General features: G+C 39.3%; 1 protein-coding gene and 1 pseudogene across 3 annotated transcripts; one reads left to right on the top strand and one right to left on the bottom strand.

Moving 5' to 3' along the window:
- Positions 1-23,555: 23,555 nt before the first annotated feature.
- RTTN (rotatin) lies at positions 23,556-179,741 on the bottom strand. Of its 3 annotated transcripts, XM_059138928.1 has the most exons (49): positions 179,542-179,740; positions 179,024-179,211; positions 177,985-178,162; positions 177,046-177,135; positions 174,846-174,936; positions 173,604-173,718; positions 172,097-172,247; positions 168,153-168,318; positions 166,035-166,216; positions 163,021-163,136; positions 153,606-153,776; positions 148,046-148,258; positions 146,224-146,336; positions 143,902-144,028; positions 139,879-140,004; positions 139,251-139,367; positions 138,094-138,233; positions 134,944-135,115; positions 133,078-133,177; positions 130,393-130,481; positions 129,897-130,014; positions 124,408-124,504; positions 123,540-123,605; positions 120,736-120,924; positions 119,164-119,403; positions 117,801-117,945; positions 112,197-112,351; positions 107,737-107,956; positions 99,345-99,473; positions 98,780-98,890; positions 96,891-97,049; positions 95,656-95,727; positions 83,002-83,191; positions 81,281-81,372; positions 71,584-71,677; positions 67,916-68,111; positions 65,554-65,644; positions 62,962-63,115; positions 59,763-59,900; positions 56,813-57,030; positions 49,118-49,223; positions 48,077-48,174; positions 41,280-41,357; positions 37,642-37,768; positions 34,722-34,924; positions 31,510-31,777; positions 26,056-26,159; positions 24,884-24,953; positions 23,556-23,966 (listed from the first exon to the last, which is right to left on the bottom strand). In XM_059138928.1, the coding sequence occupies exons 1-49, from the start codon at positions 179,570-179,572 to the stop codon at positions 23,881-23,883; spliced, it is 6,690 nt and encodes a 2,229-aa protein (XP_058994911.1). In that variant the 5' UTR covers positions 179,573-179,740; the 3' UTR covers positions 23,556-23,880. The 3 variants fall into 3 exon arrangements, with proteins under 3 accessions (XP_058994911.1, XP_058994912.1, XP_058994913.1); XM_059138929.1 differs by lacking the exon at positions 96,891-97,049 and having other exon boundaries at positions 179,542-179,741; XM_059138930.1 differs by lacking the exons at positions 163,021-163,136; positions 166,035-166,216; positions 168,153-168,318; ... (5 more) ...; positions 179,024-179,211; positions 179,542-179,740 and adding an exon at positions 158,045-158,193.
- Positions 179,742-180,832: 1,091 nt separating this feature from the next.
- On the top strand, positions 180,833-194,154 carry LOC131810914 (RNA-binding motif, single-stranded-interacting protein 2-like; annotated as a pseudogene).
- Positions 194,155-234,063: the final 39,909 nt, after the last annotated feature.

Genomic DNA, 234,063 nt, shown 5'->3' with positions numbered 1-234,063 from the left:
CAGGACCGTCTGGAAGTCTCCTGCATCTGTGCCGGGGGCAGCCATGCGTGGGGAAAAGGGCCCTCACTCCCTCTCCGAAGTCAGCAATGTCACGTCTCTGACCATTCTTCCCTAGTCTCCCCATCTCTGAGTCATGTCTCTGCTTCTCTCTCACATTTTTAAGGAGCCCATGATTGTACTGCGCCTACCTGGACAATTCAGGATAATCTCCATGACCCAAAGTCTTTGACTTGAATCATATCTCGGTCTGTTTCACCATGAAAGGTAACATACTCACAGGTTCCAGGGAGTGGGATGGAGACATCTTTAAGGGGCCATTAGTCTGATGGCAATGACAGCCAAAACAGATTAACTGACTTCATTTTTTCTTCTCAAAAGCATTGACTCTGGTTTATTCAAAGTCTCTGTACTTGGCACAGAAATAAACAGTATTATCTGGGAAAATTCACTCATAGTGTTCAGGGTCCTGATAGCCTGAGGGCTAATGGAAAAGATGATTTTGAGGAAAAGAAAATAAAAAGCAGGTATAGAAAGAAGAAAGATTTTAAATATGTTAAGCAATACATAAATGCATTTACACATATTTAATTTATTAACTGAAATACTAAGGCATTAAAATACTTCCTGTTCAAATGTTCTTAAACTTGTTACTTTCTGGTAATGGTATTCTGGGCTCTAGTGGGTTCCCAAAGGCTAGGATCCAAAGGCACTATGCCAAAAAATGAGAAATAAGATGAAAACAAAATTGGACTATATTCTACGTCAAGTCCATAATTATGCAGTGTGTTAAATCTTGGGGCACCTGGGTAGCTCAGTTGGTTAAGCGTCCAACTCTTGGTTTCGGCTCAGGCCATGGCCGAAGGTCACGGAACCTCATCAGGCTCTTCACTCAATATGGAGTCTGTTGGAGATCCTCTCTCCCTATGTCCATGCCCCAACCCCTGCTCCCGCGCACTTGGGTCTCTAAACAAAGAAAGAAACATTTTTTTGAAAATCTTATACCTCTGGCTTAAGTCATTTTACCAAGCTGCCCTCTTGCTTACATCTTCTCTGTTATTGCAATCACATTTTCCCTTCTCCCATTCTTTAAGTTACGCTCGTTGATTTCTCAAAGGACCTTTTCCATTCTTCCCTCTTGCATTGTTTCTCTCTGTTTTGCGTACCAGCATGCTTTTCTCTCTCTTAATTTCCTCTCAGGAGCCATTCTACTACTTCAGTGCCCCAAATAAGAAGCTGAGAGGTTCTCCAAGTTCAAAGTTGCATCGTAGGCATAATTCTCTTTGCAGTGCAACTGCATAATCAGATCGCTCCTTTACCAGTACTGATCACATTTCAGTTTTTTGCATAAACAGACTGCAGTATTTTATTTTCCTACACTTGTTAAAACCAAAAATTAAAATACCTGTTATTTTTTAACTACAATGCCAAATTCAACTGGCTTACCCATTAGCATCCAGGGCATTCATTCCTGGCGATTACAAAATCCATTCCCCTAATGCCAAGGCTCAACATTGTTGTTACCTGTAAGTTTGTTTGTTTGTTTGTTTGTTTTTAGACCCCTTGTATTCAGTGACCAAATACTGAAGCACCCAAGAAAATATTTTTAAAAGCAATCTTTCCACTGGCATTCTTACCATGCTGGTCCTCAAAGCATCCAATGTGGGACCACAGATTCACCTACCCATAACTCATCCTACAACTGCCCTTGGGTCTACTTTCCTAATAATGACCTTCTCAGTATTGGTGCTTTTCTGATCATCTCACTTCATCCTTCAACTACAAACACCATAGTTAATGGCTACTGGATGGTTACTATGTGCCTTATATGTCTTTAACACTTTACATGTTTCATTCATTAAAGCTTTCTAAAATCCTAGAGAACAGGTATTGTCACTATTCTCACATTAATTCTCACATTGCTCACCATTCAGCAAACAGTGGTTACATTTGAGGCACACAGTGGTTAAGCAGCTTCTCCAGTGTTCCCCACACCTTCTGGGTGAGCAAAACCAGGATTTGAATCAAGATATTTGATTTTAGGGGTGCCCGGGTGGCTCAGTGGGTTAAGCCTCTGCCTTCGGCTCAGGTCATGATCTCAGGGTCCTGGGATCGAGCCCCGCATTGGGATCTTTGCTCAGCAGGGAGCCTGCTTCCTCCTCCTCTCTCTGCCTGCCTCTCTGCCTACTTGTGATCTCTCTCTGTGTGTCAAATAAATAAATAAAAATATATATTTTTAAAAGATATTTGACTACAGAGCCCACACCCTTCCCCTCCACACCTCATTTCCATCACAGGAAGCAGATTTATTCCCTACTCAACAGATAATGAAATGATGCTTCAGCTTCTAGGAAACCTGCTTAAAGTTCCATGTGTCAGAGATACCATAGCATATGGACTTCCTCCTATGATACTCTTCACCTCAGAACTTTTCATTGGAAATATTATTTCCAATGGCAATGTTCCCCAAAGTGCATCTTCCCATTACCAAAGACATTATGGAAAATGTAGATTTTGTAGATAACCTGGATTGGAACTTTATATACTGTATTCCCCTTTTGGAAATACAGAGGTCACTCAGTGCACCATATTAAAGGCTCTGACAGGTCCTACAGTGAAGAAGCCTATCAAACTTAGTTTAACCCAGTTTCTCAGACTAGGTTTCTCAAACACCCTAGCTTTCACTTGTAAGGCTTGGCTAAGTCTTACAGAGTCTATTCCCTTCTTTATCTGTCCAAAGTCATTTCTCATTTGAAAACCAGATCAATATAGTTCAATAGATCAAGAAGTTAAACAAGAAAAATCATGTGATCATATGGATTGACACGGAAAAGGCATCTAACAAAATTTAGCACTCGCCCACACTAAAAACGCTTAGCAAATTAGGAAAAAGGGGGGGGGGATCACCTCAACTTAATAAAGATGATCATCAAAAAACCTGAAGCCAGAAGGACTGAATGTTTTCCCCTAAAACCGAGGAAAATTAAAGGAAGTCTGCTGCTCACATTGCTATGCAACGCAATATTAGATGTTCTAGCCACTGCAATATGGCAAGAGAAAGCAATAAAAGGCCTACAGATTAGGAAGAAATAAAACCTTGCTAATTACAGATGACATGTTTATCCACGTAGCAAACTCAAGAAATCTACAAAATTTTCTAGAATAAGTGAGTTCAGCAAGTTTTTAGTAAACAAGATCAACACCTAAAAACCAACTGCACTTCCACAGGTTAACAATAAAATATTGGGAAACCAACATTTAAAACATAATACCATTTACCAATCAATACCAAATAAAACAAAAGACCTCAGTACGTGGTACCTCCATATCATGGAATACTACTCAGCAATAAAAAGGATCAAACTATTGATACAAAAACTTGGATGAATCTCCAGGGAATCGTGCTGAGTAAAAAAAAATCCAATCCCAAAAGTTCCATAATGAACGTATTCCATTTATATAACATTTTTGAAATGAAAAAATTTAGGAAATTCCGAAACTTTAGAACAGGTTAGAGGTTGCCAGGGGTTAAAAATAGAAAGTGAGGTGGGAGAGAAGTGTCTCTGTAGGTTGTCACAGGCAAAAGGAAGGATCTTCATCATGTTCCAACTGTGTAGTATCTTGACTGTCAGGTTAGATATGAAAACCTACATAGATGATAAAATTGTATAGAACTTAAATCAATATTCTTATTAATATGATATGCTTATGCATTTTATGCAGCTTAATACAATAGAACAATACATACACACACCCCAAGTAAATGAGTACAAGTAAAAGCTGGGAAAAGCTGAATAATGTCATAGGTTATACCAAGGCCAATATGCTGGTTGTGATATTGTACTTTATTGTGTAAGATGTTAACATTAGGGAAAAGTGGGTGAAGAATATATGAAATCTCTCTGTATTATTTCTTAGAACTGCACATGACAATTATCTCAATAAAAATTTCAACTAAGAGAAGAGAGAGAAGGGTGGCTCAGTTGATGAAGCACCCAACTCTTGGTTTCAGCTCAGGTCATGATCTCACAGTCATGCAATTGAGCCCCACATCAGGCTCCACACTCAGCAGGGAGTCTGAGATTTTCTCTCTCCCACTTTCTTGGCCCCTCACCCCTGCATGCCCACTCACTCTCTCTCCCTCTCTCAAATAAATAAATCTTAAAAGAAGAGAAAGAGAAAGAGAAGGCAATAACATAATCTAACTTTCACGGTTATTTGGTGCTCTGCTGCTGGGAATCTCTTGCCTGCCAAGAGTCAGAAGGGGGGACTCACTCATATTTTAGGTGCCATCAAGAAGGGTATTCATGGTTACAATTGTTAGTCACAATTGTTACATTGTTACAATTGCTACACTGTTACAATTGTTACAGGAGTTACAATTCCTGAAGCACCTGTTACTCTGCCATGGAAAAGAGACTGTGATACAAGCAGCAGAGCATTTATGAAACATTGCCACTCCCTCTTCTCCACAACTTTTAAGGAAAGCTGGGGAAAGGTCCAGGCTGCATCCAAGATCCCAGCTGCAGAACAGCGGTGAGAGTCTGCTTTTCTCTTCCTGCTGCCCAGGGTTTGAAGTTTGACTTTAGTCTTACTCAGTCTCATTCTACAGATATGCTATTCTTGGCAAAGTTACACCAGCTACATGCTTGGGTAGTCCTGCTCCTTGAACCAAATTTTAAAAGCATGTAACTAAATACCATTGCAAAATTCTGCTTTTTAGGGAAAAAGACAACACATGTAAGTATTTATGTTTGCTCTTTCCTTCATGTGACAAGTTTTGGAGAAATGCAAATATAAAACTATTCTGACTCACTGTTGACTCCATTACAGAAAGGATTCCAAAAATAATTTTCTCCACGAATTCCCTCCTATATTTGTATTCTAAGAATTCTTTCCTCTCCTACCATGTTAGCATTCCAACTGATTCTACTCAGGAAGTTCTCCTACTCCACTCTGACAGCTCTTACGACACCATTCTATATGCTGGGGGTATTCTGTTAACAAAATGTGCTGTGCACAACCAAAAAGACAGGGTATTACTTTGTAATACTTTATCTGTCCAGAATTTAAAGTTTTAGATTTTAAGACTGCTACTTATCAACTTATTCCACAAGTACTTATTTAATGCACATGTACTTGATGAAATATTATGCAGTCACTAAAACAATATTAACAGTGGGTTATAGCATAAAAACTTAAATATATACACAGAAAAACTAGGAGGAAATTCCTGCAAGTGTCTTCAGGTGGTAGAACATAAGTGGTATTTTCTTTTTTCTCTATAACAAGTATGCTTTCACTTGACGAAGGAAAAAGTCTTTTCCTGCCACTAGAGAATTACTACGTTGAGGGGTTAAATAAATGAAAACAATATCAAAATGGTGGTTATATTGGGATGGCCTTTAAAGGCAATCTTTGTATTTCTATTCATGAATCTCTTTATTTTACAAATTTCATGTAAAAATGTATTATTTTTACAATCAAAAAAGAAAGTTTTAAATGAAAAAGAAAACGAATAGTTATTTATTGTATGTTGGAGAGCCTACTATGTAGCATAATTCATGAAAATACAAACTCTTCAATAAGTACTGACTGACGCGATCAGGTTCTGAATGAAGGTAGGTGAGCATTAAAGGACGTAAATGTGCTTGACTCTTAGCAAGATAGAGTCATTGCTAGGCAGTTTCAGAGAGATAACAGTGTGTGTATTTTGACCGTGCGACTCCGAACACAGGTCCCATACGAAGCAGACGCTCTTCCTTGAGTTCGTACTTTACAAATGGCACAGTGCCCTTCACAGTTTGTCCATCATGGATCTTTATGAATCCCCAAGTTCACACTCCAGTCATATTCATAGCAGAGAATTTCAAGTTGTTCTCTAAACCATTCTCTTTAACCTGTGTGATTTTACATTATAATTCCTCTGGTCCTACTGAACTCCTGTTCATTTATTTCCCTCATGATGAGAGAGACACAGAGATGAGAGGAGGCAGCTGTTGGCCACGGCATAGGAATTGTCTGACAGCTGCAGGAGAACTCAGGGAGGCTGCAGGAAGGTAGGCCACAGCCTCGCAGCCTCTCCTACAACACCTGTAGGAGGACAGGCCTCCCCATATGCCCGGATGGATAGGGGAGGGGGGAGGGTAAGGCAATCGCCCCAGCGCAGGAGCTAACTGCATATGCATTTACTCTTTGACCCCCCAATTATACTTCTAGAAACCTGCTCTGAATATATACCTCTGCAAGTACAAATCAACATAGGAATAGGTTTTTAACAATGGGGGCATTATTTGTAATAGCAAAACATCACAAACAACTTAGTACTCATCCATGAGAAACTGACCGAATAAACTATGATACATCCATATAATGAATGGAGTACTGAAATGAATGAGGAAGATACCTCTAAACTCATATAGGGATTCCCAGGATATGTATTTTTTAAAGATTTTATTTAGTTATCAGAGAGAGAGTGAAAGTGTGCACAACCGGGGAGGGGCAGAGGAACAAGCAGACTTCCTGCCCAGTGGGGAGCCCCATGTGGGCATCCATCCCAGGACCCCGAGATCATGACCTGAGCTGAAGGCAGATGTTTAACTGACAGAGCCACCCAGGCACCCCCAGGATATTTTTTAAATGAAAAAAGTACAAAAAGTACAAAAGGGCATATACAACATGCTGCCATTTTTTCTTAAGAAAGAAGGGATAGTGTGTGTGTGTGTGTGTGTGTGTGTGTGTGTGTGTGTGTATACACATTTCCTTGCAAAGAAAAACACAGAAGAGATCAACTGTAAACCAATGACAATATTATATGTGGGGTTGGTAAGAAGCAGGTGGAGGTATATGGATATGAAAGAGAGTTCTCTGAGTCTACCTGCTTACAAGACTTTGACTTTTGAATTATGTGTATTTTTATACATTCAAGAGAAAAAATTAAATGAAAGGATGAAAAGAATCAAAGTAAAACTACTACAAGCAAATGTACAGTAAATGTATAATGACACACAGTAAATGTATAATGACATTATAACATTATATATATATTACATATAATATATATTATATATAATATTATAATAACATGTATAATAACATTATACAGTAAATGTATAATGTACAATGACTGTAAGCTTTGGTACCAGAACTGTTATTATAAACACCAAAATAATTGCAAGAAAAAAAATCAAACTTAGTTGTAAAGTTGAACCAACTTGCTGCTGGAAGCGCACTCCAGTGATTCTGAAACTTTGTTCACGTTGTAGGACAAGGAAATGGGATATACTTACTCTGATGCGGTAGGGAACCAGGGTTCTCACTATGAGGAGAGACGTACAAAATAAGGAAAGGGGAAAGAAGAACTCTGTGTTCCTAAGCTAATCGTATAGTCGTCCACGTACACTCCTGTTCCCTGGCTCTGTCCGCTGAAGGGCCTGGAAGCAGTGACAGCCCCTGTGCACAGCGACGCACCCTCACCACTTGTTTTCTAGATCTCATTCTCTCTAAAGGAACCAGGGATCCCTGAGAAACGGCTGATAGCAGCCCCAGGACAGGGAAATACAAGGACACACTCTAACCCTCTCCAGGCACAGACAAAAAACCAAGTCCCTGCACAAACCACAACAATCCCCAAACCCTCTCCCAGGTAACCCAAGCGACTGCTGCTTCTGCACCAAGTACAGCTTTAACTTCTCTCCACTGTCCCTCCTCTGTCATGGGGTCCCCAGCCCCCGATCCGGAGCGAACCCCAACCTCCTTGACATTCCCCTTTCTCATAATACAAGTTGAATTCCTACAGTCGGCCCATGCGACGATGCCCCGTCAGTTAGCATGGCCTGTGCCCTCCCTTACTGACTCGGCCGCACAGCAGGCCACGCTTCCGGTCCTGTGTGTGGGCTGCCAACACCTCCCGCCCACCCACATGAGATAAACACTTTGTAACTATGTGTATTGAAGCCTTTTGTCGATGACTGAGCTGGACCACACAAGTTCTGGAATCTCAGAAACTTGCTCTGCCCTGAGCCTCCCCACTTAGCTCTGCTGGTCCCTAGGAACAATCATTCTCAAAACTTCTACCTGTTTTTCTTAAGCCATATCCCTAAATAATAAGTCTGTTCTGTTATTTCTTAATTTACCTGTTTTAAACATCTTTTCCATTCCTTCCACGTATTATCTCTCTTGTACATGTGAAGGAAAACTTGTTCAAACTCAGAGGAAAACGAAATGATAATTGCTTGATTTTTTTTGAAATGCTAAGACATTTTCCAATAAACCTGTTTGACCCTCATCTGACACTTTTGGGAAATTTAACTTTACTTTGTTCACCAAATATTCAGTTCATACTCCAGTTGATGAAGGGGGTTTCCTTTACATACATCCATAGTCACTTCTTCTTCCCATCTTCCCAACATATGATAATAGTTTGAAAAACTGACCACCGGGATTGACATCATTATGATCATACAAATGCTCATCATTCCTTTCTAGAACAATCTCTTTTGCCAGGTGCCACCCCACCCCCTCTCAAATGTAGGAAATCTGCTTTTCAGGGCCATAGCATCCTCCCTATGAGGCACCATGCTCTGGCGTCTCCCTGAATCCATCCCAAGGTGGTTTTGCAGTCAAGTTCCAAACCAGGGATGGGAGGAGCCTCTGCTTCTGACCAGGAGCATCATGGTCCCACACACAACCTACCACAGCATCTCTGTAAAGGACCTGAGTCAGCCTGAGCCTCAGTCTGGTAGAAATACTCATCTCACCCACTCATCTGTGTTCAGTGCTGAGGAGGAGCTGGGTTTAGTCAATCCAGCTTCACTGTTTAAGTAAATCTGGCATTAGATAGGACATGAATTCCTTCCCTCTTGTATCATCGCTGGATGTAAGAAAAGGGCTTACACCATTTTTATGTGAGTTATGTAGATACAGTTTTATCCTTATTCTGGAGAGCTCAAAATATGTTAGCATCACTATTTATTTGATTGCATAACCAGATACCAAGGCACTGTTCAGTGAGTCACAGAATGAGGTAGGGTTGGTTTTCTGAATCTGATGCTGGGAAGGCCTTGAAGCAGAAGTGGGGGAAGACAGTGAAGAAGGCCCATTGCTGACCGTTCTGGGAACTGCCACTACGAAACACACTCAGCGATGCCGTAATTTTGACAAGGTCAGTGTATATGAGAGTGCAAAACTATTCCCCCGAAAATGTGGGAGCATTTCAGAAGAGGAAACAAACATGAACCTCTAGTAGCATATTTTATTCTTTTTCTAACTCAATCCTTTTCCTGTTCATTATTTCTCCATTTCTGTAACTCTCCATAGAAATCTATGGATAAGATGACCCCCAAAACTCTCTAAGTTACATTTAGTGATCTCTGCCTTGTGTACATTGTGCTGTGACTATGTATATGCACATATATCTGTATCTAGATATCACAGTTTAGAGAAGAGACCTAGAGACAGAGAAGGATTGATACCAAGCAATGTACACCTTCAGATCGATCACTTAACACCGTGTCCAGGCCCCATCATCGCTTGGGCTCTGATGCCCTCAGCAGGGCTGGACCTTGCTCTGTGTGGAAGCTCCCATGCACGGCTTTCACCCACAGACTCCCTAACTTGGATCCCATCACCTTGCCCTGGGCCATGACACCCACCTGGGATTGAATGTCTGTTGGCTCCCTCAGTGACTGAGGTTGTTTGATTCCTGCCATGCCAACTTGACCAAACCACAGTCATGGGGATGGCATGGAATGCAGAGGAAATCTTAATTCCCCTGGGAGAGACCACTACTTAGCTTTAAAAAGATATGAGAAATCAGGCCTCCAGGAAGACAGATGGATCTCGAGGGAGGTTGATGGATAGTGGAAAGGAACAGTAGGAATGAGACCCTGGTTTACAAGAAGACCCAGGTCTTCCCATTACAGATAATGAGTGAAGTCAGAAGAGGTGATGTGACATCTTGGGGAAAGTACACAGAGGAAAGAGGACTGAAGAATGTTTAACACCAAACCAAAATGTAAACCCCAAATTCTAAAGGGTCCTTGAAAGTTCAGAAAACAGATCTTATGGTGGGTTCAAATTCTCAGAAATGAGAACTAGTTCCTAACTGAGTGGAAGTAAAAGTGAAACCCTTGTCACAAATATTTTCATTTTAGCTACCATTTTAGAATGGTATCTAGATGAGAAATATTATTTATTCTTTATTCTCTTCCATAAAGTACCAATAAGATATGCTAAAAAAAGTTCTGTAGACTAAATAATAAACATCTAGCTATCCTAAAATGCTAGAAGAATAATATTAAGGCTCCATGAGACATACACACACACACACACACACTCATAATGAATTCAAATATATGAAACATCTCACCCAATAAATCAGGCAAAAGGAAGGAAATTAGTGACTGCTGTCTGAGTATTTGAGATCTACAATTCTCTGAATATAGAATAGAAACAGACTGGCAGTCATTTTCTTTTCAGTTTAATAACCACATTAACTTGATCTGTGCTTTTATCAGCTCTAAGCAGAGGGGAGACAGACCTTTAACTTTCACTGGGTCATAGATTGATAATACACAATTCAGACTTCTCAGAGAGTGAGGTTGTGATTGAATGTTTGGCGTCTAGCTGTAAAACTAGTTTGAAGATCCTTGTATAATCAGAAAGAGCCTACTTGTGGGAGCCAACAGACATTCAATCTCTGGTGGGTGTCACGGCCCAGGGCAAGGTGATGGGATCCAAGTTAGGGAGTCTGCGGGTGAAAGCCGTGCGTGGAAACTTCCGCACAGAGCAAGGTCCAGCCTTGCTGAGGGCATCAGAGACCAAGCAATGATGGGGCCTGGACACGGTGTTAAGTGATCGATCTGAAGGTGTACATTGCTTGGTATCAATCCTTCTCTGTCTCTACGTCTCTTCTCTAAACTGTGATATCTAGATATAGATACATGTGCATATGCATATATGTACATATATGATGTGTGTGTGTGTGTGTGTGTGTGTGTGTACTTTGCATGAGGGAGGGGTCCACTTTCTCCTGCTGTAGAAGATACTGGGGTTCAAATCCACAAACTACAAGGCCATCCAGACCAAACCTCTTTCATGTCTACTCTTCTCCTTTGAGATTCAGGTACTTTGATACCTCCTGTGGCTTTGTCTGAATGTAAGTTTAAACAGTACTACTTTTCTAATTTCAGAAATAACCCAAAAGCAATGGTGAGCTGGCTTAGTTTTAAGAAGCACGCCGAAGTCCTACTTGTGATCTCTCTGTCAAATAAATAAATAGAATATTTTAAAAAGATGTTTTTAAATAAATAATTAATTAATTAAAAATTAAATCGATAAATAAATAAATAAATAAAAGAAGAACGCTGAAGTCAATACTAACTGCACAGCAAGTGACATTTCCAGCATTAGACGTCTAGAGCCAGGTAGAGTGAGCCACCGCATCAGCTGGATTCCGAGAGCACACAGCGGTTATACTTGCCATGTGACCGGCACTTAATGTGTGCGCGTGTTTGTCTCTGCCCTGAAGGCTGTAAGCTGACTAACCAGGAGCTCAGTACTCACAGCTTCATGCCCCAGGCCCACAATACAGGTTAAGTGTTCAGTAAGTGTGTGTTGCACGGATACACGGCTAAGTCTGGGGAATTGCACAGCTTAGAACACGGCAATTTTTTTTGAGATTTGAGAAAATGAAGCTCAGAATTTCAGGTATGTTTAAATAACAGTGATATCTGAGAGGTTCTTTCTAAATTATTACAGCAGGTCAAAGGCCTAAAAAAATTTTTTTTTCAATTAAGAAAATGTTGGCAGTCAGAGCTTTTTTTTTTTTTTTAAAGAAACACACAATTTCTATCTTATTCTACCAAGTTATTTGTTTCCAAGTCTTGCATTAAATAATGCATTTCTCCTATGCTATTCATAGGAGACTAGAATGAGACTAGAGCAGCCTTAAATTGAACAGCCTATCAGACCTGCAAACCATATGAATGTATGTCATCAAGTTTCATTCTGTGCATTTGTAACGTGAGCTTCTTTAAAACCCATCATACATTATACAGCTTGAAGGTAAACTAAAGAATTGTTTGTACAGAATCAATGAAATAAAAAGCTCCAAGTAACTACATTTGCAGTTTACAGTTCAAAAGAAAGAAAAAAAAAAACTTCCACTCTCAGTGCAATCTGGTTAAAAATAGGCAGAGGTAGTTGCCTGGGTGGGTCAGTGGGTTAAGCATCTGCCTTTGGTTCAGGTCATGATCTCAGGGTCCTGGGATCAAAACCCACATCAGGCTCCATGCTCAATGGGGACCCTGTTGTGCCCTCTCCCTCTGCCCCTCCACCTGCTTGTGCTCTCATGCTCTCTCACTCAAATAAATACAATCTTTAAAAAAAAATAAATAAAATAAATAAAGCTGTTTGCGATCACATGTTTGCATCCTCCTAACTTAAAGCCAGATGAGGGATCAAGTTCCGAATCAGGCTCCCTGCTCGGTGGGGAGTCCGCTTCTCCCTCTCCCCCTGCCCCTGTTTGTATTCTCTATCTCTCATGCCCTCTCTCTCTCTCTCAAATAAGTAAAATCTTAAAAAAAAAAATATGGCAGAGAACATGAACAGATATTTTCCTAAAGAAGACACACCGATGGCCAACACTTGAAAAGGTGCTCAACATCACTGATCACCAGGAAAATACAAACGCAGACACAATGAGCTCACCTCACACCTCTGAGAGTGGCTATTAGCAAAAAGACAAGAGATAGCAAGTGCTGGTGAGGATGGAGAGAAAAGAGAACCCTGGTGCACTCCTTGGTACAGCCACGGTGGAAAATAGTACAGAGGTTCTCCAAAAATTAAGAATAGAACAGCTGTAGAGAAAAGAAGGGGCACATGCACCCCAGTGTTCATAGCAGCAATGTCCACAATAGGCAAACTGTGGAAGGAGTCAAGATGCCCTTCGACAGATGAATGGATAAAGAAGATGTGGTCCATATATACAGTGGAATATTACTCAGCCACCAGAAGTGATGAACACCCAGCGTTTGCTTCGACATGGATGGAACTGGAGGGGATTGTATTAAGTGAAATAAACCAAGCAGAGAATGACAATTACCATATGATTTCACTCCTGTGTGGGATATACGAAATAGTACAGAGGACTATAGGGAAAGGGAGGGAATTCCAAAAGGGGAGAAATCAGAGAAGGAGATGAACCATGAGAGACTATGGACCCTGGGAAACAAACTGAGGGTTTCGGAGGGGAGGAACGTGGGGGGCAGGGGTAACAGGGTGATGGGGATTGAGGAGGCACATGCTGTGATGAGCACTGGGTGTTACACTTAACTAATGAATCACTGGACACTACACCAAAAACTAATCATGTACTACACAGAGGCTAACTGAATATAATAAAAAAAATGTGTTTTTAGTTGCTTGTAATGTGAAGAAATGCAACTGATTTTTGAATCCAGCCACCTTGCTCAATGTTGCAAATAGTGAAACTTTAATTTCTCCTTTCTACTAAGATTTGGTATATTTTTCGTATCTTATTGCACTACATACAATCTCTAATAAAATTTGAATGGAAGCAGTAACAGCAAGCCTCCTTGTGGCATTCCTTAGTTGTAAGGGAATATATATGCTTACTGTTTTTCCATTTGGAATGATAGTGCTGTATGATTTTTATACATAATCCTTACAGGTTAAGGAATTCCCCTCTACTTCTTATTTGCCAAGAGATTTTATCATCAATTATAGTAGAATGCTTTAAGTATTTTTTCTACATCTACTAAGAATGTAGATTTTTGATTTGCTAATAATGCCATTTAGAATTTTTGCCTATATTCATGAGAGAAATGGGTCTATACTTTTCCATTTTCATACTGTCTTGGTTTGATTTTGGTACCCTGGTTACACTTGTCTCATAGATTGAACTGGTATTCTTCCTTTTTTTGATATAATTACAGGAGTTTGAATAAAATTGGGATTGTCCTTGGAATGTTCATCAGAATTTGCCTATAAAACCAACAGTCCTGTGTTTTTTTCTTTGTGAGTAGCTTATAATCACTACTTTAGCTTCTTCAACAGCTACCAGACTACTAAAGTTTATTACTTTTGAGGTCAATTATAATAAGCTATATGATTCCAAGAATTTATCCATTTTTTATGCTTTCAAATTTGCTAGTCTTGAACTGTTGATAATATTCTAGTAGTGTATCTCTTTAATTGCTACTTCATTTCTACTTAGTCCCCTTTACATTCATTATAGCATTTGTATCCTTTTGCTTTTTCAGTTTGATCATGTTTGGCAGAAATTTGTCTATTTAAAATAATTTTTTTTTTGCTTTATTGATGTTCTATACCTTTGATTCTATTTCATTGACTTCTGCCCTTTTTAAAAATTTCTCTTCAACTTGATTTAGATTTATTCTGTCATTTTTCTAACTTATAAAAGATAGGCCCTTGACTCATTAATCTGGAAGCCCTCCTCTTTGGGACAAAATTAAAGCTAAAAATTTTTCTCTAGGATTAAAAAAAGTGAGAGAACTTTCATTTTTCGTGCATCCCACAGGTCTTTATATGTAGAGCTTTCACTATCATTCAGTAAATTTCCATTGTGGCTCCCACTTTAACCAGTGGGTTTTTTAGAAGTGTGTCTTTTAAGTTCCAAGTAGACAAACATACTTACATTTGTTATTAAATTTTAACTTAATTGCACAGTGGTAAGAGTTCTAGGTCTATATGGACCTATGTTTGAAATTTACTGAGGCTTTCCTTGTTGCCTAATACTTGATCAACTGTAAATGCTTCATGTGGAATGAGGTAAAAAAATGTGTTTTCTCTAATTCTTGATTGGAGAATACTGTATATATCCATCAGATCAAGATTATCAATTGTTATTCAGATTTTCTTTATCTTTTTTGAGTTACTGAATACTTAACCTATCAAACATCAAGAGCATGGCTTAAAAGGCTCCTATAATGTCACTTTTATCAGCTTATTCTTGTAATTCTGCCACTTTGGGATTCATACATTTTAGAAGATATTTTACAAGATATATGTTTAAAATTGCCACATCTTGGAAAGTTTAATCTTGTATCATGATGGTGATCTTTTTCAGCCTGTAATTTTTTCCTTAAAGTCCATTTTATTCTACATTAATCTGTTTTATTTTGATATTTATTTTTATCTTTTCATTTAAATGTTTTAAATTACATGTATTAGATTTTTAAAATTCAATCTTTCAAGTTTATCCTTCACTTCAAGTTTAGCCCATTCACTTTTAATTGATATATTTGGACGCGTTTTTGTCGTCTTAACTTCTTTCAACTTGTCCCCTTTGTTTCCTTGTTATCTTTTCTTACCTAAAAGCAGGTATCTGCATGCCCCACTCCAATACCAACATAGCGTTCTTTTATATTTTTTGTTCTTCCTCTCACTACTGCCTATCGTATTATCTAAACTTAACATGTCTTATTGAAGTATAATATACATATAGTAACGTACAATTTTTAAGACTTTTTACATTTGCATACACCTGTTACCACAACCTAGATCAAGATACACAAGCCAGTCAACACACTCTAAAAGATGAACATTATGAACTTCTGTCCCCAAAGGTGAGTTGTTGCCTGGTATTGAACTGCCTACAGGTAGAAGCATCCAGTATGTTTTCTCTTTGTGTCAGGCTTCTTTTCCCAATTTGATGCTTTTGACATTTACTCGTGATGTGCTTATCAGCCTTTTGCTATTTTTTTTATTGTGTAGGAACATTTCATTGTCTAAATAAACCACAGTTTTTTGGAAAGATTTATTCATTTATTTTAGAGAGAGAGAGAGAAAGAGAGAACACACAGGGGGAGGAGCAGAGGAGGAGAGAGAGAGAGTCTCCAGCTGACTCCATGAGGATCACAGAGTCCGACGTGGGCTCAATCTCACTACCCTGAGATTATGACCTAAGCCGAAACCAAGAGTCAGACCCTTAACCTGCTGCACCAGCCAGGTGCCCTAAACCACAATTTTTTAAAACCTATTCTCTTATTGTTGGGCATTTTGGGCTGTTTCCATTTGGGGATTATTATGTTACCATTTCTCTTGGGTAGTTTTTTTGTCTCTGATGTTCCTAAATTTTGCAGTAAGGAGTAGTTGAGTGCAGGGTAACAAAGGACCATTGTCACTCATTCCCCATTGCCAAAGCAAGCCCTTGTCAGGACAGGTAGAGTTGGGAAGAGACACTTTTAAGACTGTAGCGCCACGGCGTGGGGGTCTGATGTGGCAGAGGTCAGAAGGGCTGTTTGGGGGTCAGCGCGCTCCGCCTGTGTTCTCAGCCCCTCATGAGTACAGGGATTCCGTGTGGCTGCCTGGACTTTGCAAGTGGGCTCCCCAGGGCCAGAGATCTGAAGAAGCAAGGGAAGGAACTGTTTTTCCCAAGCAACAGCTGGGAAAAACGAAAGCGAATCCCCAAGTCCTTCTGCTTTCCCTCACAAGCCTTGCTGAGCTGTCTCCTGCCAGTGGCCAGAAGCACCCCCAGCGCAGCAGCTCCAGCAGCTCCCCGGGACGCTGGGGCTCTCGCCCGGCTCTCTCTTCCTTCCTAGGAGGGAATCTGGGAGGGGGATCAGCGTTCTGAAAGTTCAGCACGTTGCTTAGTTCCCGTCCCCATATTCTTACCGATTTCAAGTCTTTAAATCATACAGAGCAAATGCTATACACGTCGCATCTACCCACTTGATGCAGACTCTGCACACTTAAACCTTCCCCATTTGGGTCAAAACTCAAAACCTCTGCACAGGAGCCGTGTGTCCTAACCTGTGTGTCCTAACCAGCACAGATGGTGCTGTGCATTATGGGCTGCGGATAAGAATATGCCTAAGAGAATAAGCATTTTCCCTGATTCTCATTAAGTCAAACTATTAAAAGTTTTCTTTCAGCCTTTCCCATGCCCCCCCCCACCCCCCCCACCCCCCCCGCTCTCTTTCTGTGCAAAGCGGTATCGTGCTTGTCTCGGTCTAAGTCAGTCCTCAGTGACTGCTGCTGCCAAAGGCAGGGACTAAGAGAAGACCCGGAAGGAAGCGGACAGGTTACCTGTTGATTGGCGCTTCTCACACAGCATGGGTGATGCACACTGGCTTCTTCTGGTTCTTCCACCGCTGGTGCTGCAGCTTATAGAATTCTCAGAATCCATGGTTCTGTCTTCAAAAAGCTGAAACCTATACTCTACCGCCCAGAAAGAGTATCCCAAGTAAGATTCCTAGGAAGACACAGATCTTGAAAGTTTAAGACTAGCATCTTTGTTTCATGTTAGTGCTAGTTATGTTTTCAAAAGTATCTAAAATATTGGGTTTTTTTTCTCTACTGAACTAAAAAAAGCATTCTAAGAGTTTGTAGTACTCATGAACAGGGTTTTTTCTTTCATTCTTTATTTTTAGAACTTAAAAATCTATTCTCATAAAGGAAATACTTAACGGTTGTGCATATTTTGACAGTCAACAGAATTTTTAGCCTAATTTACACTGTGAAATTCTGAAGCTTTTACTAATAAAGTAGTTTCCATATTCATTCATTCAAATAAATATAAATTGTGCATCTCCATCATGCAAGGCATCGTGAGAGGCAGGAAATTAAAGCTCAATCTTGAAGCTGTATCTAAGCAGATGGTGGTAACGACTGTATGTAAATCAGCATAATACAAGGAGAAAAAACTAAGTGATATCAAAGCTTTAAAAAAAACAAAAAACCTAACCAAACGGTGTGGAAACTCAAAGACTAAAGAATTTCCTCCCAGCCTGGGAATCTGACGCAGCTTCACAGGAGATGTGACATTTGATCTTGACCTTTCAAAAAAGCAGAAATGGAAATGTAGGGTGGGTGGAGGCTCTGACAGAGGAAAATTCAAGAATTAAGTCATGGAGGTAGGAGAGAAAGGGCAGGGGTAAGCAAGCTAGAGAAGGGGAGGGGGTAAAGGGTGAGTTGGGAATAACGCCGAGGAAGTACCCATACCCTCTAACCTCTGGCAATCTTTCTTTACACATAGGGAGCCAGTAAAGAAACAAGAGGAAGTTCTAAGTTTCAAGAAATCTTACAAGCTTACAGTGTAATAGAACCTCTCTTAATTGGCGCCCACAGAACAGATTTGCTGAGATTTAACAATTCTCTCCATCTGCCTGGTAAACACAGCGGCTGACAGCGGGGCCCGGGTGCACGGGGGCTGGCTGACTGCCCCCCCCCCCCCCAGCAGTCCTCAGGCTTCCACTAGGCAACTTGCAGGCTGACTGAGACCTGGCTGCACTTGTTCCTAAACGGTTCGAACCACTTAGCCTCATTATTGAAATTACAGAATTTGGTTAAAGAGTAATGACAGAAGTAAGGTAAGAAATATTTATTTCTGTAAGAACTAACTTGAATATTTTGCAGAGAATTGGTAGCAAGTAGTTTCTTACCAAAGGCTATTGAATCTGGTGCAGTGAGGTAACTGAAAAAAGAGAAGTCAATACCAGTAATCAGCAAAAATAGTAAAAATCCAGAAGAATTCCTGATAAAATGGTAAAAAGAAAAAAACAAGAAGAGGCTGGGGTTTAGATTGCTTAATAAGTGTCTCAGCTCTTGCTCCTTTCTAGAAGCGAGCACCGGATGGCTGAGGTTTCCAGGTCACGGGGACAAACTCCACACGGCACATCTGGCTTCCCGCTAGAACGTCATCTTACTTTGTTCTGACATTAACATTTCCGGTTCTAAATGCAACTAGAATTAATCACAGAGTCTAAATGCAGATTAAATAAGTTCAATCAGCATCTAATCTCTTTCTAATTTTTTATTTAGGAGGCAAATACGTTCACCCCTAATCATATCACATTATTCTCTAAAGTTAACCAGAACACTGGCCCGTGGGACAGAGGCTGGTGGTGGCCTACCCACGCTCCTCATCCCTTCCTGACCAGCAGAGGCCAGAGTCACTGGTGATGGTGGCGAGCACACCTGCAGGACTGCACTCCGTCAGCACCCTCACAGCCAGGACGGACCACGAAGGTGACTGTGCTCTGTCCAAGACGACGTGGCGGCAGGTTGCTGGAGTGGGCTTTATAGGAAGGCTCCTTAAAGGGACAACAGACAGCTGTGGACATCTTCTTCCACCCTTTTCCTCTCTAACGTTGATTCCTGAGGTAACTTGCTGGAGGAAGTGTGCTATCAAAGACAGGAGAACAGGACAACTTGAGTCCCTGAGGATCCTGTCAACATAGGAATGGCCCCCGGGGACTTCCTACATGTGGAAGAAAACCCAACATAATAGAATAAAGAAAAAGAAAATCCTCTTTGCTAAAGCCATTATTATTATTTTTTAATTTTAAAGAGAGAGTGTGCGCACCTGTGCATGGGGGCACTTGGGCAGAGAGAGAGAGAGAGAGAGACAAGCAGACTCTGTGCTGAGCTCAGAGCCAACATGGGGGCTCAATTTTGTGACCCTGAGATCACAACCTTAGGTGAAATCAAGAATCTGACACTTAAGTGACTGTGCCACCCGGGTGCCCCCTGAAGCCATTATTACTTTATATTTTCTACTCTGTGCAATCATGGCTTTCCCTAACAGATAAAAAGTATAATCAGGTATCATATCCATAAACTGATTCTTTGCAATCCAATCTTTATGAGTTTCATCAGAAAATGATTATAAGTAGTTCTCCATTTTATAATCTGTCTTTTTATAATCTCTTTGCATGGCAAGGCAAGGGAAGAATGTTCTAACAGAGTATCTGAGGAAATCATGTTTTCAGAATTTGTCCAGAACTGCAAGCAATCTGCTTGCTACCAGAATGCGGAGAACTGCTGCCCAGATGAACCAAATGGGACACAGACGCTCCAAACGCACAGCCACGGGTAGAGGTAAAACCACAGGGAAAGACATTATAGGAGGAGAAATGCATGAAAGATTTTGTTCCTTGGAGTCTACATTAAAACACAAATTTTTCTCTTGGCTTTCATGCCAAATTAGTTAAAAAGAAACTTATTGCATGTTACCTTATGGATCTTTTGTGAAACATTATTTTAAAAGAAAAAAAAAATTTTTTTCTGAATCAGATTTCTCAAATGCAGAAGAGGCAAAAGAAACTCAAAGATGAACATTGTTGGGAAAATTTAAAACAGGATCACACTGAGCTCATCATGTCTTGCTGCCAAATCTCAGAATCCTGGGGTTTTGGCAGAGTCTTTCGTACATCCTGAGCCTTGAGGCCCAGCATACTCTCGCTCAGTCCCAGCTGACTTACTATTTGAATTTTATAAGGAATTTCCCATGAAGAAAACTTTAAACTTAGGAAGAATAAACTCTTAAGTTGCCCATTCACAGAAACAATAGCATTTAATCATCCAATCCCCTTGACTGTCTGGATCACAAGTCAACAACTTGCAGACAGAAGAAAATGGCTATCCCCTAAATGATGGATTCTGTAAGCTATTGTTTTCTTTTGGATGCTGTTTATATTTCTTGTATTTTTCAAGTCAAATTGGGGAAGAGCAATATTTCACCACCTCACAGTCAATCCAGAAAACCTGACAAGCAGAATAAAACGTACCACGTCCACCCAGGTATCCTTACCTCCACACAGTGCTTTTTAAGACTTAGGCTTTCCATGATGACTTGGTGAGTGTCCATGAGCTCAGTGACCTAAGACTGGGAACACATCCCCACTAGAAACCAACAATCCTTTTAGAATGTGGAAACTTCAGTTTTGACAACATATCTCACTTCCCAGCCTATTCCCCTCCCCAAAGAAACAGGAGGGTTGCAAAGAGACAAAAGATTTAATGTTTTAATGAGGGAGAGATCAATTTTTGAGAAATATATAAGAATAAGTAATCACTGATAACATCCAAGGGATAATCAACTATGTTCTAGGTACTATGCTGGGCACTGCAACTTCTCCCCAGCTTTACGAGGCAGGCAACCTTTTCCCCAGTACAGCAGAAGAAATGACCTCAAGGCTGCCCCAGGGTTGTGCGGGGATGAAGCCAGGATTGACACCAGGCCCATATGGCTCCAGAGCCCAATACCCTTAACCACCCCGTCAAGCTCTCTCCTTCCCTAAGAGAACCCTTTGCATACCTGGCCATGGCAACAGCAGGGATGCTAATCCATTATTCCTATCCATCAGTCTGCCCCATTTGTGGAACATCATGAATCAAAAAGCAGATCTCAGGAAATGGGGGTAGACAGGGTACAGCCACAAAGACTAATGATGTAAGACTACTACAGATGATGAGTATATTTAATACTACAAAGGAAAATTGATGGCCTGCAGTTAAACAGGCAAATTCTATTTTCCACTTCATCCTTCACAGAAAACCAAAGAAAAATACATCCAGTGATTCATTTTTGAAAATGATTTTAGGAAGAGAATAAAAAGTCTCCAGCTAGGTCTCCTAAGTATTCTACTTGTTTCCTCCATTTTTGAAACCAAAGGCTGCCTCCTCCTGCAAACTGCTCAACTGGTCTTAAATTCAGAAGCTTCTGTATCAGTGCCTGCACATCCCGGTTACAAAGGTACAGGCTTTGTGTGCATGCATAGAACACAGGCAAAACTAACCCAAGCAACCAAAAGGGCCAGGGGAAACTGGGAGACCATGAGGCATGAACTCGTCGCTACACCAGTTTTCTGAATCTCTGCTCACACTGGGGATGTGTGATAGAAAAAGCACTTGACTAGCATGCAAGACACCCAGGTTCAAGTCAGATTTCATCAGTAAGTAGTTGAGTAATGTTGAATCATTTTCATGTTTAAGCAGTTTTCTGTAAAGTCAGGGGGATTAATTACTGGTTCTCAAACTGTGGTGAGAGTAAAAGTCACCTGGGGAGCTCTCTAACAAGTCTTCTGGACATGGGCCTACGACTCCGTCTCAGTGGATCCAGGAATGTGCATTGCAACAAACATACTAGGGGATTCTGATGCTGGTGGGTCAAGTTAGCGCCACAGTAGCTGTTCAAATAGTAGGTCGGTAACCTTGGGAATTTTCTGCTTACTAAGTTTCCCCCCCTGGCTGGCTGAAAACAATTTGAAGAGATACAGATGGAAAGGACTGCCATCCAGGACCAGGAACACTACCTGCCTCTTAGGCTTGAGTCTCTGGACACCAACAGGTGACAGTGCGACTTTTCCTGAAGCCATTAGCTCTGCTCCTCTGAGCATCAGCAGGTGACATCCCTGAGTGGTTCGAGCTACTGTGCTACAAATCCCCCCACACAGGGTACTGTGTTCAGGACCCTGAACTGCTAGGGAAAAGAGGCAATTACAACTCTTCCTGATTTCAAAGATACGAGGCAAAGGATACTCTGATAGGCCAATTAATCAATCAATGAACCACAAAGGAAAGGGTCACTTCCCTGGAGAGATCTGATTTTTGTAGAAAAACGGGTAGTTATCTATAAGATCCAAATACAAAGACAGAAATTCCAATCAGAAAAGAAAAGGCGGCAACAAGCATAGACAGACAGGCTAAATACTGAACATTCTGAGAATAGTGCCCGTGACATAGGAAGAGCTCTTTACATGAAAGTTACAAAGAAATCCATGCTATTATTCATCTGTGAGAACTTATAAGGTAATACCAAGAAAATGGCACAGAATATAAGAAACCAGGAGAAAAGGTAGAAATAATTCCTGATTCCTGCTCTCAGAATTGGTGAATTTTTCAGAGTATCGGCATGTCCATTTCTTTGAATTAGCTTCGGCTGTCTAGGAAATTCTGAACTTCCTAGATCTACTGTTAAGATCTCTAATCAATAATTTTCAGACACCACAAATTTATCTGCTTCTATTTCAATATTTAACATCTATTCTGCTGTCATGCTTCTATCTTAAATAAAATCACTGGCCTTGTTTTCGTGATGATAGCAATTTGCTAAAGTGTTTTAAAGATGTTATTTTTTTGTTAACCATAATTCAGTTAGAAAATGCTCCCCTAAATAATGAGTGTATACAGCTGTACATGTGTAAATAATGTGTATAGCGATGTGTTTTTCTTTTCTTAGACACAATTTTCTTTCTCTCAAAAGGGTTGAGAAAACTGTTGTAATTGATCAGTACTTAAATGACATAGGTGTAATTTCTCAGTTCAAAACTAACGTTCACTAAGATGAATATTTGACAGAACTCATTCCTGCTAGATTTTTTTAAGTCTTATTCTTTGTGATGTTTTGGGCTGAGCTAGAATTTGAACCTAGGCCTACCTGATCGTAAATTCATTTCTTCCTTATTACACAGCATTTCAGAAGTCTAAAGGTGAAAATAATAAAACATAGCAGGTTCACAAGTCATATGGAAATCAGTTAGTATCATTAAAAACTGCATAAAGAAGCTACTGACAAAACTATAGACATTTATATACAAATATCTCTTTACCAGTGTGAATGCTCTGGGCAATACAAAGGTTTGAGAAACAAGGATTTATACTGACAAGAGCCAAATTCCATGTAAAAATTTAAGGAAATAAAGGAAATCAGAACATCCTGTCTTCTTCCAGTTACTAAAATTTATATTCATGAGCCCGATAAAAGTCTGCAAGCAGGAATTACTAGTCAATTTTGTTTCTAAAAATATTTTATTAAATAACTGTTAAATAAGATTTTACAAAGCAAATTGCATAGAAAAAGGTAAAAATGTTTATGTTTCCAAAACTTTCCATGTCCTTTGTCCGTCATCTTCTTATCAGCTGCTCTTACTCAGAGAGCTGGTACGAAGCGACAGAGCTGAGATGTCCCCGTCTGTTTCTCATCGGGCGGGAAGGGCACAGCACCCTGCAGGGATTTAGCATGTCTCCAGGTAACAGTGGCTACACAGAGCTTGCTTCTAAGTTGGCTCACCTGTCTGGTGGCCATCAGTCTCAGGCAGGAGACTCTCACATCACTCAGGAAGAGTTAAGAAGCTGAACGAGGTTTTCAAGACATTTCAAGTAATAGGCATTCAGAGGGGTTTCTTCTGAGTTTGAGAAAGCTGAGACAGAAAAATAAAGAGGATGGAAAAATAAGTTTATTAAATTTAGTACTGCACTTAAGAACAGACAATTTCTATTTATTTTTTATTTTTAGCTTTTTATAGCCAAAAAGTATAAACAAACACCAATATACCTCCATAATGGCTGGCATTACCTATAGCCCCGCAAGAATGCCTTGCTTTATGTACTTATCACCCCTCAAATGCACAAATTCTAACATTACTACCTCTAGAAACTCACGGTCACAGTGAGAAACAAACTGAAAAATCCACAAACCACTTATAAAAAATCAGGCTATAAAAGCACAAATTAATAACAGACTTAATACAGTACAAGAAAGACACAGTACAGTGCTTTGGCATAAAAAGTGTTCAAAGAATAATGCTCACTGAAAACTGGTGTCACTTAAAATGAATCAGGAACCGTACAAAGAAAAACCCTGCCTCCTATCATAATCACATCACCAGGCTGAGAGGATAGAGGGGCAACTCGATCTATTCTCGGAAGACTGTAAGTCAACTCCCTGATGTTAGATCCAAGTTTTCTGTTCAAGGTCAATTCTAATTGGGCCCAGTTCTTATCACCTCAGAACACATTACAGCATAGAGGTAGCCACTGGCAAAGGAAGTTTAGTGCATGAAAAAGAAAACGAATTGCAGAAAGATCAAAGACATATTTTAAGAAATTTTATCTCAAACCTTCATCTAGCAAAACAATATATTATTTAAAAAGGTGACATAAATGAAAAGTAGGGACCAGATATCAGCACATTTTATAGTGCTTCAATAAAAAAGCTCCTCAAACATCAGTGTAGAAAACTGTCATCTTGCTGTGAAGTATCCAATGATTCATTAATCAGGGAATCTGCTTAATAGCTTCCAAGTTTAACCGTAATCTCTTTCATAACAGAACTTACTTTTCTTTGCTAAGGAATATGCTTCATCCACTCTTCTCTTTATTGATGGATTTTTCAAAGTTGTTTTTGCCTGCAGGTAACACAGAGCAATGCATTAATTAGATTTATTCCCATAAGCTGCGGATCCGGGTACCAGCGTGCTAATGCTGCCAGCACAGCCCTCAGCAGAGTACTACGAAGATGACGGCGGAGCTCGGGAAGAACGACTGAGCACGTCTCACTGTGCTGTCACCCACCTCACTGTGCTGTCACTCACGTCCTTCCCTCCCTCCCTCACTCCTTTCTCTGGAGCTCCATGTGCTTCTCTCCCGGCCCTTCTCCCCTAACCTCAAGTCTTAAAGGAAGACTCAGTCTTGGTTTCAATATTCCATATGCCCTCAAAGCCCAGATTTCAGATGAACCGTATCAAACAGTACCAGCTGTAACTGCAGAGTAACTGCAGAGCGTCAACTCCTGTGCTATGCTAATCCCTGGGGACACACAGTAAAAGCAAAGGCACTGCCTCTGGCCTCCCGGACACTGTCGCCAGCCAGCAGGGGGAGCAAGCAGCACAGACACGGGACAGACAGCCAGGAGCAGCATTTGGGGGCGGTGTCGATCCCAGCATGGTCTGTCACTTGGCCACTACTTGATTGCTAGACATACGAGGAGGGCATTTCTCTCAGGAATGAGATGTCTGCAGTCAAAGAGAAGCCCAAAGGCCAGGGAGAGCAAGGACAGGTCCCCACCTGCGCATCGCTCCCCTGGGGCTGGTCCTGGGCTGCAGCCTCACAAGAACCAAGTTTTCTCAAAACTCAGTAACAGCACAGGCTAGAACAAGAGGAATCACTCAGCTGGGTAAAACTCCATTATCTGGTTTTATTTCAGGATGCATTTTTCCTTAATACATCTTTTAGCAGAAACGATCTATACTAATATTAAATCAGTATGCCAAATCAATTTATATTGACAGGGAAAATTCACCCCAAAGAGACACCTTTTTGAAATGAGACCTCCTGTTAATTAAATGAAAAAGATTTCAACTGATGGCTCACTAATTGTATAAATGCACAAGACAACAAGGTCTTTGAGTTCACTTTTTCTCCCTTGCTGATGCCCTGCCAGTATCCCTGGATGTACCCTCAGAGCCTCGGTGTTTGCCCCCGGCTAGAACAAGGACTTTAAAAACTGACCTTTTGATAATTGTGAATCAGAGCCCAAAGCGCAGCTGCTCCAATCCTCTGAGCATTTTGATTCTCGCTTTCCAGACAGGCAGCTAGCACACTAATGACTTTTTCTAATAATAAACACATTAGAAAAAAAAAAGTTCAGTCCCAGACATTACAATGTATTCTGATCTTGGACTAGTCAGATCCTCTCTTTCCCCATCAGAACACACACAAAGCTGGTGTCACTAGACTCTGAGGGAAGGACACTGACTCTGTGGGGAAGGACAACCTCCAAACAAATTATTTTCATGACAGGCAGAGAACAGTCAGGGAAGCCGTGGCAGCCTAAGTTTTTGGCCCTAATTCAACAACAGCACATTCATTTAAACAGCAATAGTGGAGAAGTAAGTAACTATACAAAGAGTCGTATAAATGAGCTGTTCAATTACAGCTCACATTTTGATGTGCAGGAGAACAGATTTGCCCTGATGATAAATTATAAAGACTATTATAAGAACATCAACAGCATGGGTTACCATATAAAACAATAATCAAGAAATGCAAAATTAGTTAAGCTTTTTAAAAAAGGACTAAGCATTTCAGAGAAATGTTTTCGTGTATGTATATGTCAGAGGAAAAAGTAATTTAAAGGCACATCAACACACGAGATATGTCTCCTTTTTGCAAAGCTAGCCAGAGTATGAAATCAAGACTTAAAAACTACCTGTAGCAGCCTAATCGTTTACGTGAAGATACAAAGTTCAGTTCCAAGGAAACTGTCAGGGTGTTTCAGACCAATATATGAACCTATCTTATTACTTATTTTTATATATATCATTAAATTGTATAAAATTATTTTTCCTCTCAAATGTATGCTTAAAAACATGTAGCATTTTCAAGGGTTGCTATGGGAGCTCTCAGCATGTAGAACCACTCCTCACTCTACTACATGCGTCTCATTACACCGTAACCTGGTTGAGGGCAAAACGTGCATCTGCTCACTGATGAATACTTCAACCCTAGTGCCAGTTTATTTTAGGGCCTTTATAAATACTATCTGGATGAAAGATTCCATAACTAAAGCAACAAAAATGCTGTTTTGGTAATTCTGTTTAGTTTTTTTAAAATTTTAAATGTTCTACAGAGAAAAAAAAAGCTGCTCCATAAAGTAACTTCTGTATAGCTGAGGGATAGTGTGGAAGGTACATACAGGTGCTGAACTTTCCAGCCAACTACCCCTACTCCTTACCACACCTCCACCTTCCCTAGTTTCCCTTGCTTTTCCCGTACTCTAACTTTCCCTAACTAGCCTATATAAATAGTTATCTGATGAAATTTGTTACGTGAGGTTGTAGGTGGCAGCTGGCACTCTTAGGGCACATCATGCAATGAAAGGGTGGTTCCCAGGTGATTCTCTGAGTATCACCAAGTGATATTTTTACATAGTGTACTAAACACTCAGAACATATAAGCTATAATCTAAGTAAGTTGATACTATCTCTTAGGCATTTTTAATAAAGTACATATATAGATCAATTAATATGGTCTCCCCAATGATGATGTAACTAGGTCAATTTAAAAAATATATTTCACTTTGAAATACAGCATGCATACAAAAAAAGGCACATTAAACATTTTTAACTAATGGGTTGTCCATTAACCAATGAATGGATAAAGAAGATGTGGGGTATATCTACAATGGAATATCATGCAGCCATCAAAAAAAATGAAATCTTCCTATTTGCAACAACCTCGATGGAACTACAGGATATTACACTAAGAAAATAAGTCAATCAGACAAAGACAATTATCCTATGATCTCACTGGTATGTGGAATCTAAGAAACAAGGCAGAGGATCATAGGGGAAGAGAGGAAAAAATGAAGTAAGATGAAACTAGAGAGGGAGACAAACCAGAAGAGACTCCTAATCATAGAAAATAAACTGAGAGTCGCTGGGGGGGGTGGGGTGGGATAAATGGGTGGCAGACTTTGGGGAGGGTGTGTGTTGTAATGAGCACTGGGTATTATATAAGACGATGAATCACAGGCCTGTATCCCTGAAACAAATAATATATTATATGTTAATTATTGGATTTAAATTTTTAAAAAATTTTAATTAAAAAAAGTTTAATAGGTATGAAGGGAACACCGATATATACCTATAAATAACTTCAAGAGACTAGATAACAGTAAAATGTAGCTAGTTAAGTAGTAAATGATGAGTTTTAAATACCTATTACCTTTCTTTAATATGTAATTGAGTTAATTACTTATTTAGGCATGTCGTATTCCTAGCTTGAAATCAGCTACATTAAAAGTATTTACACCATGAAAACCACAAATGCAACAAACCAGAGTTGAATTAATGGTAAAGCTGAAAGAGGTCTGTTTTATGACTATATTTTGCATAAAGGTGAGAAATAGTTTTCACAGTATATTACAAATTAGATTTAATGACAATACACTGATTGGGAGAAAAGCAAACCGGGCTGCGATTTCGTGCGTCACATCACGATGAGACCGCAGCCACACATGGGCTTACAGACACAAGAGCTCAGTAAACGGCCCCCACGCTGTGCTCCCATGGCCGGTACAGATATATTCATAGAATTTGTTTAGTTATTATTTCAAATCTTTCCATTTTCCATTTTCCTACCTCCTGCAAACATTTCCAGGCTGGCCATTTACTTATCTAAACATGGCATAAATCAATTTATCTTTAAATCTGTGACTTTAATTCCAGTGTCCGAAGCCTGGGCAGATGAGTTGGGTGTCTCCCCTGCTGGCTCTCACTCCTGTCGCCGCAGTTCCTGCTCTGCTTGGTCACAGGTCACCACACCCTGGTTAATACTTTTTGAAAACAGGTGGCGGTTCTCTGAGGCCCAGTCCGCACTTGCCCTCCCTCCGTCAGAGCGGCAGAGAGCCTGTGTGGCGCACCCAGAGCCACCGTCACTCCAGGTTCGGCTCAAACCAAGGTCACAGGCCACTCAGGCTCTACACCTCTGGGGTACCCATGCTCACACTTGTTTTTCTGGTCTTTATAATACCGTAAATAAGGGTTGGGGGACCGATTTAATTTTGATTCATCCTTCTCCTAAGAGCTTAGTTCTTTGGAGTTCTACCTTAATACAAACAAAATGGCCCATGAACTCTCCATCTTAGACATTCTTGACTTGTTCCCAGATTCCTTGGCATGCCTGAACCGAAGCCAAGCATACAATGTTGGCGAATGTCCTTGAAACAAAAAATACACACTTCATACATATATTTTGTGTCTCTCTAAGGCATAAACTTTCAATCAAACTTGGCCTGGGAGTTTCTCACTATCTTTTCAGTTCTTTGATTTTCTTTTTTTTTTTACAGTGAATTCTGACATATTTTATCTAGCATAATTTTGTTGTTTCCAGAGGAGCCCTTGCCTGAAATTACCGGAAATAAGGAGTATTCTAGCTCTACTTCTAAAGTAAGGTCAAGCCCCACATCTCACTCCATGTCTAACCATCAAAACCAGAGGTGGGGCACTCATGATCAGAGTTTTTGCAGTCTTACCTGGTAGATTTTTAAGCTAGCTGACTCTGCTAAGCCCTCCCTCTGGATGCCCAAGGGGAAATAGGAGGCAGTGTCTGTGACATGCCTTCAAAGGTCCATACAAAAACGGCACAGTTGCTGCCTCCTATTCCTGCCTTGGAGTCCCCCGATCTCATGTCCCTGGGGCTGAGGAAGCTCCTCCTTACCAAAAGTTTGTCCAACTGTTTTAAGCTAAGGAGGAAGAGAGCATCACTATTACAAAGAAATGCTAAAAATAAATCCAGGGGGAAAATGTAGACTTCTCCTTGAATTCCCTAAAGCCCATCCTTTTTCTGACTCTCTCAATAATAAAATTGTAATGAGTAGTCCCAAAGAAAAACTTCTTCTGAGAAAAATGAGTAATAGGTGATAGCAGGCCTGGGAACAGACACCTCACCTATCTATCGCACCACCCTACAAGGCAGGGCCTGTCCCTAGCCTCACTTTACCCACATGAGGACTGAGGCACACCCCTCAAACGGCAGCCATCGCAGCATCAGTGGAGGAACTACAGAAAAGCAGAGCTCAGATCCACAGCTCATTTCGCAAAGTTAAAAGCTGACCAAGCTTCTAAAATCTCTCCCTGTATTTCCAACAATTCCATAATTACCAGAAAAAGAGAATCACCATTGCATACACAGCAGGAAATAGGCAGAATCATTGCCACTCACTTAGAAAACTCCATGTGTCCTGGAAAAAAACCTCAAAGAAAGATTAAGTAAAAAACATGAAAGGAAAACATAATTAATCTCTCTGGAGCATCGACTACGTACCATAAATTGTACTGGTACTTTATGTGTGTTTATAAACTGATTTCTACCAAACCAAGAGAGGATTATTTTACAGATGTAAAAACGAGACCTAGGGAAGCTGTCCCAGGTGACTCTGGAGTGAGCACACAAGGGTCGGCACATCACACCAGTTCCACACCAGGTGTGTGAGAGTCTAGACTCCACCTCTGATTTCCCCCCAAAACAATGCAACGGAACCTTCTACAACGCCCTCCCTATAAAAGCCACACTGTCCTCACAGAGAAAGCACATGGCTGCAGAAACCGCAATTTCCCTCCTTCTGCTTCAAAATTTTTCTGAATCCTCCCCCCACCTGTCCTACCTCTCAGAGAACGAGGTCTCTGTAAGGCTAATGTCACCATGTGGTCGTGGGTTCTGAAGCCTCCAGCCTGCGCAGGGGCTCTTTCAGTCACTGGACACTCCCTGAGTGAGGACTGTGCCAGGCACAACTCCACGTGCTACAGAGAAACGTGAAGAAAAGAGACAAAAGCCTCTTGACCTCATAAGAGCTAATGTTCTAATGCTGGGCAGACTAGGAATAAACAAACACGGGCTGAACACACAGAGTATCTCAACGGTTGATAATGCTGTGGAGAAAAATAAAACAGGCAGAGGAGAGAGTGAGTGAGAGGAGGGGAGGAGGCAGGAAGAAGGATGTGAGGACTATCCTGTTGACAGCTGGGTCTGGAAAGGCTTCACCGAGGCAGCATCTGCTCAGAGATCTAGAGGAGCGAGGGCAAGAGAGATGAGAGAAGTCAGGGCGCGGCCGGACAGGCCCACTCCATGCTCCTCTTCCCTGCTGCCTCCTGGATCCAGTGTAGCCACCAGTGGCAAGACTTGTTAAGCCGGAGGAGACTCCTGGAAGTCCCTGGAGGGCTGGAGCCACGTCTGGGTCACCTCTGAGGACGAGATCACACCTGATTCTTTCCAACGGCCTTTACCCTCCCACAGGGCCTTGTACACAGTGGTGCCTAATAAATACCTGACAAATTATTTATAAAACAATTCTGTGTTGTAATCTGAATGGAATACTCAAGGAATGACCACATGTATAACCAGATACCTGTGTGTGCACGTGTGTGTGCACACGCGCGTGCTGTGGATCATGTGAATACTCACCATTAGCCAGGATCTTGGGCTTATTGGCAGGACTGAAGCAAATATTATGAAAGATAAGAAGTGGTATGGAAGGGCTGCTCTTGTGCTTATATTTGCTCATCTCTGTAAGTAAGTCTAAACAGCCGTCCAGCCTCAGGATCATTTGTTGCCCGTCTTCTCCAAATGATATATTCAGGAGTAATTTCAACCAAAGAATGGTCAGATTACTGAGATGCTTATTTCCTCCTTTCGGCAATGTTAGAGATAGAAAGTTCTGTAAGAAGTTACTCTGTGGGTAAATAGAGAGAATATTATTTTCTTTCTGAGTCTTTTCATTATTTTCCTTGTCCCTTGGAGACCAATTAACTAGAATTCTGCTCTTCTTTTCCACAACCTCAATTCCTCCTTCCTTCTAACACCTACCTTCGAAGGTATATTCCATCTATATTGTTTCCAAGTATAAGTGAAAAAGTTAAAGGGCACAAAATAGTGCTCAAATTTTAATTCTTATAATTCTTTCCTGATGATGGATAAGTAACTACATATAGTCAACTCTTAATTATTTAGGATGGATAATTCGGTTTGGGGATTATTTTAGGCCTCTTGAGTTTTCTCTTTCTGTCTGCCTTCTGGCAATTTTGCTGCTCATTAAAAGCTATCCTATGGGGAGGAAAAAGAAACAAAACCCAAATCAGTCTTGGATACCAGTTAACAACTCTACTAGTACTAAAGAGATATGAATCTAAGCATTCTTAAAAATTTTTTAAAAAAATCTCTGTGTACATCTTATATTCACTTTAACTGTTTACCTTCACAGATAATTTCTCATGGCTACATGCCATTTTAGTAAACTTGGAAATGAATACCAAAAATATCAGTTAGATATTTTGATTAGGGTACAGAAATATGATTACTGAACTTTCATAAATGTCCAGAGTACCTCTCATTTCTCTCCTGCTTAATAATCTATTCTGGCCTATTTCTTGGGTTCTCCTGCACCTAAATCAAGATGCTGGCTCGAATCTAGAAGGTAAATTTAACAGAAGGACTCCCAGTCTAAAAATGAAATGGTGAGAAAGTACTATGTCACTATATTTTATACCTGAAACTAGTATTACCTTGTATATGTTAACTAACTGGAATTTAAATAAAAATTAAAAAAAATAAAAAATAAAAAACGAAAACAAAACGAGCAACAGAAATATTAGCAACACAACCCAAGCAACAAGCAAACTGCAAAACTATAGGCCCACTTCGTACTGTACTTGCCACCACTCATAGCTACTTCTCATCGCTCAGTCCAAATTAATGCTTTTTAGATTTATCCCTTGCCTTTCCCGTTCAGATAGATTCTGCCACGATATTGGAGATTTGGAGTTGACGCTAGTGATGAAATATATGGTAGTTCCTTAAATTATAAATATGTTATAGCATTCCTTCTTTTTGCTAGAGCTAAAGATGCTTTTAGACAACTCCCCATACTAGACATGGTGGAAAGAAACTAGACATTTTAGAATCTCAGCTGTACAACAGTGCTAGCTACATTTTCTATGTCTATGGATGAGTAATGGAGAGGTATAACTATAGTGCCCGGGGCTCATTATGACAAAGCAGCAGGGGAAGGCTCGGGGGTTGCCTAATTAGAGCAGAGGAAAAACAACTTGATTGAGCCGCACCTGAAACAGAGTCCAATGAAATATACATCAAAATATGCTTGAGCACAGTAACACAGCCTGAGATTGGAAGACACCATCAAGATCATGTTTAACCTGAGAAGTTTACAAATGAAGCTTAGGGAGAGAAGGTCTCCAGCTCAAAGTGACATGTCAGACCCGAGACTAGCAGTCATTTGGGAGCTCCTCTTCTACTTCACCCATGTGCTCTACAGGGAGGTGGCAGGAAGCCGTACCCCCCGTCTGTGCTCCCACATACGTGCTAATGGCACCACACACAGCCAGCTCAGCAGGACTTCACATGTATATCCAGCCCTATGCCAGCAAATAAACAGCTGCCTCTGGCGGGAGTAGTGGGTCCCTGATTTGCATCCCTTGTAAACTCACGCAGGGTGAGCATTCCCACCGTGACTGATTTCAAGATAGCAACGTGATGTCAACTGGGTCACAAAATTCCTGACACTCCTGCGCCAGCCCGAGTTAGCTCCAACAGACCACTGAAAAGACTGTTCCTTAGTCATAACTGCTATTTATTTGGAGACTGCCGTCGGAGTGGGGTGTTTTGGGGTGGGTGGAGGATGGGGAGCTGACACAATAGAGGAAAAGGAGACGAAATTCTTATGAATGCTGTTAACTTTCATAATTTATCTTGGCGTCCATGTAAAAGAAACAGAAACAAACCACAGATCACATTATAACAGATAATGTGATCATAGTCACATCTTAAAGGATCTTCCAAATTACGGATTCTGTTCATACATATCTAAATATAACCTCACTGAACATGTGTACTAAAATTTGTTTAACTCATTCAATCCATTGAAAAGTACCCTAGGGTAAAATCAGTGATAAGAAGTCAGGTATTGGCACTGGAGTCCCAGAGAACTGATAATATCACCTATTGTGTCATAAAGAAGTTAGGTTTAAGTTTAGGGGAGAAGTGGCTATGACTTCACACACCATTTTGACAATGTAAATTGAACAGAAATTGTTACTGCTCAATTTGGTCTACATAAAGACCAATACATTACTTTTATGAGCTCAAATAAATGTAAGACAGCTGTCTTTCTAAAGCCCTCATTTTTAGAGAGATAAAATATAATGTAGAAGCTAAGAAGATAAACGAAAAGGAAATGGAATGATCATACTGTCACTTTTCATGTATCATCTATCACCTGGCTTTAAACAAAGTGAACCTTCTTAATCTTTTTAAAATCTTTTAAAATGTGATGTTTTGAAATCATAATAATTTAATCCTAGAAACTGAGTTCCAGATTTTTCATACATGTTCTCGATTAGAAGGATTATTTTACTATCCTTCTCAAGATATGAAGGGGATGCCTGGGTGCCTCAGTCAGTTAAGAGTCCGACTCTTGATTTTAGCTCAGGTCGTGGCCTCAGGGTCGTGAGATCAAGCCCCATGTCAGGCTCCGTGCTCCATGGGGAGTCTGCTTGATATCCTCTCCCTCTCTTTCTGCCCCCTTCCCCACTCTCACATGCACTTTCTCTCTAAAATAAATTAATTTTTAAAAAGATATGAAAGAGAGATTAAGTACTTACTTTCTGAATTACTCCTTTACAGTCATGAGATAAAGCCAGATTTGAAAGAAACATAAAAACCATCTGCTGAACTGCAGTGTTCTCAACAGGCATCTGGGAAGCCAACTTCAGGATACACCCCATCAGAGATGCACCAGGGGCTCCTCTATACGCAGGTTGAACTGGATGTAGTCCATAACTTGACCAACAAAGAGAACTGCAACCTTAAAAAAAAAAAAAAAAAAGAAACAGCCTATCACAATGTCTTCTTAGTTTCACTATTTAGTTAAAAAACCCTAAGTAGTGGGGTGCCTGGGTGGCTCAGTTGTTAAGCAGCTGCCTTCGGCTCAGGTCACAATCCCAGGGTCCTGGGATCGAGCCCCACATCAGGCTCCCTGCTCAGCAGGAAGCCTGCTTCTCCCTCTCCCACTCCCTCTGCTTGTGTTCCCTCTCTGTGTCTCTTTCTGTCAAGTAAAAAACAAAACAAAACAAACAAACAAAAAAACAACCCTAAGCAGCAAAGCATATCTGTCCAATCTATCAATGACTTATTCACTAACCTATGACCTGCATATGGGCACTAAAGGCTAGTTCTGATGCCTACATCAGTCTACATTCAGTGACGATCTGCCATCCTCACAGAAGCTATTCTTGATCTCGATAGGGCATTTTAAAACACTAAGTTTATTTTTTTTTAAAGAATAAGATATGCACAAGAAGTTTTTAAACGGTTCCTTAAAAAGACATCTAAAGAAAGACTTGTGTAGAAGAATAGAATTTTAGAAATGGAATGTAACTTGGTCTAATGCCTTCATTCACAGAAGAAAAAAAAAAGAGGACACAAAAGTGCTGGGGTGTGGGCACAGAGAAATGACAGCAGCCATGTACGCTAACTAAGGGCACAGCTTCACAGAAGCCAGTGACTTGCTCGGAGGGACACAGCTCATAAGCACCAAGAGCCAGCAGTGGTGTCAACTGGTTTTCCAGGTCCAGTGTTTTCTCAATAAATTAAACAACCAAACAGATTTATCATGGGAGTAAAATAATCATAAAAGAATTAGAAATTCATCTTGCTGTACTGTAAATCTAAAGAAAATTAACTTATGAAAGTCCATGCAAGGAGGCCAGCCTATGTATAACTAGATCAGAATCAAATACATTCTGCAAGATAAATTGATAAAAGGCAAGTAAACACAAATAATATAGTGATCTTTCCTCTACTCACACTACATAGCAGTAACCAAACAGCAAGGTTTCTATTAATCCACTAAATGATGCCTGAAAACAAACGAGATAGGAAAATAAAAGGTTTCTTCCTTGATTTAGGAACCTAACCACAATCTCATATTTACATCAATTTTAAGTATATAACCAGCATAGATTATAGTTTCAAAAGACTCAAAAAATGTTTCTTTTGCTCAATATTTAGCAACTGATTCTTCTTTCCTGCTTCTTTCCCTAAACCCTCAACTAAGGCATGAAGGCGGGTGAAGAAGGACAAGGCGCAGATGCAGCACCGGGCAGATGGTCTACTGCACTGGCCGTGATGTCAGGGGCAGGGAGCTGGAGGACACAGCCACAGGAGACTGTCCAAGCAGAAGAATGAGAAAGTCAGTGACAGAACAAAAACAAGGAAATTCTGTGCCATGGCGCATTCCACACACCACAGTGAAAGTTCAGGCATTAAAAACTTGAAAATCTGTGTTATCGGTTCCTGCTGGGGAGAGACAAGCTGAGTGGGCTCCAGGAACAGACAGCCCAGAGCTGACCATCAAGCACATGGTAGTGATGAGATGGATTCCAAATTGTTTTGAGTTCCAGTCCTTTCTCTGCATATCTTTCCACGTTTAGAGAACCCAGCTGCTGAGCTGCTGAATGGTGGCTAGAAGAAAGCTCGCGCCCTTGCTGACCAGACCTTACGTGTATGACCCCGAGTTTCCAAGGGGAAATGAATACTGCCAGCAATCCTACTTCACCTCTCACCTCCTCCTCCTCTTTTCTCAAATCACTCCCAGCCTCGCCTTGGCTCACTCTTAGCTGTCAGTCTCTAACAACGCATGGCCCTCAGCAGCTTCTCAATAAAACACCTGGTAAAGGCGTGAAAAGAGGTGTCCCAAGGACACCAGTTATCACAAGGCAAGAGCTACCTTTCATCATGCCAGCTCCTCCTCTAAAATCTTTAGAAGTTTTAACCTTTTTGTAAAAATTTTATTTTATTTTTTCAGTGTTCCAAGATTCATGTTTCTGCCCCACACCCAGCGCTCCACGCAATCCGTGCCCTCAACACCCAGCCCCAGGCTCGCCCGGCCTCCATCCCCCTCCTTTCTAAAACCCTCACTTTGCTTCTCACAGTCCACAGTCTCTCATGGTTCATCTCCCCACCGATTTCCCCCAATTCAGTTTTCCTTTCCTTCTCCTAATGTCCTTTGTTATTCCTTATGCTCCACAAGTCAATGAAACCATATGATAACTGACTCTCTCTGCTTGACTTATTTCACTCAGCATCATCTCCTCCAGTCCCATCCATGTTGATGCAAAAGTTGGGTATTCATCCTTTCTGAGGGCTGAGTAATATTCCATTGTATATATGGACCATATCTTCTTTATCCATTCATCTGTTGAAGACCTTTATTTGGTTTTTAAAGTTTTACATCATAATTTTCACTTCTCTCAATTTTCCTATTAAATTCAATTTCTCACTGCCATATAACCAGGCAAGTATCTTCCCCCTCTATTCCCTGAGCTATCTAATGGCTCTCAACAAACACATATTGAAGTATCTTACAGTACCTATGAGAAAACTTCCCTCTAACCAAGATACGTTCTGTAAGTAGGAAAAACACTTAAAAATCTGTATTTGTTTTTCCAGTCCACTTTAATAATATTATATAAAATTTGTGGTTTAGTATACTCCTGAAAGGCAGTGTTGGGATCTATTTACCATTTGGAAAATTTGCAGTATAGACACAAAGTAGCTGCAGGGCAATTTGCATCAATGAATCATCCATCAAGAGCCAAGGCCAGAGAGAGTGTAAGACGGGAACGAGATGAGCTTCCAGAGCTGCTTCCTGTTGCGAAAAGGAAATGCAGACAGTGTTAGTCTGAATGTATGAAAACATAAAAATTAAAATCAAGTTAAAAAACAAACCTGTTACCAACAAAAGGAGACAAAAACTGAATTTATCTTTGTTCTGATTAGTGCCAGCTGGCATTGGAACCCTGCGGACGGATTCAGCACCTTGCCCAGGATGGCCCTGACCACGAGCCCAACCAGTCTCAGGAAGTCCCTTCAACACTGGGGTGGCCACAATACACAACTCGGGTAAAAATCGTTAAAGAAGCAGCTTCTAAACATGCAAGATGGTGACATCCCACCACACTGAATAAACTCTTATAAATACTCTGATACAGTTAAGAAATTGAATTTTCTGGTTAAGTAAACATTCTGATCAGTTCTAAGTTGTCCCCTCCACCGCCTCTCTCCTCTGTATGTGTATGTGTGTACATCTGTCTAGTAAGTCTGGATAGATCAGAGGTAGATTACTGTTTGTAAATAATTTGAACACAGTAAAATTTAGTTAAAATAATATGCTAAATCAATTCTTAAGTAACCCATAGTCTTTATTACAGAGATCAGTTACCCCCAAAACAATATTACGTATATAATCTAACCGTTTTCAGTAAATGCAGCAATCGCTTATGTGAACAGGAATCACTAGGCAATTTACAGACCCGTGCACTCACATGTTAGTACTTACATAAATACACACACCCTATCTAATTTTATGCAGCATCGATGGCAGAAGAGAGCGGGAAGTTATTCCCAGTATTCAACCCTCTCCATAAGCTTTGAAGTCATTCCCAATGTTATCCCCAAAGTTATTCACTGCACCCACCCCCACGCCCATGAGCTTGGAACAGAGGCCTATGGTTTTACAGAGAAAACAGAAACAATTAGGTGTAAGCTCTGTCTCTACTCTGTCATTCGGTTCACCTAGTTTATCTGTGTTTCCATCCACTCGCCCTTCTTGCCCGGAAGTGAGGATTAGGTGTTCCTCTTTTGCTGGAGGTCAGAAAGACCATCTGTGTTCTGACACACAGCCTCCCCACTTCCTCCGGGATCTTTATCCAACAGTGAGTTCTTTTCTTCCTGCCTCTTTAATGACGAGTCCCCAGGTTGCTCTTTTCTGCTTATAGTCAAACAGTTTACATATTAGGAGAAGCAAACATACTGACTAACTACTTGTAGTGCTATGTCCTAAGTTATTAAAGCTGCCTTTCATGACCAAGCTTTCAGAAAGGCTACTCTTCTTGCTGTCACTTTCCACCTCTTATTGAATCTTCAGCTTACTTCCATTTATCTTCTGCCCTGATAGTGCTAACAAGACCACCCTCAGCACTGGGGCAAAAGAAACAAGTCTGTTTCTTTTTCATTCCCATGCAGCCTCTCTACCCTGGAACATCTCCAAACTCTCCCCAGCACTCCTTTCCCAGGTGTTTTCTGCCTTCTCTTAAATATAGTTTCCACAGATATTTTCATATATAATCTCTTGGGAAATTTCCACAATTTACACTGATAAATCCTAATACCCCCAAGCTATATCACCACTCAGAGCCCCAGAGCCTTGTCATCTACTGAGTACCAGCCATTTTCCCCCCGGATGCCCCAAAGACACTTTACACTACCATGTGTAAACCCAAACATTACACTCTCTCAAGTCTACACTCTGTTCTATTATGTGCATGTAATCAAGGCAGAGCCTGGAAATCATTCCACATCTCTCTTTTCTCCCCAGTATCTCCCCACACTCCTTCCCTTCTCCACCTGTCCCTGTCCCAGGGGCCTCATCATCTCCCGCCTACTCAGTCCTCTGCCTCTAACCTTGCCCACTAACCGTGCCCACTGTTCATTTATCTCCTAGCCACCATGATCTTCCCAGTATGGAAACTCTTTAACGTCCCATGTGCACAGACACTGGAGCGAGGCAGGCATGGGTGACTTGCTGAATTACCACAAGAGTGCCTAACAGTTAGCACTGGGAATATCTTATACTCCACAGGTAAGTTGGAACAGGAAAAGAAATTAAGAATCTTTGCCCCATAGGACTATATTTATACTCAAGAGTAATTTAAATACTCTTCTTCGAATTTATTCCTTATTCAACAACTCAGAAATGGAGAGCTGCTTAGGCTTATTGAGAGATGACACTTTCATAGATGGCTAACGTGATAGAAATGTGAATACTGTATTTATAAGTAGTACCCAAATCTGCATAAGCAGATCCTACCTAGAAAGTGTTCCAGGGTATTCCCAATGTAAGGTGTCATGGATTAATGTCAAGTGCATTCAGTCACAATCACACTATGCAGCATAAAGGATCACAAATTTAGTAAATGATACCTCCATTTTGAGTAAAAAGTTAATACCTTGGGAATTTCAATGAAATGTATTAGCACTTAATTCCTGTCAAATTGTTTTGAAAAGTAAATTGCTAGGAATGTCTTGAACAAATTAACAGAGCCTAAGGAGTATATTCAAGATGTTCATTTTCCAGTTATGTTTTTTCCAGTTTCATCCCAAGTAAAAGCAAATAAAGGTAAGAACTTCCTTAAAAACAAAGCGCCTATTATTTATCTTTCTGGTACTCATTTTCCGCAGTATTTCTGTGTGAAAGCTAGTGCTTCAAAAGTGTTGTATCCCTATGACAAAGCAAATCAAAGAGTTCAGGACACTGTATCCTGTGTAACAGTTACTAACACAGTGTTTTAAATGACACCATCAACAGGGTGCCAGAGTGACTGACTCAGTCAGTTGAGCAGCCAGGTCTTGGCTTTGGCTCAGGTCATGATCTCAGGGTCCTGGGACTGAACCCCAAGTGGGGCTCCCTGCTCAGCGGGAAGTCTGCTTGAGATTCTGTCCCTCGGCCTCTCCCCCACCCCCACCCCCACACATGCTCAAAAGCATACTCTCTCTGGAATAAATAAATAAATGTTTTTTTAAAAATTAAGAATAAATAAATAAACAACACCATCAATACCCAAGACACAGCAAAACACCTCAGTGGTTCCCAGGCAGAGGGGTTGAGTCAAGCAGAGCCGGCAGAGGTGGAGGTGAAAAGCCTCCCAGAGTGAACAGGGCCAAGCCCAGGGACCGCAGTAAGCATTTTCTACCCAAACAGGAGACACACTCCTCTTCTTTCCTTATGGATACACAACCGCCACTTATTTCCTGGACAGCTACCTGACACCTGCCTTTGAAAGAACATAACCAAGCAGTCCATCTTAATAAAATACAACTGAAATGCAAAACCACAGAAAAAGAAGCTCAAGTTTCCTTTAGCTGCGAGAAGTGTAAGAAACAAAGTTAAAATCTGACATAAACAAGAAATGCCATCAATGTTGAAGAATACAAAGTATAACCATTTCTATGAATTAACACTGACTTTAAGGACCAATCAAATATACATTTAAAACAATCTAAAGAGTTCTTCGTGTTACCACTATATTATCTCATATAAAAATTGTGAACTGTTTAATGCCAGCATTACTATCAAAATTTTGAAACATCATTCTACTTACTTTACATTCTTCATTTTGATAAAGACAGTTTCTTAGAAGCTGCATAGAAATGCTTAACTCTTTAATAAAACCGTCCTCCTGTTTAAACAAAAAGTAGTTTAAAAATACGAACACAATGGCATATTCCAATTTTTATATACAGTAATTCCTTTTCCTTTGGGTCACATTACAATGCAGTATGCTCTCATTGTGCCTGACCACCATAACTTTGAGGGGACTGACAAGCTAATGATCTCTGAAAGATGACCATATCTCAAGAAGCATATCCACCACGAAAAAGCTATTTCTGTTCTATCAAGCATGGAGGAACTGAGATATATAATAGGCTCCATGTTTCATCTCAATAAAGTGAAGCAGGTACTGACTGGTTTTCAATCATATCAGGTGTTGGCTGACTTTCTCAATGATGAAGTAAAGAACCTTTGCCTACAGAAGAAAAAGGAAAAGAGGCAAGAAAAGAAACTGACAAATAGGTAACCCCCTGCATCAATAAAATTATTAAATGAGGCTTTTTTTTTTTTTGGTTTCTTATCATACGCAACAGAAAGTAGGTATTATACAGGTCGCTGCTATAATGGCCTTAGCTATATATGAATATATGTATACTTCTAAATTTATAAATACATATGCATTCATCTTCTCAAAAAGGAGCATATCCCCTTTTTTTGTATATATGTAGGTTTTTCTTTCTTTAAAGTTTTGAGAAGTCGTTTCTTCTAAGAGACCAAAATACTCCCAAAATTAAGTGGGTGACTCTGTTCTATTCACCAGTCTAATATATATATTTTCCTTTTTTTTTTTTTGAACTTCTTTTTGCCCCCGTTTTGTTCCCCCCAAGATTTGGGGTCTCTTCTGATTTGGTTAACACACATTTTTCTGGGGTCTTTGCCACCCTTTTACTATTTTATTCTCTCCTTCATATATTCTTATTTGGATAAAATGACAAGGCAGAAAAACTCAGCACACACACAAAAAGAACAAGAGGCAGTACTGAAGGCTAGGGACCTAATCAATATGGACATTCTAGAGCTCAGAATGACTATTCTCAAGGAGCTAGCTGGGCTCAAAAAAGGCACAGGAGGTATTAGAGAAACGCTGTCTAAAGAAATAAAATCCCTTTCTGGAGAAATAAAAGAACTAAATCTAACCAAGCTGCAATAAAAAAAGCTATTAATGAGGTGTAATCAAAAATAGAGGCTCTTACTTCTAGGACAAATGAGGCAGAAGAGAGAACTGGTGATACAGAAGACCACATGACAGAGAATAAAGAAGCTGAGCAAAAGAGAGACAAACAACTCCTGGACCACGAGGAGAGAATTGAAGAGTAAGTGATACCATAAGACGAGGAGAGAATTGAAGAGATAAGTGATACCATAAGACGAAACAACAATAGAATAATTGGGATTCCAGAAGAAGAAGAAAGAGAGGGTGGGGGCAGAAGGCACATTGGAGCGAATTATTGTAGAGAATTTCCCTAATATGGCAAAGGGAACAAGCATCAAAATCAAGGAGGGACAGAGAACCTCACTCAAAATCAAGAAGAATAGGTCCACACCCCGTCATCTAATAGTAAAACTTACAAGTCTTAGCGACAAAGAGAAAATCCTGAAAGCAGCCCAGGAAAGAAGTCTGTAACATAAAATGATGAAGATACTAGATTGGAGGCAGACTTTTCCACAGAGACCTGGCAGGCCAGAAAGAACTGGCATGATATATTCAGAGCACTAAATGAGAAAAATATGTAGCCAAGAATACTACATCCAGCTAGGCTATCATTAAAAATAGAAGGAGAGATAAAAAGCTTTCAGGACAAACAAAAACTAAAAGAATTTGTAAACACCACACCAGCTCTACAGGAAATATTGAAAGGGGTCCTCTAAGCAAAGAGAGAGCCTAAGAGTAGTAGACCAGAAAGGAACAGAGACAATGTATAGTAACAGTCACCTTATAGGCAATACAATAGCACTAAATTCATATCTCTCAATAGTTACCTTGAATGTAAATGGGCTAAATGCCCCAATCAAAAGACACAGGGTATCAGAATGGATAAAAAACAAAAACACATCAATATGCTGTCTACAAGAAACTCATTTTGGACCCAAAGAGATTTGGTCCAAATTTAAAGTCCACTTTAAAATTTAAAGATTTAAAGTAAGGGAGTGAAAAACAATTTACCATGCTAATGAACATCAAAAGAAAGCTGGGGTGGCAATCCTTATATCAGATAAATTAGATTTTAAGCCAAAGACTATAATAAGAGATGAGAAAGGACACTATATCATACTTAAAGGGTCTGTCCAACAAGAAGATCTAACAATTTTAAATATCTATGCCCCTAACATGGGAGCAGCTAACTATATAAACCAATTAATAACAAAATCAAAGAAAACACCAACAATAATACAATAATAGTAGGAGACTTTAACACTCTTCTCCCTGAAATGGGCAGATCATCCAAGCAAAAGATGAACAAGGAAATAAAGGCCTTAAATGACACATTGGACTAGATGGACATCACAGATATATTCAGAACATTCCATGCCAAAGCAACACTACACATTCTTCTCTAGTGCACATGGAACATTCTCCAGAATAGATCACATACTGGATCACAAATCAGGTCTCAACCGGTATCAAAAGATTGGGATCATTCCCTGCATATTATCAGACCACAATGCTCTGAAGCTAGAACTCAATCACAAGAGGAAATTTGGAAAGAACCCAAATACATGGAGGCTAAAGAGCATCCTTCTAAAGAATAAATGGGTCAACCAAGCAATTAAAGAAGAATTGAAAAAATTCACAGAAACAAATGATAAAACACAATGGTTCAAAATCTGTGGGACACAGCAAAAACAGTCCTGAGAGGAAAGTATATAGCCATACAAGCCTTTCTCAAGAAACAAGAAAGGTCTCAAGTACACAACCTAACCCTACACCTAAAGAGGTTGGAGAAAGAACAACAAAGAGAGCCTAAACCCAGCAAGAGAAGAGAAATAATAAAGATCAAAGCAGAAATCAATGAAACAGAAACCAAAAATACAACAGAACAAATCAACGAAACTGGGAGCTGGTTCTTTGAAAGAATAAGACTGATACACCCCTGGCCAGACTTATCAAAAAGAAAAGAGAAAGGACTCAAATAAATAAAATCACAAATGAAAGAGGAGAGATCACAACCAATACCAAAGAAATACAAACAATTATAAGAACATATTATGAGCAACTATAAGTCAGCAAATTTGACAATCTGGAAGAAATGGATGCATTCCTAGAGACATATAAACTACCAAAACTGAACCAGGAAGAAACAGAAAACTTGAGCAGACCCATAACCAATACGGAGATTGAAGCCGTCATCAAAAATCTCCCAACAAACAAGAGCCAGGGCCAGATGGCTTCCCAGGGGAATTCTACCAAACATTTAAAGAACTAATTCCTATTCTCCTGAAACTGTCTAAAAAGTAGAAATGGAAGGATAACTTCCAAACTCACTTTATGAGGTCAGCATCACCTTGATCCCAAAACCAGACAAAGACCCCATCAAAAAAGAGAATTACAGACCAATATCCTTGATGAACATGATGCGAAAATTCTCACCAAAATACTAGCCAACAGGATCCAATAGTACATTAAAAGGATTATTCACCACGACCAAGTGGGATTTATTCCAGGGCTGCGAGATTAGTTCAACATCTGCAAACCAATCAATGTGATACAATACATTAATGAAAGAAAGAACAAGAACCATAGGATACTCTCAATAGATGCTGAAAAAGCATTTGAAAAAGTACAGCATCCTTTCTTAATCAAAACTCTTCAAAGTGTAGGAATAGAGGGTACATACCTCAACATCATCAAAGCCATCTATGAAAAACCCACCGCGAGTATCATTCTCAATGGAGAAAAACTGAGAGCTTTTCCCCTAAGGTAGGGAACACAGCAGGGATGTCCATTATCACCACTGCTATTCAACATAGTACTGGAAGTCCTACCCTCAACAATCAGACAAAAAAAAGAAATTAAAGGCGTCCAAATAGGCAAAGAAGAAGCCAAACTATCACTCTTTGCAGATGATATGATACTTTATGTGGAAAACCCAAAAGACTCTACTCCAAGTCTGCTACAACTTGTACAGGAATTTAGTAAAGTGTCAGGATACAAAATCAATGCACAGAAATCAGTTGCATTTCTATACACCACCACCAAGACAGAAGAAAGAGAAATTAAGGAGTCAATCCCATTTACAATTGCACCCAAAACCGTAAGATCTAGGAATAAACCTAACCAAAGAGGCAAAGAATCTGTACTCAGAAACCTATAAAGTACTCATGAAAGAAATTGAGGAACACACAAAGAAATGGAAAAATGTTCCATGCACATGGATTGGAAGAACAAATACTGTGAAAATGTCTATGCTACCTAAAGCAATCTACACATTTAACACAATCCCTAACAAAATACCATCCATTTTTTCCAAAGAAATGGAACAAACAATCCTAAAATTTATATAGAGCCAGAAAAGACCTCAAATAGCCAGAGGAATGTTGAAAAAGAAAGCTAAAGTTGGTGGCATCACAATTCCAGACTTCAAGCTCTATTACAAAGCTGTCATCATCAAGACAGCGTGGTACTGGCACAAAAACAGACACATAGATCAGTGGAACAGAACAGAGTGCCCAGAAACAGACCCTCAACTCTATGGTCAACTAATCTTCGACAAAGCAGGAAAGAATGTTCAATGGAAAAAAAGACAGTCTCTTCAACAAATGGTGTTAGAAAAATTGGACAGCCACATGCAGAAAAATGAAACTGGACTATTTCCTTATACTGCATACGAAAATAGACTCAAAATGGATGAAGGACCTAAATGTGAAAAAGGAATCCATCAAAATCCTTGAGGAAAACAGAGGCAGCAACCTCTTCGACCTCAGCCACAGCAACTTCTTCCTAGGAACATCGCCAAAGGCAAGGGAAGCAAGGGCAAAAATGAACTATTGGGACTTAATCAAGATCAAAAGCTTTTGCACAGCAAAGGAAACAGTCAACAAAACCAAAAGACAACTGACAGAACTGGAGAAGATATTTGCAAATGTCATATCAGATAAAGGGCTAGTATCCAAAATCTGTAAAGAACTTATCAAACTCAACACCCAAAGAACAAATAATCCAATCAAGAAACGGGCAGAGGACATAAACAGACATTTCTGCAAAGACATCCAAATGGCCAACAGACATGTGAAAAAGTGCTCCACATCACGCGGCATCAGGGAAATACAGATCAAAACCACAATGAGATACCACCTCACGCCAGTCAGAATGGCTGAAATTAACAAGTCAGGAAATGACAGATGCTGGCAAGGATGTGGAGAAAGGGGAACCCTCCTACACTGTTGGTGGGAATGCAAGCTGGTGCAACCACTCTGGAAAACAGCATGGAGGTTCCTCAGAAAGTTGAAAATAGAGCTACCCTACGACCCAGCAATTGCACTAGTGGGTACTTACCCTAAAGATACAAATGTAATGATCTGAAGGGGCATGTGCACCCAAATGTTATTAGCAGCAATGTCTATAATAGCCAAACTATGGAAAGAACCTAGATGTCCATCAACAGATGAATGGATAAAGAAGATTTTATATATAAATATCATATATATTTAACTATTACATATATGATATTTATATATAAATATAAATAATATGGAATACTATGCAGCCATCAAAAGAAATGAAATCTTGCCATTTGCGACGACATGAATGGAACCAGAGGGTATTACGCTGAATGAAACAAGTCAATCCGAGAAAGGCAATTATCATATGATCTCCCTGATATGAGGAAGTTGAGAGGCAATGTGGGGGATTGGTGGGGTAGGAAAGGAATAAATGAAACAAGATGGGATCGGGAGAGAGACAAACCATTAGGGACTCTTAATCTCACAAAACAAACTAAGGGTTGCCGGGAGGAGTGGGGGAGGGAGAGGGTGGTTGGGCTGTGGACATTAGGGAAGGTATGTGCTATGTTGAGTGCTGTGAAGTGTGTAAACCTGGCAATTCACAAACCTATACCCCTGGGGCTAATAATACATTATACGTTAATAAAAATTATTTTTAAAATGTAAAAAAATTATTATTATCATCACTATTATATAAAAACTGTGTTATCTTGAGCTTACATGAGCATGCAGCATTTTGAACATGAGTCCAGTAAATTCAATGCTAGAAAGAGACTTTCCAAAAGCCATGGCAGGAATAAAGAAAGATTAGGAATACCAGTTCTACAACCATCCAGATACAGAGCAACTACCGGCTTTCTCAGTTCCTAGTTTTATGACTATGTTGACCTTAACTGTTCATGAGAGAATAAATACGATCTGCTTAGAGAAGAGTGCCTGCTATGTAGAAAAACTCGTTACGTTATATCTCATTCCTAGTGAATCCACGGCTGCTTTGAGAAAAATACCTCCTTTTGTAATATAAACAATTTATCTGGTAAAATATCATACACACTTCAAAATGCTTATAACAAAAAACATGTAATATATAAATCTCATTTTAAGCTCTTTAAGTGAAAATTAAGTCTGTCCCTCTCTCTCTCTCTCTCTCTCTCTCACACACACACACACAATCCCAAGCCCAAAGTTGCTAATGTAGAAATCCCTTCAATTTCTCTATACTTCTCTTCTAAATCAGATACCCATTTGTACCAAATGCTGATGTCATTTATAAGTACTGGAAACTGGAGAGATGGTCTCTACGTCATTCCTTCATCCATCCAGATGTTTGGAATTCAGAGTTACCTGTTTCTTTAGGGCTGCCTTCCCAGGCCGGAGAGAATCTAGGTTCAGTTGTGCATTAATGTGTTTCATCTTCTCCATGCAGGTGTCTATTAGACCAGCTGAAAGATAAAATCCAAAACAATCAAAAGGATATTCCATTCCCAAATAAGTTGAAATCACATATAACAAAGTCTCCAAAAAATAATGCTTTATATTTCTGAGCAACTTCATTTTGATATTTTCAGGGAGAAATTAACAAATCAGAGAAAAAGAAAGAGAACTAAAATGTTTAACAACTTGAATGTTTTCGATTTAGTATGATACTTCCAAAACCTACTTTATGGTTTAAGGTATGCATAATTCATTTTAATAGCAAATCACAACAGAAATTACTAGGCTTGATGTTGCCTTATTCTCTTTAACTCTAAGACCTATGTTCTCCGATTAGAGAGGAAAAATCACCATCCTCTAGAAGGGAAATATATATGAAAATGCAGGATCATCTAACACTGTTGTTATTGCTATCAAAACTATGTGGGTGTGGGCTTTTTTTCAAGTATGCAATCTGTGCCAGTTATTATGAAACTAAGTGATGTGTTTCTTCTTACAGTTTCCCCACTAGGGACACCTGGGTGGCTCAGTCAGTTAAGTGTCCAACTCCTGATTTTGGTTCAGGTCGTGATCTCAGGGTCATGGGATCAGCTGCATATCAGGTTCCATGCTCAGCGTGGCGTCTGCTTGTCCCTCTCCCTCGGCCCCTCCCCTCACTCATAATCTCTCTCTCTCAAATAAGTAAAATCATAAAAATAAATAAATAAATAAAAAGCTTCCCTAATGTTTATATATTCTCTAGATTAATAATCAGTACTCAAAAAATAATCTACATGTGTAATCTTTATTTTAAAAGTAATACATGTTTACCGTTTTTCTACATGAGAAAAATGTTTTAGTCACTGAGATTTTAAAGTTCTTTACATTCTGAATCCAAAGAAAATTAAAAGAAACAAGCAGCAAAATATATGAATTGACAATATACCATAGCAGTTGAGTCATGTGGCTCACCTTTCAAAGCATGTTTCTGAGCTCTTCTACTGACAGCCAAAAGTGACATCAGTGCATTTGCAGCAACTCTTTTCAGGACATCCTTGGAAGATTTCCCTTCATAGCACTGCAAAGAACGTATACCAAACTGCCTTGAAAAAAAACTTTATCTGGAGCAAAACCGTTGTGAATAAAAGATGTGGTCTATTTAAAAGGTATTGCCAGGTTTCAACTACTCCATGAAATTCACTGGAACCTGATAAATCATTAAGATTTCAGACTGAGAATGCTCCGTGTGAATGAGACTGTAGAAGAAACTTAAAATGTAGAAAAGAGCAACAGTCATTTTCAAAGGCTCATCATGTAAAGGAAGAACTGTGCACTTAACTCAAATTCACCAGGAATGTACGTACATATATGTAACTTATTAAAAAGGGCCTTGACTAAACGGCTGAATAGGAAAACTGCCATCAAATCCCCCCTATCTTCTTCTTGAGACACATCCCTCCCTCAATTTCCACCCTATACACCCCTATACCTCAGGGAATGTTGTTCTTTCCATCCTGCGTTTCTACAGTCACATTTATCTGTCATAGTACATACTCTCTCCTTTTAAAAAATTGTGGGCTAAACTATTTCAGGTAAATACTAGGTATCATATAATGTCACATTCAAGTATACACTATCATAAAGCCATTATCATGCCTAACATATTTAATAATTTATTGGTATCAACCTAATATCCAGTCCAAATTCAGATTTTTCCCTTGCCTCAAAAATGTCTCCTTATGGTTGTTTTAGTGGAATCAGCACCCAATAAAGCCCTCACAGCCTATCAATAGATCTCCTAAATCTAGAGCACCTGCCATTTTCACACCTCCCAAACCACCCACCAGGGTTTTTCATTTCGTTCCGTTCATATTGTTAGTTGTTGAATAAACCAGATCAGTCATCCTAAGGAATGCCCCACATCCTGGGTTTGACTGCTTCCTTGTGACGATTTGAACTTGTCTTCTCCGCTCTGTATTTCTCATTTACCAGGTGCTATAGTTCTAAAGGCTTGAGTACATTCAGGTGAAATCTTTTGTGATAAGATTCTCATGTGGATATACACATAAAGTTTAATTACAATTCCAAAGGATCCATAAATTCAAGTGTAAGAACTAGAAGTTCCTCATATGATTTATAAATATTAGCTATAACTCACATTTGCAATTTTTCCTTTCACCAGTAATTTTCAATGATCTGGTTTTATAATATCATATTAAAATCAAGCTCAAAATACAATCTTACATAAAATACAGTATAGCATACACAGATGCAACTTCACTCTCCCTGATTAGCCTATACCCAACAACGTGACACCCGAGGAGCCTGTGGGGGTGGGGGGCTGTGGGGGGCCTTCCAGCCCCACAACCAGGGGAAGTGTGATGCCATCCTAAATACCTTACCTAGGCTGCTGCCTCTAACCAGGCAGTTCCGTATCTGGCCAATGAGTTCGATATTAAATGCCCAGACCCAGGCTGCTTGATAAAGATCATGCTAATGTGACCTTGAAGAAGGTGGGGGGAGGGGGGGGAGGAAGAAAACTATTTCGGATAATGAATATGTGTGGAGTATAATCATTGTAGCTAATTATGAGCATCCTAATTTGCCTATAAACTTAATCTTCACCACTAATAAGAAAACTGCTCTCCTATACACACCCTTACTGAACCTGAATGCATTAATGTTTTGAGGAAAACCAAAATGATCTCACTGAAATCTATTACTCATCTACACTCTGCAGCAATGAGGGAGAAAACAGCGGTAAAAATTCTAGGGAAACAGTCATGCACGTAAATGTGTCCCTTATTCCCTCATGAAATCTCACTGAAATGACAGAAATGGGATTAAACACCAGACAGACACAGAGGAGTGAGTACTCACTCACTCAGTCACACAGTCAGGAAACCAGGAAGCAGACGGACGAATAGCAAACGCAGCGGAAGGCTTGAGAAGGTGGAATACCACCCGCTCTGTACAATGAATTGCCAGCGGCTAAGGGAACTCAGCACCAGGTTCCCCTGGAAGTGAAAACGAAGGAAGATTACTTGAAAAATCTCTGAGAACCAGTTCGAGGACCAGATTTTGCCCATGATCCCCCCAACTCCGCACAGCCAAGCCGCTCCTCCTCCCCACCTTTGCAAGAAACCGGGGATTTAGTCCCTGGAGAGGGTGAACTAAAAGCCCTCTGAACGGGCAAAGACAAGGCACAGTTGCAGGCGAGCGTATTACACTGAAAACAGGATTAAGTGAAATGTGCAAACTGATTTCTGAGACAGCTGCTCTCTTCCTCTTACTTTGTGGCAAAACACTTGGCAGCTGGGTTTTCACCTCCAGGCAGGAGACCAGAAGATTCTTCCCTCGGGAATGCGACAAGCTCAGAAAGGCAGGCCACAGACGGCGGGGGCCGAAGTCCTCACACAGCACCGCCTGCAGCTGACGGTGCACTCTGCTGCCCAGGGCTTCCAGTCTACTTCCCATCTCCCAGTTTCAACCGCCACAGACCACCAAGATGACCACATACGTGAGAGAAGCCCTAACCAGAACACAGAAACCAAAATAGTCAAAAAGGAAGAAAAGAGAAATTATGTAAGAAGAAAACTTACTAAGAGCTGCAAACGTACAGAACACACAAAGTAGGGGGGATGCCAGTTAAGTAGGAGTTCAGATGGAAAGAACCCCACAAGGGGCACCTGTGTGTCGTCAGTGGAGCTTGCGACTCTTGGCTTTGGCTCATGTCATGATCTCAAATCAGGAGAGGGAGCCCCGTGTCGGGCTCCACACTGTGCACAGGCAATGTTTGAGATTTTTTCTCGCTCTCCCTCTGCCCCCTCCCACTTCTGCGCTCTGTCTAAAGTAAACAACTAAATCTTTAAAAGAAAAAAAGAATAATAAGAAGAATCCTCAAGAGAGGTCAGACAATGAATTAAACAGACTCCGCCCACAAACTTCATCTGGAAAATGCAGAATGCTGGAGACAGAAAAAAATTCTTAAAACTCCCAGGTGAGAGAAACCAGACATCATAATGGCTTCAGATCTTTCCACAGTACTAGGAGAAGTTAAAGGGAAGAGACAAGGCCTCCTCAATTCTGAAGTGAATGACTTCTATGACTTCTAATCTAGAATCCTCACTAGACTAAACTATAAATTTAATGTAAGGTTAGAAAAAGACTGTCCGGATCTCAAAAGAGACTCTTACACGCACCTTTACTCTGCAAGGTATCAGACAACAGACTCTACCCAAAGGAACGTGGAAAGCAGGAAAAGGAGAACCGGAGAGACCTGTGAACACAGCAAACAGCAGAGAGGTAGAGGAATTCCCCAGGACGAAGGTGAATGGAGATGCCAGGATCATACTGGGCGACATGCAGGGCCAGAAGGAACTAGGAGTGATTTCTTCCAGAACATGAAGCTGACATCAGTTCCCACATGTCTATATAGACTGAGAGGACATTCAATTGCTGGAAAGGAGCACGGAGCTTATCAGTGACAATAGAAAACTTAGCAAATTAAAAAATAATACAATAATTATGTCTAAGGAAAATGGAAGCTGTGAAGTTCGACCGTGTGCAGCACTTTCACAGACTCACTACCACATGCGGCCTCCTCTCTCGCCACCGTGAAGACGTCGGATAGCAGGGAAAGGAGAGGGGAGCCCACTGTGGCCAGGTAGGTGGTTGGGGCCTGGAAAGGGAATTCAAGTCTCATGTCCCAAAGCAGGAAGTCAACAGAAAATGTTTAAAATGGAATAACCAAGACAGAATAATACAGCATGTTACAGACTTGGAAGGGAAACATAAAACAATCACCTAAAAGAGGCAGGAGTAGCTGCCTCTAAGAAGAGGGAGATGAAGGAAAGGGACAGAAGTCTTCTCCTTTGGATACAAAACTTATAAACCTGTTTGGCACTCTAAAATGTATACACAAACTGATATGAAAGCCAAAAACTAAAAACAAAAAAAGAAATAAGCAGGATTAACTTCTAGTAAATCACATATTTTTCAACATAGACTGAAGGTCAGAGTAGAGGATTTAGTTTCTGCCATTTTCCATGCAGCACTTCCTGCAGACTGAAAAGTCGCTCTGAGCATCTGTGCACAGAGCAGGAGCACGTGAGCAGGAGCACGTGAGCAGGAGCACGGGGCTCAAAGCGCCGGAAGCCCAGGAGGCAAGAAGGCGGAGGCTAAGACTCCATGTCCAATAGCTGAAGCGACAGACAACCAGCTACTGGGTGACACAGTCACACACAAGAGGAGAAATCAATCAAGAGGATACAGAGCAAGAAACAGCATGTCTTTGGGACAACCATAGGAAGAAAGAAAATCAGGACTCAATGTAACTTATTTAAATTTTATGTTCTGTTTAGATCTAATTCCTTCTATACATGAAGTGATGTAGGTATTCTAGATCAAGACTCTACTTCCTTTCCAAAAGGCACTGATATAAAGAACGGGGTTTTTAATTACAGTGAACACTCACTGACACAGCAGTATCTCAAATAGATAAGCCTTTTCTAACAGATTAACTCTTGAACGTCACCATTCACTAAACACTTGTGCAAAATCTACCTTCTAAAATGTGAAATTAGAGTTTGTTCTTTCCTTTCATTATTATCCTTAGATATCAGACCAAATATAAGGAGCAAAATTAATTCAACATCTCAATTATGAGCAAAATCTATTATGTATATTATATGTCTTTGCAAATGAATTATATCATCTCACTGGGGAAGGCAAAATCTCTATTAAGTCAAATATGTTCAGTATGTATGGTCAACAGATAATACGGTCTCTATGGCCAAAAAATATACCTCATAGGACATATATGTCAAAAGACAGAATAGTTTCTAAGAGAATATTCAAATCCTCAAACCTCCTCAAAATGGAATTATGAAAAAATAAACTTGCACATAATTTAAGACATAAATACCAAATGCAATCTTTCAATTTGTATCCCCCATGGGGGAGTACAGTAAAGCAGCCATTGAAAAGATTCTTTGCCAAGACCTTTTAATTGAAGTTACAGCATAACAATCTGTTACGAGGACTGAGCTCTAGGGCCAGCTTATACAAACTTAATACAATCCTCTCAGTTCGCATTTGCATTTTAAGAACTGAATTACAAGAGGTTAATTGATATGCTTAGGGTGGCACATCCAATATTTTTGAGTAAGGTAATAAACCTCTGAAGGTCATCAATTTTAGTATACTATTTCTTCTGACCATTTAAAGACTGTAGTTTCCTTTCTTTTATATAAAACCTGGCACAATACACAGCCTACATGCATGTGTAATAAGAAACCTATGTAATTTATTATTATTTGTTGCTGGTTTATGTATTTGATTAACATTTTAAATCACATATCATCTTTATATAGGGCAGAGCAAAGAAAACATAATAGCATTTGTAGTTTAATAAAGCTCATTAATAAATGTCCCATCTCATGTGAGACATACATTTCCTCATAAGTATGTCACAGGGACACTTCCTTTACTTTCTTTGTCTTAAACTTGCTTGTGCCCTTCTAACAAATGTCATATATTTATATTCTACTGTTTATATGAATAAGAAGAGTGTGATTTATTAGAAGAAACAGTTTATATAATTGGTTAAAGTATCCATATCCACACAGAAGGCTTTACATCTTTTATAATTTGGAGGAAATGGAGAGGAAAATTGGCTAGTCATTAGGAAAATCATTGAGATACCCTGTGGCTCTAGGATACCTCATTTTCTTTGGCCAAGAAGGTAACAGCAAAGGATTATAAATGATAACTTTTATAATGAATAATATTACAAAATATTAAGAAAAAATAAGGAGCAAGAAAAAATTTTTAAATTCCTGTGGCAAAGAATTTTTCCTATGTACATTTATTTTAATCTGGTGCATCAACCAACAGGGACCCATATTTATCATAGGTGTAATCATGATTCCTTGAAGCAGCACGGCCAGTAAGTGAGAGAAAACAGCTAGGAAATAAGACAGCTTTGGTTTGGCCTGGCTGGAGGTCTTTACATTTCACCTGGTCCAGGAGGACTGGCTGCGGTCAAGGCTCCCAGAGCTACTGGGCATTCCTGGCCTGGGCAGGGGAGAAGGGCAGATGCACACCCCTACCCCCGCTACCCCCCAACCCCAGCTGAGGGCCAGAAAAGGAGGGGTGACTCCAGAAATCATTTCCACTCCCTGGAGGGGAAGGAATGTCGGTAAGAGCGAAGGCCCCTTCCCTAGGGAAAAAAGCTCTACTGAAGCCAAAGTCAGGAGATTCATACGGCAAAGGTGTGAATTTGAGTTTCCTCTCTAATACTCTTTAAAGTGCAAAATCAGACTCAGTTAATCAAATAGAGCCCATGTTCTGATGGGGAACGAGATAGTTGGGACACTATCCAGCTTTGGTTTTAAGCTAAGAAGAGCTGAGTGGAGGGAGGGAGGCTACAGCCTCCCCAGACTGACTGACTTTGAGCGATGCTGTGAGGATCTTTTCCCGCTGGAGTCCAGCTTCTGAAGCTGCTACTGGAGACAGGAGAAAATGTCGGAGGCCCTGTATCAGTCTCCGTATCTGTGCTCTGAAAGTAACTGTGTGCCGGCCAAAGGAGAGGAAGACAGAAGTCCCCCAAGAGCACGAGCCCCACCTTCAGCGGGTGGGTTCCTACTGGACCAGGAGCCGTCCTTGCCTCTTGCAGCCTTGTCTGCTTCGCAACATAATGGGAACTGCTGCACACAACACACAAGTGGTCATGCCAGCAAGATCTGTACAGCCATAACTCCCAGACGCAGATAAGCGGCAAAAATTCCCAAATTCAAAGCAGCCAAGAGAGAGTAACATATCAGCAAACTGGAGTAACCTGCCTTTATGAAACATGGCTGACTGACAGGGGAATGGATGGAAGCACATCCATTAAGGCACAAGTCTAATTCTTTTCCACCTCCCAGCAAGAAGATAAAAATCATAAAACCGTATGATTATTAAAAAGGGAGATTCTTAATATTGAAAAATCTAGCAATTTCCTATTTGTAAAAATGACTACACAACTTAGGAAACACTTGGGAGGTTTTTCTGGTTAATCTACTTATAAAATCATACTTCGTGATTTTAGAATGTTTCTCGATGAACAAAATTCTTGGTTCATATTTTAGGATTGCAAAAAGTAAGTTTATAAGATAAGTTCATAAGGCAACGTGGCTTAGAAAGGTGGCATTTTCCCATAAATGTACCAACGAAGTCCGCCCATTTCTATAGACAAACCACCTTAAATATATGTAATTTACTTACATAAAATCAAAAGTTGTTTAGATGAATATATGTTTAGAGATGTAGAAATATCTTTAAAATGGCAAGACATTATGAATTATAGCTGCATTCCTGAAATATAACCATTTTGGTTCTACAACGGCACACTGTATTTTGGGAAACGAATGGATTTAGATTTCTAATATTTCATTTGGAAATTTTACATCATAATCATTAAAGAAACTAGTCAACATCAGAAACCAGGACTGGAGATGAGATGCTTAATTTAACTTTACATGCTTTTGTTTCATGTAAATGTCATAATGAACACTAATTGCTTTTTAACTTGAATGAGTAAAAAAAATTTTTACAAGGCCAAGACTGAAAGTGGATTTATTTAAATATTAAGCAAAGTTTTTGAAAGGTCAAGATATCACATACCTGAAGAATTACTTCATTAAGTCGTTCTAGAGATTTCTGATTTTCCTGAGTTTTATCAAGAAGTGAAGCCACTGACGGACCCTGGCATTCATTTGCCTTATCCTTATCTCGGAGATGCCTTTTCGCTTCCTCCGTCAAGAGAACAGAAAGGAACTGCAGGCCGGCGGTAGATAACGTAGGGCACGTGGTAGACAAACCCACACATGTGCACCACATGTCTGAGGGAGAGAATACTTTCTATGTAATGTTTGAAACATCTTCAATATTAAAGAAGTGAATCAGATCAATTTGAGTAATTAAGTTTATAGCCTTTTTATTTCTAATGAAGTAAACCCATCAATATTTATAAGTATCATGAGAATAACTCTAGTGCTTAAAAGTAATTTAAACAGTCAATATGGAAGACAACAGAATCAAGGAGCTGATTTAATCTCATTTCATTCTTTTTATATGGGCTCTTTTTGGTATGAAAGTGTGTGTGTGTGTGTGTGTGTGTGTGTGTGTGTGTGTGTTCACAAAACCACATACACACAACATTTGCTAAGACCCCAAATAAGAGGATTATATATAGATGAGTACTGATCCCTCTGGGGTCTTTTGGAATCCACAAAGTCTCTGGAGTTTTTAACTTTGTAATTTTTATTTCAGCGCTTACCTAGACAAAATTTCATGGGACTGTACTCTGAATTATCTAGATCACCACTATATAACTGTGTTTCTGTTGTCAAACAAGTTGATGCTAAACAGTACTTACAAGACTTAGTGCACAGTGCGGCTTGGTGCAGAACCAACTTAGTGGTAGTTCAGAATATAGAACAAGAGTGGTTATGCACAAATTTGCAAACATAACACAAATTAGAAAGAATAGGCAAGCCAACTCAAAAGAATCTACACTGAATCAGTCATTATTAATTTCCTATTATGATCACTGATTTCATCAAAGAAACATCTGATATGTTATCTCAATTGTATTAATTTCAGTAACACTGGTTTACAATTTTGTTATGTTTTACTTTTATATCATTTGGAATTTATACTTGTATAAGAGTTATAACCATAAGAACTTCTACCTAGATTTAGGCTAAAAGAAATTCTTATTTTCTTAACTAATACAAGAAAAATAATTTAGTGAGAGTGGCATTTCATGAGAATTATGTTCATTTAAATGATGCCTAAATATGACTCAGGTCTGAGAAAAGACTCTTTTAGAGAACACAAGTTACAAAATGGCCAAAAGATGTTTTAAGTTTGTATAACATATGGGATGGAAACTAAAAACGAACAAAGACAACTCCATGACAAGGAATAGCAACAATCATTAGTTTTATTTTCATAAGCATTACTTTATCAAAGCTAGCTGTTTATGTAGTAACTTATTTCTGATTAGCACCATATTACATAAACTGTGTATACACGTTTTGTAGAAAGATTCTGAATTTACTACATCCTTATTTTATCACTAGGGGAAGTGTCAGGGAAACAGGCTGAAAGCAGGGGCCAGCAAACTTTTTCTGTAAAGGGTCAGAGAGGAAGTGAGTATTTTACACTTCACAGTCACAGGCCTTTATCACAGCTTTTCAGCTCTACCACTGTAGCAGGAAAGCAGCCTCAGGCAACAAGTAAATGAGAAAGAGTAGTGCCTGCCTGATACAATCTCATTTACCAAAACAAGCAGCAGGCCGCATCTGCCCGCTTGACCGTAGGTGTCCCACATGAGTCAACCTTGCTTTATATTAGCAGTGACTCAGATGGTAAACTAAATTTCCTCACCATGGATAAGAAAATCTCAATTACACAATCTCTTTCAGTTTTTAACAAAATAATGATTTCTAAATGGACACTATTCCTCTTAGGTAAACTCAGAACTTTAGGTTATCTTTAGGTAACAAACAATTTTGCTTCTTACTAAACATGTATTTCCCCATAAAACTTACTTCAACACTACCACTCTGGTTACAAAATGTATCTTATCATCCATCTAATTCTATAGAATGATCAAATGATAAAGTAAAATGTGAAAAATATAAGTTAACTTAATTAGTGGTAACTTGGAAGCTTAAAGAACTCAATTTTCAATTCATTTAAACTAGCTTTTTTTAAAAAAGTAACATAAATGTTATTTATATGCATTTATGTTTTTAAAAGTCTTCCTGCTGGGGCGCCTAGGTGGCTCAGTGGGTTAAAGCCTCTGCCTTCAGCTCAGGTCATGATCCCAGGGTCCTGGGATCAAGCCCTGCTTCGGGCTCTCTGCTCAGCGGGGAGCCTGCTTTCTCCTCTCTCTCTGCCTGCCTCTCTGCCTACTTGGGATCTCTGTCAAATAAATAAATAAAATATTAAAAAACAACAGCAACAACAAAACTTAAAAAAAAAGTCTTCCTGCTATGCTAAAATTTAAAAGAGACTCTATGAAAAATTAGTAGTTATTTTAAAAAATCATTTATCCTAGTTCATTATATGGAAAACATCTTGTAAAAATAATTAACTATACTACACACTTAGCATTTCTGTACTATAAGAAAATCCTTGTCTTGACACAAGACACTATTTTTATTATAAGTTCCCAAGTTATCACATATACAGAATTTTAGGTATAGGCTTACCCACGTACAGTGCACATATGTCAGGAAAGAGACTGGTTTCTATGCCAACATGTGAAAATCTTTCTCATTGTTTTATAATCATGTCATATTAATATCTCTTAATTATACCACAGTATTTTCTTAACTTGTTTTTATAGTTTTTTGAACTGGGTTTCAATTTTTCAAAAAATGCCTTTTTGAGGTTCCTCAAGAACACTGCAAACTTCTCAAAGTAAATACCTGGTTTCTCTTTCAAATGCCACAGCGTAAGTATTTAATTTTAAGAAAAAAATATGTAAAAATTGTAAATATTGATTATCTTAACTTTCATTAGCAGCAAGACCCGCAGCCTAGGGAGAGTATCTGCTTACCGATCACTGCTGTCCAGTGCTTGGCCAGACCCACCGTAATAGACGGGAGGGAGGCAACAGCAGCCTTCCTCAGGAATGTAGCCAGAAGGTTAAATAAATGTGTCCATGTGTGATAAAAAGCCGATATCAACTCTACATCTATAAAATTAATGAAAATATTTTAAGTTATTACCACAAAGAGTAGAAAATACAAATCGCCAGGCACTACATTATACTTAAGAGGCATGTACCTGTTAGATGAGGACAAATTCAGCATCCAAAATTTATCTTAATTAACTTTTTCACTGCTTCTTTAAGATCTCTCTTACCTACCCCTCTCCATAAAGACAAATTCACACTCCTGCATCTTCCTCTCATTAACACACATTCCGTAACAATTCAGAAGGTCTGACAAACTGAATATTAAGTCATAACCTTAATACATAACCTTTCACCATAGGTACAGGAATCAAACACTGTACAGACTGTAAAAGGATGGCATTATTTGTGCTACTTTTATAAAATTTCTCCTATTATCTTTGTCACCTTTGTGCAGGGGTGAAAGAAGCAAGCACAATGTGCCAGGTCCTGGCAGAAAAGAAAGGAGAATTCCGCTGAACAACCATGAGTATTACCCCTCAATGAAAACGTGACACAAAAGAGGATTTTGCACCTTTGCCTATGGCTGAGAAAATAGCAATTAACTTATCGTAAGGACAGCTTTTCCTTCAGTCTACCTGTCAAATGGAGGCTAGAAAGAAGCAGCAATCTTAGGACTATCTTCTCTGACCACACTGCCAGCTTTTGCAAACTAAGGACTTCCATTTCAGGGTTCTTTGGAAATGGCATATTCCAGGGAGTTTGGATTAAAGCAATCCTTGCTGTGTGTCTCAACCTTCTTGTCATTCTCAGCTCTATAAGGAGTCTTTTCAGACATATGTTTCCTCCTCATCATCCCCATGAAATTTCAATTCTACAGATTCTGTATATCTGTTTATGTACTATCAGTATATCTGCACTTTATGCTTAAAAAGAATTAGGTATTAAGCTTACTGATTTTATTCAAGATAGCCAAATAAAATATTTAAAAGTTTAAAAATTGGAGCACCTGGGTGGCTCAGTGGGTTAAGCCTATGCCTTTGTTTAGCTCATGGTCTCAGGGTCCTGGGATCAAGCCCCGAACCAGGCTCTCTGCTCAGCAGGGAGCCTGCTTCCCCCACCCCCCAACCCGCTTGCCTCTCTGCCAACTTGTTATCTATCAAATAAATAAATAAAACCTTTAAAAATTGGGGTGCCTGGGTAGCTCAGTGGGTTAAGCCTCTGCCTTTGGCTCAGGTCATGATCTCAAGAGTCCCGGACAGGGAGTCTGCTTCTCCCTCTCCCTCTGCTTGCCTCTCTGCCTGTTTGTGATCTCTCTCTCTCTCTGTTGAATAAATAAATAAAATCTTAAAAAAATGTTTAAAAATTGAAAATCAATTAACATTTAACTTAACTTTATAACCACTTTTGCTAAATAACTTTCAATGTAATTTACTTGCTCCTAATAAAATGTATCGAATTACATATGGAAATTAGCAAATCATATAAATATACACTAGAAAGATAATCAATACTTTATAAAATCATTCACAGCTATTTTTCCAGAGATTTTTAAAACTTGTTTCTTAGGGGCGCCTGGGTAGCTCAGTCGATTAAGCGTCTGCCTTCGGCTCACGTCATGATCCCAGGGTCCCGGACAGGGAGTCTGCTTCTCCCTCTCCCTCTGCCTGCGGCTCTGCCTACTTGTGCTATCACTCTGTCAAATAAATAAATAAAATCTTTAAAAAAAAAAAAAAAACCCTCATATCTTAAAAAATTTTTACTGAACTTTTACCTTTTGCTAGATATGAGAAAATGACTTCTAACTTAACCAGCCACTAGGTCTACATTCAAATATCAGTGACATTTTTATTTTCAGCAGTTGACATAATTACTGATGGGCCAATTAATTCTTATAATAATAAAACATATACTATTTTTATTTAATTCTCAAGGCCCAAGTCACACACAAAAGCAAGAGAATCAATTAAAAAAAAAAAATCCACAAGTCAGCCAATGACAATCAAGACATGATATAACTTTGGGACATCTGGCCGTAAGACTTGGCTCTCTTTGCCATATGACTTTGGGATCAAGTGTTGAATCAGAAGTCCTCCAGTCATGACATCTATGCACTAGGGTTTTGAGCAATGATATTGTGTATTTCCGGTTTATCTTCTATGAGCTCAGTATCAGTGCTTCCCAAGTGATATCAAAGAAACCCAACAAGAGAAATTAAACACCAAGGAATACGATTTTATTGGTAGAACTGAGCTCTGAAGGGCCACAAACCATTGTAACAGCTAAGATTTTTCTCCTACCACTTTCCCCTAAGATTTAATTTTTTGCTTCTAGGGGGGTGATATCACCCTCATAGAGAATGCATGGTCTATCCTGATTTGCTTAGTTAAGACATCATGACCACTTATAAAATTTCCAAGTAAGGAATTACTATTCTTCTAGCACCAGAATATTTTAACACTAATGAGACACTGAGGACTAAATTTGCTGGCATCATAAAACATTCTACTTACCTAAAACCAAGCAAATCCATAAAATTCCAAAAACTAAGTAATAAATGAACAGGCAAAGAGCCATTTAGCAATAGCCAAATTATCAGTTACTTCATTAAATCTTTTAATTATTATATTTTAATTCTGTTAAAGATCCTATATTGTTTTAATGTTCTTTTCTATTTAGTACTATATGCAAATTTTTATCAGAGTATATTTTTCAATAATTTAGGACTTTATCAAAATGTTTAATATTATATGTTGCACTTACTTATACTTATTATTACAAGTAAGTTATTAGTAGGTCATTTGGCTGTACCCATAGCTTATAAGAATAATTACTATCTGAAATTCACTGCACTTGCTAATATTACATACAAACTTTGCCCTCATTTAAATTGACAGCACAGGGGATAGACCCTTCACCATACTAGGAATTTGTCTCAAATGGTCTCCTGGAACCACTTAAAAAAAGATCCAAACTATAAAACACATTATAAAAGCTTTCCAAAACATTGGCAAAGCACAACATAAAATTTAACCTTGAAGTGAGTATCTGGTGTAGAGTTAAGACTTTTTTCCTCAATATTATTTGCTTCTGTCCTAAATCTAAAAAAAATAAGGCTTACCTAACACATCTTTGGTGCATATGGTGAGGACCCCAATGATGTTTGTGATAAGAGGTTTCAGAAGCTCATCCTGAATCACAAGGTCGGGATCTACCAGCAAACACGACTGTAGAAGCCTGGACAAAGAGGACAGGTATTCTAGGAGAAAGGATACCTATTTTTTCAAAACAGACAAAGGGAAAAAAAACAGATTATATGAAAAGTCTAATTCAGTGATATATCAGCTTTCTATGCGTTATGAGTCACTTTGTAATGTAAGTTAATAAAAAAACTAATAAAATATTAATCATAATTTTTAAAATCTAAAAGGAATGCATAGCACACAAAGTATTATTTTTCTCATAAACATGTCATTAATGACATTAACACTGTCAAGTATAATAATACCAAACAAAGTAGTTGGTATTTTCAAAGTCAAATTTCAAATTCCATTTAGAGAAAGAAGGCCTTTTTAGTTAAGTAGCTAACCTGTGGAATCAATATTGTGGAAGAAAGGGGCATTCCAGTGCCATATATTGTACAATTTTATAAAGAAAGAAAGATTACGAAATACTCTTTAACACATGTCCTATCCTATCAGGTAAAATGCAAGTTTGTAACATTTAATTTCCTTATTGCTGGGAAGTCTTGTTTGACACCTTTGTACTCTACACTACCAACTGCGGCCCCAGCAAGTCTGACTCTGCCACACGCAGCCCGACCGGGCAGAGATGAGCCGTGCAAGTGAGCGCCAACGAGACGCATCGGAGAGAGAAGGCCCGAGCTTCTCCCAAGCCCCGGCGCTCCGCCCCGCCACACCCCTGCCTCCTTGGCGCCTCCACTCGCAGCTCCACTCTCCCCCTCGAGGGGCCTCTCTTGAGCCCCTGACGACACACGGCACCTCTCCCGCCACCAGGCACCCTCCACCCACCCTGGTTTTTCCTACACCACGTGTCACCAGCTGATAGAACACTTCACGTCTTATTTGCTGCTTACTGTCTGTCTTCTGCACCGAGGACAGAACTCACGTGGGCAGTGTGTTTGCTCTGTTCACATCTGACACTGGCATCCAGCACACAGTCTGGCAGAGAAGAGGTTCCAGAACTTTTCTGGAATGAATGAGTAATCTTGTGTGAGGACAAACAGCCAAGAAGCAGTGAGCCTACAGGAGGCCCGGTGATGAAATGAGGAAGGGTGTGCGCTCCGGAAGCAGCCTGTGTGAGCTGGAATCATGGCTCTGCCCCTTTGTTTATGAGCAAGCCTGGACACTTCCAGCCATTTACTTTTACAATGAAGCCACCATCGATACTTCATGGGACTGTGAGGATGACATACATTAGTGCAAACAAGCACTCCGTAAATGTGTGCTACTGTTGCTCTCGTTCATTCCGCAAGGACTAAGTGAACACCTTCCACGGGCCAGGTACCGCGCTCAGCATCCAGATTATAACCGATACGTAAGAACAGGCAAAGCCCTCCCTTCACAGAGCTCACTGTAGCCTCCGACCTCATCTCCCCCTCACAGATGCGCTCTAACCACTCTGGCCTCCTTGATACTTCTTGGATAGACCAAACATATCCCAATCTCAGGGGTCCTGCAGTGCACCCCAGGACTAGCTTCCTCACATGGCTCGGGTTACATGTTCCTGTCTGAAAGAACCTCCCTGACCACCCGAAGTGGAAAGCCCTAACCCTCCCAGCTCTGACATCATTCCGTTTTTAGTTTTTCTTCTCGGATGTCTATCATCAGCAGGTGTATCTACACAGGCAAGATCCTGGCACATGGTAGGCCTTCAGTAAAAATCTGCTGGATGGATAGAGAGTGAAATGGAGGAGATAGCCTCAGGCAAATAAACACACTCAAAAATGAAAACACTGCACTGGGACAAGTGTTTTGAAGATGATGCACACTGTATTACACAACCTTGTAAAAGGGTGTCTTCCCTACTCAGAAACCTCAAAGACAGTACCACAAAGCAAGAGATACTGGTCTGATCCACCTTTAATTATAAATAAATCTTGTAGCCCTTCTTAAAAACTGATTAGAGGTAACATTTCTATTAGCAACAACTACGCAAGGAATTGTTAAGCATACTTTACATAAAGATGCTAGCTGCAAGCAAGAACTTAAAAGTAGTATCTAAAAAACAAAATAGTAAATATCTAAATATCTAACAAAAATAAATTTATTTTTTATTAGATTCAATATTGAAAATACATTGAATTTAGTCACTATGTATTTTTAACAACTTCAGTTTAGATGAAAATGATGGAAGTAATCACAGAATGGGAAAGTGGTCTATACAACGTCCTCTTTTTTTAATATGGTGCTCAAAGATATCCAGACCTGTGGATAAACATTTAGAGCTGGTTAATAATGGAATCAGGAAGAGACTCTAGATCTTTAAAGCCCGCTGCTTTCTTTCACCATGTGAAGACGTCTCGGATTAGAATGGTAAGTAACCTGTTTCAAACACCCTCGTCATACCATGTATCACCTAAGATTCCCATACCTCTCCAATGGTTAGTATATTCTCGGCAGAAATCTCTCTGGCACTTGAAGCAAAAAACTGTGCCAACAGACATGAGGCGGGAGGGAGGCCTAACACTTACCTGAGCCTGAGTGTGTTCAGTTGGGGGTGACAAAGGCAGCGGAGCCTTGAGCTCCTGGACACAGCTCTCTAGGAGGGTGGCATCTGCAATCCTGCAAAGAAAAGAAAAAGAAAACCCTCCAGAGGAGTTGTATGCTGCTTATTAAAAACTAAATAAATTAGTATGTGAAGTCTGACTATAACCTTAAATTTAAGAACAGAGAACAAACTGATGGTTGCCAGAGGGAGCGTGGGTGGGGGTGTTGGGCAAAGTGGGTGAAGGGGAGTGGGAGATACAGGCCTCCAGTTAGGGAATGAGTAACTCACGGGAATAAAGGGCCCACCGTAAGGAACATAGTAGTCAATGATACTGTAATGGCAATGTAACGGGACAGATGGTAAGTATGCTCGTAGGGGACACAGCGTTACACATAAATCTGTCGCATAATTAAGGTGCACACCTGAAAGTACTGTGACATTGTGTATCAACTATACTCGAATAGAAAGTAAAAACAAAAAAAGAGAAAAGATTTTCATAAAGACAATAACTGTATATAAAAAGGTAGCCTATAGTATTTTAGAACACAGGAAAGATCTTATCCAATAAACATGGGAAGCAAATATCTAATGAAAAGCAGAATAAAATATAATGAAGCTCTTTTTGAAGGAAAGCAAACAAGAATAAAACCTTGGTGGTTAGTTTCCCCTGTAAAACAGGAAAAATACTTGCTAGGAAATAAGTTCTGATTTAGAAAGTAAAAACCAAAATAATGCAAAACAAACAGGAAAATTGTTTTAAGTCAGGAATAAAGAACAGGTACAGAATATGACAAGCCTTTGCCATAAAAGATCCTTTAATAGCTCTGTGGCCTAATTTCACAGCAGACTCCTGGCTGACCCTTGAGAAGCCAGAGGATTCCTAAAGCTCCATTCTGATCTTTGCAAGGCAGGAAAACATCCATCAGGAAAAGTCAATTGACTAGTGGGTTCCTTTCCAACTCTTGTAGGTCCCACAGTACAAAGATGACAAGTAAATGAGAACAAACTCACACCCCACAGCTTATTATAAATGGTAAATAAGTAATGAAAAGTGAGCTGAAAGGGATACTTCTTTCTTTTTAGAGTTTTCTTAATATCCTGAAAAGAAAAAGAAAGTACTGTGATTTGACCAAGAAGAAGATGATATTTCAGACGGTGAATGTTCACAGGCAGAGAAATGCAAATGACTGAGTAGTCAACACGAGGAGGTAGGCTGGCTCTAAGAATCTGGTTGTGGGAAGAAAGAACAGGAGCAGATACTATAAAGAGAGTATCCTAGACATCAGCACTAAATCCTCACACGAATACCATTAAACAGATGTTATTAATGACACCACTGAGATTAAAATAACTTTCCCAAGGCTGTAATGCTAGGGTGTGAATGAACTATAGTAAGACCTTAAGTCAGGCTCGCTGAGGATCTGCGGCCTTTCTTACTATACCATATAACCAATGTGACCATCCGAAGGTCCTGCCCTAAGTTCATTAATATTAGCTAAATGAAAGAAGAAAATCATGATTTCCTAAATTTTATCATAGTACTTCCTGATGACCCTGATTATGAAGGACAACGAAAGACTGAGGAACCTTCACGTAAGGGAGGAAATTAAACAGATTTGACCACTGAATGCAATGTGGGATTCTTGACTGGGTTGTACAACAGAAGAAAAGGGCATTAACAGAAAATTGTTGGGATTCAAATATCACTTTTTTTGCTTTAGTTAAAGCATTATGCCAAGACTGACTTCCTGGTTTTGATCACTGGACTATGTCTATGTAGTATGTTCACATTAGGGGAAGCTGGGTGAAGGGTACACAGGAATTCTTTACACTATTTTTGCAAATTTTCTCTAAGTTATTTCAAATTAAAAGTGTAAACCAAAACCAAAACAAAACAAAACAAAGAGCTTAATCTCAAAAATGAAAAATACTCCAAATGAATTTAAACAATGATTATCAACTGATGGCTATGATTCTGATATAACCCTAGAGAGATGAATGACCTCTTTCACTTCCATTTAGAATGGCCAAGGGGACTGTATCATACTTCTTGAGTACGGTGGAGGACAGATAAGGTTTAGAACCTCTGAATTATTAAAAAAAAAAAAATCAGAAGGTGGGAGTGCATAACATCAACATAACAAACCAATATGAGTGCTGTAATAGATCCAAACTAAAACTGTCAAGACAATTCTGGCAAAAGAAAATTCTGGCAAGAAGAAACCTTCAATCTAATGGGCCAAAAAAAAGAAAAGGTAAAGATATGTTTGCAGCACACATGCAGTCTTACACCAAGTCGTGAGCAGAGCTGGTGTCAACTCATCTCTACCAGCTGCCTGTCTTACCTACAGAGAAGCTCAATGAGCCGGGCTTGCCGGAAAGCACGGGCCCCGTCTCCCGGAGCGATCGCCAAGAGCCCATCCAGCAGGCCACACACGGCTGAAAGGAGTGGTGGGGTGACCACACACTGCCTGGGCAGAGCGGCGGGAAGGGATGTGCCACGAGGAAGCTGTGCTGATACAGTTTCAGGCTGACCCATTACTGAAAACAAGCATAAAGATGATCACAACTGTGCTTACTTTGTGGTTATGCACAATATTCACAAGTTCTGATAATTGAGGAAAGTCCCTGAAAGTCTGAAAATGCCAAAGAGAGATGGCTGGGGAATTGCCTTAGTGCCCAACTCATCTCAACCCTGAGGCCAAGGAAGCAGACATCCAACTCTTCCACTCTGCGTGTGTGTGTGTGTGTGTGTGTGTGTGTGAATGTGTCTGTCTGTCTGTCTGTGTCTGCCTTGGGTGACAGTGAAAGACCCTAGACAAGAAGGGTAGTGCACATTTTGTGTCCTCAAGTGTTCAGACATTAAGGAATAGATGGTCTACAACTCTTTTTCTAAAGCTCTAGGAGCCAGAAATGCTTCAGAATTCAAAATATTTTAGATCTTAGAAAAACAATAAGATACACATACCGTACATTAACTCACACCTTTAATGGGATCTTGGGCAATACCCCACAATGAAATGAGTACTTCTATGGTGTGACCCATGTACAGTCACAGGTAAGCAGGAGGCCGAAAGGAAGAAAGACCACCTCAAACCAGTACTGCTCAGGTTCCGCAGCAACAGTGTTCAGGTACAGGCAGGTTTTTCACCAAGTGAATTCTGAGAAAACTTTTGAGGTTTCAGATTCTGGATTTTAGAACTGAAGTTATGAGACTGTGCACCTTTTCCAGAAAACTCAACAAGGGATGGTTAATAAGAAAGCTATCTTTGTTAATCTGCCTCAAGACTTTCCCTCATGACCCTCACTTATTTCCTTTAGAGCACAGGCCAGTTACTTTGTAGAATGCCTGATGTTTGATGTTTCCTCATGCGTGGATCTTCAGTGAATCCCAGCAGGAAAAACAGGATTCCTGTCTGTGCTGCTACTGGTGCAGTTACCTTCAGCCATTCGATCGAAGTGGTATCTACCCAGCTCCTCCACTGTAAAGTTCAATTTTCCCTTGTAATTAATTCCTTCAGGGGAAGAATTAGGACTATATAACTTTGGGGCTATGTAACATCAAAAAAGATTTGATGTTTAATATGTTTTATTTTTTAAAAGGCTTATTTATTTGACAGAGAGAGAAAGAGACAGCAAGAGGGGGAACACAAGCAGGGGGAGTGGGAGAGGGAGAAGCAGGCTTCCCACTGAGCAGGGAGCCTAATGGTTTCAGCATTTTTAGGCCAAGGATATAGAAGAAGATCAATAAAAGGAGAGGGCATGGAGGTTAAGAAATTCAAACTCATCTAATATATTTAAATAAACTTCGATATTTTATCTAAAGAAATTATCCCATTTGTTTATGTCAGTAGTCCTCAAATACATGAACATTTTTATTTTTTAATGATCCTTTTCATCTTTGTATATCAAATGTAGCTTAGAGATCCTGTAAGAGATCCTGTTAAGGTTTTTTGTTTTTTTTTTTTAAATAAAATAATTCTTCTTTTACAAAAGTTAGGAACTAAATTTAAAAATGAAAACTTGGATGTCTCAAGTGGCCCTAATGTACATGCTAGAGACAATTTTTTTCCACCCTGTCCTAAATCACTTTGGAGTATATTAATTTCCTGGTTAATTAAGAATTAGCAAAACAACAAATAAAAGGACTAACCAGCTTTACCGGCAAATCCTGCTGGATGTTCCGGCTGAGGGCACTAAAATCTCATTATCACCAAAAAATAAAAACAAAAAAAAAAATCACATTTTATCTTAATACTATATTAAAGAGATGGGATTCAAGAAGGTATTTAACAACAACAAAGTAATTGCTCTAGTATTATGGCTCACTGACAATATATATTCGATTCTTTGCAGCACTGTTCAGTGGCAGTTTCAACAAAAAGGACTAAAAAGTTTTTTGTCAAATATAAACACTTAAGTGATTGGCAACCTGTAAAACTGGGTGTGAATACATATTCTAAGCATAATCCTTGAAAATAAAATCCAAATAAAGAATAATACAATTAAAAAAAAGACAAAAAACCCCACACAACTGTATGTCCACACAAAAACTTATACATGAATGTCTACAGCAGTATTATTCATAATAGCAAAAAAGTGGGAAAAACCCAAATGTCCATCAGTTGATGAATGGGTAAATAAAATGTGGTATATCCATACAGTGGAGGATTTGTAGCAATAAAAAGAGATTAAGTACTGACACATAATACAACATGGATCAACCTTGAAAACATGATGCTAAGTGAAAAAAAAAGTCACAATAAAACACATACTATATTATTGCTTTTTTATGAAATTTCCGTAACAGGCAAATCTATAAGGAGGGAAAGTAGACTAATAATGGCCTAGGACTAGGAAGGATCAAAGGAGATGAAGAGTGACTGTTAATGTCAAGGTTTCTTCTTGGGGTGATGAATACGTCCTACAATTGATTGTGGTGATGCACAGGTCTGCGAACAGACTCAAAACCTATGAATTCACTTATTAAATGGGTGATTTATGGTATGTAAATTATTCTCAATGAAGTTATTAAAAAAGAATAATGCAACGTACTTTCAGAGATAAACGTTCATGAAATTCATTATCAAATTTCATTTCATGCTCTGTGTCAACTATTTAAACAACGTGAGTTTGCTCCTTTTATTGTTTAGAGGATCAAACGAGTACTTTCTACAATTAAACACTTTTTTATATTGTTAACATATATTACTAAAAAAACCCAAATGGGACACTGTTTAGGAAGTTAGGGAACAAATACTATAATAAAAATTCAGAGGAAAGCCTTTATTAAGCAATTTTTTTCTGAAGTTTTAAGAAAGCCTTTTCCCTGCAGATGCTTATATTTCAGTGTTTAAAATTACCTTCTTTTTAGGGAGTATTCCTTACAGGTGATGAATTTAGTGCTACTGAATAAAGGCCTGTACATTCTCTAGAACAAACACAAGTTAAGCTGTAATGTTCCAAATATATAAAGTTTGAAGCATAACAGAGTTGGAAGCAGTCCCTAATACAAAGAATAGAATTTATATATTACCGTTAATAAAAATAAACCCCAGGCTACTCATCAAGCATTTCTAATAAAGATGCAACACCATTTTGTGGACTTTAAAATGGAAGTATTCCCCTTGAAAAATACTTATGACCAGATTCTCTCCACTTTTAAGAGGAGTGCTGTGGTAAATTGAAGTGTTTCCCTAAAGAGGGAGCAAAATAAAGGTAACTAATACCTATTAGTTCTCCAGTTCAAATACGAAATATCTATACCTAACTAATAAGAAACCATATGTCAATCAGACACCTAAGCTCCATTTATTAGATAAGGGCACATGGTTTGTTAATTTCTGATATATTTATTCTATCATGTTCTGGGCCACTTCATGGTGTTGTTATTTAGACATTCACTGTGCTTTGTGATTTATTTAATTTTTTTTTATGTAGATATTTAGTTTCAAAATATCTGGACCGACTTGCCATTTTTCTTTTTGAAAGTAGAATGTCTTCCTAAAAGTACCTTGAGCCACAAACTGGTCATGTGACACTTCAGGGAGAGACACTGCTGAGGGTCCAAGGGGCGGAAATTCAGCACTACCCGACGAAGGTGCCACCTATCAAGCAGCAAAGAAAATTATGTTATTTGTAACATTCATTCATTAATGTTACCACATGGAAAGTGAAACAGAAGTAATATATACAAAATATCCTTAAACAAGAAGGTTAATAACAAAACTACACTAGTTCATATGACTGGAAAACATTCCACATCTTCAGAGTTGGGGTTTTTTGTTTGTTTGTTTGTTTTTTAAGATTTTGTTTATTCATTTGACAGAAAAAGACACAGCAAGAGAGGGAACACAAGCAGGGGGAGTGGGAGAGGGAGAAGAGGCCTCCTGCCGAGCCCAGATCCTGATGCGGGGCTCAATCCCAGGACCCTGGGATCATGACCTGAGAGGCAAAGGCAGATGCTTAAGAACCAAGCTAGCCAGGTGCCCCTAGAGTTGTAGGTTTGTTGGGGTTTTTAAAGATTTTTATTTATTTATTTGACAGAGAGCTATATAGAGAGAGAGCACAAGTAGGCAGAGAGACAGGCAGAGGGAGAGGGGGAAGCAGGCTCTCTGCTGAGCAGGGAACCCAATGTGGGGCTCCATCCCAGCACCCTGGGATCATGACCGGAGTCAAAGGCAGCCGCTTAACCAACTGGGCCACCCAGGTGCCCCTAGAGTTGTAAGTTTTTTGAATGGCACTTCTTACTTCTTCTTATAGGGCTTGCTGGAAGTTATATAAATCAGTAACTCAAAGAAACAAAGTTTTGATTTGAAGCCCATTTAGGATTTTAAGGTCTGGATATGGCCTATCCCCTCTTAGTACCAAAATGTTAAAAGGCTAAAACATACTCCTTTAACTTTTGCATGATTGTCATAGTTTGCCCTACTTGACTCATAATAAGAGGGGTTCTTTTTATAAGTTTCAAATGGCACACACAAATTTTAATAGTGCCTAAGAAAAAAAATCAAGAGAAGTATTAAAAGATTTTTCTCTACCTTCCCCATATCACAAAAGAACTGTTTCAGGCAGTATGTTGACACGGTGTTTCAGAAATCAGTATTTTTTAAAACATTAAACATAACATGAATTCTGTAGAAGACAAACACAATTTCACGTACAGGTTTACAGATGAGTAGACTGTGTGGCCTCCTAAAATGGAAAAAGTTCAAACTGATGTATCTGGCACCTTCTATATGAAATATACCTTATCTGGAGAGGTCAGATCACTCTTTTTCTTACCATCAATCTATTTTCTCTGAAATACCCTGAACGTCCCAAACCTGGATGAGCTCCATGTCAGCGCATACATACAGTATGAGCTGTCACTAGAACTTACGAATCAACCCTACCTCAAACTCAGATACCATACAGCTCAGAACTTGTATACTGATCGTGTTTTATCTTAACATATAAAGTAGGTATAACAGAATAAAAGCAAAACAGCAAGGTTATTTTTGTTTTCAGGGTTTTTTTTTTTAAGATTTTATCTACTTATTTGACAGAAAGAGACAACAGTGAGACAGCAGGGGGAGTGGGAGACAGAGAAGCAGGCTTTTCATAGAGAAGGGAGCCCGACTTGGGTCTCGATCCCAGGACACTGGGATCATGACCTGAGCTGAAAGCAGACGCTCAATGACTGAACCACCCAGGTGCCCCCTTCAGTTTCTGTTAGTAAAGAGAATATAAATCTGAAGGAAATGGTTGATGGAATTTATATACAGTTTTTAAAATCCCCCTTTCAGGGGCGCCTGGGTGGCTCAGTGGGTTAAGCCGCTGCCTTCGGCTCAGGTCATGATCTCAGGGTCCTGGGATCGAGTCCCGCATCGGGCTCTCTGCTCAGCGGGGAGCCTGCTTCCCTCTCTCTCTCTCTGCCTGCTTCTCCATCTACTTGTGATTTCTCTCTGTCAAATAAATAAATAAAATCTTTAAAAAAAAAAATAAAATAAAATAAAATCCCCCTTTCAAATTAAGACTTTAATCATCTCTCACCACTTCAAGTATGACAAAACAATAACTGAAAGGTGTAGCCAATAAATGTAAGCCAAGCACATAAAGTCATCTTAAAAAGTAAACCTGGATAAATTTCAGTTTAAATAAATAGTCTTAAATAATTATATATTAAATACCTTATTTTATCTAATATTAGATCCAGATAATAGGAAAAAAAACCTAAAATTTATTTTTCTAAAAATGCTATTTACCTACATCTGACTCTAAGAAATGTTAAAAAAAATTCCTTTCAACAGACATCCAAATAACTTTCACTGTGTGTGAAAACAACAATCATAACTGAGACTGATATCACAAAGATGATACGGCGCCTGCCATAAGCTCCTTTTTTTGTATAATAAAATTTAAGAAGACAATGCTGCTAGAATCCTTTACCTTTTCCCTAAACATCCCTTGCATACGCCATCTGAAACTTATATTTTATAAGTTTATTATGAATCAAGTAGGGCAGACTGTCTCAGTCATGCAAAAGTTAAAGGAATGTGTTTTAGCCTTTAAACATTTGGGCAATAAGAGGGGATAGACCATATCCAGTCCTCCCTACTGGCAAGAAGAGGCAGCACTCAGTGCAGGATAAAAAAGTTCCTAAGGGCCCATAGAATACCTGGCTCATTAGAAAAAAGCAAAATCACAAGAAGTGACCAAAAGTCAAACATTAATAAAAGTTGTGATTTTCCTCAGTATAGTCCAAGGAAGTGATATACAAATTTAGAAAATATTTTAGAAAGCCCCTAACTTAATAGTTGTATTATAACTTATCCTGTATGGTAACTTGTGTGTGTGTGTGTGTGTGTGTGTGTGTGTGTGTGTATGTATTATATATATGTGTGTATATATATGTATTATATATATATATGGTAATATGCATATATATGTATATATGTATATAATAATGGTAACTTTGTATAAATTGATAATTCATGTATATATGTATATATGTATAATAATAATGATAAATTTGTATTTATATTTATATATTATATGTGTATATATGTATGCATAAAGTTACCATACAGGGTAAGTGTATGTATGTGTGTGTGCATATGTGTATATATACATACACACACAAATATGCTACTTACCTTGAAATCCAAGTAACAACTAATCCATTTGAATATTCACGTATTAGCTTCTGGAAGGTGGAGGAGGCTCACATAAGCCCACAATGCCATAAGCAGAAAAGGCCTGATCTAGTCCAGGTCCTCATTGAGAGAAAAGGACCACAAGGTCACACTTTAAATAGGATTCTCTTGAGGACTATGTTCACAGAAGCACCAATACACTCAAGTCAGAGGAAGCCCTCAGACAAACCTCCAGAATGCTGGCCAGCCAAGCTGAGTGTACTTAGTCACCTCTTCCCCCAACCCCCACCAACCCCTCCCAGCAGAGAACACACCTTCTCATTTGCTCTCACAGTAACCATAAAGCCCCAAGTGGGGGGCCAGGGCTGTCCTCATACCAGGGAGTCTGTCTAATTCTTCTGTCATTGCTCTATTCATTAAATTCATTAAAATGACTTCAGTACAAAATCACAATCTAGACATTTTCCTCTTTCTTGTCTGCCCCATGACACATCTTGAGATTTTTAATTTACATTCCCTTGATAAGACAAATAAAACTGAGTATTCCTTGAATTGAAGTATGTATACTTCTACCCTTCACCTTTCTGGTATTGTAACAGGCAATAAAAGCCTATTAATACAGATAAACTGGTGTTACTACTGTCGTAAAACAATCAAATTTTGCTTATAAAAACTAAAAAAGATAGGGGCGCCTGGGTGGCTCAGTGGTTTGGGCTGCTGCCTTCGGCTCGGGTCATGATCTCAGGGTCCTGGGATCAAGCCCCGCATCAGGCTCTCTGCTCCGCAGGAAGCCTGCTTCTCTCTCTCTCTCTCTCTCTCTCTCTGCCTGCCTCTCTGCCTACTTGTGATCTCTGTCTAATAAATAAATAAAATCTTAAAAAAAAAAAAAAAAACTAAAAAAGATAATAACCTTTGCTTCAATGTGTTTATAAACAGATTTGATAGCTAAAAAAGATTTCTAAATCATGCCTCATTATAAAATAGGCAGTTACAATTTTAAAAGAGTCCCTTTGAAGTAGCAGAAAATAGCAAAGTCGTTTACAATATCAAAGTAGAATTTGGGTCTAAAAACACCACAATTTCTGTCAAACAAACAAAATGCATCTATGTTCAAAACTATTTTCTTTTGTATTCTGCCCTACAGAAATGAAAGTGTTCACTGGATACTTCGAAGTTTTTTGAATGCTATATGTCAAGTAATTTTATAATATTTTCTATATCCTCTTTCATCAAAAGTAGATTGTTTTCCAAGTAAGTTATTTGGTTTTTTAAAAATTAAGGAAACAAAGGAAGAAAATGAGGATCTGTGAGATGAAATAGACGGGGTACAAATTGACTCAAATTTTTAAAACATGGCAAAATACAAAGTATGGAAAGTTTCTGAGGAACAGGTTTCATATGTTCAGTACTACAGATGATACCTGTCTCTGCCCAATACCAGAAAAGCTCTGGGACACTTCACAATTTGTAATTGTTAATTCTCACCAAATTATAAGAAGAACTTCAAACCACTTCGACTACATAGATCCACGATTCAAATGGACTGTGTACAATACAAAAAAAAAGGAAGCTCAGAGAAATATCACTGAAGCAACGAGTCTAAGATGATACAAGATCCACTCACTTGCATGCAAAGATTTAAGCTTAGGAAATAATCACATCCCTGTGCCCTAAGAGAACAAGTTTCCTAGAGCTTGTCATCCTATTCCTGTCTCCATCAGCTTTGTGACCCTACACCAAATACCCGGATTCTTGGAGACACCACTTCTTCATTTGTGAAAGGGCTCCACTCTCAAATGGTGTAGACTTAACACCTGAACCCATCTGCAGCTCTCCAGCCAAGAGCGAACTAGATGAAGCTATTGTCATCTGAGCTCTAAAGGCCCAAGGCTGACTCTCCACATATATCAAAACTGACTACAAAAAATAACCAGTTTTACCAAAATTAAGGAAATATATTTTAGTACAAATATAAAATAAGACCCAAACCTATTTTACTTATTTCAGTTACAGTTACCTGCTTAATAAAGTTGCTGAAATCAATCTCAAAACATTTTTGCCATTTCCTTAAATGTTTGCACTTGACAGTAATGGCTATACCTCTATAGTTACTTAGGCTGGATAATTTCAAGCACACCAAAGCAATAAAAAATACAGATAAAAAACACAAAATAAATATTATTTGCTCTTTCCAATGATTTTTTAAATAATATTTATAAAATAATATACACTATGTACACAGACTGGAATGCATATTCTATTTCCACTAGCCATTATATTCATTTTAATGTCACACACACAAAAATCCTAGTAAAAAAAACTAACATGGAGGTATTACTAACCATCAATATCTAAGTCTTATTAAAAGAATCAATATTAGGGGCTCCTGGGTGGCTCACTCAGGGTGCAATCTCATGGGTCCTGAGATCAAGGCTGGCGTCAGGCTCTGCGTTCATCAAGAAGTCTGCCTCTCTCTCTTACGCCCTCTCCCTCTGCTCCTCCCCCCCACCCCTAGTTATGCTCTCTCTCTCTCTAAAATAAATAAATCCATCTTTTTTTAAAATAAAAGAATCAATATTACATTTTTATACCAAAAAAAAAAAAAAAAAAACCCACAACAAACTTACTTTCATTGTACTACTGCCCTGTGGCCTATATTACCAACACTTAGGAACTAGAATCTTACTTATACTGTCTTTCTAACTAAAATACACAAAGTCTTAGATCCTGGGTAATCCCCAAGTGGTTGAAATTTATCTAAACAAAGTATATCATCCTCTTTATCTCCACCATCATGCGAACGGCTGACTCCCCAGGTTTTCCTGGGGTCACTGCACTGGACGTATGTACCTACTCTATCACTAATTCCTATGCCAAAATGATTGTTCTTCTAAAAAACGACTTCAATTCATCCCTGCTTTAACTGTCCTTGGTCTGTTCTTCATTCTATAAAATAACTCGTAACTACCTTCACACAAATGCCAATGCATATTTCTATAATGTCAACGTTAACGTTTCATGCATACTACTCAGCTGAAATGCCTTTATGTCTGTATCTTTACAGCTATTACATCTTACCTCTTCAAACCAAAAACAGACTTAGCTCTCTTAGCTAACCCCTACCTGGTAATTAAACTTTGGCCTTGTTGCATATTCCAAACAAACCAGACATTTTCTGAGCATCTAATGCTTTTAGTACCACACAACCACATAAATGCCGGTATGTTTTCTTTGTGCTTCGTGTTCCTGACAAGACTTTCAACTCCTGTCAAAAGGTACTGAATCCTAAGACAACTTTGCATATCTTTTTGGTTCCCTGAAAATGTGTACTTACATCTAAGAAAGACTAACCCCTCAAAGCTTATTTCAATTACCACTTCCTATACAAATTCACTTTCTGTTTCATGATGCCCTCTGCTGTAACCTCACTGCACCCTGACTAGAACATCTGTTATGGCACCTACCACATCTGACTTTGTCGTGAAGGAGTAGAACATCACGGTCAACAACCTGGGCTCTAGAGCCAAACATACTTCTGGGTTCAAATAATGCTCTTATCAGTTACCAGTACTGGAATCTTGAACATGACACTTAATCCTTGCATGCCTTAATCTCTTCTTTTGTAAAAGAGCAATAGTAAGAATCCCATGAGTAATTTCTCTTTAAATGTTTAAATAAACTAAAATAAAATCAGTTCTATTTAAACTGGTGCTCCTATAAGTTTCAAACAATCACATATTTCACAAAGAAAAGCTCAAAGGGAAGAAACCACCTCTCCTTTATTTTGGCAACTGATAAAACAGATTAAAAAAAATACAGACATAATTCTGCTCAACAGTAGTTTTTAAAAAATGCACATTTTGGTCAGAAAACTGTTGCTGCATACCGGTATATACTAGGCATAAGTACCCATCTAGTGTGGATATCTCTAAAAAGTAGAAATGAGATTTCAGGAGGAAAACCAACCAATGCCTGAGGCCTTCCTACCTGGGAGAAAGAGACACTGGGCTGGATAGAAGCCATCTCTGAAAAGATGGTTAAGGGCAATGCACCAAGATGAAAATGACTCTCTTTATCCTGTCTGTAATTTATGATCACACATGTCCCAATCCCTACAAAGTTTGCCAAACTGAACTACTATATTCATTAGACAACACCATTAAAGTCCCTAATGGGGCATTAACTGCACAGAATGGATAACAACCCAGTGACAACACATTTGATGATTACGACTCAAATCAAAAGACAGTGCTTTCCTTAGAAAGACAAAATGGAAAAACAAACCAATAAACAAATTGCATCTTTTGTCATATCTGGCAAATATACAAAATAACGATATAAATAATCAGATACACTTATTGGCAAGATTTAAATCCACTAAACTGATACCTTTATTGTAACTTCAACATATTCTTATCCTTAAGAAATTATTAGCTGGTCTAGGTATGACAGCTTTGGTTTAAAGTAATAGTACATGGGTGCGCTGGGTGGCTTAATCGGTTAAGTGTCTGACTCTCAATTCTGATCGTGTCCTGATCTCAGGGTTGTGGGACAGAGCCCCGCGGTAGGCTCCGTGCTCACTGCAGAGTCTACTGAGGTTTCTCCCTCTCTCTCTGCCCTTCCCTCTTGTGCGTTTCCCCCACCAAATAAATAAATAAACCTTTTTAAATAAATAAATACTGGTATAATGAATAAATTCTCCAATTTTTTTTTCCTGTTGGAACAAAAACATACAGTATCTCTGGCATGGCAAGAAAAACATGACAATTAGCAAAATTTGGGGTAATGAGACTACTTCTGTGAATAAAAGTCACCAGTTTGGTGAGCAAGTCACCAACACCAAAGCTCTTCTACTTAGAATCTAAAAGAAGAAATATAAAAAAAAAGAAAAATGTAAAAACTCCAACAGATAATTATCTTTTGAGAAACCCCACAAAATCAATCCCACATAGAACTACAATAAGAATTCTTTATTTAAAAAAAAAAAGATTTCATTGGTTTTTATTTCTAAAAGAATATGTAACATCCAAACACAAGCAAGTTAGAGTCTTATGCTAATAAAGATGTTTCTATTTTAATAATGATTATAATAACATATTTCTATAATTTTTCTCAGAAAACCTGATGTATCAGATTTGTTGTTATTAAAATATCTATTACTATATAGTATATATAATTGTTATATATTATTATCTCTTATAAAATAGAAAAATGCAAAGGACTTAGTATTATTGCATAGAATAAAGACAACTCAGTATCTACAAAATAGCTAAGATGACTAGAAGTTAATCAGAGCAATTGCTCCTTACTGAGTACCTCTTTACTACAAGCAAAGAGCTGAAGAATGTACAAATTTCAAGGTTAGTCTATGGATAGCGCTTTTAATAGACAGGGAAGACTAAGAATTACTTTTAAGCACATATTAGTGCTGCCCTTCTGTGAATTAAATAACAAATTAATATAGCTCTTTTTTGCATTGAATTATATTATTTCTCTTGTTGAGAAGAAGATACATACTATTTCTAGCATGGAAAGGAAAGCATGACATCTAGTGGAACTGGGGTAATTACTCTACTTTTCCAAATAAAGGTTCAATACAGCACTACCCACAACTTCTTCTGAGTCTACGTGTAAAAAATAACTCCTCAAACTGCAGCAAAAAGTACCAGTGTTGAGAAACTACAGGAAGTGAATTTTATTATTACCTTTTAATTATTTATTATTCTCATATTTTTTTGCTCCAATAGCAGGAGTGCCAAGCCTTTGCCTTCCTGACAGGGTCTACGACACAGTAACTGTTCCAAAAACACTTTACGACTCAATGTCATGCTTTCCAGTTGAGAGGAAATGGTTTCATATGCTTGTAAAACAAGTGAAACCTAACATCAGTCATACTTAGAAATACTTAATGTGTCTCAAACTTTTGAGAACAAAGCAACTTATATATTAAAAGAAAAAGGCAGGCAGGCATAAATTTCAGGTATTTCAGATCATCAAAACAAGCTTCTGCCTCAGGCAAGTATTCCGAAAAGTGCTTGAAATCTACAGGACCAAACAGAAATCATTTGAATGGGTCCATTTTCTCCAAATTGCTTTGCCCTTCAGCAAAACTGCACAGTATTCAAGCATTATTATCATATGGGATCTATTTTATTACTACTGATAAACATTTTTAAATTTTGATGCTTCTGGTTCTATCAAATAAGGTGAAAAAAAGGTTGTAAATTCATCTAAAAGGACATCCAGTGTAACTCTATGAGTACATCAGACCCTAGTTCTACACAGACCGCAGTTTAAAAAATCATAGCTATTGGGCCCCGGGCTGGCTTAGTCAGTAGTGGAGCATGGGGCTCTTGATCTCAGGACTGTGGGTTTGAGCCCCATGCTGGCTACAGAGATTACTTTAAATAATAAATTGGTAAATAAATAAATATATTTTTAAAAAATAAATAAGTAAATCACAGCTATTTTAATCATAACCTTATACTCTGTATACAGTTTTATCTATCCACCATGTAAATTCAAATTTTTCAGAGATTCAAAATGAAGCACTCGTGCATTCTTTGGAAGTACCATTGTTTCCAAGGTGGAGAGAGAACTTGAATCTTGATCTTGATTGGACATTCTAGATGGTGCCCTCCAAAACTTCAATGAGTCATCTAAACCTGTGACAACAGGAAAACTGTCAACATGAATACAGTCTCCTCCGTATTAAAACATTTAACAGAAAGAATACTTGTTATAGGATACCAGTCAAGAACTTGTTCCAGGAAACCAACCAAGAACTAAGGAAAAAAGTTTGCTTAATTTTTATTATTCTTAGTTAATTTATATATAAATCTTGTTTCACAAAAAATTTTAATGACAATTAATGGAGTTTGCTTGGCTTAATTTAATACAATTTATCAAGACCACTAGCTCCCAAACTTTAATGTGTATAAGAAGCATAAAATGCTTGTTAAAGAAATTTCCTGGGTCCTATTCCCAGAGAGTCTACTCCCCCAAATCAGGGTAAGAGTTGTAATTTTGCATTTAACACAATCACAAAAGATTTGAATATGGTGGTTCAAGAGCCATGCTTTGAGTAACACTGACCCAGAGAAATCCAAACAATGAAATAGGTCACTTTCCTAATAAGGACATTTATTTAAAATTTCAGAAATTTCTGGGGTGCCTGGATGGCTCAGCTGGTTAAACGTCTGACTCTGATTTCAGCTCAGGTCATAATCTCAGGGTGAGGAAATGAAAGCCCACGTCAGGCTCTGTCCTGGGTGTGGAGCCTGCTTCAGATTCTCTCTCTCTCTCTCTTCTACGCCCCCTCCACCCCATCCTTCTCTCTCTCTTCCTCTTAAAAAATAAAAATGTTCAAAATCTCCATCAAATGTCATTTTCCACTTAATTCCTTCAAGAACTGAGGTGAAAAGTGAATTAGAAGCTCACACTTAAGTATCTGGGAGTAAAGGAACTATGTCTGCAATTCACTCTTAGAATACCTCAGAAAAAAAATATATGTATACATGCATATAAACACATACATATGCATACGCATGGCATAGGGGAACAAATACAGTAAAATGTTAACATTTGAGAACATTCTTGCACCTCTTCTAGAAGTGTGAAACTATGTCAAGATTTTCAAAAATTACTATTAAAAATTAATTTTAAAAATATAACTTATTTTTTAAAATCATTAAGTTATTATTATGAGACAAAAGTATTTATACATGCTAAGATCACAGAAATCCAAAAGAATCTACAAATAAATATAAGAAGGTTTCAGCAAGATATTTTGATAAATGAGAACCATACCAAAAACAAATAGCTTTTTGATATATTACAAAACAAATCAGAAAATTTAGTAGGAAAAGGTCTCATTCTTGATTGCCTAGGAAGAAAATTCTGAAAAGTTTAAAACATCTAATAGAGAAAAAAACTGTAAAACTTTACTGAAGGGCATGAATAGCTTATTAAACATTAATCAGATGTCAAAATGGTTTCCATGAACAATTTATAACGTAGAAAAGCGCTTAGGCAATGTTTAGTGGAAGGAGGGAACAAAAATGCACATAGACATGAACACAATCATGTAAAACAAACAAAAGCTACAGGAGAGAGAAGACTGGAGAAAATCCACCCTGACGTTAACGAAGGTCATGTTTGCATAGTGAGGCCCAGAGAAAAGCGTTTTCCTGTGTACTTCCATTATTTTTCAAATATTCTGTAACAAACACATACGTATTCAACAGTTTTTAATAAGTTAGATCTCATAAAAATAAAGATATAATGTACTTAACCATTTAAATCGCTGCCTTCTGAAGTTCGATCAAGAGCAGAAAAATTCAAATCAAATGTATACCGTCCCAGGTAACAGTGTTTTACCATCTGATTCAAATGTTCATAAAAATGGCAGTGATATAAAAGAGCCTGAAGGGCAGGTTTTCCTGTTAGTGACAGGCCAGAATCCTCATCATGGACACAGGGGCCCTATAAGAAAAGGAGAGAAGAAGAAAGAGAAACTGATTCATTATGTAGTTTCTTCAAAAAGACCTGCTGTCTGCCCCACATTCCCCTCAGCCAATCAAATGCAACCCAGGTGCTACCAGGACCCTTCCGCCTGCCTCTGTCGCTTCACACTCAAAGCAACCTGACCGAGGGCAAATATTTCATCCTCTCAGTTTTTGCTGCCTAAAAGTCCTCTGAAGGCAGAAGGCTGATCTATCTCTTGAGGAATAAACATTAGTTTACAACGCTTCTATGAAATGCTACAGTTTTAGCCAAGTAATTATATACTCGAGCCACAAATACAATAAAAGCAGTATTTTTCAACCTACACGGAATAAAATAAGTATTTAAATATCTGAAATAATGTGATCCAGTAATTGCGTTCCAAATTATTGTTGCACCGATCAACATGCCAGATAAAAATGAAAGCCTCATCACTATCAAGGATAAAACTCGTTTGCCACATTACTTCTCCCTGAATGAATTCTGCCAAGAGAAACATGCAGGCACACATGTCCACACACACACTTCCATCAGGACACTGAGAAGAATCTGCCATTATACGATTTTAATCTCATTGCACTTTTTCCAAACTGTGTTTTGCACTGCTACTCACTACTTTTCCTGGAATATCCAGTGGCAAAAACCAAGCAATCAGGATATGTTTAAAGTTTGCAAAGAATCATGTCACTAGCTTATTTTTGTTTTTGGAAAATGATAAAAGTTATGATTTTTAAAACAGACCATAAGAGAGAGAAATATAAAAGAGAAAAAACAGAAATCTAAGTGCCACAAGGAAAGGTATGGTCCAAACATATTCGAAGTTTATCATTAACTGTGATATTTATGTACAGGTCCCTTTGCTCATGTCTGCTCATCACCAAGGAAAGATGGATGTTAAAACTTACTATCCAGGAAGATAAAATAATTCACAAATGAAAGGTAAAATTAAAACAGTAAGATTATTTCCAGTAACCTTTCTTTTTAAGGATATTGTCATTATAATCAAACCTCTGACTTCATGATTAAATTCCTTTTATGGCCGTGAATTGTTATGGTTGTATTCCAATAAAACTACCTAATACTGTGAACTTACTCTTCATCCATAGAGCAATTTACATATTTAATAAGAAAGAAGGCTATTTAATGAGCAACCAGCACATCATGCTCCCTGCATAACTTTAAATTTTGAGGTCTAGAAGAAGCAGGTAAAACTTTTCTTGTAAAAGTACAAGAACAGGGTCATATGGCTGTTTGTCAACCACGGTAAATGTTTCAGGCAATGTGGCCCTTTCATGCACTTATTTAATGATCTGGAATGAAATAATTCATCCAAAACCACAGAGTCAATCCTAACATCCATATCTTCAAACTCTTCTATCTTTTAGGCAACTTATAACATTCTAAATGTAGAAAACATCTCAAATATACAGAAGATTTACAATAGTTGCTTAACATCACAAAGTAAAGCCTTCACTATAATAATTCAGGGAAGGAATTAACAATCAAGATGAGAATTATAAGTAATTCAGCTAAGTTTACTAGCTTAGTTCCAACTAAACAGTCTTCAATAAGCCAATAAAATAAAATGATTAAACAAAGTAGAACAAATAGTACCTTTTTAAATATATTTCATAATGATGCCCACAAAATTTTTTAAATTTTGTTACAGACCACATAAAATTTTTACTTTTGTAAAATTATACCTATAAAAAAAAATCATACTTATCTTCCTAGATGAGTTACACCACAGTCTTAGAATTCATGAAGGCTTAATAAAAATAGGTGAAAGAATATAAGCTATATAAATCTCAAAAACAAGCCCTTCAAGAGCTCTCATTAAATCTACTCGTTCTTTATTCTGTAAAGGTCTGCTGAGGCTGAAGTTTATACCAACTGCTAGAAGGAAAGGTATATTACAGACTAGCTGTCTTCTAAAATCCACCTTTTTGGGGTGCCTTGGTGGCTCAGTTGGTTAAGTGACTCTTGATTTTGGCTCAGGTCAAGATCTCAAGAGTTGTGAGATCGAGCCCCATGTTGGACTCCACACGCTGTGGAGAGTATGCTTGTCCCTCTCTCTTTTCTGCTCCTCCCCCCGCTAATAAGTAAAATCTTTTAAAAAATAATAAATGAATGAATGAGTAAGTAAATAAATAAATAAATAAAATCTACCTTTTCTTCAGTTATAAGTATTTCTAAAGTAAGGGAGAAATTATACATAAGGGATGTAGAACTAGAGTAACGACTCTCCAAGTATAGATAATTATCTTAGTGATAAAGAATCATTAACATAATCCTTCAGTTAGTACACAGATAGTCCCTGACTTACAATGGTTCAACCTGCAATTTTTCAACTTTATAATGGAGCAAAGTGATATGTGTTCAGTAAAAACTATTTCAAACTTTGAATTTTGATCTCTTCCCCGGCTGGTGATATGCAGTAACATATTCTCATGATGCTGGGCGGCAGTAGCCAGCCACAGCTCCTAGTTAGCCAGTGAGCACAAGGGTAAACGACCATTCTGTTTTTCACTTTCATTCTAATATTCAATGAACTACAGGAGATATTCAACACTTTATTATCAAACAGACTTTGTGTAGATGATTTTGCCCAACTGCAGGCTAATGTAAGCATTCTGAGCACATTTAAGGTAGGCATGGCTAATCTCTGACATTCAATAGGCATATTAAATGCATTTTCAACTTATAATATTTTTAATTTAACAGTGAGTTTACTGGGACATAACCCCATTGTAAGTTAAGGAATATTTATATTTTTAAAGTTCATTTTTTCCTCTGGTCCTTATGAATATAGAAAGAAAAGATTTAGAAAATAATGATACAAAATAAGCCATAATAAGAGATGTTAACTTTATTTATTTATTTATCTATCTATCTATTTATTTTATTTTTGGAGATGTTGACTTTAAAATTCCATCTACTTAGTAAGGTTTCAGAACCTATTTCTGGTCGGAGGGCGGGGGTGGTGCCTGGCTGGCTCAGTCGGAAGAACATAGAACTCTTGATCTTGGGGCTGTGAATTTGAACCCCATGTTGGCTGTAGAGATTACTTAAATAAAAACTTAAAAAAAAAAAAAAGAAAGAAAGAAAGAAAAAGGAGCCCCTGGGTGGCTCAGTGAGTTAAGTGTCAGACTCTTGGTTTTGGCTGAAGTCATGATCTCAGGGTGGTAGGATCGAGCCTGTGCTGGGCTCTACACTCAGCATGGAGTCCGCTCAAGATTCTTTCCCCCTCCCCGCCACCCTGCCTGCGTGCTCTCTCTCTCTCTCAAATAAATAATAAAATCTTTAAAAAAACAAACAAACAAACTGTTTTTTTCCTTTGGCTATAAATCAGTGTGAGAATATTGCAGCCTACCAAGATCGAATACGTTAAATTAATTATGATATGAACGAAGGATTAATATCCCAGAAAAAAAAGACTAAGAGGTAAAACTATAAAAGATAAGGAAATAAAATCAATTCAAGGGACTTTATATGGGACTCATACAATATGTGGAATGACAGAACAAAGGAAAAAGAAAAGTCATTTTTAAATTAAATAAAAATAGGGGTGCATGGGTGGCTCAATCAGTTAAACAACCGAATCTTGATTTCTGCTCAGGTCATGATCTAGAGTCCTGGGATCAAGCCCCAAATAAGGGTGCATGCTCAGCAGGAGTCCACTTGAGGATTCTCTCTCCCTCTTTGTCCCTCCCCCTGCTTGCGCACAAGCATGCGTACTTTCTCTTGCACGGGCGCTAAAATAAATGAATCTTTAAAAAAATAAAAATAAAAATGAAAATACGTGTCAGAGCCAAAAGATACAGTACATCTATGTCTTCAAATTAAGAAGCTTAATGAGCTTAATTGCAAGAGCAATGAAAAAAGATACAAATCCATAAAATTCAAGGACATCAAAAATAAAAGGAGGATGATAAATGAAAAAGTTGGCCATAAAGAGGTAAAAAAAGCAAGCTGGGCGTTCAATTTCTCATCAGCAGTATAGGATGTTAGAAAACAATGGAGCAAAATTCCTGTGAGGAATGATTTCAACCTATCTGGTAACTACCCAAACTACTGGAGTACAATTTAAATACATTTTCAAAAACACAAGAACTCATCAAGTTTCTTGCTCATGCACTTGTTTTTAGGTAGGAGTATGATCATTTTGAAGATCCTTTCTCTTCAAGAAAAGATCCTAACTGAAAAAAAAAAAAGGATGACTAAGAGTTTAAAAAAAACATTAGATATAATATAGACTCACAATTTAAAAAATTATTAAATAGATACTCCATAGGAAAAAATTCACCCAAACCACTTTTTTTAATTATACACATACACAAACAGCTATGTTTGTATACATACAATATATATATAAATATCAGAAAATGTTTCTTCTGAGCACCAGAGAAATCACAGCCCCGGATGAAGAGATACAGAAGTATAATCACAGCCCTGTAAGTGGCTGTGTAGTAAATTACTAGTTTTCAATTTTTAGAATCCATTTATAGATGAATCAAGGTTGCAAAGAGAATATAAATGTCATCAACATTCACAAAATAAAAGATAAAACTGACAAAGATCAGCAGAAGTAAAAGGATAGGGACATCCTAGCCACAACTTCCTTACCTTCTAAATGGTAGGGATGGAGAAATCATCCACAGGTAACAAGATCAGAAACAGCAGGTGGAGAAACTAAGTTTGGTAACAGAACTAAATTGGCAGGACATTACTTAAATGAGCTAACTCCTCCATCAACACAGTAAAGGAATAAAGATTATTGCAAACTACTATTTAGAGATATGAAAGCAACTACCTGAAGAATTAAAATCAGTAGGAGGTAAAGCTGTCTCTGTGAATGAAGAGATGCAGTAAAGTTCATTATAAGCCTTAATGGTTGTTTTAACTATACATATTTATTATTATTTTTAAAATTCTTCTAAAAATTCAAACAAATCATTCAAAATATTTTTAAGTTCTCAAAGAATATCAAATCTGGAATATTATTTTTTTATTCAATTTATTTTACCTAAGCATTAAGCGTGGATCCCCATTCTCCACCTGCCAAAGCTTCCTAGTAGCAATGGCATATTAGCAACACAGCTTTACCCAGGGCAGTAGTGCCAAGCCCAGCATGTGTACAAAAGATGATCTGACTCAGGCTTTCCACAGATGACTAATAGTAGAAGGTCCAGAACAATGAAGCTTTTTATGCATGCATAAGGCTTCGCTCTACAGATTCATCAGTAATTGATGGGGCTGTCTTCTGGCATAGTGGGGAAATCAGCATGGTCTCACTTCTCTTTCTCGGCACGTCTTTATCCCTACCAGACTTGCCCTCAGGTGAGTGCTGGGGCTGCCAGATCATCTGCAAAACGGCCAGGGAGAGCTGAGAAGGACAGTATGCAAAGGAAGAAAACTCTTCAAATCACCAGGTATGATTATAAGTAAGTATGCATAGAAAAGAGCAAATTAATTATGTCATAAAACACTCCAATTAATTTGAAAACATTGTTCTCAAGGATGCAATAAGCTATAATATTAATTTAAAAACATATATTTTACTCCTGGTGTCCCAGTACTAAAATACCCATTAAGCTGTGGTTCAAAAGGAAACAAAAGAGAAGCAAAATAAAAATCACATTTAAGAGCAGAGAATAGGGGCACCTGGCTGGTTTAGCGGGTAAGCAAACAACTCTCAACCTTAGGGTTGTGGGTTCGAGCCCCATGCTGAGTGTAGATATTACTTAAAATCTTTAAAAAAAAAAAAAAAAAGACTAAAGAATATTTTCAAGTTGAAAAAAGAATTATTTTGATATGTAACAGATAGAAAAAACTCCTCTAATATAATACAAAGATTGGAAAAAATGACCCTAGTTACATAAGAAATCCCTAACTATATATAAATTATGAATATAGATAGATACAATGATATTGCTTCTCTGATACCAAGTATTTATTGTTTTATGAAATCAATACTCATAATGATTCATGATGAACACCTTAAAAGATGAAAAACATGTACTGGTAGTTATCACATCAAATACAGAAATGATACATATTGTAACTATAAATGAGTCAGCGATCCATCTAAAACAGACACATAAAGACACACGCAGAGAGTTTCCACTATGAATACATGGAAGCAATGACTCCTTCCCCCTGCTCAGAAACAATGAACATATTTAGAACCCAGATCTCATTTCTAAATACCATTCTCCATTAAAAGATCACGGCTCTCTGAGCAAATGTCTGATTCCAGGCTGGGGCTGCTTGCTACACCAGAAAATAGGGAAGTGCTCAAAGACTGAAGAAAACACATTAAAGGGACAAACTATTCTTCATGAGGGGGCTCCACCTAGTCAAATCTGGAACAATTTGAATATCTAAATAAATTAGGATTGAAACAGGCTATAACTCATAAGACAAAGAACCTTCTTTATTCATTAAATAAATAAATGAAGTAAACAAATAAAGGGGGAAGAAATGAAAGCTCTTTCTAACAGAAAATGTAGTAAATGGAGAAAGAAGGACAGAATTAGAAAGTCACTATCTGGCAACCATTGTTTCAGACAAGACAAGACTCACAAGAATTCAGACAAGAGTCGCAAATGGAAGCTAAAACTAGAGGAAGAAAGTTGATGAGAAACAGGTATTAATACAATCTCAGAGTGTCTTCCCACAAGTTACAACTGTAACTCCACCCGAAGGAAACAAGCAGACTCTACCTTAAACATGTAAGCAAAGTCAGTATCCCCAGTAATGGGACAAAGAGATGATCCTGTCTCCAGATACAATGTACTAACAAGAATACATCAATTCTATGCTTTTCGGGCAAAAAATGTATAACCTGAATCTGATCATGAGAGCAGATAAACTTAAAAGAATATTACAAAAACTAAATAGCCTGTACTCTCCAAAAATGCTAAGGTCATAAATGTTAAAGATTCAGGACCTATTTTAGAAGAAAGAAACAAAATGGATATGACACCTGTCTGTAACATGTATTTCTGATCTTAGATCTTTACTAGGGTGGCGTTATTTCTTTCTTTCCTATGAAGGACAATAGTAGGACAACTGGGAAAATTTGAATAATTACCTAACTTTAATAATTACTATGATAATTTTATATGAGAATGACCTCATTTTTAGGCAATTCACACTTAAGCGTTTAGGGAAAAAAGAAGAATTATGCCTGCAACTCTCAACAGTTCAGAGAAAAGACACTAGCAGAGAGAGCGAAGGCAAACTTGGTATAACTGTAATATATGGGGAGTCTGGGTAAAAGGTATACAAAAATTGTACTGTTTCTGCAGCTTTCACAGAAGACTAATTTTTTTTCAAAATAAATTAAAAAAAATAAAATACACATAGACCATTCAAAGTCCTATCAAAATGTGGAAAGGAACTAAAGTATAAACAAGTGTACTTAACCACAAACTGACAACTCACTATACGTAAGTGCATGAAATTATCTTTACATTTAAATGTGTGATAATATTCAAGTGGAAAAAACAACTTTAATATTATAAAAAGTATGCATAAGTTGCCATGATTCTCCATAAAATATTATAGCAAAGTTCCCTGGGTACATGTTTGGTCTCTCCCATAGGCCATAAGCCCTGGAGAATTAAATCTGATTAGGTACATGTGAACCCCCAAAACTGAGGTGCTCAACAAATGTTTACACAAATGAAGTCTAACAAACTACATTGATAATCCCTATCTAGTCAATAAATTTGTTATATTTAACTCTAAAATCCCATCCTGGTTATTAAAGTTGCAGGGATACGGATTTGTGATAATGGTTCTCAAACTAAACCCAGCAACAGAATCTTCCCCACGCCAGAGTACTGAATCCAAGTCACTCTGTAGAGACCTGGTTTACAAGACAAGGGAGAGCTGGGAGCAGGACAGTCTGAAGCCTGAAGGACAATGATTCTGTTTCCTCTGCCTGGGGAGGCGGAAGCCTTGAAGAAGGGAAGACAATACTGGTCTTCAGAGGCACAGCTCTTGAGGGGCGCCTGCCTGGCTCAGTTGGTTGAGCCGCCAGCTCTTGACTTCAGCTCGGGTCATCAACACAGAATCCTGGGACAGAGCCCGATGTCCAGCTCTGTGCTCAGCGGGCCGTCTGCTAGAGGATTGATTCTACCTCTCTTCCTCTCCCAATGCCCTTCCCCCTACACATATGGACACGTGCTCTCTCTTTAATAAATAAATCTTTAAAAAAAAACAAAAAACAGTGCTATGAAGCACACCAGGCCTGATGCACCAAAAACTGAGTTCTTGTTGCAGCAGGAGCCAGGGTTTCAGGCCCGAATGAAGGTGCTGGGTGCTGAGTGAAACTGTACTGAAGTCAGGCCCCTTCTCTCCCCCTGCTCCTGGTCACTGCCCATACCCACTACATTTCTGTATCCATGCAACAGTAAGTGGGGAATCATGCTAAAAAACTTAAGACCTGACTTTTAACTTTATTTACTTAGCAAAATCATTATGTACTAGCAAAGACTAATGAATCACTATCATGTCTGGGGTGAGGGCTGATAGAAACATTTAAAAAATATATGAAAAATATGGTCACATATATTCTACACAGAAAGATTAAGTGGTAAGAAGTAAGGCAAGGCAGGGGCTCCTGAGTGGCTCAGTTGGCTAAGTGTCTGCCTATGGCTCAGGTCATAGAGGCTTCTCCCTCTCACTCTCCCTCTGTACCTTGCCCCTCTCTCTCTCACACTCTCTTTCAAATTAAATAAATAAGATCTTAAAAAAAAAAAAAAGTGGGCAAGGCAATAAAGTTAATATATGAAAAAGAATCTAAATTATTGATATAGATAATGCTGATTAGAGGGAATTAAAATGGATTATATGGTTTACTGAGAGTATTTTTTTTTTTTAAGATTTTATTTATTCATTTGACAGAGATCACAAGTATGCAGAGAGGCAGGCAGAGAGAGAGGAAAAAGCAGGCTCCCTGCCGAGCAGAGAGCCCGATGCGGGGCTCGATCCCAGGACCCTGGGATCATGACCTGAGCTGAAAGCAGAGGCCTTAACCCACTGAGCCACCCAGGTGCCCCTACTGAGAGTATTTTTTAATAAATACTTTTTAAAATTAAAATGTTTTAAGTGATTTATGCCTCATCTTGTTCCAGAAAAGATTAAAGGCCTATTGCAAGGAAAGGTAAATTATAACATGATAGTAAAAGTATAACAGGGATGAAAGAAAGAAAAAGAAGGGTATGAAAATACCGAACCAGGAATAGAGCCAAAAAACATATATACCAGATAAGCCACATTGGATAGGAAGGCTCTAAACTTTCTAGCACTCAGCAATAAAAGGAAAACTAAGGAGTTACATTATTTGTACATACGAATTATTACCACTCAGAAGTACAATTGCAGATACTGACATGAAATGGGAATTTATTCTGGATGTGTAGGGAAAGAATTTGGGAAGGGATAGTAATCACAAAAAGAACACTGCAGAATGCCCAGTGGAGCAACAGTACAGAGAATATCAACTTGGACTTCAGCCATCAAAACAAAGTGCAAAGCAGTAAAAGAAGTTCTCTTTGTAAAACATAATTAATGAAATACCTATCTCAATCAAAATAACATATTTACAATGCTTCTAGATACTGGTGTTACTTCCTGCTCTATCCTCAAAATACTGTGAAATATATATAAAGACAAGCAAATAAAACTTTTCTTAAAGATTTTATTTATTTACTTGACAGAGAGAGGTCACAAGTAGGCATAGAGACAGGCAGAGAGTAGGGGGGAAACGGGCTCCCCACTGAGCAGAGAGCCCGAGATCTCAACCTGAGCTGAAGGCAGAGGCTTAACCCACTGAGCCACCCAGGCACTCTAAAACATTTTTTTGAATAAGATTATTCATCATTCTACCAAAGACAGTTCTGGTCTGGATTTGTAGCACATTCTTTCTAAATATAATAAACTGGCAAAGGCCACAACCTCTTGGAGATTATAAAATTCCATCGAAGTATTTGAAGACTATTTTTCTTCCTTCTTGGAACAGCTGTTTTCACTTTGAGATGTAAAGTACCACTAAACTTAAAAAAAAAAGGCGGGGGGACAAATATGAGACTATCAGCTCTTTATGGTGCTAAATAAGGACAGTTACCATAAACGGCGGCGCCGGGTGGCTCAGTGGGGTAAGCCGCTGCCTTCAGCTCAGGTCGTGATCTCAGGGTCCTGGGATCGAGCCCCATATCAGGCTCTCTGCTCAGCGGGGAGCCTGTATCACCCCCATCCCCCTACCTGCCTCTCTGCCTACATGTGATCTCTGCCTGTCAAGTAAATAAATAAAATCTTTAAAGAAAAATAATGACCAAAAAAACATCAAAAAAAGAGTGAAAGGAAGAAAATCTGAGTTTATTAAAAACGCAAAAAACAATTAAGCTTGTTTTTCTAATTTTGCGTAGGACTAGCAAAAGTTTAATCATCAAATACTATTTTGAATTAGAGCAGCTCTCAAAATGTTTTATCCTGGCCATAATAAGCAAGGCAAAACACTCCAAAAGCTCAGTTAAAGCAATATTTTTGGGGCATCTGGGTGGTTCAGTCAGTTACATCTGCCTTCGGCTCAAGTCATGATCCCAGGGCCCTGGGATGGAGCCCCACACTGGGCTCCCTGCTCAGCCAGAAGCCTGCTTCTCCCTCTCCCTCTGCCTGCCACCATGCCTACTTGTGATCCCTTTCTCTTGTTCTCTCTTTGTCAAATAAATTAAATCTTAAAAAAAAAATAAAGCACTATTTTCAATGTTTTAGTAGAAAATTAATTCTGTGATAAAGAAGTGGAGAATAATAAAACCAAAAGCTGCAGTAAGCATGTCATTAGCAACAAAAACGAACTGTATGGTATTGAACTTGCGAAAGAAAAACAGGAAAATCTATATATGCTTCTATATTTTAATAAAATGTCCCAAAAGCTTTAATAGAACCCAGAAGTAGTATTACTCTTGCTTTCATATTATATTTATTCATTGGCATTATATTACCAACCATATAAAACACAAGTGTCACTAGTTTAACAATGGGACTAGAGATGATTTGTATTTGAGCCAAAAAAACCACATTTTAAAATCTAGTTATTGGATGACAAAAATCAAACTACTACACTATTAACATAAATATTAATCCTGTACATTCCCTCCAGTTTTGTCTCCTTTATTATAGTACAGACTATGCATAATCAACCACTATCAGAAGACAATGTTAAACAAATTAGAGGAACAAGTAGAAAAGTGGCCAGGATACTCCGTAACTAGCAGGGTTAAGCTGGTACATCAGCTATCGAAAACGGCCTTCTGAGAGTAAAATGAGATGTGGGCCTAGACCTGGATCCAGGCTTCAGGTCTCTGCCTGGAAAGCTGCCCTCATAGCAGGCTCAACTGAGTTTAGCAATTCCTCCAAAGATACATTCTAGTGGAAAAAGGGAAAGAAATCTTGGATTTGTCTAGGATCCTGGAGAGTGAGATGTAGCAATGTAACTGATAAATATACAGAGAGAAAGCGCATCTCTTATCTCCCCAGTGGCAACACTTTTCTATTCTCCAAATCATCTAAAAAAGCAGGAAGCTATAAAAGAAGTTAGGTACCACTGGACTTGATTTTCAAAACAAAAAATTAATCCAGTAAAAACCAAAGAAAGATAAATTATGACCTTAACTGCACTAACCCAGAAAAAAGGAAAAAAGATGTTAATACTAATGCCTTCTTAACCACAAACAAATTTATGTATTATTATTAAATTAGAGAGGCAGTATAATGAATGGAAAAGAGAGACTAGCTGGATTCAAAGCAAAGGTGTGATTTAGGGCAAATCTATTTAAACCGTGTGCTAAAGTTCCTTAATCTACAAAATAAAAATAATTGGTGGTTCAGAATTCAATTATACAAGTTAAATATTAAGTTAAATATTGTTAAGCTCCTAGAAGACTGCATAATAAACTGTATTAACTATTATTTCTATACATAGTAAATATGATGTTAGCCATTATTTCTGACCAAAATTACCTTTAACATTACAGAGAAAAAATTGTAAATCTGAAAAACTATAAGAAAAGTTCTATATTCATGGGTACATGGGTAGCTCAGTGGGTTAAGCCTCTGCCTTCAGCTCAGGTCATGCTCTCAGCTCAGGGTCCTGGGATCAAGCCCCGCATTGGGCTCTCTGGTTAGCTCGGAGCCTGCTTCCCCCTCTCTCTCTGCCTGCCTCTCTGCCTATTTGTGATCTCTCTCTCTCTCTCTCTCTCTGTGCCAAATAAATAAAAAAAATCTTAAAAAAAATTTTTTTTCTATATACTCTTGTAAGAGATATTGTTGCCATAGTTTCTTTAGTAATGAGATATATATTTATATATGCATACTCTATCACCAATTAATCTCAAATATCTACTAGCTTGATAAGTTTTAAGGTCACCCACCTGCCAAGTGTAATCCTTTAAAATTACTGAAGGCATTGGAATTACAAGGAGATTCTGAAGAATAAATGCAGCCTAGGAAAAAAAAAAGAAAAGAAAAGAAAATGTCAATACTGCCACCTTGTTGTCATCTCCAAAATAACCAATATATTGAAATTTCATAATAAAAAACATATCACTGGGCAACAATACATGCTAAGACATCACTATGAGAACTGCTTAGCTCACTCCTATTTCATAATTTTATTTTTCCAAAAAATGATCTATAAAATATAAAATATAAACTTTTGTGACAGAGGTTAAGAAATACACTTTCATGTTTCTATTATTCCACATACACATGTACCCTGTTCTCTCTCTCTCCCCCCTTTTCCCTCTCATCCAAGCTCCTCTCAGTAAGAGGCCTAACTAGAAATACAAACCACAAATGTCCAACTTTATCTTCTACGTCCTGAAGATGGTCAAATTGAATAATCCTAGCGGTATGAACACTGATCATCTATACAGTGAAGATGACGATATGAGGGTGAATAACAGGGCTAACAGAGGGGACCCAAGAGTGAAATTTTCAACTACCTTAATTGTTAAGTCAACAGATGTCTTTAAAGTTGGTAAATCAAGAAGAAGCTAAAGTTTAAGCATTACCACTAAAAAACAAGTAACAAGAAAACTATAGGATTTGGATTTTGGAATGGAGAACCAGCAAATGTGAGCCCTGGAGCTCCTGTTTCCTCCATAAGCCTCTAATCACTGTTTCATTACTGTTTTTAAAAATATTGGCATTAATCACCATTTCAAAGCAGCAATGACAGAAAACCACAAATTATTTAGAAAGAATTAAAACGGGGTTTTTTTTCCTCTTAGGTCATGTAACTACTACAGAGTATTGTGACAGTCATGCATCCAATTTAAGCTTTATAGATATTACTTACACACTGAGGAACAGAAAAGTAATTTTTTTTTCTGTGAACTACTTTTCAATGTGTAATAATATAGAAGAGTTTGTATAAAATACAGCAAATTCAGCTTTGATCTTATCAAAATAAAGGACTCCAGTATTTACTGTGAATTAGTATCTTTTTTATTCTCTGATAGCATTTCATTCGGGTGTTTCTGCAGGGACAAAAGATCACGGTGGGTGATCAGTCCACAGTGCTGAACAGAGGGTACAGTTTATAAAGACCATCGTAACAAATCTCTGCGGCTGAACGGGGAGATGGTGCTAAAGACAGGCGTACCTCCCGGCGCACCATACTACACTCCGACTGATCCAGAAGAATGTTCACCACCGTTCCCCAGAGCCCACCAGAAATGTTTTGACAACTGTTTGCCAAAGCCATACAGCCAGTTTCAAGGGTGGTCAGTGCTGATCCTAATCCCAGCGAAGTGAACCTCACCTGTTCAAATGAAAGTAAAATTGTCAAATCAAAGAACCCAATTCCCTAACATAAATTCTTAATTTTACATAAGATATCATACTTTTACGACACTGATGATCCTAAGTTATAAAAGGCACTTACAGAAAATAGTGCTCTATAAATTTATGAATGAATTAAAATCCTATTCCACAATTCAAACAAGCAGATGTCATAGAAAATCAAAACCAGGTATAAATAAGAATAAAAATAATAGCTCACAAACCTCTTTCAAGAGAAAGCATCAGGTGCTTACATATATTTTATGAACATGATTCCTGTTTATTCCTTACTTTTAAGAGGTTATCTATTATTTTGTTCCACCATCCTTAAGTTATTGGTGTTTCTTCTACATGACTTTACTTTTTTGAAATTTCTTAAAAAAGAAAACTATCTTTTTATAAAGCATTTAGTATTTTCTCTAAGATTACTATAAAAGAAAAATGTTTCAAATAAGATTGATGAGGTATATGTTTACCATAGTTCCACTGCTGCTCAAGCTATGCATTTTGGTTCACTTCTGAATTCTGATTCTAAAATAGTTTCATTGATAGCTACAGGGTAACAAAAAATAATGTAGTCATAACATGTTCAAGCAACAAGTCCAAGTCCAATATGTATAAAGAATGGAACCTCTACATCAGATCAAATAGTGTTTCTAAAAATCAAGGTTTTCAGTGGAATAGAATATAATCATTGCTTGCTTGAAATTAATTATATTTCATAATTAAATTATGGTGCCCATAGTTAACAGTACTGTATTATATACTTAAATATTTGCTAAGAGGATGAATCTTAAGTTCAGTGTTCTGATCATAAAAATAAACAACATAGAGGACAGGAGTCAACTTTTGTAGGCGAAGGATATGTTTATAACACCGATTGTGGTAATGATTCCAGGGTGTTCACTTACCTCCAAATTCCTGAATCTGTACACATTAAATACGTATAGCTTTTTGTATGTCAATCATACCTCAATAAAGTGGTTTTTAAGAAAAGAGGTAAGTGGACAAATGGCTAAAACTGGAAATTTTATTAATATAAAATTTTGTACTGCAATGGTATTATTTTATTAAATGACACACAAATGTCATTTAGCAGCTCTCCTTCTAGACTTGAAAATGGCTAGGCTTCTCCATTAATTTTTCACTGTTCTAAACATGAAAGATTCTATGATCCTTTCTCTTTTTCTATTTTTAATCTATACTTTAATGAATTTCACTGAGAAGGGTCTGCTATGAACTGAACTATATCCCCTCTAAATTGGTATGTAAGCCCTAACCCCCAATGTACATAAATTTGATGACAGAACTTTTAGGAGGTAATTAAGGTTAAATGAGGTCTTAAAGGTAGGGTCCTAATCTGATAGGATTGATGGCCTTTTAAGAGGAGAAAGAAAGGAAAGGTCACTGAGTATACAGTGAGGAAGGCAGCTGTCTGAAAGCCAGAAAGGAGAGGCCTCACCAGAACCCAACCATGGTGACACCTTAATCTCTGATTTCCAGCCTCTAGAACTATGAGGAAATAAATTTCTGTGTTCCAAGTCACCTGTTATGTGTTATGGCAGCCCAAACTAAGATAGGGAGTAAATAGCTTAATATATAGTCACTAAAATAATCTCAGTTTGGAAAATATGAATTCATGTATATGCACATATTATTTTGTTTCATTTGTTTTTAATATAACAAATTTTTTTTTTCCTTCACACTGACCTCTGGGTCTCGATCAACCCATAATGGAATCAACCAAGCCAATCCTTGTTGAGTAGGACTATGCTCTTCACTGTGACTACCCAAAGGCAAGAACCAAAGTGACATCCACTCCTAGAATGAAAAAAAGGGAAAAGACAATTTAGGTAAGTTTCTAAGACTAAAACAGAGGAAGTTTAAATAACTGAATTTTTAAAAATCAAAATAAAGTTAAAATGTACTTAAGACTTGGCTTTCATTCAGTATTTAAGAAAAACAAGGTAAAAAAAAAACCCACAAAAAAACAAAAGATTCAGCTTCTTCCTAAAAAGTTAATTTTTCTTCAAAACTAATCCCCCCCATGATTTAGACAAAATGCAATTCTCTAGAGCACACAAATTTAAATAAAATTTCAAATAAAATTCAGATTTGCATAATACACAACTTCTAAGAAACATCTCAGTCAAAAATCATTTTTGTCTAAGAAGGAAAGGCAAAGAGACGTTTTCATGTAGGCTTGAAATGTGTGAGACACACACACTCCTTGTCTAGCAAGTGTTCAGAAGACAGCAGCTTTCAGTGCTCTCACCAAGTTCTGGGACTGGGCCATCATCTCATGAGATAAGTGAAGCAAGCAAAGAATTGTGCTCTTTGTGACACCTTTTCCCATAAAGGACATAGCATTTCCACCACGTTCCACATAAAAAGAAGTAATGACCTGAAAAACAAGGATAAACAATGTCATGGTGGCTTTACTCTGAGTGGTACCTAAAAATAAACATGTAACTTTCTACTAACTTGTCTGATTTGAATCCTAACCACATAAAGTATACGTAACATTCTTACAGTTTACATATTTCAAAATGGTTAAGATGGTATATTTTAGGTTGCTACCACAATTAAATATTGTTAGTTTAAAATTTTCTCCCTTTGGAACTTATACAAAGATGTGTAGTATCCTCCTAGGAGACTTCTGTGATGCAGAATATGCTCACACATTTTTCAAATGTTACAGTATTCTTTAAGTAAAAGAGCTTATCAATATCTTATTGGAAAAATATACTTAGAAATTGCTACCCATATAAAACTTTGGGGGCGCCCAGGTGGCTCAGTGGGTTAAAGCCTCTGCCTTCAGCTCAGGTCATGATCTCAGGGTCCTGGAATCGAGACCCACTTCAGGCTCTCTGCTGAGAGAGAGAGCCTGCTTCCCCCCCACCCGCCTCTCTGCCTACTTGTGATCTCTCTCTTTCTCTGTCAAAAAAATAAATAAAATATTTTTAAAAATAAAAATAAAAAAATAAAACTCTAATAGGGCGCCTGGGTGGCTCAGTCAGTTGAGTGTCTACCTTCAGCTCAGGGTCATGATGCCAGAGTCCTGGGATTGAGCCCCACACTGGGCTCCCTGCTCAGTGGACCGTCTGCTTCTCCCTCTTCCTCTCCCCCTCACCTCACTCGTGTGCGCGCTCCCCCTCTCTCTTTCTCAGATAATAAAATCTTTAAAAAATTTTAAAAACAGGTGCCTGGGTGGCTCAGTGAGTTAAGCCTCTGTCTTCAGCTCAGGTCATGGTCTCAGGGTCCTGGGATGGAATCCCGCATCGGGTTCTCTGCTGAACAGGGAGCCTGCTTCCTCCTCTCTCTCTGCCTGCCTCTCTGCCTACTTGTGATCTCTCTCTCCGTGTCAAATAAATAAATAAAATCTTTTTAAAAAGAAAAGAAAATTTAAAAATTAGAAAACAAAACCCTACTATCAGGGCTAGGCAGATTTTCCAGAATTATGATTTAAATGTAAATGGTATTTTTTCCCACTTCTGAGCAATCTCAGATTTCTATTCCACATTTAAGAATATGTTCATTATTTAAATCATTGGCTCTCAACTTTTTCTCAATTCTCCCACATATCTGAAGGATTTGAAACATTTCCATCAATAACAACAAAAGAAATGTTTCTTATCTGAAGAAATATGCCTTAACTGACAAGTTAAGAATAGATAAGCGGAACCAGGTGACAGCAATTTAAGGAAAAGTCCTTCTACCTAATTTTAAAAAATCCTTTAAAATACGTGACATACCCTTTTGGAACATTTCTGTGTAAATCATATATTATCCCTCAAATTGGGATTCATTAAGTATTTGTTCACTGGCTGAACAAGAACCTTTATAACTTTTCAACTTTTTAAAAAAGATTTATTTATTTTAGAGTAAGAGAGTGTGCATGTGTGTGATGGAGGAGAGGCAGAAGCCAAAGGAGAGAGAGAATCTCAAGCAGATTCCACACTAAATGAAGATCCCAATGAGGGGCTCGATCTCATGACCCTGAGTGCCCCACTTTTCAACTCTTAAACTAAAAAAAAAATTTCAAAGTGACAAAAGATCATTTAAAATTCATAAAATTTTAGTAAAAAAGGAATGCTCACTATATATAAGTGCCAATACATTATAAAAGAAAAATACGTTTTGAGGCAAAACAATCAAAACTACTCGATATCTGGGGTGCTTCAGTGGATCAATCAGTTAAGTGACTACCTCTTGGTTTCAGCTCAGGTTATTATCTCAGAGTAGGGAGATGAAGCATTAGGCTCAGCACTGAGTGTGGAGCCTGCTTAAGATTCTTTCTCTCTCCCTCTGCCCATCCTCCCCCACTCCTGGGCTCTCTTAAGAAAAAACAATAATTTTTTTTTAAATGTTAAAAACTTGTTATCTGACCAATACAATAAAAAGTACTCCCAAGCCTCTGAGTGTGTTGATTCATCACAGCATCCTCTGAAGTAAGTCCTTTTGTCTTAAAACAGAGACTACTTTCTAGTTTAGAATTTTTTTTTTCAGCTCGTACAGCAGATGATTTTAAAAAGACAACATAAATCATAAATGTTAAGGTACAGCTTATTGAACAAAAGCAATTTATTTGAAGATGATTTGGGATCTGTAAACTACATGAGAATTTTCATAAACCAAAAAAGTGTATATTATGTCTGAAAAATAAAATGAAACTGTCCAGCAGTTAAAAACTATAGGGGATGGGCTCTGCTCTACTACTCCTTCCTCATGTGTAGATTTGAAATTTTTCATAATTAAAAGTTGAAAACTGTAAAGGACTATCTTAGGAGAACTAAGACACCAGAATGACCAGTTATTATTATCTAAGTATTATTATTCTCTAAGTCACTGGAGATAACTATATTGTGGTTTCATGCCTACATGGTAAAGGACAAGCCAAGGCCTTTAGTACTATCTCCTTTCAATCAGACCTTTCTGTCAGACCCATGGAATTATATTCTGTATATCTGGTTTTAAGGATTTAATTATCACGGTCTATTCACCTATCTTAATGTATCATGCTTGGTTTAAAAGCTTCATTTCTCAACCACTAAAAGCAAATATTCCCATTCAAATTTCACTGGGCAGAAATAAAATACCTACATTAGAAATACAGCTCCCTTCTGTAAAGGAATCGGCTTTAGTGAGAAACTACATAGCAAGTCATCTGGACCAACAATGACTTTGTTTCAATGTGTATTTTCTTAAGATCTATTTATTTATTTATTTGACACAGAGAGAGAGAGAGAGATCACAAGTAAGCAAAGTGGCATGTGGAGGGGGGCGCAGGGGGAGGGAAGCAGGCCCCCCGCTGAGCAGAGAGCCCGATGCGGGGCTCCATCCCAGGACCCTGGGATCATGACCTGAACTGAAGGCAGAGGCTTAACCCACTGAGCTACCCAAGGGCCCCTCAATATGTATTTTCATAAGCCTTACTTCATTCTTTAAAAAATACACTTAACCAGTAGTAAAATAAATAAATGTAGATGTTTACTAATTATGTAACTATGCAAAAGGACCCAAGGAAGATTTAATGGGTCTCTGCCACAATGTCTGACAAAACTGACAGATATCTCATTATTTTCCTGTCACTTAATGTGAAGACAAAAAGATTTTCTTCCCAAGACATTGTATAAAACATGTTTATACCAAATCAAGATTTGTTAAACAAGTTTTTCTTAACTGTGGAACATTATAAAACAGGGATTGTACTTTTTATCTCTTCCTTAGCTTATATGCTGTGTTGATTTTTATTACCTCAAAGACAAGTGACCTTAGAATGGCATTACTGCCGTTTGCCTCGATTTCTCACCTAGAACTAAGACGACATTTTATTCTCTAATACCAAGAAAGCTCATTTTAATTTCTGGTATTTGAAACATGAGGTGTGATCTGAAATCTCTCCTCTTACACAATTTAAAAAAAAAAAAAAAAAGCACTCCGGGTAGTTTCCAGATATAAATAATGTTAGCACTTAAGTTCTTCAGTCACTGCTGTGGCAGACCCACACACACCCCTGATCTGAAACAGATAAAAATTACTTTATAGAGGAGATGGATTCCAAAAGGTTTATAACTAACTGGAGTACAGACAAATCACGTAACACATAATGCTGTAAATTAGGTACTTCATATTGAGTTATACTGAAATACATTAGAGGATCTGAGTTTTCAAAAACTACTGTGGTAAGGTCTCTAAGCTAATATAACCATTCTCAAAATACAAACATTTCTGGACATGTTGAAGTTTGGGAAAACTATCAGTGTATATTTCTTTAGTATTTATAATTATCTAAGAAAAAGAATTTTATTAAAATGGCTACACTAAAATTCATATTAAATTCTATACTACAGCTAAGAGTATTTAGGATTGGGCGCCTGGGTGGCTCAGTGGGTTAAAGCCTCTGCCTTCGGCTCAGGTCATGATCCCAGGATCCTGGGATCGAGCCCCGCATGGGGCTCTCTCCTCAGCAGGGAGCCTGCTTCCTCCTCTCTCTCTCTGCCTCCTTCTCTGCCTACTTGTGATCTCTGTCTGTCAAATAAAATAAATAAAATCTTTTTTTTAAAAAAAGACTATTTAGGATTTAGGATTTTTAAATCTTTTTAACAAAACAAGATGTACTTTTGGGAAAAATTCTAGGTAACATCATCTGAAACATGGCTTACAGCTAAATATACATCACCTAAAGCATGATTTAATAATGAAAGCAATCAATAATGAAATATTGATGTAATAATTAAACAGTGGCCCATACAAACTAAAGCAGACACACAACCAAAGAGACCAGTCAGTCACTCTTTACTGAGAGTACATGTCTAGAAGATAAGAGAAGACCTCCTTAAGGAAGGCAAAGAAGTGAAATCTTAAAATTTGTGTACAGATTGCCATCTGAAAGAGAGAAGAAACTGTATGAATAGACTTTTTAAATAAACATTTTTTTTTTTTTTTTTGGACAGAGAGAGACACAGCGAGAAAGGAAACACAGCAGAGGAAGTGGGAGAGAGAGAAGCAGGCTCCCCGCAGAGCAGGTAGCCCAATGTGGGGCTTGATCCCAGGACAAACATGGGATCATGACCTGAGCCAAAGGCAGAAGCTTAATAACTGAACCACCCAGGTGCCCCTAAAATAGACTTTTTTATTTAGTGAAAACAGACAAATAAAATGAAAACTTCAGAGATATGGGAAAAAATTAAAACAAATGTAAGATTCAAAATCCAAGATTACAAAGAGCCAATATGCACTTGAAAAGGCTTGGGTTGAAAGGTTTCTGTCTGCACAGGATAATCTGCTGGTAGGTAGACAGCTGGACCACAAGCAGGTGTGCGGCATGGAAAGGAATAGGAAGTTATTGAGACAAGTTGGTCAAAACATCCCATGTCTAGAATGCCCATCACTATCAATCAGTTCAGTCATCTTTCCAAATCTGTCCACTGCCGCCTCTAAGAGACTTTCCTGACATCCTAATAGTTAAAAGATCCCAACCTCTGACTATCATCTCTGGCTATCACTGAAAGTTCAAGACAAGCAATGCTGACAGATCTGGTCAATAAGGAAACAACAAGCTGTTTTTAGAGTCAGACAGTGTATTAGTCACATAAAATAGCAAAAGCAATAGTAGCCAAAGGTGCCAGCTCCCAGTCCTTACAGGCGGACACGGAAACAGAGGCGCCTGACAACAGCAATGTGGACAGGGCGCTCCGCTGTGGCGGCGCTCAGGCCCCGCTCATGGTCTGTGGCTGTTCCCTAAGGGAATGGAGGCAGAGAGCCCAGTCATCAGAACCCAGGAGGCAAGAAGAAACGGGCACAATGCAGACATCCCTATAGAGAGCAAAGCAAGTAAGAAACGGTCTCGTAGCAGTTCCTTGCAAGCCTCATGTTCTCATGTTCCAGAATAATCACAGGATCTTTTTCAAGACTTAGATCAACTATGATTAAGCCCTGCCTCGGCAGACTGCACGCAGAAATGCAAGGCTGGGAGGAGCCCTGGTGAAGCTCTTCTCTTACAGAACCGTGCACAGTTCTATCACTGCTATATATATTACATCATATTAAAACTATAGTGCCCTAAGTGATAAAAATGGGACACACCATAATGTGTGAAATAACATTAAGGTCATGCTTATTAGAAGTAATGACAGCTAAAAATACTTGAAAAAAGCTTTAAAAAAAAATAGTGAAATAAGACTCCATCTTAAAATATTGGAAAAAACAGGGCACTTGGGTGGCCCAGTAGTTTAAGCGACCAACTCTTGGTTTTCCCTCAGGTCGTGATCTCAGGATTCTGAGACTGAGTTTTACACTGGGCTCCACCCACCCCCAACACAGAGTCTGCTTGGGACGCTCGCTCGCTCGCTCTCTCGAGGCACCCCCGGAATAAATAAATAAATAAATCCTTTCTTTAATTAAAAAGATTTTCAGAAAAAGAGCCATATTTTAAACCCAAAGGAGAAAGAAATAAGCATAAGCAGAAACTAATAAAACAGTGAAAAACTTTTTAAAGGGAGGATCAACAATACCAAAATTCATTATTTGAAAAAAATGATAACAATAAAACATAAATCTACCCGTAAGACTAATCAAGAAAACTAGAGGGAAGGAATAATTAATACCTGGAATGAAACAGGACCTCATTGTATATCTGACATATATTTAAAGAATGAGCTGACGGATGGATAATTTTAGAGCTATAATTCAAAAATTTACATAAAATTCTAGAAAAACATAATTTACTGATGCAAAAAAATAAAACTCTCAAAATTCTAGATTTAAATTCATTTTTCATTCAATTCATTTAAAATCTTCTCCAAAAGAAAACTCTAGGTCTGACTGCTTCATCATCAAATTCTACTAAACATTTAAGGAAGAAATACCACCAATTCAAATCAACTATTCTAAATGGAAAAAAAGGTACATAAAATTTATATATAGATGGCGGACTAATTCTGATATTGAAGCCTGACAAAAAGGGGTGCCTGGGTGGCTCAATCACTTAAGCCTCTGGCTTGGGCTCAGATCATAATCCCAAGATCCTGGGGTCAAGCCCCACCATTGGACTCCCTGCTCAATAGGGACTCTGCCGGCCACTCCCCTTGCTTGTGCACAGTGCACTCTCTCTGGTGCATGGAGCACTCTCCCTCATTCATTCATAAATAAATAATAAATAAAGTTTTATGAGAAAGAAGACATGCAATAATTCTAAAAGCACCCTCTGCATTAGAAAATTAGAAGAATTCTAAAAACATTAATAAACCAAATCTCTTGATACACAAAGGAATCATATGTCGTAATCTAAGTTGAATTCTCCCAGAAATGCAAGGTTGCTTAACATTTTTAAATGGATCCACTGCATCCACCACCTTAATAGGATACAGGAGAAAAATCCTGTCTATCTTAAAACATACAGAAAAAGCACTATACATCTATGATTAAAAAAAAAAAAAAACAAAACCCACTTAGCAAAATAGGACTAGAAGGAAACTTCCTTAATCTTATTTCTCTTTAATTGAAAAAATTACCATAAACAGCATGATGATGAAAAGGTGAAAAATTAAAGGCCTTTACTTTAATTTTGTAGATAAGGATTGCTGGGTTTATGGTTAATATAAAAAAAAAAACAATTAATTTCCATATATTCAACAATACTTAGAAAGGAAAATATCAAAAAGTCTGTTCACTAAGAGATGAGAATATTCACTGAAGCAGGATCCAAATTGTTCTAAATTAGAATAAGAAAATCCAGGGGCGACTGGGTGGCTCAGTGGGTTAAAGCTTCTGCCTTCGGCTCAGGTCATGATCTCAGGGTCCTGGGATCAAGCCCCGAATCAGGCTCTCTGCTCAGCAGGGAGCCTGCCTCCTTCTCTCTCTCTGCCTGCCTCTCTGCCTACTTGTGATCTCTCTGTCAGTCAAATAAATAAGTAAAATCTTAAAAAAAAAAAAAAAGAAAAGAAAAGAAAATCCAAATGTCCTTCAATACTGTAGTGCTGAATAGTAGAGAAAAATAAACTAAACCAACTCTACCTACAGGCAGCAGAATGAATAAAGAAAGCAGTCATGATTCCATTTTACTAAATTTTAAAAATCAGGAATTGTTGTAAATACGAACACATAATTAAGCGGTAGACTACCAAGAAATGTAAACAAGCATTTACCATAAAACTCAAAGTTTTATGTTTTTAGTTTTTAAAAACAAAGTTTTTAGTTTTCCTTTCAGGAGAGGAGCAGAGACAAACATTCCCAAGGTGCTGGCTATGTGCTATTTTTAGATCAGGAGTGATTCACTATGCGACACCTGAACTATATATTTATGTTTTCTCCACATAAGTGTTGTATTTCATAAATATAAAAAGGACAAATAACATAAGTGAATAAATAAACTACCCTAATGAGAGGACTTGAATGTAGGCCCTAGTCTTCTTGAAAATGAGTGTATCCTGAAAGTGATCTTACCTATCTATTAATAAAAATCACTAAAACATTTAGCCATTATAAGGAATCATACAAATGCTGAATAATCATCTGCATTAAATACAGTGATACATATAATTCACTTAACATTGTGCCTGTCACAAAGGGAGTGATCAATCAATCAATACTACAATACATAGTAAATAGCTCTTCTTTGGGAGTTGTAATTCTGGTTGTTATAGTCACTTACAATGTTTACTTACTTCAAGGAGGCCTGATAAGTACTTAACACAAATTTCAAATGGCTTTGTGAGAGGAGAATGGGAGCTCCATCCCGGAGATGCCGTGAGATGGGCCATCCCTCGTAAGGTCCTCTCGAGAGATGGCAGGCCATAGAAGTGAGGAGCGTCTGTGACTCTCAGACACTGGAGCAGTTTCAGAGCCAGCTGCGTTTGGAAGACATAAAAAAGCTCCAAGCACTTCCTGTGTATGTAAAGGAGGGAAAAAAAAATCAATGAGAGAACAAGTGTGATGAGCCTAATAGGTTAACTTATTGGTAGTAGAGGGTTACTAACAACTTCCCACATCAGGAAAGTATGAACCAGGAGAAATGGCAGTCTCAAACAAGATTTTTCAAGGAAAACACAGTTAAAATACCACCTAGGGTCTATGACATCTTTGAAAAGTACATAAATGGATATTGGTATTAGCAACCCAAAAATAAAATTTTAAAGTTGGAATGGAAAATTAAATGCATACTTTAAATGCCTTTAATTGACAGACATTAAATCTATACTTTTAATTATTAGATAAAAAAGTGAATTTTTAATTAGCTGAAATTGTTTTCCCCAGAAAGCTAAAACAAAAAGTTTTAATGAGTTTTGACACATAATTTAAAGGTAACTGTCAGAAACAGAACAATCAAGAGAACATTTTTTATTAGAAAACAAAATCCCTAAAACTAATAAGTAGGCATGGATACAAAGATGAAACTGCTAGAAGGAATATCATTGTCTAACAAAGCACTGAATAAAATCTGAAATTTCCTCAGTTTTTTTACACTCTAAAATTGACAACTACTGCCTATACTTTTACCCATTGCATCACAGTCTCATAGGTGTGATTTAAAGATCATACAATCATAGTTGTATGATTTAAAGATCCTAATTTTTATATACCCGCCATCCAGGTGTTTTTGAAGTTTCAGAAACACACAGAACTCATACCAAAGCCTAAAAGTTATTTGTGTAAATTCATATACCTCATGAGTCAACAACAAAGTACAGCTGAACCTTGAATGACATAGAGGTTAGGGGCATTGACCCCCATGTGCAGTCAAAATCCTCATATACTTTTGACTCTTCAAAAAGTCAACAAATAGCCTTCTGATGACCAGAAACCTTACTGATAACATAGTTAATTAACATATATTTTATATGTGATATGTTATTATAAACTGTTTTCTTATAACAACTAGAAAAAGCAAACTAGAGAAGAGAAAATATTTTTTTGTAAGTAAGCTCCATGCCCAACATGGGACCTAAACTCATAACCCTAAGATCAAAAGGCATATGCTCTACTGACTGAGACAGTCAGGTACCCCAAGAAAGGAAAATATTATTAAGAAAATCATAAAAGAAAATACATGTGTAATACTATACTGTATTTCTCCCCCAAAAATCCATGTATATGTGGACCCACATAGTTCAAACCTGTGTTGTGCAAGGATCACTTGTAATTAACAGTATTAAAAACAGTATTCTGGTTTTTTAAAAGATTTTATTTATTTGAGAGAGAGAGAGAGCAAGCATAAGTTGGTGGGGAGGGATAGAGGCAGAGGAAGCAGCAGGCTCCCCAATGAGCAAGGAGTCCGATGTGGGGCTCAGTCCCAGCACCCTGAGATCACGACCTGAGCAAAAGGCAGATGCTTAACTCACTGAGCCACCCAGGCACCCCTGTTCTTCTGTTTTTTAAATTAACATAAAAGTCATTCTCATTGTCTGCTCCTTTTATCTTAACTACTCCCAAAGAAAAACTATACCATGAAAGGGAATGGTGCCTCCACAAAGATCTAAGCAAGCCAGTTGAACCTGGCACAGCTGCCATCAATTCCCTCTACTAGTCCCTGTACCTTCCCCAAGCTCCAGACCCAGCTGGCCTCATCCTCCCTATGCAAGTTCCTCTCAATAGCCAAAGAACATTCACCCAAGGAAGAGTCCATAGTACTTTGAGTCTTTCTCTCAAAGTCTAGCCCACAGGACTATCTATGGCATTTATTTAATATGTAGATTCCTGAGCTACTGATCTTAATATTTTAATAAGCCCACCTCAAAAGAGTCTATACACATTCCAGAGTCTACCACCAATGGATTCATTTTGTTCTTGTCTTCAGTACTTCACTGACACACAAATGCATAAGGTAAAATTCATAAATCTTATAAATACACTACAGGATGGTTTACCTATGTATATAATCACATAATCACCAAGCAAAATAACATATATAACATTCTCAGCGCTTCAGAAGGTTCCTAGGTGACCCCGTGTAGTGAAATTTTTATTGACTTGTATTCTAAATTCACTAATCCTCTTTTATACTGTGTCTAGTTGGCTAAGCCCATGCAATAAATTCTTTAGAAACTGTATTTCTCAGTAGCAGAATTAGTATTTAGTTCTTTTTTGCAGTTTCGCTTTCTCTGCTATTGATGTTCTACATATTTTTACTTATCTTGTCCATCTTCTCATCTAATATCTATTACATTTATATTGAAAATTTTATAATAACAGCTTTAAAGTTCCTCTAATATTGACATTTGTGAGTGTTTCTAACGACTTTTTTCTCTTAGTTACATGAGACATTTTCTTACTTCTTTATATTCTCTCCATTTGTGACTGTATGTCAAGTATTTGTATACAAGAGCTACTGAAAGCAAAGTACCTAACAGTTTCTCAGAGAAAAGTCTTGCCATTTGGTCACAAGATGTGGTTAGGAGGCTGCTCTTTGAGATCTAGCCAGGTGTTGAGCTGAATTAGGGTTGTTTTGACACTTTAGCATGTTTCAGATGTTTCATGTGTGTGGGATCAGTCCTTCCATCTAGCAGAGATTTGGGATCTGAGCACAGGAAGACCTTATCAGATAAAAAAAACTTTCATACATCAAAGGACACTATCCAAAGAGTGAAAACACAGCTCACAGAATGGAAGAAAACTTTGCAAATCATATTTGATAAAAGACTGATGTCCGAGGGCGCCTGGGTGGCTCAGTCCGTTAAGCAGCTGCCTTCAGCTCAGATCATGATCCCAGGGTCCTGGGATCCTTTTTACCTTAACCACTCCAAAAGAAAAACTATACCATCAAAGGGAATGGTACCTCTGCAAATATCTAAGCAAGTCAGCAGGGCCCCACATTGGGCTCCCTGCTCAGTGGAAAGCCTGCTTCTCCCTCTTCCTCTGCCTGCTGCTCTGCCTGCTTGCGCTGTCTCTGTCAAATAAATAAATAAATAAATCTTTAAAAAAAAAAAAAAAGACTGATGTCCAGAATGACTCAAAAACAACAACCCAGTATAAAAACAGGCAAAGGACTTGAGCAGACATTTCTTCAGAGAAGATAACAAATAATCATTAAGCACATGAAAAGATGCTCAGCATCATTTCTCATTAGGGAAATAGAATCAAAACCAAAATGATTGTAGTTTACACCAGAAGGATGGCCATAGTAAGAAATGTTAGGGTAGATGCCGAGAAATTAGAACACTCGCACATTGCTGGTGGCAATGTAAAATGGTATAGCCGCTATGGAAAACAACTGGCACTTCCTTGAAGAAGTAATCACAGAGTTACCTACCATACGAACCAGAAATTCTGGTTCTAAGTAGGTACTGGAGACTTAAAAACGTGTGTTCACATAAAACTTGTACACAAATGTTCATAGCTGTACTATTCATAATAATCAAAGATAGAAACAACTTACATGTCCACCAACAGAAAAATGGATAAACAGAATGTGGTATATCTGTACATGGAACATTAATCAGCCATAGGAAGAAGCAAGCACTGTTACGGGCCATCACAGCAATGGACCTTGAAGACACAATGTGGAATCAGACACAAAAGGTCACATATGTCTGATTCCATTTATATAAAATATCCAGAATAAGCAAATTCAGAGAGACGAAAGATTAGTGGTTGCCAAAGGCTTGGATAAGGGGTGAAGGAGGAGGAACTGCTTAAAGGGTACCAAGTTTCTTTTCAGAGTAATGAAAATATTCTGGAATTAAATACTGACAGTTGAACAACATTGTGAACATATTAAAAACCACAAAAGTATACTTTAAATGGTTAAAATAGTAAATTTTATCCAATTAAAAAAAATTTAAGTCCGAATTATAGATACACACTTGAAAATCATCTATGTAAAAACAGTCATAAAGCCACAGAAATGGGTATAATTGCTCAGAGAATTAAGAGAGGATCAAGACCTAAAACCTAGAAAGAGCAAAATACTGTGTGTGTGTGTGTGTGTGTGTATGTATTTGTGTGTGTGTGTGTGAAATAACAGTCTATACCAGAGATTCCACTGAAATAAAAACAAACAGACCACAACTGACTATTACTGAATTCCTTCTTCCTTGATTTGAAACAAATAAAAAGTAATATTCTTTGCCAATCAAAAGGAAACTAGGTTCTTCATCAATGTCCCCAAACCTTCAATGACAAACGGTACCTGTCCGTAACTGCAATGAAACTGAGCAGCAGTGTATTGAAAAGAGCAATCAGTTCTTTCTGGAGCTGTTGCCTGACAGCAGTCCGGATGTCATCCGTTTCCTCTCGTGCCTGTGACTCCGTCAGAACCAGCAGGTCTAATAGTGGGTTTGGACTCTAAAAAATAGTATTTGTAAAAAAAAAAAAAATGTATTTACTCTCTAATTGAGCTGTGGGTTGTTTTCTATAAAGATTTTTGTTACATACCACGTTCTGGACTACCTAAGAGTTATATTACCTAGCCAGTAGGTATTGGTCTGTAGTGCACTAATAGAGATGTTATGTTCTAAACTCAAAAGGTGCATCATATGTGATCTCAACAAAAAAAAGGCACATCAATTATAGAAAACTGAGTATAGGGGTGCCTGGGTGGCTCAGTCATTAAGCATCTGCCTTTGGCTCAGGTCACAATCCCAGAACCCTGGGACTGAGTCTCATGTCGGGATCCCTGCTCAGCGGGAAACCGCTTGCCCCTCTCCCACTCTCCCTGCTTGTGTTCCCTCTATCACTTTGTTTCTCTCTGTCAAATAAATAGATAAAATCTTTACCAAAAAAGAAAAAGAAAGAAAGGAAAGAAAACTGAGTATAATATGGAGAAGCACAAAGAGAAAAACAAAAACCACCCATGATCACACCTCACAGAGATAGTCACTATTAGTATACTGGTGCACACTATTCTTTTTGTGGCATATAAACACAATTATGATTCCATATTTTTTACGAAACTGAGACAAAGTGGAAAAAAAAAACACTACTGTTACCCCTTTTTTAACTTAATGTTATCAGTATTTCTTCAAAAAAATTATTTTAATATCTGATTATTTTTCAACCATAACGATTTACCACACCAAGTACTAAAGAATCAGTGATTTCTAATTTTACTGAGCTGTGCTGCAATGTTCAATTCTGATTATATCAGACATGTGAATTCTAAGCAATGATATTAAATCAAGTAGATTTAATTGTTTTAATGTCTTCAACATATATTGCCAAATTGCCTCTGCAAAATGTGTACCAATACAAATCACCAAGCAGGGTGGCAGAAGACCACAGCATCCACGCCAATGAGTAGCATTAATACGGATGCAATCCTTGTCAATTCAATAGGCTGCTAAATAAAACTAGAACTACTTAAATTTCTTCCTGCTTTCCAACTTTAAAAAATATATAGCTCAAGAAATATAGCATAATTATTTTTAATAATACTAAGAACAAAAAATGTTATATTAACAAACAGCATTAAAGATACATGGTGTAGTATCATCACCTATAGTATCACAGGCACTGTGCTAAAAAGGGAAAGAAAACAAGATTCTACTTTTTTACTAAACTGGAAGATGTGCATTTTCATATTTTACAGATGGTTAAACAGGGGTTTATGAAGAGGTTATATAACTTGTCCAAAGACATATGAATGAACAAAGCAAGGATTCAACCTGAGAATCACCTTACTTCAAAGCTAGTTAATATTCTGTCCCCCACATTATGTCATATCAATTCTGAAAATTACAACATACAAAAAGAGATAAAATCAAAATGTAATCACTGTTGTTATGAAATCGTTCACCTAAAGAACTCAATTCAAAAATAACTGCATTCTTTTTGTGGAAATGAAAAAAATGGGAAGAAAATTCTACGTTGTTTGTATTATGCAGTACATACAGAATACTTCAATCAGGTACACACAATTATAAAGAAAACAACTGAAAGATTTTAGAAAGTACTGGGGACAGATGTTTTGCTTTTACCTTACTTTACTACATTTTACACCTAAGAAACATTTTTTCCCAGCTTTCTTTTTATCTTGAACAAGAAGTACCTCATTCGGATCAAATAAAATTACATAAAACATGACTATAACTTCTATGTTTTATATAGGAATAAAATAATCAAAATACACATTTAATAAAATCATAAAAATAAATATACATACTCCATAGTATTCTTAGACCCAAATAACAAAAGGCTGACTTATACCCACCTTCCCTCCAACTCCCATAAATACTGACAAAATAAGAAAGCTGTTTTTAATGTAACCTCCATCTTGGTAAAATATATTACAATCAGGAATTATTAACCCTGACATACCCATAAAAATTAAGTAGAAACTCCTGATTGATAGATTAATATTATAGTATGTATATGACTAAAACTAAGATTCTTCCTCCAAATTATCATTGTTAGTAGCTTGTTTATACTAGTACTTGCTGAGACAATTTTTCCCTTTCTAACACATCTTAGATACACATGTTAATATTAAGATTCAGTAAACCTCAGAAACATCACTTCTAAAACATGGGATGAATGACCATTCCTCATGCACAAGAAGGAAATATTCCTCTACCTATGCCTGCTGATCTCAAGTGCTTAATCAGACGTGAAGGTTTTGTCTTTAGACGTTAGTATTCAATCCCAATTTTAAACCAACTACCATTACCATTACTTTGTCACCGGCAACCTCCAAAAAGCAACAATTTCTACAATGATGGCTCATTTTCCTTATCCACACTCATCACATCCACTTTACCAGCCATCAACAAGAGGAGATGCAATGCACTCCACGAACTCTGAGTGCACAGGTGTCTGTGCAAGTCGGTCGACAAAGAAAGACATATGCTGTATAGTTCTGAATAGCCTCCCCCCGCCCCCGCCAAAAAAATTATGGCTCTACTTTTATGACCTTCCATCAAAAAACTCATTCTGAAAAGAAAGGTATTCAAACTCAGCACTTTCAGCTTATTTTATATATATTAACAAAAGCATCATTACATTAAAATGTAAAATTAATGTGGTGCCATAAATTCCTAAAGTGCCTAAACTGTAACAAATCAGTGTTCTGAAAAAACATACACATTTTTCACAAGAGAAAGTTTCTCAGTCTTCCCTCGGTAAGTTAGCTGACTTCTCTTTACGCCTCCTATTCACATTCTGCCTGATCAAGTATTCAAATATTCTGCCTAATTTTACTAATTTTTGCCCTGACTTTCATATACTTTTTCATTGTATGTCCATACATTGAAAACAATTCCTTTGGAAATACTATCTTACTGACCTTCTTAAATCATCTTTCACTTATTTTACCCATTTCAGATGATTAAAAGGCATTTCACTTTATTTTCAAGCTTCCTTTATATTGAATGTTACTCTTAACATAACACTTAATAATTTAATCCTTGTAGCACAACAAAGAGTAAACTCTCTTAATAGTGAATGCTTAGGTCCACTGCTCACCTTTTGTTCCCTCTATTGTTATTTTTAACACCAGTGATGATAATATATGAGACAAAGTAAAAGCTTTCCAAAGACAGCCTTAATACCATACAAAGTCAAATAAATATATTTAATTATGCCAAAAATCCTTCTCTGAAACTGCATTAAAATTACAATCATTTAGAATTTTGTAGAAATTTTATTTTAATTTCAAAACCATCAATAAATTTTTCAATATGCATCAGCACTTATGACATACTATAAAATTCATAATAAATGTGAAGTTTTAACTGTAGTTACATAATTTAGGTAAATATGTTTTAATATGCATAGTTATTCCTACTGTATATACCACATGCAAAGTCTTCCAAGCTAACATTCAATTATTACACAGAGTTTCAAGAAAAGATTTACCTAAGCCCACTATAACTGCTTTACACAACCCAAAGTAACCATAATTCTCAGAATACAAGAAGTTTAACCTAAGGAGGAAACTGTTAAAAATTTTCTTTTTTTTAAAAAAGACTAAAAGGATTATGAAGTTATAAAATATTTACATATCAAAAATCGATTTATCAAAAAAAAAAACCTCAGGAAAAATTTTGTAAGATTCTTTTAATATTTTAATATCCAATATCTGAAATATTTAAGCATGCCTAAAAGCTGAACAAGGAACTAGAGTGACATATGGTTTTACTATTTGCTTTATTAAAAATGGTCAGAAAATAACTGCCTCCAAATGCTTTGTTAATTTTTTTTAGTAATTAAATGATACAAGAAAATCAAAGTATAGTAAATACTGTACTTTGAAATCATCCTCAAGAACATAACAGGAGAGCAAAATTTCTAGGTCTGTGTATTCTGGGAGTTCAATCATCTTATTAAAGCTTCATTTATTAATTATTTACTTTAAGGAAATTTGTGCATCATCTCTCATTTGTGTTACAAATATTTTTCTCAGTTTATCGTGTCTTTTTAACTATATTTGAAGTATTTCTTGCCATACATACAGAAGCCAATAAAACTTACATATAAATACCCTCCCACTGGATAACAGTTTTGTTGTTAAGTTACACAAACTGAAAATAAAGTTAATGTGAAACAAAAAAGGGCAAGAGAAAAATATAAAAAATAAGGTTTATTAAAGAAAAACTTGCTATGACTTAAAAGTGCAGTTCTTCAGAAAACACAGGCATATCAAAAAACATAATACTAAATCCAATCACAAAGACCTTGCTTATGGTATTTTGGACTTATTTTATATTCCTATCTGATCTACGCCTTTCATCTCCTAGCTTTTGCTAGTGATGCTATTTCTGCTTTTCATCTTTCACAACATTCAAATTGTAGTCCAGGACCATAATTTCCACACTTAGTCACAGTCCTATTGGTGTGTGTACGAGAGAGAAGGAGAGAGGGAAAGAAAGGAAGAGCTGCCTTCACCACCACCTCGCGCATCACCACTCTAGGCCAAGCTACCACCACCCTCCCCTGGGTTACTGCAGGCCTCCCAGCTTCCACCCACGCCACCTGTGGTTCTAGAGACAGCTGCTACCCACAGTCTTCTTAAACTGACGTCACATCATGTAACTCTTCTGCTCAAAACCCTCCACCAGTTTTCTCTCTCATACATAAAAAAGCCTAATTTTTATATAGCCATCCATGGCCTACAAGGTTCTCTTTGAGCTTGACTGGGAATATCCTTCTGATCTCATCTCCTATCACCATACTCCATTCATCCTGTTGCTGCCACAAAGACCTCTAGTTGTTCTTCAAACACGGCCCAGACAACTAAGTGCTTTTTCATTTTCTTCCTTTCTGGCTAGAACGTTCTTCCCTTAGATACCTACATGGCTGACCTCACACTTAACTCAGTGCTCTGGCCAAATGTTAGTCAAAGAGGCGAGCCTTCTATGACCATCACAAAGTAGCGTCCCGCCGTGTCTGTTATCAATGTTTCCTCTCACACTTATTGCTCCCCTCTGCAGAAAATCTTTGTTTTCTGTCCATTCCACCACCCTAGAATATACTCCATGAAGACAGGGTTTTCTTGTCTTATTCACTGCCATGTAATTTTTATGTACTCATATTTATAGAATTCCCTCTTTATAGGTTCTACTTAGGTAACTTGGAAAAATCTTCTCGACTCCAAAGTTTTGAGTAAACAGTCTCATACAATATAAGACCACTTTACTAAACATGGGCTATATAAAAATTAGGCTTTTTCATTACAAAGCATTACTAATTTTTATAAATAAATCATTTGTCAGATCTAAAATCCCTTCAAGTGCCTTCTTAACGCAGTAGGCAGCGCGTCAGTCTCATAAAATCCATTCAATTCCTTAATAACACTTACATGTCTAAGAAGTAATTCTAGAAGCCAGTTTAGAAGTTCTACTGATGAGTTTTTTCTTTGTTCCTTCAATAACTTATTTAAAAAATGTATAATAACTATTAGCAGTTTCTCATCTTCAGTGGAAGCAGGAAGCACCTGTAAAAACCTACAATAAAAAAGGGAATTATCATGGTTTCTAGCTCTTTACAATAAGTGGTGTGCTGATAAATATTTAGCAACCAGGTAAGGAGTGGGATGGTTTCTTGTATTTGCCTATTTTCACAGTGTAAATATTCTCCCCTTGTCAACTGCAAGCCACCAACATAACAAACAGTTGTGGAGAGACGCACAGCAGCACACCATTATATGGCATTTTCACAACACAGATATAACAGATGTAAATAACCTCAAGAACACAGGTATCAGTAAAATGTTGCAAAATAATCAGGAAATGATGATATCGGCATAATCATTACCTTCATTTTTCTTATAATTTATTTAACTCTGAGTGTATGCAATTTCATTCTGAAGAAGGGCTGTGTTTTAACAACTAACTGTAAAAATCCTGATCTTCAACTGCCAGCTCTCTCACAAGGAAGTACTGGCTGATTCCAACACATACCAGTGGAAAAGCCAAATTAGGGATCTGAATTGTGAGAGATCCATTTTGAGTTCACATTTTGGAAACTCATTTAACCTCACATTTTAAAAACGACACACATTATGTTTAATAGAAAGTTATACATCTTACACTAAAGTCACATGAAGAGTAACATGTAAAACTGCCGGCAACGGCTGCCCATCAGTCTTGCTGGTTTCAAACGCAGCCATCTGCTACCGGTGCAACACATTACATTCACGAGCTAGAGCCTTCCCAGTAACTACTAACGGATCTCCACATGGCAATCAACTTCATGAAATCCAGGGTAAGAAGAATGAGGTAATATTCTTAGGAACAAAACAAAAGCAAAACAAAATAAAAAAGTCCACCACAGGTGTACCAAACCTATTAGTCAGCTCACTGATGTCTTGGCTCTTTTAATGTGGACAGTGATAAACACTCACATTCACTGTGTTCAACCATGTCTTATCCTAGTCATCTGCTTCTGTGAGATAGTGAAATAAAATTTTCTATGATAGGATATAAAAACTGTGTTGTTTATTATTAAGTCCAAAATGTAGTGATTCAGAAAATTTTTCCTTTTGTTATTATTAGATATTTATTATGCATAATAAAAATCCCAGGTTTTCTTACTGAAAAAAACATTTCTCTAACGATAGCAACAAGAAGAATACATGCTCTTATCTTCAAGAATGTGGAGATAAGCCCAAATATGATTCAATCCTGCTTTTTGAAACTGGCATTGAGCTGTAATATACTGACCTGTTCAGTGCAGTGTGCCAAGACAAGGACTTCAAGGTAATCCCACATGGGCCAGCGCCACTCTTTAAAGACAATCTGTCATTCAGAAGATAAAAACTCATCCTCGTGACAGCAGCCCTCACTTCTCTGTGGACTGCAGCCTCGACAATGGAATGAAGACAGTCCTTCAGTCCACTAGCTGTGTGTGTCACCTTCAGAGCAAGGGTGTCCTCTGTGGATAACTTCAATGCATCTGAAAATCTAAACAAAAAGAAACAAAGGAAGAGCAACATAAAACCAGTCAAATAAAAGCCCACATTTATGTTTATTAAAAACTCTCTTCAAAAAATTCTGTTTTATCTTCATTTTAGAGGCTGACTCAGGGCCAAAAGAAAATCTGGTATACATCTGTCAATTAGAGTTTTATGTTAGCATCCTAAGCATTTGTGTTGACATTTTCCTGCTTACAGAAATATAATTTTCATACAAACAAGAAAGCAGGAACAGATCAGAATGTAGGATATTCCAAAGTAATCGTCATCATCATCAAGTAATGGTAACATTTATACATACACTTGCTGAACTCTGACTCTAATCCAGACTACTTTCCCTAGAGATTTATATCCATTAACTAACCAGACTTGAGGTGTCTGAGTGGCTCAGTTGATTGAGGTCTGACTCTTGGTTTCAGCTAAATTCATGGTCTCAGGGTCGTGAGCTTGAACGCTGTGTCAGGATCCCTGCTAGGTATGGAGCCTGCTTAAGATTCTCTCTATGGGGGCACCTGAGTGGCTCAGCTGTTAAGTGTCTGCCTTCGGCTCAGGCCATGATCCCAGAGTCCCGGGATCGAACCCCCCCATGAGGCTCCCTGTTCGGCAGGAACCCTGCTTCTCTACTCCCTCTCCCACTCCTTCTGCTTGTGTTCTCTCTCTCTCTTTTGCTATGTGTCTCTCTGTCAAATAAATAAAATCTTAAAAAAAAAAAAAAAAAGATTCTCTCTGCCTCTCTCTCAGCACCTCCCCACCCCCACCTCCACTCCCGTTCATATGTGTACATTCTCTCTGGAAAAAAAAAAAATAACTAATCAAACTTTATATAATCTCTAAAACAGCATAGAGCACGTGGTTTTGTTTTGTTTTGTTTTTTTAATTTATTTATTTCAGGGAGAATGAGTGAGAGAGAGCATGAGAGAGGAGAAGGTCAGAGGGAGAAGCAGACTCCTAAGGAGCTGGGAGCCCAATGCGGGACTCGATCCTGGAAGTCTGGGATCATGACCTGAGCCGAAGGCAGTCGCTCAACCAACTGAGCCACCCAGGTGCCCCAGAGCACATGGTTTTTAATTTAAATTTCCCTGTGTGATAGTTTCTAAAAAGTAATGAACACAAATAATCTTTAAAACAAAGTAAAATAAATAAATAAGCAAAATATATTTTAAAAAGTAAAACAAAGTAAAAATTATAATCTTCAGTGGAAAAATAGAATCAGATGATAGTACCTTAAAAAGGCACTTGACCTAAAGGAAAAATAAAACCAAACTAGTCACTTATAACTGGTTAAATATGAACAATTTTTTAACTAAACATAACAGCTTACTCTTGGATTTTAGGTTCAGAATTTGTTTGCTTCAACAAATTATCACTCCCATGATACCAGGACAAGTTCCAAGCTATTCTCAGCATGTCTGAGACTGGCTTCAAGGCCAAACAGTCAGCAGATAATGGCACAACCATGGAGTAAGGACTCACAGCGTGGTGGCCAACTACACGCACTGGCAGATGATACCTAAAGAGAATATATACAAATAATTATGAACTTTGAAATTCTTAAACCCTACTACAAACAGATGAGCTATTATAAATGAGTGCTAGTTCTCATGATAATGCAGAGATCACTCTCATAGCTCCTATTCTGAACAGTTATCAAACTGTACATCGTATTTCCCTTATTTTTTTGCCATCCTCTAAACTCCCCAAAATGCTTTTTAAATTCTTGCTCGAAGACTTCCTTATTCTGTGCTATACTGGAGTTGTTAGCAGAGATGACTAATGCCTCCTCAGGGCAAGGCCTATAGCTACAGTGAGCCACATATAAAGGGTTTCAGCTAGAACATGAGTGCCTACTTATTGCCAAACACTGCATATTACCCACCATTCATTCAGTTACATGCATGGCACTGATACCCATTTTACAGATGATCAAAATGAGTACTAAAGAGACTAAATGAATTGCCTTATGTTCACAGGAATCAGTGAGTGACCAAATCACAACCTAATATTTTTACTTGGACACAGCTGCATCATCAATAAACTCGGCTACTACGTCTTACCAAGAAGACCCAGAAATATTTTTAGATTCAAGAACAGATACAATAGCAACAGCTCTTAAATCAGTCCAAGTTAATTTAACAGTGTTTAACAGGACAGTAATGTCCAGCATGTTCAAACGTTAAAAAGTCATTTTGCTAAAAAATTATATCCCAAACCACTAATTCACATATTAGTGACTAGTATTAGATAAACACAACTGGGTAAGACTTCTCAGAGGAACTTTACAGTGCTTTTTCATTTAAAGTGTCTCAATAAATAAGCTAAAGGAGGGTACTACATATAAATCAGGCTGAACAGTTTGATAGTTTTAAAAATTTAAAAATTGAAATTTTCCACAAAAGTAACCAAGAATCCTTAGATAAAGGGCTAAAACTAGGTGTCAGATAGGGAAATAAAAGGTGATTCTTGGACATTTCTTTGTGCTAGAAAACAAGAAAATTCTAATAGACTCAGGGGGCCTTGACAAAAGGGACACAGAGCCTACTTGAAAGGACTTGCACTGAATAAGAAAAGGCATGGCAACTGATCAACGGGGAATTCTTTAGTAAGTTGGAAAATGAACTGCAAATTAATCCAAGAACAAGAAGGAAGAAAGGAAAGAAAAGTGCAGGGTAATACATCACAACAGGTTTGCAAAACTACTATATATCCGCCAGACAGACAATTTTTAAAATGACAACATTACTCTGAGTAAAGGAATAACAAAACCCTTGGTTCTTCTCTATGGACAAATTTTATCTTGAGCTAATTCTGGCCCTTTGCCCCAGGATGACCAAACAGATAAGGAATTTCAACATGTTACTAAGCTGTGGTTTGTGCTTACAGCAAAAATGACACTTACATCTGGGCTGGGAGGTGTAGGAATAAACCGCAAATCCATGAAGGGAAGCCAGAGCTCTGAGCAACCCTGAGTGCTGTGGCTCTTACAAGTCACCTGTTTTGTGGGGTCCTGGAAATTATGCTTATGGCACACTTAACTAAAGAAGTTATTTCCTACTAGCACATGGGTCTTCTAAACCAAGAGAGCTTCCAGCATCCACACATGTAATCTCATTCTAAGCAAGGCATATTATAGTCATGTGAGTTTGATTACTTAGCCAAATCAAAAGACCATGAAGAGTGGGTGATGTCTACAAACAAGGAATTTCACTCTGAAAAATATATTTAAAAGGAACTCTTACACACTACACTGGGAAACATATACATGCTTCCAGGAGCGGATATAGGAACAGAAGCCCAGAATCAACCCAAATACCTTCTGACTGGAGAATGAATAAACTGTGGTAAATAAATTCAACAACAGAATATTATACAGTAATGACAAGGATTACAGTATGTATAATAAGTCCTGCCAAATTATGGAATGTTATTTTAAATTAATTATAATTTTATTAAGACATAATTTACTTATCTTTAAATACATAGATTTCCAATTTAGATATAGCCTGATGAATTTTTATATTTGTATTCATTTGCATGACCACCATTGAGAACAAAATATAGAACATCTCCAACCCTTCGGAAAGTTTTGCTGTTCCCTCTCCCCTTGCTCTCCTCTAGGAGGTAATTACTATTTTGGATACAACTGGAGAAAATGGATTATGTTACAGAATGATTTTTAATTTTCTTAGATGTGATCATGCATGGCACAGTGGTTATATAGGAGAGTGTCCTTAATTTAAGGAGGTATACGCTGGAATAATTAGGAGACAAGTGAAATTATGTCTGAAACTTATTTTCAAATGCATCAGAGAAAAATTACATAAAATAAACAAATAAATAAATACATTGAGAGAGAAAAAGAAACTAAGTCCATGCGTTAACAACTGCTGAATCAAGGCTGGAGAGTAAGCACACATTCACTGTATAGTTCTTTCATCTTTTCTATACACCTGAACTACATCAGATGGAAAGATGGGGATGGGGCCATGCATTTACTGAACTCTCCGAAGCAGCATGGTGAGAAAACATTAAAACACTACAAGTCATATGATTTAATATGTCAGATAAACCTTCCTGAAACAGGTTCTCTTCAAAAAAAGTCAAATGTCAAAACAGTAAATCATTTACCTTCTAAAAACTGAGACAGGCAAACTGAAGACCGATGGTGAAGGTTTAGTGGAAGGATTAATAGACCTATTTCATTAAAAACACACACACACAAGGAAAGAAACAAATGAGTAAACCATGGTTTTATCCAACAAATACGATTTGCTCCTTGACTGAATCACCAAACAAGAGCTGCAATTGGCTCTATCATTTGAAGAACACTTTCCTACTACCTAGATTTGCTTCTAGAGAGTAAATTAGTGCTTAGGAGTACATATAATAAATTACTCATATAATGTGGGCACTGTACTAGCAGGTGAATCTGTGTCCCACTCCCACTGGATCCTGCTCAATCAGGGTCCGTGTTAATCAGATACTACCATCTTAACATCTTCCCAAAGGATTTTCAATAAAATGTTAAAAAAAAAAAAACACATGACATCCAGAGTACATACTGAAATATGTATTAATGACAAAAATTACTGCAGCAAATTTTTAATTTTATGCTTAGTAATGCTCAAGTTAAAAGTTCATGGGAGGGACACCTGGGTGGTTCAGTTGATTAAGCAGCTGCCTTCAGCTCAGGTCGTGATCCCAGAGTCCTGGGATCAAGTCTCACACTGGGCTCCCTGCTTCTCCTCTGCCTCCCCGTCCCTCGCTTGTGCTCTCTCTCTGTCTCTCTCTCTCCGACAAATAAATTAAAAAAAAAAAAAAAAAAAAGTTCATGGAACTTTCCGAGCCAATACACTTTTTGACTTTTTGATACTGTTTACTCAAACCAAAATGGAAAGTATAAGCTTTGTAATTCAGAAATTTCCATGCATTGCTATAAGATTGCATCAGAAACCTTAAATAAGAGTAAAGGAGTTTTACAATTCTTATAGCTCACCACATATCCATTCTTGATACTTCGTCAAATAACAGAAGACAAAATAATGCTCCGACTTCAGTCACAACAGCACAATTTTCACGAAATATCAACGAAACTAAGAAATAAAAAGAAGCAAAACTTCATGAAATATTTTTACCTCTAGAAAAATGGACTTCAAATTTAAAATATCTTAGCTCCAAGGGAAGAGAGGTCATTCTCAGAGAACTACAACACGAGCACAGACACACTGACACACGTGGGTCATCAGGAAGGCTTGCTAAAACCCAGCTTCTGCTTGAGCAGCTCTGGGCTGCAGCCTGTGAATCCCGCATGCTGCTGGCTCAGGAAACCCACCTGCAGATCCACTCACTAGATACTGTGTACTTTCAGTTCTTTTTTTTTTTTTTTTTAAAGATTTTATTTTATTTATTTGACAAAGAGAGATCACAAGTATGCAGAGAGGCAGGCAGAGAGAGAGGAGGAAGCAGGCTCCCCTCTGAGCAGAGAGCCTGATGCGGGGCTCGATCCCAGGACCCTGGGATCATGACCTGAGCTGAAGGCAGAGGCCTTAACCCACTGAGCCACCCAGGTTCCCCTATACTTTCAGTTCTTAAAGAAGCAAAGCAATGTAGCTTCTAGGGAGATCTGCCAAGTCCTTTACCTCCAGCTAAAGTTTGCTCATTCAAAGATCTACTTATTTGATCACTTCTGCCCATTCCTACAAACATATAGTCATGGAACTTGGGTTGGCCTTCAGAACACACTGTTTGTGTTGGTGGCATTTTAATTCGTGTCTCTTGCTTATTACAAGATAATGGAAAAGGAAACTGCTCTGCACTAATAAGATCCAAAGTTAGCACCATTATGTCCTACTAGTGAAGTGGCCTGGTCAAATACTATAGCATTAATAAGCCTTAGTTCCCACCTCTGTACCATTCCCTATGCTACAACTTCTCAGTGCTTGACAACTATGAAATTCTAATCAAATAGGTATGCTGGTGGTACCAAGCACATGGGAATAATTACATGATACAGAGTTAGCAAATCAAGGAAAGTAGCAACAAGAAATTAATTTCAAAGGAGATACTTTTCCTGACTTAAGGATAGTATCAGCATGTGAATCACATGGTTAAAAACATCAATGAGCTAAAAAGAAACAGAAATACATGTAAGAATTTAATTTATGATAAAGTAGACTTCATATGAGTGGGCACAGGATGAGCTAAGAAATTACTGCAATATAACTGCCTACAATATTTAAAAAAAAAAAAAAAAAAAGATCTAGATCCCTACCTTACACTATTTACCAAAACCAGTTCTACATAAAGATCTAAATTTTTTTTAAACAACACTATAAACATGTTAAGAGAAAGAACAGAAGCCCATTTAGAATCCCCAATTCAGGGACACCTGGATGGCTCAGGTGGTTAAGTGTCTGCCTTCGGCTCACATCATGACCCCAGGATCCTGGGATCAAGTCCCACATTGGGCTCCTCGCTCTGCAGGAGCCAGCTTCTCCCTCTGCCTGCCACTCCCCCTGCTTGTACTCTCGTTCCCTCTCTCCCACATTCTCTCTCTGGCAAATAAATAAATAAAAAGGACTTTATTTAAAAAAAAAAAAAAAGAATCCTGAATTCAGAATTAGAAAGGCCCTCCTTTTAGGGCATGATGAAAAGCTCAGCTGCCGTAACAGAAAAGCTTTATAAACTTCCATAAAATAGTTAAGGCTAAAGATGTAATAATAAATACATTAAAAAGGATACAAAGGTTGGAAGAAAATCTTAACATAAAATCAGGCATAAGGCTTATATTTATGTTATATAAAAATTCTGTAAGTCACTAAAAAGAAATTAAATGCAACAGAAAAATAGGCAATTCATAGAATAAGAACCTGAGTATGATAAATACATGAAAAGATAATCACCTGCACTAAAACTGTTTTAAAAATAGAAAATAAAACAATAATAAGATATTATTTTCACCAATAACATTAAAGAACTGTTTTAAAAGAGACATATTCGGTTTTAGCAAGGTTATGAAGAAAATAAGCACTTTAAAATACCACTGGTGGGAATGATGTGAAGGGAAACCAAACCTTATCCTGTGAAATCTATTTGACCCAGCAATTCTGATTACAGCGTACACACAAATGATCATAAAACATGATTATCATAGCTAAATACCTGAGAGAGGGGCGCCTGGGTTAGAGCCGCTGCCTTCAGCCCAGGTCATGATCCCAGGGTCCTGGGGTAGAGCCCCGCACCGGGCTCTCTGCTCAGTGCAGAGCCTGCTTCTCTCTCTCTCTCTCTCTCTCTCTCTCTCTGCCTGCCTCTCTGCCTACTTGTGTTCTCTGTCAAATAAATAAATAAAATCTTTAAAAAAAAAAAAAATCTGAGAGAAGGGGTGCTTGAGTGGCTCAGTGGGTTAAGCCTCTGCCTTTGGCTCAGTCATAATCTCATAATCTCAGGGTCCTGGGATTGAGCCCCACATCAGACTCTCTGCTCAGTGGGGAACCTGTTTCCCCCTCTCTCTCTGCCTGCCTCTCTGTCTACTTGTGATCTCTCTGTCAAATAAATAAATAAAATCTTCTAAGAAAAAATCTGAGAGAAATATAAATATGACAAACAGAAATTCTGAAACATTATGCAGTGATTTTTTGATTTTGTGTTTTTTAATAAGGCAGACTCACATGTAATAACATGGGAAGATATTCAAAATACATTTTCAGTTGAAAAAAGGCAACACAATATTTAAGTATATAGCATAAAAAAATATAACATGGCTATAAAGAAAAGATCATCCAAATGATATATGCCAAACAATACCTAGCACATTCTTCTTTGGGGAAACTGAGAAAGGAAAGAAAAGTTTAAAAACTTCTAGCATTTTACTTCTATCATTCCATACTGTTCAAATCTTTACAGTAAGAATATAGAAGTTCTGCAATTATTTAAAACAAAAACGAACAGACTAAAGTAAGGAAGTTTAGGTTTTCTTGCCTCCACCATTATCTGGTTATGAACTTGGCCAAGTCAATAAATCTCTCTAGATCTCAATTTCCTCACTGCAAGATAGTGTAATAAATGATTAAGTTCTCACCATGCAATTCTGTCAGGGGTAGGATTCTGTCATTACATAAAATTTATAATTAAAAGCAGTGTGTCTGATAGATTATTTAATTGTTATTCCCCTTCAACCTATCCACCATGCTGTGGATAGAGTAATCTTTCTAAAACAAATACCCTTCAGTTTAATAATCTTAAACGGCTTCTCCGTGCTGTCTCCTGTGACCTACCAGGCCCCATCTGAACTGCCCTCCATGCCTCATCTCATCGTCTTCCCCTTACCCCAGAAGCCCCCAAAATCCAGTCATCCCTGACCAACCACCATTTCAAACACACGTTCTCTCTCACACTTAACTGTGGCTCCCTCTATCTGAAATCAACCCTCTCTAACTGAACTATTCATTTCTGAAATTCCAGCTTGGGTCCACATTTCCTGGAAGCATTCTCTGATGTTTTCCCACCACCTAATCTACATTTCCTTCTGGCACCAGGAAATCCACTATTATAGGTATTTTTATGCTTCACTGTGTATTTGTCAAAGTCCCCAACTATACTGTAAGTAAGCTTCAAGGAGGTCATTTACCAAGCTCATCAATATATCCCAGAGCCTAGTGCTGTACCTAGCACATAGCATGTACTCAATAAATATTTGCTGAGGAATTGACTTTCCTGGTAGAGAACTTGATTAAAAAACTTATTTTGCCATGGCGCCTGGGTGGCTCAGTCACTTAAACATCCAACTCTTGATTTCAGCTCAGATCATGATCTCAGGGTTGTGGGATGGAGCCCTGAGTGGGGCTCTGTGCTCAGTAGGGAAATTGCTTGAAATGCTCTCTTTCTCTCCTTCTTCCTCTGCCCCTCCCCCACTCTGCTCACACATGTGTGCTCTCTCTCTCGAAAATAAATAAATCTTTAAAAAAAACTTTGTCCTGGGGCACCTTCGGCTCAGGTCATGATCTCAGGGTCCTGGGATCGAGTCCCGCATGGGTCTCTCTGCTAAGCAGGGAGCCTGCTTCCCTCTCTCTCTCTCTGCCTGCCTCTCTGTCTACTTGTGATCTCTCTCTGTCAAATAAATAAATAAAATCTTTAAATAAATAAATAAATAAATAAAAAACTTTGTCCTGAAACTAAATCCATAATAAGAGGTGCTGTAATTCATTTTCAGATTCACTGAAATAGTTCTCACAAACATCAACGAAATAGAAAAATTGTTAATACTGAAAGGGTACAGATGAGGCTGACTTAGAAAGTGCCGAATCTAGTAAGGGCTCATGAATGCTTGAATAATTTGAATCAAAATTATAAATAATTTAAATCATAATTATAAAAATAAGAATTTGTAAAAATTTAAAAAGAAAACAAAGGAAAGGTAAACTAGGGATGAAATTCTACTGAGTGAGATTATCAGCAAGATAATTAATAGGATTAAAGAAAACTCAAAAAAAAAAAAAAAAAAAAAAAAAAGAAAACTCAAGATCCACAACCACTACTCTTCCAGATCTGTTAAAAATTGTAAAATTTCATGCACTACTCAAAGCAGGAGCCTGGACACAGAGTCTGTTTAGAACTTCACCTGGTTCGGACCTTTACCAATACTTATATTCGATGCTTCTATTAAATAAACTGTGCTCTTCACTTGGCAAGCAGATGGCATTAGAAGAAACAAAAATGCTAAAATAAAATGACTATATTCTAATGTATATCCTAATAATATTTGTAACATAAATATCACTTATGATAATTAACAAGGTTAAGCATATTGAGACATTTGATCGAGATGCGTCTTGCAGATTTATTTAAAGGCAGTGGCTAAACTTCTCAGAAAAAAATAGCACAAAATGTTACCAAGCTTTCTACCAAGAACAGTCAGAAGGGAGAAAAAGAGAACAAAACTACATGGAATTTTTCTACCTAAATACAACCAAACTGAAATGGGTTAAGAAAAAAAGAATCACTCTTTGAAATAAACTAGCGCTCAGAGTCCTTCGGGATGACCTAGCCCCCCGCCCACACGCACTGGGTGTACACTCCCACTGTCAGTTTAATAACACAACCAGATACCACGCCACAGGTCAGTATGTAAAGGCACAAGCAGACTAAGACTGTGGCCATGGATAAGGGACAGAAGGCATAATGACAGCAGTGGCAGCTTGCACTCTTTATAGATAACAGGTAATTGAGCACCAAATGAAAGCCACCTCAATGTGCAAAAAACAACCAGAGGCTTCAGCCTTTCTCAGCTCTGAGGCCTCCTCAGTAACAGGATTACAAGGAAATTTCACAAAAGAAACATTTTCCATTGCAACGGATATTCTTAGCAGCATATCCACTAAAAAACGTTATTCTATTAGTGAAACAGAAAGTAAATGTGACCTACAGTTAAAGCATAAACACTTAAAGCTTAAGACTGATCTCATTATTAGCAGAATTTATTTTATTCACCTCTGAATAGCAGGATCAAAAGAGAAGACTGCTGGGAGAGGGCCATGCGCATGACTGGGTCGGCACAAAGAACTTTCCTCAAGAGCGTGAGGCACGGCTGAATTAAACATTCTATGACCTGGCCAGGAGGGAAAACACAGTTATGCTACTATCACCAATTCTAAAGCGAGATAAAATATATTATAATATTAACTTATTCTAAATTGTATGCTTTTTCATCAAGACTGTATAAAACAAAATGCAAATAAATATTAAAATTATTCTCCAATGAAATAAGCTTTGTTTATACTTCTGCTTATACATCCTGAAAAATTTAACATTAGTTTTCCTTTAGAGAGACCTCACTCTTAGAAATAAAAAAATAAACGAGATACTTAGTGTTAATCGGGACTTAATCTCCAAGTACTTACCCAAATTCAGCTGAATTTAATTTCAGATCTGATTAATAAAAATACCAACCCATAAAAATAATGTCTAGATACACTGTTAGTCTTACCTCACCATCCTGACCTACACATTCATTTAAATATTCAATTATCTTGTCAACTAAGTGTAACTTTTTCACCACAGCATGCATTTTAATATCTGTAGACAAAAAAAAAAAAGAAGTCGCTAAGAGTTAAAGAATATTTTTTGTAGTTTTAAAATACAGAGCAGGTATCCACAACTCAAACTGTTAAAAACAGTTACACCCCGTGTTGAAATTAGAGGAGGAAACTTGGAAACTTTACATTTTTACTTTACACACGGTTGAACTATTTGAAAACTTTTAAGTAACAAGCAAATCGTACTCATTTCTACAATGTAAAATTCAAAAGCTATTAAAAAAGAACAGTTAAATCAAATAGTTCAGACCCTGAAAACTACTACAATTTTAAGTATACAAATGAATTCTTTTATTGGTACATGACAAGTTAATTTCTTTATATTGTTTCATTGACAATTCTTCTCTTTTCCAAATCCATTACCTCAAGATGTTTAGAATTATCTAAAAGTAATGTTAATAACTTGCAACACGGTCATTTTTCTATTAATAAAAACTCAGATTTCAGGGTTGTCTGGCTGGTTCAGCCACTAGAGCATGTGACTCTTGATCTCAGAGTCATAAGTTTGAGCCCCACACTGGGCACTGAGCTTACTAAATAAGTAAATAAAATAAATAAAATTTAGATTTCTAACCTCAAAATTCTCAATGGCAAATATAACGGGTAAGGAACTATAACATACTCCATGAATTTCTGAAAAATATGACCTTTTTAAGTAAGCATATGTACATGACTGTGTGTTTATGTGTATGTGGGGGGGGGGAGTGTGTGTATGTGTGTGTGTGTGTGTGTATTCACTGCTCTGGACTGTTTATGTTCCGCCAAAATTCATTTGCTGAAACCTAATCTCCAGTGAGATGATACGAGGAGGCGGGGCCTTTTGGAGGTGATTAGGTCAGGACAGTGGAGCCCTGAAGCATGGGATTACTGTCCTCGTAAAAGAAGCCTCTTCTCCCTATGAGGACACAGGGCAAAGTTGGCTGTCTGTGAACCAAGCAGCTGGCTCTCCCCAGACACTGAATCTGCGGCCACCTTGATCTTGGACTCCCAACCCCCAGAACGGTGAGAAATAAATCTCCATTTTTCATAAGGTACCCAGTCTGTGGTATTCTATTAGTGCAGCCCAAATATAGTAAGACATACATGCACGTGCACACACACACACACACGTGTGCACACACAGATACTGGAGATATTACTAGCAACAAAATGTCTAGTTGCTTATAGATTAGTTGTAAGTATTCAAATTCTCACAGACAAATTTTCTTAATTTATTCTCCTATAACTCTCACTGAGAATATACATGTATACAATGAGAATTGGGTAAGACTGATAATTCACAAACCTGTACCCTTGAGACAATACATTATACGTTAATTAAAAAAAAAATACAAATACTGATATTGAATTTGAATCTATGACTAGAAATACCTTTGGCTGCCACTTAAAAATAAAAGTTTCCACTACCTGCCAATACAGTGTACACCAAAATTATAAGCTTTATTTTTGTAATTAACAATACTGGAAGAATCCTCTCTAAAAGAGTTTTAAGATTTTCTTAGCCAAGACTGTCTACATTTTCAAGAGCCTTATTTTCTACAGTCTGTACCATTATTAAAGCCACAAATACGTTAGATATGCTTTTTCAAATCACTCTTCTCACGCCAGTTTCCACTAATGTCCAGGGCAGGAACATTAAGTACATCCCATGTTCCAGGATAGAATCTTTTTATGTAAGTGCAAAATTATCATTTCTCCCAAATATTAAAAATAAATTACATGCATCACATATAAGGAAAAATAGAAAACCCAAAGAATGGAAGCCTGTAGAATAACAACACTGCAAATAAAGTTACCAATATATTTTACTAGTTGTTGTTTTTTTTAAATAAACCTTTAAAGAAAATACAAAGTTACAGTGCACTGTTTTTATTTTATCTACCCACAAAGTACTGTCTGATTGATTTCTTTACCCAAGCTGGAACGAACTGAAAATATCGTGTACTACGTATTGAGAAGGGAATACCCAGTTCACTATTAGAATTAAATCACTACTTTAGAAGGAAGATAATTCTATCAAATGACATTCTACAGGTTAAATTATGGTAATCTCGACTGGGGTCAGCATACATTTTCTGAAAAGAACTAGACAGAAAATATGGTAGATTTTGCTGGTCACAAATCATCTTTGTTACATATTCTCTATGTTTCTTTTTTTTAATAACTATTTTAAAATGTTAAAACCAGGGCACCTGGGTGGCTCAGTCAGTTAAGTGTCTGCCTTTGGCTCGGGTCATGATCCAGGGGTCCTGGGAACCAGCCCATGTCAAGATCCCTGCGCAACAGGGAGCCTGTTTCTCCCTCTCCCTCTGCCCCTCCCCCTGCTTGTGCTCTCACTGTCTCTCAAATAAATAAAATCTTTTTTAAAAAATTTAAATAAATAAAAATGTTAAAAACCATTCTTAAGGACTACTAAACAAACAAACAAACAAACAAAAAAACAAAAAACAAAAAACGGGCTGTAGCCAGTATCTGGCCCCCAAAACTGCAGTTTGCAACTCCTGATACTACTGCACACAGCTATCTAAAATCCAATTACCAGCAGTACAGCAATCATTTTTCTTAAAAGACATTACCTTGCATAATCACAGCTAACTGTTCTGCGGCTGACTTTCTCAAAACAAGATCGATATCATCTGAGGTAAAGATTTCATATACCTTTTCAACAGTCTCCAACTGAAAAACAGAAAGAAAAAAAAAAAGAAATTGCTTTCATCTACTTCCAATTGTTCAATAAAATTTTATAATTCATACCATAAGAACAAAAGCTCCAAAGTCCACTTACTTACATATATTTACATGTAAATTTTCAGCAATGATGTGCTAGGTCAGGGAAAACTTAGGATCTAAAACAAAGAGCCATCATGTCAAATATGCCTTTCTTTTTAAGGTATATTTTTGCCAGGAAGTCATTCATAACCCATCAGCACCTTAAGAACGTCACAGAAAACATCCAAGCTGCATAACATCTCTACAGGTAGTTACCGAAGAATAGCAACCCCAGACATGTGACTCCAGATTTCTCCACGGCTCCCAGAAGCCACCAGCTAGAATCCCCTGGCCCTCTGCCGTTCTTCCCTCTTCAGAGGCCAGGCAGCACATGCTAGGACTTGCTGCCTGGCACTCCGATAGAGCCACTCCCAACACCAGTCCCTGTCACTTCATACCAGGACAGGTCTGAGGTGGCAAACCCAACAGTGAAGGGGAACAGGAAAAGGACAAAGACAACACCCCTTTTCCCCACCTATCTTTTGGCCCTAACATGGACTCACAAAGACACTGCCGGAAGCCCTACTCCCCACGTTCCTCCACATCACACCCAAGCCACAGGAGCAACTACCAGCGGGCAGTACTCAGGAAGCCCCCAGCAGGACGTGACATATAGTCAGGGGAAGGTTCTCCGATCCTCCTGCTGGGGCTGTCACGTGGCCCTGAACACTTAGGTTAGAAAAACATTTAGAAAATCCATGTATTATCTGGGGCTATACAATACCACCGCAGGCTTTGGGGGTTGGTCTAAACTTCAATTAAAACTGATAGACTATACCCTGGAAGTCACAAGAGAAGCTATAAAGCGTAGAAATGAATCAATGAAGATAACGGATAGCTTTCTTTATCGAATCCTCCGTTGGTCCTGGATGATTTGGGTACAGTCCTGACTAAAGATAGGGAAATGGATGATATGCCTCTGGAGGTATATAAGGAGCCAAAGATTTAGAAAAGAGATTACTGACAAAATCCCAGAACCACTGTAACATTTAAGAGAAATCGCCTTTCCACCTGTATTATTTTTTGCCTCTCATAATAAAGAAGCTAATAACTTTAATCATAGGAACTTTTTCCTTCTTCTTTATAGGCTATTTCCAACATAAGAACAAGAAGAATTTCCAAGAGTTTTTATGTCAGTATATTTGTTTTAAGAGTCACCACTAGAGACTATGGACTCTGAAAATCTGAGGGGTTTGAAGGGGCAGGGAGTGGAAGGTTGGGGGAACCAGGTGGTGGGTATTGGAGAGGGCACGGATTGCATGGAGCACTGGGTGTGGTGCAAAAACAACAAATACTGTTACGCTGAAAATAAATTTTAAAAAAATTTTTTAAAAAGTGAAAAAAAAAAAAAAGAGCCACCACGGAATTTCTTTCCACTACATTAACCTTATCTTGTATTTAAGATGCTATTCAAATTAATCTGCATTTCCAGTGTATATATTAAATGAAAGGGACATAATGCCTGGCATGCAGTGGGCACCCAAGAAATATTTATTCAATAAATAAATCTATCCAGAAGCCAGACAAAGCCAGAACACAATTTCAAACAAGCCATGAATAAACACTTCCTTTCCTCTCAGATGCGTACACAAACTGAAGAATGTAACATTAAACATGTGATACACAAATGCATCAAGTAACCAGGAAATAATAAACCTGACAGTTATAGTCACCTTAATAACCAGTTCTCTTCTGTCATCCAATTTGAGTTCAATAGGCTTTTTCACGATAAATAAATTAGTAACTCTGGAGAGAACTCTGGCATCTATTGAAGGCCGCTTTGTGTCAGCCCCTTCTTCCCTTGTGAGATGACACGCTAAAAGCTTTAATGCTAGTGAGCGGACCCTAAAGAAACAAAGTGTTTCAGTCAACATTTTGTAATACACAATGTCTATATTTTAAATGTCTATAATCACAAAGCATTATTGTATATCAACACGATAATTTACCATGTTTATACTGACATTACTAACAAAGGTACTTTGTTTTTCTACTAAAATAGTATATACTCACAATTACTCTTCAGAAATAAAGAATAATCAAGTTACAAATGAAGAGACAGACTCACTGAGACGATCAACTTCATAGTCCATGTTCAATATCACAGTCAACGGCAATAAATTAATAAAACCTGCAAATCACATCCATAATTTCTGACTCGAAGCCTAGCAATCTAGCTAAAAATCAAAAATTACCAGACTCATGAACAGAGTACAAACATTAGATCAAACCTCCAAGAGAATAATCATATTAATAACTAAAATGTAATGTCACAACAATGTGTGAAAATGTTCTTATATTAGGGGTCAAACAAATTCTTCTCAAAAAAAAAAATGCAAATTCTTGTGACTCCCATCAAAATCCCATTTTATCTGGAATGGATTAGGATTAAAGTCAGTTGAATAGGAGGTGAGAAATTTCAAGAAAAGATTAAATGTTGGGGCTCCTGGGTGGCTCAGTGGGTTATAGCCTCTGCCTTCAGCTCAGGTCATGATCCCAGGGTCCTGGGATCGAGCACTGCATCAGGCTCAGGCTCCCTGCTCCACAGGAAGCCTGCTTCTCCCTCTCCCACTCCCCCTGCTTGTGTTCCCTCTCTCACTGTGTTTCTCTCTGTCAAATAAATAAATAAAGCCTTAAAAAACCAAAAAGATTAAATGTTGCATGCCATTAGACGATGAAATGGAAAAATGAAAACCATTAAGTGGACAAAGGGCATGGAGTTGGGAGACGGTGAGACAACCAGATATCTACTGCTACTCTGACAGGTTCTTGAATGACATAAAAACTGGGAAAATTCTAAGTGATAACCCAAGTTCCAGGTTTTAAGTATCATTTATGAGACGACAGTTAAAACCTGCTATCTCCCACCCCCTACTCAACTCTCTAGGAAACTTTACTCTGTAGAGTCCTCCCTACCACAGCCAAGGCTGGGTCACCTTGCTGTGTGTGGTCCTGTCACCCTGAAGTCCGAGTAGCATAATGCCAATCTCGCTTTATTACAATCAATAATAAAGTATAACCAGTAACATTTCTCCTCCCAATTACAAGCCCAATTCCATACAGCCAGTGCTGTGTCCACACCAAGTGCTGTTAATTTCCCACAGCCTCCCGTGGCTCGTAAGGCACACAGTTGACATCCAATAAGGACTTTCCAAATCTGAGAGAAATTTACAGTGATTTTATTAACAGATGTCCTCTTCAGAGTACTGATACTTACTCCAAGATGGTGTGAAAAGTCAGACAAACGTTCTCCCTCTACCATTTGCTGTGAGAATAGCTAGACACCTACAGAAAACTTTACTTTGCTCCTTTCATTTCAAGCCAGGGCCGTCTATATTAAACTCTGGGGCTGTGAGCCCCCGGCAAAAAGGCCAGAGTGGAGTATGTAAAGCGTGTACTCATGCGTCTCGTCTAGGAGAGAAATTCAGCATGTTTAGGTTTAGTGTGGGGCAACAGAGTCCACTCATTATCACCACTTATTTCCTTCAACATGTTGTGTTTTGAGCACATTTGCGTCCAAGGTGTCTACAGAGGCACTCTGCGAAGTTCTAATGACAAAAAGATCGGCAACGGACAGGGTTCTTGACTACACAGAGTTTACGGTCTGGTGGGATGGGGCACAATGACTCCGACAAGAACGAGTATGTGATTCAAACTGTTCCGAGTTCGTTGTGAGAAAATGACCTTACTGGAAAGGTGCTTGGCCTCGCCCTGGGCTCCTGGGAGGTGATCTCTAAGTCTTGAAAGGGCCTACCTGATGAGTTCACCTTTGTTCACCTGGAGACTGTGGCCCCCCAAAGGTGAACAGAAAATAAGCTTCTACTGTGTTACATCACCAAATCTGGGGGTGAAGAATACTAGCCGGGCTCGTTAGTACAGACACTGCCCCGTCGTGTGGAGGCCACTCCCGAGCGGCAGACACTGTAACTCCACCTGCCCCTGCGTCCTGCATCGCTGCACCTGCTGGGAAACCTCACTCTTCGCGCCGCTATCGTAGTCTCTTCTCTTGACCTTCCTCCCTCCGTTCACTCAGTGTTTTAGATATGTCTATCTACTTCCTTATGGCTCAGCCTGATCGTGTGTTTATAAATAAGCCGCTGTATTATCCTGAGGTAAGGTTTGATTAAAGCAAAGTTATCCACTGTCGAAAGGACGCCTGCTCCTCCCCGCCCCTGCAACCGCCTCCTGCCCGTCATCACTGCTCATCCATCGCGACTAAGCTTGCTCTCTTCTCAGTGAGGGAAAAAATGACCACTGTTCCCTAAAGCGAGCAACAGACAAGATCCATGTCGCCCTGACAGAGAGGGAGAGAGGCAATACATTTTTCTTCTTTTCTTTTAGTTTAAATGACACTTAAACTAATAGGGGCAAAAAGAACGCTTTTCTAGTTTCCCAAGTAGGAGGACAAACTAAGCAAGAGAAAATGCTGCTCACTCCGGTATGTGGTCAACCGGGCCGTTACAGTTTTACAAACACTTACTAACTTTCAGAACAAATGTTCAGAAGAGGAGGCTACCGATTTCTAAAGAAAGAAGACACCATCTACCCATCCCTGTGGCTTTGTAATGAGCCCGCAGTGCCAGCGAGCAGCACAGGAGAAGGCATGCTGACCTGGCCACCAAGGAAGGCGTCAGGAAGGCACCAAACGTCCATCCCCGTGTCTGTTCCGATTCACACACGGGTTTCCTCTCTCTGCCTTACAATGGAGAGTCACTTTCCTCTACCTCCTCCGGTTCTACTGTACTTGGAAATGATGGAATTCCTCCGCTTTCTGAGAATGCGCCCAGGAATCCTGCCCACCTGGCAGATCCCGCTCTACTTACGAGGGCTTTCTGACGAGCAGGAGCCGCAGCAGGGACTTCAGTCGGGTGGTACAGGGGAGAGCCCCTTCGCCCGCCTCAGGACTCCCTTTGCTCAGGAGGAGAATGGAGTTACCCAAAGGATCTTCTGTGTCAGCATAGCCCTAACAGATTCCGGAAAAAGAGAAATTATTCTTTGTTTGATACATATTGCTGAACTTTTTAACTTCAAAGTAAGAATTGTTTTAGCCTGTCGAGCAAATCCTAAAATTTCTTTCAGTTCGGGTGAATAGTCACTTGTCAAAATAACCTATGTCAGGTAAAAAGCCTATATAAAAAGTTTTATTAAAAAAATAACACAGGGTGGGGGGTGCACCTGGGTAGCTCAGTCCTTAAGCGGCTGCCTTTGGCTCAGGTCATGATCCCAGGGTCCTGGGATCGAGCCCCAGAGTCGGGCTCCTGGCTCTGCGAAAAGCCTGCTTCTCCCTCTCCCACTGCCCCTGCTTGTGTTCCCACTCTCGCTGTCTCTCTGTCAAATAAATAAAATCTTTAACAAATAATAATAATAATAATATTGAACAACTTCAGGAAAATATGCCAACTCTCTTGATGCTTGCTGATTTTCCTATTTTCCGAGATTCTGGCAGTGGCCCCTCCCCTAGATGAGGTGCTTCCCAGATCTTTAGACCTGTGCCCACAGGAAAGAGGTGGAAGCAGGGGACTGGCCTGAATGCCCCTCACTCCTCCGCAGCGCCCAGAATCACTGCTGGAGAAGCCTGCTTCCCAGAACCTGTGAATCAAAGTAGCACTCCAATCGCCTACATACATGGATGCAATTCACAGGCAAGTTTAGTTACGTAACATCTGCTTTAAAAGCACCGTTGGCTTTGCCTAAAAGCCTTTACAGAGGCTGAGTTTATTTTTCACAGTCAGTGCCAAATCCCTGCACCCCGCTCCTTAACCTCCCACCCAGATCCATAAAGTGCACATAGACAAATTAGCTCTCCTGATCGAACCTTCTGCAGCAGCAAGACAGCCACCCACTCCCCGCCCCCTGCTCCACAGAGCCTACACGGCGTCTCATTTCTCTCTCGCATGACAGCTCTGCCGTCTGCACGTGTTTCAACCCGTCATGCTCGCCCAAGATAAATGGGATGGGAGACGGGCCTGGCCCAGAGTACCTGCAGCACTGGAATGACAGGGCAGAGAGACTCAATGAACTTGTTCCAGGTCACCGCTGTCATCATCAGTCGTCCCTGCAGCAGATACAGCAGGATGGCCCTGGCGGCAGCGTTCACCTGCAACAACACGGATCGCAGAATCCGACAGTGAGGCCCTGCTCAAGCCCCCTGCGTGCCTGTAACACTGCGTCAGCGCGGGACACGCACCGGACGACCGTCTCTTCCCTCAAGTGCTCGTGTTCTGTAGCTTCATCTCACCTTCTCTTCTCAGCTAGTCTCCCTCCCTAAGGATTTCCTTTGTTTTTAACCTTAAAGGCATATTTTTGCATTAAATAAAAATTCCCCTGAAATAACCTGCTGGCTATAATACTGTACAGCGCATATCTCACATGGAAAACGTAAGAGCGCATCCGAATTCTTCAAGAACAAGTATGTGCTCATATCTTGACTCTCGCATTTTCCTTCACATTTCTCCTTATGTAAATAAAATCTCAAGTGAACCCATGAATCAAAAGCAAGTCTCTTTTCAACTTCCCATCATACTATCTAATTATATTAGAATAGGATCTTGATTTAACTGAGTATCTAATAAATACACTGGTCTTTCGCATTTACTCTTAAGCCATACCTCATTTTTGGGCTCTTGAATGCCAAATGCAGAGATTTCATACAAAACTTTCGGGTGAAGTAGAAAATGAATTCCATTACAAAGTGAAGACACAGGTTTAGTGACATTATGGACACCTAAACATTCCTGTAAAATAGGTTTTAAAAATTAGTGATGCTAATTGTTCCAAAGAATTCCTCTTTCTTCTGTTTACAATTTAATTCTAATTTAACTTTTCACTTCACTAAAACTTTTAACTGATGGAGGATGAAAAAAATTTCTCTTGCCTTTTGAGTCTACATGAGGTATGTGTTAAGTTACTTTCTGCCAACAAGCAGAGTTTTGATAAATTAAATAACCAAACTTCTGAAACAATCATAATCTCTTGAGGTTGTTCATAATGATAAACATTTTTAAAAAACACAATAAACTTATCTTAGGGTTTTCGCACTTTGCTTACTGAAGTTTGAGAAAGAAAAACAAAATTCAAATAAAAATGGACCTGAAGTTTTGCAGGAAGGGGAGGACAACATATGTGTAGGACACTGATCATCAATGCAGCCATGCACCTAAATACAACAAGCACTACCTCCGCACCATCTCTCCAAATCACCACAAATTCTTTTCTCAATTTGAGCTAGAGGACAGTATTCTCTTAGAGACTGCTTAAGAAGGGGACAAAAGCTACCTGTAATAGTAACAGAACTTAAAACACAATACAGAATCAACAATGACTCTCAGAAATGGATTTTTTTTCACTCTGCAAAATACTACTTCCTAACCACAAACAGTAAATCAGAGGTCAAAAAGTTACACACACACACACACACACACACACATATATACATACACGTTACTACATAATTTTTCTCTTTAGATTTTAATCATGCTAGACAATAAGTGTATATTCTAACCTTTTGAAAGAGCATAGCCTTGGCCTATGGTTTAATAAGAGCTCTGGCACTTGGGGTGCCTGGGTGGTGTAGTCAGCTGAGCATCCGTCCATGCCTGACTTCTGCTCAGGTCATGATCTCGGGGTCATGAGACTGAGGCCAGCGTCGAGCTCCCTGCTCAATGAAGAGTGTGCTTGGGATTCTCTCTCCTTTCCCTCTGCCTCTCCCCCAACTTGGGCACAGGCTCGCTCTCTCTCCCTCCCTTTCTCAAATACATAAATAAATAAATAATATCTTAAAAAAAAAAAAAAGTTGCTCCTCAAAATCCTTAAACTCGGTGCACTTGGGTGGCTCAGTCAGTTAAGCAACCAATTGTTAATTTCGGCAGAGATCATGCTCTCGGGGTCATGAGACTGAGCCCCTCACTGTGGAGTCTACTTGAGATTCTCCCTCTCTCCTGTGTGCCCCTCCCACAGCTAGTGTGCATACTTTCTCTTTCCTCTCAAACAAATAAATAAAATCTTAAAAAAAACAAAACAAAACACACAACTTGAACTCTCTGACCTTCAGTTTACTAATCCATATAATGGGAATAATACCTAACCCTGAAAACACTTTTCTTTTCTCATCACTAAATGTATCAGCTTACCTACATTGGTCTTTTCATCTAATAATGATTAGATGATGTAACATATTTAGAAAATATGTTATTGGTGCATAGAATAAATATTAGTCGTTATCACTATTATTACCACCATCATCACCATCATTATAACTGGCATTATTGTTGTTGTTGGTACTATTATTATATTCTACCCTCTACTTAGAACTTCCACTTAGATGTAAAAAGGCATCTCAAACTTAACAGGTTCAAGAGTTCTATCCAATCCACAATCTGATACTTAGGACAGCACCATCAATCCAGCTGCTAAATCCCAAACCCCAGAACTCTTCTTTGACCACTTTCTGTATCTTACTCCCGTTAGCAGCAGACCGACCAGCTCTATGTCCTTAGTACATCCTGAATTCCTTTTTTCCCTTCATCCCCACCACAGGATCCCATCTCAGCAGGGCTACTACAGTGGAACTGGTCTTTTGGCTTCCACTCTTGACCCCTGGCAACTGATTCCTCACACAACAGGAAGAATGATCTTTTTAAAAAGGTAAATAGATCAAATCATTTCCCTGCCTAAAATCATTCATAGCTTCTCACTGTACTTAGAATAAAATCCAAAGCTTCATAATGGTTGGCAAGCCATTCCAAGGAATTCTTTGAAGTCCACTTCGAGGATCAGAACATCAAAACCAATTCCACTATTTTACATTTCTGAGGGCAAGGACCATCCCACACACGCAGATCTCAGCTTCTTGACCTCCTCATCTCAATAACTACTATCTGCCCCGTAACTCAGGAATACTTCACCTTAGCTTCCACTTATATCTCCTCTAAAATCATAAATACAGGTTTCTACCCGTTTAACACCTCACAATATACTTCTCTGACCTCCAGTCTGAACTACTTCTTTCCCTCTAGCTTTTACCTCCTTTGATTCTGCGGGCTCTCACGTCAGCCACTCAGCTCACTTTTAACCAAAGGCCTTCCCTCCCTTTATTAGGGAAAAACCACAACCCTTGATGGATCCAAATGCCCACATTCTCCAAAATCACAAACAGCTAGCCAATCATGCAAAGTAGATTAGTTTCACTATTAAGATTATAAAAACAATCAACCAAACCCCAATACGACCCCCAAATCCTGCTATTTGATCTTATCAAACTTCTACTCACACCAGTTATTTCAAACACACTAAACAAGGCACTTACTTTCAATCTCAAAGAAAATAAAAAATCAATAGAAGGAAGTACCTTCCACTTGCTGCTATACCTAAGCCCACTTAGGCTCAATCAGCCATCAATAATCTAGAGCCCAATGCCCTCAACTTTCAAAGGCACTTAATTAGGCACTTGCCACCCTCCTTCCCTCTCAGCTGGTTCTTTTGATGAGCATTGAGACATATTAAATGAAAATATATCTCCCTAATAAACTCCTTCCAGCCTACAGCACCTATCAATTCTGTCAAATCCCTGTAAACAAGGCAGAAGTAGGTATAAAACCACTGTCTACAGAATATGAGATTCCCAAAGTACAAACCACCTGCCAAAGAAAACCTTACAATTAAAAATCATTATCACCTGCTGAAATGAACAACATATGAGATTCAATAGCCATAATAAATGAAAGCATTCTAAATAATAGAATAATCTAAATAAATTATAAAATCAGTATGTTCACAATTTCCAAAGAAGCAAAAGAAGAAAATGAAAGATTATTATAGAAAAAAAAAAAGTTAAAAAAGAAGCAAAGAAAAAGCATAGTAATAAAAATGGAGTAAGTGAAATTTAAACTTAATGAGTAAATTAAAAGCAAACCTGATGAGACTGAGGTGGCTGTTATTAAAACAGAAAATAACAACTGTTGGGGAGCATTTAGAGAAACTGGAACCCTCCTGAACTACTGGTGGGGACATGAAATGATGCAGCCACTATGAAAAACAGCATGGCAGTTCCTCAAAACATTAATAATAGAACTACCATGCAATCCAGTAATCCTACTTCTGGATATATACACCCAAAATAAATAAAAGCAGTGATTCAGACGGTATTTTTATGCCCATGCTTAACCAACTGAGCCACGAAAGCACCCAGAAATGACTTTTGAATACATGGTAGAAATCAAGATTTTCTTACAATGCTTCCATCATTAAATAACAAAACACAAATGTAATTCTTGACAAATTTTCTTTAAAAAGCACTTTAATTGCTAGACTCGGTATTTAGAGAATTAATAGCAAAAATGTCTTAAAGTTGACTAATAACTGTCATTTATTTTTATGGTAATAATTCTTGTATCTCACACAAAATGTCAATTAATTTTAGAGTTTGAATAAGAGAATCCAGGGGCATTGGCTGGCTCAGTCAGCAGAGCATGCAACTCTTGATCTCAGGGTCATGAGTTCAAGCCTTATGCTGGGCATGAAGCCCATTTTAAAAATAAAGTAAAATACTATATAAAAAATAAATACATAAAATAAATTAAGAGAATCCACTATTAGCTCTCCCCAACAACAAAAAACAAAACAAAAAAACGCACCTTAATAATTTCCAGACAGCAATTGTAAGTTTCCACTTTCACTTGCAGTAATGGGTGAGATAACATGCGTAGAAACACCTTCTGACTTTCTCCTTGAAGTAATGGACTGGCCTGTGCAGATTTCCAACTGGTAAAAAGGTAAAACATCCAAGATATCTAAGGTAAGTGAGTTACTCAAGAGACTGAAAAGCACAGTGGAAGGGGTTTCTTCCTACTCCAATTTCTCCAACTGGAATCTATTTAACCCAGTATTAATATTTACCCAAGACCTTACCTGTCTCAATGGAAAAAATATTCTCTTGAAAAGTACAAAAGAAGTCTTTAAAAACCCATATTTGGGATGTAAATTGATATACAGCCATTATGGAAAACAGTATGGCGTTTCCTCAAAATTAAAAATATAACTACTCATAATCCAGCAATTCCACTACTGGTTATAAATCCAAAGGAAATGAAATCAGTATCTCGAAGAAAATATCTGTACTCCCATGTACATCCCAGTATTATTCACACTGTTCAATACAGCTGACCTTTATTTTTTTTAATTTCTTTTCAGCGTAACAGTATTCATTGTTTTTGCGCCACACCCAGTGCTCCATGCAACACGTGCCCTCCCTAATACCCACCACCTTGTTCCCCCAACCTCCCACCACCCCCCCCCAGACCCTCAGGTTGTTTTTCAGAGTCCATAGTCTCCCATGGTTCACCTCCCCTTCCAATTTCCTTCAACTCCCTTCTCCAGCTGACGTTTGAATAACACAGGGGTTAGGGCACTGACTTCCCTGCAGTTAAAAATCCTTGTATAACTTTTGAATCCCCAAACACTTAACTAGTAATAGCCTACTGTTGACCAGAAGCCCTCCCAGTAACATAAACAAATGATTAACACATATTTTGTACGTTATATGGGTTACATATACACTGTATTCTTAAATAGAGCTAGAGAAAAAAATATCTAAAGAATGGTAAGAGAAATACATTTACAGCACTATACATATATTTATTGAAATAAATCCTCACATAAGTGGACTCTCACAGTTCAAATCTGTGTTTTTCAAGAGTAATTATATGTGGAAACAACGAAGTATCCCTTGAAGGATGAACAAATACAAAAAAAAAGTTTTATATATATATATATATATATATACATACACACACACACACACACACACACAATGGCATATTACTCAGCCTTAAAAAAGAAAAGAAATCTTTTTAGAGACATTATGCTAAGTAACATAAATAAGCCAGGTACAGAAAGAGAAATCTCATTTATATGTGTAATCTAAAAAAGTCAAACTCCTAGAAACAGAGAGCAAAATGGTGGTGGCCAGGGACTGAGGAACACAGGAAATGTGGAGATGTTGGTCAAAGCATACAAGGTTTTAGTTTTTCAGAACGTACAAATTCTGGAAATCTAAAGTTCTCTATGATGACTACAGATAATATTGTATTATATTCTTAATACTTGTTAAGAGAACAGATCATAAATTTTCTTACTATACATAAACATATACACACATACACAAACATTAACTATGTGAGGTAATAAATAAATTTTAAAAACAAATATTTATCATCATGGAATTTACTCTTCAAAAGCAATGAAGATACTAAATTCTAAATAGGAATCTGCTCCAATGAAGACACTAAATTCTAAATAGGAATCTGCTCCAATGTCTTCAAAATATTTTTTTAAGATTTATTTATTTGAGAGAGAGGAGAGTAACAGAGAAAAAGAGGAAGACAGAGGATGAGCAGAGGGAGGAAGAAAGGGAAAGCAGACTCCCCTCCTGAGCAGGGAGCCCAATGTGGAGCTCAATCCCAGAACCCTGGGATCATGACCTGAGCCCAAAGCAGACAGACACTTAAGGGACTGAGCCCCCTAGAAGTCCCCCAGTGTCTTCAAAATAAATTAACCAATGCATGATGCATTCTAAAAATCCACATAGAAAAAGGTAGAAAGTAACGAAACATTAAAAGACCCTCAATTTAAGTTAGTAATTAAAGATATCTTCAAAGATAAATAAACAAATATGTTTGAATACTTAGTTTGGATGGACACCAAAACAAATGTATGAAAATCCAGGGATAGTTAATGTTGATTACAGGCATGGAATTTAAAGTTTACCCTTGAATAAAATAGCTGACTGCCCTAATGCAGCTATACGTATAGATTTAGAGGTCACACATATATAAAAACAATTTTAACTAAAAAACAGTAACAAGATTTAAGGCCAGGTCTGTTTTCATTGCTTCTAAGTGCATACACACACAATACATCCTATAATAATATAATCATATCAAGAAAGAGAATATTACATCTTTGAACACAGGCAGATGATTTCCTTTATTAGGGGGAAATGCTGATGATAGGAAAAGCTTCCCAAGGCTTGGTCTGCCAGCTCCACTAATTCTAAGAGATTCCTCTCTCCCTAAAAAAAGAGCAGAATGAAACAGTAAATGTCAAATTCATGTACAACAGAATTCTCAACAGCTAACTAAGCAACTTCAAGTGATTAGATCATTCATTAAGAAAGAAAACAGATGAACATATGGGAAGGGAGGGAGGAAGGATACAGGAAAATAAACCAGAAGAGCCTCTTAACGACAGAGAACTGAAGGTTGACGGACGGAGGAGGCTGTAGGATAGGACAGATGGGTGACAGGCATTAAGGAGGGCACATGTTGTGATGAGCACTGGCGGTTGTATGTAAGTGATGAATCACTGAATTCTATTCCAAAAACCAATACTGCACTGCTAACTAAGTAAAATTTAAAGAGAAATTAGATTATTCAGAGACCTTGAGACTGTTCACATTTGCTTAAGTCCACCTTCCCAACCAGCAAACGAAAAATGTCAGCTTAGGTGGAAAAATGTGGGGAAAATTCCTTGCTAAAGGCCCAAGCAAGTTTCCATTTTTCACCTCTAAGTAGGTATAAGGTTACATCGAGTGGCTATTTGTTTGTAGCCCTATCTCCCTACTAACTGTAGACTCAAGGCAGGACTCATGTATTTTGATGATCCACGTCCCCCTTCTACATCCTGACTGCTTCTGCAAACATAAAGGACAGCCAGTACATGCAAGATTAACTGACCATGCAGAATACCACAGAAGTAATTCAATTTAAAGACAATTTGCACTTCTATTACAGAGGAAACAAGATGGCACTGGCACTGAGATACGGCTACAGAAAAAGAAAAAAAGGGTAAATTAAGGAGAATTAGAGGCTGAGATAGCTTCCCCTGTGGGGAACAAAAAGAGTTAAGAACTTAGTTCTTAATTTTTCAGGAACTTTCAAACAGTAAACACCTATTGTAGTCAGTGTCTACTTTAAGACTCACTAATCCCTTCATTGATAAAAATACTAAAAATTGTAATTAATAGTCTCTCTAAAAGGGATAAACAATATATAATTATTGCTATAACATTGCCTCTAAATTCATCTTACCTTAAAAACAATCTAGTTCATGGTTTTATTTAATAAAAAATCAGGTTCTCTGTGTGAGTATGTACTAAGGGTTTATAAAATATTAAAGGAAACATGTGTCTACAGATAAGCACTAAAATGGCCTTTATAATTGTGTTTATGTCAATTGTCACGGTGTTCAAAAAGGAACTATTAGGGGCACCTGGGTGGCTCAGTGGGTTAAGCCTCTGCTTTCGACTCAGGTCATGATCTCAGGGTCCTGGGATCGAGCCCCACATCGGGCTCTCTGCTCGGTGGGGAGCCTGCTTCCCCCTCTCTCTCTGCCTGCCTCTCTGCCTACTTGTGATCTTTCTCTCTGTCAAGTGAATAAATAAAATCTTAAAAAAAAAAAAAAGGAATTATTAAATATTAAGACATTGATAATAATTACTGTCTTTTTAAAAACAACTGGTCCTATGAATATGCACCATTCATCTATCTGAAGTCTTCATTTACCCGCTTCCTTAGCACAGTAGGCAGCACGTCAGTCCCATAAATTCTTTGTTTACCTTCACACATACCATATCCTTACTTTAACCTGACAAGTGATCATTTAATAATAATGTACCCCCCACAATACAGTTATTATATGTCCATTGATTTGAAAGTAAAGGTTATATTTTCCAAATATTTTAGCAAAGGAGTATTTAGAAGATATTAAGAAACTGTTTACCTCCTTCCCAACATCAGACAGGAAGTTACAGGTACATTCAATTGAATAAACAGCCTCTGCAGTTCGTTTATAAATACTGTAGTTTTCAGAATTCAGCTGTTCCAAATATGCCACAACAGCTTCATGAATATTTGGATATTCCAAAGAAATAGGCATGTCCAAAGAAACTAGAAATAATGCTGCTGACATAGGTTCCGGTAAAAGTTGGCCTGCCTTAATGAATAAAAAAAATAAAAAAGTTAAAAATTTTTTACGAAAAACATGGTAGACTATACGATCTTAATGTAGCTAGCTCCACTTTCTATTTTTATCATTCTCTATATCACAAAGTCTCTGCTTCTCCAAAGAAAATTCTATTCCCTAACGCACTACTCACTTCCGTGTCTTGTTCACTGTAATTTTTCTCTGCCCAGAATAACTCAAGTGCAATCTTCAACACATTCCCAACGCCTGGGATACAGGATACTTACTTCTTCCCTAAACCAACAACCAGACTACCAACAGCCAGAACTGGACCCTCCACCTTGTTTATAACTCTGCTACTGAACCAAAAGCAGGAGGCTTTTTGATTTGAGTATTGCATGCTATGCACATAAATCCCCAGAATAATGCAATAAATTTTTGAAGACAAGCACGTCCCTACCAAAGCTGAACATATAACCCAGGGCTTATTAACTACACGTTGAACTGAATAACACTAAATCAAGCATAACAGCAGATTGATTTGAACAGATATTGAATTTTTGTTTAGTTTGTATTTTAGAGGGAAAGGGGTAATTCAACAATATTTAAATAGTTCTAGAACACCCAAAGAAAACTGACCCTTAATTAGTATAAAACCACAGGCTCAAATTTTATATTATACATTTTTTAACCTTAATCAACTGACTTAAAATTGAAAGAACTGTTCAGGTTCTGGTTTTTTAACAATTAGAGCTTAGTGACAGGATTCTACGAATCAATTAAAAAACACAAAGGATTAAAAATTCAATGTTTGGAGAAAGTCATTTGGCAGAGCTCACTACTTTGGCTGAAATGATGTCTTTATTAAAGTAGGTTTGGTCACCATTCATTTCATGGATAACCTATTTTAAGGATAATTAGTTACTGCCTGAAAATCTAAGATTAAGGACTGAATTAGCTAAATAATGCTTCTCAATGAAATAAAATTGCCAAATAAATATAAGAAACTAAAGGAATCAAATTTTTAGGTTCTTAACCATAGGGGGAAAAAACAACAACCCAGCTATTAAGATAGCAGCTTTTAGAAAGTCAAGAGAAATTTCATGATTCTGTGAAGAACTCTCTTAGTGGGGAAAAAAGAGAGGCAAACTGAGTTACCTGATCACCTATTATTTGCTCACTCAGGAAAAAAATTATTGGGCCCCTACTGTATTCCCCTACTGTATGCCAGATCCTGAGGGCACAGGAGGAAGCAAACAGAGCCTCTGCCCTCAGGAAGTAAACAGTCCAGTGAAGAAGGCAGAGTAAATCAATGTATTTCATAAGACATCAGGTGTGATCAGTAATGCTAAGAAGGGAAACAAGGGATGGGAAAGATGGAGAGGAAGAGACACAATGGGGAGTAGAACAAGGGAAGAGCAGAAGGGGAAGGCCTCCCTGATAAGGCAACATTGAAATGAAGACCCGGAGGAGTGAGAAGTCATGTGGATTATCTGGAGGAACAGCATTGGTAGAAGAGGGAACGACAAGTACAAAGACCCAGAGACACAGTATATCTGGATGCAAGGAGGCCAGTGCAGGGGCAAACTGACCACTTCAGGTAAGGCTTTGGCTCATCTTAAAAGCCGTCTTTGGAAGCAGCCCTGGAAAGTTTCGAGCAGCCATCAAGCGCAGCCTGTAGGGAAAAGATGAAACAGTGCGAGGGGAAGGTGGGACATCAAGGATGAAGCTACCACAACAACCCAGGCCAGAGACGTGCCTGAACTCTGGAAACAGCAGTGGGAACGGCGAGAGGTGTTCAGATTCCAGACAGATGTCAAGGAAGAAATGACAAATTCTGCAGAGGGACTAGATCTAGATGTGTGTGAAAGACAGAAATCAAGGATGAATCTAAGCATTCTTGCTTAGTTGTGATCAACAAACAACTAGAAGATTGAAGGTGCGACCTACCCAGAGAGGGAAGACTGTAGGAAGAACAGAGCAGAAGTGAAGAACTGGGGTTGAGACACACTTTGCTGAAAACATCAACGGTCACCCAAGTGAAAATGTCAACAAGGATGGTGAATAAATGCGAGTTTGCAGTTCGGGTGACACACGTGTACTGGAACTACAAATCCAGGAGGTGTCAGCCAATTAATGGTATTTAAGGCCACAAATGGAATGATGTCTCCTGAGGACCTTGGTCAGTCCTAGGGTTCTACTCCTTTCAAAAGTTAGGAAGAGAAAGAGGAATTCGCCAAGGAGAGCTTGTGAGTTGGGCACTATGCTAAGATATCAAATCCTCAGGGATCTAATGCCAAAGGTTCTGTTTTTTTATTTTAAAAGACCTTTCTCCAACTCTAATCAGAAAAGTAAGAAGAGCTGATGTGAGAATTAAGCACTGAGCAGACGTCTAGCATATCTCCCTTATTAAATATTAATGTCCTTTCTTTCTTCTTTTCCCCCCAACACTAAGGAATTCTGACATCTTCACTCTTCGTCCCTACATCTGAAACTTCATCATCTCAGCAACTCCGAGCACCATGCTACAGACTCAAGTTTAGTGCTGCATGGGGCAATGGACTGATCAGTCAACAGAATCAAGACGCTATCCTATGTATACAAGCATTAGTCACATGTCAGTCCGAACTAAGTGAAGATACATCAGTGCCAGTCCATCACCACTCTTAGATACAATCAACCAACAAAATCATTTCGTGTGCCAAGTGGGGAAGGGGCAAAACACTGGTCTCTCTATGCCTTCCAACTCAGATCAGGCACGGTATCATCTAAAGGACTTGTTAGAACACAGACTTTCAATTCCTAGTCCAGAACTAAAGGTTGGGAATATGCAAGATCCTAGGTGACCCGTTTGCACATTAAACTTTGAGAAGTGATGCTCTGAAAAGAGTCAAAGCCTTGTGGAACAAACTCTTTCCCTCCTCAGTCAGCAAGCTAGGAAACAGACACAGAAGCTCCAGAGATGCTCTGGATCCTGCTTCCAGCACAGGGCCAGTATTTTTAGTTCTTAGTTTCTACCAATTTGATTTATCCAAATAAATTATTTTTCATAGGATTACTAATTATCATTTTAACCTGTACATAGGTATCATTCAAAATATTTTCAAAACCAATAATTATGAACTTCAAAAAGGCCTTCAAGGACATTTTGTCAAAACTTTCAAATCCAGGAAATCTCTACACAGATTCATGTTACCATTTTCCAACTTCCGAATTACATATTTGGGAAGTAGCAACTCAAATATTTAAAAACCACTTTCCAGGCTGGAAGTTTCAGAATCCAAACTGCACTTCAACTTTTGGAGGGCCAGCAACAGGCAGAGGGCAGCATAATCTTGTATTCATATAAACTAAAAGAAGACATTTGACAGCAATAGCAAAGGATTTTTGTTTAGATCTCATTTTAAAGTTCTTAATCAATCAAAGCAATTACAATGATCTAAAAACCAATACCCAATTACCATCTCCCCCACGGCCTTATTTACCAGTCTAATGAAGTGCCAAGTTATGTATTTTTTTTTTTTAAAGATTTTATTTATTTATTTGACAGAGAGAAAGATCACAAGCAGGCAGAGAGGCAGGCAGAGAAAGAGGGGGAAGCAGGTTCCCTGCTGAGCAGAGAGCCCGATGTGAGGCTCGATCCCAGGACCCTGAGATCATGACCTGAGCCGAAGGCAGCGGCTCAACCCACTGAGCCACCCAGGCGCCCCCCCCAAGTTATGTATTTAAGAGAGCTAGCAAAATTCACAGACACTTATTTGCCTTCAAAAACAAAAACAAATAAAAAATAACTTCAAAAAGTAAAAAAGGCATGAAGCTTTATATTATTCTATCACTGAAATAACTCAAAACAAATCATTGATTTCTACTTGAATTGACTCGTGCCCAGGAAGCACAAAAATGAAAAAAATCTATAATCAAAAATAAATAAAACTGTATGATAGAATTGGTAAGTTTTCTATCAATATTTCAACCTATAGATTGATCATCTGTAATACTTAATAACAAGTTAGTGTAGCACCACTAATTTTTCAGCTATGTATTATGTAAAGTGAGACTTCCATAATTTAAATGCAATTACAATCTTATATGACTGAACTCTTCAATTAATAATACTTTAAACATTGGAAAATGTCCTCAAAGCAGAAAATGCCTTCAGATTAGTCACTTCTTCATAGTAACTAATGAATGAAAGTTAAAAATTAAAATTAACAAAAGTGATGTTCTTTTCCCTAAAGTAAAATACTAAATTTAATATTTAATGTTTGGGGTATGCCTGGACGGCACAGTTAAGAATCGGACTCTTGGTTTCAGCTCAGGTTGTGATCTCGGGGTGGTGAGATTGAGCCCTATGTCAGGCTCTGTGCTCAGCAGAGTCTGCTTAAGAGTCTCTCTCTCCTCCTCCCTCTGCCCTTCCTGCTTGTGCATGCACTCTCTCTCTCTTTCAAATAAATATATAAATATTTAATAAAAATTTGATGTTTTGTTCTTGCTTTCCCAGGTGATCTGATAATATAGTGCATTTAAAAGTGTTATGAAAAAACGGAGTTTAGCCTCTATGCTCTTCAGAATCTTACAAAAGGGCAAATGTCTATAACAAAGGACAATACAAAGACAGGAAGTAGTTCTTGAGTTGCAGTAATTTCTCTTATACCTTTATGTAAACGTGCCACACCTTTCTTCTTGCACTAAGTACACTATAAAACACTTGTGCATGAATCACTTGAGATATTTTACCACTGACATTCAAATTGAGAGATGATTTAAAAGAAAGATGGACACCTACTAAAATCACCTTTAACACAGTTATAAAATGGAATCGTATTTTGCAATAAAAACTTAATAAACTGCTATTAGCAACAACAGTGATGAACCTCAAAAAAGACCTTGAGCCAGTTCATACCTTAGAATTCCACTTATGCAATGATGAAAAACAGACAGATTGATCTTTATTGACAGAAGTCAGAAAGGAGGAGTTCAGCAGGAAGGGAGGAAGGGGAGGTAATGGATGAGAAGGGGCCTCTGAAATGCTGGTAATACTCTATTCTCTGTTCTGGGTGATGGCCACTTTTTAAACACAGATATATTCACTTTATAAAAATGTATGAAACTGTGTACTTTTCTAAACATGTTATACTATAATTTTAAGTTACCTAAAGAAAAAAATTTTTTAGAACTAATGTTTTTCTATCAAATGATTTGCCAAAACTATTCAGAAATGTTAGTCTTTCTCAATGTAACCTTTGTACACCATGACATGATCAGAAGAAATACATGACACAGCACTTACCTGTAATACTCCAAACACTAAACAACATTAAGCAACTGAACACACAGTTCAGTTCAAAAAAACACAAAGAAACGTCACCTGCCTTACCTTTTCAACAGGGAGAAGCATCTGCAGCACCCGGACTGCAAACAGTGAAACGCTGACAAAGGCCATTCGGTGGTGCACCAGCACGACCTCTGGTTGGTCCGAGCTCACTCCGCTTTTGTGGTAGCACACGGTATCTCCCAGGGACCCCAACACCACGAGCAGTTTTTCTTTCTGCAGACATTTAAACACGAAACAGGAAAAAAAAAATTTCAGGGATCCAGTATGGAAAATTTCACAGAGAATAATTTAAAATATTATGACTAAAGAACAAAAACCAAAAAAATTTATTCCTCCCTATAAGAATAACCTATACCAGGACGCCAGGGTGGCTCAGTCAGTTAAGCATCTGCCTTCAGCTCAGGTCATGATCTCAGGGTCCTGGGATCGAGTCCCACATAGGGCTCCTTGCTCAGCGGGGAGTCTGCTTCTCCCTCTGCCTGCCATTCCCCCTACTTTTACTTGTCCTCTCTCTCTGACAAATGAATAAATAAGTAAAATCTTAAAAAATAAAATAAAATAAAATAACCCATACCTGCTGAAGTAATTTAAAGCAGTATAAATGAAAACTAAGCACACCTAAAGTTTTTTCAAACAATATTTCTAACTAATAATGAATAAAAATAAATAAAATACCAAAGCTAAATGAAACATAAACTCCTAGTTTCTACTGCTTAATTATTCTAACTTCAAAAATCGGCATGCAGGGGCGCCTGGGTGGCTCAGTCATTAAGCGTCTGCCTTTGGCTCAGGTCATGATCCCAGGGTCCTGGAATCAAGCCCCATATTGGGCTCTCTGCTAGCAGGAGGCCTGCTTCTCCCCCTTCCACTCTCCCTGCTTGTGTCCTCTCTCACTGTGTCTCTCTCTGTCAAATGAATGAATAAAATCTTTTTGAAAAAATCGGCATGCGGGCGCCTAGGTGGCTCAGTGGGTTAAGCCACTGCCTTCGGCTCAGGTCATGATCTCAGGGTCCTGGGATCGAGTCCCGCATCGGGCTCTCTGCTCAGCAGGGAGCCTGCTTCCCTCTCTCTCTCTCTCTCTCTGCCTGCCTCTCTACTTGTGATCTCTCTCTGTCAAATAAATAAATAAAATATTTTTAAAAAATCGGCATGCGAAACTCTCATAAAGTACTTATTAGGCTTACTATATGGTTAACATAACGGCAAGTATAATGGGGGAAAATGCATTAGAACAAGAGACATCCCTAAACTCAAACTGATCCTAAAAAAAGAAATGAAACAGGGAAAGTCAGATCACTATAAAACAATTACATATAAAATTACATGAACTCTCCATGTAAAAAGATTGTTTTAAGGCAAATGTTCTGCCATCATATATTTACAGGTAACTTAGTATTTAACTAGAAGTTATATCCTTTAAATTTAAAGGCATACATAAAATACCAAGAGAAAACTACAACATAGTTAACTTGCAACTCATAACAATACAGATCAAAATACATCTTACACATGCCGACATGCCCTCATAAACCAGCTGGTAAAAGGCCAGCATCTGTAAGATAGTAGAACAAACGAGCACTGGAGATCTCACACTCACCTTTCCACTGAGAATATAGGCAAATAGAAATAGGAAATAACCTGTAAACTAAGGATAAAAATGTATGCCCGAATTTTTTTTATTCAAGGATAAATATATTAGAAGCAAATCTAAAGGTATAAGGCCTAAAAAAAAATTATATAAAGGATCAAAGCCACAATAATGGCTATTATCAAAAATAATGGAAAACTGCAAGTGTTGGCAAAAATGCAGAGAAACTGGAATCTCTGTGCATTGCTGGTAAATATGTAAAATGGACAGGTCACTATGGAAACAGTGTGGCAGCTCCTCAAAAAATTAAATGTAAAAATACTACATAATCCAGCAAATTCACTTTTGCATAATATATCTATGAGAATTGAAAGCAGGGATTCGAATGCACACATGTACACCACTGTTCATAGGAACAGTATCCGCAATGGCCAAAAGGTGGAAATGTATCAACAGATGAACAGATAAACGAAATGTGGTATGCCCCATATATGTACAGTGAAATATTATTCAGCCTTAAAAAGGAATGAAATTCTTAAAAAAAAAAAAGTACTGAAATTCTGACACATGACATAACATGGATGAACTGTGAAAATATTATGCCAAGTAAAATACGCCAGATACAGAAAGAATGATATTTTGTGATTCACTATACTTACATGAGGTACCTACAACAGTCAGACTCATAAAGAAAAACACACTGCCGTAGCTGCCAGGGGCTGGGGAAAAGAGTTACCGTGTGGGGTACAGAGTTTCAGTTTGAGATATTGGACAAGTTTTGAAGATAAACAGTGTGATTGTACAACAATGTGAATGTGAATGTACTTACTGACACTGAATTATATACTCAAAAAGGGTTAAAATGGTAAATTTTATGTTATATATTTTCTAACACATACACAAAACACAAATTACATAGATGAGAAAACATTATTTACATGGATCATTTGATAGTGTTGATTTTTAAAATAAACAAAATTAAAATTATGATACTTTTCAAATCATTGCATAAGTAAAAAAGAAGAAAAAATATTCTATACAGTAAAAAAAATTTTAAATGGAAACAAAAGAAACAGCAAAAATTTTTGAGAAGACCATGCATTAACTGTGCTATAAAAAGTATAAATTTTCCTCTAAGTCAAATATGATTTCATGTTAAAGTAAAAACCAAAATAACTGATACATAAAAAGATACCTTCATTTTTGTGCATAAAAGGCTAAAAAATATGTAGTGAAATACGAATAAAAAAATCTATAAAATAAGAATAACAAATAATTCAGGGGAAAAAATTAGATAAAAGGGGTCATATTTTCTGATGAAATGCATAATTAAGAGTAAAGACCCAATATTCAGATCTGTGGGATCTGAATAATATATAATATCAAGCAAAACCTGTCACTGAAAGAAAAATAGTCTTACAGGATTTAATCCAGTCATTTTTAACTTAATTCATAAATAAGAAGATATAAGCTTTGACCATTTCAAAGAATACAACTCCTCATGTGTCCAAGAAACAGTGACAAAAACCATTTACTTAACCGAAAAGAAAACTTCAAAATATATTTAAAAGTATCTTCTCTAATCCAAAGAAAATAAAACTAAAAATTAATAAAATTTAAACCAGAAGCCATTATATTAATAACTACCAGTCTGACAAAAACTAAAAACACAGAAACCATCTTACAATTCTGACATGCAATACTTCCACACAGCACCTCTCCATTAAATTAATACTTTTATACACCTACAAGCAACGTATCTGCTATTCAACATTAACTTAATTTAAAATCTCAGTATTGTAGAGCTTTTTCTAAAAATCTATTTATTTGTGAAACGATTTCAAGTAACCTTAATAATTCCAATGACACGTTGAATGCTTCTCAGGATAGTATAAAAAGAAAGTACTATGAAGAATCAGGCTTGCAATTTTCACTATTTCCAACATTTCTTCTAAGCAAAAAAAAAAAAAGTCTGTTTTAATGTTTTAAAAAAAGAAAGGACTGAAAACAACAGAAACTGGTCCACAGTCTTAATTCGTTGGGCTAGAAATGTTCAAAATGCTGTGAAGTAGTTGATGGAGAGGGTGTGGGAGGCCAGTTTTCAGAGGATATTTATGGCTTTTACAAAAGAAAGTACAGAATTAAACTGAGTAGCAAAATATCCCAAATGTTCTCAGTAAAACAGAATTTACAGTGCAAACACAATTTCTCCACTATCTGCACATTACAAAATAGGTGGTAGATCCTGTGAAGGCTCTGAAATAGGTAACTGGATCGGGCTCTGCCCAGCCCCCCGAGCCCCCACCCCGCCCATGCTTCCAGCCCCACACTCCGTACTTCCTTCCCTCCTTCCTTTCCTGTGCGAACCTCCCCAGGCATTCTCCTGGGGAAGAGCAAGCCCGTCCTGCCTTCAGAACAGAGGCCGAACGACTCAGCACCAGGCAGCACACCCCCCAGCCCCCCCCCCCACCTTGAGTTCTATGCCTTATGGCTTGCATGGCCCCACCACACCTCCCTGTCGCCACCGCTATCCTGTCATTCCCTTCCCTTCTGCCAGATAAAACCCTACCTTCACTGCTTAGCCAAATCATACTTCTAATTTAAGACTCAGCTCAGTAATGATTTACAAGAAGTGGCCCCCGCCCCGAGATTCTAAGATGGGAGTGTTGTCAAGGCATTCCTGGCAATAAAACATGATTGAAAACCTAGACTCTAAAATGACCCTAAAAAAGAAAACTGAGCCTCCATTTCTTCATCTGTAACATGTGTTATCTGCCTTAGAGGGCCGTGATGATTCAGTGACTTCATAAACACAGAGTGCTTAGACGGGGTCTACAACAGAGTAACTGCTATCCTTCAACGACCCCTTGAAGTGTTATTCCTGTATGCTTACCTTGGTTTTACTGGTGTCAGAGCAGAAGTGTCTATCTTCCACAAAAGTGAAAAGGGCTGCCTCTTATTCATCCTGCACCCCCAGTGCCTAGCGTATAATGGGCAATCCAGAAATGTTTGGTGAACTAAAATAACTGTCTCTGAACTGATGGCAGCAGCAGGGGAGGCCTATGCTAATTAGAGATTCCACTCACCCAATTATAAATTCACAGTCGGCTTCACTTACCCTTACTGAGCCCTCACTGGGTACAAAGCCCTTCTCTCTAGATGCGTTCGCAATGCTCTCAGCCCCACTTGAACTCCAACCAGCAATTCTCCAACATGCCTGAATAGCTAAGTCACCCACTCACAGCAGGTCAGATGGGAATGGGGAAGCAACGAGTCATGAAGGAGGAGAAAAAGCTGTCTTTCATGACACCGCAATGACAGGAGCGAGAGAAGAGAAGGGCACAGCGTGAACGAATGGCAGACAGCCCCCAGGGGTCTGGGGTTATCTGGCATGAGGTAAAGATCCTCACTTCTTGAACCTAACTTACCATGTGAATGAAGTTCAAGCAGACTTGATTTCAATGGGAAGCAAAGAAGGGATGTCATACTCTAGGTCAACCTAACTTTTATAAGTGCTTAGCAAATTAATCTTAACAAAACAGTTCATTAAAATTTTTTTTCTTTTATTTACTTCACAGGAAATAAAAACATTCAGTGCAGGAGACTGGGGGGGGGGGGGGGTTGCTTTTGACTATGCTTACACAAACTGAGCCATGGAGCTCCAGACATGACTGTTAATAACACCATTGGGAAAAGTCTAGAGATCGGATTACATATCCTCAGGTGTCTACTTTCTGAATTGGTAGTAACACACTATTTTGTTCCTTTAGCGACTCAACAAAAATACTGCTTCCATCTTCCTTTTTAAACTCGATGAAAGTAGGGACATTAAGAATTCTATTGTTTGCTTCTATTAATATATACCCAAAGGCATGAGATATTTTTCCTTAGGAGGCATTCATTCTTTTAAACAAGTAAAAGTAAATCAAACATAATTTTAAGCAGTACTGTTTTATTTAACATTTCTATCATACCAATTGGCACTTCTACAACAGATTTAACCTTTAAAGTAAAAATAATTCATTGAATCATAAAAGATCAGCAGCCAAAAGTTAAAAGTGAATGACTAACTTTTACAGATAAATGTTCTGGCCAAGAAAATTCAAGTTAATTTAAGAAGCAACCGATAAAACATTCTTCACACTTCTAAGAAAAAAATCACTTGTTGAAAAACTTCAATATGTGAAAATCTTCAAAAAGAACTACCAAATAGTATGATAACCTTAAGGACTAAAGAAAAACTAAGATTAAGAACTATTATTCCTATATTATGGGTAAAGAAATTGAAGGACTTGAAACAATGTATTATACCTATTATAATAGGTGTTTCTCTTTTCAAGAGGGGGGTGTGTGTGTGTCTTAAGGTTTGGGTTTTCCACACACAGGTATTGGTATTAAGTAAACATCAGTATTTTCTTTGTTTTTTAGGTTCTAACCTCTATTTACAAGGATCAGACAGTCCTAACACAGTTTAATACAACAAAGACAGACCTAGGTCAAAATAACATAAAGAGAAAAAAAACAGCAACTCAGGGAATTAACATATATTTTTGTAATTAATAAATTTTGCTTCTGTTTCTCTGACAAGGCAAGCATTAAAAAAGAGAGACATGTTACCAATTTAGATTAATACAAGAGATAGAATATCAGTTCTTCAAAGAAATCACTTGATAATTTTAAGACAGAAGGTGTAAAATGACAAATGATTTATGACATATTGAAATGTAAGAAAGAACATGATTTCCATTTACATAGAGACATACTGTTAGTTTACACATTTAAGAAAATATTAAGAAAATAATAGGTTGTAACCTAACATTCCTGAGTTCCCTATACACATGTTGATCACTCATGTGAAATATTACTTATCAAAACATTTTCAGAAAAATACATAAATAAAACCATATTCTCCAAAACTATCTTCTCTACTGAAATACAAATAGCAAAGAACATGGCATCGAGTAATAAAATGAACTACTGATACACACATCAACATGGCAGCATCTCAGAGTAATCCTACTGAAAGAGAGCAGACAAAAAAGCATATGAATTCTACATAGAAAATGCAAACTAATCTATATCATGTATATCCATACGTCAATGTATCAAGAAACTTTTTAAAACACCTGCAACTTATATTAATGAAGTTGTTAAACACCCACACATATATATATTCACATACATACATATGAATAAACAATAAATAATGTACAAAATCTATATGAGAAAAATATTCTTGAAAGACAAAAAAGTGGACTTCAAGAAATGGAAAGATAGAGCATGTTTTTCCTAAGGTGTGAAGAAAATCTTTCTATGATCCAAAATCTAGAACGGATTAAAAAAAAAAAAAAAACCTGACAAAGCCAGCTATATAAAAATTCACATGTGAAGGGGTTCCTGTAACTCAGTCGGTTAGGCGTCCAACTCTTCCAACTCTAGATTTTGGCTCAGGTCATGCTCTCAAGGCTGTGGGATGGAGCCCTCGCTCAGTGGGGAGTCTGCTGAAGACTCTCTCTCTGCCCCTCCGTCTACCCCTCCCATCTGTGCTCACACTCTCTCTCTCAAATCAAAAAATCAAACAAATGAGTAGAAGATGTTGCAGTCACGAAAACATCAGTAGGAAAGTCAAGAAGGAAGGGAGGCAGGGACGGACGGAGGAGAGGAGGGCGGAGGAGAGGAGAGGAAAGAAGGCAAGCGGACGGGCCGGAGGAAAGAAAACGGCAGCTTGTCTTGGAAAGTCAAGGCCCCTTTAATATATAAAAAGAACAAAAGACCAATGACCCAAGAGATAAATGGATGAAAAATGGATAAATGCCCGGACTATTTACAGAAAAAGAAAAGAAAATGACCCTTAAAGTTACAAAAAGATGCTCAGCTCTACTCACAGAGAAGAGCAAATTAATACTACACTGACATACCGTATCTCACTTACCAGAATGGCAAAAATCTGAGGTTTGACTATAAACCCTACTGCTGAGTGTGTAGGAGAAAACACCTTCCAATAAACTGCTAGTCAGTGAATGAAATGGTTACACAGGAGAATGCAACAATATCTAAGATTTAAAATACACATAGTTTTTCAATTTAAGTATAGTTGACACACAGTGTTACATTTAGATTCAGGTATACAACACAGTGATTCCACAACTGTATACTCTGTGCTATGCTCACCAGTATAGCAACCTGTCACCATATAATGCTATTAAAGTATCACTGATCATATTCCCTATGGTGTACTGCTGTACCTTTCACCCCCACAAATTAGACATTCCCTAACTAGAAGCCTGTACCTCTCACTCCCCTTCATCCATTTTGCTGGTCCCCACAACCACCCTTCCTCTGACAACTGTTTTGATGTGCAACAATCTTAACTTAAAGAAATCTACCCTAGAGACACACTTGTACATGTATGAAATGACATATGCACGTTATTCACAGCACACAATTTGTATTAGCAATTGTGTCCAACAATAGGAGACTGGCGAATAAACACACACTGAGACACTTGTAGCCTATAAAACAGAATGATGAACACCTCCACGTATGGACATGAAATATCTCCATACCTATTATTCCATGCACACGGGATATATTTTCAAGGTCTAAGAACAAGGTGGAAAACCACATGTGACATACTACCTCTTATGTAAGGTCTGAGAAGAGCAGTGACAATCTACATGCTTACTTGCTTATATTTGCAAAAACGAAAATAAAAATGGGAAAAATGAACAGAGAACAGGATGACAGGGGAACATCTCTGAATTACATATTTATGAGAAAATAATTCCCAAAAGTAAAAATAAATTAAAACAAATATAACCATATAAGAAATTGTTAACAGAGAAAAGAATTCTTTCAAGTGACTTTGATGCACATTTTTTGACTGTATATTCCTTTTTCTTTTAAAGATTTTATTCATTTATTTTAGAGAGGGAGAGAAAGTACATGCAAGAGAGAGCTTGAGTGGGGGGAGAGGCAGAGGGAGAATCTCAAGCAGACTGTACGCTCAGCACAGAGCCCCACACAGGGCTCAACCTCGTGTGACTCTAAGATAACCACCTGAGTTGAATCAAGAGTGTGGTGCTCAACCACCTGAGCCACCCAGGTGCCTCTTGACTGCATATTCTCAGTGAGATTTAGTCTGAGTCAAAAAGAACTGCCAAGAAATCTTGACCATTACCAGTCAGTGACCACAATGATACTAACACTGCTATTCTGAAATTACTTAGTTATGTGCTGAAGGTTAGAGCTAATAACTTTATTGCCAAAAACTAAGACTTTCTATGAGCAACAGTACAAAATATGAGCAAGGAAATATAAGCTTAAAATCAGAAAAATATCAATCTAAGTTCATTTTTTAAAATATATTATTTCCTAGTTCAATTACTAAAAAAAAAAAAATTGTGGGGGCGCCTGGGTGGCTTAGTGGGTTAAGCCGCTGCCTTCAGCTCAGGTCATGATCTCAGGGTCCTGGGATCGAGTCCCGCATCGGGCTCTCTGCTCAGCAGGGAGCCTGCTTCTCTCTCTCTCTCTCTCTCTCTCTCTCTCTCTGCCAGCCTCTCTACCTGTGATCTCTCTCTGTCAAATGAATAAATAAAATCTTAAAAAAAAAAAAAAAATTGTAAGACAATAGCTATAAGGACCCCATTGCCCTGTTTTTAGTCTCAGTATATATATCCCGCCCCCATGACAAGTAACCAGAATAATTAGTTAAAGTAACCAGAATTTCTAGTGAAATGGTTTGTTCCAGAATGCACAAAATAAGCCTGGGACACAGTGGTTAGAAAGAAAGCTTTCAAAGACTAATGAGACAATGAAACCAGCTTAAAAGGACCAAAATAAAATAAAAAGGAAATTACTGATCCTCACCATATCTATAGCAAAAAGGCTGTTGTCATCCCAGATGTCTTCTGAAATCGCTTCACCAATAAGTATCAGATCCTCTGCAAGCAATTCCAGAACTCTTATTATCACTTGTCTACTACCTAGATATATAAACAGGAGAGAATTTAAAAAGTTAACTTTCAAATGAACAACTACATAGCATACTGCTCAATCCTCTAGTCATGCCCCCAAACTCCTATTTCTCTTTTTATTTTTTGATGTCTTTAGAATCACTGAAAGAGATGAATAGGGATGTCACAATCTCTAACAACCATTAACACCTCTGTTGCAATCACAATACTATTTACAACAAATTCAATGTGCTCATAAATGAGAAAGATGTTCAAAAAGAAAGTAGCAAAATCTAACTAAAAATACTGTAAGGTAGATTAAAATTTTGCTAATCCAGAGACTTTCCATGTTACATGTAATATATAACAAAGCACCAGGTTAGGTTTAGAAAATGCATTCTCTGAAACTTAGCGCTAGAAGGCCCTTGTCAGAAGTTGCACTGGACAACTAAAGGAATAAATGTGCATGATGGCATTTCCAGAAGAAATGTCAAGAAAATCCATCTCAAACAGGTATCAAGCCTCTATGGACTTAAAACTCTATAAAAATTCCGAAAGAGGGGCACGTGGGTGGCTCAGTTAGTTGAGGATCTGACTCTTGATTTCAGCTCAGATCATGACCTCTGGGTCCTGGGATAGAGCCCCAAGTCGGGCTCCCTGCTCAGCATGGACTATACTTAAGGATTCTCTCTGCCCAACCACCCCGCCCCACCCCGCCCTGCCCCCTTGCTCATATGCACTCACTCTTTCTCTCTCTCTCTCTCTCTAAAATAAATAAGTCTTAAAAAAAAAAAAAAATTCCAAAGAAACTGTTCTGTCACACCCGCCAAAGCAATCCCTTTTCTCCACAGAGACAGAATAACAAAGGAACTCTACTATCCATAAGGTGAACATTCATTCAAGACTTCCCACACACCAAAGGTCAGTTTCCAATGACTAAAAGTAAAGCAAACTACAAGATCGTAAGGGTCTAGAGTAATTGTCCCATTAGAACAGCTAGAGCAAGTCCTCTTAGAAACCTCTTATGATATTGAACAATTACAAATTATGCAATAATTTACCACAAAAGGGCAAGAGAACATTTAGAAAATTTTATGTACCAAGCTATAGCTTTATAATTATCAATCTGACTTTTTACAGCAAATTAAGAAAAGGTTAAATGAGAAATCATTAAATCTAAAACTGTTCTCAGTACAGCATGCAGACAAACATATATACTTTCTGATACCAAAGTTCAGCCTTTCTTTATTTCACACTACTAGTACATGAATTAATATGTGCTTCTAACTCCTGGAAGCAGAGTTACTCAGTCAGTGCTAAGTTAGGGTTATTTGGGTTTCCTTGGGATAGAAACTTTTTTTTTTTTAAAGATTTTATTTATTTATTTGACGGAGAGAAATCACAAGTAGATGGAGAGGCAGGCAGAGAGAGAGAGAGAGGGAAGCAGGCTCCCTGCAGAGCAGAGAGCCTGATGCGGGACTCGATCCCAGGACCCTGAGAACATGACCTGAGCCGAAGGCAGTGGCTTAACCCACTGAGCCATCCAGGCGCCCCGGGATAGAAACATTTATAATGCTTCCCCAATATAGACCTCTGCCCTGCTTCCCACCCCACTACACCACCAAGCAGGCAAAAATTAGTGCTTGAGAAATCATTGAAATAGAATACATTTTTTTAATTGAGCCTGTACAGATCATAAAATACATATCCTGTTTATCTTGTATTTATATCTTGACAAGTTTATCAACTACTGAAAATGTATAGTTAGAGAACAAAAAAACGTTACTGCTTCCAAACCTTTTTGTACCTCACAAAATGCTAAGTGCTTAGGAGCATTGGACACTGGCTTCAGAAGAACCTTGGTTCAAGGTTTTTAGCTGTTTTAGCTGTTTGACTTTGGATAAGTTTCTAAACCACTCTAAGCCTCCGTTCTCTCATGTGTGAAACGGGGATGAAAGTAGGAACTCCCGCTTCGGGGAAGGTACAGTGGGATGGCGAGAGAAATGCATGAAACCACGCACACAAAGCCGGCGGGAACTGCTGTTCTGGTCCTAAAGTCTCTGGAACACTGGCCGTATTATTACTGTTCCTATCGCACTTCACTAAAATTACAACTATATTACAATGGATACTTAAGTACTTGAGTATATCTTTGCAGATTTACCCAGCACATTTGAGAGAAAGAGCAACCGCAGAATGCTAGGTTTCTTGAGGTTGGGGTTTTTTTTTTTTTCCTTAGAAAAAGAAATAATTGCAAAGGTAAGAATCCAGTTTGGGGGTTGTTTTTCACATTTTCATGGCTTAACTATAAACTGAGTGGGAAAACTGAGCAACTGAGAGCAACTCAACAAGTTTCCAAAGGGCGTAAGCCAAAGAGTTTTTTATCCTGCTCCATTAATGCTGGCCCACCTTCTCTAACTTACTCTGGCTGCACTGTTTGTTCAGTGCTTACGTTTCAAACAGCCATACAGAAATGGAATCCTGTGCAATAAAAGTCATAAATGGAAGGGAATACTCCATCTAAACACTGGTCACGGCATCCACATTTAATAAGACTTTATTAAGTGCTTAAGAATTTGTATCCCAGAGGCGCCTGGGTGGCTCAGTCGGTTAAGCATCTGCCTTTGGCTCAGGTCATGATCCTGGGCTCCTGGGATCCAGTCCGGTGTGCCAGGCTCCCTGCTCGGCAGCGGAGTGTGCTCCAACCTCTGCCCCTCCCTTCCGCTCAGGCTCGCATGTGTGCTCTCTCTCTTTCTCTCAAAAAAATTAATAAAATTTAAAAAAAAAAAAGGAAAAGAAAAATTTGTATCCTAAAACATAAGTAAATACAGATTCTAAATGTCATAACTTAGGTGAAAAGAAAAATCCCTGAAAACAGACAAAACAAAGACAAATTATATAAAAAGAACTGTAACTTCAAAAACTAACCTGTTCTTAAGAGAGGAACTGCTGATTCCAGGATAGAGACACAGAACTGGGGAAGACTGAGCTGCTGGAACTGCAGCTCGAGCGTGTCTTCCGTCTCCAGCTCCGGCAGATCTATGTGTACCACATCCAAAGGCGAATGCACAGATACCCGAGAGTTCACCGGAACACGACCACTACTTCCACTGCAAAATAAACAAAGGATAATCCTCGAATGTGGAGACAGCCCACAAATAGGTTTACTGCCTCTCGGCCGTCTGGCATGTAAGAAGCTTCACATTGGACACAACATGCAACAAGCCTGCTCAGATTTGAGAAACCCTGACAAATTTATAAGATTAAATTCCATAACGAGGAGTTGAAATTGTAAATGAAACCAAAAATGCATCTATATATTGCTTTTCAAAATGATGTTCTTAAAATTCCTGTAAGAGCAATCAACATTAGCACTAATAACCCATTCGTTTCTCAAGATCAAGCCAATTCACAGCAAAGTTCTTCTGTAATCAGCTTACAGAGGCAAAACTAAATCATTTACTTTCCTAGATTTTCTGTGATTTTCACCAAATGTTCCAAGTAAGCCAATGTTAGCAACTGAAGAATGCTAAAAAAATGCCAGAAAAACATGAGGAGAAGGGGATTACTTCATTTAGTATATTCAACATCACATCATGATTTTGAAATTATACCAAAAAGTGGAACCTCCCATCTTTCTTGACCTTCTTCATAAAGAATTCTGACCTTGGGTGTCAAATGATGGGACGGGGATAAAATGCTATAGAAAGGCCTGAACCTCACATTTACAAAAGACCTCAAATTTTTTACTTTTAACGTTATCCATAATTGAAGCTGAATCACAGATACACTAATGCTACTAATCATGTAAAACTTCCAAAATTTAAAACATGTTCTGTCATTTCTTCAATTTCAACAATGCAAAACATGAAAAGGAGGTGGGCTTCCCTCAAACTCTAAAAGGCTCCATGAGGAAGGTATTCAGCAAGGAGTGAAAAGATATAACCATGAAGCACACTAGATACATCTCAGAGAATGAGGTAGAAAGGCTTTATAAGGGTAAAGAGAAAACCATGTCTGACCAACACCCACTCCTACAGAAGGATTAGGCACGGGCTCTCAGATCATACTGTTCAAACCCCTGCCCTCCTCTTCACCAACTGTATAAACTGGGATAAGGCTCATTGCCTTTCCAAACCAGGTTTGTCTGAAATGATGATGAAGATAATACCAATGCCATTACAGGACTGTCAGGAGGACAACTAAAGGAGATAAAGCATGTACAGCACTTGGCGTAACACCAAGCAGAGAGCGTGAATCAGTGTCCGAGTGTAGCAGCAGCAGTGATAGGAGTAAATGATCACTCCAACAATGAGTGCTCAGCTCACCGAGCATTTATTAAAACAGCACCAAGGAAGAAACTAGTATGTTTATAAGATGCTTGTAGCCTAAGGATGAGGTAACACACAAATACCACACCAATCCCCTTACATTGATTATAAAAAATTGATATATAAAAATCTGTATTTATATAAATAAGTAAAATTCCGTAAATTGTGCATTGGAAAGGAATGTTTTATAGTCTCTCTTCATTCCCTTTAATAGTAATACTGATTCATTTAAATTATGATTAAACTTACATATGACGGTTTGAAATACCATCAAAATGTATCTATCATTTAAAGCTATGCTTTTAAACTAGATCACATTTCACCTGTGGCTAATAAAAACAACTTAAAAGGCCAGAATCTTCACGATTTTTTAATAAAATAAAAAAGAACAGAAAATATCATTGACTACGTACCATATGGAATCAAAGTACTACTTTGTGAACACCTTTTTTTGAAAGGGACACACACACAGGTGTACACACATGCAAACATACATACACATATATGTAAAAGCATGTGACTGTGTATGGCATATTGAATTCAATGTAATATGATTTCTTACTGTGGATTATGGTCAAAAAAGCATGAAAACCACTGATTCAACACAAGGCCAATACTTGTGGTAGTGCTCCGAAAGACAAGACAGAGAAAAATTATTAATCTCCCTCTGAGATTAAAACATACACACGCATTAACTGGGCTTTTCAGGGTTCACCTGGAAGACACGGCATCCCAATCCTGGCCATCTCCTCTGGGTCGCTGGCCTGTGCGTCCGACCACAGAAGGCCGGGGACTACTGCTTCCTGGAGAAGGATTCTGGGAATGATGAGCAACTCTAACTTCATGACAGTAAGACAAAGAAGAATTTTGGGAAACGACATCTGAGGGGGAGAAAAGAATGAAATTATCCCTCAATAGCAACAAATGATGATTATACAGCTTTTATATGTCATTCTTCCAAAAAACATTAACAAAGTTAAGATAGTAGAAACACTTCTACTGAGGTGAAAGTAAAGGTCAACCTTTTCTGAAAGTACTCACTTAGCACATTTAGATTTATAACTAACTGACCTGATTACATGTAGCCTTCTAGCCAGCATAATTGACTTATAACATCCAGGACTGCCAAAGCAGAATAAAAGGTCATGCACTCCCCTGCTCGAAATTCTACGAGAAACTCTACCTCAAAGCACATATAAAAATGAAATCAAAGGGGCGCCTGGGTGGTTCAGTGGGTTAAAGCCTCTGCCTTCAGTTCAGGTCGTGGTTCCAGGGTCCTGGGATCAAGCCCCGCACTGGGCTGCTTGGTGGGGAGCCTGCTTCCTCCTCTTTCTCTGCCTGCCTCTCTGCCTACTTGTGATCTCTGTCTGTCAAATAAATAAATAAATCTTTTTTTTATTTTTTTATAAAGCCTGATGGCTCAGTAGGTTAAATCTCTGCCTTCAGCTCAGGTCATGATCCCAGGGTCCTGGAATGGAGCCCCACATCGGGCTCTCTGCTCAGCAGGATGTCATGGTCATAAGATAAAATCCCACCTCGGGCTCCAAGCTCAGCAAGGAATCTGCTTGAGATTTTCTCTCTCTTTCTGCCCCACTCTCCCCTCAAACCTCCCACAACGCTCTCCCTCTCTCTAAAATAAGTAAATAAGGGGAAGCTCAGTTGGTTAAGCAGCTGTGTACAGTTTGGGTCGTGATCTCGGGGTCCTGGGATTGAGCCCTGCATCAGGGTCCCTGCTTAGCTGGGAGTCTGCTTCTCCCTTTCCCTTCTGCCTACCTGTGCTCTCTCTCTCTCTCAAATAAATAAATCTTTTAAAAAATAATAAAATAAGATAAGTAAATAAAAATCTTAAAAACGAAAAACAAAAAACATCCAATTTAGAAAATGGGCAAAGACTTAAAAAGACAGTTTTCCAAAGAAGACACACAAATGGCTGGTCTGCATGTAAAAAGTCACTAGGAAATCACTAGTCATTAAAGTCATTCAAATCACTAATCATTAAGACTACTGAGTCTTCAGGGAAATAAATCAGAACCACAATGAAATACCTACCACCTCACACCTACTAGGATGACTATGATTTTAAAAAGGGAAAACGGGGTGCCTGGTTGGCTCAGTCAGTTAAGCATCTGTCTTTAGCTCAGAGTACTGAGCTGCCTTTATTTCAGGGTTAGAAACTGGGATAGAGCCTTGAGGCTCCCTGCTCTCTCTACCCCTCCTCCCTGCTTGGGCTCTCTCTTGTGTGATCTCTCTCAAATAAATAAAACCTTTTAAAGACAAATAAATGAAATAAGATAAAATGGAAAAATAACAAGTGTTGACAGCATGTGGAGAAACTGGAAGTCTCACAGGTTGCCAGGGAGGACGTAAAATCAGACAGCCACGGTGGCAAACAGTCTCCTTGTTCCTCAGACAGCTAACTGTAGAATTAACATGACCCCGCCACTCCACTCTTAGGTATATACCCAACAGAACTGAAAACGGGCTCAGATATGCCAATATTTACCAAAACATTATTCACAAGAGCCAAAGGGTAAGAACGACTCAAGTGTCCCTCAACAGATAAATGAATAAGCCAAATGTGGCATAGCCACACAGCAGAACATTATTCATCCATAAAAAGGAATGAAGTTGTGACACAGCTGAAACATGGGACGAACCCTGAGAACGTGACGCTCAGAACATGACGAGCCAGACACAAAAGGACAAACTCTGTATGACTCCGCTTCTATGAGGTACCAAGAACAAATTTAGAGACAGAACATAGCTGAGGTGCTGCCGAGAGAAGGGGACATGAAGAGCAGGGGTACAGTCACAGTTCTTCTATTTAGGGTGATAAACGTTTGAGAACAGATAATGGTGATGGTTGCACAAGAGTGTGAAAGCAATTAATGCCAACAAAATTGCACACTTCTAAATGGTTATGATAGCAGATTTTATGCTATACATATTTTATCATATTTTTTTACGGGATTAAATAAAATAAAGGCATCTGAAGAGGAAAAAAGAAAGCTCCCCAGCTTTCTCACTGCACTGCAAAGAAAATATGAAACGCTTCCCAAGATCTACAAATCCCAAAGCACTTTGGCCCCTGGCTACCCCTCTGATCTCACCTCAGTCCCTCCTTACTCCTCCTGCTTACTGCATCCACTCACACGGCGGCCTGGCTTCCTTTCCTCAGGCAGGTCACCTCATTTCCAAGGCCCCCAACCAGCCAGGAACACTGTTCCTGCAGCTCAGGTGGATGGTTCCTTCTCACCCTTCAGATCACCTCCTCTGAGAGGCTCTCCCTGCCAGGCCTATCCAGGTAAGCTGGGGTTCCCTGGTCACCTTCAGTCACATGACCCTTCATATTTCCCTCGAGCACTTCTGACCTGAAACAAACTTGTTTACTCGTTTACTAGCTGTCTCCAACCTTCTCATGGATAAGCTCAGAAGGGTAGGGACCTTATCTGCTTTGTTCAGGGTTATATCCCACAGAGCCTAGAACATCAGCTGGAATATAGTTGGTGATAAATAAACATTCAATACATGAATAAATCTTCAACGATACTATTTTTATCAACATTATAACTTATTCTGATGAAATATGGGGAACCTGCAGATCTGTTATCAGTCATATGCAAAATGCTCAAGCTCAAGAATGTTAATGAGAAACCCTACACCCTGAGATATATAATAAAATTAATATATAGCATAAGCATGCAAGTAGTACAGGGCCAGTGAAGCTCTGAACAGAATAGGGATTAACTGTGAAGCATGATGACAAATCACTGTAATTTAACATTCAACTTTCAAAGCAAGTGCACAGAATTCCTAAGTTATAAATAGTGTTTTGACAGAGCCAGTCTAGTGCTCTATTTGGCCATTAGGTGGTGCCTTCTCCCTTAAAAGTCTGGCACCATTAACACATTAAAACTACTCTCTACATCAAAAGTTGCATAAAAACAGTTTTCATAAAATACAAACTGAGGGCACCTGGCTGGCTCAGTCGGTAGTACATGCAACTCTTGATCCTGGGGTTGTGAGTTCAATACCCACGTTGGGTGCAGAGTTTATTTTAAAATAAATTAATTAAATTAATTAAATAGACCAAATGTTAAACAAATATTTTTTTGAATTTTATTTATTTATTTGACAGAGATCACAAGTAGGCTGAGAGGCAGGCAGAGAGAGAGGGAGGGAAGCAGGATCCCTGCTGAGCAGAGAGCCTGATGCAGGGCTCGATCCCAAGACCCTGGGATCATGACCTAAGCCGAAGGCAGATGCTTAACCCACTGAGCCACCCAGGGGCCCCTAAACAAATATTTATTAAAAAACTACACATTGTTCTTTTTCAAATCAAACAATCTACTAATACAAGTAACTTTATAAAATGCCCACAGTCCCACATGAATAGCTGAACTCAGAATTCTGGTCCCTAGCTGCCAACAACACTGTACGCATAAGAGAAAAGAAAAACATCTTGCCAATGGCTGTTACCCAAAAACGAGGATGGGAGCAGGAGAGGTTCTATCATACACACAACTGGTTTTCAAAGATGATCATTTAATGACATTTAGGAATGAGGGGTTTATGAAAATTTATACAGTAAGTATAATAGGGAATACTCAGAAGCATCTGTAAATACCAAAAGTGACTAATGAATAAATAAACAAATACCTTGTTTACTGGAGAAAAAACCTGGATCTCGGTGAAAGTTAAGTCTGTTTCTTAAGTATATGCACAGCTGCTGCAAGCAAGACACTGACTGTAATGCCAGGCGATGTTTTCCATCTCCTCCGAAGGCCAGTTTCAACAGAGATAAAAGGCTCTGAAATAAAGAAGAGCAAGGAAAATGATCAAAGGAAGGTGGGTGTGGAGTTTAAGTAAGATCAAATGAATAACCAAAGGAAATAAAATAATTTGAAAAATATCTATAAACCAAGAAACAATAGGCAAAATTGACTTAGCATAATGCCAGAAGATGGGACAAAACAAAATAAAATTTAAATAGTGTTTATTATATCTAAAATCTGTTGGCTGAGTACCTATTCTGAGAGAACACACGAATTATTCCCCATTCGGAACATTAAGTTATACCATACTTTTTAAAAATCACAGCAAGCCTTCAGCATCTCAAACAGCTAAATCATTTTGCCACCTTTTGGCAACTAACAGCTTTTCCTCTGCTATCTTTCGACAACTACAACAGTATGTATTAATAGTTGCCATTCAGAGGCACGCACTCCAGTCCTGGGATTGCGGACTGAGGGTGCTGGGGCATCATCAGCAGCTGTGGCTACGCCATGATCCCAGACCCCATATCCCAAGCTCTACTATTAAACAACAGACTAGACTGTAAAGAATCCACCTGAACTGCTCACTACTCTCTATTTCCACAGGATCTAACACTGTGCCTTACACATCCCAGATACTCAAAAAGCAATGCTATTCTCACTGCTAAGAAGGGTTACTGGTGAGGCACCTGAGTGCCTCAGTCATTAGACATCTGCCCTCAACTCAGGTCATGAGCCCAGGGTCCTGGGATCGAGCCCTGCATTGGGCTCCCGCTCAGCAGGAAGCCTACTTCTCCCTCTCCCACTCACTCGCCGTGTTCCTTCTCTCGCCATGTCTCTGTCAAATAAATAAATAAAATCTTTATTTAAAAAAGAAGAAGAAGAAGAAGGGTTACTGCTGTCAAATCTCAATTTCCAAAGTCTATTCTCCTCTTTAAGTGACCCATAAAAGGTAAATTCAAGATGGCCAAACTGGACCTGTATGTGTCAAACAAGACTACCTCCTATTCGAAGAACTACCACTATCCAAAGAAGTTGGAGCAGAAGTGATTTCAGGAACCAAATACCTCATTTTTTAAATATAGTATATTCCTTCCCAAGGACTCCTACTTTCCAAAATTTGTTTCACTATAAAAACTTCTCTATTTCGGGATGCTCAGATCAGTCGTTAAACATCTGCCTTCGGCTCAGATCATGATCCTGGGGTCCTGGGTTTGGGCCCCATGCTGCACTCTCTGCGTGGTGGAAAGCCTGCTTCTCCCTCTCCCATTCCCCCTGCTCGTGTCTCTCTCTTGCTGTGTCTCTCTCTGTCAGACAAATAAAATCTCTAAAAAAAAAAAAAAAAAAAGTTCTCTATTTCAAAATCTAAAACAATTACAGAGGATACATACCTGAACAATTTTTGGCCTTTGAAGGAAAATTTCAGCAGGAAAATCTTGCATGATTACATCCTTCAATAGTTCACAGGTGTTCCAAATTAAAGTGTGGTTACTACTTCTTAAAGAGCTACCCGAAATAAATAAATAAGTAAGCAGCATTATTTATTCTTAAAAAGTTTATGTATACCAGACTCTAAGTAACCTAGTGGCATAATGACTCTACCCAGCCTTCCTAGATCTTTTCCCTAATCACGAACTCGGGAGTGGGTCCTTCCTCCATCCGCCCACATGTGGTACTATGGCAACTGCACGCTGACCTTCTATCCCCCACCGACCCTCCTCAAGAGCCAGCACTACACAGTATCCACCACTGTATGCCAAGACCATCACCGTGCTCCAAATGAAATCAATGTCAAAGGGCACAGAATGCAACGAAATCTGCTAAATGACAGAGAATATGAGAGCAAGTATAAAGGTAATTCTAGAAATTAAATTCCTTACTGCTCTTCCTTGGCCTAGTGAATGAAGCTGGGATTCTCTTATCCGAGAGGACACCCCTCACCGTCTCAGACAGTAAGTTCTCCCCAGGGATTTGGCAATTGTTTACCTCCCACCATAAGAATTTATACCCTCCCCTCAGCCCAGCTCCAGTCCACCACCCACCATCCAGAGGTGTGTACCAGAAATCACAGCTCCTCCTTGAGGCCTGCCTCAGAGCTGACATCAAAACCACCCCTGCCGCTTTCCCACATGGACTCTACCTCTTCAATACGTTGTTTCAAGAGAATCTACTGATGCTGTGGAAGTGGCAGCATCAAAAAGAATTTAATAGCATCCAACTGTTTCTCTAGTCCTAACTCTAGCAAGCTGGTCTTTTTACTGTCAACTGAATATATTGTCCACTAAAAAATACTATACTTATGTTTAATCTTTTTCTATTTTTATTAACTAAGGGCCTAAGCAATGGCCAATCGGAGAATCTGATCAATTAGAGATGATTTTTACCACCAAGAAGCATACAAGATCCCAACCACAAAAACAAAACAAAAGCAAAATCTTGATGTGTAGCCAGATAATGGCAAATAGGAAGTTTCTGACTTGCTTTTTGAAACAGTGAAAATCACTCATACATTCCCATTACTACCTTTCACAGCCATTTAGTATGTTTTTTCCTGGTGAAAATATACAATAATGGCAACCAGATTTAATGGCTATAAATGAACCAAAATACATGACACACAGCAGGTACCATACCTTTCATTAGACGAGAGAACATGTCTATCTGTTGTAGTCAGGGGTAGCCAAGGAAACGTAGAAAACTTCAAACACTTCACGGTCTGATTTACTGTTAATGGAACAGCAAAATTTAAGGGATCAAAGGCAATGTGGAGAGACTCACCACGCTAAGAATACAGCTTCACCCTTAAAACAAGTCTTCAAATAAAGTTACATCTTACACTACATCTTACAGTTACATGTTACAGTGACCTAAAATATACCAAAAAAGGTCAGCTACAAATCTGTCCCCTAACAAGATAAATAACAGAGCTCTGTTTTCATAATTTACACAGAACCATATATTTTCAGAATGGCATAAATACAAACCAATATTGAATGACATTTAGAGCTTCAATTACATTTTCTATTTTACCCTGTGGCTAACCAAAACACAGAGCTTAAATTTAACATAAAAGGAACTGGCATTTTGGAGATCTTTAATTTGGAGAAATTAAAAATGATATAAACATAATCAGACATTATATTTAATTAGTCATGTTCAAATATCCTCAATGGTGTTAGATGTTTAAACCTCTCTGAAGATGACTTGAAGACCATAAGGTTGAAGATCAAATAGCACCACTCGAGATGAAAAGAAATCTGAGAAACCAACAGTGTTGAACCACCCGTTCAAATTATTTTTTAACGAATCTCGTGTTGTACAAGTTAAGGTGGCAATGCTGAGAAGCAGTATCTAGTATCTACATAAACCCTTCCAAGTGGCAAATATTCCCTCTGCCAAATGCTTTGAAAAGAGCATGAAATCACTGAATTTAGATAACAGCATTATTAAATTCCCAGATATAGCACAGTTGTTTCTTTCAAAAGTGCTAAGATCCAAGCAGGATTTATTTTCTAACAGAAAAGTTAAAGGGGGATGGAGTGAAGGACAGACTTATACCGCACACAAAAAGATGTGACCAAAATAAGCCATATCATCAATCCACAAAATGCAACTCACGCAACAAAATATCACCATCTCAACGGTCCCTAACGTTTTCCACAGCTGCACTCAAGTGCGCACCTTCCCAGACCTGGACGTACTCTCTCCCTTCAGATAGCTCTCACAGTCACTCAGTGAAGCCTCTTAATCATGAACACAAGAAACTACCATCTCAAAAACTGAGGCTCCCTAACAAGTCTAACAGAACTTTTACAGAAAGAAAAGGTAAAATATTTTAACAACTAAACAAGTCTGCAGGTCTTTCTCATGCTGTTATTCAACCAGAGAGTTTCTATGGAAGCATTTTATTAATGGAGGGCTTCCAAGCGGATAAACTGAATACTTGACATGAGCAGATATACCCTTGGACACAACCTTTTCATTTCAACTGTGCAAATAAGCTGTCAGATACAGCTTACTTAATTATTCCCTAACTACATCACCCAGAACAAAGGTTTTATCCTTTCTAAGCCTCAGGGCCTTCATCAGTAAAATGGAGATAGAACAGTATCAATTTCACTGGGACTCCAGAAAGGATTCATTCATTCATCCAGAGAATACACACTGAGTGCCTAGGAAGTTTTTGGCATCATTCTGCTCACTGGGGATAAAGCAGTGTTCACCACTATCATTAAACTTATAACAAGGAAGACAAAAAGAGGTAATAAATATGTAATTTCAGATTATGATGTATGTTAGGAAGAAAATTAGACATAAAGTGATCACTGGCAGGTGTCCTCAGGAGGGTCTCTCCAAAGAGGTAACATGTGAGCAGAGACATAGCAGGACATGAAAAGACCTGGATGAGACTCCAGGGAGAGAAAGAGGCCCTAAATCAGAACTCTTCCATCAAGTGGATGCTGGAATAAAGACAAATGACGAAACCCAAATGGTCTTGAGTCTTTGGCCTGAGTAACTGGATGAACAATAGCACTTAGTGAGCTGGAGAATAAATACCAAGACAAGCATCTAGTTCATGGCACCATCCGGGATAAATCTGTGCTCAGCGGGCTCAGGAGAACTACTGCCACCATCACCACCCACCACCAGAGTTGCTCAAATGCAGTTACAATAACACAAAATGTTACTACTTAGACTCTACATCCTAATTTTAGGAAACTGAAACATTTGGTTCAGTGTTGAAACATTTAAGTCTTTACAACAACAAAGAAAAGTACATTAACTTCTGATTTACCAGGTTAACAGGATCTACTTCTCTATACATATACACACCCATTGGTCGTGGAGACACTTCCATCTGTTGGAAATTACTTTTGTCTTGAGGAAAATATCCTATTAAGATTTCAGGTTGTTGTGGCAATTCTGATAAGAAAATATACATTAATGTATTATTGGTTCCTTATTTGCTAAAAGTAAAATTTACTTTTTTCAAATACTAATCTTTTAAGTCTTAGAGTCATTTCAAAAACTGGGAAAGTTATAGTAATTTGTTCATCTGAAGAGTCTTCCTATAGAGGAAAAAAGTGTAAGTGCTGAGATAGTTTTGGGGGGGGGAATTCCCCTCTTTTATGGTTCAGCAAATACAACTGTTTGTTAGAATGAAAATATCCACAACATACATAAAGAATCTGTTACAAAGTATTTAAGGAATCATCTCTGCTTCCTAGTCCATCTCCTTCCTCTCTCTTACTCCAATTATGTAGTTCCTGACACTTCAACCTTCATTAATATCTTTACTAATATCTTCATAAACAAAGATATTAACCTGCATTAATATCTTTAGAGAAAAAGTTGTCAAAAACAAAGGAATCAAGCACTCTTTCAGTACCTTTGACAATTCTGTCACATGTGATTACATATTCTGCAGTTCAGTTGCATTTAGAATGGGAACACATTATTACTGCTACTGTTGATCACTTGTATTACTGCAGAAGTAATATGGCAAACTAATCTCAAAAAAGAAAATCTCTGGCATCTTTCAGGCCGCTTGACCAAAAAAGCAACAAATACAAATGAATCCTCCTCTGAATAACTGTGGGGGGGGGGGGGGGGGTGGGAAGGTCAAGCTCATGTATGTTAGTGTGAGAAAATGATCTTTTTTTTTTTTTTTTTTTTTTTTAAACCTCAGGTCCCTCTCCTTAGAATTAACCACTAGAACCAATACATTTCTGTTTTAACAGAATGCATCAGAGATGGATTCCAAAGAGTTACCAGTTTGTCTGGTTTGGTAAGATGCAGGATACAGTGCAGCATCTTCTGAAGGAAGAATAAAAAGTCCATCCAGAATGCCATCGATTTCAGCCTGCAGATTGGGCTCCACGTTAGAACGAAGTTTAGATAAGAACTCGACGGCACCAAGGTCGACCAAATGCTGGACGGCGGGCGGATACTGAAATAAGAAGGGGAGAGTCTGGAGAGCAACCATATGTAGCAGAATTTCTACGTTCTGTCTGACAGCAACAAAAACATGAAGTTATTCTTAGTATTCTAGATGCTCCTTTTTTAAAAAAAATAAAGCTTGTATTGACATAGGGAAAAGTAAAGAACTTCCCTGTGTATGAAACAGATTATAGAGACGAGTAACCCACGTGGTAAGTCCTGAAAAGCCCAGACGCGGGGCACTAGACATGCTCACGGCCCACTCCCGTCTGCCCACTGAGTGGATCGCCTCCGGCCGTGGCCTCCGGGCCTACCCTGCCCTACCCCGGCCAGGGAACGCCAAAGCGACGATCCCCTCTGACCGCAGCACAGGGGCAGTTCGGAAAGGTCACGGCCGCACGCTTGACCTCTGAACCCTGACAACTACGCTCAGCACGGGCCGGGCCGGGGCCCTCCACCGGCAAACAGATACAGAGACGCGGGGCGGCGCCTGAGGGGTTTCTGTCACGCGCTGCGCCGAGCCCTCTGACCGCGCTCCCACAGACGCGCCGCGGGACGAATAACCGAACGACCGGACGAAACGGAAAGCAGGACGGCTCTGCCGGCGTCCAAAGAGGATTCGCAAGAACCAGGACACGCCAGAACCCAGAGGCGGCTCCTCCAGGGAGCGCGGCGGCCGCAACGCGGGAGTCCACGCGGCGCGCAAGAGAAAAGGAAGTCGAGCCTCCCAGACCCCGAGGAATTCAAGTTCAACATCGCTCGTGAGTTTACGGGGGGACAAAGTTGTGATTCCTTAACTTTCCCCAAAAGCGCTGCCGCGAGCTGAGCCGGCAGCCCCGGCTCGTCCGCGTGCACCTCAGACCGGGCCTACCTTGGCCAGCGTGCTGAGCAGGCCGAGCGCCTCCTCCCTCAGCGGCACGGACGCGAAGCCGAACCAGCGCAGCAGGCGCAGCAGCAGCGGCCTCTCCCGGGCCAGGTCGTCGCCGCGGACCAGGCCGCGCTCCAGCTTGCGCAGGATGTTCCCGAGCGCGCGCTCCCGGATCTCGGCCAGCGGGTGCCCTGTGGAAACACCGCGCGCGGCGCGTCGCCCACCTGCGAGGAGACGCCCCCCCGGGCCGACCCGACCACCCGCTTAGTGACGCTGCGGACGAGGGCGGGGCGAAGAGGGAACTAAACCGGATTTTTTCACAGGCGGCCTCCGGGGCGTTCGGGGCGCGAACGGCGGAGTGGACGCGAAATCCCAGACGGGTCCCCGGGGGCCGCCCCGGCGAGGCCGGGACGGGAGGAAGCCGTCTCGGGGTGGGCCGGCCTCGAGAATGCTGCACGGCTATGCCCAGCAAGTGGCCACGACAGGAGGGTGACGGAGCGAGGGGCCGCTCAGCCTGTTACCGAGTTTCCCGATGAGCCCCGTCAAGACCATTTCGTCCCGCTCAATCAGCCGCCGCCGGAGAATTAAACTGCCGCGCCACAGCGTCCGTCAACACTTAGTGTCCCCGTGGAAACCCGGGCGGTCGGACAGTGAGTTCCGCGATGCCACAGGGAACCACCAGACGACCAGGAGGCACCCCGTGAGCTACTGTGAGCCCCCGCGACACCACAGAAGCTTACAGTCTCTCTGTAATTACCACTAAGCAGCTCCTACACAGCAGTCTCTATCGTAAGAACCGGAAAGAATGAGGAGACAAGCCGGGAATAGAACGCGTCCCGGCCGCGGTGCACACCGGGAGTTGTGGTCTTCGCCCATTTGTGCTCCGTGCCCGGAATTCCGGGCTCGCCACGGCACCCACCTTCCTGGGGTTCCGGCATCTCAGCGCGGGCTCGGGCGCGGGCTGCAGAGGTCCCGACGGGTGCCAACCGGGCCCTGCAAACTGGCTCCGGTCCTGCCCGTCTCAAGTCTCGGCTCCCAGAACTTTGCCATTGATAACGCAGAGTTTGGTGGGGTTTGGATTCCCGCACGCCCACAACCGCCCCACCGCCGTCTGTTACTAAAATCACTTACTTTAACGGTAAAATGTACCTGCAAGGGCAAGCGGCGCCCTCGGATCCCGAAGTTCCGTGTAGACAGGCAAGTCGCCAAAGACAAGGGGGGCGGGAGAGAACTACGAGAAGGGAAGAGAAGAAGGGGACTGTAGAAACAAACGAACAAATCGGGGCGGCGGGGTAAGGGTAGTAGAGTTTCGCACTGAACAAACGAACAAATCGGGGCGGCGGGGTAAGGGTAGTTGAGTTTCGCACTGAACAAACAGAAAAATGCAAGCAGGGCTGAGAGCAACGACAAAGTTCAATGTGTCCAGTGGTTTTCAGCCTAGAGAACATTTTCTCACGGATGTTTTCAGTGCCTTGGAAAGGCTGTCCCGGCGGCATAATACCCGTTCCCGTGCTGCGGTCATCAGCGCGGTTCCTCGCCGGGGTCCCGCCGGGGCCCCGCCGGGGCCGGACCTTCGTTCCCTGCAGCGCCCGCGGGGCCTCGGCGCTCCGCGAGGTCGCGGGCCGGACGGTGGGGATGTTTGCGCCGGACCTGGAAGGGTACGTAGGGGTTTGTTCGCCAGGAAGGGAAACGGGGTCAGGGAATTCCTGCCCGAGAAAGCCGTCCGTGCAAAGCAAGGACTCAGAGTGCGTCCGTCGAGGGCCGCGGAAGAGCCGCGCTGTGCGGCCCGGTTACCCCGGGGGGAGACAGGGAGGTGCCGGGGCTGCTGGCCCGCTGGTTGCGCCCCGCTTGTCCCTCTGCCGGGCAGGACACAGCCTTTGGGGATCAGAGAGTGCGAGGACAGAGGTGTGGACATTTAACCCAAGTCCCACGCGTCCACACCCGAGCCCCACCGGCCGCGCCGGTAACGGGAACGCACTGCTCAGCCCCAGGAGAGAGAAGAGCTCCTGCCGGTTACGGTGCCCGAAGGACCAGAAAGTGGGAACAGTTAAACCAGCTGAGAAGTTTCCACAGTGACCCAGGCATGAAGGCTACAGTTGCGGATCCGAAGTGTCAGGGTCAAAGTACACGTGACAGTACAAAACGGAAATAACTTTTCAAAGATATTTCTAAGATGAAAGTCTTAGAAAGATGAGACACTGAGGGTATCAGTGGGGAAGGGATGACGATGCTGTGGGGGAAAAATAAGTTAGAGTTGATTCTTTTTTTTTTTTTTAAGATTTTATTTATTTATTTGACAGAGAGAGATCACAAGTAGGCAGAGAGAGGAGGAAGCAGGCTCCCTGCTGAGCAGAGAGCCGGATGCGGGACTCAATCCCAGGACCCTGAGATCATGACCTGAGCCAAAGGCAGCGGCTTAACCCACTGAGCCACCCAGGCGCACTAGAGTTGACTCTTGATCAACATAGGTTTGAACTGCCCTGGCCCACTGATGCACAATTTTTTTTTTTCAATAAATAGAGTATGACTGTACTACAGATGTATTTTCTCTTCCTATGATTTTCTTAACATTCTCTTTTCTGTAGCTTGCTCTATTGTAAGAATATAGTGTGTACTACATGTAACATACAAAATCTGTGTTAATCAATTATCTGTTACCGGTAGGGTTCGTGTCAACAGTAGATAAGTGGTAGCTAGGTTTTGTGGGAATCAAAAGTTAGATGTGGATTTTTGACAGCGCAGGGCTCACTGTCCCCAAACCCTGTTGTTCAGGGGTCAGCTATAATTTAAAACAAGCATGTAGCAAGCAAAAAGGGGGGAGGGGTCAAAAATGAAATGAGATTTGATGGACATACAACATTATATCAGTATTGATATTTGATATTGATAGACACTGTGAAATGACCTACCACACTATGTCTGGTAGCCATCCATCCAAAACGGTTTTGTTTATGTTGTTTTTATTTTCTAATTTTTACTGTTATTGTTGAGCATATATTCTTTTTATAATTACAAAAAAAAGTCATGAAGTCCTGCTTATCACATTCAAAGCAATTATGTATCATTCTATTAGACTAAGTATTGATTTGCCAATTTTTCCTCAAAGAATCAATCTTCAACTTATCAATTCTCTAAAAAGAATACTCATACCCTAATGTATTTACTGTACTTTTACTTATTATCAGTAACTTTCTCCTTCCCTAGGTTTGTTTTACAGTTCCTTTTCTCACTTCTTGAACTAAAGGTTTTGCTGTTTGTCTGTATTCTTTCTTATTTGGTTATAGAGAATTCCATGAATCCACATCTAAGGAAAGGTTTAAGCATTATCATGAGTTCAGATTTATAATGTTCTGTCTACGGTTAGAACTCTCAACCATGCTGAACCTGCTATTTTGATACTTTCAGTTTCACCCAAGATCTATGTAGGAGGTTTTTAATCATCAAATCTGTCCTGCGTATCCTTTAATTATTCATTTTTACTGTTACTGTATCCCAGTCAGCAACTCGGGTTTTGTCATTTTGAACTTTGATGTGGTTTTTTTAAATGATGTCTGAGTGCTTGAAATATGGACAGTTGATATTTGTGTGCATGTATGGAGAACTGTATGGATGTATATTTGTAATTTTCTACTTGTACTTACAGTAGTTTTTGTTATATTTCTTTAAATGCCAACTTACAGGGAAAACATGTTGAATTTTACCTGGTGGTAAATGACAGTCGTTCAGCTGGCAGGGTCTGAATGGCTTGGGACTGAATGAAAAGTAGAGATCTTGTATGTTGGGATCTGCTTGTCACAAACCATGCAACATGAAAGAGAAAAACATGTGGATCCAGGAGCACAGGTCAAATTCTAATTATTGAGCTCCACTTAATTATCAACCATCCTTCGACCTTTCAGTTATACCCACAAATCACTAGCATTGCCTCAGTCTGCTATACTGGATCCTTTGGCTTAGATGAAGAGATATTTATACCGAAAGCCACAGGAAATACTCAGTTACTCCCATAAAGAACTCATTCTACTATCTGTGGTGATTTAGGCTAGAAGAAAAAGAAATACTTTATTTTTTCTTCGTGGAAAGGTTGTGCAATTTTTCTCTTCCTCACAATTTGAACTTGAATTCTAATACTTCGGGTTATACCCAGTAGGTCTGTCAGTTGGGATCATGTGCACTTCCTACCCTTTATTTCTGTATCTTGACTAACTTAAAATCCCTGGCTCATAGTCATATAAGCTAAACAAACTATTACATAGAGCACAAACCTTGGAGCCAGACATGGGTTTAAAACCAGCTTTGCAGCCTTCCTAATTGCATAATTATGGGGAAGCTCATTAACTTTCTTGGTTGCAAATGACAAAAATTTTACTCCGAGGAGTAAGCAAAAATGAGATTTATTACCTCGCTCTAGAAAAGGATCTGGCCTCAGAGACTCAAAAATATTAATAATCTTTTTCTCAACATCTTAGTCTTGCTTCCCTCAGTATGTTTGTCCCATTCTTTTAGGATCCTCCCAAAATATATAGGACAAGAGAGGAGTGTGGTCCAGACTTCATCTTCCCATATAGTGACCCAAGAAGAAAGAAAGAACATTTCTCCCAACATCCAGATACAAAACCTGTGATGGGAAACCCCATCCGGTAGTGTTTATGAGCTTGCCCGATGCTGGGTTACTCATTCACACCCTGAACTGTGGGCCAGGGCATCATAATCGTACCAGAGTTACAAGGAGTTGGGCCAAAAACTTCCACCAAGGAAAAGGGTGGGACGAACAGAAAATGGGGCAGGAGGGGGAGAACCTTGGGTAGGGGAGCCCCGAAGCCTCTATAATCCGTAAACCTTAGCTTGTGCAGGTTGAAATTGGGGTTAAATATAGCACCCACTGATAGGACTGTGTGAAGACTAAAGGAGATAAACCAGGGAAAGCGCTTACCCCGGGACCTCTATAATAGGTAGTTGCTACAAATAATAGAGATTTTAGTGGCTGTCAAACTTGAGGATGCCTCTTTGCCATATTGAATGTTTGGTGTCTCCCTCCTCCCCACTCCCCAAAACTTGTATGTTAAAATATGATCCCCATTGTGCTGGTATTAGGAGGTGGGACTTTTGAGAAGTTACTAGGTCATGAGGGTGAATCCTCATGAATGGGGACTCATGCTTTTTTTTTTTTTTTTTCCCCAAGATTTTATTTATTAGAGAGAGAGAGTAGCACAAGCAGGGGTTGTGGCATGTAGAGGGAGACACAGTCTCCCTGCTGAGCAAGGAGCCCAATGCAGGACTCAATCCCAGGACCCTGGGATCATGATCTGAGCCAGAGACTGAGCCACCCAGGTGTCCCAGGACTCATGCTTTTCTTTCCTTTTTTTTTTTTAGGATTTTATTTATTTGACAGACAGAGATCACAAGTAGGCAGAGAGGCAGGCAGGGGAGGGGGAAGAAAGCAGGCTCCCCGCTGAGCAGAGAGCCCAACACTGGGCTTGATCCCAGAACACTGGGATCATGACCTGAGCCGAAGGCAGAGGCTTTAACCCACTGAGCCACCCAGGCGCCCCAGGACTCAGGCTTTTCTAAAAGACGTTCCAGATCGGTCCCTCCCCCTCTCAGCCATGAGAAGACTGAGAAAAAAGAGCTATCCTTGAACCAGGAACCCTGGTCCCCACCTCACACTGAGCTTCTTAGTACTCTGATCTTGGGCTTTCCATCCTCTAGAACCGTGAGAAATAAGTTTCTGTTGGTTTATAAACCATCCCTGTCCAGTCTGTGGTATTTTATTATAGTAGCTGTATGGACTGAAATATTTGTCTTTCTAGGAAGAGAATGCAGTGTTTTGTATCAGTGCTACCTGCAAGTAAAACCACGAGGTAGCTCTGTTCAGCAGAGGGACTCAGAGGGACCTGGCCCAAGACACAGTCTTTCTGCTCCCTGCGGGAGGTCTCGCAGGCAGAGGACTCAGGACCGTCCAGCTATTGATGCGGCCATACCCAGGCACAACGGCCGGGGGAAAGGGAGTTCTCTGATCCTCTTTTCCTCATTGTTCAGAGGGAAGGAATTATTGGCCCAAAGGAGAAATTCTTTTATAAGCCACTTTTACATTAATTGGGATATTAATTTATCAAGACAATATGTAAAAAGGAGCAAAAAAGCAGGATTCATAAACAAAAAGACTAACCAACAGATGTGGATTATTTGTGATTATTCAAGTTATTCGTGGTCCCCAGGACAGGAAAACATTGTGTGTCTTCCAGAAAGTCGCCCGGATCCAAGCCTGCCTTAGTCAAGAATAAAGATCATGATTCAGAGTGCCTGGGTGGCTTGGTCGGTTGGGTGACCAACTCTTGATTTCAGCTGGGGTCGTGATCTCAGGATAGTGGATTGAGCCCCATGTTGAGCTCTGCCCTGAGAAGGGAGTCTGCTTAAGATTCTCTCTCTCCCTGTGCCCCTCCTCCCACCCCATATACACGCTCTCCCTCTTTCTCTCAAAATAAATAAATCTTAAAATAATGATTTTTTTTAAAAGCATGATTAATTAATAATTTGGATCTTTGAGGTTTTTTATTTTTTTATTTTTTTTAAGTTGGCTCCATGCCCATGATGGAGCCAAATGTGGGGCTTGAACTCACAACCCTGAGATCAAGACCTGAGCTGAGATCAAGAGTCAGTTGCTTAACAAACTGAGCCACTCAGCACCCCAATAATTCGGACCTTTAAGAAGGAAAAATGGTTGTGGTGAAAGGCTTCATCCCCTCGTTAAGAACTATCCTAATCATGGCCCATAAATTTGTTCTATGAATTTACATAATATTTAATTTTTAAGGGGACCATCACATTCTAATTCATCTTCCCAATACCAAAATAGAAAGGTAATAAATATTTTATGCCATTTTAAAGTGGAAGAATTGAAACAAGGTATGTTCATGTTCCACTTCAAATAGCAGAGCAACACAGATTTGAACTTTGCTTTCTTTGCACAATTTAATAAATAGGGTTCTTAATTATAGATGTGGCAAAGCAGACAAGGATTTCTGCTATCACCATTGCTATTCAATATTGTAGTGGAAGTGTTATTCAGAGTAATTGCCAAAAAAAGAAATAAAAGACATTCCAGATTAGTAAGGAAAAGTAAATCTATTTCTATTTACAGTTGACATGACCTTACATGTAGAAGACTCAAAGGAATCCACAGAGAAACTATTAGACCAAAGGAAAGACTTTAGCAAGGTTACAAAATACAAAATCAATACACAAAATCAAATTGTTTCTCCACACAAGCAATAAACAATCCAAAAATTCAATAAAGGAAATACTACATTTACAATAATGGTAAAAAGAATAAAATACTTGGGAATAAATGTAACACAAATATGGGACATCTATGTGGAAAACTACAAAATATCATTGAAAGACATTTTTTTAAAAGACTTTATTTGTCAAAGAGAAAGAGAAAACAATCAGGGGGAGCAGCAGGCAGAGGGAAAAGCAGGCTCCCTGCTGAGCAAGAAGCCCTATACAGGGCTCAATCCCAGGAACCTGGGATCATGACCTGGGCCAAAGGCAGATACTTAACCAATGGAGCCACCCAGGCATCCCCATTGAAAAACATTTTTAGGGGTGTCTGGGCAGCTCAGTCATTAAGCGTCTGCCTCTGGCTCAGGTCATGATCCCAGAGTCCTGGGATCAAGCCCCGAATCAGGCTTCCTTCTCCCTCTCCCACTTCCCCTGCTTGTGTTCCCTCTCTTGCTTTGTGTGTGTCTCTCTCTGTCAAATAAATAAATAAAATCTTAAAAAAGAAAGAAAGAAAGAAAGAAAAACATTTTTTAAAGACCAAACTGAGTAGAAAGACATCCTGTGCAATTGATTGGAAGATTTTATATTGTTAAAATGGCGAGACTCCCCAAACGGAACTACAGATTTAAAGCAGTCTCTGTCAAATACCCAGCCACCTTCCTCATAAAATTAATAAGCTTATTCATATGGAAACAATATGGATACTATTGGCTTATATTCATGTAGAAATTAAGGGAACCAGACTGCACAAAACTAACCCAAAAAAAGAACAAAATTGAAGGACTTCTGCTTCCCAGTGTCAAAACTTATTACAAAGCTACAGCATCCAAGACATAAGGACAGTATTGACAGTATGTCAGTGCAGTACTGACATAAGGACAGACATATACACTAATGGAATAAAACTGAAAGTCCAGAAATAATCACTTACATTTGTGGTCAATTGCTTATCAATAAATATGCCACAACAATTCAACAAGGAAAGACTTTTTTTTTCAAAAAATGGGACAGCCGGATATCCACATGCAAAAGAATGAATTTGGATTTATACCTCACACTGTCTACAAAATGAACTCAAAATGGATCGAGGTCCTAAATGCAAGCACTTGAGATTATTTTTTCTCGGGGAAAAAATAGGCATAAGTGTTCATGACTATGAATTAGGCAGTGGTTTCTTAGACATGGCAACAAAAACACAAGCAAAAATTTAAAAAGGTAAATTGGACATCATCACAATTTAAAATTTTGCACTTCTAAGGATACTATCAAGAAAGTGAAAAGTCAAGCAAAGAGTAGGAGGAAACATTTGCAAACCATGTATCTAATAAAAATCTTTTATGCAAAATATGTTAAAACAACAAAAATCCTTATAACTCAACATTAGAAAAACTACCCAATTTAAAAATGGGCAACAATCTGAATAGACAGTTCTTCAAAGAAGGTATCTAAATGGCCAATAAACACGTGGGAAGGCTCAGCCACCTAACATTCAAGAGAAGATGCTGATCTCAGTGGTTTCCAGGCCCGGGATTTCGACTTTTGAGTAGAAGAAAAACAAGAAGCAGCTGTATGTGTCACTGCCTCAGCAGATGACGTCACCTCATCCAAGCAACGGTGCCCCTAGCAGCAGCAGGGGGAGCAATGGAAAGGGCCAGCTGAGCAAAACCAGCATCTATATCCGGGGATTGCAACCAGGCACTACTGACCAGGACCCTATCAAATCGTACTGGTCATACAGCAGGATTGTCTCCCCTGAGGTCATACTGGAGAAAAGCACCAGCAAGTGCAGCAGCTGTGGCTTTGTGGACTTTGACCGTCCTTCAGCGGCACAGAAAACTGTAACAGCACTGAAAGCCAGTGGCATACAGGCCCAGAGCCACAAAGCAAAAGGGGCAGGACCCCACGAAGTGACACCTGTCCATCGTTCCACTAGCAATGGATAAGCAGGAACTAGAAGGGGAAGCCCTCTGGCCAAGTCATCCTCACTCGAATCCTCCGAGACACCAGTGGGACAGCAGAGGGGATGGCTTTGCAAGAATGGAGTCCGCAGAGAAGTGTGAAGCATCATCACCCACTTTAACGGCAAATGTATTAAGACACCTGCCGGAGTTCCAGCTCCGTCTGACCCCTTGCTTTGCAGGTTTGCTGACGGTCCACAGAAATGGCAGAACCAAGGGAAGTCTGTGCAAAATGGACAGGCCTGGCTAAGGAATGCAGCTATGGGTGGTATAGTCTTGACCTAGGACCCCAGCCCAGCTCTTCCGAATCGGTTTCCCGTTATAACATCCCCTGCAGCAGGATGCTTGCTCAGTCCGCACCCTCCCCGTGTCTTCCATCTCCTGTGTCTTCTGACCACATGGGAGCCACACATGTGTGACTCTCACACCTCCTCTGCCATCACCTAAGCCATCTTGGATGCACCACCCGTCATACCCCCCGCAGCTTTCAGCTTCAGTTCTGCCCTGAGGGAATGGATCACCCCATTTCTCTCCAGCCTGCCTTCACAGTGGGACCTCATACCCATCAGGGGGGTACCTCTCCCTCAGCAGCACGGGCATGTACATGCCCATGGCTGTCACTACACAAGGAGCGCACATCTCCCAGTACACCCCTGTGCCTTCTCCCAGAAACCGAACCCACAATATCTCCGAGGTATGCCACACAAATACACTACTGGAGGTGTGATGCTTCCAGACGCCAGGGGGCTAACCAGGAACACCTTCCAACCATGGGCCTCGCTCAGCACGAACACGCTTTTCACAGGTCTGGGCCCAGAAAAAGATCTCTGCACTCTGGCCCTCTGCTTATTCCTCCATTTGTGAGGGTGCTGAGAGAAACCGTCACTTTTGGTGTGTGCTGCATTCAAGGAGATCAAAAGAACTTTCTTTTCTTTCTTTTGCCAAGAAAGTTGTATATTTTGTTCCTAACTGCAACATACTCTTTCCATATATCCCCCCAAAACAAAAACAAAAACATTTGAAAAGATATGGAACATCTTTAGTTATCAAGGAAATGCACATCAAAAAAATCAAAATGAGATACTTCTCTAGGTTGGCTGTAATCAAAAATAGGGGAAATAGTATTGTCGGCCAGGATGTGTGGAAATTGGAACCCTCACACCTGCAGCTGGGGGTTGAGAGTGGGTCAGCCACTGTGGAAAACAGTCTGGCAGTTCCTCCAAAGATGAATAATAGAATTAACATATGACCTAGCAACTCTCCCCTGGATATATACCCAAGAGAACTGAAATAGTCAACAGTTCCTCAAAAAGGTAAAGATAGAATTACTATGTGACCAGCCAATTCTACTTCTAGGTACGTGCCCCCTGAATGAAAACACGTACCCACAAAAACTCGTATATGAGTGTTGATAGCGGCCTCCTTCGTAAGAGCTGAAATGTAGAAGCAACCCAAATGTCCATAATTAATGAGTGGATAGACATGGGTGTGTGGAATGGATAAATCATATCTATACAATGAAACATTATGTAGCTTAAAAAAAAAAAAAGGTAAGAAATACTGATGCACCCTATAACATGGATGAACCTTGAAAACATTATGCCAAGTGAAAGAAACCAGACGCAGAAAACCACATAGTATATGATCTCATTTAGATGAGCTGTCCAGAGCAGGCACATCTATGAAAACAAAATGATTCCGAGTTTACTTAGATCTTGGTGGTCGTTGGGGTAACTGAGCAGTAATAGCTAAGAGGTGAGGGGTTTCTCTTTGAGATGATGAAAATGTTCTAAAATTACCTGTGGTGTCAGTTGCACATATCTGTATATGTATTTAAAAACCATTGAAACGTACACTTTAAATTTGTGAATTACTTGGCACATGGGTTCTATTTCAATAAGGTGTTATGAAAATAAAAGCAGTAAGACATTAAGTTGAAAACAAGAATTTCTTTTATATTGAGTAAAATTACTCAATAGTTTCTATTTTCATATGTTTTTATAAAATTACTAAGTAACTTACCTTCTTCATTCAACATTGCATCATTGTCATTGGGCCAATAGATAGACCTCTGTTGATTCTGCCTTATTTTTTCAAAGATTTTTAAAAATTATTTTTTTGAGAGAGAGAACACACACACTAGAAAGAGAAAAAGCACGAGTGGGGTGAGAGGCAGTGGAAGAGCAGGGGGAGAAGCAGACTCCCCACTGAGCAGGGAACCAGATGTGGGCTCCATCCTTGGGGGACTCTGGGATTGAGACCTGAGCCAGGCAGATGCTTAACTGACTGAGGCACCCAGGCACCCCAATTCTGCTCTTTTTAATACTTTCACAATATTCAATATTGCATGCTCGAAGGTACCACTAATTGCCATCCTCTTTATCCATGTTTGTATTGTTTCTAGTGTTTTGCTTTTACAAACAATGCTGCAATAAATATCCTTATACATTAAAAAAAAAAAATTCATTTTATAAAGAACTTAATTTGTAAAGACACCAAGATAGTTCTGTAAGGAGAGTCAGTGTCCTGTCCAGAGAATTTGTGAACGCAGGATTATCCATGTATCTGTCACATTTAGACTCAGCCTTCTAAAGTGATAGATAAGATGAATGGCCCTTATGTGAACCTTTGAGCTCCATTCCCAGGCGTCTGCATTATTCAGCAAGACGTTTCCACCCTCGCCCCCCTACTGCCTTCCCATTGCGGTAACTGTTCACTCTGTCATCTAACCACTGGAAAACTTTCCCTTTGGTAAAATGAGGTAAGTATACATTACCATCTTCACACTGTGAAATTTAATTAGCTAATGATGGAAAAGTCCTTGGATGAAGAGTGCAATGGAAGTTCAAAGTAATATTGTTATTGTGTTTAGATATATTCTCAATGTGTAAAGTCACATAACCTTGCTGTTACAGTCAGATATGTGATTCTGGGCAAGCATTACTTCCAGGGAGAAAAAATAAGAACCAGCTTTTTGGAGATCTAGCACAAAGGCATATTTTCCTGTGATCTTAAGGTGGTGCCCATGTTTGCCACCTCTCGCAACTCAACTCTAATGATAATGGCCTCCATTGGTGCCCCTGCTGCCTGTAATCTATTTAATTGAAGTTACAAAAATGACCCTGACTTTCAGCCCTGCCTTGGCAGGTGGTGCAGCTGTGCTGAATATTTCTTGGGTCTGTAAATAAAATACTGATTCTAGTCACTTCTACAGAATGCATTTTGATACTGCAGATTTTTTTCAATGTTGGCTCAATTAAGTTAGGTATCTCTAAGGGAAAGTAGGTTATCAGTTAAGGCAAAAAGGCAGTCCACAGCTAACACTGGTCATTTCTTTAAAAAGTGCTTTGAGCCCTCTCCTAATTTGTGAAGGTAACCTTACACAGCAATCAGATAGATTAAACACTGTCCTGTTGACTCTGAAATGAAGACAAAAGCCTTGGAATTCTGAAGAACATCTTCTCATACATAAGGTCTCTACAATCAATACATTCTTTACTGGTAGTATTTTAGGATACCTGAGGTGGTCTAGGACAGACTGGGTTTTGAAGGGACCTTTGGCTGACCACTGAAGACCTCTCCACCTTTGCTTCTCAATGGGAATTTGGCCCATGTTATGTGCTTAATAAACATTCTAATAGAAAAATGAATGTACTTCCAGATGATGCTTAAGATCATTGTCCTGGCATTTCTGAACATAATTTGTTCATCATAAGTGTTTCCCCTCTCTGGGAATTCATATCCCTCATCTTTGTTCTGATGTGTACCTACTAGGCAGACTAAGAGCTCCCCCAAAGATGTCCACAGCCTGATTCGTGGAACCTATGGACTCCCTTACTCATTAAGGTTGCTGACGGAATTAAGATCGCTAATCAGGAGAGTTTAAAATAGTGAGACTGGGTGCCTGAGATTGTGTTCATGGTTTAATTTGCACGTTTATGTTTTATTTTAACCCAGTGGCCGTGGGTCTCCAGAGTTCCGGCCCATCCCTAGCTTTTTTTATATTTTTTTCTTAATTTGCGCAGGTGTGCTATTCTAAGGAGAAAGTCCGTGGCTTTCACTGAATCCCAAAGCATGCTCTCAACCCTCCGAAACTAAAGAAATGGACTGAGCCCATGCTCACCTTTCACAGATGAGGAAACTGACACTAGAATAAACATGGCTTCAAGCCTAAGGTCGCGGGGTAGTTACAGTAGGTCCTGCTGCTTCTTTTCACAGGAGTTATTTTGAGTTTCAGGTGACTTCCTCCTTGAGAGTGTTTCCATTTTTAAAAGAGCACTGCTTGGAACTCACTGTCCTCAGAACAAAGGAATGGCTTGTAGCACAGCTGCCTCTGCTGGTCCTGCCTTTACTGATTCCAGTGGGAGTCCTTTACCGAGGGAGGGACAAGGGTGACCAGAATAGAACAGAAGGAGAGGAAGGGTAGAGTATAGGCTAACAGCCATGGGGGGTGGAGGGCAGGTGCTGACTTTTTTTGGATGTCCTTGGGTTTAAATGACTCCCCTGAGAAGGTGACAGGAATTAGAACCATTGTGCTCCTATCACAGGAGAATCTAGCCGCAGGGCTGGGCAGGGCAACGGGTCCGGCTTCCCCAGGGAGGATGGAGAGTGATTTGCAGCAGGACCTTCCCAGAACAAAAGGAGAAGGAAAGAATTTGGACTTAGCACAATGACTACAAAGACGAAAAGGCAGTCTGATAAAGCTTCCAGCCAGCCAAAGAAATGGAAGCCCTCTTGGCGAGAACTAGCTGTGTGTTAGTAATAAGATCCTTTCTCAGGAAAGCAGGTGCTTTGTAGACAACTGGTCTTAATGAGCACGCATCAATAGGTTTGGCTGAAAACCTCACAATTCCAGAGAATAGAATAGTTAAATCAAATAATGAAGGGGCCGTTAACGGTGCCCTAAATGTAGGCGCGCTGCCCGGAAACTGTGCGCTCTTCTATTAAGTCTCAAAAATGGTGTGCCAGGTGACACAATGCTCACAACAAGTGTTAGCTAAATTAGTAGATTAGAATTACCAACTAATTAAATTGTGGGGCACAGTCTTTCTAGCATGAAGCGGTAGTCCGCAGCAGAGCCCCTTCCAATTAGCTAGGGAAACGGCTCTCGTGGAAGGAGGCAGCAGCTCCGACAGCCGCCCATCTGCTCGGACTCTCCGCCGCGTCAGCTCAGAGGATGCGCGCAGTGATGGGGAGACACGTGTCGCAAGTGGGGAAGATTCCAGCAATAGCTCATTTTCCTGTACACAACTATAAATCTGCCTCTTTCGGGCAATGTGGATAGCAAATGTAAGAGATATAAGAGTACTGGTTTGTTTTTTCTTATATCCATGAAACATTCAGAAAGTCTGAAGCACAAAAATTAGACTATCCTGACAATCACCTATATTCCGCAGCCAGAATTTGAATTATTTACTCAGTGAGAAATGAAAATTGTTTCCTGTGATGTCAAATGTAGTTTTCTGTGATTATAATTTTTTAATCATATACTGACTGTTGAGCTATTGTACAGCATGAATAAATTTTAATGGGAAATTAAAAAGAAATTAAAATCTATACTGCAAAAAAGCTGGTAAGTGGAAGGGGGGGGCGCTCAGTGGTTGAGCTTCTGCCTTCAGCTCAGGTCCTGATCCCAGGGTTCTGGGGTGGAGCCCCATGTCTGTCTCCCTGCTCAGCCTGCTTCTCCCTCTGCCCTTCCCCCATCAACTCGTGCTATCTCTCTCTCTGTCTCTCTCTCACTTTCTCCCTTGCTCACTGTCCCTCCCAAATAAATGAATAAAATCTTTGAAAAAATCATTAAAAAAAAACAAAACTAGAAAACTGATAAGCAGAATGTAGATATGATTAGCATTTAAACCAAATATAAATTAATGTTACAGGAGCTGCTTAGAATGAGAAATTGAAAAAAAAAAATCTTACATGATTAACTGGTGTCAATTTGAAATCAAATGCAGCAATTTTATTTTTAGCCCTGTAAGAATAAACATGTAATTAGCTCTCAAAAAGGATGTATCATAAATAGTCCAGTCTGACTATTTTAACCACCCAAATAGTTCAAGGTCATTGGATTTTTGTTAATACATATTCAGAGTTTTCACGATAAAAGTAATCATTGTCATTAAAGATGTTTGAAATTACAAAAAGGTGAAAAAAGAGAAAAATTACATTTTACTTTTACTTTAGCACTTCTGTATACAGGTTTCTTTGCTTGTTTGGGGCACATAGTCACAGTTTTATTATGCAAATGATTTGATGTTTTTATTCTTTTCCTTAAATAAAAATCATCTTCCAATGCTACTATACCCTATTTCCAACAATAACTTCTGTTATTATATGTATCACATTTTCTTAATTGCATTTTAATATTGCACAACATTCCATTTATTGCTTATTGTTTATAATAGCATCAAAAATACTTAGGAATCAATTTAACAAAATAATTTTAAGATTTGCACAATTAGGGGCACCTGGGTGGCTCAGTGGGTTAAAGCCTCTGCCTTCAGCTCAGGTCATGGTCCCAGGGTCCTGGGATCGAGTCCCGAATTGGGCTCTCTGCTAGGCGGGGAGCCTGCTTCCCCTCTCTCTGCCTGCCTCTCTGCCTACTTGTGATCTCTCTCTGTCAAATAAATAACATCTTAAAAAAAAAAAAAAAAGACTTGCACAATGAAAATTATGAGATGCAACTGAAAAAATAGTTTTTAAGACCTAAGTAAATGGGAAGACATCCTGTGTCATGCGTCGGAGGACTCGGTATCATTAAGATGGCAGTCATCAAAAACGGATCTACGGATGCAGTGCAGTCCCTCACAAAGTCCCAACTGCCCTTTCCACAGGAATGGACTAGGATGATCCTACAGTTCAGTGAACAGAGAGTCTCAATGAAGATGCTAAATCAGATGGTTTATTAATTCAAAACTCTTAGTGAGACACTGGGGGGGGGGGGCAGCTAGAATAATTAACATAGCACAGAGCACCAGAAGCTTAATGCTTGGGATTCCGTCTCTTGCTCGCTCTCTGCTCCCGCTGCCGTCTCCCCCCCTCTCTTCCTCCGTTCTTCTCCTGACCACCCCCCTCATTCTGTCACAAGTACCAGAGCCGACATTGAAAGGTTATGCTGGAAGTGCCCGGGATCAGGAATACGCCTTGCCTCCTTTGGAACCAGGAGTAAGTACTTCTCATGTCAACTCTAGCTTGCTAGCTGGTCCTGCGAAACAACCATGGTATTGTTTGCATTTCTTAACCCAAGCACCATGGGCCAGGACGGGTCCGAATGAGTAACCAACCTGAGGATGATGAGCTGTCAACCAAGAAGTGACAGGATCTGTACCTTCTGACTTGGCTCTCTCATATTTTTCTTTCCCTAAATAAACACTTTTGCTTGTTTCATCCTATTTATCATATATGTAATATGTCTTGAATGTCCCTGACGTATTCTCTATATTTAACATATCGTGTGAATTCTGCTCGTAGTTTTCAAGCTACATCTTTACTCGTTTTCTATTTTTAACACCTCTTCTGAGTTTTACCTACAACTCATAAACTATTAGCTTATGTATTCGCTACACTTAACACTTAAATGAGGTTCATCCATCCCAACTGTGATGGTTAATTTTATGTGTCAACTAACTTAACTGGGCCAAAGGATGCCCTGATGGCTGGTAAACCGTTATACTTGGGTGTCTCTGGAAAAGACTAGCATTTGAATCAGTAAAACTCAGTAAAGACTCAGTAAAAGAAGATCCACCATCACCAATGAGGTGGCATCATCCAGTTCCGTGAGGGCCAAATAGAAAGGGAATGGCAGAGAAAAGGCGGAGGAAGAGTGGGTTTGCTTTCTTTGCTTAGCTGGGACATCCGTCTTCTCCTGCCTCCAGACATCGACTCCTGATTCTTGGTCTTTCAGACTCAGACTGGGACTTCCATCCTCCATTCTCAGACTTTTGGGTTCAGACCGAATTGCGTGGGTGACTTTCTGGGTTCTCCACCTTGCAGATCACAGTTCCTAGGATTTCTTGGTCTCCATAACTCTCTGAGCCAATCCCTGTTGGCTCTCTGGAAAACCCTGACTAATACCCCATTTGTCTCTCTTGTCTTCTGTTATGGAATTAAATATTTCACAAATAATATAGCAAACTCTCATAAGAGTTGAGAAAAATTACTCGGTTTAGTTGATTTTTAGGATACTTCCATATTCCTCTCTCTTCATAAGATATGATAAATTTTAGCCACTTGACCTTCCAAGCAAATGTGAACCTTTGTAAAGTACCAGCCCTATTCGTTGACTCATAGAGTTGCATCGTTTTCATCCCTTGTCTCCTAACACAACTGTATCAATCAAGAGACAGGAATGACACGTTATTTTAATATAGACAGCTTAACATAAATGATCAATAACTAGATGTAAAGAATTGTTAACTATGTTTTGAAGCTCTAAAAAGGTAAAACGGAATATTAAAGCACAGTGGAGGTCACAAGACTTTGGGAAGCAGATGGTTCCTTCACTTTCAGGGGACTGAAGAGAAGCTTTGAGAAAGGGTCCCATAGAGTCGAACTCCAGACCTCTGAGAAAGGGGGTACCCAATGACACTGGAACCCCAACTTTTGTGAGCCAGCTGATGCTGGTGTCTCTTAAAGTGGTACTTTTTTTTTTTTTTTTTAAAGTAAACTCTATATCTAACATGCGACTTGAGCTCAGGACCTTGAGATCAAGAGTCATGCGCTCTACTGACTGAGCCAGCCATGTGCCCCAGGGTAGCCCTTTGAATTTAGTTCTCCAAGGGTTAGAAAGCCTGCAAAGTGGATTCACCTTCTGCCTCAGCAATCCACTGCTGTTGCTGGAGTGAAGAAATACTGTTTAGGAGTTGGTCACAGCTTCCCAACTAGGACGTCCCCAGGAAGGAGAAGCCCTCCTCGCTAGCCCTGCATACCTTCCAATGGCCCTCCCTATGGGCAAAATCCACAGGGCGAACAGATATGTCTGAGACCCAGTCCCCCTGTCACAAAGCCTCGCCGAGAGGATGCTTGGGAGCTAAGGGCCAGTGACTTGGTAACAGGTCCAACAACCCTGCCCACTGCAGTTAATTTGTTATGTGTCATTATTCCTGAAAAACAGGTGCCAATTCCTCACTGACATCAGAGCTACATATGAACTGAAGACACAAGGGCCGATTTTTATTTCTACATGTGACCACCTGGTATTCTCTTCTAGCTGAAGCCTAAGATTTGATCCCAGGAGGAGTAACATACACTTCCCCTTTAAATGGGGAACCTATTCTGAATTATCAGTTAATGGTCAATACTTTATCCTCCTGGGTCTTTAATTTATAACCCATGTTTCTTTCAGACATTCCGAGACGTCTATTCACTGGTTCCTGCTAGGATATAATAAGATCTTTCAAAGTGTGAAAACTCTAGTAACTGTCCCCATTTTCTACAGTTCTATAAAGGGTCACTCTCAATTGCCGTGTGAATTTTTATCTCTGTCCCGTTGGGTATAATGTGGCCAAAAAATTCTTTCTACTGAAATACTTAAACAGTGATTCAAAATAAGCCCTAGTCACCTAGAGCTATTATGCTAAGTGAAATAGGTCAGAAAAAGACAAATGCCATATATTCACTTATGTCTGGAATCTAAAAAGCAAGACAAATGAACAAAGAAAGCAAAATAGAAACAGTCTCAAAGAGACAGAGAACAGAGTGGTGGTTGCTGGCGGGGTGGGGGGTGAGATAGTTGAAAAGAATTAAGAAGTACAATCTTCCAGTTATAACATAAATAAGTCACAGGGGTGAAAAGTGCAACATAGGGAATATAGTCATTAATATGGTAATAACTTCGTCTGGTAACAGGTAGTGTTATATTGGGGTGCCCAAGTAGCTCAGTCAGTTAAGTGTCCGACTCTTGATTTCGGCTCAGGTCATGATCTCGGAGTCGTGAGATTGAGCCTGGCAACACGATGGGCTCCACACTCACCATGGTCCCCTGCTTGTCCATCTCCCTCTGTTCTTCCCCCTGCTGGCGCTCTCTCTTTCTCTAAAATAATAAGTACAATCTTAAAATAAATGTATATTTAGTCAGATGACCAAAATATATTTCTCCGATATATTTGATCTTCATTGATCGTTACTGAAAATGGCCTAGAGCATAAAAGTCACATGGGTGTCTTATTATTAATGAAGACAACTTTTGGACCTTACCCAAGTGTGGAGGTTAGTTGCCAGGAGAACCAACCCTAAGATTAGAGGGTTGTAACTTCCAGCCTCTCTCCTGACCTCCAGGGTGGGGAGGGGGCTGGAGACCAAATCAGCCAATGGCTAATAACAATCACGGTTCTGCAATGAAGCCTCCATAATGACCCAAGAGGACTGGCTGTGGAGAGCTTCCAGGCTGGGGAAACTATAGAGATTTGGGGAGAGTGGCGATACCTGGAAAGGGCAGGGAAGATCTGCACCGGTTCCCTGTACCTTGTCCTGTGTATCTCTTCATCTGACACTGATTTGTAACTTTTATCGTATCCTGTAAGGAACTGGTAAACCACGTGGATGGAACTAGAGGGTATTCTGCTTAGTGAAATGAGTCAGTCAGAGAAAGACAACTATCATATGATCTCCCTGAAATGAGGAAGTGGAGATGCAATGTGGGGGGTATGGGGGGTAGGAAAAGAATCAATGAAACAAGATGGGATCGAGAGGGAGACAAACCATAAGTGACTCTTAATCTCACAAAACAAACTGAGGGTGGCTGGGGGGGTGGTTAGGAGAGGGGGGTGAGGTTATGGACATTGGGGAGGGTATGTGCTATGGTGAGTGCTGTGAAGTGTGTAAACCTGGCGATTCAAAGACTCGTACCCCTGGGCTAATAACACATTATATGTTTATTTAAAAATTTTTAGAAGTATTTAAAAAAAAAGAAAAAAACTGGTAAACCTAAGTGTTTCCTTGCATTCTGTGAGCTTCTCTAGCAAATGATGAGAACCTAAGGAGAAAGCTTGTGGAACCTTGAATCTGAAGCTGATTGGTCAGAAGCATAGGTAACAGCCCGAGGTTGGAGACTGGCATCGAAAATGGGGGTGGGGGTGGGGGAAACAGTCTTGTAGGATTGAATCTGATGCTATCTCCAGCTAGAAGGGTCAGAGTTGAGTTGAATCCAGTTGAATTCTTGGACATATTGCTGGTGTTCAAGAATCGTTTGTGTTATATATATGGGGGGAACATCTCCACAAAGTTAGAATTGACTTGAGGAACCCTAAAAGAGATGGTAACTAGATCTATTGTGGTGACCACACTGTAATGTACATAAATGACGAGTCACTATGTTATAACTGGAAACGAATATAATATTGTAAGTCAACTATCCTTCAACCAAAAAATTTGGAAGAATTAAAAAGAAAAAGGCAGGGGCACCTGGGTGGCTCAGTGGGTTAAGCCTCTGCCTTCAGCTCAGGTCATGATCTCAGGGTCCTGGGATCGAGCCCTCATTGGGCTCTCTGCTCAGCAGGGAACCTGCTTCCCCCTCTCTCTCTGCCTGCCTCTCTGCCTACTTGTGATCTCTGCCTGTCAAATAAATAAATAAAACCTTAAAAAAAAAAAAAGAAAAGAAAAAGGCAAAAATCAACTCCATTCAAGGTATACTATTATACTGGTTATGAGTAGTTATTTCTGAAGAGCAAAACTCAGTTTAACTATCAAGGGAATTATACCAATATCATTAACCACAGATGTACATTTTGAGTAGTTTTTGAACATCAGAAGAAATTCAAGACTATATTGAAGCTTTAATAATTAATCAGAAATATGCAATGTTAATGAATCCCAATATATTCTATGTGACTTGTTATACACAGTAGGGGCATAGAAAAGCACACATCACACAGTGTAAATGAGACCATAGAGTAGGAGAAGAAACCCAGTACTCAATTGAGGTAACACCTTCCCTGTTTTAATTTTAAGCAGGTTTGCATCATATTATTAAAAGCAAAGTAAAACTAAACATTAGGATTGTTCACAAAGAAGTGTTAACTGCATACTCTACTTACTAGAAAATGTTTACAAAGTAATATTATCTAAAATAATAATTTTAGGGGTGCCTGGATGGCTCAGTCCTTAAGCCATCTTAAGGTCTGTTTTTGGCTCAGGTCAGATCCCAGGGTCCTGGGATAGAGTCCGCATCTGGCTCCGGGCTCAGTAGGGAGTAGTATTTTCCGTCTCCCTCTACCTGCAACTCTCCCTGCTTGTGCGCACTGTCTCTCTCTCTCTCTGACAAATAAATAAATAAAACCTTTATAAGTAAATAAATAAATAAATGGAATTTAAAACTCCTGCAGTAATAGAATATGCAAGAATTGTTTACCATAGCAGAAGATAACTTTTAACAATGACACAAGTAGTTTCTTTTATCAAAATATTTCTTGAAAGATAATATGTCCAGATTTTAACCATTTTGTATTATATATTTCTCCATTCATTCAAAACATTCTGCTTCAAGAAATACAGAAACTAGTTATTGCCCCTGCCCCAGTGAAATTTGGATTTAGTAATTATGGAATTTTAGCTCTATCCACCACGTGCATTCATCTTTTTTCATGCAATCTTGGAACAGTTCCTTGCCTGAGAAAGTACTGATTTGGGGTGAGATATAATATTTACAAGTTTTGTCACAAGGGTAACATCTGGGTTAGTCTCTGCCTTCTCATCTTAATGAGCCAAGCCTATGATATGTCCTCTATTTAAATAACATGTTCAACTACTGTTTCTAGAACACACACAGGGTTATAGGAAAGGTTAAAGCACTTTTCCAGATAAGAAAAGCCAAACAAGAATTTCTTGGTCAGATCGTATCCTTGATGAAGTACAACACAGCATAGTCAACAGATAATCAACTTGATGATATAACTGACCCACAGATAAAAAGAAAAGACATTTCTTCTGTTTGTATCTACTCATTGTAATTAGTTTTTGGTTATTGGCTTGCTGTAGGAAGTTTTAGGAACTTGTTATTGCTAATTAAGTTTTAATTTATTTTTTATTTTATTATTTTTTTTTTAAGATTTTATTTATTTATTTGACAGAGATCACGAGTAGGCAGAGAGGCAGGCAGAGAGAGAGAGAGGAGGAAGCAGGCTCCTGCTGAGCAGACAGCCTGATGCGGGACTGGATCCCAGGACCCCGAGATCATGACCTGAGCCGAAGGCAGCGGCTTAACCCACTGAGCCACCCAGGCGCCCCTAATTAAGTTTTAATTTAAAGACAAACATATGTAGTGATTCTGCCAACAGGTGGAAAAGGTTTATTTTGCATACCTTACACAGTGTACTTCATATACAATCAGAAATCTCTTGCAATTTTTAGATGACGGACTCATATGCAGGTTTCTAAACCATAACAGCCCAGCAAGTAGATAAAAACACATTTAGTTCAGTAGAGAGGCATTAAGATTTCAAGAAGCTTATGGAACGATTATTAAATTCACAGAAAGACCCTCCATTTTGAAAATGCTTGTTTTTAGTAATAGCTATGACTCAAAGTGACGATATGTGCCAGGTCCATGACTTAATCTTTAATTAATCTCCACGGTTTTATGAGGAGGTTGTTGGGACATGAGGAGAGTGAGCTAAAAAGCTAATGACACTTGTCTAGGACCACACAACCAATAAATGACACAGTGCCGTTCTCCCCATAGGAGCACCTAAGAGCGAGCTTTTCTTAGAACATTTATTTTCCCCACAGTTTCCAGGGCCATTGCACAAAGTTAAAACTGTAAAAATCTGGAAATTCCAGGAGCTAGAGAGTCTCTTGGTTCAAAGCCTGATGTCGAGCCCAATGCTGAGAACCTGAGACCAAAATAACTCACAGCCTTGGCTCTGGCATCTCCAGTGGCAGGAGCCCCATTCCCTTGTTCCAGTAATGCCCTGAGAGCACACAGTCCAGCCACATGCTGGAGATCTTTCCATAGATGTTCCCTCTGTGCTGCTCAAATTCCAAAGCTAACCCTCCTATGCCCGATTCCCTCTCAAGCTGTCAACTTAATCTCTGCTAAGGTTTCAGCTGATACTGGTTATTATTAGGTCACGAGCTCATCTGTGCATCTGGAAGGTCTAGAAACTAGATAAGCTTTTAATGCATCTCCAATGTCAACCACCGGACACATAGTGGAATGTATCGAATGGATAAATAACGGAACTAATCGGTGAATGGAAGCATAATAAGGCCCAGTACAGACTGCTGTAGACACCCAGGATAGTTTAAGAGCCTAAAATGTAGCACTCAAATATCTTTCCAGCTTCTCAATCGAATGCTTTCTCCGTTTTATAAGGAGAACCTGAAATCCAGCCAGAAGCATCTCCTTAGCTATACAGAGTTAGTGGACCAGAAACCAGATCACACACTCCTCACCCTTTGTCCACAGATACTGCCGTAGGAGTCATCTCTCCACAGCACATCAAAACAAGAAAACAAGCGTGTTCACTTGTTATTTTCACTTATTTAGCACTTCTCTCCCTCTTAAAGAACATAATATTGAGATGACTCATTCTCTTCACTTTGGGGAATATTCTAATTCTTCTCATCAGATAGCATGCTTATCATTATTCTTCCAGTTAAAGTAAATACCAGCTCTGGGGTGCCTGAGTGGCTCAGTGGGTTAAGCCTCTGCCTTTGGCTCGGGTCATGATCTCAGGGTCCTGGGATCGAGTCCTGCATCGGGCTCTCTGCTCAGCGAGGAGCCTGTTTCTCCCCCCCTCTCTCTGCCTACCTCTCTGCCTCCTTGTGATCTCTGTCAAATAAATAAATAATACACTTTTTTAAAAAAAAGTAAATACCAGGTCTGAGATGAAAATCAATTGCCAAGATGGAGAAGGAATCAAAATATTCAGCATCTGCTCACACTCTCTTTCCTTGACATCAAGGAAGCTGAGGATAAGCCCACCACCGTGATTTTTTTTTTGAGCCTCAGAGGCAGTTCTTTCGCCTTTATGAGAGAAAGAAAGGGTCAGAATGTACTACCTATCAAAGTAGGTAGGAGAGTTCCAAAAGTTCTCTTCCCTGGCAATCATTTGCAGACTTAGGAAAGCAAGCCGAGTGTTCCCTTTTGCCGTCTCTGTCAACACTCCTTCTGGTCAGAAGCCCATCCACTTACTCAAAAAGAACAGATTACTGAAGTCAAGAGATCTAACGAGATCTAGCTCCGCCTTCTCTGGGCTGAGACGCTTGACATCTCTGGACCTCACTATCCGTCCGTCGAGTGGAAATGATACATACATTCCTTAGTTTTCAGGATTAAGGAAACCAAATTGGTGATGCACAAGAAAAGATGTGGTAAATACACTGCTTTGTTAATTTACCAATATGTCCTCCCGAGAGGGAAAGTAATGTGTTTAAAATAGACCAGTCTTTAGAGATAATCAGTCAAAATAGTTTTGTTGATAATTGGCTTGTGAAGAATACAACTTTCCAATTTTGAGAATTGATCACAGAGAAGAAAAGCAAGATACCGTGTATCTGAACTGAAACTCACCTTCAGATCAGGTCACTCTCCATTTGCCAAATTCATGCAAATAGTAACTGCCTCCAATGTTTTAAAATTTCACAAAGCTCCTACAAAAATAGGTTTGTGAGAAATTGCATTGTTTTTAATGATGTGGTTTATTTTTCCACAACTATTATGTTTTGGGGTTTTAAAAAAGAGAAAGCAGGGAAGACAAAATATACATAAAGCTTGCAAACCTCTGTGTAAATGTGTGTTGACTACGGCGTGGGTTCCTCTGTGTTCCCCTCTCCCCGGTACTCCATGTCACTCAGGTCAAAGAGCTGACTTCCCCATCACAGCCACTAAAATTGGGTGGTGTTTGCAGATCAGCCTTCCGTGCCTTACTCACATCTCTTCACACGTGGTAATAAGGTAGTGAACGAGTATTATTTTTAATTGAAGAGTTGGCTTTCAAAACAGTACTGAGTTCAATGGCCCTTGAGTATCTGAAGAAGGACGGGCATCCCGAAGTTTCAAGAACACACTCGTTCCATGAAAGTAGATATTCCACTTGGAAGTATATCTCCGTTCTGGCAAGGATCCGTGTGTGAGGGTGTTTATTTTACTGCAGAAAAAGACATCTTTCACTTGGAAATTGTTCACCTTTTACTTGAAGCAAGCTAAATTCAGTAACACGGGGTAAAAATAAATCAAGTTCATTATGTGGAGCTTCAGGTGTATGGATGCTGTCTAATAAGAATTTAATCATGGTAGATTTTTTTTTTTTTAAAGATTTTATTTATTTATTTGACAGAGAGAAATCACAAGTAGTCGGAGAGGCAGGCAGAGAGAGAGAGAGGGAAGCAGGCTCCCTGCTGAGCAGAGAGCCCGATGCGGGACTCGATCCCAGGACCCTGAGATCATGACCTGAGCCGAAGGCAGCGGCTTAACCCACTGAGCCACCCAGGCGCCCAATCATGGTAGATTTTAATCACCTGTCCTATTTTTCGACTCTAGGACCGACATGCCAAAGTGCTTAGCTGAGAAGTACCCCATGTATATTTTAATGAATATCAGTGCAGACTAGTCTCTGTTTAAAATATATACATATTTTTTTCTTTTTACCAAATGGAAGTATTACATGAACCATGGAGACAAATGCTGTGGGAGGCGCCTTCCCCCACCTGTGTCATGCTGCCATTCCTTGGGTTGCGTTCAGCCATCGGGGAGATGAGCCCCCCTCAGTCCTGGGTTGGAGTGAGGACAGAGGCTGAACCTGCACTCCTCATTCCGCCGGGACTTGGTCGTGTTGGTGGATGTTGGTGGATACAACCCCAGCCAGTGACAGGAGAGGGGGGATCTGCGGGGAACTCACTCTAAAGCAGGACGCCAGAAGGATTGTGGTCCTCACTGCTCATCCAACCTCTGCGTACATTTGTGGGCGCACGTGATGTTTGCAGCTGCGGCAGCCCCCTTGTGACCATGCGGAATGGCAGGAGGTGGCCCAGCGCTGGGAGGAAGGCAGAGCAGAAAGATGAAATCATTTCCCTCCAACATGTCTTAAGCCTCTGACTTAAGGACCCCGGGAACCACCCTCCCTCCAGACAGCTTGCTATGGATATTTCCCCTTAACTTTTGAGCTGAGTGTTCTGTTACTGTTAGACAACACTATCACTGCTAACATCTTATATACCCAAAAATCGATTGGGTTTTTTTCGAGATTTATTTGATAAGGGAAAATCTGTGTTCTAAGACGGCTGACCGAGTTAGCAAAGGAGTCCCAGCCACTGCCCCGGGGCTCTTGCAGGTTCTTCTCCCTGCCCTGCTTTCCAAGAGCACCAAAAATACAAAGTATGCAGAAACAGAAGGGTATAAATTACTCACTTCGTCTGTGTTTGGGGCTCAGACCTTTGGACATCATTCTACTCTGAGCCCATTGGGGTTAAATAAACCGATCGTCCAGAGTCTCCGAGTGCCACTAGCTCTTCCGTCAGGACCCAGTTCAGATTCCGAAACATTTATTTATCTGAGAGAGAGAGAGAGAGAGAGATCTCAGAGGGTGGGGAGGAGGGGCAGGGGGAGAGAGAGAATCTCAAGCAGACTCTTGGCACAGAGCCTGATGCGGGGCTGGGTCTCAGGACCCTGAGATCATGACCCGGAGATGACAACCTGAACCAAAACCAAGAGTGTGGTACTTAACAGACTGGGCTGCTCAGGTACCTCAACGACTGATTCTTTAACTGATTGATTTTTGGACTTGAATGCCAGAATGCTCAGAGCTTGACTTAATAAATCATTACCCTGTCCTGGTCTTAGCTCTAACAGACCCCAAGCTGATATCAGCTTGGGGGTGATTTTTCCCCCTCAATCCAGTGTAGACAGACCTATATCCAGAGCCTTCACCAGAAAGATGCAGAGAAGTAGAAATGGATTTTGCCTTCTCCCATCTGCCAGTCCCCTGCCTCCTCCAAACTCTCCAGCCCCTTACCGAGCGCGTGGGTACCCCGAGTGGTGACAGCGCCACTGCGGACGGAGGACAACGGCGCCGCGTCTGTCCCTGCGCTGAGCAGAAGCTTCTTCCCGCAATACGCCAGCTTCTGTTCTCCACGCCGCTGCTGCCTTCCTGTTCCCAGCCATAAAGTGCACGTGTATATCGGGATCCACAGGCCCACGTGCGAGCCTAAGGCAGCCCGCACCTACGGAAATGCCGTCGAGGAACTCCAGCGCAGACCAGTCCCAGTCCAGCACCAGCTGGCTTACCTCACCCCCGGAAGCGCACCTGCCTGCCTTCCAAGGGCATCCTGGTCTCCTCGCGTATCGTGCCCCGTTTCTGCGTTGCCTCTCCCAATGCGCTACAAAACTCCCTCTTGCCCCAGATGGGGGCAGAATGGCGTTCCACTGCTCCGCGAGGCACTGCATTCCCCCAAGCCATGCATTATTTGACCTTGGATGAAGGACATCGGAGTCACTGCTAAATTGTAGATTTGTCATTTACAACTATTCGTTTTTGCCTTGTTTCAGACTCAAATCCTGAGCGGACCTGGTGTCCCTCTGACATGCGGATCCTGTTGGCTGTTTGTCTGGAACTGTACGTTTGCCTCCTTTATCTGGATTGGATTTCTGCTCAGACCTGATAACCAGACTGACCAGGGAGGTGAAGGAATTCGAATTTCATGTAAATGGGATGAAAAGCTACTGTCTGATTTTAAACAGGGAACCTGACCCGGAGTAGTAGCTGATTCCCCACCTGGCTGCTTGCAATCACTTACCAGCCCAGTCCCTCTGGGGGCCTTGGGGTTTGTGACTCCTGGGATCAGAAGAAGCAGGGCTGGGAAGTCAACCCTGAGTCAAATACAAGCTCTGTAGCACGCCAGTGGCAAGTAGGGGGCAAAACCACTTAATGTCTTTCAGCCACGATCCCGCTTGAGTCAGGTGGCAATGGAAAGGAAGTATAGGCAGAGGAAACCAAACCACAGACTCTTCCATTCCCGGGGCCCATAAAAAGCGAGTGGGAGAAAAAGTTGAAGGAAAAAGATAAAACCTACCTGCAATGATCAAAAAGAGCGTGACCTCATGACAAAAGGTGGCTGTGTAGTTAATAAGCAAATCTTGGTGAAACTCCCACCATACTCATCAAGAGCCAGTAGAGGTCTCGGGGATATATCTCAAATACGGAGAAATACATTTTAGGGATATCTTTGTCTTTCTTCCGCGGCTGCATGTGGGCGGAGGCGGCGCGGGGCCGTGACTGCTGGGAGTAGATCACAATGAAATGGAAGAGGGGGAGGGCGGGGCCTGGCTCCTGGCCAGAAGCAGAGGCTTAAGGATGTAGTGTTGGCTTGGGAACCACCTGAATTCTGGGCTCATCTTCCCAAAGGCACGGCGTCCGTCCCACTTCCTCTCTCTGGGTTCAAAGAACAGTTAGGTAGGGCAGGTAGCAAAGTCTGAAAAGTGAGAGTAAAACTCTGTAGATTTGATTTGTAAACCAGTCCCTTTGGCCATCTTCAAGAACTCCAGCTCATTAGGAAACAATGGAATTGGGATAAAAATCTCTTTGAAGGGTGTGTTCAATAAATGAATGAAGGCATAACACCGTTCCTACTTGAACGCCTAGGGCCATTTTCAACGACTGAGCTTTCATTAGAATAAGCAAGAAATTATTTTTTATTCATTACAGCTTTATTAATTAAGTCAACAACAGAAGCATCCCTAGTCAGTGCTAAGATTTTATTTCAAGGGAAGAGTGACAGTGGTACTGCATACTTTCCAAAGGTGTGTCTTTGTTAGTAAAAACTAGCTAGGGTGTGGTAGAGCTCTCAGTCCGTGTGAAGTTACAGGCTTATAAAAACAAACGCATTAGAGTATGCTTCATTCACAAACAATGGAAAACCCACAAATTCATGCATTACTTACTCTGATGTTCAGATATGAGCCAGAAACAAACAAAAAATAGTCTTATTGAGAATTTTGAAGGAATTCTTTTTAAAAAATCTTTATTTTTTTCTGTTTAACAATGGTTTATTTCTTTCTATAAATTTGTAGAGCATTGCAAAGCAAAACATTGGCTAGGCTTGAAGGAATATGGAATTCCAAGTAATACAATTGCTGGACTTGTGTGAAGACCAGTAATTAACAGTGAATATCAACAAATGACATTGTTTGCTTGGTTGGACACACAGGAATGTACTCTGGCCCAGAGATGTAAGAAATTTACCTCTTCCATATTCAGAAACAAAAGACCTACCCTTGGTTTAACCGTGGTTACAAATAAAACACTTGGTGCTTTTTTTTGTTTGTTTACTCAAAAATATTTTTCTCAAAATGTCATTACAATGGTGCATAAGGCAAAACCCACAGCATATCACACCCTTTTACCCTAGCAAAGAATTAAAAAAAAAAAAAAAAAAAAAAAAAAAAAAAAAAAAAAAAAACTATCACAGGAATTTCTGACAATGTTTTGGGAAAAAAGTGGGACATTTTTTGAGTAGCAATGGAATGTTTTTTTAGTGGGTGGAAAAAGTAACAGCAGACACTCTGAAACACAATACTTTATTTTTTTTATTTAATGGAAAAATACTTTTCAAATGTATTGCAGTTTATCTATAGGAAAAAATCAGTTTGTAGAAAAGTGAAGTTATTCTCTAGGTTTCAGAATCATAAAATTCAGACAAAAACTTAAGCAATCTTATTTACATGGAGAATTTATTTAAAGCTCTAACGTAAAAAATTTTTTAAAAAATAATCATTGTGTTGAAGTGTTGAAGTCAAACAGTTAGGGTTTTTCTTTGTTTTTACAAATATGCTGATATAGATAGGGAATTATAGAGACCCCAAAACCCCGATTTATATCAGTGGTTTTCCGTGTATGTCTTTTCAGTATGGGAAAACATTGAAAAAAAATCAGTTCCTCAGCTGAAAGCAGTAAGGCATCATATTCTGTAGTGCATTGCTTAGGGTCACAGATAGATTGCTGATGTATGATCAATGTCTATCAAATATCCATGGCACTTTATAAAAAAAACCACCAAGACATTTTTGTGTCAAACGTGCATTCAGTGAAAATAAAAACACCTCCATGAATTCCTAGTTTGCCATTTCCTTTTTGCAGCACCGGCCTTACCCTATGTCACACCGGAAGACTGCTAGCAGAATTCTTCTCATCAGGCCGTGCAACCTTTGCTGTAATTGGTGTCACAGCCAATGGTCCAATATTCCGATAAGAGTGAAACACAGAAATCAGATAATGGTGAGTGGTTCTGAGGCTGGCTGGACATGAAAACTACCTTGAGAGCTATTTTTGAAAATCATTATAAAGCCAAGAAAAGTATAGAATTGTAAGAATTAAAAATAAATCCCCATCTCTTGCCCCCCCCCAAACCATTTCCTAGAGATAGGCACTGTCAACAGCCCAGTGCGCATCTTTCCAGACATCGTGTGCGCCTATAGAAGCACGTAGGAGGTATGTGGAAATAGAATGTTTCCACTCTCATTTTTAGATAACTCTAATGTTATTATGCACATCACTGTTCTGCAACTCTTTTTTTAAACATTTATTTCCTCACTTGAGCTGAGGCAGAGACTAGAGGTTTATTCAGTAAAGACACTGAGGGGTTCCAGACCACAGATTTCTAACAGCCAAAGCATGTCAGGCAGAGTCAGATGGCACCCTCTTCTTTGCACAGGAAAGAGGAGAGTAAGTGAGAGTCTTTTGCTGGGTGACTGCCCAGCAGTAGATTTGCCGGACAACATCGTATTTCTATTTTTTAATTTTTTTGAGGAAACTCCCTATTTTTTCCAGTTGCACCAGTAGACATTCCCACCAGCAATGCCTGAGGCTCCCTTTCCTTCACATCCTCGCCAACGCTTGTTATTTCTTGTCTTTTTGATACTAGCTGGTAAATACAACATGGTTTTTACACAATGAAAAGTCAGAAAGATGTAACTGATGATCTCAACAGCAAGAATAAAAGTCAGGAGTTTCCTTGGTCTACTAATACGGTTATTCGAGGGGTTTTTGGGTTTTTTTTTTTTTGTGTGTGTGTGTGTGTGTTTTTTTTTAAGATTTTATTTATTTGCTTGAGAGAGAGAGGATGAGAGAGGAGAGGTCAGAGGGAGAAGCAGACTCCCTGCTGAGCAGGGCGCCTGATGTGGGGCTTGATCCTGAGACTCTAGGATCATGACCTGAGCTGAAGGCAGTTGCTTAACCAACTGAGCCACCCTGACGCCCCTATTCAAGGTTATATAGAGACAAGGCTGTTTATATTTTATAGATGAAGATATCTGGTAAAACTCAACTAATTTGAATAATCACATTCACAGTTAGCAAAAACATATTTAAAAACAAGCTTGCAGTAATAAAGGAAAGCTTTGTTAACAACAGAGAATTGCGTAGTTATTTTCACTTCGTACGTAGTTGTTTAAGTGTATATATTCAGGGTTGCCAGACTTAGCAAACAAGAAGGCAGAGCACACACTTAAATTTGAATTTCAGAAAAACAAATGAATATTTATAGTATAAATGTGTCTGAAATATTGTATATGTTCTTACATATTTAATTAATATTTTGTGTTTTCCTAAAATTCACATGCACCGGTGCCTACTATATTTTATCTTGCAACCTGGTTGCAAGCCTGCTGGTAAAATCAGTGAACATCCAAGCAATGCCTACTTTCCACTTTAATGCATTTAGGAAAATCACATCAGAGAACTGTAAAATAAAGATCATTTAAATCTTACTAAACGTAAGCTTCTCCTTAAACAGAGATCACCATTTGTATTGTCAGATAGCACTGTACGCTGGTCAATTAAAATGCAAATTGAGGCTATTTTTCCTTGATGAACATACTTCAGAGATGAATAAAACTCATGAATAACTGATTAATGGTGAAAAATGATATATGGGTTTTAATGGCACTGTTAGATAAGTTAATCAGTGAAATTGGAAACAGGAAAAGGAACAAATGGCTGTGTAATTATAAGATGCTCTATGGATTATACAACAGCAAGACATCTCCTTAAGGGAATTCGGTACACAGGAGTATTTCGAGGAAGTAGTGGGGCACGCATAATCACATTACATGCTTCCTTCTCTACCTAACCAGCAATTTTGTCCAGCTGGAATCTAGTTAAATACATTTCAAAGTCTCCCTTGAGGAAAAAGAAAAGCCACAAAATGGGAGAGGGGAACTAGTTTCCGCTTTTGCTTTAGAAATTTGGAGAAAGAGTATGGAGTATGTGTGTGTGCCTGTCAATGCAGGAATAACCGATGGGGAGAGAAGGAGGCAGGGGTGGGGGGTGTGTGGAATAAGCCTCTTTATTTTTCCCCGTACTTGTCCCACAATGGACCCCTCGAGACAAAGGACTGATGCTGTCTGTGGCCTAAGGATGGCTTCAAGCATAAAACCAAGAAATTCTAAAACACGGACAGCTATCACTTATAACTGAGATGTCAGAGTTGAGGGAGGTAGAGCTTTTAGGGAGCAAGGGGGAAGTCATTTGGTACTTAAAAAAATTACGGATGTATCTTGACTACAAACAGTGTGTGCAAGAATCATCCCAAGATGTTTCCATGCGTCCATTTGTGAAATGCACCTGTTCTTGTGGCTTTTCAGTGCTGTCTCCTAATCACCTCCCTTCACTCCGACATCCTGGCCTCAGATGTGGCCGCCACGGGGCCTGGCCTGTCCCAAGCACACTTCCCATGCCTTCCTTCCTCTTTTTTTTTTTTTTTAAATTAACATATAATGTATTATTAGTCGCAGGGGTACAGGTCTGTGAATCGTCAGGCTTACACACTTCCCAGCACTCACCACAGCACATGCCCTTCCCATTGCCTCTTAAATTCTTCATATCAGAGAGATATGATAATTGAATCATTAGAAAATCAGTCTTTCTCTGATTGACTTATTTCGCTCAGCATAATACCCTCTACTTCCATCCACGTCATCGCAAATGCCAAGATTTCATTTCTTTTGATGGCTGCATAGCATTCCATTGTATCTATATTCCACATCTTCTTTATCCATTCATCTGTTGGTGGACACCTAGGTTCTTTCCATAGTTTGGCTATTGCGGACATTGCTGCTATAAACATTCAGGTGCATGTGCCCCTTCAGATCACTGCATTTGTATCTTTAAGGTAAATATCCAGTAGTACGATTGCTGGGTCGTAGGGTAGATCTATTTTCAACTTTTTGAGGAACCTCCATGCTGTTTTCCAGAGAGGCTGCACCAGCTTGCATTCCTGCCAACAGTGTAGGAGGGTTCCCCTTTCTCCACATCCTCGCCAGCATCTGTTTCCTGACTTGTTGATTTTAGCCATTCTGACTGCCACACCTTCCTTCTAATTCACCACCAACACTGTTGAGAACCAAGGGCTGGCCCTCATTCCTGTTTTTTCACTCTTCTCTGTATGAATTCATTTAGTTCTGGCCTGTAGCTCTGTGAGACTCAAGATAATTAGATGAAAGTTTTGTTCTAAGTAGAAGTTAGAACGTTAACAGTCTGTCTCCTAATTTTGACATATTGGTCACCATTTTCCAAGTTGGGGAGATAATCTTACATTTAAAAGTCATGTGTTTATGGGGCACCTAAGTGGCTCAGTCAGTTAAGTGGATTAAGCCTCCTGGTTTCAGCTCAGGTCACGATCTCAGGGTCGTGGGATAGAGCCCTGCATCTCTGCGTCCAGCTCTGAGCTCAGCGTGGAGTCTGCTTGAGATTGTCTCTCCCTCTCCCTCTGCCCCTCCTCCGACTCGTGCTCGCTCACTTGTTCTCTCTCTCTCTCTCCCAAATAAAATCTTTTTAAAAAATAATATGAAGTTCATGGGTTTATGTAAATAAAATCGATTTTCTTCCCATCAACAGAAAAAAAGATTAAAATTTGAAGACAAGCCAAAATACAGAAAAAGCAAAACTCTCTGAGTGGTGAGGAACTGTAACGAAATCATGGGCTATGACTGGGCTATGATTACAGTTTACACTAGGTTCTAAAACTCAAGCGAGAATAAAGTCGGATTTATGTAATACATGCCACATAACTGATATGCCTCTGCCATGACATTGTCCTTTTTTGTCAGCACAAGAAGAATCTGTCTTATTAAAATTGTCTTACTGAAATTCTTTCTACTTAAGATCAACTTCCATGACCGTAGTTTCTCTAACATAATCCCACTGGAAAGAGAGGCAACCGGAGCTGATCAGCAGGGGCGTGACTGACTCACTGTTGCCCAAGAGAAGATCCAGAACAGGCACCGACACTTCCCACCCAATTCTCCTCTGAGAGCTCAGATTTTGTATTTTGTATGCATAGATTTTTCTCTTTGTTTTGCTTAAAAAAATAATTTCTAAAACCATTTGCTCGTTTTTTCACACCAACACTGTATTCCTTAGAATCTCTCTCTCACCTTTACACATTGCTTTACCATTGCCCATTGCACATAAATCATTTCTTCTCTCCATTGCCTTCCAATACAATTCCCTGAAGCTCATTATTCAATGAAGGGGCTACATTTTTTAACACCAGGCACTTTAATAATGACTTGAAGTAATTAGTCTTTTTTTTTTCTCCTAGTGAACAAAATTGGATGTATCTAACATACAGAAATTACGTGGAACTTTCAAATGGGAGTAGACCATAAAAACTGTATTTAATCTGGAATCCTGAGATCAATAACAACCCCTTTCCAGCCCTCTCATTCGCTTCCCATGATTTATATTAATTTTTCAACTACTGTTAATGTTTTAAAACATATATTTGAAAGAACAATATGATGGACAACCACATTGCACACATTGTGACATTTTAGTTCAATTTCAGCGTGCACCTCCAAAAAAGATATGCTCCTGTACAATCAGGATACCATTATCATACCCAGAAAAATTACAATAACTTAATATCCAGTCTATTTTCAACTTTCCCCAATTTTCTGCAAGTGTTTTTTATAGCTGGTTTTATTTTAGTTTGTGTTTTCAAATGAAATGTATTACTTGTGCTACTTGACAGTGAGGTGCCGATCTTGAATGTGAATATGGAAACAAAGATTCCATTTTATTTAAGTGGAAAGGCTTGGTGAGATTCCATCTACATATTTCTGGCTATTTTGTAGGTGATGGGTGTACTTCGTATCGCATCCCACCAAGAAGTACATAATGTGAGGTCCATCTAAGACATTTCACATAAGGCAGAGACAGCCAGATCATTCCACTGTGGGTCCTTTTAAACGTTGTGATTAGGAAGTACAGTGAGTCATTTATAACTTAGAAAATGTTCTAAAAATCATCAGCTATGCAAAATTACAAGATAAAGAACCACAGGGTTTATGAGGACGTGGAGTTAGAGGCACAAATCAAAAAAAAAGAAAGAAAGAACAGAAAGAAAGAAAGAAAGAAAGAAAGAAAGAAAGAAAGAAAGAAAAGAAACCCAGGGAAAATGGCAGGAAATCAGTTTTACACATGCTAAATGGATAAGAAATACACGAACACTATAGAAATACGGCATTTTCTCCCCCAAAAGCCTGTGGTTCGCATGTGGGTGTCCGGAGGATGGGGCTGGTGAATGAGGTCATGCACAAGCAAGTGTTACGCCCAATTTGAGTTATGCTCAAACTGTTCCCTAATACATCAGTCACCTTGGAACTAAACCGTGGCTTCAAAACAAGCATTATAGCAGGAGGCAGCCTGTGCGTCGACACTTTGCCTGTGAATCTCCTGATTCCCGCCAGTCCTGCTCTCCTGGCTGCAGCATCCAGCAGTCATTCCCGCCTGGCTCCGTGATTTCAACAGCAGTTGCAACGCAGTGCTCTGAAAAACAACCTGAGGGTTTTGAAGGGGCGGGGGGTGGGAGGTTGGGGTACCAGGTGGTGGGTATTAGAGACGGCACGGATTGCATGGAGCACTGGGTGGTGGTGCAAAAACAATGAATACTGTTACGCTGAAAATAAATTTTAAAAATTAAAAAAAAAGAAACCTCCCTCAGTCCTCTACATTGATAAGCTCACGATCTATGCAAAGAGCTTTTCTGCATCTCTACAGGGGGTGATCTGTGTTACCTCTTTGCCCTACACATGAGTCCAACCCTTCTTTTCTTATCTATTCTTCCAGCGTTTTAAAACCACAATTTTAGATTTTCTCAGTCTTCCTGTGTCCCAGTTAAACACCCCCCGTTTCTTTATTTCTTGTATCACATGCTTTGAAATTCCTGTACTGTTCCGGTCACTATCTCTTGAATAAGCTCCAATTTGCATCCAGAAAATACAGTTTTCCAAATGGGGTCTTACTGAGTGGACTGAGACAATTGCCTTCTTCACTCTGGATGTTATGGTGCTAGTAATGCAGCTGAAGGTCGGCATAGCTTTGCTAAGGTCACATCTTGCTGTTGGCTATTTTCACTAAAATTGCTGAGCTAAATATCCTCCAACCGCACTTGTCCGATTTTATTTTTTAAACTAGGATCAAGAACTTACTGTGTTTGATGCCATTTTAGTAAATTTAATCCAATTGCCCAACTGTTCTGTTCAGTTTTATATACTAGCTACCAGTCTTAGGTGCTTTATATTTTTATCCAAGTCATTAACAAATCTGATCAGCAAAGGACTGAGGACAAAGCTGGCCCTTGATTACGATCATCTGACATTTCTTGATCATAATCATCCATCCAGAATTCAATCTATCAAACCACCCTTGCCTCAAGCTAATATTTCTCTACCAAATCTTCAAAGATATCACATGAGGACCTTGTCAAATGCTTTGCTGAAGTCCAGATACTCTGGGTCTGCAGTGGAGCCCTTAATGACCCGTTTAGTCACACTTTTTAAGAAAGAAATAAGGTTAGTGTGACATCACTTGTCATTAGTGAAACCATGCCTTAGCCTCATGATGCTGGTTCCCTTTCCAAGAGGTTCATAAACTACTGAATATCAAGCAACTCATTCATCAAAGTAACAAAAGAAGCTGTTTTTAAAAAGTAAACATGGAGTACATTTAGGGAGAATTATCTTGAAATTCAGATAAAGTACAAAGTTGTAATGCTTGTTTCTTTAAAATTCTTAAACTTTCTAGTGTCCTTTCTGACCATGAATTAGTATTGTAGAAGCATGAAAATATAATACATGGTAATAAGTGATTAATTTTAAAAGGAAGCCTTTCATATTTAGTGCACATTCAGTGCATAATACAATGCGTATTTTGATGCACTGTTATAAGTTTAATTTTTATATATTTTTAATAAGTCATTATTTTCAAGGCTTTCCAATATTCTAAAGGAAAAAATGTTGAAGTTAGCCCTGTTCTTGAAACCTGCTTTTAAAATTTTAACATCATTACCTTGTAACACTGGCCGTGCAGCCGCATTAAATAGCATTCCCATATTAACAGCTTTATGTGATGTTTGGTAGGTCTATAAATCTATGCAGAGAGAGAAGGAATCAGTGAACAGGGTCCAACCAAAGGGATCAATCAGTAATTTCATGGCAAACAATCCTGAAAATAGATTGGTGTGTGTTAAAAGTTTAGCATTGCTATTGTATTCTGGAGTGAAAATTCATGCAGTAAAATTGACATAATATTACTTCATAAAGTTAAATACCCGTGAGAAGTCCAATGACTATTTTTGTACAAACTTAGAACACTAAACTGGCCGTAAATTTTCCTAAACCTAGAACAACACTATCATTGTCTTTGAATTCAAGTAGGAAAATCACTTAGTGCAACACCCACAATTTCTCTTGTGTTAGCACTGCTGAAAACCAAGAGTGAGGAATGAGGTTGAAATTGTTGAGACATACAAATATACTCAAACTGATGTACTTAAGTGTCTGTTCTGTTTATTTTAAGATATTAAGACAGTTAAAGAGCTAACATGCATGCTTTAGCTATTGGGGATTGAAAGTGGATATACAAATAATTTTAACTTTATATTAAAATTGGATTCTAATGCTAGGCATCTAATCCAAGAAAACGAATATGTTTAATATTATCACAATATGTGAAAGACTCATTTTAGTATAAAAAAAAAGCAAACAAACAGAAAATACTGGAGCTCCTGGGCGACTCAGTTGGTTAAGCAACAGACTCTTGATTTGGGTTCAGGTCACAATCTCAGGGTCATGAGATCGAGCCCTGGGACAGGCTCTGGGCTGGTCACAGAGTCCGCTAAAGACTCCCCCTCCCTCTCCCTCTGCCTCCATCACCCTTCCTAAAATAAATAAATAAATCTTTTTTAAAAATAGAAAATACTGAAGTCCATTTCAAATGGAATAGAAAAATAATCTTAGTTTTTAAAAGGACAATTTAATTACTTTCTTTTCCTGAAGAGATAATTAGCATTTTGCCTTTAATTAATTTGAATTTCACTAGGAATTCCAGACCTAAGTATTACTTCGTAATTTTTAATTTTCATCTTCTCTTGAAATACTGATTTCTTTTCCTTGACATATCCAATAATTGTCGCATTAGGCAAGGAATAAAATTCATAAGATGAATGATTCCTTCATTTCTATCCACATTGAAAACAGAAATTCCAGTGATTTTTTAAAATCTTGGTAATCACTATGATTATTAACATTAGTATTTATTAAGCTAGCCCATATTTTATGGAATTATGGAATATGTCTCATACAAATGAAGACATTTGTTAAAAGTACATCTTACTATGGAAGGTTCAAGGTCGCTTTCTTATGCACTTACTTATTTCTCTCCCATTTTCTCACCCCATCTAAACAAATTCTGTTAATTACAAATTTAGCTCTGGCTCAGGAAATTACTGACCATGCTTTTCATCTGTTTGTAGTGAGCTCTCCAGGACTATAAAATTAGTGGGATAGAACATTGCCCTGTTTCTGTGCCAATTACTTTTAAAATAAACATCTTTGAACTAAAATGAGCATTGTTCCAATTTATGTATGTGATTTAGAAAATGATTTTTAAAATTAGAAGAAAGTCTTGGCTTTCTTCTTGGTTTCTGGGGGCTTCGTTTCTGCGATGGTCTAACATTCTAACATTACCCAAGTCCATTATCCTCTTCAAATTGATGAGTTCCATTGTGGATGACATTTAATTAAATAAGAGAATGCATATCTTATTAATATGAATGTTCTTATTTATCTCTTAAGAGGGAGTTCGCATAGTAAAGAAAGTCACATTTTATTTTATTTTTTTTATTTTTTATTTTTTTTTTTTTTTAAGATTTTATTATTTGTCAGAGAGAGAGGGAGAGCGAGCGAGCACAGGCAGACAGAATGGCAGGCAGAGGCAGAGGGAGAAGCAGGCTCCCCGCCGAGCAAGGAGCCCGATGTGGGACTCGATCCCAGGACGCTGGGATCATGACCCGAGCCGAAGGCAGCTGCCCAACCAACTGAGCCACCCAGGCGTCCCAAGAAAGTCACATTTTAATTGTTACATTAAATAATGTCTTTCAGTTTGGGGAATATAAAAAGCTTTTGAGGTATAACTGGCTTCCAAATACTGTGTTACACGCAGTTCATTTCACACACTGATGGATTAAAATTAGACCTTTTTTTCTCTTTTACTCCTTTCTGACATGAATGAAATGTCTTGTGATTCTTAGATATGTTGGTCATGTTTGTTGTACTTATCTCTCCAAAAATATTTTTTTTCTTTTCTGATATAAAAATATTCAAGTATTTTACACAAATAAACACAAAATATTTTATGGACCACAATAGCACGTGGTCCATAAAAGCAAAGGTATTGGGGTGTGGAGAGAGTGGTTGGGTTATGGACGTTGGGGAGTATCTGCGCTGTGGTGAGTGCTGTGAAATGTGTAAGCCTGACGATTCACAGATCTGTACCCCTGGGGCAAGTAATACATTATATACTAATAAAAATAACAATAAAAAAGCAAAGGTATTCATAGGAAAGAAAATTCTGACATAATTTGTTCTGAATGTTATTACCTGATGCATTGTCACGTTATCTGTCTGAGATGGATATTGACAATGAACATACTCTATGCAGTAGAATTGGAACTTTGAAGGATAAATTCCAAAAAGAGAAAGAAAATAAGAATGTAGCCACTTCTAAAACGTCCAAAAAAAAAAAAAAAACTAATTCAGACCCTTTGTTTCACATGCACACACATGAAGGACATGTGTGACATAATAATGAGTTTCAAATATGTGGAAAAGATTCTATACGGAGAGAAGGAAACTTGTCTGTGTTTGCAATGAATGTCACAATCAGAAATGAGCTCCTGCGGAGGGATTTTCACTGGCCCAATAAAAGGTCTTTACCTTCCACTGATAAAATACTGGAATCACAGCAGGTTTCTTACTAGAAGTAGTTTAATAGAAGGATAGATAACACCAATTTTCTGACCAATTTAGACATTCATAAACTAAAGAGAAAGAGAGAGAGAGAGAGAATGGCATTAATATGGATAAGCAAAATGCACAGGTCATTTAAGATTTATAAGTTAATGATTTTTTAAGTATTTTCACAAAACCTGATAACAACCATAAAATGGCTTGAGAAATAACAAAAATAGCTCATTTGAATTTTATTTCAATTTCCAAATCTTAGCCTCTGTGAGGATGCTTATGGCCTCAAAGCAGGCATTCGGATTGACATTAATTAGTTAATTATGTTTTCAGAGAGAATACTATTGCACAGTGTTATTTCTAAGATATTTTAGAAGGTAATGAAGCTCTGAAATTGTAGTTGAAATGGCATTAATAAAGAAGAAAGTAACAGGAAGTATTTTAACATGTAGGGGAGATAAAAGGGAAACTAAATAGGGCAGATAAAAAGAATTGTGGTTTAAATATGTGGAGGTTTTATTACAGTCGCAAAACCACTATATATATTCTTTGTTATAGAAACATGTGTGTATTGTATGGCTTGACCTTGCACAATCACAGGAGCTGGTTAGGCGGTCTCTGTCAGGTCTTTCTATCTGCTATGTGGTCTTCAGTCTCAGGGCCATAGGCAGGAAGGGAAGACCAGACCAGGAAAAGTGTCAGGGAATCTGGAAGTCAGGGGGCAGGAGCTGGAGCCCACAGAGACAGACTGGAACCTGCTAAGTGCCCATCGCTCTATGCTGGTGATGCCCATCGCTCTATTCAGGGGAATCTGGCACTTTCCGCCTCCAAGCTAAAAACACACCTGGCCCAGGCATCAGAGCAGCCCGGGGAGGGTGTGGAAGAACGCCCGGACCAACAAGGCCAGCCTGCAGGAAAATGCAACCAAATGGGTGAGCTGCCCCAAAGCCTGGGCCTCTCCACTGATCTGAGCATCGGAATAATCTAACCGCCACTCCACTTCCCTTTTGCGGATGTCTCTGTGGCTCCCCCAACCTCCCCGCCACCAACCACAAATATACCGGGCCCAGAATTCTGAGAAATGTCCAGCCTCGCCAAGTGAGCATATTGCCAGGCCAGCAGAGTATGCTTAGGGCTTATCCCGAAAATGGAACGACAGCCTGGTTCTGGAATGTGTGCTCCAATCCGACTCCTCCAAGCTCCAGACCTGAATTGCATCCATTTGCAGGCTGTGCAAAAAAGAGGTGCTATCGCAGAGCGCTGGCAGAACAGAAGGCGGACCGAAAGGCTTTAACCAAAAAAAAAAAAAAAAAAAAAAAAAAAAAAAAAAAAAAAAAAGGCTTAAGAAAGAGACGGTGCATGGAGTGGTGTGGTGGGCAGAGCTCAGGACTCACAAGGGCCGATGACACCCGGGACCCAGTGGCCACACAGAGCCATTGCCACCCACAGCCGCCCGGGCGAGGCAAGCCGAGGGAGCAGCCCCGGTGTGAGATGGAAGGGCCTAGAAGTATCTCCCCAAACCTAGAGCCAAGGAGGGCGGTCCCCGCTGCAACCGCAGCGCCGCGAGGAGGGGGCAGGGAGCACGCACCCCGCGGTGCTCGTTGTCTTGTCGCTGGACCCCAAGACGAGCCTCTGCATAAGCCGGATGTGTTTTTATTTTTTATTTTATTTTTTTAAAAGATTTTATTTATTTGCCAAAAAGAGAGAGAGAGTACACACAAGCAGGCAGAGAGGCAGGCAGAGGCAGAGGGAGAAGCAGGCTCCCTGCCAGGCAAGGAGCCCGATGCGGGACTCGATCCTAGGACGCTGGGATCATGACCTGAGCCCAAGGCAGCGGCTTAACCCACTGAACCACCCAGGCGTCCCGCAGGATATGATTTTATTTTTATTTTTTTATTTTTTAAATTTTAAATTTTTATTTATTTTATTTTATTTTTTAATTTTTTTAAGGATGTGTTGTTAAACGACTTTTGCATACCGTACCGAAGAAGTTAGCAGTCAGTCATAGAATCCTGTGATTACTGCTCAGGGTGACACATTTTGGGGAAATGCCAAATGACTCAATAGGTAGATGTCCCTCGGCGTCTTTCTACCTGTCGTGATGTGTTTTATTTGCTGTTTAATGTCACGCTCCCAAAGACACCAGGACACTTGGAGAGCACGTGCAGACCCCGGCAGGTGCCCCCCATTTCCCTTGGGGCGTGTACATCTCCCCAGCTGCCGGCTGCCCTCTTCCTCCCCTGGATCTCTCGGCCCGCATCAAGCCAGCAAGCCTCGCAGGCTTTGCAGAGAAGCCGAGGCAGCATCTCTCCTACACAGGGGCCCCGACGCCCCTACCTAAGGATGTAGCAGCTTCACTGAGGGACTCCCAAGGAACCTGGAACCTGAAATCAGGAAGGTTTGACAGAGCGAAAGTCAGTTGTTGAGGGGCATTTTGGCCTTTTCCTCAGGAACACCCTGGGAGAACCCATGGCCCACATAGGAAGACCTTCTATTTGGATCTATCCTTTTCTGCTTTTATGTGTGTGTGTGGCTGGTCTGGCCTCAGCCTATCTAAGAGTGAAGCCTATTTCTCTGTGCCACCTAGAAATAAAGACTTAAGTAAACCACCCCCGCAAGCCGTTTGTTGGGAATAACACGTTCATCCCACTGCCACTCAACATTCAGCCTCGACTCAGCCCAGAGCTACTCTGTGTGCGGGGGCATCTGTATGCAGGGGGCACCTGTCCGGAGCTCACTGAGACCCGCCAAAGGAGAGCTGACAGCTCGGACTGCTATCTTCCCCTTACCCCCCATCCCTACAGAACTGTTTTCAAACACAGCCGAACCTGTAAACAGTCAATGACAGAAGGAGATCTGAATCACACTGATGTTTCCTCAATAGCTCCCCAGGTCTTCGCTGGCTTTTCTTTCCAAGCTAAATCCCGGAGTTGCCAGATTTTTCCCGAGTTTACGCACATTCAGCAACATTGTAGAGGGAGGATCTGTTAGAAAACCATTTCAAAAGCTCAGTCAAAATTACTTTTTTAAAAGATTTTATTTATTTATTTGACAGAGAGAGACACAGCGAGAGAGGGAACCCAAGCGCAGGGAGTGGGAGAGGCAGGCTTCCTGCCAAGCAGGGACCCTGGGATCATGACCTGAGCAGAAGGCAGATGCTTAGTGACTGAGCCACCCAGGTACCCCCAAATTACTTATTTTTAATAGATGTTGGTTTGCTCTTGTAATGAAGTATACAGTATGTCCCGACGGAAAGATAATATTTAAATTGGTGTTTCTTGATCAGCGCTCATTTATTTCCTTATATAACAAAGACTTGTCTTTTGCCGAGTGCTTCTCCTAAGCTGGTGCACAGCCTCTTCTATTTCTGGGTCTCATTTGAAGTCATACTTTTTCAAGTTGACAACCTAGGGGTAATGAAGGGAAAGGGAAAAGATGTATGCAGTTGGCTGACTTAGCATTTGTCTTTTGATACTTATTAATAGATAGTTAAAAGTTAACTCTACCTTCCCAGCTCCTCTTGATCAAAAGTTTAGGAATGAGAGAGCGTTGGAAACTGGTTTGCTCCCCTCACTCCCTTTCCCATACTTTCTTCTTTGCCCAGTACGGTTACCACGGACATGGCAAGGTGATTACCCTGAAATCAACCGGAAAGAGAGAATGTGGAAGACAGATGAGACCAAGAACACGGTCAGGGTGTGCAGCGTCTTTTTATGAGGACATAAGTAAGGTTGAAAGATTAAGCAGTTTACATATTTTGAACCCTCACAAGTGGATGTTGAATATTACTTTCTTAAAATGTTAGTACTTCATTCAGTTATTTAAATCAAACATCTTGGGGCACCTGGATGGCTCAGTGGGTTAAAGCCTCTGCCTTCGGCTCAGGTCGTGATCCCAGGGTCCTGGGATCAAGCGCCGCATCAGGCTCTCTGTTCAGCAGGGAGCCTGCTTCCTCCTCTCTCTGCCTGCCTCTCTGCCTACTTGTGATCTCTGTCTGTCAAATAAATATATAAAATCTAAAAAATAATAAATAAATCAAGTATTCTGCCTATTACAAATTAAATCATAAAAGCCAGGTGAAAATGAATGAAGAAGAGATGTAAATCAGGTAAAAGAAAACATTTCCTTCACAAAAATAGTTTTAGTGTAAAGAGCACAGACTAATCTTTATTATAAAATACTCAATTATTATCAGCTACCGGGTAAGCTCAAATACGTGCAAAGGTTTGATGGTTAAAAAATAATGATCAGAATTTTCTGCTTGATGTTGCTGTGAACCCAAAACTCCTCTAAAAATAAAAGTCTATTCAAAATTCTGAAAACTAAAAGACTACTCCCGTGGTCAAATATACATGGGCCCACTCACGTACCTGCTGGCCACCGGGAGGTCCCATCCATCTCCATGCTGAGCGGCACAACTCACTTTCTTTCCATGGCAAAGGCATAGGTCTGTCAAGGCGGCACACTAAACCAGATGATGTAAGTTCAAATCCCGATTTTGTCACTTAGAGCAGCATGACACCAACCAGTTATTTAACCTCTCTGTGCCTTATTTTCCTTATTTGTAAAATGGGGTATATTACTTCTCTCCTACATAACAAATCACCCCGAAACTTAGTGATTTAAAACAATAAACACATTTTATTTCAGTTTCTTTGGGCCAAGAACTCAGAAGTAGTTTGGTTGGGTGGGTCTGGTGTGGGGTCTCTTCTGATTTTGAAGGCAAGACATGGGCTGGGCTGCGGGTCCTTTGAAGGCTGATGTGGGGCGAGGGTTTCCAAGATGGCGCACTCATGTGGTGCTTGCTGTGGGTAGCTTGGGTCTCCTCACAAGATGGTGATGATTTAGCAAGACTCTCTAAGACTCCCTCCACTTAGTCCTATTTCCACTGAGTAATTTTCCATCCACTGGCCGCCTTCGCTCTGCTTGTGGGCTGTAAAGCCTCAGCAGTCTTTGCTGTGTTCAGAGTGAAGCCAGTCTCTCTCTGCTGTTCCAGTTGTCTTTACATAGATCACAAGAAAGTCTCCCTTACTGTCTTAACAAGCATCACAATAATTTTTCTCTTTAACACCCTCTAGGGCAGAGTCCTTTGTACGTCACCTGACTCTAGCTCTGTCTACAGGCCCACAAAGCCCACAGGTGGTTCCCATACCCTTAGCCTGCCACACTGCAGAGGTGTTGTGAGTCTTTTGTTCTGTTTTGCTACTGGGTCTGGCAGCCCTAGTGTGTCCATATCCTTCAACATTTTCATGTGTGACTGTGACATCAGGCCCCCAACACCCCTACCAAGGCCCCAGATCAGACTCTGGTTTTCTTGAAGCTTGTCGCCATTGCCATTTGGCTTTAAATGGGGAGGAAACAACTCCTTTTCCCTCGGGGAAGGACGGACACACAGCCTTTTTCCTTTTGTACCCGGAAGCTGGGTGGGTTGGTTAATTCAGGCAAAACAGGTTCAGAGCCACTCCTCTTGCAAAGCCTGGCATAGATTAGCACTCAGTGTGCGGATACTTAGCACCCATTGTTCCCAACCTCCGCCAAAACTCAGAACCAAGGGGCCATGAAAATGGATCCTTGTGGGGAAATCATTCACTGAAAACATTTCTACACTTCCTTCAAAGAGAGTGCCTTTGGATCTCAAGTCCCAAGACCAACCGGCCACTGCTGAGATGTGACTCAGGATAGGAAATTTTACACATACCAATACCAAAGGTATGTTCCTTATTGTTACGCAACAAGATGTTTGCAGGACCGATATTTCCCTGCCTGAGCACACATCTCCTCCCTTTCAAACAGGTCTGCTGTTAGCTGAAAAGAGTAAAATTACTTCCATGTAAGTTATAATTGGTATGAATGCTTTACTAGTCATTGACTGGTGGCCTTATGTATTACTACTGACATTCTATGTGTTTGTCTTGGGTTGCCTGCTAAGGGATATAAGACTCCTTTTTTTTTTTTTACAGTTCCAATGTCTGCCCCTTGCAGTATTTTCTCTGAGATAAATCTGACTTTCAGCACATTTAAGGTATTCTGTAATCTGTGACTAGTCTCATTCTCAAGAATCTAGCTGCACAGTAAATTCTAAGAGAGGAAAATTGTTGCCAGTGCAGCAGCTTTAACTTTGGGAGGTGGTCAGTATGTGGTACCCCATGATAGGCCACTTAGGCGTATCGATAGATGCTTCTGAGCTGAAGGTAGTCCGAAATGGCAGACACAGGAGGAGCTCTTCGCCTTCGGTTTTTCCTGCCTAAAAGCAGGGCACATGTTCCCTCTGCGAAGGTGATATACATTTCCATTTGTAGGGTGTTCTTCCGGGAGGATCAAAGAGGCACTGAGAGGAGAGGGGAGGGGGGAGAGGAGGGGAGGGGAGGGGAGGAGAGGAGTCTGGGTAAAAATCCTTACTCTTAATGACGATGCCTTTCTTGGTCCCCTTCCCACAATTTATTGCCCTTGAGCTCAGTCCCTCTTCCTCTGCCTGGTTATTTCTCTACAATTTATAATTATATGTAAGCCCAACTCTAAATGCTTCTTTGGGTTTGTACTTTTTTTTTGTTTGAGAGAGAGCATGCGGGGGGGGGGGGAGGTGGGAGGTGGGGGGTGGCGCATGAGTGGGGAGGAAGGAGGAGGGGAAGAAGGAGAGGGAGAGAGAGAATCCCAAGCAGGCGCCTCGCCCAGCGCAGAGCCCTGCTGGGGGCTCCATCTCCGGACCCTGACATCATGACCGGAGATGACATCAGCAGTCGGTTGCTTAACCAAACCAACAGAGCCACCCAGGTACCTCTGGGTTTCTACTTCTTTTCCATGAAGCCCCTATACCCATAAAAATATTAACACTAATTTAAAAATGTACATGCCTTTTTGCCTGTTATTCTGTCTTTTGTCCGTTTAATTTGCAGGATTATAATTTAAGAGGTCAGTAGAGAACTTTTTCTTGTTTTACCCTTTGGGCTTATATCCTTTGAAGAGATAGCAGCAGAGACACAAAAGTTCTGGTAAGGAATTATGCTTTTCTTTTATTTTAAGATTTAATTTATTTATTTGACAGAGAGAGACTCAATCCCAGGACCCCGGGATCACAACCCGAGCCAAAGGCAGACAGACGCCCAGTGATGGAGCCACCCAGGTGCCTGATGGAATTAGGCTTTTCTTGATGGGTTCAGGACATTCTACCGCAAAATATGGACACTTGACATACTGAAGATTTGAAGCTGAAGGAATTTGAGTAATGGCATAAGCAGAAAGAATTTTCTTTGCCCCAAAGCAGGTCATAAAACCTAGGAAAGACTTTCTGACCTACATGTGAAGCAGGTCAGAGGTGTCCTCCGTATCCCAGAGGAAAGGAGCATCCTTATCTCCAAAGATAAAGGGACACTTCGCGAAGTCTGAACACCTTGCTAAGTCTCCTCCAGTTTGCTACACTCAAACTCTTCGTCCTCTGGTGTCTTGCCACGACTTTTCACTGTCCCTCATACTTAGTCTGAAAACACGCAGGCTTCACCAATTCTTCACATCTTCATTTTGTGAAGATGCCCATGTTGCCTAAACTTTATATTAAATAAATTTGCCTTGTTGGTTTAAAGGGAGTCAATAGCCCAAATTAAGGGGAGGAGAGTGTCAAAGAATTCTGGATATGTTTTATAATCACCAAAACCCCTTCATCCAGCTCTTCGCTTAGTTGTACTCTCCTGTTAAATTCCTAAGGCCAGCCACATCAATGCAGTTGACTTCTGTGACCTCCAACCCAGTCCCAACTGCCATCACCCGTCACCTGGGCTCCTACTCTTCTTTCTTCTAACCTTGTCCGGAGAAAAATCCGTTCTCTGTGCAGCAAGGAGACAGTCTGCACCAACCCCTGATTAAATCCCCTCGTTACTTCCCATCACTCTTAGAATAAAACTAAAGCTCCCTACCTATAAGGCTGAAATGGTTTTCTTTCTTTCTTTTTCTTTTTTTTTTTTTTTAAGATTTTATTTATTTATTTGACAGAGAGAGAGATCACAAGTAGGCAGAGAGGCAGGCAGAGAGAGAGAGAAGCAGGCCCCCCGCTGAGCAGGGGCTCCATCCCAGGACCCTGAGATCCTGACCTGAGCCGAAGGCAGAGGCTTAACCCACTGAGCCACCCAGGCTCCCCAAGGCTGAAATGATTGTCAGTGCCCCCCCCCCCATTCCGCCTTTATCTCCCACCTACCCGTTACCATGTTCTAACCACACCAGTTTTCATTCTTCCTCAAATATGCCAAATTCTGTCAGACCTTAGAGGTTTTCCCAGAAGGCTTCCCTGCCAAGACCTTCACATTTTTTTCTCATCCTCTCCTTCAAGTTTCAGAGTGAGGATGGCTTCCTCAGAGCAGCCCTCCTGGGTTGACTCTTACACAAGTGCCGCCAACCCTTCCCCAGTTACTGTCTTTCTCATCACCCATTTTACTGCCTTTATAGCACATTTATAATCTAGACTTTTCTGTTTATTTGCTTAATTATTTAGGGTCAACTCTTCCCACCCCTTTCCTCCCCCATTCCCACTAAATTAAACCCTTTAAGAGCACTTTCACGTCCCTATTCCTTATCGACCACATGAAGAACTATGCCTAGAATACAGTGGGTGCTCAGCTAACGTCTGCGGAAACATCTGCTGGGCTGAGAGCTACCCCTGGGACATAGTTATGTGCTGGGACTTAGGTGCTCAGGAGCTACTTATTGGATATGGAATGAGTCGAAGCTGCCGTCTGGCTCTTTACAGCTCACCTGTCTCCGTGATTGGGTCTCTGCCTTCCTGAATGAGAGCAGGTGCACATCCTCAGATTTCCCTCATGCAAGAATCTGTCAGCGGCATAGGGCCCACCCGAATCCAGTATGATTTTGTACTAAATCGATTATGTCTACAAAGACTCTATATTCAAATAAAGTTACATTGACAGGTATGGGGGTTAGGGCTTTAGTCGTATCTCTTGGGAGATACAATTCAACCCACATCAGTACCCTACACCATACTTATACGAGAGGCTCCCAGTACCTAACACACTCCCAGACCTAATACCACACCAGTACCTAACACAATACTTACACTGGGGACATTTTCCTTGCAATTTTGACTTTTCTCTGACCCCTACTGTAGTTTTCCTGCGTAGACTGGAAGCCAGCATGTGGGTCCAGCAAAGCCCTTCCTCCTGGGGGCTGAGTCCTGATGTGTTTACTGAACCATGTGGTTCCCAGTTACTACTCATTCCTCAAGAGCCTGCCGCTAATAGACTAGGGTAGCTTTTGAATAACATATAGCATATTGGATAACCGGGAAGATTTAATATTCATTCTAGTCGTATAGTTGAATTATATTACAATCTTTTTAGTTGGGTAGAGGAGATAATTTGGGAATCTAATGACCATTTATGACATTGCATTTTTTCCTTAGAAACATTGAATTGTAAAATGAATTTATAAATTACGAAGAAGTTCTTAGAATGGAATTGCATAGGTAAATTGGGGAACACCTAGACGTAAAAAGTTGAAAATGACACGAGAATCAAATAACAGTATGATAGTAATACATGGATCACAGGGTAATGATACTTGAAAGCGCTATTGCTTCTGGGAAGGTATTTGTACCTTAAGACCTTCAAATCTAAAGGAACAAAATTCTAATACAGAATATTAGTCAATGCCATAGGAGGCACAGTATTTTTTTTCCCCTTTTTTATGGTTTGCCAGGACTCCCCGCCAAGCAGACAGTCTGATGCAGGGCTTGATCCCAGGACCCTGAGATCATGACTTGAGCCCAAGGCAGATGTTTAACAACTGAGCCATCCAGGCACCCCAAAGAGATGGGATTCTGCACAGCTAGCACGTCACCCCGAGCTGTGATGGCAGTTTCAGACTACCCTGAGCAGGCCATAGGAGTTCTGGCTCTCTGCCTACTATAGGGAAGAATTCTAGCACATTCTTGCATTGGTGGCTTAGTGGGGGTGAGGGTAATACAGGGTGATATTCTGTAACAGAACATACCTCCTAAATTTCTGGGGAGGCAAATTCATGCCATCAAGTTCTCATCGGAATGGGTATTTGCTAAATTTTTTTGCACTAAATCAACAGGATTACCTTACACAGTGAAACATTCCTAAGCAGTCAGAGGGGCCCTGGATCATGGAAGTGGAGAAGACAAGAAAGAGTGAGGTATTTCTTTAAATTGTCTACAAATAGGAATCTTTGATCTGAAATAGAATAGTGTGAAGCTAGGCCTGCAGCGCCGCGGACTCGTTACACAGGAACGGTGTTCTGTCGCAGTGCCGCCTTTCTGACTCAACAGGTGTCCACAGACCTTCCGTCTGGTTTTAAAAATCCTCAGAGCTCATTGTTCTGGGAGGTGGGCATCACTCCTTTGACTTCAGCCCGTTCACAGCAAGTAGAGTCTAGCTGCTGATCAAAATAGCACAGACATTCCCCCAGAAAGCAGGTGTTGGTCCCTTCCTGAAGTTCTAACTAGCCACCCTACATCTGGAAATGGATCTTTAAAAGGGATTTTGAAAGCCCATTTGTCACTGAGCCATCCCCAAAGAGATGGAGAGAGGAGTGGAATATTCATATTTATTTACCAAACATTTGAGTCTTTACTGTGTGAAGTCTTTACTCAAGGCACTAGTAGTATAATGCAGTGATGAGTAAGATAAAGCATCTGCAGGGGCACGGGGGTGGGGGGGCGCTCAGTAGGTTAAGCATCTGCCTTTGGCTCAGCTCATGATACTGGAGTCCCAGGACTGAGCCCCACATGGGACTCCCTGCTCAGCGGGGAGCCTGCTTCTCCATCTCCCTCTGCTTGTTGCTCCCCCTGCTTGCGCTCTCTCTCTGTGTCAAGTGAATACATAAAACCTTAAAAAAAAAAATCTGCATTCAAAGGAGGAGAGAGATTTTTTTCAATTTAGGGCGAAGTGCTCTAAAAAGAGGTTGAACCCAAGGTGGGGGTTCTGAATAGAATGATGTCACTTCTGACTGGGCAGATCTGAACTTGACTGATGATAAGATTTTCAATAAACAGAAATAATCAGAAGGTAGGGGTGGGTGAAATGGAAGAACATTCTTGGCAGAGAGAAGAGCATGAGTTAAGGCACAGAGCTGGAACTATCTGGAAGGGAAGTGGCCCCGTGTGGCCTAGCAAAGTATGATATAAGGAAGTGGACTGTGAGGCTGGAGAAGCAGTCTGGGTCCAGTTCTCAAGGAGCTTTGATGTTGTGTAACTGAGTCACTATTTTACACATTAGGACAGAGGCCGGGTGAACACAGAATTTATTGGAACAATTATTGAGATGTTTCTCAATCTCTGGAACAATTTGGAGATGACAAAACAACAGTTATAATGTGGTACTGGTTTGGGCACACTGGGACCTACGGTCAACACTGGTAACCGGGAGCCTCTGCAAAGAGAAGCTTGAGTTGGGAGGAGACTTCCAGCAAACAGCCACCTGGGCTGGGTGGACCTGGAAGTCCTGGATGCATTCCCCACGTACCACCCCAAAGTACGACAAACTGGGCGCTGTTTATTTTTTTTTGTTTTGTTTTGATTTTTAATATTTTATTTATTTATTGGACAGAGAGAGAGAGATCCCAAGTAGGCAGAGAGGCAGGTGGGGGGGCAGCAGGCTCCCTGCTGAGCAGAGCGACTGATGCAGGGCTCCATCCCAAGACCCTGAGATCATGACCTGAGCTGGAGGCAGAGGCTTAACCCACTGAGCCACCCAGGCACCGCCACAAACTAGGTGCTTAACACAGCAGACATATATTCTTTCATGGTTCTGAGAGCTTGAAGTATAAAACCAAGGTGTTGGTAGGGCCTTGCTAGCTATGAAGGCCCAGAAGAATCCTTTCTTGCCTCTTCCTAGCTTCCGCTGGCTGTCGCTTATCCTTGGAGTTCCTTAGCTTCCTTGGTTGTCTTCACTGCCATCTCTGCCTTCCTAGCATTCTCCCTGTGTCTTTACCTTGTCTTCTCCATGCATCTGCCTCTGCGTCTCTCATAAAGACACCAATGATGTTGGACCAGGGTCTCAGCCTTCTCCAATATGACCTCATACTAACTGAACTACGTCTGCAAAGATGCCACTTCCAAACCAAGTCACATTCCGAGCCTCTGGGAAGGACCTGCATTTTGAGGGACCCTCTTCAACACAGGTAAGTACCAAATGAGGAACTTGAATGAGTGGGGGATAGCTTAGGATTCTCAAAGACCGGAAGGTGGGAGGCAGCAGAAGGGCCATGGGAAGGAGAAAGGAACATTAAGGGTGTGGAATTCTGCTCACTTGGGCAGTTTTCCCTGGGGGCCCAGAGGGTGGAAGGCTGCCCCTGTATGCCATCCTGCTGCCGCCCAATTTTCTCTTCTTTCCCCCTTCTCAGGGAAGGTAAGACATTTATTTAATACTAGAAATCAAACCAGACTGGAAGTCCGGGGATGGCAGTCCAAGTCATGACTCAGCTGCTTTTAACTTTGTCATCTTGGACAGATCATACCATCGCTGAGTCTGTTTCTTCCTCCGTAAAATGGTGGTACTGATGTTGTTGACCAAGAAAGGTCTTTCTGGCTGTAGAAGCTATGACTTTAGGAGGAACCATGCTCCCTCAATAGGAGAGTTTCAATAAGACCCTTTGTTATTATTATCTTTTAGCAAGTACATGTATCTATCACATAGCCTTTTTGGTTGCAGGGAATGGAAATTGGTTAGCAGGAGCAAAACGGGAGTTTCTTAGCAGGCTTTCGGGGGCAGGCACAAGGAACCATCTGGTCCAGGGAGCCTACTAGGGTGGGTCAATCCCCTTCTCCCCTCCACTCTCCTTGTTCGCATCGCTTGCTGCAGGGTGACAATCCTGGGCAAGAGTGTAAACAGCAGTCTTCATCCTGGGCCTGCCTCTCAGCAGTGCTGAGTTTAATAAGCAAAGATAAGATTTCCCCCAAAGGGTGATGGAGCTGCTGCTAGAGGAAGGCTTGGTTGAGAGCACGTGTCTACTGCCAAGAAGTGTTTGGAATTCAGGCAAACAGGAAGATTTTAATAGTGTATTCAGCCACTAGTAACTCTACACTGAAGTTGTTGCTGCATTACTAATGCTATTTTAATCTAGTGGCTGAAAGCTCATATTCTGGAGTCAGAGAGACCGAAGTCTGAATTTCAGCTCTGCCCCATAATAACAGTGTGAAAGCTATTTCCTACTTATACACAAGAAGGCTCATTTTCATCATCTGCAATGTGGAGATGATAATACGCAACTTATAGATACTTGTTCAAATTAAAGCAGATTATATATTCAAAAGCACTTAATGCAATGCCTGGCTCATAAAATATACATTATCTAGTAATGATAATCCTTCTGGACCAGGCACCAAATTAAGTGGTTTTTGTGCAATTATTTCATGTAATCTTCACAGCTATCTGACACAGTTCACCTCTAAAGCCACTCCCCCATCCCCACCCTGCTTCTTTACAAGTAGAATCTGAAATTACAGCTGAGAACCTTGGTTAAGGTCACAACTGTATGAACTATCAAAGCCAAGATGCTGACCAGCTCAGACAGACTCAGAAGGCCAGGGTTTGATCCTATCTGCTGGAGGAGTCAGTGCATTGCTTGGCTAAGAGCTCATCAGGCCCATTGTCCCTGGGGGGCTCCTGGGTTCTTTGGATCAGATGATAAACCCCACTAATCCACACACTCTCCTTCTGAGGGGGCGCGTTGAAAAGTGTGCTGCTTATTACTTGTTATTACTGTTAACCTCTCTGGCCATTCTATTTAGTTTACATTCACTACAAGTAGACATTTGAGAATTGAGTAGCATTTATATCGGGATAACAGTAACAGCGCAGGTTTATTCATAAATACAGGTAAGAACCGAAAAGAACACTGAGTCTGGTGAATCACACACACTAGATGACATCAGTCTCATACATACTCTTCAGTCATAAAAACCGATCGAATTACCTGATAATCCAATTTTTAAATTACTAATCTAGATTTTGTTTAGATGAATATTGTAATTAGACATTTATAGTAATTAAGATCAATTACCTGAGCTTTTTTTTAACTAACAGCTTTATTGAGATGTAATCCAGATATAAATTCACACTTGAACATGAACTTCTGTTTCTCTTTTTAAAAGGTCCTATTAAAGAAATACAACGTTTAAAGTCAAAAATACTTCTTTTAACGACACTGAGCTTTAACAGCTTTTCATCAAAAGAGAAATGAATTTTTTTCCCTGTGGCTTCTCATTCTTCTCATTGACAAAAATAAAATCCGCTGGTATTGCTACACGTCGGTGGCACATTCATTCATCCGATTTCCAAAGAAACCAAGTTACCAACAGGAAACTTTTTACATCACGCTACCGTGAAATTCAGCGGCACAAACAATAGCGAACTCCGGTACAAAACACTAAAAAGTCCTACAGGGAGAAGCAGACGGCTTCAAGCAAGCAGTAAGTTTTCGGTCCGCGAACACATCCGACGAGGAAGCCGGAGGAGGGGTGGGGAGAGCGCCCCAGAGGGGCCCCGCCCCGGCAGGCGTGCTCTGCCGGCCTCGATCCCTCGCCCCCGGGTCGCCGCGCC

The sequence above is a fragment of the Mustela lutreola genome, chromosome 11 (assembly GCF_030435805.1).
Source record: "Mustela lutreola isolate mMusLut2 chromosome 11, mMusLut2.pri, whole genome shotgun sequence".
NCBI lineage: Eukaryota > Metazoa > Chordata > Mammalia > Carnivora > Mustelidae > Mustela > Mustela lutreola.
The sequence above is the reverse complement of the archived record's forward strand: the minus strand, read 5'-3'. Positions and strand labels throughout refer to the sequence as shown.

What these genes read in the sequence shown, in the direction of transcription:
- RTTN (XM_059138928.1), bottom strand. Translation starts at nt 179,572, where the DNA reads ATGGTCTTGACGGGGCTCATCGGGAAACTCG. An exon ending in GTATCAAGAATGGATATGTG is followed by an intron (nt 123,606 to 124,407) that starts GTGAGCTATAAG and finishes TTAATGAAATAG; the next exon opens with GTCTATTAATCCTTCCACTA. An exon ending in GTAGTATGGTGCGCCGGGAG is followed by an intron (nt 95,728 to 96,890) that starts GTACGCCTGTCT and finishes TTTTTTTCCTAG; the next exon opens with GCTGCATTTATTCTTCAGAA.